At 41.2% G+C, this 283,560-nt stretch overlaps 34 protein-coding genes across 55 annotated transcripts in view; 20 read left to right on the forward strand and 14 right to left on the reverse strand.

Annotated features, from left to right (window-relative positions):
* Window positions 1–3,735: 3,735 nt before the first annotated feature.
* On the forward strand, window positions 3,736–13,621 carry RB195_002617 (uncharacterized protein; the record flags this gene model as incomplete). 3 transcript variants are annotated; one of them, XM_064199965.1, is made up of 11 exons in its annotated part: window positions 3,736–3,786; window positions 3,835–3,910; window positions 3,961–4,063; window positions 10,095–10,550; window positions 12,423–12,476; window positions 12,556–12,724; window positions 12,777–12,904; window positions 12,960–13,041; window positions 13,105–13,187; window positions 13,377–13,491; window positions 13,550–13,621. In XM_064199965.1, 11 exons carry the CDS (start codon window positions 3,736–3,738, stop codon window positions 13,619–13,621), a joined length of 1,389 nt encoding a protein of 462 aa, XP_064055844.1. The 3 variants fall into 3 exon arrangements, with proteins under 3 accessions (XP_064055844.1, XP_064055845.1, XP_064055847.1); XM_064199964.1 differs by lacking the exons at window positions 3,736–3,786; window positions 3,835–3,910; window positions 3,961–4,063 and having other exon boundaries at window positions 10,087–10,550; XM_064199963.1 differs by lacking the exons at window positions 10,095–10,550; window positions 12,423–12,476; window positions 12,556–12,724; ... (3 more) ...; window positions 13,377–13,491; window positions 13,550–13,621 and adding an exon at window positions 4,121–4,157.
* On the forward strand, window positions 5,694–6,062 carry RB195_002618 (uncharacterized protein; the record flags this gene model as incomplete). The annotated part of the gene is made up of 1 exon (XM_064199966.1): window positions 5,694–6,062. The coding sequence occupies one exon, from the start codon at window positions 5,694–5,696 to the stop codon at window positions 6,060–6,062; it is 369 nt and encodes a 122-aa protein (XP_064055846.1).
* Window positions 13,622–16,483: 2,862 nt separating the features above from the next.
* Window positions 16,484–26,914, reverse strand: RB195_002619 (uncharacterized protein; the record flags this gene model as incomplete). 2 transcript variants are annotated; one of them, XM_064199968.1, is made up of 14 exons in its annotated part: window positions 16,484–16,589; window positions 19,986–19,999; window positions 20,031–20,049; window positions 20,138–20,186; window positions 21,645–21,741; window positions 21,801–21,881; window positions 21,943–22,048; window positions 22,113–22,195; window positions 23,203–23,340; window positions 23,419–23,505; window positions 23,571–23,663; window positions 23,719–23,787; window positions 23,845–23,967; window positions 26,828–26,914. In XM_064199968.1, 14 exons carry the CDS (start codon window positions 26,912–26,914, stop codon window positions 16,484–16,486), a joined length of 1,152 nt encoding a protein of 383 aa, XP_064055848.1. The 2 variants fall into 2 exon arrangements, with proteins under 2 accessions (XP_064055848.1, XP_064055849.1); XM_064199967.1 differs by lacking the exon at window positions 16,484–16,589 and adding exons at window positions 17,107–17,209; window positions 20,734–20,834 and having other exon boundaries at window positions 19,986–20,049.
* Window positions 26,915–27,091: 177 nt separating this feature from the next.
* RB195_002620 (uncharacterized protein) lies at window positions 27,092–29,636 on the forward strand (the record flags this gene model as incomplete). 2 transcript variants are annotated; one of them, XM_064199969.1, is made up of 6 exons in its annotated part: window positions 27,092–27,121; window positions 27,592–27,668; window positions 28,145–28,200; window positions 29,017–29,091; window positions 29,151–29,230; window positions 29,537–29,566. In XM_064199969.1, the coding sequence occupies 6 exons, from the start codon at window positions 27,092–27,094 to the stop codon at window positions 29,564–29,566; spliced, it is 348 nt and encodes a 115-aa protein (XP_064055851.1). The 2 variants fall into 2 exon arrangements, with proteins under 2 accessions (XP_064055851.1, XP_064055850.1); XM_064199970.1 differs by lacking the exons at window positions 28,145–28,200; window positions 29,017–29,091; window positions 29,151–29,230 and having other exon boundaries at window positions 29,537–29,636.
* A 4,501-nt stretch (window positions 29,637–34,137) lies between these two features.
* Window positions 34,138–43,815, forward strand: RB195_002621 (uncharacterized protein; the record flags this gene model as incomplete). Of its 2 annotated transcripts, none has more annotated exons than XM_064199971.1 (8): window positions 34,138–34,287; window positions 34,865–34,978; window positions 35,757–35,849; window positions 35,907–36,045; window positions 38,687–38,767; window positions 38,817–38,918; window positions 39,002–39,141; window positions 43,684–43,815. In XM_064199971.1, the coding sequence occupies 8 exons, from the start codon at window positions 34,138–34,140 to the stop codon at window positions 43,813–43,815; spliced, it is 951 nt and encodes a 316-aa protein (XP_064055852.1). The 2 variants fall into 2 exon arrangements, with proteins under 2 accessions (XP_064055852.1, XP_064055853.1); XM_064199972.1 differs by having other exon boundaries at window positions 35,907–36,021.
* Window positions 43,816–44,321: 506 nt separating this feature from the next.
* Window positions 44,322–55,227, reverse strand: RB195_002622 (uncharacterized protein; the record flags this gene model as incomplete). The annotated part of the gene is made up of 24 exons (XM_013435344.2): window positions 44,322–44,468; window positions 46,917–47,034; window positions 47,109–47,187; window positions 47,272–47,371; window positions 47,460–47,603; window positions 47,680–48,015; window positions 48,415–48,504; window positions 48,559–48,717; window positions 48,772–48,945; window positions 49,034–49,217; window positions 49,283–49,431; window positions 49,932–50,026; window positions 50,298–50,394; window positions 50,487–50,579; window positions 50,645–50,751; window positions 50,810–50,927; window positions 50,985–51,065; window positions 52,221–52,379; window positions 52,460–52,591; window positions 52,646–52,778; window positions 53,529–53,649; window positions 53,734–53,834; window positions 53,921–54,018; window positions 55,036–55,227. 24 exons carry the CDS (start codon window positions 55,225–55,227, stop codon window positions 44,322–44,324), a joined length of 3,207 nt encoding a protein of 1,068 aa, XP_013290798.2.
* A 2,791-nt stretch (window positions 55,228–58,018) lies between these two features.
* RB195_002623 (uncharacterized protein) lies at window positions 58,019–63,321 on the forward strand (the record flags this gene model as incomplete). Its single annotated transcript, XM_064199973.1, has 11 exons — window positions 58,019–58,087; window positions 58,502–58,606; window positions 58,830–58,914; window positions 60,480–60,546; window positions 60,632–60,731; window positions 60,832–60,948; window positions 61,038–61,150; window positions 62,812–62,872; window positions 62,933–63,026; window positions 63,085–63,185; window positions 63,283–63,321. 11 exons carry the CDS (start codon window positions 58,019–58,021, stop codon window positions 63,319–63,321), a joined length of 951 nt encoding a protein of 316 aa, XP_064055854.1.
* A 16,995-nt stretch (window positions 63,322–80,316) lies between these two features.
* RB195_002624 (uncharacterized protein) lies at window positions 80,317–90,722 on the reverse strand (the record flags this gene model as incomplete). 2 transcript variants are annotated; one of them, XM_064199974.1, is made up of 15 exons in its annotated part: window positions 80,317–80,329; window positions 80,387–80,405; window positions 80,462–80,582; window positions 83,246–83,383; window positions 83,446–83,601; window positions 83,787–83,833; window positions 83,923–84,035; window positions 85,840–85,941; window positions 88,104–88,171; window positions 88,246–88,321; window positions 88,397–88,507; window positions 88,935–89,137; window positions 89,758–89,865; window positions 89,971–90,071; window positions 90,677–90,722. In XM_064199974.1, 15 exons carry the CDS (start codon window positions 90,720–90,722, stop codon window positions 80,317–80,319), a joined length of 1,422 nt encoding a protein of 473 aa, XP_064055855.1. The 2 variants fall into 2 exon arrangements, with proteins under 2 accessions (XP_064055855.1, XP_013290796.2); XM_013435342.2 differs by lacking the exons at window positions 80,317–80,329; window positions 80,387–80,405 and having other exon boundaries at window positions 80,430–80,582.
* An 8,018-nt stretch (window positions 90,723–98,740) lies between these two features.
* Window positions 98,741–109,682, reverse strand: RB195_002625 (uncharacterized protein; the record flags this gene model as incomplete). Its single annotated transcript, XM_064199975.1, has 24 exons — window positions 98,741–98,862; window positions 98,988–99,088; window positions 99,197–99,321; window positions 100,573–100,662; window positions 100,748–100,927; window positions 100,995–101,054; window positions 101,173–101,280; window positions 101,888–101,982; window positions 102,060–102,196; window positions 102,258–102,424; window positions 103,959–104,066; window positions 104,644–104,798; window positions 104,960–105,077; window positions 105,160–105,237; window positions 105,324–105,411; window positions 106,662–106,769; window positions 107,427–107,527; window positions 107,581–107,667; window positions 107,743–107,787; window positions 108,530–108,601; window positions 109,022–109,146; window positions 109,205–109,349; window positions 109,455–109,542; window positions 109,624–109,682. 24 exons carry the CDS (start codon window positions 109,680–109,682, stop codon window positions 98,741–98,743), a joined length of 2,562 nt encoding a protein of 853 aa, XP_064055856.1.
* Window positions 109,683–111,964: 2,282 nt separating this feature from the next.
* On the reverse strand, window positions 111,965–122,632 carry RB195_002626 (uncharacterized protein; the record flags this gene model as incomplete). Of its 3 annotated transcripts, XM_064199977.1 has the most annotated exons (20): window positions 111,965–112,021; window positions 112,106–112,222; window positions 114,048–114,142; window positions 114,253–114,354; window positions 115,492–115,624; window positions 115,776–115,898; window positions 117,424–117,597; window positions 117,661–117,753; window positions 117,825–117,977; window positions 118,164–118,284; window positions 118,365–118,465; window positions 118,526–118,630; window positions 118,845–118,970; window positions 119,578–119,705; window positions 120,037–120,166; window positions 120,235–120,354; window positions 121,027–121,148; window positions 121,224–121,368; window positions 122,142–122,255; window positions 122,555–122,632. In XM_064199977.1, 20 exons carry the CDS (start codon window positions 122,630–122,632, stop codon window positions 111,965–111,967), a joined length of 2,337 nt encoding a protein of 778 aa, XP_064055858.1. The 3 variants fall into 3 exon arrangements, with proteins under 3 accessions (XP_064055858.1, XP_064055857.1, XP_064055859.1); XM_064199978.1 differs by lacking the exon at window positions 115,776–115,898; XM_064199976.1 differs by lacking the exon at window positions 122,555–122,632 and having other exon boundaries at window positions 122,142–122,249.
* A 3,887-nt stretch (window positions 122,633–126,519) lies between these two features.
* RB195_002627 (uncharacterized protein) lies at window positions 126,520–127,076 on the forward strand (the record flags this gene model as incomplete). Its single annotated transcript, XM_064199979.1, has 2 exons — window positions 126,520–126,607; window positions 126,955–127,076. The coding sequence occupies 2 exons, from the start codon at window positions 126,520–126,522 to the stop codon at window positions 127,074–127,076; spliced, it is 210 nt and encodes a 69-aa protein (XP_064055860.1).
* Window positions 127,077–127,521: 445 nt separating this feature from the next.
* Window positions 127,522–128,988, forward strand: RB195_002628 (uncharacterized protein; the record flags this gene model as incomplete). The annotated part of the gene is made up of 1 exon (XM_064199980.1): window positions 127,522–128,988. The coding sequence occupies one exon, from the start codon at window positions 127,522–127,524 to the stop codon at window positions 128,986–128,988; it is 1,467 nt and encodes a 488-aa protein (XP_064055861.1).
* Window positions 128,989–129,459: 471 nt separating this feature from the next.
* RB195_002629 (uncharacterized protein) lies at window positions 129,460–129,966 on the forward strand (the record flags this gene model as incomplete). The annotated part of the gene is made up of 1 exon (XM_064199981.1): window positions 129,460–129,966. The coding sequence occupies one exon, from the start codon at window positions 129,460–129,462 to the stop codon at window positions 129,964–129,966; it is 507 nt and encodes a 168-aa protein (XP_064055862.1).
* Window positions 129,967–129,978: 12 nt separating this feature from the next.
* Window positions 129,979–139,860, forward strand: RB195_002630 (uncharacterized protein; the record flags this gene model as incomplete). Of its 2 annotated transcripts, none has more annotated exons than XM_064199983.1 (12): window positions 129,979–130,141; window positions 130,894–130,969; window positions 135,319–135,424; window positions 137,265–137,342; window positions 137,404–137,493; window positions 137,773–137,866; window positions 138,019–138,125; window positions 138,310–138,401; window positions 138,477–138,605; window positions 139,375–139,469; window positions 139,545–139,663; window positions 139,720–139,860. In XM_064199983.1, 12 exons carry the CDS (start codon window positions 129,979–129,981, stop codon window positions 139,858–139,860), a joined length of 1,290 nt encoding a protein of 429 aa, XP_064055863.1. The 2 variants fall into 2 exon arrangements, with proteins under 2 accessions (XP_064055863.1, XP_064055864.1); XM_064199982.1 differs by lacking the exon at window positions 129,979–130,141 and adding an exon at window positions 130,206–130,245.
* A 104-nt stretch (window positions 139,861–139,964) lies between these two features.
* Window positions 139,965–144,347, reverse strand: RB195_002631 (uncharacterized protein; the record flags this gene model as incomplete). Its single annotated transcript, XM_013441636.2, has 10 exons — window positions 139,965–140,040; window positions 140,925–141,052; window positions 141,109–141,243; window positions 141,299–141,429; window positions 141,487–141,613; window positions 141,722–141,844; window positions 142,517–142,615; window positions 142,689–142,754; window positions 143,968–144,093; window positions 144,159–144,347. The coding sequence occupies 10 exons, from the start codon at window positions 144,345–144,347 to the stop codon at window positions 139,965–139,967; spliced, it is 1,200 nt and encodes a 399-aa protein (XP_013297090.2).
* Window positions 144,348–147,606: 3,259 nt separating this feature from the next.
* Window positions 147,607–151,835, reverse strand: RB195_002632 (uncharacterized protein; the record flags this gene model as incomplete). The annotated part of the gene is made up of 14 exons (XM_013441637.2): window positions 147,607–147,741; window positions 148,100–148,168; window positions 148,549–148,710; window positions 148,891–149,010; window positions 149,414–149,521; window positions 149,581–149,682; window positions 149,741–149,881; window positions 149,961–150,098; window positions 150,150–150,260; window positions 150,336–150,519; window positions 150,587–150,735; window positions 150,814–150,908; window positions 150,990–151,155; window positions 151,644–151,835. The coding sequence occupies 14 exons, from the start codon at window positions 151,833–151,835 to the stop codon at window positions 147,607–147,609; spliced, it is 1,872 nt and encodes a 623-aa protein (XP_013297091.2).
* Window positions 151,836–152,063: 228 nt separating this feature from the next.
* RB195_002633 (uncharacterized protein) lies at window positions 152,064–163,276 on the forward strand (the record flags this gene model as incomplete). 3 transcript variants are annotated; one of them, XM_064199984.1, is made up of 13 exons in its annotated part: window positions 152,064–152,167; window positions 152,419–152,489; window positions 152,567–152,713; window positions 153,765–153,882; window positions 153,967–154,029; window positions 154,815–154,956; window positions 155,071–155,097; window positions 155,148–155,165; window positions 155,259–155,342; window positions 161,646–161,726; window positions 162,147–162,230; window positions 162,961–163,088; window positions 163,150–163,276. In XM_064199984.1, 13 exons carry the CDS (start codon window positions 152,064–152,066, stop codon window positions 163,274–163,276), a joined length of 1,194 nt encoding a protein of 397 aa, XP_064055865.1. The 3 variants fall into 3 exon arrangements, with proteins under 3 accessions (XP_064055865.1, XP_013297092.1, XP_013297093.1); XM_013441638.2 differs by lacking the exons at window positions 152,064–152,167; window positions 155,148–155,165; window positions 155,259–155,342; ... (2 more) ...; window positions 162,961–163,088; window positions 163,150–163,276 and having other exon boundaries at window positions 152,420–152,489; window positions 155,071–155,142; XM_013441639.2 differs by lacking the exons at window positions 152,064–152,167; window positions 152,419–152,489; window positions 152,567–152,713; ... (4 more) ...; window positions 155,148–155,165; window positions 155,259–155,342 and adding an exon at window positions 161,455–161,511.
* Window positions 163,277–166,891: 3,615 nt separating this feature from the next.
* On the forward strand, window positions 166,892–168,569 carry RB195_002634 (uncharacterized protein; the record flags this gene model as incomplete). 3 transcript variants are annotated; one of them, XM_064199987.1, is made up of 3 exons in its annotated part: window positions 166,892–167,647; window positions 167,724–168,229; window positions 168,353–168,569. In XM_064199987.1, 3 exons carry the CDS (start codon window positions 166,892–166,894, stop codon window positions 168,567–168,569), a joined length of 1,479 nt encoding a protein of 492 aa, XP_064055866.1. The 3 variants fall into 3 exon arrangements, with proteins under 3 accessions (XP_064055866.1, XP_064055867.1, XP_064055868.1); XM_064199985.1 differs by lacking the exons at window positions 167,724–168,229; window positions 168,353–168,569 and having other exon boundaries at window positions 166,892–167,689; XM_064199986.1 differs by lacking the exons at window positions 166,892–167,647; window positions 168,353–168,569 and having other exon boundaries at window positions 167,913–168,233.
* A 2,167-nt stretch (window positions 168,570–170,736) lies between these two features.
* On the reverse strand, window positions 170,737–178,233 carry RB195_002635 (uncharacterized protein; the record flags this gene model as incomplete). 3 transcript variants are annotated; one of them, XM_064199989.1, is made up of 16 exons in its annotated part: window positions 170,737–170,832; window positions 170,933–171,100; window positions 171,162–171,238; window positions 171,344–171,411; window positions 172,860–173,015; window positions 174,174–174,330; window positions 174,429–174,517; window positions 175,502–175,537; window positions 175,924–176,036; window positions 176,657–176,758; window positions 176,891–177,037; window positions 177,227–177,362; window positions 177,426–177,543; window positions 177,604–177,722; window positions 178,020–178,045; window positions 178,131–178,160. In XM_064199989.1, the coding sequence occupies 16 exons, from the start codon at window positions 178,158–178,160 to the stop codon at window positions 170,737–170,739; spliced, it is 1,638 nt and encodes a 545-aa protein (XP_064055869.1). The 3 variants fall into 3 exon arrangements, with proteins under 3 accessions (XP_064055869.1, XP_064055870.1, XP_013297095.2); XM_064199988.1 differs by lacking the exons at window positions 175,502–175,537; window positions 175,924–176,036; window positions 176,657–176,758; ... (4 more) ...; window positions 178,020–178,045; window positions 178,131–178,160 and having other exon boundaries at window positions 174,429–174,516; XM_013441641.2 differs by lacking the exons at window positions 170,737–170,832; window positions 170,933–171,100; window positions 171,162–171,238; ... (5 more) ...; window positions 178,020–178,045; window positions 178,131–178,160 and adding an exon at window positions 178,220–178,233 and having other exon boundaries at window positions 175,920–176,036.
* Window positions 178,234–178,454: 221 nt separating this feature from the next.
* RB195_002636 (uncharacterized protein) lies at window positions 178,455–188,364 on the reverse strand (the record flags this gene model as incomplete). 2 transcript variants are annotated; one of them, XM_064199990.1, is made up of 21 exons in its annotated part: window positions 178,455–178,535; window positions 178,637–178,722; window positions 178,785–178,860; window positions 178,921–179,000; window positions 180,171–180,295; window positions 180,631–180,722; window positions 180,821–180,990; window positions 181,062–181,138; window positions 181,220–181,301; window positions 181,514–181,590; window positions 181,751–181,895; window positions 182,013–182,099; window positions 182,159–182,231; window positions 183,683–183,812; window positions 183,922–184,055; window positions 185,165–185,328; window positions 187,149–187,240; window positions 187,295–187,414; window positions 187,559–187,644; window positions 188,063–188,244; window positions 188,310–188,364. In XM_064199990.1, the coding sequence occupies 21 exons, from the start codon at window positions 188,362–188,364 to the stop codon at window positions 178,455–178,457; spliced, it is 2,214 nt and encodes a 737-aa protein (XP_064055871.1). The 2 variants fall into 2 exon arrangements, with proteins under 2 accessions (XP_064055871.1, XP_064055872.1); XM_064199991.1 differs by lacking the exon at window positions 188,310–188,364 and having other exon boundaries at window positions 188,090–188,278.
* Window positions 188,365–189,043: 679 nt separating this feature from the next.
* Window positions 189,044–191,442, forward strand: RB195_002637 (uncharacterized protein; the record flags this gene model as incomplete). 2 transcript variants are annotated; one of them, XM_064199992.1, is made up of 4 exons in its annotated part: window positions 189,044–189,188; window positions 190,940–191,047; window positions 191,195–191,271; window positions 191,341–191,442. In XM_064199992.1, the coding sequence occupies 4 exons, from the start codon at window positions 189,044–189,046 to the stop codon at window positions 191,440–191,442; spliced, it is 432 nt and encodes a 143-aa protein (XP_064055873.1). The 2 variants fall into 2 exon arrangements, with proteins under 2 accessions (XP_064055873.1, XP_064055874.1); XM_064199993.1 differs by lacking the exon at window positions 189,044–189,188 and having other exon boundaries at window positions 190,942–191,047.
* Window positions 191,443–191,643: 201 nt separating this feature from the next.
* RB195_002638 (uncharacterized protein) lies at window positions 191,644–199,127 on the forward strand (the record flags this gene model as incomplete). The annotated part of the gene is made up of 13 exons (XM_013441643.2): window positions 191,644–191,784; window positions 192,997–193,075; window positions 195,517–195,618; window positions 195,713–195,782; window positions 195,921–196,089; window positions 196,155–196,352; window positions 196,428–196,559; window positions 197,761–197,856; window positions 198,036–198,134; window positions 198,196–198,343; window positions 198,408–198,552; window positions 198,747–198,877; window positions 199,015–199,127. The coding sequence occupies 13 exons, from the start codon at window positions 191,644–191,646 to the stop codon at window positions 199,125–199,127; spliced, it is 1,623 nt and encodes a 540-aa protein (XP_013297097.2).
* A 985-nt stretch (window positions 199,128–200,112) lies between these two features.
* Window positions 200,113–214,234, reverse strand: RB195_002639 (uncharacterized protein; the record flags this gene model as incomplete). The annotated part of the gene is made up of 29 exons (XM_064199994.1): window positions 200,113–200,199; window positions 200,298–200,375; window positions 200,465–200,586; window positions 200,866–201,025; window positions 201,090–201,182; window positions 201,270–201,441; window positions 201,495–201,682; window positions 201,748–201,869; window positions 201,941–202,049; window positions 202,489–202,602; window positions 202,666–202,814; window positions 202,862–202,994; window positions 203,115–203,188; window positions 203,255–203,432; window positions 203,490–203,648; window positions 203,704–203,841; window positions 203,897–204,298; window positions 204,372–204,500; window positions 204,560–204,786; window positions 205,628–205,746; window positions 205,806–205,963; window positions 206,032–206,145; window positions 206,199–206,327; window positions 206,404–206,533; window positions 207,070–207,141; window positions 207,198–207,375; window positions 211,603–211,731; window positions 211,794–211,932; window positions 214,121–214,234. The coding sequence occupies 29 exons, from the start codon at window positions 214,232–214,234 to the stop codon at window positions 200,113–200,115; spliced, it is 4,116 nt and encodes a 1,371-aa protein (XP_064055875.1).
* A 24,873-nt stretch (window positions 214,235–239,107) lies between these two features.
* Window positions 239,108–239,934, forward strand: RB195_002640 (uncharacterized protein; the record flags this gene model as incomplete). The annotated part of the gene is made up of 3 exons (XM_064199995.1): window positions 239,108–239,217; window positions 239,491–239,619; window positions 239,916–239,934. 3 exons carry the CDS (start codon window positions 239,108–239,110, stop codon window positions 239,932–239,934), a joined length of 258 nt encoding a protein of 85 aa, XP_064055876.1.
* A 1,473-nt stretch (window positions 239,935–241,407) lies between these two features.
* On the forward strand, window positions 241,408–241,781 carry RB195_002641 (uncharacterized protein; the record flags this gene model as incomplete). Its single annotated transcript, XM_064199996.1, has 2 exons — window positions 241,408–241,453; window positions 241,552–241,781. 2 exons carry the CDS (start codon window positions 241,408–241,410, stop codon window positions 241,779–241,781), a joined length of 276 nt encoding a protein of 91 aa, XP_064055877.1.
* A 263-nt stretch (window positions 241,782–242,044) lies between these two features.
* RB195_002642 (uncharacterized protein) lies at window positions 242,045–242,482 on the forward strand (the record flags this gene model as incomplete). Its single annotated transcript, XM_064199997.1, has 1 exon — window positions 242,045–242,482. The coding sequence occupies one exon, from the start codon at window positions 242,045–242,047 to the stop codon at window positions 242,480–242,482; it is 438 nt and encodes a 145-aa protein (XP_064055878.1).
* A 3,448-nt stretch (window positions 242,483–245,930) lies between these two features.
* Window positions 245,931–251,890, reverse strand: RB195_002643 (uncharacterized protein; the record flags this gene model as incomplete). Of its 2 annotated transcripts, XM_064199999.1 has the most annotated exons (13): window positions 245,931–245,957; window positions 246,011–246,109; window positions 246,172–246,252; window positions 246,347–246,436; window positions 246,494–246,649; window positions 246,969–247,080; window positions 247,138–247,235; window positions 247,286–247,489; window positions 247,709–247,775; window positions 250,437–250,556; window positions 250,648–250,677; window positions 251,674–251,745; window positions 251,802–251,890. In XM_064199999.1, the coding sequence occupies 13 exons, from the start codon at window positions 251,888–251,890 to the stop codon at window positions 245,931–245,933; spliced, it is 1,245 nt and encodes a 414-aa protein (XP_064055879.1). The 2 variants fall into 2 exon arrangements, with proteins under 2 accessions (XP_064055879.1, XP_064055880.1); XM_064199998.1 differs by lacking the exons at window positions 251,674–251,745; window positions 251,802–251,890 and having other exon boundaries at window positions 250,648–250,670.
* Window positions 251,608–251,871, forward strand: RB195_002644 (uncharacterized protein; the record flags this gene model as incomplete). Its single annotated transcript, XM_064200000.1, has 1 exon — window positions 251,608–251,871. One exon carries the CDS (start codon window positions 251,608–251,610, stop codon window positions 251,869–251,871), a length of 264 nt encoding a protein of 87 aa, XP_064055881.1.
* Window positions 251,891–255,114: 3,224 nt separating the features above from the next.
* RB195_002645 (uncharacterized protein) lies at window positions 255,115–268,594 on the reverse strand (the record flags this gene model as incomplete). Its single annotated transcript, XM_064200001.1, has 11 exons — window positions 255,115–255,169; window positions 255,658–255,737; window positions 258,507–258,638; window positions 259,481–259,574; window positions 259,963–260,081; window positions 260,209–260,300; window positions 260,397–260,533; window positions 260,662–260,780; window positions 260,863–261,031; window positions 261,098–261,242; window positions 268,453–268,594. 11 exons carry the CDS (start codon window positions 268,592–268,594, stop codon window positions 255,115–255,117), a joined length of 1,284 nt encoding a protein of 427 aa, XP_064055882.1.
* A 1,748-nt stretch (window positions 268,595–270,342) lies between these two features.
* Window positions 270,343–274,677, reverse strand: RB195_002646 (uncharacterized protein; the record flags this gene model as incomplete). Of its 2 annotated transcripts, none has more annotated exons than XM_064200002.1 (3): window positions 270,343–270,427; window positions 274,026–274,120; window positions 274,603–274,677. In XM_064200002.1, the coding sequence occupies 3 exons, from the start codon at window positions 274,675–274,677 to the stop codon at window positions 270,343–270,345; spliced, it is 255 nt and encodes an 84-aa protein (XP_064055883.1). The 2 variants fall into 2 exon arrangements, with proteins under 2 accessions (XP_064055883.1, XP_064055884.1); XM_064200003.1 differs by having other exon boundaries at window positions 274,603–274,653.
* A 353-nt stretch (window positions 274,678–275,030) lies between these two features.
* RB195_002647 (uncharacterized protein) lies at window positions 275,031–276,494 on the forward strand (the record flags this gene model as incomplete). 2 transcript variants are annotated; one of them, XM_064200005.1, is made up of 8 exons in its annotated part: window positions 275,031–275,070; window positions 275,226–275,410; window positions 275,504–275,555; window positions 275,659–275,731; window positions 275,784–275,838; window positions 275,890–276,116; window positions 276,172–276,330; window positions 276,401–276,494. In XM_064200005.1, 8 exons carry the CDS (start codon window positions 275,031–275,033, stop codon window positions 276,492–276,494), a joined length of 885 nt encoding a protein of 294 aa, XP_064055886.1. The 2 variants fall into 2 exon arrangements, with proteins under 2 accessions (XP_064055886.1, XP_064055885.1); XM_064200004.1 differs by having other exon boundaries at window positions 275,504–275,605; window positions 275,659–275,838.
* Window positions 276,495–276,567: 73 nt separating this feature from the next.
* On the forward strand, window positions 276,568–276,984 carry RB195_002648 (uncharacterized protein; the record flags this gene model as incomplete). The annotated part of the gene is made up of 3 exons (XM_064200006.1): window positions 276,568–276,576; window positions 276,636–276,854; window positions 276,973–276,984. The coding sequence occupies 3 exons, from the start codon at window positions 276,568–276,570 to the stop codon at window positions 276,982–276,984; spliced, it is 240 nt and encodes a 79-aa protein (XP_064055887.1).
* A 453-nt stretch (window positions 276,985–277,437) lies between these two features.
* Window positions 277,438–281,792, forward strand: RB195_002649 (uncharacterized protein; the record flags this gene model as incomplete). Its single annotated transcript, XM_013452016.1, has 4 exons — window positions 279,026–279,166; window positions 279,224–279,319; window positions 281,401–281,495; window positions 281,663–281,792. The coding sequence occupies 4 exons, from the start codon at window positions 279,026–279,028 to the stop codon at window positions 281,790–281,792; spliced, it is 462 nt and encodes a 153-aa protein (XP_013307470.1).
* Window positions 281,793–282,067: 275 nt separating this feature from the next.
* Window positions 282,068–283,560, reverse strand: part of RB195_002650 (uncharacterized protein) — a gene marked incomplete at both ends in the record, with an annotated part of 16,513 nt that continues 15,020 nt past the window's right edge. For both annotated transcript variants that reach the window (XM_064200007.1, XM_064200008.1), the window contains 6 exons: window positions 282,068–282,090; window positions 282,159–282,288; window positions 282,349–282,432; window positions 282,484–282,540; window positions 282,637–282,699; window positions 282,793–282,899. In XM_064200007.1, coding sequence (XP_064055888.1) covers window positions 282,068–282,090; window positions 282,159–282,288; window positions 282,349–282,432; window positions 282,484–282,540; window positions 282,637–282,699; window positions 282,793–282,899 — 464 coding nt within the window. The remainder of the gene's footprint in view (window positions 282,091–282,158; window positions 282,289–282,348; window positions 282,433–282,483; window positions 282,541–282,636; window positions 282,700–282,792; window positions 282,900–283,560) is intronic.

The raw sequence follows: 283,560 nt of genomic DNA on the forward strand, positions 1-283,560 counted from the left end.
GCCAAACAGGCCCTTCACCCCTCCGCGGTCGATTAATTGCTGCCAGACTCATCTGGGAGGATAAAACCATTTACTTCACCCATCAGCTAGCCATCGACTCCCTTTTCCCTCTCGGCAAGTCATTATTTAGACAAGTGTTCGTAAACCTCAAACTATTCTGAATTGATATGAATGCGTTGGGACATCTCAAGGGGACTGATTAACGCAGACATCTCATCCTTTCACCTTTTGGTTATCTATCGAACCAATGTCCTCATTCTCGCCCACAAGTCTGGGACAAGCGGCTGGAGGGACGAAGAACTTGGTTGGTCTTGGACGTTATCGAATCAACAAACACGAGAACTTAACGGTGGGATTTTATCTCTTTTTTTTGTTTTTTCGACTCAGCTTCAGCTGAACACAATCTATTTACAGTTAGGAAGCCTTTTGGAGGAAATTAGAAAGCGCATGGGGTGGGGCCTGTTACTAAGGTAAGAGTAGTTACTGCGCCATGTATTATGTGATATTATTGAGTTCAAAGAAAAAATGTGCATGCAAAACCAAAAGAAAAACCAACGCATCAATGTGCGAAATAGGAGTTGTAGACTGGATTAAAATCAATGTTTGAAGGGATTACGAATATCTTCACCATATTCACGCAGATATTTACGCATTTTCATTCTAACAGATAATCTGTCGTCCACTACTTAATCATTTATGATAACACGACCCACTGGTGGGTCGCTTGCATCTTGGTACGTGGGACAGTACGTAATTGCGTACGTAATCCTATTAGTGTGCAAGATGTGTCGTTGTAATGCGAACAAAATTGTATTTGAAGTTCCAGCTTCGAATTCAGGGCCAGCTGCTTGTTGGCACTAAATATTTCGTTGAATATTCTGCTAAATATTTTACTCTCATAACTCTGAAGACTCTCATAACTTCAGAGAGGCAGAGCTAGTCGAGATAAGCGTGGAGTTCGATAGAAGAGCCACTACCATAGAAGAACGTCCAGCAGGGTATCTTTCGCCAAAATTATCACAACAAATTCTTTCGGTAGATCAGCTGATATGACGCTACAAAGAGATACATAGACTTAGGGAAGTCCGACGAGGAAAATACAGGTTAGGCACAAATTGACAGAGACTCCAGAGATTTTTCAAAGAGCCCAAGGCGTGACTTTCGAAGATCCGGAGCCCCTCTTCTGAAACAGGTCTTTGTCTTGAAAGTGGCCATAGCTACGGTATTGGCCAAAACTCGATTGCCAAACGGCTTATATAGGTTTCCTCTCCTGAAAATTACTGAATCGTCTCGAAACTTGCACCAGACCTGTCGTTTGGGATTAGAAGCTCATCCGAAAAATAGGTTTACTTAGCTTTTGAGGATTAGTATTATTTTCTTAAGACTGAAAATGTTCCTTTTCAATTTTTTGAGAAGAATTTTAGTTCATTTTTTGTATTTTTGTGTTTTTCTGCAACATTTTTTATCTTGTGTTTTTTATTGTACGCCACATGTCAAATGAACCCCTAAAATTCATTCTGCGAGAGATCGATCACGGAATCAGAAAAGTCGACTCAGCAAAACTGCTTCACGTTTCTAGAGCTCCTCTTTTCTGAAGGAAATGTTAGCATATGGAGCAGTTGGACCAATGCCGATATACCCCTGTTGAACCATTAACGAATACAGCCAGATGTCTGCTTCGAGTCATTGTCTTCCTGGAAGATAAATCCTCTGCTAATAAATTGGAAAGCAAATAGCCGCATTGTTGTTTTTAAGATATCTTCATAGCTGAATCTATCCAATTGTTCATGAATTTGACAAAGAGATCCGATCTTGTGGCTACTGAACCAACCCCAATCATTTGTACTTGAAATTTTACCGTGTATAGCACCTATTAAGTCTAGTTTTCTGTCAGCCGCAGCAGGGCTATTGACTTGATTGATGCTTAGCCCAGATAGCAAGAACAAATGACAGAACAAATGCCAATTGTCAGGTCATTAAGATTCTGGTAAAGTCGGACTTCAGGCTTTTATTGGTGTTCGCTTCTTCACTGATCAATAAGAAATAACAGTAAAGACATTTTTGTAAAATTAGAATTGTTTTTTTTATCAACGCTCTCTTCAATTTTTTTACCCGAGAATTTAAGCATAGATGTAAGATTTTATGGTTTTTCCCTAAGCACGTCAGTTCTATATTTGGAGAATAATCAAACTTGATTTTACATCTATGTTTCTCTCAAATCTCCACAATTTGGAAACATCTTTCGAAGTATGAGATTCTCCTCCGTTCTCAACTATTAGCAAACAATGATGTGCTAACATGAAATGATGTGAATATCACCATCGTAGTGATAAAAATAACGTTTTCCGTCAGATCTTGTAACTGTTGGCTACTATGTATTGTGTTTGATCAGCCGTTCGCAAGTGTGTTCCTCTTTTTGAAGAAAGGATGTTAGCAGCATCAGGAGACATGCTGGGAAGTAGAAATGCGAAGGGACCATAGAAAGCAATTCTACCACGTTGGGGCTCCCGCGCACCATTCCAACACAGTGGAACCCGTCTCTCCCCATTCTATAGTTTTCTGGCACAGTCGCACCATTTCGACCCAGTGGATTCCCTCCCACCCCATTTTACAGCTATCTGGCTCCGCGGCACGAATTCGATGCCGCAGGAACCGTCTCACCCAATTTTACCGCGTTGAGGCTCCAGCGCACCAAACTGACGTTATGGTATCCGTCTCCCACTCTTTTTGGAATTTCTTGACTGAGACACACACATACAGAGACGCACACACGACAGAATAAGCTCGTTAACATATAACATGATAGTTTGCAAATTTTGAAGTATACATTCACATAGAAGTTTATTTACCCTCACTAAGTATGACTTGAACAAACTTGCCTTATCAAGGTCAACATACATGGCCACATGGCTTTAGACAATGGTGAAAAGGTAGAGTGCTCGCTTATCAGGTGCATGGCAATGATTCACCTCACCGGTGCAAATTTTTGCATCATTGTGGAGTATTCTCGTGACACACAGACAAACGCACATACACACGCAGACTAAACGCGTCATTAAGTAGCATGATATTCAGTGTCCTCTTAAAAATCCCACCGAATAAGTATACTTAGTCCGAGTTCCTATACCTAAATCTTAAGAAAAAGCTCTCCTAGATTTCGCTGCCGTTTTATGTCGTTTTTTTGAGGCAATTCAGATTGAGAACTTTTTAGGCCAACATACTGCCACTTTGGATGCTCCAGCATTTTAAATCTAGACGATAAGTTTCATTCACATATATATTGCAGAAGATGTAAATTCGTGCGGCAATTTTACACTTATCGCTGAAAACGAGCAGAATGGGCGCTACAACTTTAGCATAATGCTCAAGCTAATATATAACATCTGACTTAAACGCCCTTATGCATGAATACGTACTGCATGTACATTACAATCCACACATAGGACATTTCTTCTCAGCATAAGTGCAGCGTATTTAGTTTAGAATTAATTTGGTATAGGTTTCCACTCAAGTGTTGAGAATGTTGCTTCTCAAAATTCGTCCACCTAGATAAAATATCCTCTAGGGCTTGGACGAAAACGACCCCTCAAGATTATTTACGGAGGAAGGTTACTGCAACTTTGAAGTGCAATGGTAAGTGTAAACAATCTCAAACAACATGTGGCTGAGATATCATAGCGGTGTACCTCATTTGCTAATGAAACACCGTTGACAGTAGTTTGAAAGAATTGTTCAATGGAGTCGGAATGTCCAACGCCTTACAATTCAATATACGTTCCCGTAAAGGTTAGCTATCTCTTCTAACACCTTTCGGCGACAAAAAGTACATTTTAGAGAAGAGACATAGTCTGTTGTAAGCACGGAACACCATGCGAAATTGCACAAAATCAAAAGGAAGGGGAACTTAATGGCAAGTCAATAGAAGTGAGAATTTAGGCTCACTTTAGCAGTCAAATTTAGGTGAAGATAACGTGTCCGATCAGTACGTCAACTTGGTCGACACAAAAAAAGATGCTAAGAAATCCAGAGACGAAGTGATCCAGTCATTAGCTGCAAAACTGAGGTTTGTAAGATGATAATTGAACTAGATTTCAAGAGGTATGATAAAGAGTGTTCAAAGAGCTGTGTCGAAATGGTGCAACAGTGGTAGTTGTTGAACAACGTCTTCATATACCGCGTATTAACCGTTGACCAACGCTAAAGGTACATTATTGGTTTCTAAGTTGTCAAATGTACCTCGTGGTCGACAAAAGTTAGTGTGAAGTACAGATCGTATTCAATTCTCTGCTACGCTCGGTGTGGCAAATAACAATAGTCTGCAATGTTTTGTTCTGCCTTCAAATTCTTTCTGTTTGAAGATATCATAAATGTCGACAGAACTACATGAAGAAGACGTGAAGAGAGTCTCTGCCAGCCCACAGAGAATAACTCATAAAATATCACAACGGACGACCGATCTCGTCTATGATAAGATCCATAAATGATTTCAGGTTTCTCGGTTGTGTTAAGTTTTTTCACATGTAGGTATATTCAGGCATAAAATAGGAATTAAAGAGCTGGAAAAGTCCATGTATAACCCTCTTGTAATCATTTATTCAGAATGACATGAAGTGCGAACACCATGCCCAACCAAAGCTGTCAGAGGATATTATATTATACAGTGCACTAGTACATTAACGTCTCGAATACAGACTTTTCAGAGATCTTTCCTCCTCCCAAACGTTCCTTCTGCCTAATGTCACAAAATTTTTCTATTTTCAAGAAGTTTTTCAGCGGCCTCTGAAATGCGGATCAATATTATCTTGTGCGATTTCGAGATATGCTCAGGTAATGTGTCATGAAGGTCTAAGAAGAATGGTCTTAAGAAACCAAACAGTGTTTGAAGAGAGAGAAGAAATGGGCACGCGCCTTTGTTTTTTGCAAGGCCGAACGCTTGGTGGGCATTCACCTTGAAGGCCTTACCATCGTCCAGGGGATAATCGCCATTCTCAATTTTGGCAACCAACATCGTACACGTTCTGTAGAAGACACCTTACCTCTTTCACTAGAGAGATCTAAAGAGATACATGGCGCGTTCCCAGGTGGTGGATAGGAGGCTAATCGAGAACCAAAAGCGAATTTGTACCTGCCCTTAGACTCCGGCGGATTCATGGAATGGACTTCCTATTTCTGCTGGGCCAGGATCGGCCCACAATACTAATGTATCCCGCACGTCGGTTCGGCCAAGAGCTTGCAATCAAGTGACTGGGAGGTGCAGGAAAGGCGGTTTGGAGTCGTCTCCACCAAATAAGCTCCACTCGTTCACTCCCAACGTTCTCTGAAAAAAACTGGGTCCAGGGGCCTGCAACTTGCCCATGGGCTTTAAATTTATATGCATGACACAAAGAGAGTTTCCCGAGGAAAGCCCGGTAACACCAGGAAGGACGGAGTTGCAGGAGTCATGTGGGCTACCAAAACGGAAAAGGGCTACAACGACGATTTATACTTACAACGCACATACGCTTGCATCGGAAGCGGCGATACGATGCTACCCAGTTAGCGCCGTGTTTGACACTGGAGAAGAAAGAACTGTTCTTGGGAACATGCGACAGTAGAGGAGTTGGTGGAATTGGTGTCCTCGTCAACAGGAATATAGCAATGAACATCTCAACACTCTTTCGAATAACCTACAACCCCGATTCGAACGTTTACCGATGAGAAGATGTGGTCCAACGTCAGCTTTGACAATCTTCGTCGCTTACTCTCCATCATCAAATCACGAAGAGAAAGAAGTAGTAGCTTTCTATATAAACCTGGGGAAGTTCTACAGAGAAAATCATACCTTCTACAAGGTTATAATTGTTGATTTCGTCGCCAAAATTTGCCCCAGAACGACGCCCAAAGAACTTCACATCGGAACCTACGGTCTTCAATGGTATGAGCAGGGAGAGACACTTTCCAAGTTCATCATGACGACTAAGATCATCCATGAGTATTCGCAATTCCAGAAGCACTCCTCTCTACCTTCAACGTGGGAATCTCTCGATGGAGGGTATCATAATGAACCACATCATCATCAGTGAAAGGTTTTGCCTGATGAATGTTCCTTTTTTCTTCCTTTTTTTCTTTTTTTTCTTTTTTTCGTTCCTGAACAATAGAAACGGTGACGTTGTTGTTGTATTTGAAGGGAGACCCACAAGACGGCAGCTATCGCACAATCTGCCTACTTTCTGTCATCTGCAAACACTTCACGAAAGTGATCCTAAACAGGATAGAAAAAACAGATGGAGGACAGCCATGCGAGCAACTAGGATTTCGATTCAGCACGACTGACCACATACACACCACTTCAAAAGTCATAGAATTGTCGCGATAGTTCTAGATGCTTTGTCTCACTTTCATCCAACTGAAGAAATCCTTTGACTCAGTTGACAACCAAGGCGTCCTTACTCCATATATAAGAATACTTAAGAATACCTCGTGAGATATATAACTACACGAGCAAAAATTTACCCATTGTACAACGAAGTCACGAATGACCTAAAGAGAAGGATTTGTCAGGGTGAGACAATCTCACCCAGAATATTCAGTGCCATTCTCAAGAATGCGATGCGAGGATTAGAGCGGAATAACATTGGACATTACACCATCTTTGTTTCGTAGATGACACCGTTCTGATGAAATCAAGCATCAATCAGACCGGACGGATCCTGGTCGAATTTGATTAAACGTGTAGAAAAATCAGTCACCCACTGAACCTGGGCAAGGCGATGTTCATGAGGAAAGGATGGATTTCTGATGCCCCATGCACGCTCAACGGAACGAACATCCGAATCCTTCAGCCATGTATATCTAGGTCGGGAAATCAACATGATGAATGAATGACCTGACCTCCGAGCTGGGCAGGCAGAACTTGCGTCTCCATGCTCACCTATCCAATACCACCGCTCTTTCTTCAGAAAAAATGGCAGGAAGAAAATGTGATCAGCGTCATAGAATTGAAGGTGTGATGCTAGGAGTATCCCACTTTACGCATGGTGAATGATGGCATTTTAAATTCACTCCTACGTCACCGATCGATCAGAGACGCTGTCGCATATGTCAAAGAAAGCAAAATCAGGTGGGCCGGACGTGTGATGCATTTTAACGACAATCGTTGGACCAGAGCCATAAGCGACGGCATACCATGCGACATTAAGCGCACAGTAACACCGCCGACCCGGTGGTCCGACTCATTAACGAAATCCTTCAAAATAAAATCGATGAACAACAGGACCACAGGATACAATGGTGACACCCTTGCCGTTTATTTAGACTATGTTTTCGTGGGCCTTCAAGAATTGCGCTAGAGTATGGAGTTCAAAGGTGGGTTCGGCCTGCCATACTAGCATTTTTGGAGCAAACTGACGTATGACAGTGAGTGTGGTGAAAGTGTTTATAAAGGGTACACTTCTGTGCTCCAACTGAACCACAACCCGTGTGAACAACGCAGGAAATGTCAAGGAAATTGGAAGAAACATGACGATCTAAGCACAATTAACGCCTCAACTAAATGATGTAGCGGTTCCCTTACAAATTAGAATGAGACGAAGTGAACCAATACTACTTGTTGAACTTGACGAAGTGAACCAGTACTAGTTGGAGGAACAGTCACTTTTAATCCTTGGTTGTTAATCATGTCTTGTTGATGTATTGCGACAGAGAGGAGTTTTAAACTGCGCGTACTGAGGAGCATACTGGGAGGGGAGGGGGTATTTTTGGGAGAAATGAGAGGGCTCTAAGGTCGTCTGAATATTCTAACAACCTAATAGTAAGTCGAAAAGATAACGAACATAGGCGAGATGATAACACCAAAATATTTTGAGAGAATAAAGCAGTGGTGTTGTTACTGATATAACTTATAGTCACACTGCGTGCCGTTTGTGTGATGTAATAACGCTAACCCTGGGTGCGGCGCATAGTAGTTAGGCTGATATAAAAGCTGTTGCAACTGTGACAAAATCTTACAAGATTATCTTGAATTTTGAAAAACCGGTATCAGAGCTCTTTCATGAAATATAGAGAGATTGCGGAAAAATAAATAAAGTACTCTCTTCATCTTCTAAAGAAGTAACAGCATTTGTGCATGCATAGAAACTAGAAAAAGGGTCGAAGGCTTGAGAAGACCGGAAGATGAATAGCTCGACATGCTTTTCTCAGAACCGTATATAAGAGAACGATGCAGACAAGAGGTAGAATAAAATGCATAGAAAAAAGTTGTCGGTATAGCATTTGGTAATAGAGTAACAGCATCAGTGATCCTACAAACACGCACTACTTGATTGCAAACGTGAATCACACTGACCAGTACTTTTGAAGTCGACAAACCAATCTCACCCTGCTAGCAAATGTTCCTTGAGGTTTAAAAGTTGTCTCTACGGAGTTAGCTCCCAACACAAATCTCTTGGTACACGTATTCTCTTTTTGATAGACATGCAAAATCGTACACAGCAAAGACAGAAAAGAGTTGAGTTTCTCCACTGAAAATTTTCTATAGCGCTGAAGAAGTGGTAGTGAGTTAGTTCAAGATCCGCAATGTTTCCAGTTCTTTTTTCTGTATGGTTATTTTCCAAACAGAATAAACAGGACAGCTTTTTCCTTACTCATACATCTCTTAGTATCCCGGAAAAGAAACATTGACTTTTCTTATGAGAAAGGTAGCAGTCGACTGGTTCCACTTGTTAGAGAAGCCCTTTCTTCAAGACACGTACCCGTAGCAGGTATGCACGTAGCGTCACCTCTGGCAGGGAATTCATCAGGAATTAGAAGAGTTACTATTAAAATCCATTGAGAACAACGTTAGGGTATTGCTAATCGGAGGGTTGAATGTCTTGGTCCGATTTCAGGCTAGAGACGGTTGGTTGAGGATTTGATTTTTAAGTAAGGTGTACAAATGGGAAAATATTGACGAATAGCGAAAAATGAATGAAATTAAAGTATTAGCAGTGCGTCGCTCTCCAGCAAGGTTAGATTCTGCACACGAATTTAGAGTGTTTTACATACATCACTTAGCACATCAATAGACGAATGGTAGCAAAGGCATGAGTACTCGAATATCGCAATTTCGTTCATCTTTTTCCCTCCATTTCCGTCCCACGAAAATACGAAAAAGAATTTGAGTTAGTAGTTATGTACATTGAAGATAATACGTTCTTCAAGCTTTGGTAACTAAACCTATTACGAGGATTGAACGTTGTACTTATTTACTCCGCCGTTTTGCCGGTAGGAAAAGCGAAGAAGATGTGCAAAGTTGTCACAGTGCAATGACCGAGTTTCCTTTCCAGTATAGGGTTGAACTAGAGTTAGATGTTGATTGCTGTTTATTACAAATATGCGTAAAACGCCGACGGTGCTTTCCTGCCGCGATTTTATAGGTTTTTTTCTTTGGACTTTCGCCTCAAATATGCGACTTCTAGGAATAATAATATGAATAAATTCCAAAAAAAATTATCTATTGAGGGTATTTGAGGTGCGCTGATTGCAGAAATTGCAAGTATAGTTCGAGGGGGAAGTTCCGCTCATCTCTCCCTGAATCACTGCAAACAGCCGCCTCCAGAATGCTGTTTTGTACGATAGCGTCCCTTCCTATCGGTGCAGTCCGAATTGATTTTCGACGAATCGCAGGGCGGAGGCGGAGGAAGGGTGGCCCGCCGCAATAGGAGGCATCGTACAAAACAGCATTCTGGAGGCGGCTGTTTGCAGTGATTCAGGGAGAGATGAGCGAAACCACCCCGGTCTCGATAATCTATGACCCCGTATTTATACGGATACTCCACCTGAAATCCGTACCATCCCAGATTCGTGGTATGATATTTTAAATGGGCGAATAGTAGTGGGATATTTAAAGAATACCTGCGGTTTGAATATCAAATGTCTTCTGTGGGTACACTTCTTGCTCCCATTAACACCAATATTTCAAAAATAAAGTGTTTCCAGCGCGAGCGAAAACAAGCGAAACCGCTGGTTTGACTTCAAGTAAGGAGAAGTTCTTACTTCTCCACCGCACAGAAGAAAACGATTTTAGATATTGACTTAGGTAGATTGAGATTATTTCAGATCGCTATTTTAATGTTTAGAGAACTTGAAAATAAGGACCCTAGACGTAAAGAAAAGAGGAGGAGCAGACATCGAAGAGCAAGAGAAGAGCGCAGAAGAGAAGAAGAAAGAGTTAAGAAAAGGGAAGAAGAGATAGAAGAAGGCGAACAAAGCAGACATGAAGACGTGTTTGTGGTAAAAGATGATAAAAAATCCGGAAGAGGGAAGCAGGAGTCGTCGAAGAAACGGTTAGAAGGAGAAGAGCGGAGAGATGAAAGTAGCTCTAAGAGGAGTAAGGAAGATAGAGACGACAAAGGGAAAAGGAAGAGGGACTTGGATATTTCGAGGAGACGGGAGGAAGGTTCAAGAAGGAAGGACGATGAGAGACGAAGCGATAGCGAAAGTAGCTCGCGGAAGGTTAGAAAACAGCACAAGAGGGACGAACACGCACACGTACGCCTCGAGGAACGGTCTCCTCCTCGTTCACCAACTGCAAGGTACCAGCATTGAAAACGCTTTTGCATGTGTTCTTTTGTTGTTTGTAGGTCTTAGGTAGATTTTCTTTCCTCGGATGCTTGGATGCTGTCTTCCTTAATTTCTAAAGTAAACGGCCAATGTTCCACGCTAAAAAGTGGGACTTCAGTGGAATGTCCTAGAAAATGTTGACCATAAGAACAGTGATTTACGGGACTAGCCGATGTGTAGTCACTGTCTTTATCCTCCCAGACCAGTGTGGTACCAATTTATGGACCCCGGAGGAGTGAAAAGCTTGGTGAGCAGTAGGACATATTCGAACCTCCGATCGATCGAGGGTACAGCTGATCCTCTTCCGCTGACTGCGCCACACCTGCTGAGGTAGAGAAAAGAGAAGGCCTTCCATTTTGCAAATCAATACGAACAGTATTGAGAGAGAGAGTCAAAGCCTTGTAGTATGATAATCGTTTCTATGCAGAAAATTCTTCCATATTTGCCCAACACACCGTAATGAGAGACATGCAAAATAAAGAGGATCGACCAGCAGTGCATCCTCAAGAGAAAGAGGTTAATAAAAGGAGCAAGTCATGTCTTTTGTGTAGAAGGGAATTACACTGTATAAATACAAGCGAATTTCATGAGTTCTCCAGACTACAGAAAAAAGACCAGAAAAAGGAGAAGTATCTGCATCTTTGTCTAGAGGCGTTACGATCTGAGTTTCCAAAGAACAAAACAATACAAGCCGAAGTGTATTCAACATTGTTTATTGACACAGAAATTTTAGTTAAAACCCATTCAGAGCAATTTGTTGGGTGCGTACTTAACGCGGTACGAAATGCCGATTCCCAGTGTGAATATATTATCCATAATAAACTCAAATAATTCCAGTAATCACTTCAGACACAGCAGACCACGAAATTGCGAGGCTTATCACGAACGCCGGAGGGACAGCGTTAGTGGCCCATTAATTATCTGCTCGCTCATCGAAGCGGAAGTCAGAAGGTGCGTTCGCACACGCACTTTTTGACACGTTGTTAGGTGCCTCGTAGGGAGACTCAGTGTGAAAAAAAGTCGTTTCTCATCTCGTTCTTCTGAATGACTTACCTGACTTGACTTAATCGGCGGACTGATGTCATCGCCTGACGCGATTACCCGCATCTTCACCGAGATGCGTCGTCCTTGAACATTGCTCTGCCCAACATTCTCGATCTCCTGGGAGAGCTTGAACGGAATCGATCTATTCGTCGCTGTTCCATATCCTGCAAAACCTTACGTCTCGCCTGAACTGCCTATCCACGCTGAGTATCCTTGGGTTCTCTTTCATTACCTCAGTCCAGAACTTCCGCTTTCGGCCAGGTTGTCTCTTCGAGCTTGAATCCAACAGACTTTTCAAAATTCGCTGAACAAGGCGATCTGCTTTTCTCTTCATTACGTGAACAAAAAAGGGAAGACGATTCTCTGTATCCACTTTCGATGGCGGTGCAAGATGTTGATATCTTCCACATTTTATCCGACGGTACCCCACATCGACTTTCGAAGATGTCTACAAGATGTTCTTGAGCATAACGCGATCATGCGTCGATCCGTGCCTGGTGTCCTGAGCATAACAGCCGTGGTTCCTCGACAGCGGTAGCCTCTTTTCCGCTCGCCTAAGTACCTCATATTCAGTATTCACCTCGGAAAGATTACGTGATAATACTGTGACGTTGATCGTAAAAAGGCCTAATAAGACAGCGCTATTGTTCCCTCGACATTTGCCGTCTATTAGCTACTTGGGTTCGGAACTACCACTTCCATGAAGACGAATCCAACATCCGAGTAGATAGCAGCTTTGAAGCCAATCCTGCACACTTCTTTGAGAAGAATTTTGAACCGCAGCAAAATATCATTTTAAGGAAATCTCTGCCTGAAAAGTCACGAGCCCAGCAAGGAAAAACCAAGAAATTCGAGTATGTTCTGTACTAAGCACAGTACTAGTATTCTTTACGTACATTATCTGAGCTAGAACGTGCAAAAAATAATTTGCAGTAGCAAGTCTTCGTCCGACTTCAGCCCGTCTGTAAGCCGCGGATTGGTCTGTGATCTTGATGTGAGCCAGAGCACAAAAAATAGGAGAAAGCGCGAGCGAAGAGAGAAGCGGAGAAGAGAAAGACGTGAACATAGGGAAGCTCATGCCGATGATCGGCAGATGTTTGAGGTACTTTATATTAGTTGATAAAACAATGGCCAAACATATGGGTCGGCTTCAGTCCATTCGAAACATAATGCCTCGCGAAGATGAAGCCGCACATGTAAAGAGGTCGGACGAGGAGAAAGAGAAGCACGTTCAAGGATCTTCTGCATTTCAGCACCAACAACCTTTGAACGGTACTGCGAAGTGAGTTAGCCAAGAACATTGCGCTTCCGTTTCCATGACGAACGTCTGTGTTCAGAAGCGTTTATATCGGTGTGTGCAATTTTGCAAAAGCAGAGGAGCAGGTGGAAAAGAGATCGGACTTCCGCGTCTATCATCAGGTACATATTCTTGTGGCCTGAAACTAAGCTCTAGAACTTCCTCGTGAGGTGTCCTTTTTTCAGCTGGCTCATCGCCCTCTTCTTGATGATTTGGAACAAGAACTTCCGCTTATTGTTGTTTATAAAACCGCTAATGGTTCATTTAGGTACAAATAAATTAGTGCTAGTCAAAATCCTCAGGAAAAACAAGAGTCGTTTAATAAGATCCTCAGGAAAAACAAGAGTCGTTTAATGAGACCACGCAGAAGCACATTAACTCCCTTCTGCATTTTCATGATTTTTTATTAGTGAACGTGGTCTACTTACATGTGAGTACCTTTCACATACTGATTCAGACACTATCCTATCCGTCGTCGGAAAGTTGGATCATCTTCTTACTACTATGTAGACTACGGTGATCCAAAAGTTCAAGCACATGCTTCTCTTGATCATCTCGTACGGTATTATCAGGTAAGGTGAGCAACGAAGGGTTGTAGACATCTACATGCTGAGTAAAAGTGTGTTGCAGATTAATGCTCAGCGGCATCCAAACAATCGACAGTATGCAGATCAATTCCCATGGTGGGAAGTTCATCTATGAGCACCCGGACGTCCCGTAGTAGAAGATAAAAATTAACTGATCAAGAGTTCACCTGATATTGTCTGTCTCCGTTTTCGTGCCAACTCATTATTTTGTGCTTCGTATTAATGCCTCATGCATTATGGTGCATAAAGATTGTGGTTTTGTCATCGTTACAATGCAGCGACCGGATATCAAGATGCCGGGACGGATGTCACAAGATAATCCTTCCCAACAACAATCCTTCACAGTGTTGTTCCGCGTTTAGCACGTCACGCATCGGGATTACGTGCCCTTTAACCAGACCATAAATGTCTTGGCAATTAAACAAGATCTAAAAGAGAAGTGCAGAAAATACCGGTTCGAGATCAAGGATAAAGGATAAGGTACACGGTGTTTATGATATTCTTACAGGAATGCGCTTACGCGTCCGACTTCAATTTAGAAATCGTTTGTTTATGAATTTATTTTTTATGTTGGCCTGTGCAATGAATTGCGGGACTAGCAAATGAATCAAGTCAGTTTCCCCGATGATGGAATGTTGCCCGCAGCTGACATTGGCGCAATTCAATTCAATTCTGCGTGCCGTTGGGTTTCTAGATGGTACGCCAGTATAGTTCCGTTCTGACCGATCCATGAAAGTTCCGGATTTCCGACGTTCCATCTAAAGAGCAAATATTTACAAAGAAGATTTGCGTTCTACATATCGACAGACTGTGCGGAAACGGCCGCTGAAAAGGTTTTGCATTTTCCTCGATGAGGGGAGTCAGTGTTTTTGTCATTCCCGACAAGTCTGGTACCAATTTATCGACGCTGAAGAGATGAAAGGCTTGGCACTAAAGCGGATTCGAACCTACGATCGATCGTGCAACAACAACCGGACCTTTTAGCGACTGCGCTACACTCGCCTTTTAGCATATCAAGATCTGTTCAATGTTTTAAAAATGAAATTTTGAATACATTTCTCCAAGCGCTCAGAAGGAGACACGTTCTTATTTTCTGTCTATATTTCCAGCTTTAGTATATTGCTCTAAAAAAATTTCCGAAGTCCAACACTTACGATTCAAGAGCTGCTCGCTTTCTATGATACAACTGAGCTTTCATCATGTCACACCCCTCACACTCAGTGAAGCGTTAATAGTAGTAAAATTGGGAGAGGGGAAAGAAATTTGTGGTAGTCGCTATTTTTCAACAAAGTAGTGAGTGAATGACTCTTTGCTCAGTGGAAAAAAAAGATATTTTAAAGAGTCCAGGCTTCTTATCAAGTATCCACAACGTCCCGGAAGAAGACTTCAAAAAATACTTTCTGAATGGATGGCATGGCGATGCTCATCCGTTTACAGCAGCGCAATCGTTCTTTCTCGTAAAAATCACCAAAAGTAGTAAGTGAAGACATGTTTTAAATTAATTCCATTCAAAAGATTTCTTGAGTTCTTGAGTTTCTCCTTCGTGTCTAATGCAGAGTTCCACATTTTCGCTGTGATAGGCACATGCTACATATTTCTCGAACTCCACTTGTTACTGTAGAATATGGAGCATAGAAAATTTCCATAAACGCTGCTTTCAATCTTAATGAGTGTATATTAAAAAGAATTGGAGCTGAACAACTGGAAGGAGATCTCTGGTGTAAGGATTATGACGGTGATTAGAATTACTCATCAGCAAAAACGCTAAACTTCACCTACATTAATACATTACAGAAACTGTAAACAACTCTGAACAAGTGCTCGATTGTTATTCATAACATCACATTACTAGTAATTTAACCTCGTGTACAACAGAAAAGACATCTAAATTCCAGTGACTACGGTGGAATGCAAAAGTTACCCACACGTCATGAAATTGCTTCAGTTCGATGGAGAACCAAAATGTAAACGATATCAGTTTAGCTAACAATATTTCGGATACTTGAAGTGGCTGATTCACGAAAGCGAGGAGAGAGATAAAAATGTTCTGTGTACTAGGCTCAAGGATCCCTACGCTATAATTTCAGCTCGCTCATGAACCTGATCATTATCAATCATGCTATATAATAACGGGCTTGGTCTAATACCCGTATACGTATGCGTGTGTGTATGTGTGTATACAAACGAATTGGGAATGGAGAGAGATGGGTCCCACGGCGTCGGATAGGTGTGCTGTCGCCACAAGGCGGTAAAATGGAGCGGGACGGGTCCCACGGCATCGAGTGGGTGTCCCGCTCTGCCACGCAGAACCGCGCACTGACACAAGGTGAGTACGTCGAGAAATGAGGCGTTGTGAATCGTTTCATAGTCGCGAAACCACGTGCGTTGCGTTGCGCCTCTATGTACTCCTTTAGTCGCAAAATTAATTATCATATATCATCTACTCGCTCGCATGTCTGTTTCTCCGCGCATTCCTCCCTGTTGATCGAAACATTCCTTCAGCAATTGGAGACCGCTACAAATGGTATCTAACTGTTTACATGATTTAAAGTAAACACTATCTTTATCACTGCGGTAATAACGTTTACGTTATTCTCATTTTAACACATCTTGCTGCGAGAAGAGAGAATTAGAACTTATAATTGGGAACAAATTTTGAAGTTTTTACGGTATCGAAGGAATACGGAAAAACTTCTACTAGCGTTCACGAACATTTTGAGTGAGTCACACCAATGATGTGACGTTAAAAGGTTAAATGCACGTAGAATCTGAAACCATTCATGTAATATTCAACAAAAAAACCTTTTTATCATCAGGGAGGATCCGAGAAGAGGGATCCGCTGTCAATGTTCTTCCAACCACATGTCTTTGTAAAGGTAGTTACATTATTAAGAATTCTTGTAAATCTTCTTTATACATTCAACAAGTCTGGATTAGTTTACAAACACTACTGTGTGGTTTTACAGCATTGTTTTGATTAAAATTTAATACGAGTCATGAGTTTATTAGTATCCAAACGTTTATCATTCAAAAATATCTTCAAATCAATCATTTGCACTGCTCCTTCAAGGTCGCGACATTTCCTAGAAAACAATATCTCGTCAGGTATTCAATACCGCAATTTTCTTGTTTATTTTGAATTTTCGGGGAAATTTCACTACATTCAAATTTTTATCACAATTTCTTTAAAGGCATCACCCCACGAATCTGAGCTGGTACGGATTTCAGGTGGAGTACTCGAAAAAAAAACTCGTATACGGGATCGTAGATTATGGAGAGAAGGGTGATTCTGTCCATTTCTTCCTAATTGCCGTAAAAAACGGCCCGGACGATACGGCTTCGAGCGGTCCGGCGCGCTATTTTCTACAGTGAGTTCGATTGGAGCGCGCCAGCCACATGTCCGTCCATAATCTACGATCCCGAATACGAATACTCCACCTGAAATCCGTACCTCCTCAGATTCGTGGGGTGATGCCTTTAAAGTGTTCCCTGTACATTTATAATTTTAATATTTGAGAGCTGATAATCGAGTTTCTTCTAGTGAAACTGAAGGAAAGGTCATTTAAACGACTGGAAGAAGTTAAGCACTGTTTACTATCGCTAGAAAGGCACGACGACATCACTAAGAACAATCGGAGGAATAGAGGATGAAATATTTGTAGAACTCTTCATACATAGTTCCATCACCATAATTGCATACGCTCTGGAAGAAGTTGTTCAATTAGTGTAGGATGATTGACCAAGATTTGTAGAGAAGTACACTGTAGACACAGAAGGATAGCTCTTGTTTTGGTTTTGCGCTTACAGCGGAACAGCGCCAAGCGTAAAACCAGCAGCAAAACACGAAACAATACTTTCAATAACCAAATTCATCAGCAAGGTTATGCTATTCCTAGTGTAAACAGTTGTTTTGTTGCACAATTTGATCACTTATCTACATTGTTTGCTTTCACTTCATATCTCGGTCAGGTGTTAAGATCTGCTTGTTATGGACAAAATGGTGAGCCACTGACTCGTCCGACTTCTGGATTTTAAGGGTTTACTTCGCGTTCTCATTTGCAAACCTTACAAACTAAATATATTCACCAATCTTGTTGAAAATATAACATTGAACATCTTCACGATCGCCTCCCAATATAGTTCACAAAAAAATTAAGCACTAGTATTTTTGTTTTTAACTTTTCAACAGCTGCTGACAGAATAAGACTTTCCAATCAATAGCGGCCCTTCTTCTGATCATCTAAATAACTGTGATTGTAGATAACTTTTGGTGTCGAAATTTGATTTTAATAGTCCATAATAATACTATGATGGCAGTTAGAGGATGAACTGTCTGACGTTAATTAGTCCGCTTGGGATGCGCCACCACGTTCCCATCAATTCAGAATCGTTTGAGGTTCACGGACGCGTAACTATTTAGCTTTTACAATGACTTGCAGGTGCTAGTCGATGTGCCAGCTCAGAGTTTTTATCCTCCCAAACAAGTCCGGTACCAATTTATCGACGCCAGGGGGGTGAAATGCTTGGAATTTGGGAACTCAACTGAAGTCAGCATTTCACTGACTATGTTGGAAATTGACTATGTTGGATTAAGAAAAGTTACAGACCACGAGTATGCACGCGATTCCGCTCAATTCTCCTAATTGTCCTGAAAATGGCACTGGAACCTTTCTTGTAACCCGATTGAATCTCCCTACGAGTGACTTAATAACGTGCTATGTCTACGAGAGCAGGCACATGCATTTCGTCAGCGAGCAGACAGGCAATGAATGGGCTGCTGACGCAGCTTCTCTCGCTTGCTGATAGAAGTGGGACCCACAGCTGCTCTCGCACACGCAGAAGTGTCACGTTATTAAGTACGTCGTAAAAAAAAACTCGATCGAGAAGGCGCGTATACTCGTGTTCTACATCTCTAGCCCTGTTTTGTCCTGGAGACATCTCAGCATCGTCAACTTCGAGATGAGAGGCTCAATTATAGAAACTTCAGGATCTGTCAGAGAAGAATCTGGCACATTGTTCTGCGTGGTCAATAAGTTTCAAAAAAGATATCTTCATCTGAAAAAAAAATGACTGAAAAATGTGAGCGCTTCTTCCGCTGCAAAGACATGGGTTTGGAGAGTATTTTGAAAGGGCGCTTTGAGGCTAACGGTTCCCGTCGAAGGTTCTCTTGTTTCATTGAACGATGCGACCTTGATTTCTTGAGGTCCTACTTACAGTTTTTAGAGACCCTTTTCCTAGGTTAGGATTATCATCCATACGCTGGATTTCTCACATCGACAGCCAGATAACGCATAGTCAACTTGAGAACACCTCATCGACTGCCGCCCATTCTGCTGCGTGCGAGGTTCGAAGTGCGACAACGCGGCAAAACGAAGGAAATAACAAATCCAATAAAATAGAAGTATATAAAAAATTTCCCATTCTTCTCGGTCATGACAAATCCTGACTTATTTCAGAATCTAAATACAACATTGATTTTGAACGAAGTAAAATATCCAGCTGTCTAGCCTGATTGAATTTATATATAGCTTACTGTTATACTCGGATCAGGACAACCTGGACCTCCGAGTAGTTGCGCAAACGCGGGGTTGACCTTTGGTTTCCTGGCAACTCAGACTGCAGGAATTAGTGGGGTTAGCGGTGGTCCCAACCGATCGCAACCGCCAGCTAAATCGCTCCATTTCGATCGTAGCCACTCACACAAACCGCCCGAAGCTCTAGGTCGTTCCGACTACAACTAGATACAGCAACCAACCTGATGAAGAAACACTTTCTCAGAAGTTCGCTTGATTGTTTAAAGGCAGCATACCCCGAATCAAATGTGGTGAGGGAATCCACGGGTAAAGTTGAGGTCGTTGATTGCAGGATCCGAGGTGGCTTCGCTCACCTCTCTCTCGTCGTCGTAAAAACGGAGTGAGAACCGCTTTACTCCCTACGAGGAACGTTAGAACGCTCCTCTATGCATGCGCTCGGGTCCCCTCAGCAATCTATTCATGGTTTCACTTGAATAGGAAGTCAAGGAGAACTCGATGACTTTCGACCGATGCGCAGCTGGATGCGGTGCGTGTAAAAGGGTGGCGCGTTGCAACTGAAATCGTCGTCAAAAACGGAGTCTTTCACGCCGTTTTTTTACTACGATTAGGGAGAGATGAGCGGAACCACCCCTAATCCCGCAATCTACAACCCCATCTCTAGTTTCCCTTTCGACTGATTCCTTTAGATTCCTGCTATGTTGCCTTTAAGTGCTGTTTCAGTCCAACGGTGAAATCAGATCAGTGCCTTTCTTGCAATCAAATTAAATTTAAATCGCTGATTGCAGCACAACATACTAGTCAACTGACAGGTTGGTTTTTGTGATAGCAAAGCAGTTCACACTGTTGGTAATAAGAAAAACATGGTGTCCTAGACAATTTTAAGAATACAATTTAGAAATTAGTAAAAATTTTAACAATTTTATGTTTTGAAAAAAAATAGCTTACTTATCTAGGTAATCCTGCACCAGGCATTCCTGCACCTCCGGTGACCTGGTGTTGCCCTTTCCGTCTGAAAAGAACGGATTTTTAAATTCCAAGCGAGACCTACTTGTAATTTTATGCAAAAGGTGAATAAAATTTGCTGCAAATAAACATACACTCGGAACGATTTATCGTCTGGTCCAGCCACCTTTGTTGGTGCATCATCTGGAAACAATTTTAACTTGCTTATGCATAAAATTTCCCAAATTACGGTCAAAAGGTCGTAATTTGATTTCAGTGATAATTCACCAAAAAATATTGTCTACCTTTTCCCATTGATTTTTAACGCCCAAGAAATTTTTCCTTTGTTTGAAACTCTTGGTGAAGCCGCAAGAGCTCGCCTCAATGTTTAAAAGCTCATTGCGCCAACTACGCGCGATTTACCAACGACATCCTACCAACGAAGAGTTCGGAAATTTCCCTCAGAGATATTGTGAACACTCAAGGATGTGTTCAGACACAACACGCCAATCTTCGACTCTATACTTACGCGAACGCAATGACGAATCACTTCGAGCTACACTCCCAACCGAACCCGACGGTCCCGTGTACACACGAGTACATGCGCACCTTGCCGCAACACTCGACGGAAACCACTACCTCGTCCAGACTACCCCGTCCAAATGGGCCATATTCATGCGGATGAGTGCAATTTCCACATCCGCAACCACCGCCACCATGAAGAAAACTTCCGCGCAGTTCGGATACTCACAAACACTCGGCGCGGACGTTGACCTATTGTTTCACATCTCCATCGTTCTACTGCTTCTGCCGTTTCTGTGAAATTACGCGTATCGCTCATCGGAGTTCCATCTGCAACACAATGGCTCTTCTGGATTATTTGTGGACATCTTCAAGAGAAGACGTCGCAAAGTTGAAGAAGCAGGAACCAACAGTCCAGACACTCTAAAGCTTTCTTACTTTACCTTTCATCTGTGCACCTTTCTGGGCCAGATCAATCAAATGAAGATCATCCGCTGAAAATTTCTTGAGGCGCCATCTATCAACAGCGCTAGAGGTGTTGACACAAACGAAGGACCACGTGACACCAGAATGGAAGAACCGTTTCCCCACCATGGGGTCGTTCCTTGAATTCGACAACGCCGTCTACGCCGGAATATCGTAATACGAAGAGAAAAGTGGGCATCTGGGATCATCATCCGACGAACCGGAGGTCCAATGTATTTCGTGTTGTGGATTTCGGGACTCGACACAGTCAGCCACGGAATGAGACGATATAACAGTCACCAACCAACTGTTGAACGTATTCGATTTGACACTGTTCTTCAACCGTCGACAGCTTCGTCGTCACCACCGCTCGTTCTGTTACGACGCTCGACGAAGCCTACCTATATGGATCCACCATTCCAAGAAGCTTCTTCCATACTTAATATGTGAAAAGCGTTGACTAAAAGTTTCACTGGACAAGCATTCCGTTCAGTTAAAACTTTTTTCTCGCGAAAAAGACAGAAAGTGGCAAAGTTGAGGAACCATCACTAAATGAGGCGTCTTCATTTCCTTAGCTTAGCTTACTTCTTGGTTACTACGAACGCCAGCAATCTTTTAGAGATTGTTAGATGTGATATTTTCTCTCAATATTCAGTGTCTTCCTCCGTCGCTTACCTTGTTGTTGATCTCCAGGTGCTTGCTCAAGAGGCGATAAAACTTTGAACCCAATTTTACCTTGTTTGTCGACGTAAACGACGGCACCTTTATTGTTCTGAATAGAAAACATTTATAAATGAATTGTGATTACGCCATTTAGCACTAAGAAAGTACCGCCTCCGGCTGATATCGAGGAGCTGTGAAAATGGTGATTAGTTTTCTGTTACAAAAGAAGCCGTATCCTGACATCATCATCTAAGATGAAGAGAATACTTCAATCTGCTTTCCAACAGAAAAATGAGCTGTTGGTGCTTACTTGATGAGCCCTCACTATGAGATCCACCCGCAACTTTTCGCAACATTGTATAACAGCATCTTCTCCAAAAAATGTGGCAACGCCACGAACTGTATTTGGTGCGTAACTAAATTTAACACGACATGCTAGTCCCTAAGGTTAAAGGGAATCAAAATTATGGGGACAGATACCCTTGAATATTTAACATAGGGTCAGCCCAAAGGAGATCCATAGCAAGAGGATTCCCATTTGGCTCGTCCAGTGGTCGTGGAATCTGAAAAGACTTTAAGTATTTTTAAAAAAAAAACATATCTACAGATTGCTATTTGTTCCCAGCTATTTCTAGTAGCTGTTAAGCAAAACCACAGGAGGATAGAGTTTGTATTTCAAAGGCGATTGGGCGTAACTGGATTGCAACGCTTAAACTTCAAATACCAAAATTAGACGATCTTTTGCCGTTTTATCAAATTTACACATATCTGTTTGGCGTTAACCAAAGACTGTAAAATGCACCTTGTGTGCATTTCAAGTCTGAATCAATTAAATCCAGTGACTGGCGTGGGCCTACAGGTGGTACTGTGAGTATCGGGATCCTTCCAAACAGATACGGTAATAATTTGTCCAAAAAAAAAACGAGCAGAACCCTAGTTGGGCTTGGGAGGTATCTTAGCATCAACTGCGCAGTGGTGGTGACTTCCTATCACTACTCTCTACCCATCCATCCAATAAAGGATAAAGTGTCCGGCATTAATCAATTCGCTTCGAGTTCTCCAACGCGTTCACTTCAATTCGGCATCGATTCAGGTTTTCGAACGCGTAACCAGTCTGTAAAAAGAATTGCGGGGCTAGCCGTTTTATCAGGTCAATGTTTCTTTTCCTCCCAAACAAGGCTGGAAGGCTGGTACCAATTTATCGGTACCAGAGGGGTGAAATGCTTGGTTGCCACTAGGACGGATCCGAACTATTGATCGATCGTACAGTCACAGCGACACCTATCGATTCAGTTGCGCACATCCCCTACACTACCAGCATACGTCAAAAAGTAAAGTAACGAGATAATCGTGACAGATCTATATGGTGGTTACTTCAGAGATGAACTGATACAGACAGAAAAAAAGATGCCTTTAGTAGTCTTTCTTCAGTCACATGGATACAAATTGGGATTGATGGCTTTCTTAGACATTCGAATAAAACAGTCTTTTTTCCCTTTTTCTGCACATAAATCTCAATCTAGTTGTATTTTAGAACGAGGAATAAGAAAGTTAACTCGTAGGGGCCAACTTTACGTATATCTTCTAACGAGTTCAAGTAGGCGGATATCCCTCCGTGCATACACAAAATTTTCTTTCCAACAAGACCTGCCAGGGGCAGCCAAGCAAACACTTCATTGAATCCGAGCCACAGCCTTTCAGCTTCTTCCTTAAAAGGATAGAACAATAGAGGTGAAACTTAAAAAAATGGAAAAGAAGTCTTTGGAAATTCTACTAGAACAAGAACCTTTTCGAAGCGATCAAGGATTTCGTCATAAAATCCGTACACACGATTGATTCCTTTACACTCATGATTGCCTCGTAAGAGTTGATACTAAAGTAGAAGTCAAATAATTGGGGATCCTTTACAATACTGAAGTTGGCGTTACTTTGGTTTACCTTCCGAGGAAACAAAATCTTTAGGGTTAGTACAAGGCAAACGCACTCCATTGACCGACGACCACGATCCACATAATCGCCAAGAAAGATGTACTAAGAATTATGAGCTCACGCTCGACTTCATTGGAAACTTGGCTTAGAAACCTACTTTCACTCTCATGCTGCCGTGTTGATTACCTTCAGAAAATTTGCTAAACATGCGAAGCAAATCGAAGTACTAAAGTCGCAGTCAAAATTATTAAGCATTGTTTTTTCAAAATCTAGCTCGAACCACCTGGCCATGTATGTCCCCCACAATCACAATGGGTGGATTGATTTCTGCGAGCGTATTTTCTTGTTTTAACAGCTCTAAACTGCATTTGATGACGTCTTTCAACTCATCCGCGGTGTATTTGATCTGCAAACAAAGAGCATCTAACTAATTCTGTTTACAAGACAAGTCACTTTGTTAGCTCATATTATTATTACAAAAGGGCTCACAAGAGATTGAAATGTGGTTCATCGATACTTATGGTAGAGTCAAAACGACATGAAGTACGGTACAATTGCGTACGCGGCTTCTCTCGAGGCGGTGCGGTGGAGCGCTGCGGTTAAGAGCGCACTGGAACCCTTGCTGACACCACTCATCGGTGCAATTTGCGACAGTCTCACTTCGCTTCCAACCGCTGGCTCCACAGTGCCGATTCGAGCACTTACGCAAATGCACTGTGCATCATGTCGTTTTCACCCGACTATAACTCAGTTGGTCGCTTTCCCGTCTTATGATGTCTCCACCACACCGCTTCGAGCGCAGGCGCTCACGCAACCCCACCGGTGGTTCATTTCGTTTTGACCCTACTCTAGTGTGTGCATAGTGCACTCTCTCTGGACCACTTTTTATCTCACTGATAGTTTTCTCGTTTTCGTCTTTTTTGTGAAATTGTACATTACTCAAGTTACTTCACCGTCGTAGGAATAGCTATACTCATGATGTTGAAAAGGTTAGCACGGAGCCAGGTGTTCCTGATCGTTTTCACTACATCCTCGATGCTCTTATATGCTCCCCAACCCGCTCGTCTCCTCCTGCCCACCTAGCCATGGGTCAGGTCGTTCATCATGTTGATTTCCCGACCTAGATATACATAGCTGGAACATCCGGATATATTCGTTCCCTTGAACGATTGGGCATCAGAAACCCATTCATTACGCATGAACATCGTTTTTTGCAGATTCAGCTGAAGACCGATGCATCCACATGTTTCGTCGAACTCGGCCAGCATTCATTCCGCTTGGCTGATGCTAGTTGTTTTCAGTACGATATCATCAGCAAAGCGCAAATGGTGTAGCTGCCGACCATCAACCTTCACTTCCATTTCGTTCCATCCCAACTTTCGCATTGCGTTCTCGAGGGTGGCTGTGAATATTTTGGATGAGCTCTTCACGGAGTCCATCGGAGCTCCTCTTCACGTAAATGATGATATTCTTGTAGAATGGCAAAATTCTGGTCATGAAGGTGCTGTACAACTCTCGAAGTACCTTTATATACTGAGTAGGGATGCCTTGGTGTCGAAGGCTTCCATGACAGCTTCCGTCTCAGCTGAGTCGAAGCCCTTCTTCAAGTCGATGACGATGAGACATAGTGACACCTTGTACTCTCGTGATACCACAATGAGTTCCGAAACAGTGTGAATGTGGTCAATCGATCCAAGACTTTTCAATCCTATTAAGGATCACTCTCGTAATAAGCTTGTAGATGACGGACACTAAGCAGATTGGGCGATAGCTGCCAATGTTATGTGGATCTCCCTTTTAAAACAACAACATGGTATGCTTGCTGGTCTTCCCCTCCACTGTTTAGGAAGCTTGCATTCCGACAGATAACGTGTAAAGAGCCTCGCCAGTGTGTTGATGAGTTCGGAAGCTCTGTTTTAAGTTTTAGGTGTTGATGAGTTCGGAAGGAGTTGGCGGAAGGTTCCTTAGGTGTTCTGGTCTTATTCTGGTGGGACCGGATGCCGCACGATTTCTTACCGACTTGATGGCATGTCGTACTTCGCACGGAAGATTCTCTGGTATGACATGTTTGTTTCCCCTCGGATGGTGAAGAAGCAAGGAGACAAGGCTGCCGAAGAGATAAGAGTATGAGTCGTAGATGATTTTGCCCATTCACCTTCTCGATGCAATGGTTGTTCCTTTCGAGTTCCGGAGAGCAGTCATCCCCGCCTTGCGACTGGCGAAGTCTCAACGGGCATGGCGGATGCTTTTTCCCGCCTCTGCAGCTCTTCTGCTCTTCTCTCTCTAAGGTCTTCCTTTATCGCCTCTCTGCAAACTCTTGCGGACTAGGATGTGAATTCTTGGTTCTCTGCGGCTCGTGTTGCTGCACGCTAGCGTATCAGCTTAAGACTTTCAAGAGACAGGCGTCTCTTAGTGGTTTTAAAGCTCTCAGCCTTCTTTGTGCAGTCGTGAAGGTGTTCAACGAGCCGTTCACAATCCTCGTCGATGTTGTCCATTACGGAATCTTCCCAGAAGCCGTCTAGCGTAGCCAAGAGATCCCAGTTAATGATACTTCTGGTATTTGATTTTTTTTAAATATAGTTCTGGGACGGGAGAAATTTGATGATTTTTTTTTTCAAAATGATAGTTCTGGAACGCTCTCTGAACTTGGCGGCTTTCTCTTTTATCCTTGTGAAGGAAAATCTTTCCTCGGATGAGGCGATCGTCCGATCCCGCATAGAACTTCCGAACAACAGCGACGTCCGTCAGGCAGAACCTTTTGCTGACGATGATGTGGTCTATTTCATTACGGTACCCTCCACCGGGTGACTCCTACGTCCAACGTATAGAAATGATCTTCTGGAATTGCGAGTTCCCACTGGTGGTCTTAGTCGTCATGATGAAATCGGAGAGCCTCTCTACCTGTCCATTCCATTGAAGGCTGTGGGTCCCGATGTGAAGTTCCTCAGGCGTTCTTTTTGGGCCGATTTTGGCGTTGAAATCGCCAATTATGACCTTGTACAATGATCATCTCGGTAGAACTTCTCCAGGTCCATATAGAAAGCTTCGACTTCCTCTTCTTCGTAGCTCGATGTTGGAGCGTAAGTGAGTCATAGCTGGGGTTGGATCACATCTTCTCATCTGATTTCATCCGATTTCCAAATAGATCCACTAATTTTCTGTGTAGGCTAACTAACTCAGTGACTCGATCAAAATAGCATGTCAAAAGATTGAGAATTCAGAGCTTTTCGGATTTGGATGAGGCAAACTCAAGAATTCTAACTTACATGTCGATCATTAAGCACGTTACTCATTTTGAGGTGTCGCTTGAGGAATGCCGAGTAATCCACGCCACCTGGAGATAGGTGCGCCATGGTTGGCTGTGGTCCTTCACCAAGCCGCTGAAGTAGTGAGAGGTGAATGATACAACCTCACTTTGTGGGAGCTTTTATAGTGAACTCATCCGCCTATCAGGCAGATACCATGCCTTCCACCAGAAAATCTGAGGTGTGTTTCATTTCTTCGATTCACTACAATAGATAGCAGTCTAAATGGATTTCTACGGTATTGGTGAGCTGCAGGTAAGATTATTGGCTACTCCTCCGTCGGCGATAAAGACCAAGGCTGACGCATACAAATTGTTACCAGGAATGGTTGCTGCCTAGGCGACTGTACTATCACAATGACCCATGAAAAAGACCAAATTACCATAGATAATATTGGTCACGATTGCCATGGGCGGCGGGGTTTCTGAAGTATTGTCAAGCTAAAACGATCTGAAACTCGGTGAAGCTTCACAAACAGCAGCGTTTGAAGAGGCAATGACGGGGCTGGCGGTCGAGATCGAGCTGAGACGATCGCCAGTGTTACTCGGATTGCAGCGATGAGTGATGCTAGTGAGGGTCCCACTCGATCCTAACCGCTATGCTGCTCTGTGCCATGTTTTGATAGCTGCTTACTGGCCCTCGCCGGGACTCAAGTCGTTTTTAAATATAACCTGAGCATATTTTTAGTTGCACACTTCATCGCTTTGTCTCACATCATATTTCAGTTTTACATCAAGAAAACCGACGAAAATCTTCGAAAGGCTCTTCAACTCATCCTTGCTCTGGAACAAAAGATAGGAGGGTATGTAAGCAGTTCGTAATCCGAAGGCAGGTACGAGCATCTCTTATCCAGTAGCAGCAGTGAAGGTGCTAAACTGCGGTGCGCGTTACGCCTTTCTTTGACTGGGTCAGGGCAGAGGAAATAGTGTCAAACAACGAAATACCTTTGCGCAGAGGCGACGGGTACACCCGATCACCCGATTGAACACAATCCATCCAAAAATTCATGTTGGAAGTCCTTGGTTACTGCAACGACTGAAACACTTTTCAAAGTGACTTCAAAGTCAGCATCTTCAATAATTTTTGTCTTTAATTTTTACCAAACCGAGAGAAGCACAGTGTTGAAGACATGAAATGTCCTCAAGACATTGCCACATAAATACAACTGCTAAAGAAATTTTCAAAGTGTGAAGGTTTTTGCGGTATATGATAAAGGTTGATGGGTATCGGGTTATTAACAGCAACAATGAGAATGAAAAACTACCGCTACAAATCCAGGAATAAGCGAATCCCCAAAAGCTCTGAAGATCCAATAACAAGCAGCGAACTACAAAGTCAGATAACTTAGGGACTATGCAGCACTGCAGGTCCAGGATTCCGATTGTGTTGCAGGCTTTTTCATCTTTAGAGTTCATATTGATGAACGTTTTGAATTGGTACCCTTACCTGAGCCCAAAAGGAATTCAAAGATTTGTGGAAGAATTTGTTCTTTATTACCGTAATAACTGATCGAATGACTAACATTTTTGCGGTAAAAATAATTCCATTTCACTGGTGAGTGTTTTTCTATGTATAACATACTAATAATTAACAATAAATTTAATTTCTACTAAACGCGACTTTGAAGAAAAAAACCTGGAGGTTGCAAACTTTCGGAGAACATGTATTACAATCAAAATGAATATGTTATTAGCGCTTCAGCAAAATAATACATAGGGTTCCTTTCTCTAAAACAGAACTGCTGCATTCAGAAATGCAATTAGTTATACTATCTGTTAATAGGAATTGTATCACAACACACTTTTAAAAGTCCGATAAATTATCCAGAAATTATCAAAATCTACGAATGTCTTCAAAAGAAAAGAAGCTATTGTCAACTGGATGTTGCCTATGTCACCTCTGTCTTTATGAGTTATTTTAATCCCGTGATTCCATTCCTTAAGCTATTTAGTTGGCCCGAAATGTCTTGAACCAAGTTTTACAATCCTCTAACACAATTCCGATTTAATGACCATCATGATCCGCTACGTATGTCGCCCGCTTAACTAAAATATCAGTTCTAGGCGTCCACAACTCCACAGCTCCGAGTCGAAGAAGCGCGAAATCTTACTTACCAACTCTTTCTTATTATCGAATTTTTGCTCTTCTAGATGCACTTAGACTGCTCCTTGCAGCGACTTCTGCTTCGGCCACATGTAACACGTCTCTTCAGCGTAAACACCATGGTCAGTTCTCTTACGCTTCAGCCAAACTGCATCTGATCTTGCTTATTCTCCTGACTTAGCGCCGTCTGACCACCATTCGCTTCGGGCACTGAAGCTGCATCCAGGAGAGGAAAATTCGAGGATAGGAAAGAGCTGGAAGGTGAGATGTTACATTTTTTGCGATGAGAAGCCGTCATAGTTCTTTTGCACCTGTGGAATCGACAGTCTAGTTAGACGTTGAACAAACGTAGCGGATCATGATGGTCATTATTTGATTGAAAGATATCTATGAACAGTAAAGTCATAAATGTCTGGAAAAAAGTGTGAAATTTGTTGGTATTGCCGCAAAAATGCGCCGCTTCCTAAGAAAGAATGAGCACTGAAGTTCACAAAAAGTTCAAAACAGCAGAGTTAAAACCCAAATGTGGATATGAAATAAACAACCATCGAATAATGAGCCATTCAGATCTACAGGAGAATTGGCTGCTTACCGTAAGGCACTGAAGGACATTCGGTATGACATAGCTGTTATACACAAGAACATGCAGACAAAAGAAGTGAAATGACACCATGAAATCGTCGCAGAAGAAAATGTTTTGTAAAGTCACTGCTTATCCGCTGCCCACTTATTGAAGTAACGATAAGCCAATAAACAGTTTGCGTTCCTCCGCTTTTTTTCAGCACTGTAACTATCATTTATAGTTAACACACATGACAGATGTGTTCAATCCAATGAGCGCGATGTGTCTTCGATTGAAAAACGGCGGAAAGGAGAGGTAGCGTGTGCCGAGTGGAAAAAGGGCACGGGAGGTGGCAGGCGCGTTCACCCACTTGAACACATTTGTTTTTTTTTTTTTTTTTTAAAAAAAATTTTTTTTATTTTTTAAAACTACGGGGGGGGGTGTGGCGCAATCGGTAAGAGGTTCCGCTGTAACTCCACGATCGAGCGATGGTTCGAAACCGCTCTAGAGCCAACCAACCCTTTCTTACCTTCAGAGTCGATAAATCGGTGCTAGACTTGTCTGGAAGGATAAAAACGCTGATTTGACACACTGGCTCGCCCCTGCAGGTCACTGTAGGGTAGACAGGCGTTCGTGAACGCAAAAGATTCCCAGTTGAACGGAACGCGTTGGCACAACGCAAGCCGATTACGTTGCGCCATTATACGCCAGATACGTCATTCTTTCACTTCATTTAAGTAGCAGATTGGCATAAGATGTAAGACTCACTCACTCAGCAATAAAACTCTCCTTTTTCGCAACCTTCCAATAATCATTGATTTGAAGAGAAATAGTCCTTAGTGTAGTTTCCAATGGCTCTTCATTTCGCTTCATTTGCAAGGAGGTAATCAATCATGCAATCTTCATCATGAAATTGATTTTCTTCTTTTAGTAAAATCCTCTACGAGACCATCCACAGGTTTATTTGGGCTGCACTTTTGTAAGAGAAACTAATGGTACCTCGTGTCGTAAAAAATCAACGAATTGGTGCTGTTTTGATCACATTAACGTTTTTCGATCTCTGATCGTGCACGTTCTCACAGTACTACGTGCTCTGATCCTTCCTGCTATCTTCTTTCATTATTATCCTTCTTTCTATTTCTTTTATTCTTTTGCTCCTCAGTGTTGTTATTAGGCAGTCTTTACTGATTTGCTTCTGCCGTATTGTTATTAGTGCCCATGTATATGTTAAAAAATATTGCAATCAGCGACAATTTTTTGTGGAGGATTTTTATCACCTTCTGCTGACAATAATCCCAAAAACTAATAAGATAATTAGCAGTTGAATAAAATGAAGATCAGAGGTGGTTGCTTGATTGCTCACCTTAACGGAGAAACAGCCGAACAGATACGAGGGATTTGTTCAATTACGGAGCGTAGGCTAGGAAACTATGAGCATCACCAAACAAACGCAGTCGGTGGAGTGCATAAAATAATCTTTCCAAAGAAAGGCATAGTAGAGAAGAAATCCAGCATTCTTCCGGTTAACTCTTCGATTTATCTTGTGTAGAAAAAATGGACTACTGGTCGGGCAAGGAGCGATAAACGAGTTTTAGCATCTTTGGGTGAACCTAAACGAACCTCTTTCAACCTTGATCGGCACCTACTGAGCCGTATGTTGGCCATTTCAAAACATGCGACCAGAATAAGTTTTAGCGGAATAACTGAAAGAACACATATCTGGCTAACTATTCGCGAAATAAATTGCAATGTGCAAACAATACACATATTCCACTAATTGTGCTGCAATTGAAGGACGAGTTCGGGAGGATTTCGATATTGGCTTTGCGGCAGTAGCAGATGAGAATAGGGAAATAGTTTACAAGTGACGGCTAAACCATACAATATCCCCAGATATCGGAAGCCTCTGACTGCCAAACGAGGCGATTCTTTCCTGATGATGTGATTGATGATGTATTGAAGGTGCACGATTCCTTCTGAACCTCTTTTGTGGACCTGGAGTCCCTAGACATGCACTTGTGGAAAAATTCATAGCACGAGGAAAGACGAATGCAAAAGCATTGAACAAGTAGAAAACAGTTGATAAAACAAAAGAAAAACTAGACAAAAACTAGTTTTTCGCACTTATGCCAATGTAATAGAAAGCTCGAAGGAAAAGACAGAGCGGCAAGAATCAAAATGTTGCAAGGTTCCGTTCCAGAAAGACGATGACCACTGAAAAGAGTAAAATGCGACGAAAAGCAGAAAAAAAGACTAAAAAAAAGCTTCTGTTCCTGGCAATCGTACCAAATTATGGTCCTTCTACATAAGATTTGCTTATGTTCGCCTCCTCAACCCGTGTTACATTCGATCAGAACACTGTTGGAGGCGGAGGCAATCGTTCTTATTTCAAGTTTCACTAAGAATTTCTTATATTTCAATTAGCAGGATTCATGAAATAAATCCACTGATTACTAGTACTAATAAATTCCATTCATTTTACAAGTGGGAATACATCCCTCATTCCACCACTCGTTCACATACGTACACTACACTATACGTACGTACGTTATACTATACACTATACGTTTCATTTTGTCAGTCACTTAAGTGTAAAGTGTTGCCTCGTAGGGTGAACTATAGCGTCCGATTGATGGATCAATAGGTGTTATTTATTATCGCGTTTTTTCTGCCTTGTTCAAAAACAATGTCCCAAATACGGCTACCTACTAGTGGAAAGAAAGCCAACATATCCCGAACGCTGAATTAGAGAACCATTAGATTCTGTGTACTATTACTGCAGTCGTTTACAGAAACGGGATCAGATCAAAGGAAAAAACAAAAAATGCCTTCGAAAAACCTGAGGAACCCCATCTATAAAAATACTGCGAATATATGTATATATATATATATATATATATATATATATATATGCATTTGTATATATGTGTATTATTTATTTGTATATTGCAAAGTAATGGAACAAAAGCAATAAGGAGAAGCAAAACAAAGAACAGAACCGACGTTCTCTGCACCTTTTCTACTCTTGTTTCGATCCTCTTATTAAATGAATCTTAGTCGTGCACAATTCCAATTTTTAATTTCAATTTCGTTTTCAGTTTTCTCGCCATTTTCGCCAACATTGTTCAGCGCTTGCCAGAAGCAGATCAGCCCTAAGCAACGCGGGTACTTCTTTACTTTACAGAATATAATTATTCAGTTAAAAGGGAAGCTGTGTGGTGAATTTAGAAAAAGGATCTAAGATGTGTGCAGAAGTGAAAAAAAGAAATCTCTTTCTTTCTATTACTTCTTCAATCAATAATTAATTAACACTAATTAATAATTAATGTTAGGGTTACCTCGGAAAAGCAAAAAGCACCATCAACATCAACATAGTTATGTACGCAAGTGTAGCGTAGCCGGTAAGAGATTTCACTTCGACTGCACAATCGATCGGAGGTTCGAATCCGCCCTAGTGCTCATCAAGCCTTTCATCCCTCCGGGGTCGATAAATTGGTGTCTGGGAGGATAAAAACACTGACTTGACATATCGGCTAGCCACTGCAAGTCACTGTATAGGCCAGTTACACGTTCGTAAACCTCAAACGATTCTGAATTGAAGTGAACGTGATGAGCCATCCGAAACGGATTGATAACTTCAGACACTTCATCTCTTATCCTTTACGATAGCGACGAAGCTTGACTGTGTGGAGAGGAAAATGGTTTAAATGTGTGCTTTATTATTTCTTACTAAAGATATCCGTTCACAAATGATTTAGAGAGGATTTACAAGCGTATAATATCTAGAAGACTGTGATATCCAGCCGGCCCACCAAAATTGTCATTAGAAGCCATCTTCACAATTTGATGTCTGATGATTTCCTCATGTCCATGAGCTGGTAAGCGTCTAGTTGAAAACGAAAGAAACATCGGAAAACACTTGGCGTTATTTGCATTTGTTTGCATTGTTGGTGCATCTTTGGCCTTGTCTTAGATTTTCTTCTCTTGTCATCTAGCATAAGATTTCTGATCATGTTGATCTCGAGTAGGTTTCGAACACTGACTGCACTATCTTTAATAATAATTTTGTTTGTGAGCAGTTTTTTCTCCTTATTATTCATGTAATTTCTGTGCTTTCAAACATCTTCTCACCAAACAATCTACTCAACTTGGTCCTATTATTGCCTTCTACAAACTTTCAGCATTCGACTAGTCTACTGATTTTCCACTCATAATTAATCCACGCAATAAATATTAATATAACCTAGTTGAAAAGTACCTACATAGGTTCTGTCATTATTTATTGTTAATTATTATTTACTTTATTATTTATATTAATATTATTCATTATATTCATTTTTAATTGAGAGCAATTAATTACTGGTTGTCAATTATTGGCCTTTATTAATAATAGAAACAATAACAAACGATTCAAACTCCTTTAAAAGCTATGTTTAGTCGCTATGTTACGCTCAGTACAGTCCTACCTGGTTGAAAACTGTGCTCTGTGAGTACAAGAGTACCCTAATGGTCCCACTGCGTGCAGCACGTTCACTTCCGCTGTCCGTTCACGTTCGCACCTCCTTCTGGCCAAGAACTGAGGCGTGGCTTCAATCCACTCATTACAATGTCCCGTGTTTCGTTGCTTCTCGCCGCCCTTCTTCTAACTACCAACTCAGCCTATCTTTCCGATTCATGGATGCTCAGCTCGGAACGGCCTGTAGGGCCACGCTGCGTGCCCATACCACACAATCTTACCATTTGTTACGGCATGCAGGTGTGAGATTACGCAGTTCTCCGCAATTATCTGCATGTTTTCCTAATCCCTTCCGTGCTAAATATGCATTAACACCTTGTAGTTAATATTCGCATCATATCGAGTCTTCTGGAATTAGCAGACAAGCTCAACCTCGAGAAAACAGTGTCTAAAGATTTATTTTGGAGTCGTACTCGCGTCCATTTCGTTCCATTACCTCCTAGCCTGTGGCTGCTAATTCTAGCGTTTGTACTCGAATAGCAATTTTTGTACGTACGTTTGTACTCGAATACAAATTTTTCCAACTCCAAACAAAAGTGTTGGGCCATTTTGAATCAGAAACTAAATGTTAAGGGGTCTAGCAAAAGCGGAAAAATCATTTCCAGCTGAATGATCAGTTCGCACCCATGCATGCTTCCGGCACATTAGAAGAACAAGCCTGGGGCAGAAGTTAGGCATTCGCTTCTACTCAAATGCAATTAAAGGGAATACTGTAGTCACACTTATGTGCCTCACTTAGCCCTAAGGCAAATAAAAATCAAAGGCCTGTGTTTATTGACATTAATTCGGAACAAACAGTGATTCTGATATTTTCCAGTACACTCAAATGCGGCTTCCTAATCTTCTCGAGCACGAGACCATTAATGAAGCTATCCATCAATCCAGCGACTGGAAGTCGTTGTTGCAATTGAATTGTCACCCGGACACACAGGTACTGTGATCAACTCAGAAATTACTGCAAAAATCCACGACCATGGAAATACGATAAATATCCATGCTTGGTTATTTTTTGCGGCTTGCAGGTGCTGGAAAAAGTGTTTTTTTTTTTGCTTTTTCCGAAGCTTTTAAGCAAAGTGTTGTGTTTTTTTCATTCGCTGCGCTATTGTCTTTTTCTTTCATTTTTTTTTGCTCCTCATTAGAGGTGCGGGAAATCCCTTTTTGCTTTTTCAATATTTGTTTTCTTTCAATCAGTGTATAATTTGTTGGAATCGGATGTTTCCTTTCAACTTGCTTGCTATCAGAATTTTTTCTACTATCACATTGCCTTCAATTTTTCTCAGTTCTCCCTGCTCTGCAATCTGCAACTTTATTCAGAATTACTCGTTCCCGAAGAAGGACGTTTATGCTTATTTACTGTCAACGCTTAGACGGCAATTTAAATACATCTTTGCATGGAAAAATATCGAAGGCCACAGTTGATTTCATACACTGTTGCACATGAAATTATTTTACTTTGAAATTGAAGTAGTTGTGAGAGGAGAACTTTTTTTTTCAAATATATTCTCTTTCCAAATTACGACAGTCCAGTGATTTCGGAAAGTAGAAGCTGGTGTTTAGCGATTTTTCACAATTCTCCTCAGTCTTTCAGTTTTTCTCAAATTGTTGGATTATATCAATTATCGCAACTCGCATACTATTTTGTATCATCTACTTCTATTTTCAACTTATGTCCTTTTTAAGCTCTATTGAGGTCGAATTAATCCGTTCAGCTTTTCCTTTGCTCCCTGTTCGCTCCCATTTGTCTTCCAACAATGGATAAGGAAATTCTCCCATGTCGATCATTGTGTCAAGCTGTAAAGCAAGTAGGTTCACTTGCAAATCTTCGAAGTGTGATCTTGGAAGCTATTTCGAGTCTCTAGGGTTGCGAGGGTAGGATGTCCGTGTACGGTTTCCCATGGCCTGAAATGCTATCATGCGACAAATATCCGGAGGACAATGATATGTGTATCAAGGCGATGAATACGGAGAAACAAGGCAAGTTGGCACGCCCAATGCACGGTCAGTTAGTCTCTAATTGTCTTCCTCGCTAACCCTTCGAGCGTTCTCTATAGTTATGTCACCCTTTCACCACCACTATGTGCTATGGTCAAATTGTACACGCATGGCTCAGTTTTACTGGTAGAAATTAGATGAGAGTTCAAGAAACGTCGCGATTGCATGTTCTGGTGTCAGCTGGTTCCTCGATAATCCTTGCGAGAGCACTGCGTCTGGCCGATATGTTTATATAAGCACTTCAGTTTTTGAACTTATGAACAAACCACAGCCTCACATAGCCAATCCATCTTTAATGGATTGCCTGTTTGTGATTCACAGTATTGCAAGTAAGCGAGACGGTTTTTGCATCACTAGAGCCATCTCCAGAAAGGACAATAAAAGTGAAAAATCTCTAAACAACTAAATCAAGGTGCGCTGAAAGTTATCATGATCGGTTTTTGCCGACGACAGTTGATAGAAGCAAGAGTTCTCGAGGAGGTGAACTCTTATACGTTTCCAAAGATATGAAAACCACAGTAAGATAGAGCGAAGGATTAAATTCCGCTAGATATTACTGTCTTCACAAAAGCGAAACAAGAAAAAAACGCTGCGCTAGTATTCGCTCGGAATTCTTGTACACGGAATATCGAGAAAAAAATCTCGTTCATTCTTTTGAAATAAAAAAAAGAACCATTAGATCCCCGTCCAAAATCCCTAGTAAATAATAACGACAGTCTACTTTTGGATTAGTTTTGATCAGATTTTCAGGGGAAAAATCCAATGTTAGAGTTTCAACAGAGGAATTACACCATTTTGCCGGTGAGTTCAACGCTAATTAGGCCCATTCCATTTTGTTCTCTCTTCCGGTGATCAGGAGGAGCGTTAACAAGGCAGGGCAAAAAAGCAGAAAGAATGCAAAGAGTGCCGACAAAGATTTCCGCAAAGACAACAACAAACAACGCTTTATGAAAACGACAAATTTTTCATCGACAGCTGTTGAGACCGAAAAGCTCTGTAATCGGAACCCATCGGTTTTGTGACGGGACGCAAAAATTGCGTCGCGAACCTTGTGTCCCTTTGCGTTACGAACTCCACGCGTAGAGCACATGCGTAGAAAAAGGTGGTGATTGATAACTCGCCAAGTTCACTACGGATACCGCCTGGGGCAACAAAATAGCGAGAGCGTGAAGCGGCACGGCTTTGAAGTGGTAAGATGGCGGCTTCCTTTCATCTGCACTCCGCTCAATCCACACAATCACAGTCAGCCGTCGAGCTGAGCCGAGAGCTGTCTCCAGTTACAAATCGGCAGTCTTTTCGCTCAAAGCTACTGCTTTCGATTTGAGCAATGAGGTGTCGCTTCCTTAACACTTGCCCCGGTTTCTGACTGGAACAGCTAGAGGGGTTTTGTGAAAGGGATAGACGTTACCACTACTACTGCATAAATATTCTGCTTATAACAGCGGCAAGGGGAAGACGTACCGCCCCATCATTTTGTGATCACAAAATCACCTGACACCTGAGCAATTTGTTAAAAGACACCTAGAGCTTTAAGAAAAAATCGCGTACTGACGGGGGGTGGTTGTAGCGGCTCCTCTCCGACAAAAACAGGGACAGAACAGGACTTTCTAAATCGTCTGCAGACTGATTATTATTATTAGATTATTTCAAGAAGGTGCTCTGTTCTATCCAATGATCCAGCTCTGGTTGCCAAGAAATTTAAGTCAGCCGCATTCAATCCCCAAACAACAGACAACTGATGTCAAAAAAACCTCCAATTGAACAACTCGCCAAAATTTTCGCTGATATTCCGTCTGTCATCCTGTCACAGTCTCTAAAAACTGGAATCAAACATAAGCAGCAATTACCTTGAGAGCACTCGATTAAACTCGTTGAGATAACTCGATTAAAGGTTAATTTTTATTGATTGTATGTATATGTAGTACAGTATCTCTATTTCACATCTACCTCGGTCATACAAGACTACAAAAGTGTGATATGAATAAATCGATTAGTTTTGCGTTACATGCGCTACCGATTATTAGTGCCGAGCATAACTGAAATTTCTTAACCTCATCTTAGCAGCATATCAAAACACGAACAGCACTAATGGAATAGCAATGAAAAAACAATAGATTTCGTTAGCAAAATGCTATACGTTTTGCACATTGAAACCGTGTTGAAATGCATACATGGCATGGTATTCAAGGAAACTTACGAGTTTCTCTTGAATACCATGAATAATTTTTCTTTTTCGAAATTTTGCAGAATTTTTCTTTCTGCCACAGTGTTGTAATAGCACGTCATAACGTCATAACATAAAATCATATAGAACTACTGGCTATATTCATTAGCACTATTATTTGGTTTTATTTTAAAGTTGCAACCAGGCAGTTATTTTAGTTACATTCTCTTCCACGTAAATATGTTGGAAAACTTCCTCCTCTTTTTTTTCTTCCGTGGGGCGGAGCGAAAAGAATTTTGAAAGGTTCTGCCCATAGTTCTTTGTAAACAAGATGGAAAATACCCTTTTTTTAATCGTAAACATAATAAGTGCGTAGCCAAATGTTGCAGGGTCAACGCATATTTCCGGACTAACTGATATTCGCAAATAACCGTTTACATCTTCTGTTCATATCAATCAATCGGCGAATGTCTCCAATTTCAGCTCGGGACATCAGCTGCCCAGCGTGTAGTCAGGTCGGAACATATGAGAATCTCGTAGACCACTTCTGTCGCAGTCAACTAGGTGAGGAAATATCGTTCTTCACCAACAGGGATCCATCATCAATTTACAGTTGTAAAAGCTCGAGTAGACGCTGTTAGTGGAACTCATATCAGTCTACGAAACGCTAGGAGTCTGAAGAAAGGAGATCGGCGGAGATCTATAGATGACACAGGTAGGTAGTGACAAGTTCTCTCATCTCATGAAACTTTTTGTGAATGGTCTGAAAGATAGGAATGGTGACGAATCCTCACTCAGATGTACGACTGTCGTCGGATTCATCGGAATGTCCCTGTAATGTTACCGATGGGGTGGAACGTAGATTTTTGGTGATGGCATCGAAGAACAATGACGGACAACTCGTTGCGAATCTCATACTTCCATGGAAAAAAGAAAAGGTGATGGCCCTTTCACGTTAGGCTTATCTGCACATTGCTCCCGATTCCTGCTGTTATGACCGACTCACGATAATTCAAAAAGAATCCAACATAGAGATAAGGGATAAGTAAGGATGAGTGAGAGTACATTAAAGTTCCTGATTCCCCGCAAGAGATCGTAGCAAAGCCAAAATAAACCAATTAAGGAGATCTTTACAGTGTTATTCAGCCTCAGTGAACAGTACCCATTACCCTGGCATCAAAAGTGGTGCAAAATGTCATGGTGTAGAGCTGAGAAAAGCGAAGGAACCAACACAATATATGTAGTCCATAAAGCTGCAAGATCCACCTACGCTTCCTGCTTTTTTTCTCTTGCTGTGAAAACGACTAATTTTCCTTTTTAAAGGCAGCGTATCACGAATTTGGCGTGATACAAAAACTTCAGGGAAAACGTAGAGTTTGAGCAGAAGATTACGGGAACGAACGTGACCCGCTAAATCCCACTAAGTTATCCTAAAAACGTCGTGGAAACCGATTTAGTTCTTACGAGGTACGTTAAAACGCGCACCCTTCTGCACGCGACGTCCCCTTCAGCAGCCTATTCATTGGTTTTGCTTGAATACGCTACTAAGAAGACCTCATTAGTCTTCGACCGCTCGCTCGTGGACGCGGCGCGTGTGGCGCGTTGTGACTCATTTCGTACGGAAGAACGCCGCCTTCCACGTCGTTTTTTTCGACGACTGGGGGAAGTTGGGCGGAGATTTTCATGACCAATGAAGAAAAGAAAAACAAGAGCATGAAAGCTACCAGGAGATGTGTAGTCTACAAAAACTGCCAAGATAATACTTCTTAAAGCTGCACGAGCCTTTTCCTTTCGGAACTAAAGTACAACAATTGTTTTCTTTAGTAGAGCCGTACACGAGGTTGTTATAGTCCTTTATTCGTGGCTAACGTTTCGGCAATATCTCTTCTTCATAGCCTGAAAAGGGTGAAATCGAACGTGACTAATCCGATCAAACGCTTTATCCGCCCAACAAAGAAAGTCCTACGTTAACCGTTAGGCCTCATAGCTACCAGTGGAAGAAAACATCGTACCTTAGGATCAGCTGACTATCCTGCCACTGCTAGATACCTGATGTGAGGTGACTAGCGCAATCAAATATCAGCCTTAAATAAGGCGCGAGTTCCCGCGTAATGGTAATGGAGAGGCATTCCTCCTTGCGATTCATTTTTGGACTCTTGGAGTGGATCCAAAAAGCCTCCAGAGCCTTGCGCGCCGCAATGCTAGGTTCGCGCGCCAAAATCGTGATCTTAACTTCAAAATCTTCTCCGTTATGACGCCGCACCCTGTGACCACCCAATGCAGTGGAGTCACATGATTTCCTTTTGCCGTCCGGGTATTCTTTGATTCGAATACATAGTGGTCTAGCTGTTTCTCCTATGTATTCGTCACCACACTGTACACAGCAAATCGTATAAACAACACATGAACTCATGCAATCACCCTCGTTGTTATCCAGGCATATTTTACACTCCGCTGTCGTGCAAATACGATCATATAGGCGATTACGAGTGAGTATTTGCTTAAGGTTACTAAGGGGGAGCTCCACGATGGCGACAGATTCTTCAAGTTTAGCTTTCCTCAGACACCGCCGAATAGCAGCGCTAACCTCATCGGAAATAAATGGTACACAAAAGGGTACTTTCTTCATATCAGATTTATTTCGGGTTTGTGCTCTTTTTGTGATAGACCGCATAGATGTGTAGCCGTTACTGACCGCAATTTTCCTAGCAAGCTCGATAGATTCTCGTCTTTCTTCTCTTCCAGTGCAAACCGAGGTGGCCGTGCGAAACATGTTTCATACTACCGACCACTATGTATTCGAATCAAAGAACACCTGGACGGCAAAAGGAAATCATGTGACTCCACTGCATTGGGTGGTCACAGGGTGCGGCGTCATAACGGAGAAGATTTTGAAGTTAAGATCACGATTTTGGCGCGCGAACCTAGCATTGCGGCGCGCAAGGCTCTGGAGGCTTTTTGGATCCACTCCAAGAGTCCAAAAATGAATCGCAAGGAGGAATGCCTCTCCATTACGCGGGAACTCGCGCCTTATTTAAGGCTGATATTTGATTGCGCTAGTCACCTCACATCAGGTATCTAGCAGTGGCAGGATAGTCAGCTGATCCTAAGGTACGATGTTTTCTTCCACTGGTAGCTATGAGGCCTAACGGTTAACGTAGGACTTTCTTTGTTGGGCGGATAAAGCGTTTGATCGGATTAGTCACGTTCGATTTCACCCTTTTCAGGCTATGAAGAAGAGATATTGCCGAAACGTTAGCCACGAATAAAGGACTATAACAACCTCGTGTACGGCTCTACTAAAGAAAACAATTATTGAAGCACTAACATGCCGAGGTTTATCGAAAGTCGCACATAAAGTACAAAAATTATTGCGGCTAAAATGAGCATGGAAAGTTCATCCACGATTTCTACTTCGATCTCTTTGATCTAGCCAACCCCGGCTCGGTTCGTCACCAGTAAAATAAGAAAACGAAGAGGGAATTGTCGTCCCAGAGCTCCAATTTTCCAAAGTCTGAAAGGTGACCGCGTACACGAAGAATGACATTGACTAGATAGGAAAAAGTTCAAATCTCAAACATAACTGTCGCCAGTCCTTGTAAAAATCTTGTCAAGACTTTCCACACGTTACCTGGCGAAATGGAGGTTTCTTAACTAGCAGAAGCTTCTAATCGAATTGAAAGAACATCAAAAAGGACAACGGAAGCAAACAGGTTTCTGGATATCAGGATTCTCATTGACCAGAACTCTTGCACCGCATATCAAAGCGAAAGAAAGTAGCGTGGCGTAAACGAACAAGGCGAAAGCAGGAACTATACGGAGCAAAATATGATGGTCAAAATTACCTTGTGTAGTTAGAAATAAACGCATTCGAAAGAAAGGTCGGTCAAAAACAAACCCACAGGTGTACGTGTGCGCCTGAGGGGGCATGGAAGGGCAGGGAACAGAGCAAGAGATGTTGACTTCCGCGGAAGGATCGACGTTACCAGCGTTCAGCGCACATGGAATGAGGCACAACTTCAGTCTTGAGACGACTCGTGCTCTTGATCACGGTATCCTAACGTTAACTTCAGCAAGTTGTAGTTTTGCAGGCCTTTCAATTCTTCCTGCCAGAATTCCTCGACACGAGAACCCTTTGTCCGTATGGATTTTGTGTCTGCTGAATACGACCATCGCTAGGGTAATACTGCGAATACTCAACTGCTAATATAGATTGCTTCGTTCTTTTAAAAATGTAATTTCCCCTTCAATTTCATCGCATTCGTTCGACCCGAGCAATCGAATGTTTTCCACAGATGCCCTTGTGATGCACTGTTCCATGTGGTCAGCAACAAGGACTTGAAAAGCGTGAAATATTCCAAGGCAGGACCGGAATCTAACGCACAAGCACTATATTGAAAAAGCGCAACTGTGCTCACAGATGATCAGAGGAAAATGAGTGATCAGTACCCCTAAGAGTAATTAGTCCGTCAACATGCGAAAAGACATCCAACAAAAAATTCTAAAAAGTGGGTAAAATAAGTAAAATCGAAAAATAAGTTCATTTTTCCACAAACGTTGCCTTCGAGCAAATCACCAAGAGGGAGTCAAAATACAAAACGAATCTAGCGCACTTTTTGCTCCTCTAACAGTTCCGGCGTTCTAGAACTATATGCACTGTGAATAGATTTTGAATACGTGATCGCTCTTATGAGGTACTCGCCCTTCTCTCACGCCTATCAAGGATTAGCTATGATGCATGGATTTCAACATTTCGCACTATAAATATGATCCCATACGAGAAACCACTATTTCTCCCATATTTTACTTATCGTAAAGACAGTGTACGACGACGTAGTGCGGAAACCACAGCAAAAGTCTAGAGTTAGGGTTTCAGTTTATGGAAACCAGCATGCCTCCGCTCATTTTTTTCTAATCGTCGTAAAAGACGGCCTCGTTCTCTCCTACGATTTTGCAACGCGCTACCCTTGTACGCGCGCCGCACCCACCCACGTGCAAGCGGTCGAAGATCAATTATGCATCTTCACCGGCCTATTTGACTAAAAACAATGAACAGCCTGCTGAAGGAACTAGTGCCTGTAGAAGGGTGCGCGTTTTAACGCACCTCGTAGGAACTAAAGCGGTTCCTACGCCGTTGCTTAGGACAACGACTAGAGAAAGATGAGCGGAGCCACGATGTTTCTGTAATCTACAATAAGAACTCAGACTTTCGCTGTGGTTTCCGGTCCACGTCAAAATCGTGGTACACTGTCATTAAGTTGATTGAGAGATATCCCGCACTGACGCTCGGTCAAATTTGAGAAACAAGAAACTCATCGTACTTCTGACTCTGATCATGATGTTTCTTCTTTTTTTGCCTCTTTGAAGCTAGCTTGCACTTCTTAACTGGATTTTCTTACGAAAATCTCCTGAACTCCATGTACCCTACTCGATAGGTACTTGCCATTTGCCTAAATCCCTTGTGCAACAACTGTTTTCAGGGTTTCAAACGAGCAATTCACCAGTTTCAAAGGCTAAACTGCAAGTCTCTTGGACGGGAGATTCGTGAAAGCGCTTCACGACGGCCTCACTACTACTCCATGAGAAGACATAACCAGAGAAGGCTCCTGTAAATGAGACCACTTATGCCCCGCACGCACATCTCGACCTGGATTGTGCTCTCCATTCTCACATTCTCATTCGAACAATCTCGCACCTCAATCTCTGCCCGATACAGGGTTTTGTAGATCTTATTGTCGTTCTTAATAATTCAGACGTTAGTAGGAACAACGTCGAAACGCGCCGAGCTTGCATTTGTCGGGGTAATATTTTCTTTAACAAGTAAACGTTTTACTTAATCAAAAGTATTATTTTTTCAATCACATGTCACTGGAGAATCATGTCCAAATAACATACCGTGGTTCACAACCTGTTAGCTATTAAGAAAAAAAAAACGAAAACTCTCCAAATATAATGAATGATACACGAACATTTAACAGTTATCGAAGCAATAATGGTAGAAACATATCATACCCTCTACAAACTATGCTTAGGAACATAACATATGGAAGTAACAGTAACATGTGTAATAACACAAACAACAGATCAAACAAGGAACAAATATGCCGAATATGAGCGTTCAAACTCCATCCAAGCGATGACGCTTCGCCTGCGAGTAATAACCTACAGGATAACGAGCAGCTGCTGCACCGGGAGCACCAACCGACTGCGAAAGTACAGGCTTTTGATCTTGTAGCCACCGCACCTGAGTTGCTGGTCCATAACCCTGAAATTTAATTACTTATTGCACTATTAGAGAGCGCTGGTATGGACTCAATTGTAATCCAAAGTGCAGAAAACCAGTTTCAATAATTAGGGGCGGGGAAAATGTAGCTGGGAGGGGGTACTCAGTGGCGCTCTTATTTTTGGGCGCTCATTCTTACGTTTTTCTCTCACTAACTTTAGCTTACATGTCATAGATTCTCTAGGACAAATGTTTAGATCTTAGGGCCTCGATTTAGCTATTTACTTCCAGAAATACTCGTTACTACATTTTATTACACACATTATTACATTTAACATCACATTATGAACGACAGTTACATATAGTCGGAGAGGCGCGATGGAGATAACGATTGGAATCGAGGTGGGACCATCGTTGCTCTCACTCGGACTGCAGCGACGAATGGCGTCAGCAAGGGTCGTCCCCCTGCCCCTCCCCTCCCTTCCACCTGGCTTGATCCTAATCTCTACGCTCCATCGACCTCTTCCTTCTCCGATTGGAGCTGCTTACGGAACATGATGCATCCATAACGGCTGAATTAATACCAATTCCAACAAGATTGCTGACAAGTATCGACGAATTCTTTTGAAGGGAAGAGACTAGGTAAGCCGTCTAACATACATAAATGAGTAATATTGAAGAACTCAAATGAAATTGGTCTGATTTTTTGACAAATAGATCGAACTTTCTACGGGAACTTATGCGCTAAAGTGCCAAATCTCAAGAATTTACCTGCTACCTCAAAGCCTTTCGTTCTTTTTTTTTCTTGAACAAGTAACAATCATCAATGTTTTATCAGTCAGGGCAGTGCATTTAGCACTCTGCATTTTTCTAATATAAAAAAGGCATCTTTAACCTTTCTTCGAACTAATTTTGAAGTACAGCGAAGAGTGTGGGTAATTCGAATGTATTAATGAGCAAATGGTCCAAGTCCTTTCTAAATACCTTTGATTTTTTTCAACATCCTTTCACATGAAAAGTTAAACATGGTACACGACCATTAAAACGACATTCATTATAAAATAATATAAGTAAAACGTGTCAACACTTCGACTCAGTACGAAAGAGATCTAAGATATAGCTGCTCTCATGATAAGCGATCTCATTAATATAAGTGCTGCTTTTATTGTGGACCTTCCCAAACCCACTGTTTTGTACCTAAGCCCTCAATTTTCAGTTCTAAACTTCAACCTCAAAAGACTGCCCGCGATTATTCCATTTGGACATTTTTCCGTGAAATTCTCGCCAAGAAGTTTACCGCAAACAAAACATTCCGCTCTGGATTTTTTATATCAAATTTTATCAGAACATATAAAAATCGAAAAATTTTATACGGATTAATGCCATTAAGTTAAAACATGTGGAACAACATGCAAGAACAGGTCGTCTGAAAAACCAAGAAAAATGGAGTTAGCTAAACCAATTAACCAAGGAAGTTTGTCATTCTTCTTTCTTTGAATGTTTAGCATAGAGTGAAAGAAATTCCCCGCAGTGTGGGATGGGATGTTGCTGCACGCTGAGATATAGATGGCCATCTACGCGCGTCGATGTTGTTACAGAAAATTTCGATGTTTCTTCGAAATATTCAGCCTGTATAACGATTTCATCATTAGCGCAGACAAAAGATAAGGATCCTCAGGATATTTTGATGCAGTTATCGTGTTTCACGGTTAGTTTACCTACACGAAGAAAAATGAACATTTTCCCTGGCGCACACAACTATAGTATAGGATAGTAGTGTAGGATAAGCAGAGATACAGTATGAAAATCTAATTGATTAGAACACCACCTATCTCGAAATTAGATCCTTATTTGAGAAGTTAGTCTGAAAAGAGTGATTCAATCGTTCAACGTAACTAACATTCAAACTTGCTGCATCCTGTGACCATTTTTATTTCGGCAAACGTTTCATTCCACATGCTTCTAATAGTAATTGAACTTGATCGCCTCATTCAATTAATTATATCCGACTTCTTCTTGTTTGTAATACCACACTATGAAAATCCTATTATGTCAAAATGCCGAAAAATTATTCCGTCCACTAAACCGATTTGTTTTGTTGCCATTAATTTAAGTTATACTATAACGTCCTTATCTTAAGTTGAGGATAAAGTTTCTGGCATTAATCAATTCGCTTGGGATGTGCCCCCACGTGCACTTCAATTTAGAATCGTTTGAGGTTTACGAGCGTGTATCCGGCCTATACAGTGACTTGCGGTGGCTAGCCGATGTGTCAAGTCAGTGTTTTTATCCTCCCAGACAAGTTTGGTACCAATTCGTCGACGCCGGAGGGATAGCGTGGATAGAAGGCTTGGTGAGCATTAGGGCGGATTCGAACCTCCAAGCGATCGTGCAGGACGCGGAACCTCTAACCGCTAAACTACACCCGCCCTATCTTAACTTAGCATTCAAAATAATCTAAAGGCATTTCACAAACACAAAAACTGGTACCTTTTCATTTCTTGCAGCAATTCTGAAGATTATGGCTGGTTTCGTAGACTGATCTACGTATGCAGCAGCTAGGTTGGACTGATTAACGACACATTCTGGTTCGACACCAACATATACCCTAAAGGTAAGGGTCAATTAAAGCGCAGTGTAGGGGAAGCCAATACTGGAAAGACATGTTATGTAGGAACCCACCTCATAAAAGCCAGCTGGTTGTCGCTTGCTCCGGAAGTATTGCGAACAGCCAGGTAGACGCTGTATTCGGAAATACGTCCTGTAGAGTAAAAATTACACGAGTTCATTACATCAGCCGCGCACGTGCTTTCAATGTTGAAGATCAAAGGCTGTCTCTGCGTACCTGCAACATTCTGTGGAGGTTCCCAAGTAAGCTGAGCACCATCCTGTCCTTTAGTTATCTTAATTGAAGAAGGCGCCCCAGGGAAGCCAGGAAGGCAAGTCTGGAAATTTTTAGTTCAGAATTTGGCGAATTCTCTTTTAAAAAAACCAGGAATAACGCAATAACACATGCAGAATGAAGTTACCAACCTTAAACGCTGATACTTCACTCCAAGGCCCACGTCCTATCGAATTGATACCGGCTACTCGGAAACGATAAGCAGTCCCCGGTTCGAGCTCTGCTTTTCGAAGAAAATTCACTTGGCCAGCATGCATTCCAACATCGAAGTCAGTCTGAAGGTTTTTTTTAGGGTGCGTAGCATAAGATGCGAAAATGTAGTCAGAAATTCGCCGAAGAAAAACATCTCACTCCATATGTGCTTTCCAAAGACTGTTCACCATGCAAGAAATAGTGGGTGACCACACAAGATGTTCCTTTGATGATCCCAACGTCAAACCAGAGTTCTTCCTCTGGAGACGGTTTCACATTTTGCTGCACCGGTACAGGCTGACCCGTAGCCGGTTCAGTGGACTCTCGTTGTAGTCGAGGAGCAAAACCTTGATCTACAGGTACAGAGACTTGCTGCGGAGCCATCTGAGGGGGATGAGGATCCATTTGTTCTCGTTGAGAAGTGGTCTCCGACGATGGAACTTGTGCTGCTTGATTCACTTGATTCACCACAGGAGGATCGGCAGGAAATGATGACTGAAAATGAGATGTATGTCATATACGTTGAAATATTACGGAGGTCATTTGTGCTGTTGGGATAACAAATGACGAGCCAAAAATGAAACTGTGGAAAAGTCATAAGCTGAATAATGCCAAAGGGGCAGCTCTTCTCAATCGATACCCAGAGTCGCCTATTTTAGACTGATTGTGGAAAATTTCGACTCAATAGTATTCAGCACTTCACTAGATAAACACAAACCAGAAACAGCATAGACAAAAAATCCGGAAATTCCGGTATATTTTCACAGTTTTATCTGGTACCATCATGCCAAAAAATAGAATAACAAATTGAAGCGAGGAGGAAAAATAAGAATAGAAGTGAAACGACTTGTCTTTTCGAAACTCAAAGAAGTATTACCCGTCTATAGCTTTTACCTGTTTCACGTCCTGCTGTTGCGAACTACTTGGTTGGCTTTCTATCGATGGCTTTGTTTCGGGATCACTAACACCAGGATTTGTTTCTACCTAATGACAAAAAAAAAACTTAGAAAAATAAGGGAAACAACCAAATCTATATACCTGTGGGGGCAACTGCGGTTCTCGCGTGTCGCTCGTGTGTGGCTGCCGAGGTCCTTCACTATTGGTTGCAATGTTTTGTGTCGGATCAGAAGGTACCATAGCATGAGAATCTTCTGATGTTGTGGGTTGTAAAGAACATTGAGGATCTTGTGGAGCTTCCTGAAGGTGGAATTAGGTAGAATCAATGGAAGAAATTCACAACAAAAATCAAACCTGAGATTCAGGTCTCTCCAAATGTTCCGAAAACTGCGGTGGTTCTGAATGCGTTGAAGGAACCGAAACAGGAGTTGAAACATTCCCGTTTTCCACATCTCTCTGCTTAGGAGGAGAGGGAGGAGATTGCTCGTCTGCTGGCAGTTCGTCAAAAAGATTCTGCGGAAGAGTGGCCTAAAAAATTATACAATTCCATTAAAAGCAAGCGTCACCAGCAACATTTAGAGATCTGCACAAAAAAAAAAACCATAGGAAGAGAAACCTCATCATTTTGACGTGAATTGGAAGGAGCAGTGTATGTTGTCCCTTGTGTAGAAATACTAGGCTGCTGGTGAGGCCCCATTGAAAGCGAGCCTTGTTGGTCTGCTCCAGCACTAATAGCTCCACCTCTCGACAACACTACAGAAGATGGAACAACCGGAACACTACCTTGCACGTACATCACTCTTTAAATTAATTGATTATTAACAAGAAAGAATACTGCCTGAAAAGAAAAGAACAAAACACTAACTTCTGCTGTGCGCCACCCTTTGACAAGAAGATCGTTTTGGCACCAGGCCCTGGTTTTACAACAGATGACATAGTTGTGGTTCCGGCCACACTCGACAACGGCCTCACAACCCTCAGAATTTGTTGACCCGTTCCTGTGCCTCGAACCAGCTAAAGTTATATATTCAAAAATTCTCATTGTATGCGAAAGTAGTAATTGAGTAGGACAGTTCAAAATTAGATTTTTTTTTGTATTAGCTTCACATTACTTTTTTGGCATAGAACAGACAGAAAAACACCAGACCATCTTTACTGCAAAAATGGAACAACGCCCTGTTTAATTGAATCTGATAATGTTCTATTGTAGACGAAATACTCCAAAAAATTTACAGTTAAAAATTCCAAAACGAAATCTTGAGGACTGCACGCAAACTATAGAGAGGACTATAAATGCTCAAGACAAAAGCTAGAAACCGGCGAAAACTGAATTAAGAAGTAGGAGCAAAAAGATGGTTTTATTGCTTCTTTTCTTTCGCGGAAGAAAGAAAGACCGAGCAAGGCACATCCAACAGCTGGTAAGAGAACACTTACGATGTCCCATACTCAAGAAGCAACAGTAACAAGTTTAAATGTCAAGAATAAAAAACGCTAATGAACAACAACTAGTTTACCTTCATAACGTTTCCTGCTGTCGGTCCTCGTGGAACCAACATCTTTTGTCCAGTCATCGAAGGAGATTTACCGAGCGAATTCAAATGTCTCGAAGCTGTAAGACAGGTATGAATAGTCACTAAGCCATCAAATGCTACAGAAAAAAGTAATAAGGATGAGACCGAAATCATCGTCTTTTTTTTCACCGGCCACGTACATTTAAAGATAACGTGCAGACTTTTCGTTCAATAGGACTATCCTGAGCAAGCTCGTCATAGTTATGAACTAGAAGACCCGATATATAGATTTAACAAAACGGAAAATAAATGTTCTCAATGATATCACGCATAAATATTTAAACATAATAGAGTAATACTAGAATTTACCATCATCCTCAATGATTTTGTGAGCGGCAATACTGGCATCGTACTTATGCAATTGCAGCAAGTATGCTTCCGCAGTTGGAAGGGAACCCCAAGAAACCTAAAGACGTGTACATGCCTTACAGAATTGAGGACACTTCTCTGATTTCAGAGCTGCACATTTAGTCTCAAAGAAAAAAGAAAACAGTGAACCTCGAGTCCTGCAACACTTGCTCTTACTAACTGAACTCTGGAGGGTGTAGCTGGAACTGCCGTCTCCAAATACCACATATCCTTGCAGCAAACCTGTTGAAACGCAGTTCTACTAAGGAGTCATTAGGGATCTCGACTAGAGCTTGCATATAATGTACCTGATTATTCCAAGCCTTTCGGTAACCATCTCTTCCTGACCATATGTAAATCCGACTGTTGATGACAACCGAACAGTGTCCAGCCCTCGCACGAGGTAAGTTTTCTACTAAACTAACTAGCACATAAAATATTTTGTAAAGTCTACCAAAGCATGGGTATAATACCGTCAAATATATGAGACGTGCTCTCCCATATCAGAGTGTCTAGATTTAGACAAGATAAGTCATTCGTGCACTTCCACTCTTTTACTTCAACATCGTTGCCATCGTCAACCATTGGGACCTGCAGAAATACACAAACGATGTGGTCAGATAATTCAACTTAAAAGTGCACTCATACCCAGCCACCGTAGATGTACATCCTATGTCCGATCAGATTAGCAGTGTGTAAAGAACGTGGAAGAGGTGTAATTCCTCCAGTCTAAACAATACAGGAAAACTGGTTTTAAAAGAAGTTACTTCGCTAATCTGCTGCGACTTAAACCATTAGTTTTCTAATTTACGTTGGCTTCTTTGTTTACAAAGGAAGTGTCTACCGACAGGTCTCAGCTGATAAGATGAGGTACGTCACCTGAATTTCCCTCTATTCAAAGTTAGTGCGAGCAGAAGGCGGAGTGTCCTTCAAAAACTTTTGTGTATTTCCAGAAATATCCAGGGAAGGAAAAGGTTTTAGAGCCTTACATAAGATAATTCTACGGAAAGAACATACAAAGATCCGTTTTCCTTAAAAAAAAAATTTTTTACCAAGTTTATGAGTGAATCTTCCCCTCCACAATTCGACATTGAGTGTACGCTACAACGTAGTATAGACGAAAAATCTGAGCTTTTTTTCGCTTGAGAAAACTGCACATTTTCTGTTCAAATAAAATCTTTCGACGCTAATGCGAGTTTTGAGTACTGTTAGACCCCTACAAAACTGAAAACTTTACACGGATTTCGCACCTATCAAGCCTACTCTAGCCAAATATCCAAGTTTTCCCAAAAACGGAACGATTAACGAAAAAGAGGAGAATTAACTTCCACAATTTGATGTTTATTGATTGCATTATTGCTCGCACATATCTAAGCAAACAGCAGTTTACTGTCTCAACAAAACACCCGCGTCACGGGCTGCCCTGGGAGATTTGTGTCGATTCCAACAGTTTCAACGTTCACAATAAAAGCATGACTAAGCACGTCACGAGCGTGTGACTGTGTCGAAAATCAATTTCATTCTGCTCTAATTAACAGTTTCATAACTAAAATATGGTATTACATCAACCAACGCTCAATGTTAAATAGATGTTTAATCACAGGAAAACACATGATAGTCGTTAGTTTTCAGCAACATCTAACAAGCAACAAAATTTCGAGATACGCTGCTTGAAAAAAGCATACCGTCAGAGAGAATTAACAAACGCCTAGACCGGACAATCCTCAATCGTGTCTACGCTGATTTCTTATGAGAAACGCGACCTATCAAGTCTCCAACTAATTTAAATCCTACAGTAGTTTAAATGTATGTGAGAAGTCCGATTTTTTACATATTCTCTCTCCAAACATCCAAAACGTAGATGTGGAATTGCTAAAGACGAACCATAGGATTATCCCATGTCAGGGTATCCAGGTGAAGAATCCATAGATCATTGAGTCGACATCCGTTCATTCCGCCGTATATAATTAACTGACGTCCGTTGTTCGCTTCGAACACTATAGCCGAATGCGATTCACGTGGAGGTGGATGGGGTCCATATGTCTGAGGAGAGAAAATTTTTCATAAAACACCAAACAACAAACAATAGAATTGAAGGAAGAATCCACAAAAGCATAGCGTACCACTGGCTGTTCCCACTGCAATGACCCCACCGGACCACGGATGTCAATTGTGAACAAATCATCGAGATAGACTGGACTATTTTGTTTTGGATCGGAAGATTGGTTCGCAAGGCCACCGAATAAATAGCAGATCTAAACAGTACATATATGTGACCAGCAGCACGCCAATTCAAACACTGAGATGACCTGATTGCTAGCGAGTGAAAAAGAATGGCCAAGACGTGGACATGGGCCGGAACCACCACTTCTGGGTGGACGAGGTCGCAGCTTCCGCCACTCCCATCGAGACGCTTGCAACTCATAGAGATCATTTGTGTACCTATTAAATGACATTAGTTGACTCTATAGTATGAAATCAAGGCATCAATCTTTTTTCTCCTTTTTCGCTATCCGAAGGTTTAGAAAGTGTTCACATGCCGCAGCTCTGTTCGACTATCCTAACTTTCATGCGGAGAAAGACATATCCAAAACATGATCGGTCCAAATTTACGTTTAAGAGTTCTTAACACTAAAACACACATAAGGACGTGTTGAGCAATACATGCTATTCCCACATGAACTGGTATCATTATGTACTTCATGATCAGAAAGCGTTAAACCTTCGCAGCTGAGCAAAATCAAATACGTTTATACTCGTTTATACGTTTATATAATCAAATACACTTGATGATAGTTATTATAAACGCATCAAATTTCGTAGCACCAGATATGGATTGAAAAGGAGCAACATCTTATTGTTCATGTGATAGTCCAAAAAAGAGATTGATATCTATCTTTTGCTTGTAGACTCCTGATAAATCACGTTCCACACAGCTATACTGAGAAATTATTAAAATAAGAAGGTCAGATATCTCTAGACTTTGCTTTTGGGCAAAATCTCATAGGTTGACGGTATAGTATGACAGATTATCAAAATTGCAGAATGAAAATCCTAAGGAAGCAGAAAAGGCGAGACGATTTTAAAAAAAGAACGATCAAAATAAGTAAATAATAGTAGCAAAGAAATCAAAATAGGCAGACAGAACAAAACTGCACCTTAGAAAACTGATAGTAGTTATGTACTACCTACCTTCCATATTCCACCATTCCGCCGAACATGTAAATATGGGTTCCACTGCAAACAATGCCATAAGCAGCACAGCCACTTGGAACTTCGCCTCTTACGGAGGGAACAAACCACTGCTTTGTTGCTATAAACAGGAGAAATAATCGAAAGCGAATAATCATCGAACTACTTTACACACTACTGTGAATTACTTCTGAAAGGTACTCACTTGTATTATAAACATGAAGTTCATCTACAATGCCTTCATTTCCACCGCCAAAAACTATCATTAGATCTTTTATAGCAACAGCCCGATGTCCATGACGCGGGCTAAAATGTTCTTTGTTTTGTTTAACGGAATGAATGAACAAAAGCACAATTTTTATCTTTAAAATAAAAATGAGAAATTTGAGTACCGTGGAGATGGGCCTGAAGAATTCACCACTTTTTTCCATTTAACAGGAGGTCCAAGCACAACTTTTTTCGCTTCTTCTCGGACCTGTATATCTGGTACCTAAAGCCATACGTTATGCTATGGCTGCTACATTCAGAGGTTTATGAGTAATTACAATCTCAAACAGTGAAATAATCTCAGAAACGGCACGAAGGACAAGCACGTTACTGTTGAGCGCCTTCTGTGAAAATACGAGCATTATTGATGTATCTGCAGTCAGTGAGCGTGACATGGAAATGACAGGACCCTTGTTTACCTTTTAAGGACAGCAGACCACGAATCTGAGGTGGCGCGGATTTCAGGTGGAGTACCCATATACGGGGTCATAGATTATGAAGTGGTGATTCCGCTCATCTCTCACTGAATCGCTGCAAGCAGCCGGCCCTTGAATGTTGTTTTATACGACGCCTTCTATTGTAGCGCGCCACCTTTGCACGCATAGCGTTCTTTACTGCCTATCGAGGCAGTCCGAATTGATTTTCGACGAATCGCAGGGCGGAGGCGGCGCAAAGGGTAGAGCGCTGCAACTGAAGGCATCGTACAAAACAGCATTCAGTGACCGGCTGCTTGCAGTAATTCAGGGAGAAATGAGCGGAACCACCCCGGTCTCCATAATCTACGACCCCGTATACGGATACTCCACCTGAAATCCGCACCACCTCACATTCGTGGTATGCTGCCTTTAAGGACGAGCACAACGTTTTAAGAGTAGTAATTATGCGTAATCTTTTTTTGCTGTACTATTTGTCATGATAACTCAAACCAGACTTAACTCCCAACAACAGACGTGGTTGCAAACGGCGATGGCTAACGAGGGTTTGGCAGCTTCTACACGTATTGAACAGTAGGAAATATTTGAAAGGGGAACAAAACTACCAAATTCGTATTATTTAGAAAAAAGAAATAAAATAAAACAAATAGCTTAGAAAAACACCTATACACCAAAAAGCAGAGGAAGAAATAGATGCAAGAAATCTTGAGATGATGCAAGCAATCAAGTCAGTTTTCCCGCTAAAACTCAGTGGCGAGAAGCTGAAGTCACACGCTGACATTTCACTAATAACAGGAAATTCAAACCTCTTCATACTGTACTTCTTGTCCAGACTCATGTTCAATCATTTGAACAACGCGACCATCCTCCATTCTGATGAATTGGGGTTCCTGGGCAAACATTTGCACACCTCCGCTGTGATGATACACAACGTCTCCGTTCTCATCGACACCAACGCTGCTTGAATACTGCTCTCCAGGTGGTTCTTCCACACTCATCCCTATGAAAAAATTGCTGGGGAGAATCAAAAAAAAATGACTCGTAACTGATGTTCAGCATAGAACGACATAAGCCAGCAAACATTGCAGCACATTAGCAAGAATATCAATAGTATGAGCAAATTGAGGTAGACCTCAGGAAACTCCTAGCCCTCAAGTTGATGATCTTACTCTACCTTATACCAAATCAAAGCACATCAACACATCCAAGAGAACATGATGCACATGAATCACGATTTTACATCCAGCTCTCTTTTAAAAATGTGGAACTTATTCGTAGACCAAATATAATAACTGGACAAACAATTCCAGTGTAGCCATGGAAAGCAAATTATCCTGGAGGATTTTTAAAGAAGCGGAATGGGCGGCTGCACAGCTGAGCAGAAATGACTCTGTACGTACAGTGAAAGGTGACAATTCAGTTTAACGCTAATGGATCTGGTCTCAAATTTCATACCGCTAGTTACAGGTACACAATTGACATTTTACATGTCTGAAACGTACCTTGTTTGTCCGAAACACCCTGGGACTGAAATAACGCTTTTTCTCTCTATCTTCCTACATTGAAGAAAAGTGAATCCAAATGCCGTTTATTAGGAATAATAGGAATGCAAACAAAATTCTAAAAAAAAAAAAAAACTCATAGCTATAATTTCAAAATAGCTAATTGTTTCTACTGTCAATAAAACATCTTTAAATATATTGCCTGGGAGATTTCTACTGCAAAACATAATAGTTAAATTAGCTACGTGCAAAAAAAAAAAACTTCATGCCTGGTGGTCGGATCATTTGTTGAGCGATGCGATGGGAGGTGGTCATTAATTGATTTTAGTCAGTAACAAAGAATTACAACACTATCACATGTTACCCTGATTCCTCAATCTTAGATCTTCACTTGACTATAATTTATTGTAGAATTTGAATGACCGAAGCATAGAATTAGGAAAAAGGAAAAGAAAAGCATGGGAATTAATGTGATTTGACTGGCAGAAGCTCATTTCAACTAATGATTGGTGCGATGTTCTTAGCTGCCGGCATTATACCTTAGAAATTTGTGGATAAGATTTTTCATTTGTTGTAATGTGTATACATCATATTGAGGATTAATTTATACGTTCCAGTAACTAACTCAATTTTATTAAAATCATAGAAGTCCATCATAATCCTTTCAGTGAATCGAGTAGTTTTCATTTATCCTTGGGAACCTCTAACCAGTCACTTTCTTGAAAATTACCTAAAAGGTCACCGAAGGGATCAAGTCATCTGTTTGCTTCTAGGCCTGAAATGGACCAGTTTCGGTGGGGAAGTTTGCCTATATATCATAGGTGCGATAGGGAGAAGGCGCGGGACCCTCCCCAGGTGAAGGGGGTTCAGCTCATGTTGTGCAGCTCAAGTGAAGGAGGTCCTTTTCCCAACCGTTCAAAAGTGAAGGGGATAATTTCTCCAACCGTTTAAAAGTGAAGGAAGTCCCTTTCTCAACTGTTCGATGGTGAAGAGGGTCAGAACACCAGCCCCGACTATCGCATCTATGCTATATATGCATGGTGTAGTGTTTATTATATGCAAATGCGAGAATTAGTGCTTACAAAGGATAGATTTGATTTGGCGTGTAGGTAAAAGCTTGAATAATTGTTATTTTATTGTACGACAATTTCGCTACTCATAATTACACGAAGGTCACAAAGCCCGAGTGCAGCTTACGTTTATGTATTGATCAGTACCTCTACCTGCATTATTGCAGATGCATTAATTACATGTTTGAATCTCTGCATGTGAAGAAATAAGAAGTCATGAGATAACAGGTCGGGAACTCGTTGCGAATTCATAAAAACCAGAAGGGAGGAAAAAACTCAACATAAACTGATGATTTTTGGCTGAGGGGGTTTTCATCAAGAAAAAAAGAAGCTCGCAGAGTCAAGCGCATACATTGTCAATTCCGAATAACAACATCACTGATGGATCATAATTTCATTCATAAATCATTTCTATGTCACCATGTTACCCAAGGAAATGTGAGAAAAATTCTCACATTTCCTTGGGTTCTTATAGTAACGATATTTACCAAATATGCAGTAGCATGAAAAAGCATGACGAGAAATGAAAGAAGTGAAAAGGTCCCGCTGGATTTTTCCCAGTAGTTACTGTAAAAAAAAGAAAGAGAAAAAAAGAACAACAAACAAATATCGATGAGCGGACATATCGGTTGAGATCCCCCTACTCTGCTAGCTTAGTTTGACGTTCACAATTTCTAGAAATTCTAAAAGAATGTCTAGATATTGATACCATGGACATATATTTTCAGAACAATTCCTCATCAAGACACTGAAGAACCGACCAAAACTCCACACAAGTGATAATTTTGAGGTTTTCGATGAAGATAGCGCATTTCCGTTTGGGGGAAGAAAAAAGAACACCGCTAATTATGATGAACGTTCCCGAGCACTATATGAGTACAGGTTCAAAAACGAAAAAGCATAATTCAAAAGAACTGCATAGTCGGAAGAACACTTGCTGCAACATCCAACTAACATAACTGAGCAGCTAAAAACCCTTGAAACAAAACGTTTCAGCTGAAGTGGTAACTCTATATTTCAAAAAACTTTGAAAAAAGCAATCATCCAAGGCAATAAGGCCCACATTTCAAATCGACGCTGTCGACTTTTCTGGACCGCGTGCACATCTAAACATTGCTCCGCCCTCGCTGCCCGCGGTTCAAACTGTTGTGTTGGTCGGGGATTTATCGACATCGTTACTGTTGCCGCTGGGCAGTTTCCGTTGAAATTGGTTCGAGATGAAGCTGACACCTAGCAGTGTCCAACATTTTGTATGTGCGAAGAAATTCAGCGAGAATTCCATGAGGGTATGCATCTTTGTTATTTTCTTCTTTTTTTTCCAAGATGTTATTCATGATGATCGTACAGCATTCTCCATCCAGTCGAGGTTTTTGGGCACCTTAAGTACTTAGTTAAGCAGAGCAAAGCTTAGTGTAACACAAATAACGATATTGACGATATTGGGTAGTGTAACACAGATAACGATGTTACGTTAAAGTATTGGTTTGAATGAGGTGGAACCGACTTAAGATATCTCGGTCCGCCGAGATAAATTTGGAAGTGAGTTATATTTTACGATATGAATACATCATTGCGGGGATTCACTGTAGGAAATGTAATAAATAAGAATGAAATAAATCAACAATGTAGTAAATGAATTATCCTCTTATAAAACTAGAACTCTTATACAAGTTTCAGCATTACAGCAGAAATGATTTCAGATAAACAGTATCGACTACTCTGCTGATGGATTAACTATGATCACTTCAAGCGATGACGACTCAATCTTCATCTACAGCATGCAAACTGGAACACGCACTCGCAATGTACGTCACGGAACTTCTTATAATTCATTACCTCCCTCTAGTGATGCTTAAAATTAATTTAGTTAGTTAGAATTTCGTTTCAGATATATGTGCATTATATGTTTCTTTAAACAAAGTTCTAAAGTGAAAGTACACCAGTTTTTCCTTCTTCACACTCTTTTCTTGAATACTCACAGTGATACCTTTGGTTTCTGTGCGGTAAAAAAGGGAGATTTTGTTTCAGGTAAATAGTAAGAAGTACGGAGTTGATCTCATTCGCTTCTCCCACAATACAAGCAATGCTATTCACTGTTCTACAAAAGTTGACGGTAAGCCGAACTCTTTTCTCTGCCTTCTTCCTTTTTGTAACTGCTTTGTACTATTTTACTTCTCTTTTGTATTGTGTATTTGAAACATTTTTATTCTAAGCTTCGCTACGCGTGCACACTTGCAATTAAGTGTCCTAAAACCACCGCTTTCGTTTAAAATTGTTGTTTTTCCTTTTTTTCCTTTTTCCTGCTTCCAGAAAGTGTTCGCTGATATCAATTTCGTTTTCTAAGTACTGCTTTTTTTTCTCGTAAGATGTAAAAACTGTTACATCAAAATTAGGATATAGCTCCGCCGAAAATAACTAATTCTTATATTAAATACATATCATATTTACCCTTCCTAGATTGTCTCAGACAAATCGGAAAGACGAAAGCTTCCACTCGAAAGTTTTTCTAAACCATTTTTAAAAGTAAGCCCACAGATCTCTTGAATTTGATTTTTTTCACCATTTTTATGTAAAGCAGAACTCCAGTATATGATCCATCGTTAAAATGTGCAGCAAAGTCTTATAACCCATTTATATAATGCAATTCAATTTGGACGCCTTTGTAGGGAATGGTTCTCTCTACCAGAATACTAAGTTTCGCAGCTCTGGAAAATTCCATTCTGTCAAGTGCAAGACAGAAAGCAGGAAAATTCTGCTAAAATCGGTATCTCCTTTCTGACTTTCAAAATAAAAAAGAGGAAATTTTGAAGTTTTCTTGGAGCAAAAACTTCTTCTGAAACATATTTTAAATTGTTTTTCTTTTTTTTAAATAAAAAAATCATGTTGTTAGCTCAGTTGTTCTCATCTCTTCTTCTATTCCCAACAAAATTCAAGACAGCTGTGCTTTCTTTTTCACTCTCGTCATTTTCAAGTGTTGAAATCACATGTAAATACTACCAACAATGGTGCTGAGTTATCGACGTGTTTGGTGCAATTCTCACTTCTTTCGTTTCGCAAAAATTTCGGCAGTAACGGAGATCGTGTCCTTGTATTGCCATTGTTGAGCATCAGAGTTATGAGGAATTACTGAAGAAAGGATATTGTTCCGGACAACAGGACAACAACATGTCTCTGTTTTTCGGCATCAATATTAATGGAAATCTTCCATTACAAATGAAATTGGACATGCAACATAAATATATGAATTACGTTCACATAAGGATTTGTGTGTGCCTCTGAGTAGATCATACTTTGTGGGGAGGAAGTTGTTTCAACTCCATACTTGACCTAGATCGAGGATCCAACTATTAAGAAACTGGTTACGGTAAAGGTACTTAAGACAAACAACAAGGTCTCCATCGTGAAGTTTGCGCTTGGCATGCCTGTGCCTGCATTATTTCTGGACGAGAACAATTTTGGAGCGTACCAAGTGGTTAATGATGTCCCTTGTTTCACATAAACGTATTTCATTCGTTTTTTTGATACTCATGATGAAAACCCAAAACATTTCCAGGAACTTACTGTTGCGTTTGAAAATAGTGCGTGACTAGAAATTTCCTTTTTAAGATTTACTGTCTTTGTGTTGTTGTAGTAATCTTTCTTGTACTATAGCATCTTATACCCCCGGTTCTTTTTCAGACACTATTCGTTACTTATCTCTTCATGACAACAAGTATATTAGATACTTTCCTGGTCACACAAAGAAGTTGGTTTGTTTCTCCGTAACAGTATTCTTAGTGGAGTATGAGTATGGATATACGAACTATCACTGATATTCGTAATACTTCCAGAGTTATGTGCTTGAGTATGAACCCTAGTGATGACACTTTCCTCTCTGGATCTTTAGATAAAACTATTCGGCTTTGGGACTTGCGCTCACAAAACTGTCAGGTGGGTTTACACTTCATTTTGCTCACACATTCATATTGTTTCATTTGAGTGATTTCCTTCTTTCATTCATTCTTACATCCTTTGCGGCAACGTTTTTCAGGGATTGATGCAAGTTAATGGTAAGGCAATCGCCGCTTTCGATCCTGAAGGCTTGATTTTCGCAGCTGGTATCAACAACGAACAAGTGAAACTCTACGACCTCAGGTCTTTCGATAAGGTTTGTCATTCTTTGACGACATACTACTGTTCCTGCGTTTCTACTCATTTTGACCTCAAATTTTGCTTGCATTTTCCTTTGCATTATAGGGTCCATTCACTACTTTCAAACTAGAGGCGGAGCGGTCTTGTGAATGGACAGGCATGACATTTTCACCTTGTGGCAAATATATTATGATCAACACTAATGGAGTAGTCATTAGGTGAGCAATATATTCTCAATTTTCCATATAGTCTTTAATGAACATCTTCCCTTTCATTTCGACAAAGACGCACATAAAACTGCATGAACAAACATAGAACATACTCGTGTAAAACATGTACTTATTCGGCGCTATGAGGAAAATTTTGAAGTTACATAATCACTGCAGCTATTTTCGCATAGGATCTCGATTCATTTTGTTTCTTCAAATACACTTACTGTGCATAACAGAAACGATTGTTTCACTCCACTAAAACTCAATAGCACAAAATTTTGCTTTCTGAACGATTCATGTATCAGCAAATTCAGCTCTCAGAAATCATAGAATTGCGACATTTCTCTGACATCGGTTTCGATGTCATGGCACAGAAGTGCCTTTTTTCCGGAAGAGATAATTTTACTTACAATTTCACATTTTAGTCTATGAAATATTTTCTTGTTTCCCTGGTTCTATGTTCCTTCATGTTTTTCACCTTTTCTCCCCTTTATAAGGAAGATGGGATGAAACAAAAGTGTTACTGTCTATAAAAAGACCATAATCACAGTTTTCAAAGCAGTTGGATCGAAAATATTAACGACAGTGGGAAAAAAGCTGGGTCAAAATCTAAATGTGGCCAACAGTCTTGTGCACACAATGAGTGAATATAGATTCAAGAAGAATTTTCGACCATTCAAATCTCCTTTCATCGAATTCTATCGAGCAAGGAATAGTTTTCATTTTTTACTTATTAAAGTTCGGGGAATTTAGTAGAGCTCATCAAATCATCATGATGACAGTATCAGACTCCCTTTTATACAAATCATCCTTGCGATCGCTCACGGAATTTGGGATTAAGACGACTCATCGTTTTCGTTAGAAAGTTTGAGCGGTTCGGAAATTTTTCTCAATCTATATAAATTCATGTCATGCACAAATTTGTTGAACAAGTTTGGATTTTGACTCAACTTTCTCCCAACCTCGTTGTTACTCTATCTAATTCTTTTAGAAGCGTTGATTTGGCATTTCTCATAATCACTAACAATTCGGTTTTACTCTATTTTTTAAGAACAATAAAAATTACGCAATGGTTAATCAACGAGCATAGTGCTAAGAAAACAAAAGGAATTGTCTTTGTCTGACTGAAATATGAAATTTGAAGCGGAGCTACCTTTTTTAAGTTTCTTAAGTTTTTTTAAGTGTAAAAGATCACTTTGTAACAGCTATAACATCGAAGTCATTGTCAGAATGAAGTTGTAGTCCTTGCCTTTTTTTTGAGGCGCTGAATTTCACGATACGAATTAGCGAGCTTTGTAAGATCATTTCGGTTAATTACGAGTAAGCATGCTACGTTAAATGAAGTACATCAAATATCACTTAGCAGTCTCTACTTTAACACTTGAATTCATCTTGAAATTCGCTATTAAATCTTCAAGATTTTTATCAACATCGTGTTCATACGAATGAACAAAATGGAAAAAATGGCTTCTAGTTAATTCTTTACGTAAATCCTATTGAAAACGTCACTGAAATCATACAGTTAAGAGTTACCAAAAGTCAGTTTTGAAAGTTTCAAATATTATTTAGAGTTAGGACTCTTCTTCGGGAAATTTGCCTTGTAAGCGCTCATTAAAGTTAATACATCTGATACTTCTGCATCTAATATTTCTTGCTTATCTCTGCAGGTTGATTGATGCGTTCACTGGAGCTTTAAAAACCACATTCGAGGGACATCGGAATGACCAGGTGTGAATTCATCTTTGTTTAACAATGTGGTCGTTTTTATTCTTCCAAAGTTTATTTCAGCAAGAAGCTCTGGAAGCCTCCTTTTCACCAGATTCTCAATTCGTGTTCTGTGGTTCTTCTGATCGTTGCATCCATGCATGGTGCACAGAAACTGGTAATTAAAGCACTATATTATGTTTGATGCCTGAGATCTTCGAAAAATCCTATTTGAGGAAAAAGAGTAGCCACATTTGAAACCGAACACGACAATCACCTTCGAATAGTCTCATGGAATCCGAAACACTTCATGGTGGCTTCAGCATGTACAAAATTGGTACGTTGATTTTATTTCACTTGCTGGATATGTAAAAATAGCCTGATTTTTGGTACACGACTATCGTAAGGCATTCTTTCATATTCATCATATTTAGTGCTTTTGGATTCCTGGCGACGATGTGGTAGAGAACTAGTTTGTGCAAACTATGCGGCAAGGTGTACAATGATGACGCCCTTTTTGAGTGTGCTGGAATACCTACTGAAGAGCCTTTTAATCGCTGTGTCACCATGAAGATATTCACAGGATTTATTGAAACAAAGTTTCTTTGAATTATCGATAAACCTACATATTTATTATGTAGCTAAGCTTGAGAGTCTTACAATATTCCGCAGACATTCTGGAAAATTAGGAGTGATCAGTCTTGAATGTGGGAAGCTATTATCAAGCTGAATTCATGTAAGATAAACGAATATTTCTGCGAAAACTAAAAATAGAACGGGAAGTTGACATATTGCTTCATTGTTATACACATATTCTAGTCCAAAGAAATACTAGTCGTCATTATGAAGGAATATCTCTGTAGGAATATATATCTTATATCTTCCTATACAGATATTCCTTCAGAATGATGCCTTGTTTCGTTATCTAAAACGAGAAGGTATTTAAGGGCATCACCCCACGAATCTGAGGTGGTTCGGATTTTAGGTGGAGTATTCGTATACGGGATCGTAGATCATGGAGAGAAGGGTGATTCCGTCCATTTCTTCCTAATTGCCGTAAAAAACGGCCCTGAAGATACGGCTTCGAGCGTCGCGGTGCGCTATTTTCTACAACGAGCTCGATTGGAGCGCGCCAGCCTTGTGCTTCTTCCGGGCCGTTTTTTACGGCAATTAGGAAGAAATGGACGGAATCACCAACCTCTCTATAATTTAATATAGCCGTATACGAATACTCCATCTGAAATCCATACTACCTCAGATTCGTTGGGTGATGCCTTTAATTTCGGGAGCATAGAACAGTGTGATTCTTAGGATATAGTCGGGTCGAAATGACTGGAAGGTCGATGCAATTGCGTAAGCGACTAGCGAGCGTAGGAAACGACGCAGTTATGCTGGAGCTTCTTACATGCTCCCCTACAATCCGAGCGAATTGGACTGTAAGGAACCATGGAGGAAACGAGCGTCTCTAATCGATTACGACCGCTTGCTTTACCGCGCCGCTTCGAGCGAACACGTTTATGCAACTGCACTGAGCTTCTGGTCGTTTTAACCATATTGCATATCCTCTTCACTAATGAGTTATTGTTCGTGACTATTAGCGTATCATTATGCCGCTGAAATTATTCCCATGGTGAATATAACCCCTCAGAAGTGAAAATTTCCTTTGTTGATGAAAGATAGCACTTGTCTTATGTTGCGATGTTACATCACTTTTTAGTGAATGAGGAAGGAAAGACTGCGATGATTTTTTTTTTAAATGGAAGCTAGTGCCATAGATGGTTAATTAGTTGGTTGCTGTTTTAATTCAATTTTCATGAAATTAAATATGTTGTTGAGGGTGTTTGTTATTTGTCGTGGAAAAGTACTTATGCCTTCGAACGGAATCAAAGTTTTTGTGTTGAATCGAAAATAAGAACTACATCAGTGTGTAACTTCGCAGAAAAAAGAACTGTTCATAACGTGTTATGGGTGGAAGCCTTTGCCCAGGAAGCGAGGGGTAACACCAACCGCACACTGTATTATTCGGTGTTGTTGTCCTAAACGTTCAAGAGCGTAGTTTCGACGCTACAAGGGGCAAATATGCAAAGTATGTGATTCAAATATCCTTAGGTAATGTTGTTCGGCTAATAATAACTGCAAATGAAGTGAAAAGGTTGTGTTGCACCAAATTCATGTAACCTTTGTCTGTTTTTTTTTTCGAAACTACTTGCGACATATTGGAATCTGAGAGGCCAAAATGGTCGGAAAAACGCAAGGTCCGTGCCGCATCTTGCTGTCGTCGAAAAATCTAGCGAAAACATTTGAAGTTGGTAACTACTTGGCCCAGTTCGTCTACAAACTCTTGGTCCGTTGTAAGTGAACCTGCCTGCAGCTGCTCTTTGTCTTCACTACGTTCTGGTTGTCATCTTCTTCATCGCTGAGATTCGCTTCTCCAGCTTCGAACATACCGAATAGCCGGTACCGCACGATGCTACTTTGTCGTACCCTCCAAAAATGGCGACAATACTTTAGTTTGTTGAAGTATGGTTGGGGAGTTCGGGCTTACTCCTTTTGTAAGAACGCAAGCTACTTTCCGTAAGTTTCAGGAATAAGCGGAAATGTACAGAAGTCATTCCTCGCAGTGATATATGAGCTTTGAATAAGTGATCTCTCATCATGGAAATGGTCGCAAAAAACGCAAACACAAGTAGGATGTAAGATAGATAGCTTTATTCCGTATAAGTAAATACTTTGTAAGGGTGATTCCGAAAACTGTTGGATAGTTTGCACAAAAATAACACACACTGTTCCTTTCAAAAATCTGTACGTTATTCCGACTTTAGACAGCCAGCTGTTGCAGCTGTTTTGGGATCTCTGGACGCACACGAAGTGGATAGCTTGAGGTCGGAGAGTGACGGATGAAGTACATTGTCCAACTTTGCTCCTCCTCGTCCCTGTTTCTTTCTAGGTATAAAATATCACTTGCACGATTCCACTTTCACGGACGACCATTTTTCGCCGCGAAAAAAGATATTCCTGGAATTAGAAAGTGCCACTAAGATTTAGGAAAAAAAAAAGAAAAGAAGAAATCAATGTTGAGGGAACGCTGAGCATCACAGCCGAGAGAACCGCATGCTTTGCCGGTTTTGGATCGATTACTCAGCAGTAAGAAGAGGGAGATAGTCAGGTTTGTAGAGTAAAAAAAAAAACAAATCAGTGCATTGTGCAGACGACTTCATGCAGAAGAAGAAGCCTCTTGGCGACTACGCGGTTTGGCACCGTTGATCGCCGCGTCCTTTGCGCGGTCGTTCTCGAGTGCCAAGCCGATAGGAAGCCTGTGGCGGGCGGATTCCGCTGCCAGCGGTGTGCTCTATCAACCATAAACGATGACTGCATTCACTCATTTTTGCTCATGCGGCATTTCTCGCTAGTAAATGCTCTTTTTTTCCTTCGCAGAACGAGACACAGTATTCCCCCGTGGTTTCCAAATATTCGTCGAACAACGCCTTTGTGGGAATGCGTACCGCAATATTTCACGCCAAATCCATTTCTCATAGGTGTACCGGCAGGCGATCACGGCTCCCCACCGAGATTCGCGTTCTGGAAACTAGTTCTCGCCTCAGCAAGAGCATTACTTCCGTGAGTAGCATGAGAGATGTGGGAAAGTGAGCGACAACTATTGCAAAAAAAAGTTCTGAATAACACGGTGATCTCCATCACAACAGAACAGTGCAGACAGTGAGGAAGGGAAGTCAAAAATCCTTGCGCTCGTAGTTCACAGCTGTTTTTTTTTCTCACACAAACACTTACCGTTCTTGAAATTGAATTCGTTCTCCTACTCGTGTGTATGCTACAATTCCAATACAGTAGTCGTGATGCAAACTTCTAGCAACATACGAGCGGGCAGATATGGTAAATTTCTTCTTCTTTCATACTTCAGACGATTATGTTGCGGTAAAGTTCAAGTGTAAACTACTCACAGCCATGGTCGAATCCTTATTTTCGCGCATTTTTCAGTACATATTTTCTTCTATGAGTTTTATTGAGTTCATACATATCGTAATTCTGAAATTTGAGGAAAAGCTGAAGTGGTTTATACACAGTTTCTATGCTTCAAAGCTTATGTTAGAACTTATAATGTTGCTAATCCTCGCGCGAGAGTCCTTTTTCTGACCAATCAGAAAGTTTTATTTTTCTAACCACATTTAGTCATACAGAAATTATTTAAGGGCATCAACGTCCGCAAAAAAATTCGCAAATGTTAGATTTTGCAAGCGATTTCATCAGGTTCCTGTCGCAACATCTTTAAATGGGAAGTCGGTCTGTTGGTCTGAGCAGGAGTAGTACCTTTGAAACGTTACAAAGATGAGGAGAGAAAAAAAACATTAGTAGGAAATAATATAACATGTTTGCTTGTCATCATTGAAGGCCTTCTAAAACAGTATTTTCAAGAAAATGACACCACAAGGTATACAAGAAATCCTGCACAGATGTCGGAGATTCCATTTTTACATGCTTTCTAGGATCTTTTCGCCATTGAGCGAGTTGAACCAATCTGGTGCGCTGTGCCAGCGCTGACGGCGATCAGCGGTGCGCTGCCTCTCCTACGAAACTGCGATCAATGGCGCAATTCTACTGTTTTGGTGGCCTCCTTCGTTAGTGCTCACATCCTCTGCGCACGCGACTGTTCGGCTGAACAATTTCGGTGTCAGCTACATCTAAATCTGCTTACTCGAATTTCACCTGCTAGCCCAAATCGACGTATGAAAAAGTTTGAGATGCGCCGAGTTGTTCGATTTCATTCCGGAATCCGTTCATTTCTGGACGCGTATGCAGCCACAGTGACTTGCACAATGAGTCAATGTATGTAGTCAGTGTATGTTGTTAAGTCACTATTTTTATCCTCCTCCGAAACGAGTACGGTACTAATTGACCGTCCTTACAGTGGTAAACTGGTGGTTGGCTTAGTACGGTGTCGAACCATCGACCGTGCTTTCTCGGAGGAATCACTTCCCGACTGCGCCACACTCGCTCACTGCAAATTATTAAACCAGTACTTCGGATATTTGTCTTTTGAGGAGGGTGTGTACCCCAATCAAGGGAGGGAGAGTGCGTTGAGGCAGACGCGTCATAATCAGCCTGTCGAAAGGATTAGGGGCTAGCTGCATGTACAAATGTTCAGAGTTATATTTTCCAGTCTATTAGCAGACTAGTATGAGGCATCTGCACGGCTAGTAGCTTAAAGGCATCACCCCACGAATCTGAGGTGGTGCAGATTTCAGGTGGAGTATTCGTATACGGGATGGGAGACTATGGAGAGGGGGGTGATTTCGTCCATTTCTTCCTAATTGCCGTAAAAAACGGCCCGGAAGATGCGGAGCCACACAAAGCTGGCGCGCTCCAGTCGAATTCCCTGCAGAAAATAGTGCGCCAGAACGCCTGAAGCCGTATTTTCCGGGCCGTTTTTTACCGCAATTAGGAAGAAATGGACGGAATCACCCCCCTCTCCATAGTCTCCCATCCCGTATACGAATACTCCACCTGAAATCCGTACCACCTCAGATTCGTGGAGTGATGCCTTTAAAAATCACCCAACCGTAGCCAAAACCTTCTTACATCCGTGGTCGACCGATTGTTCGCGCGGGATGATAAGAACGCTGACTCGACAAAACGATATTCCCTGGTAGTAATAACGTGGGCTGCATGCACATTCCCCTACGACTCCTTATTGATGCATTAACGCATTTCGAGGGGATTAGTCAAAGCCGAGCACTTTATTTATTATCCTTTGATTGCATATTGAAAAGTGGCATGAATACTGGAATAAGGCGCTGTGGTTTCAATCCGAACTGTTAGTAACATTCCTAGTAACAGCTACTAATGATGAGTGGGTGAATGGATGGATGCTGATGGTGATATTATTGAATAGCAACTACATCATACTTTACATATATGCAGCTTATCTCAACTCGAACTTCCTTGAAAACATGGGTGAACGCCGGTGAAAACGTTAAAATAAAATTGCCCAAAATTGTAGATTGTAATGTATACCGTGCTCAAAACTGTCCCACGTACAAAACATTATTGAATGATTGCATAAGTTTGTGTCCAATTTTCAAAATGGGATTAAAGATGGGATTAAAGATTAAAGATGGAATTAAAATATACTGCGTAGATAAACTCCGACATTTTTGTTTACTTCTTCGTATAGACTGAAACGGTTAAAGTGTCTTGTATAAATTTTTCCCAATTATCTTTCAAATAGGTGGATTTCTGCACCACGGGTATTTTTCGAAGTGGAGAACGAAAAAGTGCATTTCTGGCAATGCTGTTCGAATTTCGGAAAGATGTGAGTGTTGGGACTGGACAAAAAAAAATTGGGATGTTTACTTGGATTGTGTTCATGCTCTCCGGACACTGTTAAACAGTGGCTTGGTAGATTTCGAAACGGACATTTCACCTTGGAAAGTCAACCTCGATTTGACACTGATGACGATATTAGTATTAAATTCCTATGTGGAACAAAACCCAAAGATTACAACTGAGGAAACTGGCGAGAGGTTGGCTACTGTAATGAACAATGGAAACTACATCCTTGATGAATGAAAGTTTTTTTTTATTTCACCTGTTGAAGTTTGTCTTTGGATCGGACACGAACTTATGCAATCTAATAGTACCGTCATTCTCTAAACAGACTTACTAAACATGGGAAACTTGTTATTGGGAAGAAGAAAGAGTTCTCTCGACGACAATTAAGTTTTGGAAGTGAACATTTCACAGCTCGATTGATATGATCCCTTACTTTTGCATTTATGAGATTGACAGGCTTCATCGCTGTTAGATTTATAAGTTTTAAAGGCAGCATATCACGAAACTGATGATCGTCCTGAAAAACCATGTCTTCCGCGCCGTTTTTCTACGACGATTTCAGTTGCAACGCGCTACCTTTGTACAACTGAAGGGACCAGAAGGTATACATAGAGGAACGTTTTAACGTTGTTCGCAAGAACTAAAGCAGTTCCCATGCCGTTTTCTAAGACGATTACGAAGAGATGAGCGGCCCTCCCCTCTCCCACCTCTGCCCGCCAGATTCCGCAATCTGCGACTCCTTCTTGGTATGCTGCCTTTAAGTAGCGGTGGAGGAACCCTGTTGTTCGTATTCATACAAACCACTGTACTTCCTTCTATACAACTGTTCCACAGTATAAATGAGGCCCGTTTCCAATACTTCGCTTCGTGTTCTGGCTTTGAAATCCCTCAACGTTATCGACTGATTGGACCGCTCGTGAGGCGAAGCAGAGGTGGAGGGCCATTTATTCATTTATTTATAATATATTCCCTCTACGACTCCAGCCATCATCAAAGCTCGCCATAAGTCTGCACTAATAGCTTTGTGCTGCTTCTGGCTCTCAACAAGTCTGGCGTTTGACCACAGCTAGCACCTACTGGAGTCGTCCCATTTTCCACAGGAGATATTCTTGAGCGGATACAAATCGTTCGTTCCATAGAAGTGTAGTGAGCTTCCATCCATAGTTTACTCGAGATCGATCACTGAGCTACTAGGACAAATGCCCTCCGGACTGATAACGGGGAATCCTGATGTAGAAAACAGACGTTTAAATCTCATTGGACCGGAGAAGCTTCTGTGCGATTTTATTCTAGTAGATTTCAGCACTGATCTTCAAGTTGCTCAACACTTTCGCAATCGAGTTTGTTCTTTGGGAATTTGTTGGTTTCTACCAGTAATAGCGGAGACAAAAGGCTCCGAATTATGAACAACTCATACCAAAAGCGATACTGTTTTTGAAGACTAAAATGTGTTCGACTTTTATTTTTTTTTCGTTTCTAAGGCTAAATTGTGTTCGACTCGAGCACCGTGGTCAGGATCGACCACGGTGCTCGAGTCGAACACAGTTTAGCCTTAAAAACCAAGCTGTGACCTGCTCGAGATACCGCTTCAAAGCTTCATTCAGGGACGAAATTTCAAGGGTATCTTGCACGCAAGGAATGCTACGAATCACAGACAACACAAGGGAGAAAAAAACCTTCAAGTATTCGGGGGTTGGATGGTGGATAGATCTAAGGTTGAGTGCAGTTTTAGAGCAGAACTTGATCTCGTCACTCTCTTGATACCATCCTATGTCATACCGTCAGTGGTAGAGCGAGTACTAACTACACTCTGTGAAGCTACCTCGTTCAATGCGAGGAGTAGAATGTAGAAACAAATCTTTTCAGCTACTCGTAAGAAAAAAAAACTACATGGACCAAGCCAGTATCATGGACTGGAGAGCAAAGTTCTAGAGCAGTGATGTATTGTCAGCGGCTTATAGAAATTCGATTTCTGTGGTTTCTGATTTTTTATGAAAATCTCACAAACGTTCTCGAGGAGAGGTTTTATCAAACTCTGTATGGTCTCAGCTGCCCTCAACTACACTAATATAACTATTATCATTTTTTCATACATATGCACAGCAAAGATATAATGTCGAAACGCTCCTAATCCGAAAATTCTTCTTAATGCTCCACTTCTCATTGATGAGATTTTTTCAAATATAGCTATTAATATCTTGCTAAATGCTCAACTCAGCTTCCAGTTTCGAAGGGAAATTTTTAGTTCAACAATTTCGTCGTAAATTTCGTATCGATATTTTTCTCTTGTTCAAAATTTTCTTGATTTTGGAAAAATTTTGCCGAAATTTCTAACGTTTTCGGTAGTCGTAGAGAAGTGGCTGTTAGACGTATACAGTCTAGGTTTCAATCAAATATTCGATTGGAACCTAGACTGTATATCGGAACTTTTACTGTATACGTCCTACAGCCAAGAAGTGCGGAGATATTGCCCTTAGCAGTGACTATAGCACGACTGCGGAGGTCGAGAACACATTCCCCAACCGAAGGTGGTGTTGATCTGACATCTTGGTAGTACCATTTTTTTGTAGTGGTTCTTATCACCATCTCCTCGAAAATAGGACTCAAGCGCAGGATGGAAAAGAGCGTTATCAGAAAAAGAAGGGAAGAAGTCATATGATACGGTTGGATATTCGAGGACCACTTATTTCAAAGCGATTGGCACATCGAGGAGGACCTATACCGAATTACGACCTGTTCCTCAGAAGATTATAAGGAAGAACGCGCCTCGAAGCCGCCTGACATGACAAACTTGGATCGAAAAAACCATCAAGGAATTGTTGGAAAGGAGAAGGACTTTGGGGCTTGACCCGATTGCATGGTACATTTGACGGTTAGCATCAAACACCAGCTTACAAAAACCTTGCAGAAAGATCTTTCAAAGTACGAGCAGAAGAAAATTCTGGAAGGAGCAGAAAGAAGGGCAAAATCTGAAGAAGTGCTGCAGCGACCTCTCCAGATATAATATTGGCAGCGTTGGTAAAGTGAAGAAGGAGTTCGTACCTCTTGTTATTGTGAGACAGAAATGACCATGGTGAGTTCTTCTCGAACCTTCTCCATTCGTCAACTCCTGTATCATCCCAATCATCCCCGCTGGTGAGGCACCACCACAGAGTGTGAGTTACGATCGAGAGCATGAAACCTGCAGAGCTCCCGACATAGTTTTATACCCGCATACTTTCTTCGGGCTAGTCCAGCCCATATCGCGAATTGCACGGGTTTACCAGAAACACGCATGCCCCTTGTTCTGATCTTTATCGACTATGAGAAGTCTTTCGACCGCATAAAGACGAATTTTAGTTTTTTTTTAGTAGTTAGAGTTTTATCCATTGGAAAAGAGCAGATACGTGGACACACCGCTGCCACGTCTAGAAAGCTGCCTACTATCCACAGAGCCTTTGAGAGAAGTTTTCTGAATTTTAACAGGCACACATGACATTTTAGTAGGTTTTTGCTGCTCTGACTGAAGGCAAATGTCCAGTCTGCACGACGCAGAGGAATATGTATCGAAAGCAAATCACAGATGGACTGAAGCATGGACGGAAAGAATCGACAATAGATACACTAAAGGAACGTTAGAGTCGATCCCAAGAGATGCTTAACGTCTTGAAGGAAGGCCGCCAACGAAGCCGTGACGTGTTCGCCGCGCAGACCAACAGAGAGCATCCCACAAAAAATCTAATCTCTCTACTTTCACGTGGACACATCTATTGCAAAACTTCGTGATCTTCGTATAAATTCACGTACACTAAAGCCATCCCACAAAAAATCTAATCTCTCTACTTAACATCGAATTAAATTTTTTAATAAACTCTCCAGGGGATGGTGTAGTTTAGCGGTTAAAGGTTCCGGTTCCTGCACGAACGATTGGAGGTTCGAATCTGCCCTAGTGCTCACCAAGGCTTTCATCTCGCCGGGCTCGATAAATTGGTATCAGGCTTGTCTGAGAGGATAGGCCAGTTACACGTTCGTAAACCTAAAACGATTCTGAATTGAAATGAACGTGGGGGCGCATCCCAAGCGGATTGATTAACGTCAGAAACTTTATCCTTTACCCTTTTTATTAATAAACTCTCCAACGGTTACTGCAGTCTACACCCTACAAGCACATGGGTATTTAGAGCTGTATTTTGGCATTTTGATTCAGGTATTTTTCATTTAAAATCCTGGCTAAAATATTATTTCCGCATTTGAAAACCCATCCTTGCTAAACAGAAAATTCTTTGTTTTTTAATAAATTTCTACGGAAACCAAAACTAGTTCCCATTTCCGAGATTCAGGTTTCGTAGGAATTTGGATCCCTACAAATTAATGTATTGTTTACTACCACTCAAAACTTCGCTTAGCTGTACTTGAATGTTATTGCCTGGTTCATGCCCAACATTTGGTCCAGCTCTTTAGTTCTTTTGTGATTAAATGCTGCGTTTGGGAAAATCAAAAATGGTTCTCTTTAGTGATAAACAGGGAACGGTACGTAGTTTGCAGGTATAATCGCGTAGCACTGAAAACGCTAACCATCTTTCCTTCCCAGAAATCCAAGAAAGAGGTGGATCTAATGCAAAACGCCGACAAATTTACTTGAGGAAACGTCACCCATGGGTGTTTAAAGAGTTGTTTTGTCGCGCAATTTCATCAGTGATACACTTTACGAGCTTTCATTTCAGCATTCATTAAAGAGTTGTTTCGTCGGACGAACTGATCGCATTTTCTTTATTCATTCAACTTTTGGGCTTGTAGAGGGAGTCATGGTTTAAGTTGGCACTCTAATGCTTTCAAAGTACGTCCTGAACTTCATCTACTTTTTGATTCAAACCAACATCGAAAATGTTCTCGAACTCTGCCGTTTAAATAATAACATATTACTAATTGTGCAAATTTCCTTGCTTCTTCTTTTCTTAATGTCTGGAATTTACCGAAAAAGTTACCATAAACATACTTTTTTTTTCTGGTGCACTGAAACAGTTGGCGATTAGATCGTTGTGTCTTATTAGAGCGACGTACCAATATTTGGTGAATAAATATTAAGTGACTTCCCGAATTAGGTTAAGAGGCAGCAAAGAAAGCTTCAAATCTGGCGATAATTAGCAGTTTAGTCGACCCATCGTCCCAGAACTCTCGCAAATACGCGGCTACTAACCACAATGCACCATATGGAGAAGAGAATGACAGCGATGCAATCGTGACTATTCATATCTGGGTGTAATTTGATGTAAGTGGTGTACAAACGTTCTCTGGATCGCATCCAGCGTAACAAAAGGAACATATGGGCTCACCTTAACCTGTATGCATCTCAGTTCCCGGTAACTAACAGAGGAAATTAGTGTGATATTCGAATAGTTTTCGTTTCGGAGAATGCCCACTCTAAATTGTTTTGGGAAAAAAAATTTGGAATTCGACAAACATATTTCCGTTTCACTGAACTAATTCGAACACCCAACTTCTCTTCCTGAGTTTGGGTGGGCTTGAGTACTAAACTACAGAGGTCGGAATCGTACACAGGACTGATCTCTCTCTTTTTCTGTCCTCCCACTATGTATTCACTGTATTTGTTTTGTATTTCTCCATACCAGTACCTTTTTGGCACGAAACTGAACATAATAAATAGATAAATAAATACGAATATGAAAAAATTCGTTAAAATCGCTATTTTCTTAAATTACATCCTGAATTCCACCCTTCGTATACGCCTTTGCTATTCGGAAGTTTTTCTCCTGACAGGTTCTCTTCAGATGCCTTTCTGGCATGACAGTCCTACGTAATTCATAGAATATGTCGTGTTGATGTGTCAGTCTGCTATATTAAGTTTATGTACGATGCAACACAGTCCGTGGCTTCTGATGTTATCCAGAAATTAGAATTTGTTTTTGTTTTCACAGTCCATCCTGACTCAGTTCACCTAAGTTATTCGACGGACTGGAGATTAGTCAATTAGTAACTTCAGCAGATCAAAATAATTTCTCTTAGAAACAACTAATGGCTATTGCGCTATGCTACCAGATTCTTCGCCCCTTGCTAACTTTTAGTTTTGAAATGAAGCTCTAGGACATTTTTTTTGTCACAAAATTCCCCATCTCTAGCATTTTCTCTCACGTCTTTCCACGGCTGGTAGGTGGTGATGGTATCTAGAGGGAAAGATCCAAGAGATACAGCCAGAAAACACTAAGAGAACCCTTTCCTGAAGCATCTGAGATGAGGAATTGCCAGCACATTTATTTATTTACAAGTAAGAGAGATATCTGCGAAAGCATATAACTTTCTTTCAAACTTTTTTCATTTCCTTTTCTAAAACACAACCGAAAGGAGTAGTGGGAAAATTGCGCGTAGTTGGCGACACCACTCCTTTCACTTCTGAGGCTGTACAGGTGCTCGAATTCACAGAATTAGACAGTATTGCTCGAAGCGCAGTCCCTGTGGCCGTAGCGGCCTCGTTAGCGCGGCAGCGAGAACTGGATGGGCCCTCTCTCCTCCGCCTCACCCGTCCGTCGCAACCTCTCTTTGTATGATCCTGTGTGGTTTTCTGTCTACGATCGCGCATAATTACGCCGCGTTTCAAGGTCGCTCGTACCAACAATGCCCAGCCGTGCACTCTTCACCTTCGCTATTCAATAATCGACTCTCCACCCTATCAACCGCCGCTACCGTATCCGCGGCCGTCAATAAGGGTCCCCGTTCCTCATTCACATACACTCACTCCACAACCGACATCACACAAAACAGTTTTGAATACCCTGCTCCTTCGAGTATGTATGTATGCGTATTTGTATATGGATATATGTGCACGTGTGTTTGTGCCTGCATGTCTCAGGAAGAGGGCAACCTGTTTATTATTACGAAATGAACGTTAAAATAATTGTCGGGACCGATGAAGTGATAAAGTCGCTGCACCCCACATTCTACTTTCCTTGCCTTCCTAGAATTATCATCGTTGGTAGAACGAGTTGTGCGGAAGACGGAAATGAATGCCAATCCTCATTTTCAGGTTGGCATGGGGGATTTACCTAATCTAAGAGCAGTTTTGGAGTGGACAGTTTCTCACTGACACCCTGAGCAGGGAACCGTTCAGCTTACTGCGCTTCTCTGACACTTACGAAATACCTAGTCACTGTTGAACGACTATTCTGGCTCAGGTCAGCAAGCCAAATCCTCTGAGATTCCTGCTTTCATCTGCGGAAGAACAGTTCAGGTCAGCAAAAAATAACCAGTTCCGATTTTACAAAAATGGTTGGATCGATACAATCGAAAAAAAAACTCTTCGAAGCGTTGTGCAAATCGGATCAGAACGAAGGGCTGACAAACGATATAAACGCGACGTATATCTATACATGATATTTATTTCCTTATGCTCAGAACTAGCGACACTCGCTTTGTTTCTCCCCCTAACACTCCTCACGACAAAGACAGTGGAGGAAGTAGATTTCTCTTTCCATAACTCCATACCTCGCATCCTTCTCGATCCGCTGAACATCTTCTGAAAGACAGCTGGAGTAAGGTCAGGCTGTGACTGACTGAAGTGCACACGCAACGCTCCCTCAGCCCAAAGGTGTCCTTTGCCTGGCGATCCCGATCGACACAACATGTACACGTTCTTAGTGTAGTTTTCATGCATTACACTCGATCGAGTGGAAAAGATAAAATCAGAAAAAGCGACGTTGTCTACAGTACAGCGTGAAAGACTGCCGGACGAACGTAGTTGAACGGTCAGGATCAAAATAATAGGAATTCCTTAAAGATTCCGTTCCGGAGTGAAGTCATCCCTGGAGATTCCCTGATGTTTCCATGACACCAAATGTATGGTTGTATTTGGTTTCGGCACACCGTGTTGACTTTCTGCTTCGAATCAGATCGATTCTCATTGTTGGTTTGACATTGGCCATAAGAGTGACGGCGGCGAGAGTGCGACAATTCCGGGAAGATTTCTTACACGTGATTGCTCCGTTTTTCTTTCTTTTCCTCGGAGATAAAGGTGCATACAGATGTTCTGGATCCCACGAGGAAGTTCTTCTGCAGTTTCTAGTTCATTCCATTTCTTGCACTTTGCATATCAATAGGGTCGCTGAAATCTTCCACTTGAAAGTCACCGCCAGAATCCTATTCGGTCTAAACGTGTGTTTTGGTTAGTCAACATCACAAAGAGGATTTCCATAAGTAGTGCGCATTTTTTGTCAATTTACATAAAAACATTCAAACTTGTGACCCATGCAACGAATCAATTAACTCAATTGAATTGTGCCATTTAGTGCATTTTTGTAATTTCCAATTCAGAGACACATTAAAATACGTTTGCACCACATTCTGAGTTCTTTTTTCCTATAACACAAGACTTTTTTGGAGAAGAAAGCGTACCTCGAAACTAAGACGTTCAGTAAAAACTTTGAATCCTTGGGAGTGCGGACAAAACCGGTAAATAAACTGTAAAAACAACTGTATTTGGCAAGATAAAAGAAGTTATGAGATGAGAAGAAAGAAGATACTGCGGACAAAACCTTACAAAGCGAAAAAGAAGGATCAAAATAGCGTAGAGGTTTGAGAGTTAAGGGAAATGTCTTGCAAACGAATAAATTAAAAGCAGAAATAATTTGGCGACAGATGTTGAACAGACGAAAATCGCAAAGAGAACAAGTGCATTAGTGCCCCGTACAAGATCGGCGACGAACCCGGTATGGAACCGATGGATGCACGGCTTGGATCTCAACCGTGAATTCATGCAGTGCCATTGCGGGGCCTCCGCGCCTCCTCCCACTCTGTCCAACCTAGTGAATTCGTGTGAAACTGAAGCGAACAAATCGAATCGAACTTCACCGATCGCCACAGGTGTGACTCACGTTCCGACAGGGAAATGCGAACATAAAACTACCTACCGGATTGTTAATAAATCGAATTTCCTAGATATCAGCTCCCTTGGATATAGAAGGGATGCCGGCCCAACTACTCAATTTCCGAATCCGAGACGGTCACAGAGTGGTCATAATGGAATTCGATGTCAGCTGTAGAGCGCGGAACACAGAAACGGTTCGAATGGACAGGTGGGAGGAGGCGGGGAGCATACTCTCTGTGGGAAGAGACCTTGGAACCGCCCACACTTCACATACGCACAGAGGGAGCAGAGGTAAATGGAACAGTGCACGTTGGACGTATGAGGAGCGGAATCGAGAAACAAACCTGCATGCGATAGGTGCAGAAAGGCCGAAGCAACGATCGACGAGCTTCACTGAGGACGTCGTAGCTGTCAGAAGTTCGGCTTAGCACGTTATTCGTCCAATGTAGAACTCCTAGATTTTCTGAACATGCTGTTCAGCGCAACAGAACGCCAGTAACTGCTGAACAAATAGCGAAGTAAAATTTTTGCACGCATGTAGTCGTAAAAAGAACATTTAAATTAGCGAAGGCAAACTGCACAGGAACTCACCCTTCACCGGAACACTGCCAGTTAACCCATTTTGAAGAGAAAAAAGTCTTTCTTTTCCGGACAAATTCCCTTAGTGTGCAATGAAATGAACTAATCTACGATAGCAGATCGTCGAGGTCTCTGTAGGCTTCGGATTTTCTTCAGTACTGGTATGATATATGCGTCGTTATAGTCAGAATCACCATTAAAGGCAGTTTTCAGGTGAATCAGCGACAAACGTAGTTCTTAATTGCATCATTATTTCGCAGTGCTGAATCCGAAACTTGCAGGTTGAAATTTGCTCGGACGAAACTCGAGAACATAGGCGAATTTCTGGATTTACTGGACTATAACCACACATCGTCTCTGTGTGCTACTAGTGAAAGAAATTGGATACTCCACTATGGTCCTCAAACATACAAAAAGGCTAGACATAAATCAAGTTCTCAGGGTAGAGCATTAGCCCGTCGTATGAAATGGCAAGGATAGTTGTACTGGTGCGAGCACATTAACTCTGCGATGGTTTCGCTTAATCGGACTGTAAAGAAAGAACGTAAGGTAACCAACTGTTTCTGTGCTCGGACAGCCTCATCGGATGCATGCAGTGTGGAGATAGCCTAATGAAGTGATAAGAAAGCCCCAAAGTGGGAGGAGTGACAATAATGTTGAGTGCCCTAGAGACGAGACGCCTTCGAGATCATCCTCTCCGGGTGAGAGGATAACATGGAATCGATACGATAAGATTAGAGGTCCTGGCTTCCTTCCGGAGATGCGCTGTGATGCCGTTTTGCACCTTACCACTGCTAACCGACTCATGCCTACGAATAAATACACTCCAGTCGGCTATTAGCTGACAGAGTTGAGACTGCAATAGTGGACGAAGCACTATTCGGATTTGTTCTGGATGCGTTTATTCACGGCTATTATACAACAGTAGATCAACACAAAGTCCTAGAAGACCAATGTAAGAACATAATAAATCTCTGAAGATATCACGTGTATATAAATGAGTTCGACCGAAAAGGCACCAGGGTCTATTATTTCACATATGTAGGCGCATTGATACAATTCAATAATGTACAAATGAACAACACTGGAACATCGTAAGGAACCTAATGAATATACATATTCCCACTATATATATATATATATATATATATATATATATATATAGTGGGAATAAACGCATAATATCTGACATTTTAGCTGCTATGTAAAAAGTGGTATTCATAAAAACATCGCGTCGCCTCTCATTGGCTTATTCGCGATCTAGCTGCAAAAAGAGAAGTAACAAGGTAGATGGTTTCTCATGTCACTAGAACGCTACAGCCCAATATTTCAAGGCGACTGACAGAAAGAAAAAGATTTTTGTGCTCTCTTCTCTAAGAATGGTGCACAATTTCTGGAGAAAATGCGCAATATAATCTCCATATTTTTTCGACTATTCATGGTCATACGTGATCAGAAAAAAGTGTCCAACAAACCCCAGCAAAACTTTCAATTGTGAGCGCTGTTTCTGATGGTTTATGTGTACAAATCAGGCACAATGCAGAAAATCAATTGCCCGTATTAAATCGTGTAAACTTGAGAAAGAAAGCAAATGGTAAAATGAACAGAAGGAAGATCTGCTTATTCTGGAGCAACCGGGATAATAAACGTCCTTGCTAGGAGAAATCACGGCAGGATCACTCGAGAGTCACTTTAGAGGCCTAAAAGAAAATTCTTAGGGTGAAGGTCTCGAATAGAGTCAGATGTACACTACCAACCTTGACTTGTCCGTATCTACTCCACTTCAGTAGTTAGAACGGATCAGAAGAAGAAATCATGCAAAAGACTGGTACGTTTGTGTTCAGCACGATGCATGTGGGCTTCTAAAGCGCCCCTGGCAGTAGAATCAGCTCTTTCAACAGCCCAAGCTAGTTCTTCAACCTCTTTCTCCAACTGAGCTTGCTGGTATTCGAACTGTAAAAGATTCAACTAACATTTTCTTTTGTAGATCACTCAACTCTCTATAAATCACCAGTAGATGAATGGTATTATAACAATTTATTTCAAATGAATTCCCAGATCCTTTTGCATAATTGCGCGGATCAACCACACTTTTTTGCTGGATAATTGTATGCAGCGGTGAGGTCATGTGGCGCACTGCCGAAGAGAGGACAATTGGGGCTATGAAAAGTGTCACCAGCGAATTATATCCACAACGACGCGCACAGAAAGTCTTCAGGTGCCTACGCGCTGTTTCCCTGGCGCCATCATGTTGCTGTTTTAAAAAATATTATACATTGGAAAAGGTGGGAACCAGGAGCGGTTGTGTGCACACACCGCATTTTAATGTTAATTTTAATATGCACATATGTTATTATATTATATTATACGTATTCATATATGTATATGTACGTTCCTTAATTTTTCCAGAAGTTTAACAAATACACTTCGTTTTCATTTCTGATGGCAAACAAGTTCCAGTCAACAAAAAAGTGAAATTCGCTAACTTGACATTGGTACCATGCCAGACAGCAAACAATCGTTTGAAAGCAGCAAGCACACAACATTTATAGAGTGCTCCAGAAATTTAATTTCCAAACATCCTGTTTCCTCAATGAATATCTAACGATGCAACCTGAAGTCCACCTTAAAAGTAAAAACTAACTCACCCACGCAACAATTAATCATTTTTTAATACTGCCGAAAGAAATGTGAGGAGAAGAAATTATCGCATATAAGATCCTAAGTATTGCAGACGTTGGAAGTAGTAGCCCATCGCGCTACCGTATCCATTCTCAAAGCCGTGATGGCGAAAGAGAACTAATCATGTAATGGGGTGATAGCGGCGGTGGATTAGCGACGATTATGGTCCGCTCGTCTGGATTATCCCATGATGGTGGGGCCCAACAGGTAGGCGCGTCGTCATGCTATACTCATAAACTGAGAGAAATGAGGGACAGGGTCAAGCTCTTATAGGGAAATCGCCTTTTCGGGGGCCACAAAATCCCGCAATTAAAATGGCAAATTACTGTTATTAGCGATTTTACTTGGATATAAACCTTATTACATCGAACGTAATCGAACACTGAAGGAATTCGCAGTCGCGTGCAGCATTAACCAACACATCACGAGATCTTATCCCTCTGTCAACATTGCCGCAACCATCAATAGTGTGCGAACATAGTCACAGTATTCTCGCAAGTGATTTATATAACGACAATAGACATGGAGATAACATATGTGCTCGTATACTACTTGTTGCTTACACTACCTGCCTACCTTCCCTCATCGATCACAGTGCAGAAGAAAATCATGTTTTTCAGCCTAAGCTGAGTCATCATGAGACCAAAGGACAAATGTGAGGTCGATAATGAATCCCATGTAACTGAATGATGCCAACAGATTAGTGGCACTAATCGTGCCCCTCATATGACGACTTTTATTTGATTATAAAAAAAAACTTTGTGGTAAGCAGCAAAAAATATACGCACTGAATTACTAAAGAAAAGCTAGCGAATTTTTATTCAACTAACACTGCAAACAAATTATTGGGAGTTTGCCCACTCGAAAATAGCAAAGTCACCGGTGGAATGAACTATTTCGCAAAAGCAGTAACTAATAGTGAAGTCCGTAACCAACATGTTCTCTAGCTAGAAAGCAATGAACCATGTTTCGTTAACTTGCTAGCTTTTGGACAAACCAAATATTGAAGTTTGAATTCGAGAGACAACAAGAAGGGAATGTCTTTTATGCTTTCCGATAGAGATAAAACTGACATATCCAGTGCCGCGGGAATTTCATTCGGTCTTCTTCAACCCGAATTTGTTTACAAATATGGAAACTATAGATTTGATGAGTCATTATCAACTACCATCAACTTTCCTCCAAAGGAAGCATACCGCAAATCTGGCGTGGTGAAAGAATCCGCAGGAAAAGCTAGATGGGGTTGTAGATAGCAAGATCCGAAGCGGTTCTGCTCATCTTTCCCTAAATGTCGCGAAAAACAGCGTGGAAGACGTTTTCCGCGGCGATTTTGGTTGCAATGCGCCACCCTTGCGCACGCGGTTGAAGATTAAGGAGGTCTTCACATCAACTTATTCAAGCAAAGCTAAAGAATAGGCTGCTGAGGTGATCGGAACGTGTACACAGGAGAGCGTTCTAACGCACATCATGGGAAGTACAGTTTCCACGTTGTTTTTTCACAGTGATTAGGAAGAGATGAGCGGAACCACACCGGATCCCTCAATACACAACATCTCCACCTTTTTCCACGGATACCCTCACCACGTCAGATTCGTGGAATGCTGTTTTAAGTGCAACTAGATCTTACGTTTCTAGTCCCATTCGTATTTTCTTCTTAAATCAGAAATATCTGCTTCTATGTTATTAACACTAATTGTTACGCTCAGTAGAATCACCTCACTTGAAAATGGAACGTTACCTGCCTTAAAAATCATGGCAAAACAGAATAAAGACAACGAAATGTCATAAATCACCTACAATCCAGATAGTTCTACAGAAACTATTATATTCAGAATTTTCTTTTTGTTTTCAAAAAATTCGACAATTCTACAAGATTGCAACTATGCGATAGTTCTTTTTCTTGACGGCAAAACGAAACATTTTAAAGTTCCTACCAGCTGCTTCCTAGCTCCATTTTCCATGAAATACGCGAAAGGATAGGTGTATTGTAGCGTATACCGACATTTTGTAAGCAAAGTTGCCGCATTGTGCAGGTATTGCCAGTCAATCCATGTACCATCGTGATCGTTGACCTAAAATACCAAGTGACTCGGTGTTCTTGGAAGTTACGGATATCTCAACAATTAAAACTAACCTTCGCTTCAATTTTCCTCTGGATTTTATCACGGAACTGCTGTTCCAATTTCAGTGATTTGCTGTGATTTTCAAAACGTTCGTAGTAGTGCAGATACTTCTCAAGCGCACGTCTAGCCTTCACATGATTCGCTTCTGCAGCCACGGAAGGATTTTCCTACAAAAAAAAAAACAGCTCCTGGCATCACATCTTATCAGAACTACGTATGAAGCATATTTTGTGAAACAGCTGACGAGGATAAACATCCATTCTTTATACGTTGCCTTTTCCATGAAACTAATTAAGATAGTCCATTTAATATTCAGTTTTGGCGGTTGCATAATACGGAAACCATGACTAACCTTATATCTGCTGCATTCATAGTACTCACTACCATGTGTCTTCCAATCTAAAACAAGTGGGACGAGTGTTGCCGTCAGCTCGAATCTCTTAAGTTGAAAACAAAACGATCCTTAGGAAATCATTCGCATAACTTACCGCCAAAGCACATCCAACAGAAATGATGCTTGCACTTCGCGCACTGCATATGATTACATCCGCCATTTTTTTCAATGCAAGAGTGACATTGAGGGCAATCTTTGGTGTGGGCACTAAATGGAAAAGGGTGATTAGTTGGAGCAAAAAATAAAATAAATAGAAATGCAGAAAACAATAAACGTTATAAATTCTCTGGAACAGAATCATTTTAGAAAGGCCGCAAAACCGTCGTTTTTGAAGACCGTGCGCGACTGGATGTTTCTATGGTTGTTTGAAAAGTCAACGTTGTTCCACTTCAACGTAAGCTTGCTACACCGCGTTTAAAGGCATCACCCCACAAACCAGAGGTGGTACGGATTTCGGGTGGAGTATTCGTATACGGGATCGTATATTATGGAGAGAAGGGTGATTCCGTCCATTTCTTCCTAATTGCCGTAAAAAACGGCCCGGAAGATACGGCTTTGCGCTGCTTTCTACAACGAGTTCGATTGGAGCGCGCCAGCCTTGTGCACGCGCCGCATCTTCCAAGCCGCTTTTTACGGCAACTAGGAAGAAATGGACGGAATCACCCTCCTCTCCGTAGTCTCCCATCCCGTATACGAATACTCCACCTGAAATCCGTACCACCTCAGATTCGTGGGGTGATGCCTTTAAATACTTCCAGCAATTTTTTTTTTAGAATTTCATCGTAGTTCAGTTTTTTTTTATCTTTTCTCACAGAGAACTCACTTTTGGAATAAGAACAACGAAGAAAGAGATATCTCTTTGAAATATTAACAGATAGAAAACTAACAAAGAAACTATCATGATTTTTTAGTTGTAAAAATAACGACTGATCGGTACGATTTTTTCGATTACTGGCCTTTCACTGTGCCTCACAACGCACAACCACATATGTAGAATGATACGTATGATAGATATGTACAACAAGAGGATGAGAAGCAGAAGAAGAAAGAGAAAAGGAAAAGAAAGAGGAAGAAAGGAAAGGAAAGAGAAAGAGGAGGGAGAGAGAGCATAATTTTTATATGCCATATATGATCCAAAAATTGGGAACAGGAGGATTTTTAAGTTTCCAGAACATTAGTAAGCGGTCACTCACAAACATGAACCGCACAAATATTAAGACATGACATTTAAATCGACTCAGTTGCTAATGGAATTACAAAGCCTTTTCATTGCACCTAAGCGAAATTATGAGACTGCATAAACGTGGTGCTGATACTACAATGTGATACCGCCTAGTGCTTGTGAAATACAATCCATTAAAAAATACGATATAGATATCTAGATATTTTATTACTAGATCCATCTCTACCCAATTTGGGTATTAACAAACCCAAACCCCGGTTCTAAATTAGAGTAAAATTATTTGAACGAGATCTTCGTTTTCACCGTAACGTCTGCCAGACCAAATGAATTTTGCTCGCAAGAAAATTACCCCAAAGGCATCAAACCATCACTAATCGAAAAATATCACAAATGTCACCAGGATAAAAGTTGCCATAACTTGCTGACATTGTGATCAGGTATATTCTATTTTTATCGCTAGAAAACGATGTAAGGCCTTACTTCACCATCTCTGCAGAAGACGTGCACAATAAACAGCAAATGTAAGACCACCTAAGTTAAAAGATTAAAGAGATTAATTCCTACATCTTTGAAAAAGTGAATTTCAAAATGCTTAGGACAGTATTCCAGCTGAAGATATTTCGGCAATGATAGAAATCCTGAATTCAAAGCTGATTCTGAATTTGCCTCTTATAAGTTTCGATGAAGTTTTAAGTTACAGGTGCGGTATAAATTTACATTGCTGCGTGCATTATTGTTATCGAAGACATATTTATTTGCTCCAAACAGCCCTGTAAGTGAGCTAAGAGTAATTTATACAGATAATTTTAATTTCCTTAAAAGACATACCTGATGTAGTTAGCGGTTTCGCTATCGTCCGCACATTTTAGCAACCATTGCTTTATAGTTTCGCAGGAAGTGGGAGCATGATAGTCTACGCCACACGCAACGCTGCAAGTAAAGTAATAGATGGTATGCTAGTACTGAAAAAAACTATAGTCCAGATAACATTGACGAATTGAACAACTAACTTCGGTGAGAACTTCCTAGCTCTCCGGACATCAAACTTACCGACGCTATCATACCTTTTCATTCTTAGATAATACGAAGTTGGAAATCAAAGTCAAAGTATCCCTTGTAAGAAAACGACCACTTCAGTCATAAATCAGTACGAAAAACACTTTTGTGTTAAAACAGGAGACATGCTCAAGTTGTTCAAGCCGAATCTTCCAAAGAACGTGTCACTCAGTCTCCCCTATGGGCAAGTCACTTAAGTTGCGAAGAAAAACTGCGTATATAGTACATTTTAATTCTGACTGAAACTGTGAAACACATGTTACTGCAACTTCTTCAGTAAAAAAATGATAGAATTCCTAAAACTATACTGAAGCGCCTGAAACCGTCGCGAAACTTAATTTTGTTCGCCCATAATTATAAAAGAGAAATATTTTGAGCATCGAATATTCTATGTCAACTTTCCAAAAGAATGCACTATCACTAGCGAGATTATCATTTCGCATCTTTGATCGGCCTTTTACTCTGTTTTACGCTCACTATCAGCACTCAGTACAAAATATTGAAGAAAATCAAAAAATCACTATGTATCTTTCTTTAACCGCTGCTGCAAAATAATCGGAACAAGTAAATTAAAATAAAGTTAGGGAAGTAAAAACTCGTAAACTGCGCGCAATGGAAATTGCCGATGACTAACGTTTACCTAATCATCTCCACTTTGTATTTCCTGATTTCATTCTTCAAAGTTCCAACATCTTTTTCATTAGAACCTATAGGTTAACAGAACACTTCTTCCTTTTAGCCTTGTTAATTTAAACAAGTTATGCCAATTCAAACACGGGTTTCCCAAATAGTTCTTGTACTTCTCTCGTTCAAAAGCAGCGAATAACGAAAATGACTATGTTGAGGTCTCTGAAGGCAAATATAAAGTTTGAGTAGTAGATTATGAGTACGAAAATGTCTCTTCGATTCTCTTTAACAGAGGTACATTAGAACGCTCGACTTCACACGAAATATACCACTTCGGTACACTCAGCAACCTGTTCACTGGTTTTAATTGAATAAGCTGCTGAGAACAGCTCACTTATTTTTCACCGCTCGCTCGTAGACGCGACGCATTCTGACGCACCCCGTAGGAACAAAGTGGTTTTTCGCCAGTTTCGTGATATGCTGGTGCCTTTAATATTGTATATAAAAATCTCCGAGTACTCCTACATTGCGCCTAAAAGTCATACAGAAAATGTAATGTCATTTTCGTCTCTTGAAATAAAACGGAATTGATGTCTTGGAAACTCCAGCTTCATCCAAACAACTTTGTATGGCAGCTGTTCATGGACGCTCAATCTCAAAAGCTTACAACATGTCAATCTCTCAATTCGAAGCACCCTATTCGTATTTATCTAGGTCATTCTAGTTTATTTATTGTAGTTTATTCCACTGCACAACAAGACCCTCCGAGGCATCTACTTACATTTCCTCTCTTAGAAAAAAAAAGCTGCTCATCTAGTATGAAAAGCGCAGCAGTCAAAGAGCAGACCATATTTATCCCGTTATGCGGATGTGGTCTTCGCTCAAGAACACAGAATAATAAGCACGTGTCGCCCATAACAAATAACTCAAGAGGCCTGGTAAACAACTCCATAGTGGAAACAAATCATTTAGTTCTCGAAGGCTCTCAAAGCGCTCGAAAGTTCCTTTTCAAGTGGAGAATTTACGAAGCAAGATATGATAACAGATATCGCTAGTTTTCACATGCGGAGTATGTGATTTCAAGAGATATTCAAGAAACCAAAGAACACATAATGTCAGTGGAAGTGAGAAGCAAATTAGGAAATTAGAAGCTGATGAAACGTAGGATGTGGAAAGTGATATCAACTTCGCAATTTATGGAAATGAGATATGTATTATATAACCTACTGGTACTAAAATAAAACCTAACATTTATCCCGTGAGGATGTCATGATTAGAAACAATGCATTTCAGTTTCTACACAGGTCTCCTTTTCTGGAACAGGTAGTCGTGCAACTAAGTTTCCCCTCCCAAAAGAAGGAATGACTTGCACCACTATGTATGCATAAAGTCGTTTGCAAGAAACTAACCAGAACGATGTGTTGCATGAAGAACATGTGACCCGCTTGGGTTTTTTCTCCTTAGATCGTATAACGGTCTGAAAGGTGAAGTGGAATGCTTAAAAATATGATCAGAACAAATAACAGAAATAACAGGAACAACACAACATACTTGACAGTCCTTCCCTACACAAAATTTGAGCTCTGGATGTGAAGAGACATAATCACGGAAAACAAATCGCTCATATCTGAAAGCCATTTGACAACCTTCTGAGTAAAGGAAATAGCTTCTATCCAAAAACAAGAACTAAGAACAAACATACCGCGCTCGAAACTGCGGTTTGTCCAGTATTCGAAGGACAAATTCACTTGGACACAACAAGTTGCAGCTTGAATCCATGCACTCTAGTCGGGACGCAACACCCTCAGAAATCCTAAAAAATTTCGTGCTAAAAGCGTGTTGCTCAAAGGCATCACCCCACGAATCTGAGGTGGTGCGGGTTTCAGGTCGGTTATGCCTATACAGGGTCGCAGATTATGGGGAGGAGGGTGATATGGTCCATTTCTTCCTAACTGCCGTAAAAAAGACGGCGCGGAAGATGCGGCTTCGAGCGTCCCGGGGCGCTATTTTCCACAGCGGGTTCTATTGGAGCACGTCAGCCTTGTGCACGCACCGCATCTTCCGGACCCTTTTTACGGCAATCGGAAGAAATGGACGGAATGAAACTTTTCCCCATAATCTACGAGCCCATACAGGCATAACCCATCTGAAACCCGCACCACCCCTGATTCGTGGGGTGATGCCTTTAACTGAAGATGAATGTCGAACATACAGTAGGTAAGTAAAAACTTAAAACTTACTTAGCTTCAATATGTAGACGCCAACACACAGCACAAAATGCATGGCCACAGGACAAGGCACGCATTTCTAGAATACCTTCTTCTGCACAAACCGCACAGTAGGAAAGACCAGAGTTTGCTCGCAAAACAGTAGCGGACCCGGGAGGTAGGATGCCACTCTTGCGGAGAGTACCCGCTTCATCACTTGCCAGAAGAGAAACGATCTGAAGAAAGAAAAATAATAAAGATGAAGAATTTCTGATTATAAAATTGCAAATTTGACAATTAGTGGTGAACTACAAAAACAATCAAGATCACTTCTAACACGATAGCTATAAAAGACATCGCTAAAAATGTTTTCTATTCTGTAGATTCGAGCAGTATTTCATATTTCCAGTCACTCTATGTTACGCGTATTCTACTCCTTCTTCTGAGATTCCTTTAATCTCAACTTGACAAGTGCTTCCTTATTTACTTCCAAGTATTTCAGTGGAAAAGCTACATAGGTTACTGCTACCACGTAAGTGGAACACGCCACAAAAAATGTGGCCCTCCTTCCTGTTTCCTGCATTTCATCTTCTCATCTTCATAACCTTGACGAGTACTCCACAAGAAAATATGAAAGAAGAGAATCAGTTTCAATATTCATAAGTTGTTTCATTCGCCATCATTTCACTTGACTACCATGCGCCGCATCCTGCATCCTGGTGTACAGATGACCCCAGACATATGAGAAATAGCGAGAAACCATTCTTTCACAAGACAATGAAGGAAAGCAAGAAACTACTCCTTCACAAAAATAGAAAATCAGTGATAGACATTCTTTAAGTACCTGGTACCGTACCTTATTTACGTCCCAATCGTTCGCATGTAATAGCATGCGAGCCAGAGTGGGCGAGACTACCGCTTTTTCCGCCAATGAGGCAACACTTTCGTTTAACACACGTTCAACCTGCAATAAATCACTGGTAATATCGAGAAGAAAGTTTCTCGTAAAATCATTAACGATAAGGCGAACTACTAGTGTGAATGAATAGATCTCAAAAATGGGAAATACCTGAAAGACATTAAGGCACTCAAATTCTGCATCCTCAGATTCAACTTTTTTCATCTCCTCAACATCTGGATTCATGTCATCATCATAATCATTGTAATAGTCTGGAAAGGTCGGATTCATTAGAAGGATGGAATTATAACGATTTCTCTTCAGTTATATACATAGATGCGATGGTCGGAGCCGGTGCTCTGACCCGTTCACTTTTTTGAATGGTTGGGGAAGGGACCTCCTTCACTTTTAAACGGTCGGCGAAATTACCCTCTTCACTTTCGGACGGTTACCGAAAGGACCTCCTTCAACTGAGCTGCACCACATAAGCTAAACCCCATTCTCCCGAGGAGGGTCCGGCTTCGCCCTATCGCACATATGGTTGTATATGGAATAAATCTGCTATTTACAAATATCAGTACGTTTTTGAACTAATTTCCAAGATTGAAAAAAATACTTGAAGGGCACAAACAAGAAAGTAGACAAGAAAAGAAAGCATATGCAAAGCGTCGCATTGTTAATTTTAAAATAAGAATTATATCACATCAATAGCATAACAGTGTGATATGGTTCCAGTGTCTAAGAAGCAGAACAAGAGCAATAATATCCGAAAAATGTTTAGCTCGAGCGAAAAGCTCTTTTCTAAAAGCATTTAAGCGTAAAATCCGTCATGTTTGCGTACAAACAAGAACAAACGAGTGAAAGATTCGCAACTAACCGTCTATATCATCGTCGGCCGAATCATACATATCATCACCGTCCATGGCGGATTCTGAATCGACGATACGAAGCAGGAAGTAGCGTGGAGCCGCACAGAACGCAATGCGCGCACTGCGCTCACTGAACAGATGAAAAATCAATAACGCGGTGACGACAGCGCGCGCATGTGCCCTGACGACGGCTGGCAACGTGACGCGGTGGTGAAAAACAGCGGAACGGCGACGGAGCGACGGAACGACGTCGACAGCGACAACGAGACTGTCCAGAGCGCCTGGGAGGACGTTGGACCCGTCGTGTCGTAGTGAGTGTGTTAGTGCCAGTGCGCGCCATGCACTTATCACTCGTTCACAGGCGTCAAACATTGATTGAGAGTGGTGAACTTGAATTCGAATAGACACAACGTGTTGACGCTAACATTTTGATGTGTGCTTTTTTTTCGCGATCATTGGTTCGAAGAGGAACGTTTCTCCCATTATTGATTGCCGGAGGTCATGCCGGAGATATGTGAGCGCTGAGATGAGTTCGCAATTAGAACTCGATAATAATTTCACTTGCTTTACCTCCTGCATAGCCCTCCTTTCAGCTCCATATCAAATTCTGATGAAATTGACTTCCGGCATTCTCAAACAGATGAAATTGACAACACCGGAGCGATTCGGGTGGTTTTCACGATAACAAGTAAACTTCAATTATATCAGCTTCCCCTACAAATCAAAAACTGGAATGAATATGAGTAAGGGATCTAAAAGTGATAAATGTTTAGAATTTGTTTCCTTCTTATCTTGCAAAATTGCACTGAACGATAATATTCCTTACTATAGAGTTTATTCAGAGGAATTGGCGGAAGTAAGTCGTTTTGCTTTTACAGGTGCAATTTTCATTTTTTTTCTTCGATTAAAAACCTACTTCATTCTACCAAGCGGGATAAAAAAAACTATTCAACAGACAGCAGAGTGTTGATAATACGGGTGATGGCAGTGACGTTACATTAGATTACGACTAAGAAGAAAAAAACAACCAGGAAATCGCGAATCAATCAATGACTAACAAATCAGGTGGATTGGTCGAGTCACTCGTAAGTAGTTCTCACTCAAAAATAAAAAAAAAACTATAAATAAATAAATGAACAAAAATAACCAGAACCGCTTCGTCAACCTCACGGGCAAATTCAAGGATATTTTTAATGTTGTTGAGATAACCTCTACGAAGTTATTAAAGGCATCACTCCACGAATCTGCGGTGGTGCGGATTTCAGGTGGAGTATTCGTATACGGGATGGGAGACTATGGAGAGGGAATGATTCCGTCCATTTCTTCCTAATTGCCGTAAAAAACGGCCCGGAAGATGCAGCGCCGCACAAGTCTGGCGCGCTCCAGTCGAACTTCCTGCAGAAAATAGTGCGCAAAACCCCTGAAGCCGTATCTTCCAGGCCGTTTTTTTACGGCAATTAGGAAGAAATGAACGGAATCACCTCCCTCTCCATAGTCTCCCATCCCGTATACGAATACACCACCTGAAATCCGTAACACCTCAGATTCGTGGAGTGATGCCTTTAAGGACAAGGTGGTCGATTTTATTTTGGGCTTATTATTGGCTCGCTTTACGTTTGTACAGTGGAGCAGTGATGGAATATAATACGTAGTCGGCGCTTTATTTGTCCAACCAGGTGAGTGCGGTGCGTTTTTGATCGGAACAGTTCGCAGAGAAGAGGAGGTGAGCAGTATGTGGGCGAAACTGAGAAAGAGCGACTGTTGCGGCGGACGCGTTGCGTCCACTCGGCGGAACGAATTTAATCAAGTCAATTTCAGTCAGTCAAATCAATTTTTCATCAAGGCTGTACAAATGCACTGCGTCACTGTTGGCAACTAATTCGTGGCAGTCGAATAAAATAGGGTCAGAAATAATCACCATTGCATTGACTGAACTGGAGAATAAGGCGATATTTCGAAGAAGGTCCCAAGTATAAAATGATTCCTAGTATGAGCATTGCGAAATATTGGATATCATGCAATAGAAGCAGCAAAGTCAAGTCGCTTTACCAGTTTTAATCTCAATAAGCATTACTCTTTGATTACAGTTCAATTTGAAATTAGCGGTCCCACATGCAAACAGAAAGATGTTGCTTCACTTCTTTCATTGTTTGCTATTTAGGAACTGTTGGTGAGCGTTGAGTTAATCTTGCAATTAAAGGCATCACCCCACAAATCTGAGGTGGTAAGGATTTCAGGTGGAGTATACGGGATCGTATATTATGGAGAGAGGGATGGTCCTGTCCATTTCTTCCTAATTGCCGTAAAAAAACGGCCCGGAAGATACGGCTTCGAGCGTCCCGGCCTTCCGCGCTATTTTCTACAACGAGGTCGATTGGAGCGCGCCAGCCTTGTGCACACTCCGCATTTTCCGGGCCGTTTTTTTACGGCAATTAGGAAGAATTGGACGGAATCACCCCCTCTCCATAACCTACTATCCCGTATGCGAATACTCCACCTGAAATCCGTGCCACCTCAGATTCGCGGGGTGATGCCTTTAAATTGATACTGGACAAAGCATGAGCAGCAGGATTTAAAAAGACACTGACCAATTTCGTTTGGAGAATACACGTGAAAAATCTGAGTTTAGGATAAAATGGTAGTAGATCTTCTGTAGTGATGTCTAGGCATAAAAATATTTAAATACTGAGTTCGCGATCGACGAGCAGTTAGTGGAACTTCCAGGAAAAAACAACAGATGTTGCTCAGAACGATTTCTAAATGAGGCGGAGGAGGAGTCTCGACACCTCACTTCGGGGAATAGCTGAATTCATAGAATCTACTCGAGAAGGCGGAGCTTTCATTGATGTTGTGACGTTCGCATCTGGTTGAGTCAATAAAGAATGTAGCTGTCGACGTCTTATTGACATCTACGGAAGTTTTCATGGGAAAAGGATGACGATAGGGCACTGCGTAGCTTGTGACATTAGATTATTTCAAAAATCATGCATGTTTTTTGATTCGACAAGCTAAAGTAATTTTCACACGGACAATTGAATTTCGGAGGAAGGGCGTTGAAAGTCTGTCAGGAAAGTGGATGGGGATTGTGGAAAATAAAAAAGCATGTTTCACCCTCAAAAAGGTTTTGTTTATCTTAATTTTGAAAAATAAAGCAAGTATGGAATTACCTACTAGTTATTGTAAGATGAAGATGACTCCGTATTTCATCACAACAGGGGTAGGCAACAGAGAATAGCTATGGGATTAGGAATACCTTCGAGCAGCGAGATCTCATCGAGGACAAGGAAACTACACAACTCGGACACGCAACGAAATTACAGGCGTGGCGAAGCCTGAGGGATCAAAGCTGAATGCGCATAATTCAGTCCTCATGCCATAACAGTAGACCACACAATAACAAGTCAATCGCCTTGTCTTCCGAGGGTGAGAAGAGTGAACAACGAGCTTCAACGCACCACTGAGCACATATCCGGATCATCGACCACCTACGCTGTGTTAAGTAACAAGTACTTCCGACAAGTGATATAAAAATAGCAATACGAAAGGAACATCATCGTTAGAGCTCCCGCGTTCATATCTGAGGTAATTTCGAGGTAAATAGGCTATAGTTGAGATCTGAGATCTTTGTAAACAATACTCCGGATGTATGATAAAAGTGGATAAAGTACGTCTGGAGTTGACCAATCCGCTTGGGATGCGCCACTGCGTTCAATTCAATTTAGGATTCCGGGAATAACTGAAGAATACGGGAATGGCCCAAAACTAATAAAATTTGATATTAATCGCCATAGTTTTCGTCTTCTTTTGGCAAATAGCATAAAATCAGAGTAGAATTAAAAAATTGAGAAAAAAAAAAACTTCTGAAGGAAGTAACAATGCAGTAACAATAATAATAATGAAAGTAACAGTAACAATGGAACAAGCTTGTGTCAATGGTAACCTAATTATTTGTGTAATTACTATGTTTGTCGCGTTTTTAAACTCAAATCTCGTTAATCGCCGCCCATGTCGATACGTGGAAGCAGACCATAGTTCTTGTTAACCACCAGTGTTGGACACAATGTGCATCCACTATTAGAGGATAACGTTAACAACTAAAGCACAAACATCAACTGATATAGCGGAGCCGATAGAGCCTACTTCTAGTTCAGCTGGTTGCACTTGCAGTGAAACCATAGGCTGGATCCATTTGGACAGCTTCGATGAATGAGATCCTGCCGCCTTTCGTTTACGCACAAAAAATCAAATCAAATCCACCAAAAATGAGGTCAAAGGTCAAAAGATCAAATCGAAAAATCTTAATTTCGCAAAAATCACGCTAATTAGCACATTTTTTCGTCTAAGTTCAGCATTTTAGTGTATTGATACGTGTCCACAAGAAATTTAATTCAGTTGTGATTAGAGGCGTACATTTCTACTTTGCAAATCTTGCAGTGAGGAAAATTTAACAAAAATTCGAGTTAGCAGCGTAATTTGAGACCTGCTTGGTTGACATCGGTATAGGAATGGATGAGGCTAAAGGTAGTTCATACGACGTTCATACGAGAACGTTCTCCTCAAACGACCGTCATACTAATGGGAGAAGGTTGATCTGTACGAAATCCTAGATAGAAACTTTTGGTGGAACTTAAAAAACCAAAACGCTATAACAAATAGTGAGGTCAGATAGCAACGTTATAACATATTCTGCCAACATTTTCCGGGAATTTCCGCTTTGAAGAGTTTTCTAATGCTATTCTGTGTATGAAACATCTCTTGACAACGGACAGTTTCTCATTCCTCCTTTTCACTCGGCATCGGAGAGAGCGTTTTACGAATTTGTCAGCTCACTTCGTAACAGAGCTTCCTTGAGATTTTTTTTTGATTTTCAGAACTCCATCTCGGCATTTTCTTGTACGTGTCCAAGTGGTGGAGGGTTCTTTACGGCAGTACAACAGCAATATATGTAGCTTCTAGGTTTGGATTAGAAAAAAGTTTAACATACCTTATTGCTACTTGTACTCCTGTCCTTTTTTTTTTATAAAATATATGTCAAGTTGTGCTTGATTATGGTCAGCTATCGATAACATTAGCTCATCTCTTCATGCTCTGCACCACAAATCTTCAGTTGTTATGGATGTAAAAATCAAATATGTACAAAATGTATCTATGCGAATATATAAACAAGAACTAAAAGCTGATCGATAGCAACTTGTAGGCAAGTGTTGGCTCTTTTCTGTTTTTCCCGTAACCCAGTAATCTCCGCTAAGTAGAATTAGTGAGTGATCGGACTGAAGATTACTAGAAGATTCTGCGTATACAAGTATCATCACATCTGGAGCTCCAGCGACCCAATTAGAGTAAGATATCTTTGGGGAAATAGTAGTTTGTTAGCGATCTATGCTCCTACATATGTATTTAGGAACAGATCAGGACAGCTCCTAGACTTTTTCACCAAAGAGGAAAGAGGACATCTTTGCAAAATAATTTTTTTCAAATCAGTTTTTGTAGATAAGGAAACAATAATATGTGGTAATAACAATAGTTTGAAATTTTTTAGGACTGAAAATATTACATTATTAGTTGTAGATAGAATGCACATTTAACAAAAAAATTTCATCCCTAACCAAAAACAGCCAGTCCATAATAAATATGGATAGAGGAATACTACCTTGGAGATTGTCAACAATTTTAAGCAAAAAAGTAGGAAGAGTAAAGTAAATGGTGAAAGAAAAGTCTTCAAAACATTGATAACTGGCCAAATGATCTCGAGCAAGTTTATTTGTTAACCGGGGAAGGCATTCGGATATTGTAGGATTAGTTTCACTTGAGGATTCCAGATATTTTGCATGCAGCTCTTGCGAACTCAAATATTCCTCTCAAAATCTAGCAGAAGAACTCATTTCAAGTTTAAGTTCTTAATCTTTTTCCAGGATGTGTCATCGATGTACCTCTGATCATTTTTTCAAACTCTCACTCTGACCTCTGATTTTTTTTTCAAAGTGAAGTCCTTTCTCTCCTTTCCCATCTTTTGCCGAGCGTTCTCCTTTCCGGGTTCGTAAATTTCCTTCTAAAATAGCAAACGTCTACCGGAACCTGAACGCTAATTGATTCAGCTAATTCCGTGTCCTGAAAACTAAGCTTGAGCTTCACCAAGCAATGGATGTCAGCACTCAGACAATATTAAGATTTACAGTCTTTAACAGATGAAACGCTTCAAACCGGTGCTGATCCATTTAGCGTGGGAGCAGACGATTCTGAGAGCTGTCATGTAGAAGTGCCAAGATGACCATTTTGGAGCTCGCAATCTTTCGCGCTAGGTTGAAGTCACAAGGCTTCACAAGCGTAAACCGTGCTGCCAGACTCTCAAGTATGGAGAAGTTATGTGGACTATACGGAAATCTTAACCTGAACGTCGTTTTTTGGTTTGTTTAGAGCGATGGCGATTCATATAATAAAAATCTAGAGACAGCATTAGAGACGGCATCGTTCTATGTTCAGTTCACCGATAAGTAGCGATAAATTCGCCTCTCGAGTCCCTATGGGTTAAAGACACGCAAGATACATGATTCCAGAACCTGTTCCTGTCTATGAAACCCTGGTCCTTTAACGAATTCTTTATGATTAGTTCTATATTCTCCAAGTTTGCAAAGTCAGAATTCATCTATGCAGTGTGCATAGCAAACAATTATTTTTCTCCATGAATACCTTGTTTTTTTCTATTAAAAAATACTTGAAGTGACGATAATTTGCAAGAAGATTCAGAACTCAAAACAACTCATTTCTAACTAAACTGGCGCATTCTCTCTAAGGAAGAATTAAGGAAGAATACATTCGGAAGTTTTAAGAAAGAATTATTCAAAAACACAAGAAATCCGTGTTCCGTCATTATTCAAGCTCTCAGAAAGATTCAGAAATTGTTGTTTAAACAACTCTGTCATTTTTTGTACTTAAGCGAAAGAAAAATAAAGGCAGAGATATAGCCGTATGTTTTATTTCAGCTTCAAATTGTAGTATCAATTTGAAGGTATCACCCACGAATCTGAGGTGGTGCAGATTTCAGGTAGAGTATTCGTATACGGGATTGGAGACTACGGAGAGGGAGATTCCGTCCATTTCTTGCTAATTGCCGTAAAAAACGGCCCGGAAGATGCGGCGCCGCACAAGACTGGCGCGCTCCAATCGAACCTCTTGTACAAAATGGTCCGCCAAAACGAATGAAGCCGTATCTTCCGGGCCGCTTTTTACGGCAGTTAGAAGAAATGGACGGAATTACCCCCTCTCCGTAATCTCCCATCCTGTATACGAATACTCCACCTGAAATCTGCACCACCTCAGATTCGTGGGGTGATGCCTTTAAAGAGTGACGTAGGGTGTCTTAAAGCTGGTAGTCGTTCTGAGCTCGAGCTTACTCTTTATGCGATAGAAGCTTGTTTGTGACAAATATGACTGCCTGGCCACGGATCAAGGAAATTAATCGTGGATGAATTGTGGACGAGATGTGGCGTCACGGCAGCAACGCCATATGGGAGTAGCCAACGAACTCCATAGAAGAAACTCTGGATAGCTACATTTTCTATTGGATCACTCTGTTAGAGGACAGAGTAGGATTAACCGAATTCTTTCTTTCATGGCCAGCCGCGCAAGAATGACATAGGGAAATGTCCTGTAAACGAGCGATCACGATGCTCCGACTCACACATATGAAATATTTATTTGAAGAGAAATAAGAAAACAACACAATAGGAGCACTTTTTAGCACACCCACACTAAGGCTTCCAAACAATACTGAGTATCAGTTGTGAGATGCGCAATGGAGAAAGTCATTAATAACAGATGTATACAGCGACAGAGTTCATCAACACATAGAAATCTGCAACAGAAATAGAAAAAATCTGGTTTTATAACATAGCTGCAGCGCTTATTTCTTCAGGAATATCTAATTAAAAACAAAAGGAAATTTTGAAAAAGGTTGTAGGAGGAATAGTGGAAGGGACTAAATCACGACACAAAGCAAACTCAAAGTGTACTACTGCAGAAAAAAAAGAGGTAGAGAACTTCTAAAAGTTGGACGAGAATCTTCGTCTGATATGTTATAGTAAAGCAACATCGTCAAATTCTTTCCTTGTTACAACAACAAATTGGGCAAGAAAAAGTGAATCAGGAGGAGCATTCATTTTTAGGCGCAATCTCATTGTGTTAGTCGAAATATGACCTAAAATAACGTAGTTTTAGGATCTTGACTCAGTGTAATCAAATTATTCACGGAATAAAGGCGGGTGCAGAAATAAAACACTGAGAAATAGCTCTAAGTTTCAAAAGCAAAACTAAACGGCTTACTCAACGTCTCAGCGTCCATTACAAAATACCACTCCCAACACGATGACGACGACTCATCGGGAGTCAATGCGAAGTGAAAATCTCCCAAGAGATCATGTAAGCTATAAAACATTGAGCTATACAATTATATGGCTAAATGCTGAAAATTGACTAAAAAGAGGAAGAGAACAAAATTTTTGTTAACTCATGAAGGAACATTATTGTCTCACCTCGCGTCACGCACTGAACAGTCTGATATAACTCTTCGAAGTAGACGAAGAGGAAGCGCACATCCACCAGGAGAAGATTGTGTAATTGGTTGATAACTGACAGACACTGTGTAGACACAAAGAACCTTAAATATTTGTGGTTCAGCTTTCAGTTTTCGAACACTAAAAGTGGTGGCCGATGGACACAGGTACTTATAGAGATGACATGATACAATGCATACAGGATATACAGGATACAAAGGTTAGAAACAGGAAAATCACCAAAAATGGCATTTTAACATCTGATGGAATATGAAATACAAAGTGAAAATGGGCCAGTGAAGAGTTAGAGTTAATACTTCTCCTATATAGGATTTAATAGATATGTTGCATCACCCTTTGTAAGTCCTCACCGTTTGAGGTAGCATTTAAAATGCGTGTTATGTGTTTATAAAAATTAACAGGAGCAAAAACCTATTCCTGTTGATATTTCAAGATCTGCTTCAAATATTTCAGATTTGTTTCAAAAAAAACGTTCTCTGTATTTTCATCGAATCATTTCTAAATAAACTTGAAGATTTTCTTGCTGTGTGCACACCTGATTACTAGAGGCACAGTGCAACCAATTAGTGTAGAAATCTTCATAAACTCATTAGTTTACTCCTGCTAGTTCTTGGGTTTTTTTTTCCGCTGTACTGTAGTTATTCTCTTTATATTTGATGATTTTCAGTAATAACGTTTTAGCTCTCCTTTCGGTTATATTTCTAATACAGCAACATGCGACTCGAGAAGTAAAAACTCCTGCACTCAACACATTGTGATTTTTTTTATTCGTTTACCTTCATTCACCATTTGCTTTGATACTTTCACACGACGAGTCAAGACCAACCAAGTTCTGTCACTGAGTTCAGTTCGTCAGATTTGTTTAAACTAAAATGTGTCTGGAATAATGTAGGACTTTCTAGTATGATCCAGCAGAGCATGAACATCAGCCGATCACTTTGGCTCATTAATTCGTTGCAGATGAAAGAAGAAAAACCTAGGACGCAACCGGCAGTTTCATCTGAAATATCTTAATTTGTAACCTAGTCCCACATTTACGGCAAACAACGCTAATACAAACACAACTACGTTAAAATTTCAATATGATGGATGTATACTCTGAGCTACAGCTAAGAGGTACACGACGTAACCAAGAAGCTGCGAATTCTAGAATCATTTTCTGTGACAGGTTCTGGCTTCATGAATAAACGCTGGATATTGTGGTTTTGATGACATAATTTATTATATAACCATGAGATTCAAGAGTCTGATGGGAAACGTATCATCTTACACTCAAGTCATCCTAGAATTTTTCAATAAACCATAACAGAGGAAAAATTCGTAGGGGAACTCACCACCGCTGACTTCCCGCTGTGAACCATATTGACAATTCTGCTAAGTATGGGTGTGGGAATATCTCCAAAAAGAGTTGTTCTCACAGAAATCTATAAATGCTCTCTTACACCTCCACTGCGCAGAGTAGGTGGAACTGTTAACTGTTTATTTAACGAGCAGGGAAGGGAAAAATACCTCATCTGGTTGACATGAAGAAACGCGAAGTATGTGCACTGGTGAAACAGCGCGACCAAAATTCACCTCGCAGCGCTGATCGCATCTCAGTTTCTGCTCAACAACGTCTCGAACAAATGATTTCAAAACATTGTCCCAATCGGATATTATACCGATTACATTGATGAGGTGTTTATGAGCCTACAAATGAGACATAAGCATAATACGTAAATAATAAAGGAAGAATTTCGCAGCAACGGTCACCTACCTCATCGGTCAACTGAGGAGCGAGTTCATTGCTTAGAGCGTTCGATTTGTTAGAGTTGACCTAAAATTTTCTTCAATTAGCTTCGTCGCTTATGAAAGAATTACATAATATACATACAGTTTCAAAGAAATCAAAGGAAATACGGTAAAGAATGTGTAGTGAGTAAAGCGAATCTCACCAACTTCTCCAAAAAAGCAGAAACCGTCAAATCAAAACATGCACTTCTCGAGGATGGCTTTGTCGTCAAAGAATTCACATCAAACCCGTTTTGAATAAATTCGAACAACTAAAACAGAGAAAAAGTATGCGGTGAATGCTTTGAAAAATGATGTCAAGAGAAACATCTGAAGCTTCCAGCCTTTTCCACATTTTCGTGCACCGCTGGGTAATATGTTGAAGGATACTGAGAGGATATCGGTAGTAGGGAGCGGGAAAACAAGAACCCTCCATGCAAACGTCGCCAAAATGATCCCTGCACACATGCAGTGCTCACCGTCCCATTTTTCGAGAATGTGCTGCATAATACAGACGAGTCAAAACGACTTTAAGTTCGGTGCACTTGCGTAAGCGACCGCGTTCGAGGGAGGCGTAGCGTTTGGAACAGAGACGAATCCCCGGCAGCATCAATCATCGCTGCAGTCTCTGCAGTGAAGATAGGAATGGTCTAACTCTGATCCCAGCCGCTAGCTCCATTGCGCCGCTTCGAACGCTGCCGCTTACACAACTTCAGTGAGTTCTAGGTTTTTTTGACCTGACTGTAACCATCATTTGCTGCGAATGAAGTCGACCCATTGTGAGTGATTGCTTGCGAAGATTTTAACGTTACACCAGGTGAGTGCAGTGAAATTACAAATAGTTCCCCGACCTTATATGTAAATCATACTGCTGCTTACATATCGAGGATTTTTCTGCATTGCGGCGATATGACAGTGGTCCACACTAACTCCGAAATAATCGAATGGAATATTTTCTTGCCCAAAAGGAACACCTACAACAAAACAAAACAGTGGATTCCAAAAGTAAAGCATTCGAGTTCAGGGCTCATAGATTGAAGGAACAAATTACCGCATTTGATAAACGCCAGCTTTTGACAATGCGCACCATATCGCATGCAGTATAGAAACTGTTTGAGATTGAAGGGCGAAGATGGCGCGAAGAAAACCTCCGGAACAGGACATAAAGCGATAAATTGGTAGAGCAGCCTGAAGTAATCGTTGCTTGAATTCGTTCGTAATGTTCGCAGTGCTTAATGCGCAGACAGACCTGCACTTCCAGTGAGCAGCAGAGCAATGGGATATTGGTTCGAACCAGTCACCAGTAGCAAGATCGGACTCAACAAGCTGCGAAGCGAGTGACGAGGATAGCTCCTCCAATTTTTGTGGTCTTGACAAGTTCACATTTCCGATTATATGGACGTTTTCTACAAGATCCTGAAAAAAAGCGAGGAAGGTGAAAACAATCAAATATCTACTTGGATAAAATATGGAGATTTGCCTGTCCTTCAGCTCACCTAGTAAGAGAGGGTGGAGATGGGTAAGGGCACACAAGATGACAAAAACGAGAACGTTATTTCAACGAGCAAGAAAGCGTAAGAAAAGTGAGAAAGAGTAGGAAGGAGAACAATGGAAATTTTTCAACAACTCCGAATTTGATCTACTGACAGCAGTGCCAGGCATGAGTCGACTTAACTCTAGTGACAGAAATAGGTGCTATAAGGAGGAGGCGGACCCTCGTCAATTGAAGGGGGCCTTGTTCACGGGATGCTGATCAGGTCATTAAGATCCCTTCCTAACTACCCAAAAGTGAAATGGGGTCGACGCACCTGCTCTGAGTATCGCATGTATGGTGACAACGCTCGTAACCATTTTGGGCTCCGTTGTTGCCATACTCACGTACGGAATAATGCGTAAATCTGCTACTAAATGCAAAAAAAAATTCCAAAGAATAAGGAAAAAGAGCAGCGGAAATTAAACGGCGCACAGGCGTCAGTCTAGAAGACAAAGAAATGATTACAATTCTGAATGTTTTTTCTCAGGCGTACACCTTCTTCCTTGGAGAAAAGCCGCACAACCGGCCGGTTTGAAATACTTCGAGGAAAATTTCTTTGTACTGGTTAGGCATAATGCACTCGAAAGGTGTCTGGCTCTTCTACCGATACTCTTATGTCTAACCACAATGCAACTTATTCAGTCAATTTTAAAGAGTTGAGAAATGTTGCAGAGAAGAGAAAAGCTATTAAATGTCTAGACGAATGCCTAATTGTTTCATTTGGGGTTGATTCCGCCCTGGTGATATTGTTGTAGACGTCTGCTAAGTTAGTCAATATGAGGCCACCACTTGTCATCAAATTCTCCAGTTCCTACGCGGTATTGGGAAGATCTGCAGTGGACGAAACAGACGCATGCACCACACGCATGAGAATATGATCGGCTTTGACCCAGACTTTAGAACCATGTGTACTTCGCAAGCAAGAGGAAAATGTACTCAGCATTGCCAGAAGTTTAATCCAAAAGATGTTGCTATGAGCTTCTTATATCATACAAGAAAGGAAGAAGGGCCTCTATCTTATGATCGATCGAAGATCAGGGAGACTCGCATTTACTAAACAAAGTGATTCAGATGGGAAGAGCATGCGTGACAGGTCTCACAGACAATCGTTAAGCAAGAACAGTGAAAAATTGGATGCCACCATTTAGAAAACGCACAGTTGAAAAACTCCGACCTCAGTGGTCAAATTTCTTCACGAAGTTCTTGAGAACACATTTTTATGATCTTTGTGTTTATGATCGCGAGAGGAGCAACTTTCACTGTGCAGCCGTTACAAGAGATTGGAAGAAATGTGAGAATTAGAGGCGCTTTCTCGAGCAAATCGAATAGGAAGACGGGTGACAGATGATGTGGCTCGATTGTTTAATTGGCTGTTGTTGGAAGGTATAAAAGAAACAATCAGTAAATAGTCCCTACCTTGATTATATCAAGTCTCTTCTTTTTTTCTGCAACAGACCTCAGCACGCGGATGGTCACTTTATAAGAAAGTTCGGCATAACTTAGTGCAGTAACTAGCAGCTCGTCCTCGAACAGAAGGAAAATGATACAGTAGCAATGATACTCAGGAAAGCAACATAATTCTCCAGATTATCAAAAAAGATAGTGTCTGGCGTTGATCAATCCGCTTGGGAGCTTGAGCCCCACGTTCACTTCAATTCAGAATCATTTGGAGTTTACGAAAAACTGGTTTACGTGAAACTGGCTTATACAATGATTTGCGGGGGCTAGCGGATGTGTCAAGTCAGTGTTTTTCCCGTCTCAGATTAGTCTAACACCAATTTATCGATTCCGGATGAATGAAAGCCTTGGTTGGCAGCAGGGCGGATTCAAATCTCCGATCGATCGTGCAGGGAGCGGAGCTTGTAACCGACTGTGCTATACCCACCCTCCAAATTGTTATTAGAAAAAATGATTGGCTGTATCATATCAATAGAACTTGCGCTGCCACAGTAAAATGATATGTAAAGGCAAGTTTTGACCCTTTTTTTTTTGAAGAATAAAAGTATGGAGATCACAATTATTTTAAAACTGGAACTGGTGGATCTTAAAACATAAACTAGTAAATGTCTAGGTAAAAAAAGGAACAAAAAGAAGAACGCACATCCGTTAAAAACACATCTTTCTCGCGAATAATTTTTAGGAAATTGAGGGAATCAGAGAGACTCGATTCATGCGCATGTGCGCGTAGTTCATCCACTGAGCACTCTTGGCCACTGAATCCGGTTCTGTATAGGGGAAATCCGTTCGAATGTACACCTGGAAAGAGGATTTCAACATCTTTTAAACATGGAACTGGAATGAAGGCCTAATTTCAAGCCAGGTTACCAAGGGAATAGTATGGAAAATATTCCAAAAATCGAACTTTATGTATAGCGAACAACAGCAACTGATGTTATAGAAAACTCTGCAGAATTTACCGGTGTCGTTTTTTTCCTTTGCTCCCAAACAACTTGAGGTTTTTTCTGATGGCGCAACAACTGGACTTGGTGGGCTAGCTACTTTTTCTGGAGTAGTGATCGGCTGACGGAAGGGTAGCTGCAAATGATGCTACAGAATCCCCCAGAGGGCAAATCTAGAGAAACCAGAACATATTTAGATAGTTTCTTGTTCGTATCACCTTGTTTGCAATGCCACTTTCTTTCAACAACTTCTTGAGCAGACTAGAACCGACCACACGATATTGCCGCTGCTCATTCTACAAAGTAGAAGTCTATTATGAAACAGAATCATTAATTGTACTTAATATATGCGGCGAAAATTAAAAATCAAAGAAATGATTACGTCTGCGCTAGTTTGCTCCTTTTCACGCATACATACTATCATCTTACGTCGGTCACAGAACTCTTCTGTGGAGTTGACGAAATGAGCTCTGCAACATCGTAGTGATACAACGACTTCTTCGAATAACTATTTCACACTATACTGGAAACTATGTACACATATGAGAGACCTTTCTAAACGCCAGACTAAGAGTTAGAAAAAGAAGATAACTGTCACGCCACGGTTTTAAATGTTATAAGTCAATGGCGCGTTCAAAAGCAGCGTATCATGATTTTGACGTGGTGTGGAACACACCACGAAAGCGTCGAGTTCATTAGATAGTAGACTGAGGGACCCAGCGTGGCTTCGCTCATCTTTTCTTATCGTCGCAACAAAAAAAGGAAACCGCTCTAATTCCTACCAGGTACATTGGGACGCGCTTTTAGTTACACGTTCCGACCGCGTGCACAAGGGTGGCGCATTGCAACTAAAATCGTCGTAAAAAAACAGCGTCTTTACGTTGTCGTTTTTACGGCGATTAAGGGAAGATGAGCGGAGCAACGCTGGGTTTCGCAATTTACTCGAACTCTATGCTTCCGCTGTGGATTACGGACCACGTCAAAATCGTGATGCGCTGCCTTTGATGTAGTACCGTAGCACTGTGGGGTATATTATTACGTTCATCTCTAAGACGTTAGGTGACAACAATTTAAGACGTACAGGGAAATTCTTATACTTAAATAGCAGAAAAGAAGCGATCTTTAGCACACGCATCAATGCTCACATAGATTAAACACATGCTCAGAGCAGTAGCAGTGACCAAAAAAGAGTAAAGTTTTCCCATCTACGTCCATTTTCCATTTTCTTTTTCTTTCATTTTTTTAGCATTGCTCGAAAGGGTGTACTGATTAAAAATAAGTTTACGGTTAATTTTTGACTATCCGGCTGCGCTGGCTTTTCTTGGGCACTCCTCTTGTCACAAATCATATACTCTCTTCAAAATAATTACCAAATTCATACAAGAGCATACGAGAACATCAGTAGGCGAGACTTGATCAAACCTAGGTATTAACAATTAGGAACCGACTAAATCGATATTTTCTATCAGAGTTTCTATCGTACTCGTAATCAGCGTACGCGGAAAACTAGACTAGAAATGATTTGCTTTGCCTGGAAAAAAGGTAGATATTTGCGCTGCAGTTATCATATTAGTAATCACATTCAAAGTATGAAAAGGCATTAGTTAACACAGTTAACAGGTTTAGGGAGAAGTCGCATAAAAATACAATAGATAAATCCTTCTTCTTTCTTCTTCTTAAATCTTAAACTTGCGGAAGAACATTGGGAAAAAAGGCTTACGTGAACATTTTGGCAAGTTTCTCTCGAGTCATCTTCACACAATCTTCAATTGCGCTCTCCTCGACAGCTTTCAGCCACCTCTCTGGAAGCCTTTCAGCTGATGAGTACCTGCAACACTAAAATCAGCAAATTTCTACTCAGACTTGTTTGCTCATTCCTACGCAATTTCTTTATGATTTTACAGGATATCATAACGTGCATATCTTGGAAGCCGTCCTAGATACTGATTTGTGAGTGGATTTTCATTCGTATAATGCAAGCCTGCCATTTTTGCACAACGACGTCAAAGTCATCATACCACGAATCTGACGTGGTGAAGGAAACCCCCGGTAAAATCTAGAGTTAGGATTGTAGAGTGATCGAATGATCGAAGATCAGTGATGTCTTTTCACCTCGTTCTTCAAGTGAAATCAATGAATAGGCTGCTAGGGGACTGGAACGTTTGCGTAGATGAGCGTTCTAACGTGCCACGTAATAACCAAAATGGTTCCCAAGCCGTTTCTTATGACGGTCAGGAAGAGATGAGCGGAACCATCTTTGATCCCGCAATCTACGACCCCACCTCTAGCTTTTTCCACGGATTCCCTCATCAGGAGAAATTCGTGGTATGTTGGGTTCAAGCAGACAAGCAACTACCGATCGAGCACATTTTTCTGCTCTATCGGTAGTTGCTCGTCTGACTGAGGCAATGACAGAAGCTTCATTATACGTCATGTTCAGGACGACGTGTCGTTGGTCAGATTTGTTGCTTAAATACTTTCTTGCCTGCGAGTGCTAAGAAGCTTCTTGACCGGTGACCTACTGCGATGCGAAGCTCCCTCAAGAATATACCGCACGAGTTCAACGCCACTTCCGGCATCGCTACCCTAGAAATTGAAAATATCACATTTGAGAAATATTCAAATGCAAATTAGCAAACCTTTTCTTTTCTCTCCTCTGTAATATCGATCGCGCGTGGTTTTCGACCCAGTCTCTTTGAGGTAGCGCTTTCAGTTCCTGTGCGTTTCTGCGCGACAAGTAGAACATTGGTTATCGCTAGTAATAAGCAAAAGCATCAAGCAAGAAGTTAAAAAGCATATACCTTGGGACCTCTCTTCTTTGGTGTGTCTGTTTTTCCTGCAGACGACTGGAATTATCTGATATATGATTGCAGGAAAATGTTTGCCCCTGTACAGTGTCAGCAACAGATACCTCAGTAAGACAATGGTGAATTAAAGCTAGCATAGCAAGAATCTAACGTTGTGAGGGAATCCACAGCAAAGGCTAAAGATGGAGTCGTAGATTGCGAGATGAGGGGTGGTTCACCTCTCATTAGTCGTCATGAAAAACGGCGTAGAAACCGCTTTAGTCCCTACGAGGAACGTTAGAACGCTCCTATATGTGTACTACGTGTATTATAGCCCCTTCAGCAACCTATTCATACTCAAATCGTCGTGAAAAACGAAGGCTTTCGCGCCGTTTTTCTAATAAAGTCAGGGAGAGATGAGCGAAACCATCCGTGGTCCCGCAATCTACGACTCCGTATAGGTGTGTCCATCGGAGATGCATACCACGTCAGATTCGTGGGATGATGCCTTTGCCGGCAGAACGTTGAGCTGGCGACGAACACAGAAAATGATGGAAGGTGGAGGGCATAGGTTGACGACAAAATAATATCCCAACAAGCAGAAATGCGCCAGAAAGTAAAAAAAGGTCGAAAGAATGTTGGAGAAACTCCCTTCCAAGTAACATTTCCAATTATGTTAATGGGGAGGGGCCAGTACATACATCACTAAAGCAGTTGAGTTCGCACAGATTTTCGCAAACACATATAGAACAGAACTAAACCCCCCCGATTTGTATCTTACTCATAAAACTTCGGTCGTTACCTTGCTCTTTCTTCGAGGAGTGTAATCATCCTCGTCGGTATACTGCTCATCATCCGGATCATCCAGATCACTCTAAAGAAAAGTGTGTGACTAGGGTAAAAGAAAAAAGTGTTAGCAAAGAACAGACAACTTCTCGTTCTCCGTTACGCTTGGCATACTTCGCTCACTTGACCACCTAACTTACTTTGCTACTAATCATGAGTATTAGTGAATTACGTGGGAAAGGATTACAATGCCTCAGGCATCAGAGGTTTTTTTTTCAATGAAAACAATTAGTGTGTAGGCTCCAGCGGCTGTTTCAACTATGACACTTCTGATTGCAATAAACATCCTTGTCTTTTTTCACTCCGTAAGCTTGTAGACAGATTCTTGGAGCGCTGCAGATACGACGAAATTAAGACACCGAACAATAGGAATTTCGCTTCAGATACTTGGTGGGTGGGCTCCACTTAAAAGAAAAAAAGCAAATATAAGTTCGTCTGTTATGCCTACCTTTGTTCTTCGTTTTCTCTTTGTGGGAGGATCTCTCACTAGCTGAGAAGCCGAAGTAATTGGATCGCGATTCTTGAAAGCTCTTCGATTTACTTCTGCCAACGTCATTGACGTAGTAGGCTCCTCTTTGAAATATACAAGATAGTGCAATCCAAAATTGCATTATCAAGACGCAAGACCCACTCCAATTGAAACGACGATTGAACGTTTCATGGTACAGTGGAAGTCCGTGTTTCTGTTTGTAAATTGTCAACAACTCCGTGCAGTCGACAAGATTCTCCTCAGGCTCCCATGTATTTTCCGACTCCTCATATCCAACCCATTTGACCTAATACTAATTGTCTTATACAACACAAATTATGGACTTCAATCCTAAGTATGAGTACGAATCTGATACGCGGCAACAAATTTTCCGAATCATCGTATAACCTACCAAATAAACAAATTTTGAGTGTGTTGATCCGTTACCGGTAGAAGGATTAAAAACAATATAACCACGGAGCTCGAATGCCTCAACGTATCTGAAAAAAATAAAGACTAGGTCTAGTCAACTCGGTGCACTTTGAATGTTACTTCTAATCAAGATATGGAGAAAAACCAACTCAAGATGGGTGACAATACTCTCCACCTGATACTCCTGTTCGCCGCTTTCTTCAACCATGGGTGCCAGATGCGAGCAAAACCATGAAGAGTCTGCTGACGTCAGTACAAATGGATGTGAAAACTAACGGACTAAGACGAAGTTAGGAAAATGTTGTTTTAATAGTAAACGCTGACTTCATATAGATTATGTAAACTTACGGTACACAAAGGTAGGAGAGAAGTAATTTAGAGAACTAAAAGATATCGCACATGAAGCTGTCACAGCTTTAGACAGCTAAATTGGAAGAACAGCAGGACTGTTACATTCATTCACTTTCATTTTATAGCTCGAAAAGTTATTTTGTAAGGTAAACATCGTAGTCTGACATTCCCTATTCACTTGCCTTCTAGATGTACAGGAGTGATTTCGCTGTAACTTTCGCAGACAATGTGCCGAACACTACATACTGCTGGAGGCATCACGAAAAAAAAAACTACAATAAGCTTCTTCAGCTTGGTAAGGACGGACACTGGTTTGTGAAGTGACCACATTTGTATAGCAGAGTCAAAACGACACGAAGCACGGTGCACTTGCGTAAGCGGCTACGCTCGAAGCGGCGCGGTGGAGCGTAGCGGTTGGGATCGTGTAAGGATCCCCGCTACCGCCCCCTATGCAGTTAGCCACGGTCCCTTTTCGATTCCGACCACTGTCTCCACCGCACCGCTTCGAGCGCAGCCGATTACGCAAATGCACCGTACTTCATGTTGTTTTGACCTGTCTTTATAGCAAGGTCAAAACGACATGAAGCACGTACGCGGCTTCTCGCCGGGCGATGTTCATGCACTGTACAGAATTTGTTGGGTGTTATGGACGAGCGACAAAATCCAACTACTAATTAAGGTTCACTTTCGTTACCACTCTGTACTTATTTTTTCTAGAATTTCCGATCTATGGTAGGGTCAAAACGACATGAACTACGTACGCAATTGCGTATGCGGCTTCTCTCGAGGCGCTTCGGTGGAGCGTAGCGGCTAGCATCCTTGCTGTCACCACCTATCGCTGCACTTTGCGACGGTCCCAGCTCGGTTCCAACTGCTGCTTCCACCGCGCCGTTTCGAAACGAAAATGCACTGCAACTACACTCTTGATTCATGTCGTTTTGATCTGACTATACATACTTATTTACATTAAAGAAGTACGTCAAATTTTTGACAGTTCACAGCTTTCTCACTTGGTTTCAAATTGAGACAGTGATAGCGTAAACAGAACAAAAATCTCGGGAAAGGTTTTGTTGCCTTCTTTTCCAATTTTTTTCAAACGTTTATAAGGGATTGTATTGTGTTTTCGCAACGCGAATGGCTGGCTGCGACTCAGTTGCGGAAATTTCAGACAGAAAATGAGTAATTACATTAGCATTGGCGATACCTCAGCACTTAGCGCTTGGCTCGCACGATGTTATGGGCCCGCTCCAAACGCACGATTCTTTCAAATCTCGGAGAAACCAAAAAAAAAAAAACGAATGGAAGACTGAACGAGTTTTTTTTCCCAAATCAGGAAGCAAATTAATGTACCAGTCATTTCGATTTCAACACGTTAGCAATAAATAAATTATGAGGAGTTTCAAAACAATTAATTGTAGAGGTCAATTGTGCACACTTCGAGTCAGGTAAAATCAGATTTTCCACATTACACTGAACAAGGAGTGAAAACTTGTGGAAATTTTTATAGAGGTATAGCGAAATCCAAAATGAAACGCACTAAGCAAAGACATAACACAATGCAAAATATTAAGTACCTAGTCTTACCCTTGAACCTCTAAATTATTAGAAGCAGACAGCTGCCCGGAACAATAGCGCGGGACCACTGGGTCCTCGTACACAAGCAAATTACTCGTATCAGTAAAAATGTAAACTCTACTGCACCTCAGACAGATGAAGAAGGTACTCACTTCTGACTAGTATTAGTTGAAAATGATATAGCTGACAGATGTAAAAAAAAAGAGAAAATACCAAACAAAGGAATAGTACGAGAAAGGAACTAAGCTAACTAAGATTTGAGCAGTTCCAGTCAATGAGGTGCATTTCAAACAGGACACCGTAAATGAACAAGCATCTGAGAAAATCTTAATCATAGCGTAGTATAACATACAATTTCACGTACTAGTCAAAATAGCACACAATACACAATACCGTTAACTGGTCATTAATATATTTTCTTTCCCTACAGCCTAGTACACACATACAGTCTAGTAGTCGTAGTCTCCACAAACAGAAAAACAAAAGAAAAAAGAATAAATCTAAACTACGCGTAAGAAAGGTTTGTACCGAACAAATTATAAGGTGGGCGATGTAGTTCGATTCCTACCATAGTTGGGTTTCTCGCACTTCGCTAATTATCAAACTTGCTTGGTTGAGGGCCTAAATTAAAAAACAGAGCGATTTGGAGATTCCAAGAGATTGATAGGTGTAACGTCCTGGATCATTTGTTGCTTTTGAACAAACCTTCATCGTTTCTAGGGTTTCTTTCCTACGCTGAGCCATGTCTGCTGTTTCAGCAAGCAAATCTTCCAATAAATCTGGCTTGTACAATTGTCGCACTAATTCGGACTGAAGGTTATCCTAAAGAGATAAGCGTCAGTAGTCATAAATATGAAGAAACGGAAGTTGAGCGACCTAATATGCTAACAAATATTTCGCTGAACAGAATAATTAGTGGTGAAATTCTAATCTAGTACCAACCAGTATTATTTACTAGAAGTACAACATAACAAAGATCATTTGTTAGAAGTAAAGGATAAGGTGTATGGCGTCAATCAATTTACTTGGGGTGCACCATTGCGTTCACTTCGACTCAGAATCGTTAGAGGTTTACGAACGTGCAGCTAGCCCATACAGTAACCTGCGGGAGCTAGCGGATGTGTCAAGTCAGTTTTAGCATCCCAGACAAATCTCATATCAATCATCGACTTCGGAAGAATTAAAGGATTGCTGTTTACTAGGGCGGCTTCGAGCCATTAAGTGTGCAGTAGTAGCGAAACTTGTTGTTGACGGCGCTACACGCGCCTCAACACTGATAGCGTACAGCAAATTTCTTTCTTCATAAGAAAGGTAAGAAAATGAGAAATCGAGAAAAGAAATCCTTTCGATGTTTTACAGTTCTCGAGGAAAATTGACAGAATAACAACGAAAAGGTGCATAGTAGCAAGCAATAGCAGCGATTAGAGAAACGATGAAAAAGTCCGGTGGCAGTATAAACTGTCGCCGAAAACAGACAAGAACCCCTATAGGGTGTAGTTGGGTCAAAACGACATAAATCACGGACATGTGGTTGCGGAGCATTTGCGTTTCGAAGTGGCGCGGTGGAGGCAGCAGTTGGAACCGAGCTGGGACCGTCGCAAACAGCAGCGATAGGTGGTGCCAGCAAGGGTTCCACCAGCCGCTACACTCCACCGAAGCGCCCGACGAGAAGCCGCGTACGCAATTGCGTACGTGCTTCATGTCGTTTCGACCCTATCATACATAATCTTTCCTATCTCTACCTTTTCAGCACACATTTCTGAAAACGGAGAATACTTTTGGCGTCAACCAGTAAACTTATTGTTATTAAATCGTAGCGAAACCAAGAGTAACAGTAAACACAACTGCAACTACTTGACGCTATAAAGACTTTCTACTTGCTTTGATTGCTGCTGCGCCGAGGAAGCACTTTTCGACTCTAGAAATAATACAATAATTAGATACACTAAAAACATTCTCTTGCACAAGCTGAATTTTGACATAGTGAATTAACTCTGGAAATTAATTTTGAAAAATCGATCGAGCCCTGAAATTTTATATCAAAAGAAAAAAACCACTTTATAAAACATGATGTGGCAGCTCATCGAAAAAAAACCCTTAGCTAGTAATAATGCATTAACGGTTATGTCACCTACCACTGGTATTATACTATCCAAAAGATTTGTGCAGTCGCCGTTTAACTCAACAACTATGCTCTACTTACAGTACTACTGTTCGGTTATAGAGGCAGTGTCGGTGCACTTTAGCGATAATCAAGCATTTTCATTCTCAGATGTATTTATGCGTTACTAGTTTTTTCTCTTGTGGAAATGCATTCTACACCATTCAAGGTTTTCTAAAAGATCGTGTCATTTTTGAATTTTGTTCCCCTTTCTGGAGAAAAGTCACTTGGTGCTCCATCAATGACTCTCCAAATATGAGCTTCGACACAGGTAAGGATTCTTCTCTAGTGAATACAGGCAAAAAAAAAACTCTAGTTAGTAGTACATCTTGAGATTCTAACAAATGTAGGCTCCGAACCGCACATATCCGGAAGTGCGACCGCTGTTCGAAAAAAAGAACTGTTTACAAAGGTGGGCACTCTATCAAACTTATAAGGAGGACTGTAATAAGAACAGGGTATTAAAGTCAACTATTTCAAACTAACCCTGACGTAGTTCACCAAAAAGTGCATTATTGCTTTCGGTACGCTATCTTGCACATTTTTCCGCACGATCATGAAATACTTCCGAATCAACCGCTCTGAAAAACACGTCTTTACATCTTTATGATGAAAAGGAAAGAAGGATGTATGTTTGCTTGAACGAGTATCTATTTGTTATTAAGCCAATAGACTATATTTTGGCACTGACCAATGATAAGGCAGTCCTTCTGTTCATTACGCGTTAGTTGACGAGCAAGTGGCTTCTCTGGGACTTCCGGCAAAATGACAGCAGGATTCTTTGGAACTTCAGCTGAAAAGCGGAAGTAAGCTCAAGATTAAAAATCTGCTGTATACTCAACAAGTCGACTATGCCGGTTCTGCCCTGCTGTAATCTGGGCAAATATACCAACAACATACGAAGTGATGGGCGAGAATCTCCTTATGTTCTACTCTTCTAAATTGTATTAACGCAGAATGAAATCATTACTACTATAGTGATAACGATATGGGCCAAGCAGCGACATTCAGCGATTTCAAGATTGTATTATAAACATCGAGGTTATCGCCCATTCGCGTCTTTGAAGTCCCATAATTCCTTCCCCTTTTACATCAGTCCGAACACTTTTAAAGGTGTAGGAGCTTATCTACTCTGCTCGGTACACAGTATACATATATTCAGTAGAACCTTGATAGAAAAAGACTTCCAAAATATCCGGTTTTTTTTAATCCAGTGGATTTCTTCACACGAATAAATGTTTGTCCTCGTTCTACTATTCCATTTGATATTGGTAACGAGTATGAGGCGGTATAAAACAGTAGGTGCCCACCAGAATGCAACAGTACACTTTTAAGCAGCAAAGAAGAAGACTGTTCTCGAGCAGTAGATGAAAACATTTCACCACCAACCACCAGACTTAGAGGTCATGTTAAGCGTTAAGGAGCTTGACTCCTAATAAAAAATCGATCCGTATTTGCGTCTTAAGCGACGTAAAGGATGAAACTACAAGAGTTGTCATGAGACTCAAAATGACCGAGCTTAGGAGCTACCAGATATAACCACGTCCGAGAAGAAGGCAGAGAGACAATGGATACTACGACGTGAATGAGTGGAAGGCGATTATACAAATTCAGTCATGTTCCACGTACTCCTAATAACTCAACCCAAAACAGAGACCTGACAGAATCTCTGGGGAAAAAGGTTCAAGAAAAACGGAGATAATGTTATGCTGATAACTGTACGACGTTACTAAGATCGTCTTCATTGAATTACAATCTTCTACCTTCATTGAGTCCAGGTAGAAGATTGTAATTAGCAAAAAATAGAAACAAATATTTAAAAAAAGAACGGAAACCGAGACAAACGTTGGAGAATTAAAGTATTATAGTTTTAGCAATGGCGAGTCCCACGGAACTAAATCTTCACAAATAATAAAATGAAGAGACATACGTGATTCCTGGGCATTCGATTTTCCAAACCACCACGACGAAGACTTCTTGGTCTCCCCATTCATTATTTGAGGCTTTGGTATGCCATTGGACGGAGAATCGCCGCTAAGTTGTAGTGGCACTGCATTCACCATCTAGAATGACCGGTTCTTTCAGGAGGTAATAACGAAACGGTCAAATCAAGGAGTATTCAAACTAATAAGAAAATTACAAAGGAACGATCTATTAGCGTCACTTAGCAGTGGAATAACGTACACAGTCTGGAAACTTAGTAACGAAAATCACCTCCTTGAGTAAGCTGTAATTCGGGAAGTGAACTGATTTAATCGCTCGGCGGTCGATGCTCGTTGTAGAAGCGCTCGGAAACACAGCTTCATGCCCATCGCGCATACGAACCACATATGGTCCCTGGCATGACAACATTCACCACGAAGATAGGGTTTGCAATGACGATAGACTATGATCCCGAGCACTGTCCGTGGACTGCAGGGTAGGGTTACAACTTCAAGGAGGGCAGAATGATTAGCGTCAACGCCAACACAAACTAAGCTTCATGCTTCAAATTTATCCACTTCAAGACGGTCGAGCTTTCAAAAGAATGGAGCCATTCAGTCTGGCACTATTACCATTACTATCAACTACAGCTAAACCGAGTTCTTCCGCAGCTACCGAGTCAAAATACACTACGCAATCCAGTGTAAAGTTCAAGTTGAACTAAGACAGCACGACCACTGTCTAATCTCTTACCTGCCGCATGCAACTTTTTACGGATCAGAAAACGATGTGCAATCCGCAAGACACCTACGATTGCGCAAGCTGCAGCAGATTCTGCTTTTTTCAGTCATATTAATTGGATTGCAAACGAAATGACGATGGAGTTGTCGGCATTCTACCGCGTAATAAGTCGTTGAGATCACATATGGGCGTTTCACGCGCGCTTGTCCAGATTACTGAAACGCATCTAAGAATGTTTAATCAACGACCTAGCAGATATTGCGCCGAATTTGTCTTGAGAAAATAAACCAAATAATATTGAAGTTAGAAAAAGTTAGTTGGTTTCATTTTCATCATCTTCACCTCGAGGAGAGTACTAGAAAAGTTCTTGGAATTCTGTGTCACTCCTACTTTATAGACATAGTTAATAAATAATGCAAATAAAATGTTATAACTGTTCAGAATGTATTGAAGAAAAATCCGCCAAAAAATCAGCTCATAGTAACAAAGTTGATACGGTAAAAATTATTAAAATGAACTACTCGAACAAAAAAATTACTAAGTGATTGAGTGGTTGAGTTGTTCTTTTTGTGAGATACTTCCGGAAAAAGAGATGCCCTACGAATACAAGCAATTAACGACAAGCTGCACAGTAGAAAGTGAGTTACTGCAGTACTTGCATACACTTGAGAAAACAAAAATATTAGAATTTATAGTGCAGTAGGTATAAAAATTAGGCAAGATGCATTACAATGGAAACATCATTCCCTCATTCGCTGTAGTGATTATCTAGCTCACCATTCCTACCACATAAAAGCCAGTAAGTTTCAGTGCCAACCGATCACAAAACGAATACATAATTCAGTTCTTGCTGCACGGTATAACTTATGCGTGTGACATTTCAGAAGGTTCATCTTCTTAGACAACACAATTGCAAAGATTGGTACGTTGAAATACTTCCCAGAGTCGCATCTCTATTCCTTTTTTTTTCAAGCTGTATATGTTATCCCAGCACTGAGTAATCCCATTCAATTAATTGGAAGCTCGACAATGACAGTTGAAATGGAAAAATTCCTTTAAAACAAAAAAAAAACACACACATTAAAACGAACACATGCACTGCTAAGAAGTAGAGGATAGCATCGAGAGGTAAATCATAGAGATCACACGGACAGAATGAAATAATGAGAGAACGGTTACGTCATGACAATAGACAAACCTGCTCGGAATTGGCGCTTGATGCTCTCTCCCCTACCGAACCAGCTCTTTGCCTAGTTCTACCTCTGTCTGATATCATTTCCTCTGCATTTACCAGAGTTTTGTTAGCTTCCCCAACAAACTCCGGATGTCTTGTGTTAATGTAGGCAAGCTCAATGGCCACCTGGTTCGCCACCTAAAAGAGCAGTGGCAGTGCAGCGGTCCCAAATCCTGAGGAAGAAAATGGAAGAAATCTGACCATTTCATTAGTGGGTCGGAGACGACTTTTCAGTACTCCACTCACAACCTCATTTATCTTGTCATAGAGCCGAGGGAATCTCTGCATTTCTTGCTACAAAAGATATATCGAGAACCTACGTGGTTGGAAATTTCATTAGTTAATCACAGAAGAAAAACTCTAACCTGTGTTGTCAGACCACAATGTTTGACCATCCGTTGCATTTCTTCGTGAACCAGCTCCACACATCGCAGGCTGGGTTCCTCGAGGCGCTGGATTTGGCGCTTCACCAACAACTCAAATGCGACTTCAGGAACGAATAAAGCAGGTCGTGGGCCCTCAAATTATGGGAATAAAATGGACTAGCGAAAGTAATCTGCGCTCTGATTTTAGATTGAAAAAAAAGTTAAAATAAAATAGTTGCAGACCCAAATGAATGTAGATATGTTCCTCCTCTAAAAATGCATTCCGAAAAGTAACGGGAATAATTAAAAATGAAGAAGTGAAGAACCATGACAACTCACTGTAGCATTCCTTATTGCCGTGAGAATATCCATTTCGGTAAGATTTTCAAGCGGATTCACACATTCTAGAGACTTCCCGAATGTTTCATGAAAGATGAAGCAAATTCGGGCTCCACCACAACTAAAACCCAGAATGATTTTGAGATCATTAATTTCTTTATAACATGTTCAAATTCGAAATACTATAACAACAACGCTCACAGCTCCGTAGTTTCGATGTTTCTGGCGGTTCCCTCAATTGTTGAAGTATATGCTGTAGCGAATCGCGTAATTATTTGAAGAAGGGTTCTGCTTTTGTCATCCTAGAATGATTAGTAGGTTGCAGGTGCTTCTTAAGATATTTGTGCTAAAGTGACACTTACGACTGGTTCTCCAAACGCTTGAAGGTCAGCCTGACATTGAGCGTGCATTATAGAAACTCGTGCTTTGAGTGCTGGTAGACAATTGCGAATATGATGCATGAGTAGCTGAAGGGAGTGACATTGCATAAAAGCAGCACTCGTAAAAAAGACCAATCAGTACTAGGATTGTGAATCCGATGACCAACTAAAATGTCAGTCTTATTTCGGTGGTACTACTTTCTTCTCTTTCTCTTGCCGAATTTTTCGGAACATTTAAGAAAATATTAAATAAAACACTTGTTACAGTTTCTTGCACTGCATTTGACCATTAAAGCCTCACCAAATTCAACTTCTTAGCGAGGTAAGGTGTTCCATTTCTACTTGCAAGTGTGGGGTACTTGCGGTGAAGAAATGATTGCTCATCTTTCACAGCGTCAGAGATAGGTTTGTTGTCAATGATTGCTTGCTGAAATAGCATATAAAACAAGAAAATACCCCTCTGAAACTCATATTAACGTTAATGCAGGATTTAATTCCTTCAGCTTCGGAACATTACAAATAAAAAATGGGACCATTATACGGAAACTATCATTAACAAGTAAAATTCATTACTCAGTAATAATATTAATATTAATATTAATAATAATACGCATACATACATGCTTCATGATCATATTCAAGAAGAAACAAAGAAATGAAAACCTAAAGAAATAAAAATGAGAGAAAATAGCCGCGCCACAGGTAAAATAGGAGTAAGATGCAAGCTCCTCAAGTGGAACTTGTTGCAGGTGTGTCTGTTTTCAGAAAGACCGTTGACAGTTGAGCGGGAATAGAGATGTAAATACAGAGGAATAGAGGAGGAAGAGGAGGTCAAAAAATGAGGATTTCCGAAAAGAACTAGGAAGAAAATAAAGGAGAGGCAAGTACTGGCTCAAAACTATTACAATTGAAGCATGACACAACGAAACTATTTCAGCATACATAACTGAACTCTAATGAAAGTTCAGCTGAATGCAGGGATGAAATGATTAGGACCTATTCATGATAAAAGGAAAAAAATAGAAAGGACTGACCTGAGAGCGGTTAACAACACCAATTATGCCCAACTTAACAGGAACAACTTTGCCCATCAAAACATCCATTGCATCAGTTCCTTGATCCATCAAATCCAATTTTGTTAAGACAGCCAACGTACGCTGACCTAAACTTTATTCGTTCTTCGCTAGAAGTCATAGATGCGATAGTCGAAGCCGGTGCTCTGACTCCCTTCACTTTTGAACGGTTGGGGAAGGAATCTCCTTTACTTTTAAACGGTTGGCGAAGTTATCTCCTTCATTTGAGCTGCACCAGATGAACTAAACCCCTTTCACCTGGGAACGGTCAGGCTCCTCCCTATCACACCTATGCTAGAAGTGGTTGAGATAAAAGTTTTGAATGTTTTCCGCAGATTGCAATTCACTCTGTACTTCATGGGAATAAGGACGCTAAGAATGTGAATAAGTAAATAGAAAAAAAATGTGAAAAGAACACACCCTCAGGATCTACTTCGCGTGCCATTTTTATAGGTTCAGATGTAGCGAAATCTTGATTAGCTGGAGTCACTGCTAGAATGATCGACGAAGGGTTAGAAATGTACGAAAGTAACATTTCGCGAATTTGCTCCTGAAATGTCCGAACATTGTTGTCCAGCAATTGCTTCTCTTTGGAATTTAGGCAAAGTATGACGCCACCTCGATGTTAGCAGGTTGGTCTCCAACAGGAATTTTCGTAATTCCAGGCAGATCAACCAGTGATAAGTTCACTACATTTTTCGAGTATATCCTGAGTATTATCGGAACAGGAGAAATACCCTAGAATATATCAATTAGCATTAATATATTTGTTGTTATATATTATTTATTATGATATATTTGTTATTATATGTGTTCGTACCCACCATTTCGGCTTCTTGGAAATGTTCGCATCCCTAGGTACTTCATTGCGATTTATCAAGATCTGACCTATCCCCACTTTCAGCGAGGGCAGCGCGGGTTTCTGCTTAATTTGTGTTACGGCTCAAAGTATTCAGAAGAATGGATCAGTGGGCCAGTTTCAAGAGTCTAAGTGAATGAATGTATGAAGATGAACAAAGCTAAGAAGGCCAAGAAGGCAATGCCATTCAACCATAGTCACATCATTTTAAACGGAAGAGCAAATAAATCCCATCATGTGCTCGTCAAAGTCGGAACGCTAACACCCACAGTTGCTTTTGTTTAACGTGACTAGAAATTAGCACCTGTGTCAACACCAAACGCTTATGCACGAAATTAGTCTACCAATTCATTCTCCTTTTACGACACTCTGAATCGGACCTAGCACAACTACAAAGGGTTCTCTGTAAGTGAAGAACAGTGAGACCTTAACGGATCTCGCAATGAAACACTGACAGCTAGGGACCTTATCGCGGGAACGAAATAGTTAGGTATGGACAAATATTAGATTATGAATAGTTTGAAAATTGAAAAATAAACTTAAAACAGTACCTTATTGGAACCAGTAAGCCTATCAGTTTCAGCCTCGATTTCCTTCCGGACTTCATCAAAATCGGTGAAAATCTTCCGACTTGTGTGTTCGAACATGGCCCAGTCGTCGTTGAGCATCGTTCCTTAACGATGCTTGCTCGTGACAACTTATAACAATAGAGTGAAATTACATAATTTACAAACAAACAACAACTCACCATCGGGTTTTCTCCGTCTCAGTTCATCATCAACTGGCACGTGAGCTAGATGAAGTATGAGCGGTCTTCTGGTGACAATTCCTGTTCCTCGGGGCAAAAAATCGCGACCCACGAGGTTCTCTAGCACAGAGCTTTTTCCCGCACTCTGAATATGTTAGAGATGATGGTCATCCGCGAGGAATGTCTAAGGAACAAGAAATAATTGCTGCATAAACAGTATACTAGGTCAAGTCATAAATAACCTCCGTTTCTTATACATACATTGTGACGATGATTTGTTGTGATTGTGAAGTATTGAGCTTCTCTGCCTACTTTGTCGTTGTTTGACGCGGATTTCGTTCCAATATTGACTTTAAAATATCGTCATAAAAGATCTGAAGGGCGACTCCCCTTGGTTCGTTTTTCAAGATAACATCTCCAGAGCAGAATTTGACAAACCAATTTCTAACCGCCCGATCGGCTACCACTCCTTTACCATACATACTGCATATTTTTTGAGCCGTAGCCGCAGCACTACTACCTAGTTTAAGTTCCCAATTGATCACATGGAGATTTGTGTATTTGTATAAGTTTTTTTTTGTATTTGTATGGTATTCGTAAGTGTATTTTTTATCCTCCATTTTCAAAAGAATTAAAGTAAATAAAAGTATTAAAATGCACAACACTAGGCTGATCTCCAAAAGTTCTACCTGCACAGCGATAACAAGAATCCCTATTTTTTGCGTAATCCACTGCGCAAACAATTACAATAGATATCATGTCCCTAGGATGAAGTTATTTATGATTCAACCTAATAAGATGAACTGCAGTCTTAAGATAATCTATAGATTGGCCACTTTAATTAAATACCGTATTTGGGAGCTTCGTATTAGCTCGGAATCTTGGCAAAAAGAGTAGAAAAAAGTTTGTAAAACTTACTTGTGATCCTATGACGACGATCTGTGGCAACTGAATTTGATCCTCTCGACGTCCAAGCGTGGCAAATACATCTTGTAATTTATTCACAACCGGTATAAGGGATTCCATCCCGCCCTATCAAAAGACGGACATTTCAGCAGATTCAACGATAGGGGATCAACTCGAAGAATATGAGAAGAGACAAGAAAAATCCTGCAGCAAAATTAGAGAAGAAAAAAGTAGAAAAGGATCAACTTGTTTCTTCTATAATTTTGGAGCAGGAGAAGGACACGACTATAGTATAAGGTTTAAAGGAAGAGTGTGAAAGCGAATCTCATGAATAGACAAAAGGAACCAGAAATGATGTAAGAGCATCTCTTCAGTGAGCGCTTGACGTTGGAGGGCAAGAACAAACCGAATGCAAGTGAAAATACCATGTCAATCGATAAGTAAGTGAAACGACCGAAACTGATGACGATGTGGACGAATGGGATTCCATCAATCACAATCATAAAAACTTACATCATTCTGACGCTCTTATCACTTGTTTCATCATGAATTTATGGAACAACAGATTAGACAAACAAGATGACGCAAGTTGAGAAGTTTAGAAAGAATCCTGACAGTGGCACTCAGAAAAAAAGTCAGAAAACTAAATGATTAAACCTCTTCTTCAATTACGTAGTCCGAATAAAATATTTCTTAAAGTAACGGCATCGTAAGTTAAAACGAAAGAAATATTTCTTGAAGTAACATCGTCGTAAGTTAAAACCTTCACATACTATGCTATCGAAAAGGTGCAACGTTGACGTGTGAGAGGGCATGGAACGCACTTCATAACAAATCCACGTGAAGCATGAGAGTGGTCATAAAAACTGGTTCTCTGACATTTTGAACCGAATATTGCTGATTGCGGTTATTTGTAGGTAGATAACTACAAATCCCTGGCAAATAACCAATTTACTCAACGAATAAAATTGTAGAGATTAAAGTTGTTCGATGAAAAAAAGAGCTAACTGACAATTAAACAGTTTATTTCGACGGCATTAGGATCATGGAGAAGCCGTACTGAACAGACTATGCGATGCCATCATTTCGCTATATTCGGCTATGTAAATACAAATATTCCTATAACGGACTCAACAGAAGGTAGCTGAAACAATATGGCTTAGATAAAAGCTGTAAGCTGATAGTTCCAATTCCATGATGACGAAGAGCTCAATCAATATTGCTGCGTCACCTAGCGCGCTCCGTTTGCAATTTTCATGTACACACGTACCCGGAAGAAAAAAATCCTGAAAAACAAAAATATAACTTGCTGTTTTTCTCTCGGATGGCACTTGACATCATAGCCGGTGAACTGCCGTAGCTTCTCGAGAGAAAAGAGTCACATCCTAGGCACATAACCAATATAACCAACTCATAACCAGCAATATAGATTTACTTGGCCTGTCTGCGCATTATTTCAGAAGCAAATGCCAAAAGTAGGATTCTAGTACTAGAGAGCGAACTCTCACCATCAAGTTCCAATTGGTTGAAAGGTACAGAGACGAAATTCCTGGAGTAATCCGCTGTAAATGATGGTTTTCTGCTGCACAGCCCCATCGCGTTCCTTATTTTCCAGGAAAGCACGCAAACACGATAATTGTATGGTTGCCAGTAGTCCGATGATCTCAAGTGCTAGCGACGAAACAGGAAGAACAGGATTTTGCAAACTAGACCAAGTTTGGACATTTTGTTGGAGATGCTACAACATCACACTATTGATTCCGAATCAAAATGAGCCTGTACAGATGAATTCAGAGGAGTACGCACTACACCAACGTCTCGGCGCTTTTACGGAGCTTGGCAGCGGATCGATAAGCGCTTCGACCTCCGAAGACTCAGCGCGTCCGTCCGGCTAAATGTACACGACGTTTCGACGGATATTTCAGTGTCTGTGCAGCTTTTTGAACTCATCCAAAACCCTAATGCAAACATCAAGTGCTTTCGCACTTTCACGATCATCAACTGATTCCGAATGTTGCAGCTGTTTTCGCGTTATTAGCAAAGTAAAGTGTCTTTTCAATCATCAAGACGTATTAAGTATTTTACTAGTAGAATGTGAGGCTATTGCTGGCGTTCTGAGACGAATCTGGCGGTTATCGGACACCTAGCAGAAACGCCAGAAAGTCCGGCCGATATCGTTTCGCGATACACCAGAAAGGGCTACAGATTCTGCTGGATCCGCCTTATGGTTGGTGAGATGACAGAAGCTTATCATCTCGAAACCTCGGAAAAAATCTTGATCTTCAACTTCTCCTCACTGATTCTCTAACTTTTCGACGGATTTTTGACTGAACAGATGGACAGTACAAATGTTCTTGATCTTATAAGCAGTTCTTTTCCAAATGAACTCTTCATATCATTCCACTGTAACAGAAATGTCATAGTTAATTGGGTAATTCACGGAAGAACCATAGTTAAATTACTCCAACAGTTCTGTACTCTCCACGGTACTTCGCAAAAAGTGCTAAAATAAGAAATTTGTGTTTCATACCTCTATTTCATGCGCCTTGTCGCTTTTATTTCTAGAGAATTTCCTCTTCCCTCAGTTTTTTTTCGCTAGAGAAATGTAGGATTTACAGCCTGGCCAATAAGATCGGACATTATTAAATTGCGTGGGCAGTGGGATCTTTGCTAGCCCCAGTAAGGCAGCAGAGTTGAGAGGGGGTCCGGTCACGCTACTTCGATTGCAACCGCCTACGCGATTGCACCACAAGTCAAGTTGTTTTGAGTCGAGTGCACTTTTATGTACTACAAAGAAAATGCGTAGTACACCCGCACTTCTGAAAGAGCAAAAATTTCGGTGGGTATAATAAATGATTAATTTGTGCATAATGTTGAGTCTGAGAGACGTACAGGCTTGAACATCTTCCAGTTGAGGTAGTTGTCCTAGTTGTGTTAGTGGTAAGCATAAGTCCGACCTCTCTTATCAGTTAACATCTTCACCACGCAAAAAGTACTCAAATAAGAAATTTGTGCTTTCTTACTCAAATTAACAATTAACAAATGAAGAAAACCATAAGAGCAGTTTTGATCGAAATCAAATATTCGCGTCTACTTTCTTCGCTTATGTATGAGTTTTTTTTTTGTTCAAAGAGAGAACTTGATTTTGTAGCGAACGTTGAGGCATGGGATAAGACATGCTGGTGGATACAAATATATTCGGGTTGGAACAAACTCATGCTTGACACAGTTGCGTAAGCGGCTGCGACCGATGTGGGACCACTCTTCATCTGTGCAGTCCGACTGTAGCGAGTGAGAGTCTCCTTGATCGCAGCCGCTAACTTCGTTTTGTACGCAACTGCCTACACAACTGCACTAGGTTTCAGCTAATTTTGACTCAACTATACACTTCTGTAGTACTCATACACATGAAAAGACACTTCTGTAGTTGTGATACACATGAAAAGTGTGAATGGCCAGCAAAAACTGCTATCAAAAGGGGGAGAACTCACTGAGTGTCCGGTGACAAAACTGTTGCTGTTCGCATTGAGCGTGTTCTAGCCCAAAGACTGGAAGTTGACTGAGAGGTCGTGAACAACGTGCTCTATATGGGCGTGACCTTGCAACGACGCATGACGTAATAAGGTACATCCTGAACGGAGGCGGACACTGTTGTCCTCCTCTGTTAATCGATGAGACGGTAATCGATAGGACGATGACGAGATAATCTCTTTCTATAAGCTCTTTTTTCGTGAAAATGTAGATGGTTACGACCATTTTTGAAGTCGTAGTCGCCAAATCCTTCTTTGCTATCGCATCGCACTATAGCGGCTGTCGAGGGGCTACTGCCGACACAATACATTCGGCGATAGCTGTGAGAGTTTTGCAAGTCGAAAATCACTATTTGTTTCTCGCGTAAGGATTCCATTTATGATTTTTTTCCAAGGTTTTTTTTTCGAAAATTGTACGTGAGCACTAAATGACATTCAAATGAGCGATGTTGAGAGCGGCATTACCTTTCGTTCCATGTTTATAGTCGGGTCAACACGACATGAGTGTCGGTGCAGTTGAGTAAGCGCTGCATTCGAAAGTGGAAAGAACGGTTGTGATCGAAGCAGGACCTTTGTTATCAAACTCATCGCTGCAGTTCGCAGTGAATCCCAACCGCAACCACTATCTTACGTAAATGCACCGAGCTTTACGTCGTTTTTACAGGACTATAAATATGGACAAATTACCAAATTACATTGTTTCATATCTATGCCCATTGCTATGGTGTTACGCGAAGAGTTGGCACACTTCTTATCATAACTGAGAGTCGCTTGGGGTTTTTATAGTACACGCTGAGGTAGTCTTTACTTCCAGCAATCAATTTATTAATAATTCTTTTTTTGGTGCTCCAAAGAACACGATGGAAGAAGATCGAATGGGTATGCGAATCCAGTCCGAAACCATCGAAATCGAAAAAGATGAGAAGGGTCTCGTCGGCATATCGATAGGTATGTTTGTGTCCATATTTGTCCATACTCATTTCTACTACTTTTCTTACTAGTTATTTTTCGTCTTTTCACAAAAGTGGACCTACAATGCTAATAACTACAACTTCAACTGAATACACGTTAACATAAGTCCGAGCTTTTTGAGCGTTTCTTTCTCGCACAATTGTGAGATCGGGTGCAGCGAGTAGAGCTAGTGAGGTCCCCTCTCGATCATAACAGCTCGCTCCGCCGCGCCGCTTCGAGTGCAGGCGGTTACGCAATTCCACTTGGCTTCAGGTCATCCTGAAATTCGTCTTTACATTCTGGTTCTCCTCCACAACGGTTTACCGCCTCATAGTGGCGTGTAGGTGACACTGGGAGTCGAACTGCGATGCACAGCGGAGGTTCGTCCTCCGGCACGGTCTCCCAAGCTGAGAAGAAGTTCGACACATCCGACATTCCGACTTCTCGGAATCGGAAGCCTAGCTAAGAGTGAACCACTGCTAAGATTCACCACCGTCTTGGTAAAATGTCGCAAGGTGGCTCCCTGATCCATATAGGTTGGGCGACGACCTGTGGTGAAAGCTAAGCTCGCCGTGGCATGGCTGCTTAGTTTGGGGAAAAGTCTCTTTGCCACTCCAGCATATTCACTGCCTCAGTATCCTGCACACTGGGCCCTGCCGTCTCAGACGTCGGACGGTATGGCGACCGGTGAGAGGCGATCAAATCTCAGGTTGCTCAGGACATCATTGATTCTGGAGCAAGGCGACACACGCACGACTCGCTATGGAGACTGTCTCAGACTGTGTACTTACAACGCGAGAACAGTTTCCACAGACGCTGACCTGCATGCCCTTCTCGGAGCTGCAGAGCGTATCAAATTTCACGTGATTGCTCTGCAGGAGACCAAGTGCAGAAGGGGCGACGTATGACAGATGAATGATGGTACACTCGTCATTCGTGGAGAGAAGGTTCTGTCGCGAAATGTAGGCGGTGTTGGTTTTGTTGTGCACCCATCTGTCGTCCATCTCGTCGATTCTCACGAGATCCTGTCACCTCGCCTGGCCATTCTTCGCCTCCGCCCTCTGCGCCAAAAATCCATCAGTATCATCAACTGCTATTCACCAACATCAGCAGCTGATGATTCCGAATTGGACGCGTTTTACGAGGAGCTGGAGGAAGTAGTCCGCAACGAGAAGTCCTTTTACAAATTCGTTGTCGGAGACTTCAACGCAAAACTAGGAAAGGCCACAGAAGAGGAATACAGGATTGGAAGATTTGGACTAGGGGACCGGAATGAAAATGACAATCGTCTCGCCGGGCTGTTGTCCGCTCGCCTCTTTCATGGGATCTCTCTTTTCATGAAAAAAGATCATCGTCGGTGGACATGGGAATCGCCCAATGGCGCGACTCGTGCGGAGATCGACCACATACTCACCAACCGGAGGTGGTGTCTACTTGACGTCTCAGTAGTACCATTCTTTTGTAGTGGTTCTGATCACCGTCTCCTTCGTGCGAAAATACGACTTAGCCACACGATGGAAAAGAACATCTGCTATCGGCAACGAAGGGGAAAAGAAGTCATCTACGACGATTGCGTACTCGAGGTCACCTTGTCCCAAGGTGACTGGCACATTGAGGAGGACCCAAACGTGGACTACGAGATGCTGCTCAGAGGATTACGAGCCTGCGCTGAACGTGCCTCGAAGCCGCGCACGACAAACTTGGATCGAATTTCGAAGACCACCAAGGAATTGTTGGAAAGAAGAAGGGCTTTAAGGCTTGATCCGAATGCACCACACATTGAGCGGTTAGTAGCAAACACTAGCTGCAGAAAAGCGTTGCAGGAGGATCTTTTGAAGTACAGGCAGAAGAAGATCCTAGAAGCAGCACAAAGAAGAACGAGTCTAAAGAAGTGCCGCAGGGATCTCCGCGAATATAATATTCTGCTAGCAACCTTGCTGAGCGAAGACGGGACTCGCACGTCTTCTCGTCGTGAGATGGAAATCATTACGGAGATGTTCTACTCGAACCTTTTCCGTTCATCAACTCCTGTGTCAAGCCCAATCATCCCCACTGGCGAAGCTCCACCACGGATTCTCCCTTCGGAAGTACGAGTCGCTATCAAGAGCATGAAACCTGGCACAGCCCCCGGACCTGATTTTATATCAGCAGACTTTCCTCGGGCTGGTGGCCATCCGCTTCATGTAATCTTAGCAGCGCACATGACATCCTATCTTCAGAAAGAAAGGATCCCAGACCAGTGGAAGACCTCGCGAACCGTTCTTATCCATAAGAAAAGTGACCGAGAGGACCTTCGGAACTACCGTCCGATATTGTTGGTGTTGTGTTATACAAAGTATTCACCAAGATCATCCTCACGCGCATATCTAAGACGATAGATGAAGCCCAGCCTCAAGAACAAGCTGGATTCCGTCAGGGGTTCAGCTGCTTGGACCACATCCAGACGGTGTCGAGGGTCATAGAGGTTTGCCGGGAATACCGCCTGCCCCTTGTTCTAACCTTCGTCGACTATGAGAAAGCCTTTGACAGCGTAGAAACGAATGCAATACTGTCAGCGCTGGTCGATCAAGGTGTGGACGCGTCGTATGTGAGGACATTAGCCAATTGTTACGAACGATACACGACTAGGATACAGCTTTTCCACCGCCCTCTCACCATACCCATTGGAAAGGGGGTACGACAAGGCGATACTATATCGCCGAAACTGTTCACGGCTGCATTGCAATGGATAGTGAAATCACTATCCTGGGAAGAAAGGGGCATACGTGTTGATGGAAGATTTCTTTCGAACCTTCGTTTTGCGGACGACATCGTTCTCTTTTCGAGCAGTACCAATGAAGCAGAAACAGATGCTCAACGAATTGAACGAAGCAGGGAAGAGAATAGGACTACGAACAAACAGAAAGAAGACACAGTTCATGAAGAACGCCCACTGCGAGGACGGAGGAGTACAACTTGAAGGCTCCCAAATCGTGGAAACTCCGTCATACGTATATCTCGGACGTTCTATGAACATGGAAAACGACTTGAAGGAAGAACTAAATAGAAGAATGAGAGCAGCATGGGCAGCATTCGCAGCCGTTAGGGAAGCTACGGACCAACTGACGGACCAAGATCTTCGTGCCCATCTGTTCGACTCGACAGTCCTTCCAGCGCTCTGTTACGCAGCGGAGACGTGGGCAGACACCGCGGCCACGTCTAGGAAGCTACTTACTACCCACAGAACCCTTGAGAGATGTCTCCTGAAGTTTAACCGGCGCACACAACACCTTGCCGGTCTTCGTAGCTCCGACTTAAGAGGAATGTCCCGCCTTCGCGACCCAGCGGAATATGTATCGAAAGCAAAACATAGATGATCCGGTCACATCATGAGAAGAATCGACGATAGATGGACTAAAAGAACGCTAGTGTGGATCCCAAGGGACGCTAAACGCCCCCGAGGGAGACCGCCAACGAGATGGGGTGACGTGTTCGCTGCACGCATGGACCAGCTGAGAGCTCAGCTGGATACGGCTCAAGGACCTCGTCAACGTCAGTCACGAAGCTTGAGAACATCTTGGATGACAATGGCGAGGGAACGAAACGAGTTGAAGAGATGCTGGGGCCCACACGTCCAGTGAAGACGGGCCATCTAAGTAAGTAAGTAAGTATTCTGGTTCTCTCAAAAAGATCAGGTTCTCAAGGTTTTTTCTCGCTCGTAGTTTATAGTGGGCCTCAAATGCGTCCAGCCGGGTCACCGTGATGTGCCTTTGATCGGGGGAAGTAAGAGAGGCGTCTGGCTCAGAAAGGGCGCAGACGATAGACCCGTCAAGTCAGCCTAATGAAAATGTTCGGCGGTGATTTTAACATGAGATATTCTTTCTCTGCTGAGCTTGAACATAATCGATGGTTACTTCTCCCCTTCTGATCGGGAATGAACAAAAGACGTGACCTCTGGATTTTTCTCTCGGGATTTCACTACGAACGCTGAATTGGTAGCAGGTATAAGCATACTCTTCATGGTTAATGATTGTTGGTCTGTTGCAGCCGTACAATTGAGTTAAAATGATGCAACGTGTGGTGCAGCAGAGCGAGCGGTTGTGCTCGAGCTAGGGCGACCGCACGCCAACCTCGCAACCCGAGCGGGACCAGCAAAGGTCCCACCGCGAGCGCATCCGCTTCAGCAACTCCTTTTTAGGCTAGATACTTTTAACGCGGGTGTAAAGGTATCCATCCATATCTCCCAATCCACTTTTACTCATATATTTTCCTTTAAAGTGTCTGACACTGAGCGGCAAGTTTAGGTGGAGGACATCCATTTTGTCCTTGCGTCTATGTGGTACAAATATTCGACAAATCTCCAGCGGAAACTGATGCCAGGTGTGTTCAATTTTATGCTGGACGTTTTTTTTATTTGGCGCTTCAACTTATTTACGTCATTTATTTGTTTATGTCCAACTTATTTATTTATTAACTATGAAATATTTTAGCATGAAATCTGTAAACAGGTGTGGCGACCAGACATCTATCGTTCTATAAGTACTTCCTGTATATAACAGATTCGTAGTTGTTCTGAATTGGATTTGCTGTAATTTTTCCCAGTTTGAAGGAAACCTTCAGCGATTGTTCCCAACCAAGAGTAACATGGATGAAATTTAGTAGTCGTAGAAAGCTGATTCCTATAAATCATGTCAGAATAAGTTCCAAGTTCGACCTTCTTTGAATCTTGGCATCGTAGAGTTTGATTGTGTACTACTTTCTTAAGCAGAACCAAGATTGTTATTTGTCTTTATTCTGGCTAACGTTTCGGCGTCGTCGCCTTCTTCAGAGCCTGGAAAAATCAAAGACACGTGTAATCTACTCTCTCAAACGCCTCGTCATCCCACAAGATATGATTTAGCAAACAGGTTATTTAAAAGCAATGTCAGAAAAGCAGACCAGCGCTCACCTTGATAGCCACGAAATCGTGATGTTAGCGGACCACCAGTTGTGAGAGTTGCGCCGCTAGTATTAACTGGTAACGATGCCCTCGCCTCTGACCCCGTAGGTCAAAACCCGCAAAGGTCCTGATATGGCGCCAGCTCGTTGGTCACAGCGATGCATTCTTCTTTACGATTCATGATAGGACTTTTGGCCGTGATATAAAACGCTTCCAATGTTTTTCGCGCTAGAACGTCTGATTCGCGTGCTAAGATAGTGACAGCTATCTTGAAAGGGGTGTTGTCATGACACTGTCTGCGATGAGCACCTAAAGGGGATGATGTTTTTGATTTTACGAGCCCGTCTAGGTGCTCCTTGACGCGGATACATAGTGATCTTCCTGTTTCGCCAATGTACTCAGCCTCACATAACTAACAGGTGATTAGATAGATAACCTCCGATACCACGCAATCACCCTGCCTCCCGTTCGGACAAACGATGCAATTCGGTGTCTCACAAAGTCTGTCATATGCGCGACTGAGGACTAGCTGCTGCTTCAGGTTTACAGGTGGCATGTCCACTACTCTGACTGTGTCTTGCAGACCCGCCTGTCGTAAGCTTGCTCGCACTGCATTGCTCATGTCATCCGAAATAAAAGGAAGGCAGAAAGGAATCTTTGTTGCTTGTTCTACCCTGTGGCACCGCCGCTCAGTTGCATGGCTCCGATTTGAATGAGAGGCTTTGCTGGGTACCCATTGGACTCAGCAATGCGGTTTGCCATGTTTATGGAGGCAATGCGCCCTTGAGCCTCAGAAGAAACCATTGCCGCTGTCTTAAACATATTTTCAATGACTGACTTTTTAGTTCTCCAGGGGTGCGCCGATTGGTAGTGAATCAGAATGTTTTTACAACTTGGTTTTCGATACCATTTTGTTTTCCAATTTCCCCTACACAAATGAACCTGGACATTGAGAAATGGCAGCCAGTTGTCTTTAGGTTTTTCCCTCGTGAACTTTATGTACTGGGATTGTTTATTTAAGAGATCGAAGCAAGAGTCCATTTCAGCTTGTGTTGGACATACAATGCAACAATCATCTATGTGTCGGCAGTACAATAGAGGTTTGCGACACACTTTAGACATGAAAGCAACGGCTAATGTAGGCGCAAGTCTTTGTCCTGTGGCCGAGCCTCTAATCTGCCTATAGTATTGCCCAGACCAGCGAAATACGGAATATCTCAAACATTTGCACAGCAGCATCATTATTTGCTGTATCGCAAAACCATACATGTTAAGAGTCGCCTGGTGTTCGAGAAGCAGCTCTGATGTTGCTTGTAGTGCAGTATCGATGGAGACGTTGGTGTAGAGCGAAGTGACATCGAAAGTTTCATCTGAGGCTCAAAGGTGCATTGCCTCCATAAACATGACAAACCGCATTGCTGAGTCCAATGGGTACCCAGCAAAGGTCTCTCATTCAAATCGAAGCCATGCAACTGAGCGGCGGTGCCACAGGGTAGAACAAGCAACAAAGATTCCTTTCTGCCTTCCTTTTATTTCGGATGACATGAGCAATGCAGTGCGAGCAAGCTTACGACAGGCGGGTCTGCAAGACTCAGTCAGAGTAGTGGACATGCCACCTGTAAACCTGAAGCAGCAGCTAGTCCTCAGTCGCGCATATGACAGACTTTGTGAGACACCGAATTGCATCGTTTGTCCGAACGGGAGGCAGGGTGATTGCGTGGTATCGGAGGTTATCTATCTAATCACCTGTTAGTTATGTGAGGCTGAGTACATTGGCGAAACAGGAAGATCACTATGTATCCGCGTCAAGGAGCACCTAGACGGGCTCGTAAAATCAAAAACATCATCCCCTTTAGGTGCTCATCGCAGACAGTGTCATGACAACACCCCTTTCAAGATAGCTGTCACTATCTTAGCACGCGAATCAGACGTTCTAGCGCGAAAAACATTGGAAGCGTTTTATATCACGGCCAAAAGTCCTATCATGAATCGTAAAGAAGAATGCATCGCTGTGACCAACGAGCTGGCGCCATATCAGGACCTTTGCGGGTTTTGACCTACGGGGTCAGAGGCGGGGGCATCGTTACCAGTTAATACTAGCGGCGCAACTCTCACAACTGGTGGTCCGCTAACATCACGATTTCGTGGCTATCAAGGTGAGCGCTGGTCTGCTTTTCTGACATTGCTTTTAAATAACCTGTTTGCTAAATCATATCTTGTGGGATGACGAGGCGTTTGAGAGAGTAGATTACACGTGTCTTTGATTTTTCCAGGCTCTGAAGAAGGCGACGACGCCGAAACGTTAGCCAGAATAAAGATAAATAACAATCTTGGTTCTGCTTAAGAAAGTAGTACACATGTCAGAATACTTCTGATTAATAACAGCATTGACATGACAGCTGGAACTTCATTGATGTGAACAGGACAGCGCTCCTGTTCACATCAATGAAGTTGTATACTGTCCATTCAGAGTTTCTGAGTTGCTGAAAACGTTCCTGGTTTCACTTCTGAGCTTGAGAATTCTTGTGAAGGATAAACAAGTGATAAATCACTCCTATAAATCCGTCAATTTTAGGGGCTTAGCGTGGCTAATGGCTCATTTATACTTCTTGCCACTTCGCTTAACCTAATTGTGGGCGAAGTACAGCTACAAGAGAATGATTTCATCAAGACCATGAGTAAAGTTAGTGGTGGCAAAGCTAAGTAAAATGGTATCACAAATTCGCCATTTACATTGCCCAGAATGAGTACGATGCACGATTGCAACTGCACACCAGTTGCAGTTTTCCAAACAAGTTTTGAACTCTTGCTTTCCAATGAATTTTTGATATTTTGGTTGGACCTGCATTAATTTCCTATAGCCGTTGTCATATATGACGTCATTGTCCCTTTTTTTGGGGTTCTTAATTGCTCGTGAAACGAAAATGCTTCTTTTTGTGTTTCTTGACAAAATGTTAACAAAAGAACTACTTACTTGTTGGAGCAAAACTGGATAAATTTTTACAAAATATTTGTTCGGTGTGTGCACCCATTGCATAACGTCAAATACATGCAGTCGTCAAACGTATTCAGCCAATCTGAGGCGACGAGTTCTGGATCGCAGCGAGCACAATGCTCTGCCTTTCCAACGCAGTCGCCCACCTATGGCGCAGTTTTGTTGTTTGGAAAGGTCTTCGGGTCAGTGATGCCGTATACGCATCGTATTAGCTGACTGAACATAGTCAGCTCCGAATGTGTCTTGAATAACATTTATTTCCTCTTGCTTACTAATAAGAGCCGCAAAAGATAGAGAACTTGCACTCAGAGAAGGAACAATACAGATGGTTATTTAAATTTGAAAAGTAAGCCAGTCTGGAGTAGTGTCACATATAGTAGGGTCAAAACGTAATGAAACACGTACGCAATTGCGTACGCGGCTTCCCTCGAGGCGGTGCGGTGAAGCGCAGCGCTTACGAGTGTGGTGAAGCACTTGCTGGCACCACCCATCGCTGCAGTTTGCGACGACTCTAAGTCGGTTCCTACTGCTGCCTCCACCGCATCATTCCGAGCAAGAAGGCAAATGCACCGCGACTACACTCGTGATTCATGTCGTCTCGACCCGACTATATGTTACATAAGTACTCTAAGAAAAAAATCACATGTTGAAATGCTTAACAGCTTACTCTGGTGAAGACCTCATTACGGAGATCTCAAAGAGGAACAGTTTCTTTTTTCATCAACACATGTATTATATACATTTTTTCTGATAGAGCAACCTACATTTCGATGAACTCTGTTTTTCTTTTTGCAGAATCCGAGCAGGCGATGAAATTGTTGCAGTGAATGGAATCTGTGTTAAAGGAGAGAGAAAATCGGCAGTTGCACAGCTAATTCAGTGCAGCACGAATCCTGTTAAGGTTTGAATATTTCGAGTAGACGACAGTGCATTCCTTCTAGTCCGCCTGTATAGTCGGGTCAAGACGACATGTATCATGAGTATAGTTGCGGTGCATTTGCATACTGGCTCGAAACGGTGCGTTAGAGGCAGCAGCTGGAACCGAGCTGAGACCGTCGCAAAGTGCAGCGATGGATGGTGCTAGCAAGTGTTTCACCACGCTAATAGTCGCTACGCTCAACCTGAGCGTCTCGAGAGAAGCCGCGTACGCAATTGCGTACGTGATTCATGACGTCTTAACTCTGCTATATAGTCGGGTCAATACGACATGAAACACGAGTGTAGTTGCGGTGCATTTGCGTACGCGCTCCAAACGGCGCCACTGAGGCAGCAATTGGAACCGAGTTGGGACCGTCGCAAATTGCAGCGATGGGTGATGCCAGCAAAGATTTCACCACGCTCCCAGCCACTACGCTCCACCGAAGCGCCTCGAAAGAAGCCGCATACGCAATTGCGTACGTGTTTCATGTCGTTTTGACCCTACTATACATATATTCGAGTCGAAAATGTGAAATGTTTAGTGCATTTGCACAGTCAGGTTAACGTATGGAGTTATTGAAAACGCCCGTATCTGCGGCGGATGATGTGTCCGCCAAACGTCATAATTCTTTGACTTAAAGGCAGCATACCACGAATGTGACGTAGTAAGGGAATGTGTGGGAAGAGCTAGGATTGGGTTTCTAGATTGCAGATCCAGGATGGTTAGCCCATCACTCCTTAATCGTCGTGAAAAAAACAGGATGAAAGACGCCGTTTTTTACGACAATTTCAGTGGCAACGAGCCACCATTGTGCAGATGCCGCGCCCACGTGCAAAAGGGGGCGGTCGTTAGGTACCCGCGACAGCCAATCATTAGGGAAAACGACTGGCAACGGCGATCGTTAATTGCGCTGCGCAGCGTCAGCAGAGCACTGCGCTGCGTTTGCCTCATGCCCCGCCCATCACATCCTTCATCAGCGACTCTCATCGTCTAATGAAGTGCGAAGCATGCCTCGCAGGGGCAGGCTATCTCTGCTATTGCCTCCTTATGGAGGATCGATCGTTTACGTATAAAGATATATCGAACGACTGCACACGAGATACCAGAAATAGGAAATAATTGTACGTTTTATTTGCGTAAAGCAAAAAAAAAATCGAAATTTCACAAACTACTGCAGTGTCTTACATGGATTTAATAGTCGGTACAAATACAAATATACATCCATATCTTCCATACACTTTTTTCAATCACACATCTACATCTTTCAAAAACCAAGTTCTTGGTTCTACACTTTTTAAATTTTACTACATTGCTACGTTGTTGCCTTTTTGTTCCTTGAACCTTCGTAGAAGGCAACTCTATCACGTAATTGCAATACAGAGATTGCTCATGACCTCAGTGATGTGGTGATGGATGGGCGTGGCTTAGTGATCACAGGTAGCCCAAGACATGCCTGCTCTGGCCTACCGACAGCCTCTTCTGCACGCACTTATCTGGTTGCAGATAATCGGCTGCGGGTACCTAACGATACGCACCCACGTGCAAATAGTCAAAGAGTAATGGTGTCTCCTTACCAGCCTATTCAAGTAAAACCAATGAACAGGCTGCTGAGGGGACCGTTACGTGTACATAGAGAAGCCCTCTAACGTATCTCTTTGGAAGTGGTACAGTTCCCACGTCGTTTTTTTTAACGACGATTAGAGAGAGATGAGCGAAACCACGTCGGATCCCGCAGTGTACATCTCAAACTTCTCTCGCGGATTCTCTCGCCGCGTCAGATTCGATTCAGATTTTCCTGCCATTAATTATCCGATTACTTTAGATAACAATAAACAAGTTGGAGACGGATTCATCAAAAGGCAAAACACTAGACATCATTATGAAGAAGATTAAGCACAAGGTCTCCATATATATTTCCACCATATTTACTTCCACTGCTGCATTTTTCACATCCTTTTCAGATGGTTGAATTCATGGATGCTGATTCGGCAGATGCACTGGGCCTTTCTAGGGCGATCCTATGCAATGATCCGCTGTTGAAAAAAATGAAGGTATAGTAGGATCAAAACGACATGAAGCACGATTCAGTTGCGTAAGCGACTACGCTCGAAGAGGTGCGCTAGAGCGAAGCGGTTAGAATTGAACGAGGTCCCCTACTTGCACCATCCATCCTTGCAGTTCGCGAAGATCCCACGTCGACTCTAACCGCCATCTCCACCGCGCCTTTTCGAGCGCAGCCGCTTACGCAGCTGTACCGTATTTCATGACGTTTTGAGCTGACCATAAAAACATATCCTTCAACTGTTCTCTTGGATTGAATCATTTTACAGGTACTCGAAGATAACACCCTACTCTATAGGAACTTGATAGGATATTTCAGTGATCTCTTTTACTTTCAAGAGAAAATCAGTTATTATCAGAAAGGTGAGTTCATTTGAATTCGACATGTAAGGATCCCCTGGAAATGTTTTTCGAAGGATTTTTTCTTGTTTCTTTGACGTCAGGACATATGACTTCTCATAGTGGAATCAGACTGATAAATTATCACAGTTTTCAGAATTCCTTTTCATCTTCAGAATTCGGCGACGTATTCTGTGAATTAGCCGCCCATGAAGCTCACGCAAATGCAAACGAGACTTTCACTGTGTTTGGAGAAGCTCACCGACAACTGAGCAAGAAACAAGTAAAAGAATAACTCTAAAGTTTGTAAATTTTAAAATAATGGTTATGTAGATAATAGCTGTAATTTGAATACTAAGTAGACCGATGAGAGTTTCAATCGAACAATTCGGTTCGTGATGAGCCCAGAGAAAAATAACGTCCCGATGTTTAGACCATCACCCTTTATGGAACTGCTCTTTTTTCAGAGCGATTCGCTGAAGAATCTGCGGCCGCTTATAGCTGATCTCGTGACCTACGTGGACAAAGTAATTCCAGACACACAACTAACTTTGAAGAAGTACGGGTCATTTCTGCTGTTGAGGCCTCCTTGTCTTTCTATTCAAAGTGTGCGTAAACTTTTGCTATATTTTAGGTACCTAGATGTAAAGTACGAGTATTTATCTTATTGTCTGAAGTTAAAAGAAATGGATGACGAAGAGTTAGAGTACCATTCCCTCAATGAAGGTTTGTATCGTGTGGAAACTGGAAACTACGAGTACAGGTGAGTCGACTATGGCGCATTAACCATATACGCTCTGAAAAAAGCGACAAGAATATGTGGACGGATTTATGGGTCATCTTTCTTCGGAATTGAGTCCTTTTGGCAATGAAGTACTCCTGATGCAAAAGGAAAAGAGAGCGGACCTGAGCGTTATATATCACCTACATATAAACCTTCTTCTTGCTTTTTGAGATAATTTTTCAAGCAGTTTCTTGAAAATTGAATGACGTTCCGCTGATCAGCTGTATATTGTACCAAGCCGATAACAGATCACCTAAACTCAAATGTTAGCTACAAGTATGACTATTGCCCCACAGAGAGGCACATCGTAGGGTGAAAACAACATGAAGCACGGTGCAGTTGCGTACAGGGCTGAGCCCAGGCGGTTCGGTGGAGCGTAGCGCTTAGACTCGACAGAACCCTTGCTAGCACCATTCTTGGTTGCAGTTCACGATGGTCCCACCACGACCCCAACCGCTTTCTCCATCGCGTGACTTCGAGCGTATCGACTTCTGCAACAGCACCGTGCTCAATGTCGTTTTGACCCTACTATGTGATTGCCACCATTGCTTGCCCGTCGATTACTGTAATTGATCCAAGAGTTGTTTTTTAATAGCTAGCAACCAGCAAACACATTATGCACAAGTATCCCCTTGTCAGGAGGAAAACGACAATAAAATCAGGTCCCATCCTTACCTCAGCTGTTCGACCAGTTTTATTGGTTTAAATTAATCTTTATTGGTTTTTTTGCGGGGAATGTTTGCTGCAGATTGATGCTTCGCTGTCGCCAAGAAACAAGACAGAAATTCGTCCAAATGCGAAACGACGTCATGGTCAAAATTGAACTGCTCGACCAGAAGCATGGTAAGTGAAATTGGAAGTAAATGACGTAAACGAATGAATGAGTAAATGAATGAGGAATGGCCAACATAATTGCAGTGAGGGACATTGCACTTCATTTGACGAATCTCGCCACTGTAATGAAAGAATGCCTGGCTGACTGTTCGTCTGTACTTCAGAATACTCAAAATTATCCTATAGAGATCGATATTACACAGGTGTGCAAAATTCGCATTTTTATTCTAAATTGGATACAATTTGGAATGTTCTTCAGAGTGGAAAAGAGTCGTCGTTGTATGTTGAGCATTCTACTGAGGACAATGGTAATGACAAGCACAGTTGCGAAGAGCAGCTCATAAACACCTCTCTGCCCGAGGACTTGGCAGATGATATCAATTTAATTGATATAAATTAAATTATTAAAATGCGTTATCGTTGTGACCAGTATGTTTGGGACGTGTCACTCACTTAGTGAGTTGAGCCATTACGAACACTTGAGGGGCTCGTCGGCAGATTGTGTCAAAGCTGATGGCGAGCGATTCTCGTCGTGATGTTCTCAACGCTATCGATAATGCCGATGATTAGTGGTCGCAGCCTGAAAGTGGTTTTAAGACTGCTGCTGGTAAAGGGTAACAAAGTGTCAGAGCCAGCGTATCACGAAACTGATGGTGTTGAGGTCTCTGTGAGCAAATATAAAATTCGGGACGTAGCTTAGGATTATGAGCATAGCCTATCTCAATTCCCCCTAATCATTCAAAAAAAAAATGGCGTTGAAACCGTCTTAGTTACCTTCAAGGTACGTTAGAACGCGCCACTCTTGTACGTGTTCTGGCTCCCTTTTTATTGGTTTTACCCGTGGAGACCTCATTGACTCCCGACCGCTCTCTCGTGGATGCGGCGTGTGCAGAAAGCTAGCGTGTTCACATGTACCTCGAAGGAAAAAAACACCTTTTCCCAGGCCATTTTTCAGGACGACTTATTTTAGCCTCGGCGTCATCAGATTCGTTTTTCTGGAGGCGATCTAGTTGTGCTGATCTACCAAGCATGCGGAAATCTATAGCAGATCAATGTGCTCATGTTTTTAGGGGTGGGTTTTCATTCAGAAAGGCGCAGTTGGTTTTTTTCGGTATCAATACATGCACACGTTTCGAAGTGGTGTTTCTAAACTTCATTTGTTCCTTAGAGGTAAAATGTTGAGGGTGACGGGGGCACTCAGTGGCGCCCTTATTTCTGGATGAAATTACTAAATCAATCGGAACTCTAAGGCCTAAGCATTAGCCTTAGAGGATCTATTACTTCTAAACTGAAATGTTAACAGGAATAAGTAAGATAGAGCGTTGAGAAACAAGGGAGCGACTGAGTGTCTCCCGTTCCTCTCCCCAACTACACTTTCCCTTTCTCTGGCACCTTAGCTGTCGCGTTTTGTCTCTGCTTCCTCCTCACGTAACAAGATTTAAAATAAAAGAAGCAGCAACTTACACATCGCCGTTGTTGGATCTCCTCGCCACTTCTAAAGCTTCCATAGCTAATTGCTTCGTCATATCGTTCATTTGACGTATATATCTCATCGATGCAACCATCTCCTTTTGGCCTCCGTCTTCAGCTGTCTAAACTGTTGCATTAACTCGCATATTGTGCAGGAAGCAATGGATGTACGCCTTACTGTATACGTTGGAGGAGGCGCTGCTACCTCGACCTCGATGGGCTCGCTTGAAATTTGGCCAGTTTTCCGGTACCTGTCAATTACAGTAAGCATACGTTTCTTCGGTCCATATGCAATACCCATCTCCTCGAAGTCCTGTGAAAGTATGCGGTTTTGACGCAAACCTCCGCAACGTAGAATAAATCCACACCTTTTCGGTCAGATCAAAGAACAGATCTAAATCGATGTTCTCCGCTTTGAACTTATCAACAAGGCGAAGGAGATTCATCTCCTCTAATAGTGCTTCCAACGTCCGAGGTCGCCTGGAGGTTCGCGGAGCTTCTGCATCGGAAAATGAGTGATTGGACCGCTAAATACGAGCGTAAGAAAGGTGTTCACCTGGGGTGAATCCTGGATTTCCTCGACGCTGCATGTGTTCATCAATAAGCTGTTGGATTTTTGGCGTTTCCCCAGCCAAAGCATGGCCATCTTCACCGCGTACATTCTTGATAAATGGATCTCCACCCTAAAACGCCGGTTTTATTATGCTTCTTGCGCTTTCTGAACTATTGTAATGAATGGTACATCACTATTCACTTAGCGAATACACAATGATGATATAAAGTAAACACACGTATTCAAGAAGGCTACATGTGGTTAGTTCATGTCCGCTAACGCATGCCTCCAGAAGAGGAGTCATTCCCTCAGAATCAGCAGCATTTGGATCTGCTCCCGCTTGCAGCAGCGCGTCCGCAACCTAAAAGTACCCGAGGAAAAGCCATTCGAGCATTTATGCTTGGGAAATGTTTAGAACGCAATGCTAAGAAAAATGTTCGATGTTTTGCTCTTCATACTGCCATAGTCTGATCAAAACGACATAAAGCAGTTGTGTAAGCGGAGTGCAACGAAGCGAAGCAGCGCAGTGGAGACTACGGTTGGAGTGGAGCTGCAACCATCGCGAATTGCAGTGAAGAGGTGGTGCTAGCAAGGGTCCCACCACGATCCTAGCTGTCACGCTCCACCGCGCCACTTCGGGCGCAGCCGCAACTGCACAGTGTTTCGTCGCCTTACGTGTTTACGTTTTATACGTGAGGTTCGCGTCGTGGTTTGCAAGTATCGCAGCGGAAACCCTAAATGCAGAGGTGTGGGGAGTTTTTTGTCGGGTAATCTCACAAATAATCCGCTTTATGCCGTTTGGTCATAGCAGTTATGTGGGTCTGAAGTGTGACTTCGTAGGGTAAATTGGTGTTTCGAGCGCTCTTGATTACTCTGACTCCTGAACCTGTCGGCACTGTTTCCTGCTTGCAAGCTGCACTCCAAACCCTACCTACAGAAACCCATCATGGAAAGTTGCACTGAACGTTGCCTTGTAAGTATCATTATGGTCAAGAAGTAATTATTGCGTTTATTGTTGAAATGAGTTACAAACCACGTTTTGGCTACAACTGCATGCATAATGTAGAGCTTGACGATCCTTGGTGTCGGCTCGATTAACGCTGGCGCCTTGCTCAAGTAGAAGACGAACTACCTGGAAATTGAAGTAGACCATATAAGTCACGACCTGATGCAAGATTTTCATGTGGAACAACTTTCGCACTCACTTGCAAATTGCCACAAGACGCTGCCATCATCAGTGGTGTTTGTCCTCTCCGATTACAGTCATCTATCTGAAAGTTCCAGACTAATTTCCCGATGCACCCTTTATACCATTGAAGTCTGTTCACTATTTCCTACAAGTTTTCTTTAAAATTTTCTTAAAAACTTCTTCCCAGACTTTCTTGGAAACTTCCCAAACTTTTTCAGGAAATTTTACTCTTAACTCTCATTTGGGAGCCTGATAAACTCACTATCAGCACCGATATACTCAATACAAATTGATCACATATCTCTCTGGATGACACAACGGCGAAAAATCTCCGATCTTCCGGCTCGCAAGTAGCTTTCATGCATGTGTGAAATTGTAATTCAATTCCTTTTGATTCTCTTTTTTCATGGCTCATTTGTGTGCAACTGAATAAACGAATAAACTAATGAACCTTTATTTTGGTAAAGTATTGTGTCAAAAAAGGTGCGCTCAGAAAATTGCAGAAACTTTGCACCTTTTATATGTTTTTTTTTGTACATTATTTATTATCCATGTTTACTTTTGCTAACTAGATGCGTCATCAATTGAAAACCTCGTAGCCAAACTAAGTGCATAGCTTAATTTTCAAATGTCTAAGAAGAGGAAAGATGACAAAAAATAGTAATTAAGAACACGATATTTTTCTTTTTTTCAGGACGTTCTCATCAACTTACCAAAAACTTTCCTACTGGGAAGTGACCAATTCTAGCCCAATATACTTGTTGCCTTCTTGAAGGCATCACTCCACGAATCTGGAGTGGTAGGGGTTTTAAGTGTGTTACGCCTATACAGAGTCGCAGATTGTGGGAAAGAGGGTGATTCCATCCACGTCTCCCTAATTGCCGTAAAAAACGGCCCGAAAGAGGCGGCGCGTGCACGAGGCTGGCGCGCTCCAATAGATCTCACTGTAGAAAGTAGCCCCTCGGAACGCTTGAACCCGCATCCTCCGGGCCGTTTTTTTACGGCGATTAAGAAGAAATGAGTGGGATCCCACCCGTTCCTGCAATCTACGATTCCGTTTAGTCTTTGGCCACCGGAAATGCATATCACATCAGATTCGTGAGGTGATCCCTCTAAACCTAAACTACCAGAAAAAAAAAACTCACTCGATCAGGTTTAAACCATGTTAAAAGCAGCCTCTGAAGAAATGGAGGCATTATCACTTCACATACATCATAGATGAAGTCTTCGCTTAAGTTGATGAGAACATCACCTGCTGAATGTTTCAGATTTTCTTATGAGGCAAGCCGACACACCTTTGCTCCCGCTTCGACGAGTATTTTACATACATTGTGGTGACCAAGATAGGCGGCGTAGAGCAGTGGAGCCCAGTCGGAAAGATTCTTCTCATTTGGATCGAATTTTTTGCTCGCAATTAACGTCTGCAAGTGAAAATTGAAAATTCACAAATTTCCAAAACAAGAACGCAGACAGATGTCGTTGTTACTTGTATGACGTTCGCATCCCCGATGCTGGCAGCTGTGTGCGCGTCCATACGGAAGTTGTCCTCTTTGTGCAGAGGAGGCATAGGTTTCCTCAGTATCTCTGCTGCTAAACCACCACCCTCACTGGACCTCTCTCCGGAAACGTAAGCGACACCAGGACGAGCCGCAGAGAAACGTACCCGTACTGACATCCTAAAAACACAAAATAGAAGCTTTTTGCAAGGAAATAAGACGATTCCCAGCACTCTTCGATGACGAAAGTATTTCTAAAGACGCCGATTTCAAAGGATTTTTTTAGATTTGAGAAGAGTTTTAGAGAAGGTGTGTTCGAGCATAAATTCACACGAAACAAAAATAGGCAGACACTTCCATCTTTCCTTTTTTGCCACAGTGAATAACAGACTCTGCTGGATTTTCTCTGTGGATGTAGAAGGAACGACTATGTTTTAATTATTAAACAACAAGAAATCATTCGACTAGGGCAGCTAGTGTTCGAAAAAAGAGAACTTCTAAAAGGGCCAAAATATGAACTTTGTAGGCAATTTTGTTCAGTCTACATAGTCTTTGCAGCTTAATCACTTTCACTGCCTCACACAAACCGTCCTCCTCCCTAGGACTTGCTTCAGCTAAACCTTCATCTTTCGAAAACATGAGTATCATTCACATGAATACATGATCCGAGCAAAACGCATCGATTTGTGGTGTAAAAGTACGGTAGAGGTGGCGTAAAACGCCTGTCTGCTTTCAACCGTTCGCAGGCCAGTGCGCTTTCTTCCAGGCCAGTGAAGTCAAGTGATAGTCCTGGCGTTTCATCGTCTGCCGTGGGCCATGGGAAGCACAGTGGAATGGGATCACGAAGTTTTTTAATCGAAAATGTAGTATGTTGAGCGTTGAAGTTGTTAGCGATTATTCAACGTGGAGAACGCACAGCAAAATAAGATGTCCAAAACGTTAAATACCTATTGAAAGAGAATTTCTCAACCCACAAGGTTTTATTACCTAATTTTTTAAAAAGTTTTAGCAGCTCTTTTTTCAGACCAATAAGGCAGCATGTCACGATAATAACGATAGCGGGTTCTCTGTAGGAGAACACAGAGCTCGGGTTGTAGATCACAAGTATGAAGATTATCCCGCTCAATTCCCCTTCCTGAAAAACGGCATGAGAAACGGCGTTTTGCGTCCACGAGCGACCGGTCGAGGATCAATGAGGTTTCTCACCAACCCATTCAAGCAAAACCAATGAATGGGGGGTTACTGAGAGAACCGGAACGTATACATATAGATGAGCGTCCTCACGTTCCTTGTTGGAACTAAAATTGTTCCCACGCCGCTTTTTGCGACGACTAGAGAGACATGATCGAAACCACCCCGGATCTCGCAATCCACTACCGCATCTTTAGGTTTTCCTGCGGGCTCCCCCAAGCGTGTGATTCGTGGCATGCTGCTTTCAATCGAGACGATAAGGTCGCTGAAGCTGAATTGCTGTTGTGAATGGAGAAAGATTATGCTCCAAGATCCAACACTCTTTGTCTCCGCGCTTCAAAGTTGGGAATTTTGACCTCTAAAGTTATCACTCACTGGTCGGTCACAGTCTCCACTGTTGTTTTTCCCATCGCTTCCAAAAATTTTCTCCCATTCTTCAATGGTTTTCCTATGCAGCCTACTGTTTTTTTTTTCAATGCTTTCCTTCGTTTGTTCTCATGTTTTTCATTCCCTTCCCAATTCTTTCTCTTTGTCAAAATTTTCATTCGACGCCCTTCATGCAAAACACAAACCTTGGATGCAGCTTCAGGGGTCTAATCACCTCGATTGTAAGGACCTTAAGTTTTCGAAAATGCTCCAATTTGTCTGTTTGCACATTTTAATGATTTGGAAGAACGAGAATCAACAAGTTCAAAAAGTCTGATTACGGCCTTCTTATAGAGTTAAAATTTCTCTGTTGATCGACATGTGATATTTTTGAACTACTTTATGATTCTATATGGATTTTTTACTTTGAAAAGAGAACACTCACGAATTATTCCTCAACCCAAAAACTCAACGATCTCTCAAGAATTTATGGCTATGTAGCAAACGAGAAGCTCGCAGTGTTTTGAAGTACTTTTCTCGCTTGCCGGTCTTCAATCACTTTTCTCCCATAGCGAAAAATAAATGAGAACCTGTTTTCAGCAAGATTCTTGTAAAGCATGAAAATGTTTTGCGAGAATTCATTGATCACCACCTAACAATTCTGAGTTCGAGACATTCGCAGTGGAAAGGTTTCCAAACACTCAAGGGCATATACTCTCCATGGCTGGGGATCGGAAACCAAATCAATTTTTTTGAGGTTTTGTAACAAGTTTCTCTGAGGCTCAGAGTACAGAAGTTTCTAGCGTATATCAAGACATAGCGTATATATAATGGAGAAATTTAGAAGAATAAACTCAAACAAAGTCAGTCAGACGTCTCTGTCTTTGATAAGTGCAGTTTGAAGCTGAGCTAGTTCTGCCTTAGACAGTCAGACTTCAAACAGACCTGATTAGCAAGTAGAACCCTCAGTTAAGGTTTGGTCCTGTTAGAAAAGCATCAGCGAACAATACAATCACGATTAAGTGATCGGCTTTGGCGTTCCTCATAAATACGAACTGTATCCACCGCTCAAGAGCGTAATTTTACCCATCACGTTATCGAACACAAATCGCCGTTATCATTAATGAACAAGGACAAAATCCAAGATAACGCTGTGAGCCCACTAGATTGGACGGTGCACTATCGGATTGCGAAAATCCAGATCTATCCGACACTGAACGTAAAACTAACTCTAGCTTCTACTCTCGTCTAGATTAATTCTCGTCCACGAATTACTAAATTCTAACGAGAGAACAAAAAAAAATAGCAGGAGACCTTGGAAAACAACACATCTCAAAAATTGTCGCATTCATAGTTCATCAGTTAGGCTCCCGCTGATTGGGAATGGTATTCTATTCGTCGCGTAACTAAACACGCAACGCCATCTTAAAACCTTAGCGGTTCAGATATCTCCAACTGCACACTGTATGATGCTATTTATTTTGTTGCGCATTACAAGTATGATCACTACGAGTGAAACAAACAAATAATTAATTATGTAGCGAATCTTATCCAGTACCTATCAAAAGATGCGCGTTTCGAGGTGCAAACACATCACGGTGGGCACAGCACATTGAGCTCGCAATCTCAAACCACAGCCGCATGGTTTTCGTTTCAAGAATCGATAATGAGAAGGGAACTTTCATATCTTAAGTCAAATGTGAAACACCAAGCGGTTAACTTGCTGCTACTCAAAGTCCTCAAAGAAAGTCCCAGAAAAGGAATCCTGCCCGGAAAACAAGATGAGGCAAAAGAAGTGAGACGTCATAAGAACAAATTGTAAGATTCAGCTGACAAATTAATGTATAAGTGTGTGAGAAATAGGCAATAAGAGACAGCGAATCAATAGACGACATCGGCACAACCTGTTTCTTCAGCGCCGATATCGTAGGAACGATAGCGACGAACGTGATCACGATAACTGTCCTTCTTTACAACGCCATTAACTGAAAGCATCATACACTCACTAGTCAACAACTGAAATAGCAATGACTTCATGATACAAATGCAAAACTCAGGAACAACTTTTTTATCTGAGCAGTAACACTGAGGTAACAATTACCCAAACGATAGAATCTTGTCACCACAACAACAACAGGCTACTGCGAATCGCAGCTCAAGTAACATATACTCGTTGCTTCTAGCAATAAAATGTGAAACGAGCGCACGCAGAAAAGCAGTATAGTTATGAAAATCTCCGCCCAAGAGCACAGATGACCAGCATCAACACCGAACATTTCAATTAATTTTAAAAAAAAAGCAGCCACGTATAGCTGCGCTGACGATACGATCCAACCAAAGTTCAACATGATCCTTCTTCCTTTTTGTTCTTTACCATTTGCACAAGATATTTAAAACGACGTATACACGCTTTTTTCGTTTTTGTCCCAACTGCCGTCGAAATCTGAAAAACGAGTAACAATACAAAAAAGTTTGAAGAGAGAAGTTCTAGAAGCCTCAGGATAATGGGTCTTCCGAAGCAATTCTGAAGTGATTATGGCTCAGAGACCAGTTTGTGGCACAGTAAAGAAAAAAAGTCTTACAAATTCAAAACTCGGGTACACCAGGCTGATCAGATTTTAAACCCATACGGTTCAGTTCCCGTTGCGTACTTCTATTTGATTATTTTATAGATGCAAAGAGTTGTCCTGCCGGATAAATTGATCAGTTCGGTGTTTTTGTTTTAACCACACAACTTCTGATCAGTAAGAACCAAAAAAATCATAAGCCAATACCAGCAAAAAGACAAAGTTGACTCGCTGGTTATAGACCGAAAACCCATACCTTATCCCATCGCTCCGGATCAGAAGCCGGATACGTTTTGATTGCTTTTTCAAGCAATTTCTGTTCAGTGAGAGTCCAAGTATCCTCATCTGGCAGTGAAGTCCCCAACATGTTTTGAGTGGTCACTGGTAGTTTAACATTCATAGATTGCACCGCTTTGCACTGGAAAGACATAGCCATTCTCAGAATGGTAAGGAAAATCACTTAGGCAAAACATTCATAAGAAGAAATATCCTAAGACATCTAAAGACCTGCCTTGTTGGAAAAGACAAGTTGTTGGATAAGTTGACAAATGTGACAGTAAATATAGGAACGTTTTCTTTGTTCAATAAATGTACCTACCTGTTTTATAATTTGTTTTTCATTTTTCGGGGGAGTAGATTTGTCTTTGCGATGCTCGTTTATGTAATCAGCTATAACATTCCACCTATCGACTGTACCCGCAGGATAGGTGTTAGATGCCTAAAAGTAGTCATTGCCACAAAAATACTGATCTGATACCAGAACTAACTACGAGCTATGGAAAATAACTGGAACCACTAGGTGTGCAGAATAACGAATGCACAATAAAGAATAAATGTATAATCGGGTCAAAGCGACATGAATCACGAGTGTAGTTGCGGTTCCCGTACTCGGTCGAAACGGCGCAGTGGGGGCAGCAGTTGGACCCGAGTAGGGACCGTCGCAAACTGCAGCGATGAGTGGTGCCAACAAAGATTTCACAGCGCTAATAGCCGCTACGCTCCACCGAAGCGCTTCGAGAGAAGCCGCGTACGCAATTGCGTACGTGGTTCATGTCGTTTTTACCCTACTATAGATCGGAAACTCTAGGAAAAATAAGTGCAGAGTGCCAACGAAAGTGAACCTTAATTAGTAGTTGGATTTCGTCGCTCGTCCATAACACTTTGTCTGCTTCTTTCGGCCTATCTTCCGTTTTTGTCTCAGTCTTCGTAGCAGCATTTGTTTTAGTACTCTACAAGGCAACAAATTCTGTGCAGTGCATGAATATCACCAGAAATGAACCACCATCACCTCTGCTTTCGAGATGGCAGAGAGGATTTCTTCTCGGACCGTTAGTTTCTCAATAGAGTCACATAAAGCTGTCATTGCATCGACAGACAGTGACAAACAAAGCTGCAAAAAAAAAAAATTGTCCCATTAAAAGTAAAAATAAAGGAACAAACAACTGTACCCTCTCAACACGTTCCATCTCCACAAGTTTCTCTCTGGCATCTTCTGTCCAATGACCAGCAGCTTCAGCTAACTTCTTGAAACGCCTTCGCTGGGCAGCCGCAGCTTTCTTGGCAGTTTCTTTCTCCTTTCGCTCCTTTTCCTTCAACATGAACGTAAGAACATAACTCGTACGATATAAGGTAAAAGTTGTGGATAGTAGAAATCCAGTCGTTACTTACTCTCTCTTCTTTTGCAATCCGTTCTTGTTCTTCTTTAGCTTTCATCTCTGCCTCCTCTTTCGCCCTTCGTTCTTGTTCTATAGCCTCAGCCTTCTCCCGCAGTTTCCTTTGCCTTTCCTCCTTGGCTTTGTTTTTCATCTGAAGAAGATAGTCGTGTATGGCTTCCATCTCAAAACGAGTTGTGAATACCTCTTGGTCCTCTTTCTTGAACTTAGCTATTCGGGGATCCTTTGAGTAAGCCAATTCGACCAATCGCCGTATTCGCTTTGCTTCTTCTTTTCTTCGGCGTTCTCTTTCAGCCTTAAAATTGAACAGACTTGGAGCTTCAAATTCCATCTGACAACAAAAATTCTAGGAGAAACAAAGAAGCAATACTTTATTTATTTTTTCCAACTCTCTTCTTTCATAACGATCTTCACCCTTCTCCTTGTCTTCCTCATCCAAATAGGAAAATTCTCTCCAAGAAGAAAAATCGAACCAAAAGTTGTAGAAGTTCTCTACAGCCTTCCTTTCCGAATCAACATTTCCCAAGCGAGGAACAGGTTGTAAAATTGACCATCTAAATAGGATTTTGAGCCGTTACAGCATTGGAAATGGTAAAAAAATTTGTGAAGAGCAATAAATACCGTGCATTCCGTTCAAATACAGGGGCTAACTCGGAGAAAAAGTTTTCTTTGTTGATGGACTTCTCACTAGGTATGGCGTCATCAAATTTATGGTCAACAGAGTCGTAGGCTTGTCGTTTAGCTTCTGAAACGCCAAGCTGTTCGTAGGCCTAAAATGTCTGTGGTAAGAAAATATAGGAAGAAGTAGGGAAGTAGTAGCGAAAAACGTGTAAAAAATAAGTATTTACTTTTGTAATACACGTGAAATAGTCTTCACCGGCCGGAAGTGGTTCTCCTCTGTGCTTCTTTTTATCGGGGTGATATTTTAGGACCTTAGCACGATCTAAACTAAGAGGAAATAAGAGAACAGAATAAAGAAAATATCGCGAAGAAAACGAGGCTACAAAAGACAAGGGAAACATACAACAACTCCTAATTTCTGCCATAGTTGCTTTGAAGCGAAGCTTTGATAGACCCAAAACTTTGTAGTGATCCTGATTTTTCGTATCATTCGGGTCCAGTTTCATCAAGTATCGCTCATACTTTTCATCATCTACATCAAACCAAGAAGCCCTTTCATTTTCATCGATCTGAAAGAATCAAAGATAGCTGGGCTGCAGTTGAGGACTCCTAACCCCCATACTTCCGCAGTTTCTGTTTCTACAGCTTTTTTTTCTCGGGGTGTAGTGATGAGTGTCATCGTTACGACCGCGTGGGAATCGTGCCCTAGTATTGTCATAGAGCATGCATAGGTCGAAAATTCAAGATGTGTGGTGCACTTGGACAATTTAGCTAAGTTGTACGATTCATTGCGGTAGGATGTCTTGCTATCACTTGAAAGTGACTGCAGGGAACCTCAGTTCGAACTGGATAAGGTTACCGAAGGGTCCTTCCTGACCACTTCGTAACCGCAACCGCTTACTTAGTTGTAGCATGAGTGAGGGCGTTTAGCACAAATAAACTCAAGAGGAAAGGAGAAAATCGCATTTTTCCTTGTGATATTCATGCAGCAAGAGCTAATGCATATGGAATGTCACCAAATTCCTTAAAAAAAAAAAAGAAAAATACCCGTACTCACATCTTCGAGAGGGCTGTCGCAAACTTCATCCTGACTGCTCCTCCTGAGTATCGGCAAGGTACACCTACCAAGAGTGATTTGGTCACGAATCAAAGAACACTCATAAGAATGTCCTGCTGCTTCTATACGTTTCGTTCGAGGAAGAAATCCATAAACTGCCACAGCAAGCGACAACGAGTCGCCTACAGACATCTCCCTGGAAACGCCAAATATCTCGACCGTCACGAGGCATACGTACAAAAACACAAGAATTCTGAAGAGTCCAAAAAAAAAAACATCTGCAAACAACTACAAAGAAGAGCAGCACAGGAGGAAAATGAGACCTGGACAAGTATTCGAACTGATTTTTGCCATGGACGACGGCCAATTAAAGGCCACGATTGATATCGGCGCGAAGTTCTGCATTTGAAGTCTCCGTGGATGAAAAAGAAAGCATTTGTGTGCATTTCTTCTGCGTTATTGTGGGAAAGTAGTTGGGAGGGATCCTTTCATCATGCGCAATGTTTTTCTACAATCTCGAGCAGGTGCGGAAGTTGGACTTCGCAGAGAATCAGATTCAGTTTTTCATTTTCTTTTTTTGTTTTCCCATGGGAACCTCTGGTACTATTTTTGTGAGCTTGACCTTGTTCCGAGGTCAGCTCTGCTTTACCTGCTTCCAAATATCTTGGGATTTGTTACTGCTTTTCTCTCCTGCTCCCACTGCTGGTTTTATGTCCACTATCCCTCAAAATATACTTGTCTTTTCCACCCGATTTATAACAAAGTTATGCTTCAGGATGACAGACACAAAGACAAAAGGTAGCATAAGCTTGAAGGGCTCGGCTCAACTAGTACAGGAATTTTTCCGTGAGATACACATTCATTCATTTGTTGAAGTAGTTGGGTCCTCGGCCAGCATTGTTTTAATCTTTTTGCATTTTCAGACTATGGCATTAACAGCATTCTATATCAAAGAGGATTATATCCTGGCGATACTTTCAAAAGAGAGAAGAAGTACGGTCTAACACTGTTAGTCACAAATGACGCTAAACTGCAACAATTTCTTGAGCCATTACTGAAGCAAGTTGAATGTTAGTTTGAGGCTTCTTCTATTCATGTTTTGCCGGTTTTTTTCAATCTCCTCTTTATCTTCGTCAAGTAGTTTTCCCGTAGCTATCCTTAATGTTCTGGACGCATTCAAAACTTTGCAATCTTATTCACTATAATGTCAGGACCTAAAGCTAAGTGAATAAGTTGGCTGATAGTTAGAATGGTTTTGTCCTTATATTTTGAAAGACTCGGACTTAAGTAAGAAATTCAACCTTCTAGGGAGAACCACAAACAACTTCTTGGAACTGCAATTAGATATCTGGTCCTTACCTTTATTATAGCAGTATCTTCAAGGTCTCAGTTCACCCTCTAAAAAGTAACAGCGTTTAAGAACAAGGAAGTAAAGTAATAAACTAGCGTGGATGATTCAGCGAAGGTTTGTAGGTCAAGCAGACCAACTTAAAGAGAGACCTTGAAAACTTTCAAGAGATCAAGTTCTACTTTTCGCATTTCTGAAGCTTTGGAAACGGGAAACAGATGCAAATTTTGATTGATTGATTTTTGACTTGAGATCAGTCCTTGTCTGGGATGTATAAGCGTTCATTAAAGCCAACAAATTACGAAGAAGACGAGCTTGAGGTCCTTATCAGAAAATATAGAGCTCAAAGTGTATATTACGAGTTTTAGGGTTGTATAAGGCCTTTCTCAATTTCCGTTTCCCTTAACGTTTGTCGCTACGAGTTGCCTTAGAATGCGCCATTTTTGGAAACGCTCTGAATCCGGCAGCAGCTCATTCATTAGTTTCATTTCAATAAGCTGCTGAAATGACCTCATTAGCTTTCGACCGTTCGCTTGTGGATGCGGCTCGTGCGAAGTGGTGGTGCATCTTCACGTGGCTCGTAGAAACAAACGTGGTTCTTCAATACGAACAGGAGAATTGAGGGAGATGTTCATATTCGTAATCTACTATACGAACTCTCTATTTTCCCACACTTCGCAACTTGATACGCTGCCTCTAAACCCCACGATTCCGAAATTGATGATGAACGCACCGGCTTCCAACAAATTCTGTTTTGAATTCGTGATTTTCAGTTTGGTTGAGCAAACGAAAACTGAAGCGTTTGGTGCTGGTTATCTCAGAAATCAAAACAAAAGAAGTTATGGAACGGTGGCAGTTCGATATTCAAACTGAAGAGATGAATGAGGAAGGGTTCGTATCATCCAAATCGATAGTTTTTGTCTTAGATTCTTTGAAATTAAAAGTTGTTCTTGCTTTCAAGTAATTTCTCTTCAGTGAAAATTCAACTAGGCAGAAGGATGAGAAGAAGATAAAGCAAGAGATGTCTGATGTAATTAGGTGAGTTCCGAATTGTTGCGAAATCTACTAACATATCTTGAACAGAAAGAGGATCATACACATCACAATTTCCTCGCTTTTATTTTCTTTGCTTTTATTTGTCCAACTTTATAATTGTCATAATTTCAGTTCTAGTTTTTAACCTTGATCAATAACAACTCTAAAACATTTTTTACGATCTTTAACTCTGTCTTTTCTTAATCAGCGCCTTCCTATAGACAAAATACTGAAATTGAATAACAAAAAACGTAAGTTGGGTTCTATTGCAATAATTTCTCTACTAAATAAAAATAAGTAATTAGATGAACCAAAGAGAATACTCACTTGTGTTCACTATTCTAGTGGGGCGCTCTCAGATGTTATTTTCTCCCTTAATATATTATACGAGGCCAAGAACATCTTTGCAGGGTGTTTTAAACTCAATATCGAACCTACTAACTGTTCTTTATCGTATACTCTTATTGTTGAATACGCCTCTCAAAATATCTATATGTTTGGCAAAGGCGAGATGAACTTTGCTTTGCATATCTGATTCCCTACCATGGGCGGTGATTGTCACCCATGCACGAAATAACGTTTTCTCAGCGGTGGTTTTTCATCACGCCTCGGAGTTTTTGCTTACACGTTGCAGTCAGGAAAGAAATATATTAAATTTTATCAAAATCGTTAAAATTACACTTTGGTTGCATTACCAGTTTTTTTTTTCTCCTCAACAAAAATTTTGCCTCATAACCAGGTGTAAAAGTTTATTACTTCTGTATCTCACAGAGACAAGATTATTGCAGACAAATTACCGCATCAGTGACATTTCTCCCCCTCCTCGAAGAGCCGTGCTCCTTTGATGTGCTAATCTATACTGGAAAAGAAACAGAAGCGCCCGTTGATTGGGTCGAAAGCAGCGCATGTCTCATAAAGAATAGCGAACAGGTAATCAGTACCGTGATATTTTCATTAACTCTCTTGTGCATAACGATTCTACGATAGTCTGGAGGAGCACTAATGATATCCGTGCCAAGTACTCCTTTCATTTTTTGTGTTCAGGTTCAACTTCGGTCATTCTCGACAGCAGTCCATTCTGTGAATACTAATGTCCAGTACAAGGCTGATCTTTAGGTTAGGATAGAGATGTGAGAGATGTACGTTTAATCCTTACTGTGTTACTATTTTCACATGCATTATGCCTGAGCTTTTTCTTAAGTGTCATTATCTGTAGGCCTTTGTTCTTCTAGACTCAAAAAGGACTATGTATGTGTCAAATATCTTCAGTAATCCTGTTCTGTGTACAACCGTCCACAAAACGAGTTTCTCATCACGTTTCGACCTTTTTTTTGTATTCTACGTATATTGTTTATGACCTGCTTATGTTGTACTTCCTACATAAGATAATTCCTAACTTTTTCTGAAGGAAGGCAATGACGACTTCTTGACTGTCGCAAAATCTGAGACCGGCGATATCGATTTCTAATTAATGTCGCGTTCTCTTTGATCTTTTCGGACGGCCTCACTTGTGCTGTTCATTACGTAATGTACTGAGAATTATCCCTGTGGCAGACAGCATCTAAACAATAGCGGCCCTCTCGTTTTGAACACGTGTACTTATGTTTTGTACATCTTCGTACGTTTATGCTTAATTTTCCTTCATATAAATATTCGTTCCACTCCAACGTTCTACAATGCAGTTTTAGGGATGTCATTATCCATATTTTAAATTGCAAACACATTGACGTATCTACGGATTTTTGGGGGCAATGATTAGTCTCTATAGTAGTTTTCACTTCCGGTAAGTTTTGAAGAAGAAATTTTATTGTGGAGCTTAGAATGCAACCGAGAGGATTCTGCTTATTTAGTGATTTAGTAAACGGTGATGAATAAATACTGTGGGTTTGTATCGTCAAGTCTGCTCAACCATTGCAGGGTTAATCACGGCTGTTACAATATCAGCATTGTTCTGTCTCGTTTGTAGTAGTTGACGCTCAGCTGCTCAGCTTTTTTCATAGTTCCATTCGGAAACGTTTCACACAGTATGCCCAAGGGAAGATTTCTCTCTCCTTTTCTTGCACCCTGTTCAATAAGTAAATGGCGATGGGTTAAGCGAATTATTTGTTCATATTTTTATATCACAACTATCATACTGCAGATGGTTCTAGCATATGAGTACATCAACATTTAGAATCTTAATGTTTTTACACTTTGTCTACTGCTACCCCAATTAGAGCTTGACCCTATGGTCTTCAAAAGATTGATGACGATTTCCCGATGATCGGGATTTGCTGCTGGGTTGAGATTAGTCTTCACTTGTGCGTCCTGTCAACAGATGTGTCTGTTGGATCTGACGGGTCATTCAGCTGCACGCATCAACTGATGCCTTTTTTATTTTTTGGGTATCACTGTCAATGGGAACTCCTTTTGAGGGAGTGCAGAATCTTCAAAATGTGAACAAAGAAATGATGGCATGAATCACTACGTAGGATTTGTTCCCAACATTATCGCTATTTATTCATTTTAATGGCGGTTGTAGTCCCAATTACTGCTCCAGTAGAGTTGAGAACTGAAAGCGTGGGGTGCATTTGCACAATAACTGTAACGTGCGCTTCTTTACGAAAATTCACGAACTTTTCTGGAAGAATCATTAACTGATTCTTCCATTCGTGATTTTTCTATTCATTTAGACAGAATATACACAATTATTCTTGCCGTTATTCATTCGAGAGGTCAAAACAGCGAGTAGCGATGTTTAGCTTGCAATGGGCTTCATTTACTAATATGAGCCCACTGCTATTTTGATAAAATAAATGAACTCATAAACATAACAAGTAAATAAGCATGAATATTGTAATGGACCGGTAATGAGTTCGAAACTTTAGTTCGTGGGATTCCTGTTTTCGTAATGTATTCGTCTCTCATCTGATATTTTCTGTCGTGACTGTGCAAAACAACAACAGTTTGAAAATTGGAAGTTGGTTCACTGCTCATTCCGACTTTGTGGATAACTAGAACCAAAAGGTAACAGAAAAACGAAAACATCAATAGGTGCAGTTCTCGACAGAACACTTTTCAACAATGTTGGATTGCGCTCTGCACTTAGTACTTGACGATTTTGTAAGATTGTGGATGAACGAACTTTGCTGGTTGTGCACCTCAGTCCACCATCCCATGAAACCAGGTTCTCAAGCATACGATAACCGACAGTAATCGAATGAGTTTCAAGTGGCGTACAATCAAGTTACGGTCATCTTTTTGTGTGCTACGTGGAGATGTACAGATGGCCAAATAGCGCTAATTGCGGGTGTCATTTCTGAATGCCTTACTAATACGTCAGCTACCTCAATTACACAGCGTCGAGTTCTCAAAGGAACTAATCAAATTAAGAAGAACACTGCTGAACTGCTCAAGCATTTTCTTCGTCCTATTCCCTTACTATGCAGAGTTTGTCGTAGTTGACTACGTGCTATGAGGATCTAATTGCCGTTAGCGAACGGTGACCGCTCAACATGTCCTTTGTTCCTGCAAAGTGTAGCATTGAGTATAAAGTTGGTGTCATATGAGTTGCATTTGTCGGCACCACATCGCTCAGCAGGATATTTCTCTGCCTAATGTACTCGAAAAATACTTGTCGTACTTATTTCATGCACCTTTTCGCCCTCCTTGATTTCAGCGAATGAATCAGAAAGAAGCAGAAACTAGCATTTGCGAGATTTTGCGCTTTAAATTTAAGATCACTATACTTTTTTATACTTTGACTACTAATCACTTAGGAATTACTAGATCTACTAGTGTTCTTTTTGGCACTCGTAGTAAACGAACTAAGTTAATGAATAGTTGCGGGAGTGACTTTCACTTGCTCTCTTCCCTCGTATCTCTCCCTCAGAAAGAAATCGTTAAATCAGTTCTACATTCGAGTAAAAACAACTTAAAACTTGCCGCAATTGCGCAAGCGATTGCGTGTGTGTTCGACGTGGCGCGCTGAAGTCAGCGGCTGCGAAGTGGGACCCTTACTCATCTGGGCAGCCTGACTTCTTTCTCCGCATTCGCATCCGCTAACTTCGCTCCGAGCGCAGTCATTTAGGGAATCGCTCGGCGCTTCAGATCTTGTTGTACCCAGTTTTTTTCTGAACATCTTCTCGCTGGAACACATGTCTCCATAAGCAATGAATTTTTGTGCTTATATAACGCGAAAACGTAAGTTTGTCTTGGAAAGACTTAACGATAAAAGAAAACAGATAATAGTAGCAATAATAAAACGATAGAAGGATAACTCCTCTGGCGTATCAAACTATTTAGGATGCGCCAACGCCTTTTACTGCAATTCGAAACCGTTGAGGTTTTGGAAAGAGTGTTGGCCTACCTATACAATGACTTGTGTATAATAATATAGAGAATAGAATGGGAAGAGTGAGAAGTTAAAATGCATCCTTTTTAGAAATTTTAGGGGAATCAGGGTAGTAGCGTCTTTTTTACGCATGTCAATATTTACTTAAAACTAATCAGCTGATTTCGTATAAAAAAATTTTGCTTGACATTTCTAACACGCAAAGGTAACTCTTTCCGTTTTATTTTACAGAACATTTTAATTTTTTATAACTTCCTTGTTTGAAATGTGAGACCCAGAACCAGATCTGTTCCATATTTGACAATGTATGTTAGCCGTGGAAAAGAAGTGAAGTAACAAAAACTACAAAAAGACGGCTGCAGTTTTTATGCAGTGGAATCAGATATCTGTAAATGTCAAAGGTGGTTTGTCAGGTAGAGTAACGATTCCTATTTATTTTAACCTGATGAAATAACAACGCTATTTAAGGGGACTTTTAATGTTTACTATTCTGTATCAGCAAAAAAGTGCTGTGGAAACGTCTGATTGTAGAAGAACCTGGAAGAACAGGACTACGCATTCTCCATCGCAACTGATTTGTGACCCAGAGTACTTTACGTAGATTACACAACATGAGCCAATTAGTGACGAATCATTAGGAATCGTCTAAAATTGCCTCCAGTCAGCACCAAATCGTTGACCATCGTTACCCAACGAACACAAGCATTACATAACAGACGATTGACCGTAGCGCGTCGAGTTACAGCAGCCATGTTGGGCAGGTGGATGCGAAGAAGATTAGCAGGAAGATTAATTGGCTACTCCGTCACTGGATAGATCCCATGGCTTTTCTCCTCCACAGATTCGTTCTATTTCCTCGAATTTTCTTCCTCGAAGAAACGGTGTCCACGTTCTTCATTCACGATCCACAGCTCGGTTCGAACGAATGTGATGCTCAATGGGGCGCGAGAATGGGTCATGTAAATCAAAGTGCGTAGTGAGGCCGTTTATGGAGGTCTCGAATGGGATGCCAGATGTATCGAGATCAACGGATAGAGGACAATAGCGGAAGCTTGCTGATAGATAGAACTTCCCCCTCTTTCCTTTCCTCTATTGATCTCTGTCAAATCATTACAACAAAATCAACTGAAGTTAAAAATTGAGGTGAAATTTTTTCTTACTCTTCGTACTTTTTTCTGATCTGATCTCTGTTGGCGGTAATCGTACGCGTAAAAATTTCAAGAACGGAAGTGTAGGAAAGAAGTATAACATAAGTTAAAATGTATCTGCCTAAGTGCTTTGATACTGAACAGAAATATGGAGAGAATTTTCCAGAAAAGAGCGAGTATACATGAATTATTGGAGTACTGTACTGTACTGTACTATATATACCACCTATGTAGGTTCTTCCTGAGACAACTGATAACAATAACGGACACGCTCTCACAGTGCACGGTTGCGCACCGATTGGATATATCCAGAGGGTGCACTGAGTGAATGTGCAATTCATTGATTTTAGGTTTCCTAGAGTACAGGAAGGATATAAATACACACGTAATGTTGGTTGCAATTGTAATGTCTTAAGGTATCTTGACATATTTTCTTTCTAAAAGGTACTGGATTTACGCATTTATGTGTCTAACCCTTAACCTGACAGGAAGAAATGGAGAGATGACCTTTACTCAATTAGAACAAGTAAGATATCCAAGGAACAAGGGAATAAGATTATGCAATGATACCAAGAATTTAAAAACAACCTGAGAAAAGGAATTTAGGGAAAATAACAAGTACTTGCCTGTAGAAAGCAGAGTGCATAGATGGAAGTCGCTTAGCACTATTAGCAACTTTATATTAAGATTTGAAAGAAAGATTTTATGGGCTCCGAGAGCAGGAAAAAAACTTCCTCCCTAGGATGAGCCATATACATTTCTCTGTATTTCTATATCAGTAACACGATTTCACCGGAAAGCTGGAGAAAATATTAACTGAGTGTTGGTGGCCTTATTTAGCTCTTTTGTGTAGTATAATATGATTACACCTATACAAAATCTAGTGAACCTCCTTCCGTATATAAACTGTTCTTTTAATTTCTTCTAAAGCGTAAAAGAAGAAACGGGACCGAATGAAATCGCATGTTCCGTCACTATATATAAAACAGAGGACAAGAAATCATTTCGATTAGATAACGTCTAGATGCCTGAAGCATTTGGAATTTCATTTTACTTATGCTTACGCTTATTTTAAATCAAAACAAAGGGAACATCCATAGACCTATGATTTAGTTGAAAATTCAGTAGAATTCGTTATTGAAATTCGTTATTGAACAGTATATTTGCTTCATTTAGGTTCATTCAACTTCAACATTAGGTCGTAGAGGTTACCAAAAAGTAATCTAAAGAGAGTTACATGTTCCTTATAGGAGAAATTTACAAAAGTTTTGAAAAATCTCATTTGTTGTTATTTTTTCGATTTTCTTCACCAGCCAAGCTTCATTATAGGAAAAATAGCGTTGCTTAGAGTGGGCCTTTCTAACCAAAAATGAAGTCGCATCACACTATGAGGTCTTCCGTGAGGATAGCAAATTTATGGCCTCTGAACAGTGAAAAGGAACAACTACCCATCATTTATGTCTTGGCCGTCATCTATGTCAGGATTACGGCATCGCTTCATAACTAGAACTGTTAGTAACTGTGAGTTAAATGTCAGAAAGCTTGAGTATTTAGGTATTATTCAGTACATATTTATCTAAACTTATTTGATCTTAATTGACTTCAGTGCAGATCTAATTGTTTTCAAAAGTTGTGCTATTAAATAATGTTTGCAATCCTCAGGCTTCAATATTTCCTAAATATCTTTAAAGCTATTTAGGACACATCTTACACTAATCGTCTAAGAAATAACGAATGTCCAAGCATTTCACATGTTCTACCGTTTGACCTCGCAAACCGATGACGCAATGAACTCTACGGTAACATTTGTTGGCCCTCATCTATGTCTTGATTACGGTAATCCGCCTAATCCAATCAAGCGCCGCCCCGCTGATGCATCGCTCCGCCCCGTCTCACGCAGGGGTCCTCACGATGTGAAGTGGTGACAGTCTCATCACCTATTCCATCATGCAGTTGTACTATCCAACCTCCTCTCATTATTCTTATCCAGAACCAGATGCGCAGGTAAACCAATGTTCAAAATAACACGTGGTATCGTAAGAAGAAAAAAAAACTAATGGAAAATTCGCTCAAATGTTCGTTAGCTATGTAAACAAAGAGAATTCCCAGTTAATAGTTGTAGTAAATGATGATTTTAGGCCAGTAGTATGCACGCACTCATGGAATCGCCATCTTTTCCGCCTGCATACCCATGTCATCAGCAAAATAATGAGCAAACGGTTAGTCAACTATAATATGTAGATGTATAACGTGTTGCATCTACTGAACCATGCAATAAAACAACCATATGTTAGGAATCATAGATGTAGGAAAGGTTTTCAAAGATATAAAGACGATTCTGACGAAACGAAGATCTTAAGTGTTTGGAAATTTTTGGTTCGTCGAACAGAAAAGAACAGGATAAAAACACATTGGTAAACGCCGGATTTGCTTTGATGCAGACGATGGGTGATGCAAAAGTACTAGTGTCTCTTCGTTTTCGTTGATTTTTGAGGAAGTTAAGACGAACGTTACGACAAATTTTTCATGAAATGTTCGATGTTCTCCTGAAAATTTTTTCACATAGAAACTTCGAAATTACGAACGACTTTTCCTTCTTTTAATTGCTTTCAAAGCTATGAAAAGAAAGCCTAATTTAGGTAAAACGTGAGAAACGAAAGTACCGTTGCCGCAAAAGAAGTCCAGCTACTATTGAACGAGCACGTGTAGTACGGAGAGATAAGGTAAGGTGATCGAGCTACAAAATGATCGTCTCTCTTTTAGGAAGAAATATAATAGATAGATTTACAGGAGTATCGCTGAGTAATTTTTTTTGCTAATTAAAGGCATCACCTCACGAATCTGAGGTGGTACGGATTTCAGGTGGACTATTCGTATACGGCATATTAGATTATGGAAAGGGGAGTGATTCCGTCTATTTCTTCCTAATTGCCGTAAACAAACGGCCCGGAAGATGCGGCTTCGGCGTTCCGGCGCGCTATTTTCTACAGCGAGGTCGATTGGAGCGCGTTAGCCTTGTGCATACGCTGCATCTTCCGGACCGTTTTTTTACAGCAATTAGGAAGAAATGAACGTAATCACCCCCCTCTCCATAATCTACGATCCCGTATACGAATACTCCACCCGAAATCTGTACCATTTCAGACTCGTGGGGTGATGCTTTTAAGTGGATTATCTGTTGGTAAAACAAAGTGATCAGAAACTCGTTAGGTTTTTGTGAGAAGTTCTACAGAATCCAAAGAAATAATAGCGAATGTACGCGAATGTACGTTCCTCTCCATGCGTTTCATTTCTTACATTTCTATTGCATTTGCGTTCTTTTTTACCTTCCTTATTTTTTAATCTTATTTTTACTCTATTTTTCTTTATCTTTGTCTTTATTTTTTTCTTGAACTTCTCCCAAAACGGTCCTAAGTACTGTTTTTATTCTAATTGTTCTTTTTAATTTTTAAGGCGAATGCTCGAGAGCGTCGTCGGATGAATAACTTGAACGATGCCCTGGAACATTTGAGGACAATACTGCCAGCAGTCCCTGACGAGCCTAAAATGACAAAAATCGAGACGCTTCGAGTAGCGCAAGGGTAAATCATGCGCCTATTTCTTCTTTTTTTTCTAACCTAAAATATTGTTGTGTCAGTTCAGGTACATCAATTTTTTGTCGTCGATCCTGAAGGATATCGATAGCGGCCCATCCACTGCCGAAAATACTCCTTACACAAGTCCTGCGTATCCTGCACCGGTCTGGCAGCACACTAATGCCGGCCAATGAAACGTAATTGTTGTGTAAACTTTGCTGAATGCGTCGTATTACACATGTACAGCTAATCTATCCACCTTTGCATTTATTCTGGTCTTACACTTACTTATTCTATGTATATCGGATAAAGTATCTTTTTTTAATGTTCGAAAGAAGAAAAATTCCTCAAGATCCCACCACCTGTCTAATTTCAAAAATTGCAACGAGAAAGCTTTGTTGAATAGGAGAACTGTTAAATTTCAATTACCCTACATGAACAAATCCAATTACCCCATTATTTTACCCAGAACGGTGGTCACAGGAAATACCTGAAGAGGTCAAATTAAGAAGAAATAGCGCTTAAAGCAGTGGAGCGACAAAATCCTGCTGTGCAATGTACATGGATAAGTGATGTGACGCGAAAGCATGACCTAGGAGGGATCAAGAACGTGTTCATCGGCATTGCGCAACGGGACGAGATGACACGTTCAGTGGCACTGGAAAAGGATCCCCTTCGATAACAATGCGCTTTGAAAACCTTGGAACATTTCTAAGCAAGATTTAAGTGAGAAAATATGCATTAGTTGCGAATTCGCACCGTAGCTGACAGTAAATCTGCGATATCAGTAACCCCTCGAATATGAGAATTCCTCTCCCTAAAAGAGTTTATCAACTGTCGCATGCCGCTCTCTGAACAGAAAAGCGAAGATATTTACTGAAAAATAATGGAGCTATGTACTAGCACTTTTCCGCTTAGCTTATGTGGTTCATAAGCTCCGAATTGTGATTCCTCTCTAAATCTAAAATTCTCTAAAACTAGATCAGAAAATGTCGATAATCACACCCATGTCCACTAGAAAAAAAAAATCTTTGAGGAAAAGTTCAAATCCGGTGAAATAAGTTCAATGATAGATGAAGATGAGGCAAACCATGACATTCTAAACATGACACTTCTTTGGCAGCAGTCGCAAAGGATTGGAGTCTAACCCGAGTCACATCGGATAGTCAAATAAGTTGCAAATATGGGATAGATCCTGTTTTCTCATTCGCTCTATCTCTTACAGAGGTCCCAGCTGACTAATACTCAAACGAGTCTTTGAAAAACTGACAAATGGGCAGAACCTACGACGAATCGGATAAATGGGTGATTGAAGCTAAAACGTGCGCAACACCCAAATATTTTTGCCTTTTTACCAAGGGGATAGCAAAACTGTGCAGTTTTTCTTACCAGGCACCGAACTGTCGAGGTCCAAATACTTTAAGAAGAAAAATCAGTCTAAGTAATTAATGAAAAATCCATGAAGGATTGGAAATGGATTTGTTCAAGTTATCAAAGGGACGAATACTCTGAAAATTTTCCTTCTTTTCTCGCATTCCGAATGAAAAGAAGCTGTTTTTGTTCGTATACGTTGAGAGTGAGTGAGGCTCCCTGGAGACCTCCTCAGGGAATTTTAGAAAATTCAGAAATCTTGAAGAAAATAGGGAATTATCACTTTGGAGAGGGGCTTTGCATGCGACAATTGTTCCATTACTTTTTCTATTACTGCGTTTACAAAGAAAAAAATCACTAGCACAGAATTTCTCCACCTGCGCTTGTAGGAGGATGGCTAAAGAACCAAAAAAAAATGTCTGTAGAAGGAGGCTGCAGCATTACAGCACAAGGAAATAATACGAATATGAATCGAGAATTAAAAAAAAATTGTTGGTTGATATGGAACAGAACAGAGATCTTGAGCAATTTTGAACTTCTTCTTGACAAAGAAAAAATTCTGGGCCCCTTGCTTTGAAACAATACGTTGATTACGAGCTTCAGAGAAAACGAACTACGAGCAGTTCGCCAAGCCATTTCTTATGCAGCGATCGCCCCAACGTCGCTGTGTAATAATTGTTCTTTTGTGTCATCGAACATAGTTTACACGCTAAAAACTTCACTGTTCATGCATTTATCGGATTCTGACTACAAAATGAATTGAATGAATGAATGACTCGTCTTGATTTTGCCTAAAGTTTTCATCAGAGGAATAAACACACTAGGATGAAACATTATGGTTTCGTCCATGCTATGCTGAAAGGTCGCAAACTTTGAGGAGCGGGAGCTACTGCCTGCATCCGTCGCGGACGCGGTGCAACAGCCGGGTTGAACGTGTTCGGTGTCGACCTTAGGCGGTCCAACAAGAATAGGTATTGAATGAGACGTTCCGAGTTCCTTTCTCGAGAGTGGATCGAACCCATACATGTGTTTTAGAATATCCGGTGCACATAGTAGCTTAATATCTCAAGAATACTTCTGAAGATTCTGTTCCACAATTCTTTAATTGTCGGTTTTAAGCAGTTTTTACGCGAAGATTTTTTTCTATTATTTCAAGATCTCCATTGATTTTGTATATTTATCAGTTCGATTTGTCTACTTTTGCGCGTTTTTGCGATATTCCAGAACACAAATATTAAGTGGTATTCAGCTGCCTCTTTCTTAGGTCAAAAAGAGAAAAGAAACGGAAGAATATTCATTGCGGACAATTCATAACCACCTGCATATGCTGCACCAGCATTGCAGATTTTTGCCAGCAACACTGCAGGAATTCTTGAGACGTCTGTGCACGGCGTTGAAGAAAATCAGCGGCGCAAATGATCAGGACCTCTAAATTGAATTAAATTTGAGAGAAGGATGATTTAAAGGATAAAAGGACAAAGTTTCTGGCGTTAATCAATCCGCTTGGGATGCGCCCCAACGTTCACTTCAATTCAGAATCGTTTGAGGTTTACGAACGTGTATCTGGCCGATACAATGACTTGCGGTGGCTAGCCGATGTGTCAAGTCAGTGCTTTTATCCTCCCAGACAAGTCTGGTACCAATTTATCGACCCCGGAGGGATGAAAGGCTTGGTCAGCACTAGGCCGTACTCGAACCTCCGATCGATCGTGCAGGAAGCGGAACCTCTAACCGCTACACCACACCCGCCCCGATGATTACTTGATCAATTTTGAAGGGAAAAAACAAATCCTAGACAACAATTTCATTACAAGCACTACAAAATTAAAAGTAAATATCAAACGAACCTGAATCTAAGGATCTGAGCCAAGGTAGCCAATGAGAGGACCGCAAACATCATAGTGAGAGTTATGAGTGAAGTGTGGGAGAACATTCTGAAATATTTTCCATTTATTTTATTAATTCTAATTTGTCCACGGATCCCCTCACTAGAGGGATCACAGCCGGTTAGTCGCGAGGCTACGTGGCGCGTCCCCGGGTGGCGGATAGGGGGCTAATCGCGGACCAAAAGCGACCTTGTGCTTGCCCAGAGACGCAGATGGATTCAGGGGATGGACTCCCTGTTTCTGCTGAGCCAGGACTGACTCATGACATCCTTGTATCCCGCACGTCGGTCCGGCCAAAAGCCTGCAATCAAGTGACTGGGAGGTGCAAGGGAGGCGGTTTGGAGTCGCCTCCAACAAATAAGCTCCACATGTCCACTCCCAGAAACTCATGGGACTAGGGGCTTGCAACCTGCCCATGGGTTTTAAAATTTTTACGCAAAACACAATAATAGAAAAGGGTCTCCTGATTCCGGAGGAAAGCCTGGTACGGTAGCGCCAGGTAGGACGGGGTTGCAGGAGTCATGTAGGCTACCAAAACGGAAAAGGACTAAGATGGCGATCTGTACTTACAACGCACGTACGCTTGCATCGGAAGCGGCCATCGAAGATCTGATGATGCAAGCCAAGAAGATTAAGTACGACGTCATCGGACTGACCGAGACGAGACGACGTCATCCTCTCAACGCCGTATATGAAACTGGAGAAGAACTATTCTTAGGAACATGCGACAGTAGAGGTGTTGGTGGAGTTGGCGTCCTCGTCAACACGAGAACGGCAAAGAACATCGACTCTTTCGAACAACTTACGACGCGAATCGGACGTCTGCGGATGAGAAGATGTGGCCCAACACCAGCTTTGACTATCTTCGTCGCTTACGCTCCAACATCAAGCTACGAAGAAGAAGAAGAAGTCGAAGCTTTCTATATGGACCTGGAGAAGTTCTACCGAGAAGACCATGCCTTCTACAAGGTCATAATTGGCGATTTCAACGCCAAGGTTGGCCCAAGAAGAACGCCGGAAGAACTTCACATCGGGACCCACGGCCTACAATGGAATGACCAGGGGGAGAGGCTCTCCGAGTTCATCATGACGACTAAGACCATCCATGGGAACTCCCAATTCCAGAAGCCCTCCTCTCTACGCTGGACGTGGGAGTCACCCGGTGGAGGGTATCGTAATGAAATAGACCACATCATCGTCAATAAAAGGTTCTGCCTGACGGACGTCGGTGTTGTACTCTTCGCTACGCTAGCCGGCTTTTGGGAAGATTCCGCAATGGACAACATCGACGAGGAATATGACCTGCTTGTTGAACACCTTCACGACTGCGCGAACAAGGCAGAGTTTTAAAACCAAGAGGCGCCTGTCTCTTGAAACTCTTGAGCTGATACGCCAGCGTGGAGCAGCACGAGCCGCAGGGAACCAAGAACTCACGTCCGAGCTCGCAAGGCTTTGCCGAGAGGCGATAAAGGAAGACCTTAAAGAGAGAAGAGCAGAAGTGCTGGCTGAAGCTGCAGAGGCGGGGAAAAGCATCCGCTATGCCCGTCGAGACTTCGCCAGTCGCAAGACGAGGATGACTGCTCTCCGGAACCCAAAGGGAACAACCATTGCATCGAGAAGGGGGATGGAGAAAATCATCTACGACTTCTACTCTGATCTCTTCGACAGCCATGTCCACTTGCCTCCTCACCATCTGAGGGAAGATGGACAGTTCATTCCAGAAGTTCTCCCGTCCGACGAACAACATGCTATCATGTCCGTAAGAAGACGTACGGCACCCGATCCTGACAGAATAAGACCAAAACATCTAAAGAATCTTCCGCCAGTACTCATCAACACCCTGGCCAGGCTCTTTACTCGTTACCTGCGGGAATGCAAGGTTCCTAAACAGTGAAAGACCAGCTAGACCGTGTTGTTGTATAAAAAGGGCGATCCACATGACACCGGAAACTATCGCCCAATCTGCTTACTGTCCATCATCCACGAACTCTTTACAAAAGTGATCCTTACTAGGATTGAAAAAGTCTTGGATGAAGGACAGCCATGCGAGCAAGCAGGGTTTCGAAAAGGATTCAGCACGATTGACCACATTCACACTGTTTCGAAACTCATCGAGGTATCACGAGAGTACAAGATGCCGCTCTGTCTCACCTTCATCGACTTGAAAAAGGCCTTCGACTCAGTTGAGACGGAAGCGGTCGTGGAAGCATGGTATAGAAAATGCATTTGAGCTCTTTCTCTCTTTTCTAATGTTTCATTAAAGGTTCTAATTCGACGCAGAAAAACATTAACACGGTTTGCAGCGTGATGCTTCTAAGAAAAAAAACTTTGTTTTCTTCTGTTTAAAAACTTAAAATAATTCCAGAAATTATGAGGCTGCGAGAAAACAAAAAAGAAGAATTACACACGAATTTAGCTGAACACCAGAAGAATTTGTGCACCAGATAAAATAGGGTTTGAATGAAATGACGTCATGCAAGTCTCGTGGATGACATGCACTCCAGACGTGAAGGCAAAAACTGAGTAAAGGTTCTTACGTACAGAATACAGTAAAGGCGAATACGGCTGAATTATAAAAAAAAGGTTTTTTTGTTTGGACATGGACTTCTACTGCGCTATCTTACAAAACTCTAACGTAAACGTTAGGTACACTTTGTACAGAACCGTCCTCGTTTCGGTTTTGCGTTACAAGTGCAAGCTTTATCTACAGAATTTGCATGGAGTCATTTTCTGCAGAACCTGATTTCATTCCGAACGAAGTTCTTCCCCGTTTTTCGTTCTCTGATCCTCTACATCGCAATAAATTCAAGTTGTGTGAAATTCTGCGGCAAGAAACGATATCCCTAAAAACTTCGCATTAATGATTTTTGCAAGCTACGCAAATTAATCTTCCTAAAAGCGATCATAAAAAATGAGTAGTCTATTTACTGCATTTTCTAAACGTCCTGTATCCATTAAAGAGATTTCCTTCTTATTATTTACAAAGATCCATACAAAACTCAAAGTTTGGCGGAGCTGAAATCTCGCATTCTTTGATTGCTGTGATTGGATTTTTCATTTTTGTGCCAGAAACTAGCGATGCAAAGTTCGCATTAGCGATGGTTCGATGCAATTCAAATGTATTCTGTATGAAGATAAAATCCATTGGAAGAATTGAAAATTAATTTAACGCATCTTCTAAACGTCCGTTAGAAATTAAATTCCATTAAAAGCATCAATAGGAATGATTTTCTGCTCCATAATTGAAAGAAGATGGTGCAAAAGGGGAGGATCCATATGGAACTCAAAGTTTGGCGGAGCTGCGGCAAAATTTCGGCGTGAAGTTCCCGAGTCTCTCGTCGAACTCGCCGATTCGATCTGTGCAAAATCGCAAATTCAATTTCAATTTCTTTCATTCTTTCTTTCATTTTTCTTTCAATTTTAACGCTGTTTAATATTTGCCTTTTTCCAACGCCAGTTCAAAATTGTTCAACTAATAGTTTGTTTTTTAAATAGAATTCAACTGATACTTCATGGCTTGTGTTGGTGGTTTTCTTCAACGTCCTGGGCGGTATACAACCCATGATTTCCATTAATATGTGAGTGCATACTGTCAAAGTCTGCAATAGAGATGCAGTAAAGATGGATCTGAGTTGTTTGCAATGAACATCCTGGGTTTTTCTCATTAACCTTCACAAACGAACTAAATACTGTGTGCTCTCTGCTCCAGAATGCTGCAAATGCGCGTAAAAGTGGACCAGTTGTGCATTTTATGCATTATGCTATATGCTTAAGGGTGCGTTTAACGAAATTGGCGTGGTTCGGAAATCCCAGGGGAAAATGTAAAGCTAGAGTTGTAAATTGCGAGTATGAGTGTGAACCCGGTTCAAATCCTCCTAAACGTACTGAAAAACGGCATTAGCACAGAGGTAAATCAGAACACACCGCGTCCACGAGCAAGCGGAGGGAGTCAATGGGGTCTCCTTAGTAGCTTTTTGAAGTAAAACCTATAAATAAGCTGCTGATGGAACCGGAGAATGTACAAAGATGGCACGTTCTAACGTACCTCGTAGGAAATAACGCTGTTCCCACGCCGTTTCTCAGGACCATTAAGGGATATTGAATGGAGACACACTCATACTCGTAATCTACACCACAAATGCTATATTTGCCCATAGAGACAACAACACTGCCGTGATACACTGCCTTTAATTCGAACTCCAAGCACTTCTTTTCTATGAATGACTTGCTTCATTCTTTTAACTTTTATAAACAACGTACTCAGCAGAACAAGAAATCCAAACTTCATTCATCTCATCATCTCAGAGCAAGTGTGGTTGAGTTGTTCCTCGTGTCACAAATGAACTGCTGTACAGTAATTTCACGGTTTACTATTCTACGCGGTATTATCACATCTATCACGAGTCATCAGTGCCATCCAGTAACTTCTTTCTCTTTCGTTTTTCCGCATCTTCAATGTATTTCGCTTCACGTTCTCCTGGAGGAGCCAGGACCTGGAATATACTCGACTATTCTTCAGGTAGTGTTTTTTTAACCCATTCTTTCTTCTTGCGGATTTGGCATCTGAAACTATCAAATTCTTCCGAAATTTACCCGATCTCGAACAGCTTTGAAGTCTCCAGTGCCACTCCATAATCGTTTTACGAGATCCTCAGTATGATTAATGGAATCGTTAATACCAACTAGCAGCGGATTCTCATCAAGAGTGTCCCAACCTTTCAACAAATTCATCACACGTCCATATTCAGCATCTGTTACCACCTGAAATCATACAATAAAATAAAAATCAACAACAGATTCTAAAAATACGAAGCAAAATTACCATGTCATCAGGAGGGTAAAGTCCAGCTGCTACATACCGTCCCTCCGCATTTAAGAAATTAAAGGTGGCAATAGCGTCTTCCTTGAAAATCGCTATATATTTCATGTAATTGAAATAATTGAGAGCAAAAGGAAAAGAAAAAGAAAGAAAGAGAAATGCAACAAAAGAAAACCGCTTAAAACTTGCCGTGTCGGAGATCTCAAGACCAATGTGATGTTCCCTCAGGAAACCAATAATTTGAGACCGCACTCTGAATAGAGAAACATGATGTGGGGACATGGGTCGTAGCTGAAGTTCACCGGAGGTTTCTAAGTTTTTAGTCCTATTTCATAGCGTTTATGGTTCATACTAACTAACTGGTTCATACTAACTTCATACTAGCATACTACTAGTATGCTTAAAACTTGAACGGACAAGGTTAAAGAGGCGTTTATAAAGAAGGTAGTATTCCGAGTGAAAAAAAGAAGCAAAGACAACAGACTCTCGCAATACAAATTTAGGTGTTTTTCTTTTCAGAAGGAGATATTCTGGATCTCCTTCAATTTCTGAAAAAAAAAATCTTTATAATTTAAAAACACAAAAGATAGTTCTGCATAAATATGCGAAAGATTGAAGGTAAAACCCGTTATAGTACTTAAAGTAAAAAGATGATCGACTACATACAAAGGACAGACAATCAGAATTTCCAGAATTTTTTTCTTCATTCACTAGATATCTCCCTAATTTCTCAATCTCACTACACATCAGTTTGCGAATAATAACCCAAAGGATGCAGATGATGTTCCTCTGTTTGAAAAAAGGTTTCTTTTTTTTTGCGATCTTCAAATAATTCTGGAGGAACGATTTTGCAAAGTTCTCAAAGGGTGCATACTCTTCAGCCAAACTAATGTAAAATAGGGTGTAAAATAGGGTCTAAGTAAGTTTCGTGAGTAGCCAAAAATCTGTTTCTTTAAACGATTCTTATATTTGTTTCAGAGAATTGAATAAGGCACCACTAATAAGGGAACACAACAATATCCTACAGATATTACGCACAATCCCCGTCTCCGCTGTTTAAAGAGTGAGCGCCAATTTCAGTGTACCAGTTAGAACAAAATCAAACTTGTAACGCAGATGACAAACGAGTTAAAAACAACCAGCCTTTTGAAATAAACGAAATAAATTACAAACCAAAGTGATTTTCTCCAGTCCACAAACTCATTCGGATTCTTAAAGAATCCTTCAATAGGTTGATTTTTAATAGTTGATGAGTTAGTGATGGGCGTGACTCTATATACTCCGTAGTGAAATTAACTCAAAATCTTTTGCGCCAAAAAAAAAACAGACAGTTTTGATTTTGCAGTAATTATCTACACACTGGCTAAAGTGAGTTCGCAACACAAATTAATGTGTCTGTACTTGGACGTACAATCGGTCCCGTACCAAAAAGTGCGCATACTTGGTCATACGAAAGGAGGAATGCACATGCAGAAGTTCAATCATTACCAAAACTTCGTTTCATTTTTATGTCGCATTTTTAGGCGATGTTAAATCTGCCTCGCAGCAAGCAGCTATAAGACCGCCAGAAACATCTATCTGAAGACACGTCTTTTCCTAGAGAAAGTCACCATCTTTACGGCTATGGGTAATGATTCTCTTCCGAAGAGGAACACAGTGATTTTGAGCTTTGCCTTGTTGAGATACTGACAACAGACTGACTTGTCGATATTTTTCTTGTCGCCAGCTCCAATAACGAGTATGTCGATTTTCGGCTCCAACATTGCGAAGAGACTAAGAGAACGTGGAGTGATATCATCGGGTGTGTGCACACGCCATGATAAAGCTGTTTTTGGGAATAACGCCACTGGCCCATACCTGAAAATAAGACGATCAAAAGGAATGAGAGCCCCATTAGTGGAATTCTTCATATAAACATACACCTCCTATGTAGTTTTCTTAATTGTTTTTTTTTACTTCCACGATTTTCAGAAGTGGTTTGTGCTTCATTGATTATTATAGGAGAACCGGGAACGAAAAAAGCAAAAATAGGGCTTCTAGCTAGAATGGAAACGGAGGCATTCGTATGAAAAGAGCATGAAGCAGTATGAATAAGCGGAAGCAACTGCAACAGATTACTCGATTATCACCTTGCATATCCATCAAGAAACTACATTTTATATGATGACGAACGTATATTGAGCAGCTGAATTATTCTTTGTAGAGATTTCGAAGCACTTTTGCTGATTTTCTGAGCATATTCAGTTTAGATTAAACGCTAGCTTATGGGCACTAAACACTATGACACTACGAATATTGCACGAATAAAAAACAAAGTGTATAGTCAGTTCAAAACGACATGAATCACGAGTGTAGTTGTGCGTTTGCGTACGCGCTCGAAACGGCGCGGTGCAGGCAGCAGCTGAAATCGAGGTAGGACCGTCGCAAACTGCAGCGATGGGTGGTGCCAGCAAGGAATTCACCACGCTCCTAGCCGCTAAGCTCCACCGAAGCGCCCGAGAGAGCATTTTGTTTTCGTCGTTCATCTCGTTTTGACCTTACTATATGTATTGCAGTTTTGACCAATAATAAATAATAGGCAGTACAGTTAATGAACTGTTTCTTTAAAAGTTCGCTAGCCTTAATGCCTAGGTCTGCCGTCAGCCAATGGAGTTGATGAGCTCATGGGAGTCCGGAACAAACCTTCGCCGCACAAGCCTCGTGTCAACATAAGGCTGCCCGCAGAGTTCAGAACCACGCGTGCGCGCGATTTGGCGGCTCTGCGGTTTTGGTGGTTACTGAGTGCACTGTTGTGAATAGTCAATAACCACCAAAACCGCAGATTCGCCAAACCGCGCACCCGTGCAGGTCTGAACTGTGCGGGCAGCGTAAATGGGCGCATACGGCGCTCACAGCAAACGTTGTCGGTTGAAAGAAACAAGGCTTTGGGTTTGGGTGTAAAATCGAATGCCAAAAAGTTTCCAAGCAATTATCCAAAAAGAGTATATAAGAAAGCAAAAAAAAAGAGGAACATACAGGAAAGATCCGTCGATCAGTCTGAATCCGTAACAGGACAGGCCTCGTACTCCAATTTGTTTCGCCTCCGTCATTTCAGTAGAAAGGAAGCTCACTCTGCTGCGTTGCGGTACATCTGAGTCTCCGAGTGGAGTAATGTGGAAGCCATCGAGAACGCCTTAAATTCGCATTTCACGTCGACAAGCACAAAACAACATTTTGTTAATACGTGGAAAACATAAATACTACGATTCATGTATACGATGCACCGCTAACCAGTGTCTCCACGCCTTGAATCCGAATCTGAAGCCAATCTTCGACATTGTAGCACCCGTTGCAAGGGACGAATTTGAGAAATACGCATTCTGCAAAATTACCAACGAAATATTTGAAACAGAAATAAACTTCAAATAATACCGGCGACAAAAATGTATTTTATTCGTATCGTCCCAATCTCGAATTGAAATATGTCCGAATAAGACTTTGAACAGTTTTCATGTTAAGGTGGGGCATTAGTAACAGTCAAGGTTAACTTCTAATTCGTAGAAGGAGGTGTACACAGCAAAGTTGCGCAAGCAGTGCCGCGCTCCAAATCAAGTTGTGGCCTCCTTTTTCGTTGATCTAGTCTTCGGCAAAGGATGGAAAATGTGTGTATCTGTCCGAAAGAAATTGAAAATTGTCCGAACGTGTATTTGTGTTTCTGACGAGTTCACTTCTTCAGCTACATAGCAATATTTCAATCCCCCTGATCACGGATGGTACATTAGCACAACAGGCTCTAGAACACCGGTTAGCTGCATCAATATAAACTGACAGTCAAGCCAGTCCACATGGTTCCACAGAATTACACAGCTCCAGGGTATAATACCATTACGGTTTTGAAGATAAGGTCTTGTCGCGCAAGAAAGTCTTACCGCGGAATGTGTTGTTTGTGTTTAGCATCATGCTAGGCTTGGCTAGTACCTGCAATAGCAGCGTTTCCGAAACAATACCTTACAAGCATTCTTAAGCATGTAAGAAATGTTATGAGATAGTTCATCTTTAAGTTCATCTGCAAATATTTTTAATCATTGAACTAACAGAGCAACCTTTAAAAAAAACTGTGCTTAGAATACATCCATGTGGTAATACTGCAGGATTTTGCCCTAGTCAAGCAACATTGGCCAAACACCGGGAGACTTCCATTGCTTAGAAAGGTATCTACCTATTCGGCAGCTATGTAACGTATGCCCTCACATGACACTATTCAACAAAATGTTCTATATTCAATTATTATATTCTTCAGAGATTTTAGCGAAGTCGAAAGGTACAGTGTCAACTCAAAGCTTATTTTCAAAAATGTTCTTTACCCATTTTCATACTCCAGCGTTTGTGTCTCTGTTGACCTGCCGTTTAGGAAGCAGGCTAGTCTTTCGGAATGCTAGAGAAGATGTTGAGTGGTCGACTAGTCTTTTCTTCATATTACAAAAGTAAATGCAAGCATATAACGAACATGGAGCTAACAGTCGTTCTGCAAAATGTTTCCAGTGGCTACCGTACATCTTTAGTATTTATTTGGTCTCAACCATCACACATGGCTAGAAAGGGAAACGAATATTATTTATTTCTCTGCTACTTTGTACAGAATGGCAATAACGAACACCAGCTTTCGGCACAAACAGGAAAATAGAATTTTAGAATCTGAAGTGAATGAGCTTGTGAACAACCAACAGAATGAGAACTGATACACGAAACATAGAACAGCCTACTGTGGATTCAAACAATAAACTACGCATATTCGTTGGCAGAGAACGCATCGTCTCCGTACTCTTCACAAGTCTCTTTGTAATTCGCAGGTGGTGTTGAACGGCAAGAGTTCGCTGTTGGTGCCGAGGGAGCTTCAGCCTGAATAATAAGAAATAGAGTGATTTAACGCATTATATGTCACAATTACTCAAATTTCCGCTCTGAAACTGATTTCTTGAACAAAATAGAAATCGGTACACCTTGAACGAATCGAGCACCGCTGTGTAACATGTGAGGAGCAGCAATGAACATTACATTCGCCAAATAAAGAATGTATTGCCAACGGTTTGAGCAGAAGGCCAAAATGCGCATTCGTCTCAGAGTGTAAGAAGCAGATGAAGAACAAATCCGTATAAGCAATGAAAATGAAGGAGTTGCTGAGGACCCGTCGAAAGGAGCAGCTATTCAAAGGAGTGCACTGCAGTGCAGATCCTCACAGCAAATTTGTCTTGGATGGAAACGAAAGCGATTACGGAATGTTATACTTTTCTATATATATCACAAATCCAACGTAGCACCAACATGTGATCGTTACAAAACGGAAGTACAACTTGATAATTCACTTCTAAGCCATATAATGTGGCGCTTTCTTAATCTACATTTACATGTCGGCAACAACTATTCATGGTTATCGCAAAAACTATCCTGTCTCAAGAAGAGCGCCTCATTCGAAAGATAAAGATTTCAATAGATTCTTTGGAAAGTGGAAAATCGAGCACCTGCTGCCAGCTCGGTAGTTTCGCCGATGTCGCAGTGGGAGCAAGAATAGGTGCAAAGTTGTTGTGACTCAACAATAAGCTCTTAATCGTAGATATACCAGCCTTAAAGGGTTTTCTACAAAAAATTATAGCCAAATAAAGAATAAATACGGAACTTCACAAACATACGATTTTATGCTGAAAGGAACTCTCTGTTTTTGGGTTCAAAACTAATACTAGTGTAAAAAAAACAACCTCGACTCTGCTTATGTCAGTGTCCCGCTGGCTGACGGAGAGCAAAGCCCTATTGATTTCCTGTTGTTGGCTTCCCAACATTGATGTGGTTTGTGATATACTGTCGAGAACAAACTTGATCGAGTTTTGCAGCTCGTTTACTTGGACCTGAAAATCAACATAGACCAAAAATAAATACGCTGTACGGCACCAGGAGCGTCCATGTGACTAGGAAGACTTCGAAAACCCCTTCAAAAAAAAAAAAAGACACGCTTGTGTGCAGATGCAGCGACTTTTCCCGAACTTTTGAGTAGTTCAGGCAACAAATAGTGCAATGTAGAGGGAACAACTACGAACCTGAAGCTGTCGGACCTCTTCAGTGGCTGGATCGGGAATGTCGAAGAAACGAGGTAAAACAAAGGAACGCAAGAACCGGTACCCGGCATACGAAACACAACCAATTATAGCGACCGACTGAGCAAACGTTACAAATCTGAAACGAAACTTTTCCGGATGCGGTCAACGTAACAGACAATGTATCACTAGGTCTGCTAACTTATTCGGTTGCGGTTGCATGTGAAGCTGACCCTCATAGTGGGTTCCACTTTCTGCTCGGACTGAAATGTCTTGCGGAAGTGATGCTCTCGCTTCACTTATTTCATTCTCTGTTACGCCTAGAAATCAGGAAGAATGATTGAAGCAACGCAAGATTAATAAGATAAAATTGCAAAGACCTTTGCCCAGGAGAAATTGTTTCTGTTCATCGAAAGGAGTGTATCTGACCTTTGGCATTGACATGAACTTCCTTGCAGCCTCCACCATGTCAGGACGATTAGGAGTTTGGTCTCCCATCCTGTAACATGAAGAACTCAACCAGCAAGATCAACCATTTAGCGTTATATGTATATTGATCCTACAGAGACACTGCTGCTGTATGAATGAGTGTTATATTGGTGATAACGCCTCAAGTATTTTCACTAAAAGATTCTTCTACTGGAAACTTCATCCTTGAGATTTTGAGCTACAACAGACAGCAAGTGTCCAATATTTTTCGTTGACCAGAAAAAACGCGATTGTCGACGCTTTCTACCTAATAGCTGCATTGATAAAAAAACAGCATAACCTTAAAACCGTAGAATCTTATACATACCTTTTTCTAAACGCGTCACTGCGACGCTATCGTTTATGACAAATCTGAAAAGAATCCGGATAAGAAAACGTCCTATTGGACGGCAGCACCTCTCATGAGATGAAATGACACCACAGCGTTTGGAACGACCAAAAAGTCCATACAGTGAGAAGAGTGTTAAAAGAAGATTTATGTGACGTTATTAACATCAATAACTTAACCCGACGAAACACATAGAAATGGCAACTATTAGCAATGTATTCCACAATTTCAAACGTTAGTTAAACGTGCATTTAGCATTATTATTATTTTAACATATATGGTGTTTCACAGAGGGTATCACATAAATGAATACGAGATGAAGGGATTATTATCTGCTAGATTCAGCATCAAGCTGAGAAATTCCATTACCTATAAAACCTTACGAAGAGAACTCAAATTAATTTCATAAGTATATCAAGTCTTTTTCATTATGGTCTTCAAAATATCCAGATTTCTCTCTAAAGCCTTGCTGAATTCCTTCGCGTCACGATTCTTCTAGAATATTAGATTATAAGAAATGAAAGCGAATGAAAACAGGCAAAAACTACAGGATAGGAAATATGCGGTAATATAGTATATAAGTAGTACAGCAATACCTTATGACTAGTAATAACAGCACCAAGTCGAGATGACGACACGTTATACCCTATGCCGAAACCATCTTGCACTACGGGACCGAATCCTAAAATGATAAGCGTTCCGCAAAACTCGACTCGGAGCGATAACGGAGCAAGGTTACATTACCGCCAAACGCTATGGTGTTCGTAGATAAAGTGCTTGTAGAGAGTACAAAATGACCCATACGAAGAAATCCGGAGTCCTGCAACACACAAATAGCATGGTATGTGAGTGATCCGTAAGGAACTAATTAATTATCAACCTCAAAAAGAGATGGAACCTTCTTCCCAAGACGTTCAGCAGTGATCTTCAGACCGAGTAGGTGTCTATCGAACCCTTGGCCTACAAATATTAATGCTAGCTTGTCAGATAACAAATTCACTCTAAATAGCTACACGAATCAAGAAATAATCTGGAAAAGAAGATATTTTTGCTATCAGTACCGAAAAGGTATTACTCCGATGAGAAAAACATGTTCAAACCGGGGAAAAGCCTCGGAAAATTGACTTGGCAAATCGAGAGGACAAATAGACAGGCTTAGGCTGACCGCGGAAGTTATTGAACATATATATATATATATATATATATATATATATATATATATATATATATATATATATTCAAAACCCTCAATAAACCTAAAATCAAAAGCGTTTGCCCACCCCAAAAGGATTGTCCTGAACCACTTTTTACTGCTTCACTTGACAGTTTTCTTATAATGTTTTTAACGGGCTGTATGAAGCGGCAATGGTAACGAGACGTAACCACTTTACTGGTTAGAAGAGAAATGGGGAGAGCTGTAGAACGTCATCGCATGAAAAGTGGAACTTATGGAGAAAAAATCTTGTTTGAGTTTACTTAATCAAAAGTTATAGTAAAGACAAAACAACATGAAGCACGTGCAGCTGCCTAAGCGGTCCTGCCCTCGATTCGGGCGGTGGAGATAGGAGTTGGAATCGAGGTGAGACTAGCAGAACTACAGCGAGGAATGTTGTTAGGAAGGGTTTGCTCCAGATTCTAACTACTGCGCTTCACCGTACAGCTTCGAGCGCAGCCGCTTACGCAACTCCCCGTGCTTCTTGTCGTTTTGACCCTACTATACACGAGTTGAGTATAAAGCAGGCTGTGGTAGTATATACCGTACTGTACTGGTGTACTATGGATTGCGCTGACAAAAAAGTGTTCGTGCTTGAAGGCATCACCCCACGAATCAGAGGTTTCAGGCGGGTAATGCCTATACAAGGTCGTAGATTGTGGGGAAGAGGGTGATTCCGTTCATTTTCATCTCTCTCCGTATCAGTGTAAACGGACGACCGCGGAACGCTGTTTCTTATGACGCCTTTTGTCGCTATGCGCAACCCTTGCTCCCCCCAACACCCTCCCCCTCCTTGCTTGCGATTTCTCCGAATGGATTCTCGACCTCAAGCAGACTAAGAATCCTTCTTTACTGAGAATCTTCACGCATAGCTAGGCCCTGCAAAAATAAACAGAAAGTAGATTCGTGTAACCCACCCATTGATGCTTCCTTCACCAATTGGCTATGTGTGTTGGAGCACTGCGACAGCAATTCTCCAGCTTTCTCTGTTTTTCCGGCGGAAAATGCTAGAGCAGCTTCTTTTGTAGCGGCAGTAGCAGAGCTGAATTGTAAAAGAATGATAAACAAAAAGCACACTCCAACAATTCGTCGATTAATGAGAACTGAATGTAAAATCTCCGTTGAGTTGGTACAGAGAAGATATAACAGTATGAAAGGGTTTTTACCAAACAAATTCCGTTGGACTTCTCGGGGGTACCAACTGATATTCAGGAGAAAACAACACATAGAAAGGTAACTAACACGTGAAATAACCCAGAAATTCAAAATAGTATAAGTGGAAGAACTATAAACTTCACTGGAGTGAACAAATTTCTTTTCTTTGAGAAAGTAATAGAAAGATAAGTATTGAACAAAGAAAGAAATTGAATATCTCACCGCATGCACTCTGTCCTGCCTTTAAGGAAAGCTGCCGTGGAGCAAGACTCGTATGTGGGAACGAATTCCTTGTACAAAGAATAGAATGCCATCTTAAACAAACAAAATAAAAGGGAAATTAATTATGCGATGTAATCGATCAGAAAAGCAAGTTTCCCTCTAAAAAAACGTTATTTTTTAAATATTTTACTTGAATGGCTAGCTGCATAACGGAGTCTGGAGACATTTTTGACTTCTTAATTGTATCCTTGTTCAAGCCATCATACTCCATTGTAGAAAAGTCGAGTACGTTGTTTCTTTGTATATGCGCTTTTTGGGCCTTATCGATATGTGATCGCAACGAAGGAGTAAGGTTGAATTCTAAAGAACTTCACGTAATGCAAGAAGAAAGAAGGTATATGACTACAAAGCAAAAACAAAAGAGAACTGACCGATTTCTTTCACCATTCCTGGAGATGCTGCTTGGGGTACGGTGTCAGGAGTTACAAAATGGTGCGTATTCGTATCCCTTTACAAGAATTCGAGGAAATAAATATGTCAGTAAATTCGTTACAAATAAATAAGTGACTTCAGAATTAATCTTACTGACTTGTACGACTCCTCCATGAGACGGAGCACAGCAACTCCATCACCCCAAGAATGTTCGAAGTTAATCGTAGCTTGACCACACCCTGAAATTTTGAATGAAACGACAGTTTCTAAACTGCTGCTCCATCTGACGAAGCGTTTTTATTAATATAAAAATAAAAATTTATTTTAAAAAGTAAAAGAAGTAGACTTTTGCAGTCAATAGTCGCAATCCATTTAGAATGATAATGACATGTAAGAATAACGGCACAACCGAGAAATTTGCGAAATCAATGTATGGTACTTTCGATCCCACCGTCAACGATAAGCTGGAAACTCTTGTCGAACCAACGGTTACTAGCGTCATCTCCAATTAGAAGGGACTGAATAAGCCTGAATCAGCAAAACGCTAACAATATGCAAAATATCTACGCAAAACTGTGACATGTGAAGGCACAGCATAAGCGTAGACCCCTAAATTTTGCTACGGCATTGACCAAAAAAAGGAAGTGCGTTGACTTTCCAGAAAATGAAAATAAGTAAGGGCATATACCTAGATGGGTCTTGAGACTTCAGATCGTCCAAACACAACGTGAAAAGAGCACCATCAATCAAACAAAATTTATCAGCATTACCAGCTTCTAACAATTCCTCACGGATATTAGCCCATGAGTCGCGTTCCAGACTGGTTAATGCACCTGGAACAGCGGAACTATTATCCATTAAGATCTAGTACCAATTGCGTTGAAAATCAGATTTCCTCAGCGTATAATCACCAAGATGAGAAAGTGTAATGTGAAAGAAAGCGGACATACCGATGCACTTGTCCTTTTCCTGTTGCGTGCCTGTTTTTAGAATATGCGCCAAAGAGTTGTGGATGTGTTCGGCAGGAAGTATATTGCCTACAAGTTGAACTTCTGAAAAATTTCCAAAACAAATATGATGCCATTGCAGGTCTCACCTTTGTCGTCAAAAATGTGAACAGTGTAAATTCTGCCACGGTAAAGAACCATAAAATGTTTTTGCGTTGTATCCTGAAAGTAGAAGTGTGAAAATTATTTGTGAGAGAAAGAGAAATGGAAAAAAAAATAATGAAGCACCACGCTTTTGTGTAATTTTGAACACATGACTTTTATAATTATCGCTCTTCGCGGACAGTTTCGAGTCGACTTTGCACGTCTTCAGGGGAACACCGACCAAGACCGACCTAATTCCAAATCTAAGATAAGTCTGGGTCAAAACGACATAAAACACGGTGCATTTGCGTACGTGCTCGAAACGGCACGGTGGATGCAGCAGTTGGAACCGAGGTGGGACCATCGCAAACTGCAGCGATAGGTGGTGCCAGCAAGCCCTCATTACACTCGTAACCGCACGCTCCACCGCACCGCCTCGAAAGAAGCCGCGTACGCAATCGCACCGTGCTTCATATCGTTTTGACCTTACAATACAAACAAGGGACCTTGCTTCTTTGTTCTCCGCCAGAATTGTAGGAATATTTGCAATTGCGTGCGCGGTTGCGTTCGATGCGGCGTGGAGAAAGCGATTAGAATGAAGGTGGAGCATCGGGAAGTGCAGCAAAGAGTGTGCTATCAACGCTCCCTCCTTGATTTCAACTGCTGGGCTCCACCTTACCGCTTCAAGCGCACCCCTTTGCGCAATTGGACCGTGCTTCATGCCATTTTGTCATTGTCACTATACGCATGGGTGTCGGCTTGCATTTACAGAGGTTCAGAATTGTATCCTGCTGTCCTATCTTGAAATCAAGTAACAAGGAAATGGAAAGAATTGGGTTCAAGTCGCAGGACAAAAAGTCCACAATATTCGCAATATCCGCATACGATCACTAATGTGAAAGAGAATCAGAAACGATGCTAAATGTGCTAAAAGAATTGGGACTAAGTGATCTAGACTGCAGTAGGATTAGAAGACCTAGAATGCATTTTAACGGCAACAACTAGATGACTGGATTCCACGAGAAGGAAATGTACAATAGAAGGATCGCTGATTGCTGCTCTACTTTTTTTCAAGCTGTTCTTAGAAGGAAGGTATGTTTTTTTTTAGCGTTCCCGATCTACGAGAACCAATGGAAAACTCTTGCAATAAACACTAATAGAAATATTATTAGGTTAAACAAACTGAAGAGCACATGATACAGATGGCATGCTATTCAGGACTGAACAAGACAACTTCTTTCAAAACAATAAGTTTTTGTAGAAATGTCGAGTCAAATGAAATGAAGGGTTTGGTTAGTCTTGGTATCGAATCATTCAATATGTAGATGAAGTAGTGACCTCTCACCACTGCGCTACACCCGCATTTTCCGAAGGGTATACAGCGAAATTGCTAATCAATGGATCCTTTAACACTGTGCGAGGACCTTCTGTAACCCCACCTTCTTTCCATCCTCGCGTTTGAAGTATTCACAAAACAAACGGTGTAATTGTAATAACTATTCAGAAGTACAAGGAGGTGAAGGAATCACCTGATACAACACATCTTTATCCTTCTTAGGGATGCGAGTTGCATTAAATGTTGACTTGTATTGACTCATGTCTAGTGGGAAGGCTTTGAATGCTACCGCTCCAAACCAGGAAAGGCTAGGAGGAAGTGCCCTGGAAAGTTTCTAAAGAAGGATATCAAGTCGAAACAGCGATAGAAACTCGGACGACATAAGATTTCAACCACTAAATTTGAAAAACTAGAAAAAAAAACTGAACTCACTTGCAAACACTTCGGAACAGTTTGGTGTCACTTTTTTTGGGATTCAAATGAAATACTTCGGGAGCCAGTATATTATTATCCAGTGCACGTCTGAAGCGGGCGAACGAAATAGCAAAGTTGGTAGCTCGAGAAAGCTGAAAATAAGGATAACTCTCATTAAGTGGTTCAATGACCCATGTCATAAAGAATCATATCACACTATCCATTTTCCGACACATGAAACTTTATAAAAGGAACATTTTGTTGATGCTAGGACATTTAAACCAATGTTCATAAATTTTCAGAATTTATGAATATTGGTTTAAATGTTCATAAATTAATTTACAGATTTTCAGCGCTGCTCAGTTAGTTTTTAACAAAGAATTGAGCCATAAGTGGAAATGAAGTTTTCACATGTTTTCAAGAAGCGAATCTGACTTCTACCTGCTCACGGTAATACTGATGCCACTAGATGCAATCAGGCATATGAGTGAATGCTGTGGGCTCGTATGAGTTATAAACTTACACAGTTTATGAGGTAGAAGTTACCCAACTATTCCAAAAAAGGTGATGTTGTCCAGAACTCTGCCAAAGCCCAATCTAAATAGATCAAATAACTATGGAAGCGTGGAATCTGGCAACAACTTTCCGTTTTGTTAGGCTGAACTGCGAGATATTCTCGATCTAAGGTACTCGGTTAATTTTTGTCGATTGCGCGGGGCGCTAAGCCTCGCCGACCATGGAATAGAGATAAATGAATGAGTCCTCTTAACCGCGTTAGCCGATAATACCAGCTCGCCGATCAAAAATATTCTCAAGTCTACACTGAAATCATACTTGAAGCCTACCTCAACGCATATTTTGCTGCTAGTTTCTATGTTACTTCAGAAGGGAGAAAAAAACTACCAACTGAGGTTAACAGCATAGAGGTTTTTCCACGTGTATTTCAGAAAAAAAGCTAAATATTCAGATACTTTTCTCGCCCGTTTCTTTGTTTTCAACTCAGCTTATTGAGTTTTTAGGAGCCAAAATGGAAAAAAAGCGGATAATTTCTCCTCCGAAGTTGCATGCCAAATCGGAGAAACGACTTCGAGGCGAACGCGCTCAACTGAATAAGGAATCATGCATTTTGCCAAAGGGATGACATTGCGACCTCCGCTACTTGGAGGCAACTGATAGCAAACGAATGTAGATAGTAGCGCATGAAGCTAACATGTGTGAACAAAAAGAACTGAATACATGAAAAATATTGTGTGAGCAGTACCTGATGATTGAAATGAGGATCTGGATCGGAAGCGTACATCATGAATGGATTGTAGTTAACTGGGCACGGTAGTCGGGATTTCAAGTACATATCGAACCAGGTCTCGCAGATATAGCTGGTATCTTTATGATTGCGGTCATAATCCAGAAGTGCTTTTTGTAGTTCTAAACACAGCGATTCAAGGAAATAGATTTCGAAATCTACAAATTATGAACACCATTAATCGAAACAGGACTTCAAACGAGACAAAATAAATTTTGACGATGGCATGCTATGAATTTTTGCGAATTCACATTGTACTAACACTTAGTTGAATTATACTAATATTAATGCTAATGTTAAAGGATAAAGGATAAAGCGTCTGGCGTTAATCAATCTGCTTGGGATGCGCCCCCACGTTCACTTCGATTCAGAATCGTTTGAGGTTTAAGAACGTGTAACTGGCCTATACGATGACTTGCGGTGGCTAGCCGATGTGTCAAGTCAGTGTTTTTATCCTCCCAGACAAGTCTCGTACCAATTTTTTCGACCCCGGAGGGATGAAAGGCCTGGTGAGCACTAGAGCAGATTCGAACCTCCGATCGATCGTGCAGGAAGCGGAACCTCTAACCGCTACACTTTAATTATATATTGAAAATGGCATCACAAATTTGCGGAGTAAGATCGTCTTGCTGTTTTGCTCATTGTAATCATACCTTTCGGAACAGATGGTTGAGTTTGTGTTTAAGAGAGATCTCCAGAGGAACTAGCTACAAACATTTCAAAACGACCTGAGTTCTGCTGCAATTACACAGGGCGTTATGCAGCACGGTGGGACCCTGTCCTGTATCGGTCCAAGAGGGGGAGGTGAGCGAGGATCCTACTGCGCGACTTTGAGAGTATTTGAGAGTATGTAGCACAATTACCACAACAGTACCACAATTCAGCTCGATTCGATCCGACTATGCAAAGCTAATCCACAGTGCCGAAAATACGCATACATGTCGGAGGGATGAGAATAGACTGCTGTTATGTTTCCAATGGTAACATAAAATCCTACAATGTATTACTGTATTATATTATGTATTTTCTAATAGGTAGCATTGCTTGGAAGCATTCACTTAGTATGGTGATAAAAAAGCAGGGTTCGTTTGACTAAAGTTAGCGAGTACGGATTTAAATAGGATTGGTGCGGAAACCACACAGAGTTGAACTCCGGCTTAAAAGTTGCGGAGTCAAGTAGTGATATCACCAACACAGATTTTCCATGTAAGTAACAGCATTAAGTAGGATGGATCGCAGAAATGTTGCTCAAATTGATTCAGTAGAAGATGAATTGTGCTGTGGATGTGGTGTTCCTGCTCATATACATTACTGTCATGCTATTATATATGCGGTCAGGACGATGAATACCAGAGAAAAGAATTCAATTTCGAGCGACCTTCCTCAAAATAGTTGCAACACCTTGGAAAAAGCCCCAATACAAGTTAGCTTCATTAAAGTCATCACCACACCAATCTGAAGTGGTACGGATTTCAGGTGGAGTATTCGTATACGGCATAGTAGATTATGGAGAGAAAGGTGATTCCGTCCATTTCTTCCTAATTGCCGCAAAAATGGCCCGAAAGATGCGGCGTGTGCAAAAGGCTGGTGCCCTCCAATCGAATTCGTTGTAGAAAGCACCGCGCCGGAACGCTCGAAGCTGTATCTTCCGTGCCGTTTTTTACGGCAATTAGGAAGAAATGGACGAAATCACCCACCTCTCCATAATCTACGACCCCGTATACGAATACTCCACCTGAAATCCATATCACCTCAGATTCGTGGGGTGATGCCTTTAAAGAGAAAGTCAAGACATATTAAAATCACTCGAATCCCTTTATAGAAAACCTCGGATAACGTTGCGCATTCTCCTCTTGAGAATTTGCCGTTCAAATCCAATCGAGGGGAAAAGACCAAGAACATAATAAAAACTTTAAGAATTAAAGAAGAACAATTGTCCCACCTGGTCCTTCATGCTTCTCGAAATTTCGCACTAACGTTTCCGTTTGCTTGTAGTCAGTATCGGAAAGAACGACCTTGGCCGAGGCTAGAAATCTAAAAATTCGTGTCCAGGATCTTCGCACAGGTAACAAGTAGTTAATGTATTACCGATTGCAAGTATCTGTTAGTTTTGGAATGGGCAAACGTCGGAGACTTTTCTGGAAATGGTACGAAGGAATTACGCTGTGCTGCAGGAACTGATAATCGTCTCCGGCCAGGTGATGTTTGCTGTAGATAAATTTACAAAGGAGACAATGAGGGCAACTCTAGGTGATGCGTAGCCAGCAGACAGAAAGTGCTCTCCATGATGGTAGAGCACGGATAGAAAAGGAAAAAGAAGAAGAGCAAAGAGAATAGAGAAATATTTCTTACCTACGACTCTTTGGGACATTTCTGCAAGCTCTTGCAACACGTAATTCAAATCGAAGCATCCCAGTCCGAAGTTGATACTGCTCACTCTGTAACAGTAGACGAGGAGTTTATTCCCCAGAAAGTCGAGCTCAAGTGAGAGCAACGTTATCAACTCAAGAACACAAGCGGGAATGTAGGGAACAGCGCGTACTTTGCACAATGCGACACGCACCGACTCCTTTTAATCGTTCGTTCTTTGCCCTAACTGTGATCGTTCTTCGAGAAACAAGTGGATGCCTCTCGAATGTGCTGGTTTTCTACTGATTGTATTGAGAAAGGATTCAATTATTATTCTATCGTGTGTATGGTACAAACAAATTTCCTGCGTGTAAATCTTCCAAATAATGGTGCGAGATTTCCTCCAACTGTTTCGGCTGCCGAGAAACTGCCAGCAGTCCGAGAAGAATGTATACGACGTAGAACAAATAGTACTGCAGTATTGGCTTCTCACTGATAGAAAATAACGTCTCCATTGATTGTTTCATGGCGGACAACAACAGCACAAAATTCAACTGCACAACTAGGCGAAAGGGAGCTGTTATCGGCAGCGGAACCAGATCGCAAACTTTTGCTGCGGCAGTAATTTGGTGGAGGTCGCGATGCGACCATCATGCGAACCGCAGGTTTGACTCCAGCCTGGTGCTGACCTGAGCGAAATGTGACCATTTCCGATGGTAACATCGCGACCTCCATTTAATTTCATTTAATTCACCTTGATTAAGAACCAAAATGTGTTGGCGTTCTGTTATAGTGCTGGTTAAAGGCATATTTGAAAAATTCTCAGGATTACGATCTTCACCACTACGTAGGGACCTTAGAGCAGCACAGAAGTATCACGGTGATGACAATCTCGAAATCTAGTAATCTGAGAATTCACGTTAAGCGCTGTTGAAGGCATCACACCACGAATCTGAGGTGGTGCTGATTTCAGAAGAAGTATTCGTATACGGGATGGGAGACTACGGAGAGGGGGGGGGGGGTGATTTCGTCTATTTCTTCCTAATTGCCGTAAAAACCGGCCCGGAAGATACGGCTTCAGGCGTTTTGGCGCACTATTTTCTACAGGGAGTTTCGCGCCAGTCTTGTGAGGCGCCGCATCTTCCGGGCCCTTTTTTTACGGCAATTAGGAAGAAATGGACGGAATCACTCCCCCTATCCGTAGTCTCCCATCCCGTATACGAATACTCCACCTGAAATCTGCACCACCTCAGATTCGTGGGGTAATGCCTTTAAGCTGATCGAAGTGATTTCCCTATATTCCTAATTTATGCACTAACACTCATGGATATAAGCTTTATCTCGAACTTCAAGAGATATGTGGCCAAAAGGCAAACGTGCTCGGAAAGATTTTCGTTCCTATGTCCATGCGTTCTTCTTGGGGAACGGTAAAGAAGGTCCCGGTGGATTCTTCGCGAATGCCTCCGAGACATTATGTGTGCTGTGCATATGCCGGAGGATACGGGAACATATATACTTCGAAAAGGTCATGCTCCAGTCGTTCATGGAGACGCATACAACGGTCTTAAATGCTTTTCTGACCTTAGAGACGCAAAGAACTATACAGTTATAAGGAAATATGTGAAGAAGAAAGGTGTGAGTTGTCGGAATTACCGAATAAATTATAGAACAATGTAGTTAGAAATACATATCATTTTGTGTAGTGTTCTAATAAGAGAGCAGGAGCGAGGTTCGTCTAAATATTACTTTCAGAAAATCCCTTCAGAAAAAGAAAATATCAAACAAACTCTTTTTCTTATAACAGGTCAGACATAAAAAGGTCCTTCAGTCTGGAAATAAATTAGCTCAAAAAAAGTTTTTGGTCTACAGGACCAAGATAATCTTCTTAATCTGTTACTTTTGAAGGCTAGTGTTCTCAGTTTTCAACGAAAATCTTCATATGCGTGGTTTGAAGCTATTAGATACATGGCGCAGAAGAACGGTTCCTCTTATTGTTAATACGAGAGGTGTGTGATTAGATAACCGATCATTCTAGTTTTGTCACAGTGGGGTCATAATTGGAATTAAATCTGCTTGATATCAGCCTTAATGCCTGGTGCAGGTAGGGTTCCAGATGCGCAAATGCTTAGTCAGTACTGACCTTAGAATAGTGAAAGCGCAGAGCTGCACTGTCATAATGAGGAAATCTAGTCTGATATTTACAAACACTAGGTGTCCGTTCTCTCCAAGAGTTCCGTCTTAATTTTATTCTTCGTATTTGGAAGAGAAAAACTATTCCAATTGGTGAAATAACTATGAAGCCACAGTTTTGTTCGCGTGACGGTTCCATCCAGAAAAGTAAAGATCTAAACGAAAGATGACACATATCCTATACGCTCGTAGCTGTTGATGGTATGCCCAGTCATCTGGAGGTATAATAGCTGATTTTACATATACAGTGAAAAGTATCACTAAAGCGCGACAGCGAGAGGGACGAGGACTGCTGCTAAGAACCAAAAGGCAATAGACATTTTTTGACTTCTTAGTTCGTCATCCCTTTTGTGAGACGAGAAGGATCCCGGTTTCGATTACTTTGGCTATTCAGCGTATGATCCATTCCTACTTGTAAATGATACTCATATTCATATTCGCAAATAAAGGAATGCGCTCTGATTGAATCTCCGCCTGCAACCTGATCTTGTAACAAACAAGTGGATATGTTACCAACGAAGAATATGTGATGTTTCTGAATCTGAGCTCAAGTCGATCTGTAAGCAAATCCCTATTCTCAGGCACATTCCGAATTGCGAGGAGATAAGCGCAGAGCTTGCAACAAACACCTTCCCTAATTGAAAGGATCTTCTCCGCTCCGAAAATCGAAAATAAGAATCGTTACCGCAGGAAGCATCCCAGACGCTCCAGGAATGCGCTAGCGATGCGAAGACAACGCCAATCACGATCGCTGGCGTGTCGAGAGTGTCGTCACCATGGAGCTTCTACGGTGTCGGGTAATAACGCTTCTTGTTAATGTGGTCAGGTTTCCATGTTCTACCCCAAAAGCTATAAAATAAGAAGTCCTCTGATTCGTTGTTTGATGGAAATCGGGCTCAAGAGTGCTTAGATTCCTCTGGATGTCGTGATAAGTCTTCTTGAGTGGCATCTCGAGTTTACGTCTTCCTTTTCTATATCTGTATGGACTTTTTACCATGTTTGTATGTGGAAGAATTCTCTCCGACTTGTTGCATAGTTTCCTTAATTAGGCTTCATTTGGTCGCTTTATGTCGTATTGTTTTCTTTTTTATTATCCGCTGTTTTAACAATATCTCGTCTCTCCCGCCAATTATTACTTAAGCTGTGGTGTTGTTCTCATATCCATTTTCTACCGCATTTTAACATGCATTTTAGGCATGCGCCGTTTGGATCTGATCTATCGTTTATCACGTGGTATCGCTTCTGCAGCTCCCAAAACTAGTACAGGAATTGAACACGCTGATGCATTGGCGAAAGCTGGAGGTAACCAGATAATTAGTAAAAATTCGAAAGGAGAATCCTATCTACGTCACCCTTCACCATTATTATTTTGCAGTTTTTGGCAAAGCGCTTTCTTGGCCTGGAAGCGATTTTTTCTTACTTCATGACCTACGATTTTTAGTAATTTAGGTCGAAAAGCCAACTGGAAACTGTACAAAGTGGGCGACTACCTAAACATGAACAATTATTCTTTCTACCAAGCAGAAGTGATTGTTTTAGTTCTTTCCGTATTCATTTCCCCTTGCGATGATTCCGTCCTCACATTCTGTTTTCAGATCACAATGGCTAAACATCGCCTACAACAACCAACAAACAAAAAGCCTGATGTGCTGCCGAAAGTGAAACCTGATCTGGCGCCGAAGCCAAAGCCGCAGTAGAAATAGAATCTAGTCTGTAAAATTGTCTTGTAGGATAAAAACTGAAAGTTTTGTTGCATTCTTCATGTTATAATGGTTCATCCACGCGCCTCTATCTTCGAACTAATCGGTTTTTGCAATTTTAGCCTCATTCAGATGACATCTTAGATTGCACTTGCACCGCTGCACTGAAGTTGAGGAGTTTCTTTGTGGTTTGGGAGGATGGATTCTGTTGTGAGTGCAGCCGTTGTCCAGTCACTCTCATCACTACCCGCAGAAGATGCCTGTCGAAGGTTAGAAGCGCTCAACGCAAGTCTAACAACTCGGTCAAAATTTGAAGATGTCGACCGCAGCGCTCGCGAGGTGCGGATTTTGTTTATTGTTTATGTTTGCTTTCATTTTCTTCCAAGTTTTGTCATCTTATCGCAGCATTAGACACTTGAAATTCTGTGAGTGCTTACACAATGTAGGAGTTTGTTCTGCACATATTGTGGCTAAATTTATGATTCGCCGCCAAAGCGACGATGTTGATCATAGCAACAGTTTGAGAAATGAAAGAATACAACCGTGACACTACAATTTCCCGAGGTTCCCTCACGTCCAAACAAGTTGAACCGTCACACTTGACGATTAGCCTTATCGTATTCCTTACATTCATTAGGTAAAGTGTACAAGCACAAATAAAAGGAATAAAAGAGAATATATCGAGATTTTTGAAAATTGAGCACCTGAATTCAATTTGTAAGACAATCATGCAGAATTATGATGAGGACCTCTAGAGTGGAGTCTATATCGAAAACATCATAATTCGTCCAAGTAAATAACTCAATAGTTACCTAACATTGAAACTTCTGGAATTCTCAAACGCTTTATGGTTTGATTCTCGGTTCTAAAATTTTACGGTGTCTGAAATCTTCGGATAATCGGAGAAGTCAAATTTCTTTCGATCCCGTCAAAAATGTGTTGAGCTCTCCTCTATGAACGGTTTCTATTGCCCCTATCGAACGTAAAAGAAGTTCATGTTTGTTCATTGATTGCTCAGATTGAAAAGTACTAAACCTCCATTCGCTAAGAGAGTTCCGATGTCCGAAAGTATAAACCGAACTACTTATTGCGGAATTGTTTTTTGATCGTAGAGGAAAAAGTCCTGTGATCCAAATAAGTGAGAGTAAATCCACTCCTTTTTGCACTCTACTGCATGTTTTCCTGTAACGATAGAGTGGGATCACCACCTAGTGAGCAATCGAAGCTCACGATTCTGCAGGAATTTTAGGAAACTAAACTACTTCTGTTTTATCTACTTTTGAGTCAGTTGCTCGTGAAGGCGGAGCCCTTAGAATGAAGTCAGAGATAATCTACCTGAAGTAGGTTTCTATGTTGCAGTCGTAGGACAGTTTTCATATTCGGTTTTGGTCTCACTGCTTGTTATGTACTATCGGTTTCTGTTGTTAAAAATTTCGCATTCATATCTTTGGAAGATGTAAGAATACTGTATCAACAGCTGCAAGAAATAGAATTGTTCTTTGTAGTTCATTGTACCCTGTCTTGGCGTAAACGGCTAACTACATTTTGCAGGAAATTGTCAAACTAGTTGAAAATCTCTGTGATCGCTCATCTCTGGTCGCACCAATCCTTGAACTTATTCGGATACTCGGTAAGTTTGTTCTGCAGTCGTTCTAAATTGCTTTCTGGCGTTCTAGTAGCTAACATCACACTGAGATAATATTGCACATGTTTCAATTGCACGCAACTACGTATAAAATTTTAATGCAAGAACTTATCTGGAGCTAATTCTCCATTCTCCATTGCGTATATATATATATATATATATATATATATATATATATAATACATGTTCCAAAAAAGAAAACATGTATTCTCATGTTTTCTTTTTGTTTTTTATTCTTTTTTAGTATGAAATAGTGTATGATTAAGACTGTTTAGTCTTAACAAAGTTCTTCTCCATTGATTTTGTCGTTTTATTTTGCATTTAAAGCGACCCTAAGATTTCGCTTTTTGCTGGTTCGATTTACGCCTCATTTTCCCAAGTAATTTGCACAGTTAGTTGCCTTTATGGTAGCTGTAATGAGAAAATCCTTTTTTCCGCTAGTTTTTGTGTTCTTTTGGTGTCTGTGTGTTTCTGAAGTACTCCATTTTGTAAGAATTCTCTGCACTTCTCCGTTCATGCGTACAGTTAGCGTTTTTCTAAAACGGGTTTTGAGATTGTACTACGACTACGATTACAGAAACGCTAGTCGCGGATAGCTATAGAAGATATGGAAGAGAAATTCGATCTTAAATTGAAGTTCTACAAGGGGTTTAACAGCAAAACGATAAAATTGATGCAAAAGTGTTTTGTTAAGTCTGTCTGATCCTATTCATGAACTATTTCCCTTTAAAAACAAAAAAAAAAAGCTGTGCAACACCAGGAGAAAAAAACTCCAAGAAACTTCTCGCGCTTTATAGAGAGGGACCAGCGCGTGCGTTCACTGCGGTACCCCTTTACATGTTTTGTGTCGGCCATGGTCAAATGTCTGGGACAAAATCCTTTCGAGATAAGGTCGTAGTCGATTAAGGACAGCATACCACGAATCTGAGGTGGTGCGGATTTCAGGTGGTGTCCATATACGGGGTCGTAGATTATGGAGACGGGAGTAGTTTCGCTCATCTCTCCCTGCATCACTGCAAACATCCGCCTCCAGAATGCAGTTTTGTACTACGCCATATATTGCAATGCCCCACCCCTTGCTGCACGTTTTCGCAATTCGTCAAAAACCAATTTGGACTTCCCTTGATAGGCAGTAAGGGAGCTACGCATGGCGTACGCAAGGGTGGCGCACTGCAATATAAGGAATCGTACAAAACAACATTCAGGAGTCGACTGCTTGCACTGATTCAGGGAGAGATGAGCGGAAGCGCCTTCTTCTCCATAATCTACGACCCCATATGCGGATACTCCATCTGACATCCTTATCACCCCAGATTCGTGGTATGCTACCTTTAAACCATTTGGTAATTTTGCCTGGTAGTTTTCACCTCCACGAAATTGAGGTTGGCATTTCGTACCAACTAAGTCGCAAGATTAGGCATTGGCAGATGATGGTAAATGTCTAGAGGCTGACCAGATGTGATCTGTCCTCGTTATTCCTACTTTGACATGCATGTTAATTCAATAATTACATGTCTTATCTGTCTGTCGCAGCAGATTGACCTAAATGTTAGGGTATGCTATATGCATACATCTGTCACTCTAAAGTAGAAATAGATCATGGCGACGATTTCTGCATAAGAACGACAGTATCGAGTACTTACGCTAAGAAGGCGATGATGCAGACTAAGAAGTACAGTAAAACTGTCATAGAATTCTCCAGGTCGAGCCTTTTTGATAACATTTGAACTTAGAGCTTGAATTTAAAGTTTGCGGGCGCTATGAAACATTTTGCTGAGGCGAGTGTAGCACAAAAGAATGGTGAGAATTTGTAAGAAGTCTGTAGTCTTTGTCGATTGTTCGGGACCGCCAAAGGCTAACGAAGCATTTCATTATCAATGAATTGGCACAAGATTTGTCTGCAATGACAAAGACACCAACTTGGTAAATCGGTTGGCACCCTTCACGAATCACAATGGATCAATGTTGCTAGATTATGAATAGAAATGTGCAGTGGTAAAAAGAAAAGCGTTTGGTTGTCAGTGCGTTAAAGAAGACTGTATTGTTGACAAACGAAAGGTTTTTGATTTGCTCTAGATATGTGTGTAAATAAACATGAACAAAATGAACGGTCTGGCTTCCGAATTGGCATAGTGTTGTAAGGTTACTAAGCTAAATGAACGAAACCTAGAAATACTTGATTCTGAGTCCCCTGAAGGTAGTGTCCTCCTCCATCCTCTAAGCTATGCTTCAGAAGTATGAAAGATTCCTTAGCAGGAAAATGTCAGCATTGTCAATAACGCTAGGAAGTGATGTTTGAATTTCCCGTGTTGCACTAAAGTGGAACTTTAAGTTCTACCCGGTACAACATTTTAATACCATTTCTAGGCCAAACCATGTATGATTGAATGTGCTTTTTTTCCCTGCAGCCAATTTTTACATTTCAGCTCGTGACAAAACTTTACTCGATGTACTATTAGTGGAGTCGGTTCGTCTTTTTATTTTGCGATCAAGCGGGCTTACCGATATATCCTCTTCAGTCATTAGAGGTTGGTCGTGTTTTAATTATCGTTCCCTTTTTAACCCTTTATCCTATTCTATCCTTTTACTATCCTTTTACTTCTTAATGATTAGATTTATCAGATGTCCTTGAAGCTGATAAGTGCCTGGTTAACACCCTGTTCAATTCACCTCAGATGCGGCAAACATTCGAGTGAGTTTGTTCTCCTATGTTCCATCTAAGACTCATTCACTGTGAACCGAGACGTTTGCTCGAAATGGAATAATAGACAATGCAAGATCATGCATTTCTTTGATTCAGTTTGTCTGTGGTTCAGTTGTTTTTTCTTAGGACTCAGGCTCCAGCACTGTTATTAGATCGAATTTCTGCTTTCGCAATGGCGGACTATTCTGGTAAATACGAATGGTTGAATGAAATACCTGAAGATTCTCGGAATACTGTTTGGTTGCTTGATTTGCGCATTGCTTTTTTGGTTTCGGCACATTCATCTGAAATCCAAGTGAGTTATAATGTTGTTGCTACTTTTTTTTGATCAGCAGTTCGAAGTTGAAAATTTCCATTTAGTCGAAGTGGGGTACGGCCCCTCTAGCGCTCACTACGTTTCTTGATATCATTCGCCAGTATACTTCCGCTGCTGCTGAAGTGGAGTGTTTTGAGCCTGAAGAAGCTTCAAGGCGTTTGGGAGAATATATTGATCGTGCTGCAGAGGCAGCTAAAACTCTTTTCAATATTACTTACAAACGGTCCGATGATATTGATGAGGTTTGAGTTTTTATTAAAGGAGGATTTAGGTTTCTATTTGGCTCTTGTAAACTTCCTGGTTACCTTTTGCTTCAGGAATATGTGGATAAAATCACCGAAGCAGTCGCTGCTCTCATCAAAGCTAAACCACCATCGCCTGTGATGGAGCAACATGCTGTGAATCTTTTGGCAACATTAAAGCTTAATACAAGTCTGCTGTGCCCCAAGGTCGGTCTTTCCAAATCTTCCTTATTTTGTGCATTGTTTAGTTTGTGTATCTTTGTGAAAGGCATCCCACGAATCTGGGGTGGTGCAGGTTTCACGTGGGTTATGCCTACATGGGTCGTAGATTATGGGAAGGAAGATGATTCCGTCCATTTCTTCCTAATTGCCTTAAAAAACGGTCCGAAAGATGCGGCTTCGTTCTGGGACGCTATTTTCTACGACGGGTTTGACTGGAGCGCGCCAGCCTTGTCCAGTTGCCGTATCTTTCGGGCCGCTTTTCACGGCAATTAGGAAGAAATGGATGGAGTCAACCTCCTCTCTATAATATACTATGCCGTATATGAATACTCCACCTGAAACCCGTACCATCCCAGAATCTGAGGTGATGCCTTTTAGAAACGTTAGTTTTTCTTCTTCTCTCTTTCTTTTTTTCTGTTTTTCTTCACTTATTGCTGTTTCTCACATAAAGAGGTTAGAGGTTCCGGTCTTGAGATTCTGAGCAGTTTAAAATACGCAAACGAGTGTACAGTAGGGAAAATCTTGCCGTATTTAGTTCTTATAGGTAATTAATTATTACTATTGCTTCATAGTTCTAGAACAGTGGCTCACCTTCTTAATCATGTTTTGATGTTAGTTCTTGTGAACATGAAAATCTTTTTTTAGATGTGCTATTCAGGATTCATTTCTTGTTTATGCACCTGCCTTACTTCTTTATTACCCGTCTTTGCATTTGCTTGTTTTTTTTCTGTTTCTCTTTCTCTTGCACCAGAACTTGCAATCAACTTTTGTATCTTAATTTTGTTTAATTTCTACTACTTGTATCGCTCACTTGCTTTCTTAGTTCCTGTTTTCATTGCTGATGCTAATCATTTGTTTTGTCGCTATTTATTTTGGATTATTCGTTTTGTCTAAGCTTATGACTTAGTGCATACAAGCACTTAGCAAAAGGCACGACAGTAACACATAAACTAGGGGTGGGGACTAACTTTAAAAGAAGACAAAACATGCTGTAAGGCATCAACAACATCAGTAGAATTTGTAGACGAAACACGAAACTGTAAAACAAGGGAAAAATTCTGTGAGTAGAAAAACAGACCAAAGGAAAACCAGGCGCAAACGCATAACATTAAAACCTCGTTGGATCTTCTAATTTAGATAGAAGTCAAGGACCAGCACATAGTATTTTGAAAACTGTTAATTTCAGATGAAAACTACAGACAGTCACACAGAGCAGTACGACCTTTACGACATGTCCTTTGCTCAAGCTCTTCTTGATGCAATGGAGAGAAAGCTTGATGACGTAAGAATTCGATGCTAATTGAATTTGCGCATGCCCACGTAAAGAGCATTCATTTCTTATCTTTTTTTTGTAACGCCCACTTTATCCTATCACCAACATTCTGGAGATTGCTTTCTTTAGCTCGTTCTTCTCAGTTTCAAACCTTTATTCCATATCCTTACGTGAAACCAATATTCTAGAACAACAACTCCGACTCAGATTTATTGAGCACATATTTTGGCTCGGCGCTGAAATTGTGCACTGCCTGTAAGGAGGCTCGTCGATATTGCAGGCTGAAGGTGGGAAAATTTAAGGAGTCCTTTAGAAATAATGCTTAATGTGTATCTCTGTAATTCACAGATATTGCCTCCGCTAGTTGCGGCAGATGTTGTTCGGCGTCCCGATGAAGGCGAAACACTCAGAAACAAGGTTATTCGGGTAATGATGAGTCCTGCCTTCTCGAAGGATCTTGCTTCGGAATTCATGTTTGTTCTGTGCAAGCGATCAGGTCTGTCTTACAATTGGATTTTTCTCTAATAGCATTGACTCTTGCATTGAATGCTCTCTTTAAGTAAATCGCCTGATAAAATACACTGGCCTTGGACATTCCGCGGGTTTACTAGCTAATTCTGGTTTACTCGGCCAAATCAATGCTCCAAAAAGTGCTTCTGATAGTGAAGACTCTGAGACTGAGGACTACAGAGCAGTGGAGAATAGGTTAGCTCAATTCTGTATATGGCATTGTGAGGTGACCGCGCATCCACTTTTGCTGTAAGACATATTTTCTAATTTGCTCCTAAATTCTTAGTACCGTAGTGCGCATATTTTGTTTCTGTGTGGTATGCTTACTTGCTCTTTTGAAGATGAAGTACTGGTATGTGTATATTGTTGCATGATAAGATTTTCTTGAGGATAAATCCGGTGACCGGCTGCTTGCGGCCTGAAACATCAGGACCCTCTCCTTTGGATGGAATGAGCGAAGAGCAAAAGGAGTATGAAGCGATGAAGCTAGTTAATGCTATGAATAAACTTATGAAGACAGGTCGGATAAACGAATTATTGCTTTATTTTATATTATTCTAATAAATCTCGAAGAAAATAACTTTCCAGAAATTAAAGGAAGGGTTTTGTCGCGTCCGCCTTTCAAACTGGCTTTCTAACTTTGCAAATTTTTTGCAGGTGTAGTAAAGCCCGGAACTATCGGTGAAGACGGCCGTCCAAGAGAGGTTGGCCATGTGCTCGAACTTCTTAAAGATGTCTCCGATGGAGAACATCACTCCGATAGCGAATAAAATCTAGTCCTCAATTATGGAACTGATAATCACTAGAAGACGAATATTGAACGGAAGAAACATAAGCGAGCGTTGAGTAGTTGTTTATCTGAAGGACCGTCGCCTAAGGGACGATCATATCGTTGAACTTGAGAGTCCTTCTTACTCTGCTTTTTTGACGGTCCTCTAACATAAATTATTATTTTCTCTGTTCTCCCGTTCGAGCCTCAGTAATATCTGTGTCAAATTTGAGCTGTAACAAATCTTGCGCTGGCTGAAGCGCTCTTTCTTGATGGAATAGAAATGTTTGTACGAGCTTTTCATAATTGCTTTATAAAGTTACTTATGTTATATTTATCATACTCGCTACAATTTGGCCGCTGCTGTTTTTTTTTTTGATAGTTTTGATGTTTGATAACAATCTTTATGTTTTTATAAGATCGTCAAGTGTAGTTGTTCAATTTCGATGACATTTCTGCTCTCTATCATTTGTCGTGATCTCTTCTTTACATATTGTAAATAGCATTGCTCTAATTTTATTTCCATGAATATTTTATAATAATAAAAACTTACTATTTCGTTTAGTCAGATGCAAAAGGGAAGGATGAATGCGAAGGCCAACAGACAAGAATAATTGAAGCGATCCAGTACAACACTTTTTTTATCGGCAGCTTTAAGATGCAGAAATGAAAAATGGCTGAGAAAAATCACTTTTATGGAATGGGCACCAACGAATAATTGTTCTTTGACAGTGATCCCATGAACGGTGACGTGGGCTAGAATAAAAACATGGGATCGACTGACGATGGAACGGTGAGCGAAGAGGTTACTTATAGAAATGCAGAGCTAATACACAATGGAACGTTTCCAGCTGAAACTCCCGTTTAACAACCGCGGACGACGTGCACACAGGACGCAGGCAAGAGGTACGCGTTTGTTGCGCAAATGCAGCGATGAACTACATTCACAGTTGATATGTACATGTAAGCAGCACTTTAGGCTATAACTAATGTAAGATCGTCGGTCTTTTTAAGCCGGGTGGGGTTGATTTCGATGGAGTGTGAATGACCGCCACATCGGGGTAAGGGCGAATCTGAATATATGAGTTGAGTAAGAGGAAAAAGAAACAGAAAAAGAGAGTATTGATTTAAAAAGTCCTCCAAGGGAATAAATTGATTCATAGATACTCACGTGCTGAGCAAGTTCGTGCTCACTATGTGACCGGCGCACTTTATTCTTCTTCCTCATGACCGTGTGGAAGATAGGAGACTTAAAAGTGCAAAAAATACCAAACAAATATCAGGAGACGATGAAAGGAAATAAATGAGCTGAAGGAAGACGATGAAAAAGAGGAGTACCTGTTCGTCTTGGTAGGCAGTGTTTCCAGTCTGTGCTCTTTTACCGCACGCTGATGACGAAGTTCGAGTCGATCCACTACTGCTTGCAGGAGACACAGCGCGAACGGATGGTATGTCATCGTCTGAGAACGCAGAAAGCATAAATAAGTAATATATAGTCGGATCAAAACGACATGAAGCACGGTGCATTTGCGTACGCGCTCGAAACGGAGCAGTGGAAGCAGCAGTTGGAACTGAGGTGAAATGCAGCGATGGGTGGTGCCAGCAAGGGTTTCAGTAAGCTCCTAACCGCTACGCTCCACAGCACCGCCTCGAGAGAAGCCGCGTACGCAATTGCACCGTGCTTCATGTCGTTTTGGCCCTACTAAAAGTAGGGTCAATAACAGGTGCATGAAATTCACCTCTTTCGAAGAGTGTCATGTTATTGCACTGTTGAGTACCCTCCTGTTTAAACTCGACGACCACAGGCTCATAAGAGAGCAGAATATAGATTTTTGGACCGAACAGTAGACCAAGAAGCACCGAAGAACAACCCAATAACTCTAGTACCACAACCGTTTCCTAAATGAGAACATTTCTCACATGATTGTGGGGTTTTAGATCAGAATAGTTTTTTTCTTCTTACTTTGAATTCGCTAGGAACAATAAAGTAAACTAAGATCCAACAGAGCCAAATGAATGTGCAGAGCAGTGACGATACGAACAACCACTTAGTTTCCTAAATAGTCTTTTTATGTGCACAAAAATTCTAGAAAGTAAGTTTGCTGTCGGACAAATACAGTTAGTGTAAGTAGTATAAACTCACTTTATAGTTTCTCTTGATATTTCTATTCCTGCTGTTGATAAACAACGCAAGAAACAATAAAATAACCACGTAAATATTGGCAAGCACGAACTCCTCTCTGCTCAAGGTGCACACCATCTCCGAGTGTGTGTCTGATACGGCCAGTGTCGACATGAACGGTTCGGCGACCCACCTTAATTGTGAATTGGACGTTTGAACAGATGTAAAGTACAGCTGAAATGATACCTCGTGTTCAGTGCGATTTGTACTCCAATAATGAAGAAAAGCAGCAGCCAATAGTTCCAGAAAGAGATATGTACTGCAGTGCCGAAGCCAAGCGTTTCGGCGTTCCTCAGCTGAGTGGCCTTCGCAATCATCACTCCAAAACACAGTGCATACCCGAAGCCGTGCAACACAACGCGAAGCCGGCACACCTAAACCAGTAAATCCGGAAAAGCGGAACCAGAAAGAGGGAAACACTGGAGACACGTCTACTTACTGCGTCGGTAGCATCGAAGACGAAGAAATAAGCGGTAATGTACAATGAAATTATTCCAATAAGTAGAGAGATTCCAAGCGATTGATTTCCTTTTACAACGCGGAGATACAGTTTCACCAACACTAAACATATCGTAACATAACATCGCTCGAGGCGAAACCCTCTAGAAAAACACTGACTCATTTAAACTCACCAAGAACAAGAACTGCGATAGCCACAATGGTTAAAATGGTAATTAGTGCGAGCAACACGAAATTGTGCGTGTGTTGGCGCCAACGACCCAATGACAAATGCTCGAATATCTTGAAGGAACTCGATCAATAAACGCATAACAATCCCCAAAAAATATAAACAGTCTTTGGACTCGGGACAGTGTTGAGGAAAATTCTCTGTGTTGAGGTGTTCTCGGCAGTTGGTACGTTTGAGAAGCCGTTTGAACGTATCGCAGAAAAAGAGAGTGAAAACCACTTCCTGCAGAGCCAGAAAGCAGTTAAACTGAGAGTTTTCCTTTCTGAGCGTACGGGTGCAAAGAATTGCGCTGTTGGGTAAAGTGATCAGTCTGCTGGTCATAGTCCAATCCATTTCTGTATTTGCAAGAGTCATTTGCTGCGATACGTGCAAATTACACAAGCCGTATTTACCTATTACTGAAAAAGACCCAACATGAAAAATTTCCCTAAACTATGCGTTTAGACTGAACAACACATCGCAGGTCTTTTTGGGATTGATAGGGAAACGAACCGATTGGTATCCAACTTTGTCGGATCCAAAAGCCGGTTGTCTCTTCACATATGATCCAGTGCTCATATCCGCCTCGACGTGATCAGAAGGCAGAACAAATGAGTCAAGTGGACGCTGAAAACCAGAATGAACCTTTCAATTTGTTCGTAATTAAGTGGAAGAGGAGATGGTACTTACTTGGAAGAAATCACCATCAAGGAAACATTTACACATGGGTGGCTGACATTTCGACTCTACAGGACCATTGAAGAAACTGCGGTAGAGTGAGTGCAAGCGTAAACCACCAGACAGGGACCAGTTCCCAATTGTTCGATAAGCGTATTCGTCTAAATGTTCGTCTTGTGGATTATTCGCAAAATTTTCTCCGACCTACCATTTCCGACGTGCAGGAACTCGTAGATGTCAATATCGTCCTCGACATTAGTCTTTTTTAACTGGGCTAAGATCATCTGTCGACCATTCTCATAAAATTCCAAGCACAGACCACTTTGAGTCGGGCACAGTTTCTGGAGTGGACAATTCTTATTGATAATAGATTTAAAATTTTTTAAAATGTCATAAATACTGTCTTGCTGATAATACAGCAAAAATGGTGTCAATAGATGTATCCTTTAGTAGGAACGTACTCTATAGACCGAGTCCATGGCGAAAAGGAACCTCTCTAGGCCTCGCGAGATGTAGCCTGCCTTGGTCATCCTTCCTAAATTTCAGTCATGAACTCTGTCATAGTTGAACTTCTCTCCAGTTCTTTTGAAGCTGAGTTCACCTAGGCTGTCAAGGTTAAGCGTCTCGTCACCAGTACACATTTTCCCATAGGTGAGCTTGCTCTTCTGCGTAAGGGCACATTGCCATCGATCTTCTATGAAAGACCAGAACCAATTCTCAGGAAGCGTTAGCGGCGTTGTCGTCTCCATCCATTCACGGAAGTCGGGGTGGAGGATATCCTGATACATAAAATAGGTGAGTCCTTCGCCTTAACATGTGAAATCACTCTCTCCTACTTTAGGTTGTACAGATACAATCCCTTGGAAGTGTTTTCTGTTCTCCAGGTCATGCAGGTACCAATCATGTGAATCTCCCATCATGACGTGAACAACTCGACGAGTGGAGCGGAGAGTCAGTGAGAGGTAGGCAGCTGCATCCCGAGCTGTTGCGAACACCTAGAAGCTATGTGTTAGTGCTGACTATAAGATAGTTCTCTTCTAGAGCACTTACTATGGTAACATTGGTTGTTGTGCCGATAGGTAGATTATCCACTCGAACTCCTCCAATGTTCACTACTTCGGCTAGACATACTCCACGATCCAATGCTAAACGCTCGAAATTGCGGAAGGCAGCCAGAGATTCTGGGTCCTGCAAGAAGAACATCGATTCAATCCCAAATCGGGTCGTTAGTTAGAAACCATACCTGTTCGCTCAGCGCTACCGTTACAAATTGCCAGTGCATGCGATTAAGGAATCGAAGCAGAGCCAGCGCTTGACTTCTGGCCCCAGGCAGAGCAGTGAAAGCATGACGAGGAGTTGAGTCGGAGTCAGCAGCAACCAGGGCGGCTGCTGCATCACCCGAAGAAAAGTAGCCTTTCAGAGCCTCTTGTGAATCTCCATGCAGAGCGGACACATATCCAAACACCGAGCCCGGAACGATGGTGATGTTTCTGCCGGCCTGATTGAATCGGAAACACTGGGTCTCCGCTCTGACAACTGTTTCAATAGCTTGTTTTCCGGATGAGCACGAGTCCACAAGAAGTGCGCCGAAGTCGAGGTTCTTTAGAAGAACCAAGTCCGGGAATCTTTGTTTGAACGTCCACACCTGGAACACATTGAATCACATTTTAACCGTACATCCGTTGTTCAGGGTAAATTCTAGAAACATCCAGCAGTACCGTATGAACAAACGCCATTGGCAGACTGATGTCCGTCGCCTTCATCGACTGGCACTTTGAGCCACCGTGTAAATCAAACAAACCGATTAAATACATTGGGTAGTGGCGAGGAATCGAGAGGAAGTGTCTCTGAAAGGATGAGTTCTCTGAGTTGCAGACATCGCAATGATGATGTTCGGCGAAATTACCTCTCCATTGACAGTTTGCACATTAGGACATTGACCACAGAACGGACGATAAGGACTGCATATGGATCGCTTTCGTTGATCCACTGGTCTGATTGCTGACATTGTTACGGTAGGCTGAATTCCGGTCGTGAACGACATCAGATGGTAGATGTTAGTCTTTCCTTCGGTGTTGTATAATTCGATTGCTTTCACGGTCATGCCGGACGCGATCAGCACTTTTTCACTACCTGAAAGATTCCTTTTTTTAAAGTTCTCCCTCCCAATGTGTAAGCAAAAATGAGGATTCTAGTCATTCCCTTAGCGAGCTCTTATTGTCCAAGTACAGAAACAAAAAATACAGAAATTACAGGAAGTGTAAATTAGTCTGCACGGAGGGGTACTCTATAGCAATTTAAGATGAGTAAAATAAGGGAGTGAATTCAATGATTTTTAGAGAAATGTTTCTTAGAAATATATCTTCAATCTAAGGGTGTGGAGCAACGGTAAGTGGTTAGGTTGTCCTGCATGGCCTGCGGCTTAAAACGTCTTAGGTCAGCCAATCCGTTCGTTCCACCGATATTCATGAACTGGTACTAGTAATTTGATGAAAAATTTGAAAATTCGCTCTCTAGATGAGTACGGAAAAGACAATGTTCAGAAATGAAATGAAATGAAGAGAAATGGATGACTCGTCTGGGAGGACGAAAACACCGATTTGATACATCAGTTAGTCATTGTAAAGGCCGCATCCACACGTCCATAAACCGTGAACGATTCTAAATTGAATTCAAACATGTTGGAGCGTCCCAAAGGGATTAATCAAATCATGTAGGTAATCTTGATATTGACAGCTGAAGAAGAAAACAAATTGAAGATCATATTTGTTGCGGAGGTAAGTCTGAGCCGAAACGTTAATTTTTCTACGAGAAGGAAGGAATTCGAGGCTAATTATGCAAAAAAAAACATGGAATCCTCAACAAGTTTAAAGGTCATTCCAACTTCACAATTCCTTTTCTGTTCAGCATTTATGTGCAACTGGTTGAAAATCTGAACAATGACTCTGATGTCGCTGAAGATCTATTACCATACCTCTATAGAACCGGAGGCGTTCTCCGGCCATTTCTGACGGATCGTTTATTCCAAATTCGTAGTCGAGATCGAGTAATTCTTGTACGATCAGTGATGTACACTCAGGTGTCGGATGAACACTACAAGGAGTAGATGAGCGTTCTAACTTGGCTATTCTATGAATTCCCGATCGACCCACCAGATCTTCTCCTTTTCTGCGTCACTTCCGATCTTTTGGCCGACAGCTGCAAAAGCATATGTCATTCGAATCACCGCCTCTGTGGTCGTTGACTGTAAATATCGTTCGGCCATTTGATTCTTGTCGACTTCACAGGACTCATCGCTACAGTTGTACACCTGGAGCGTGAAAATAAACCAGTGGACATCAAATTACCGGCCCAAGAGGCAGTAAACCAGTCAATTACCTGCTGCACATAAGATGTAAGAAGCTGGTAACTTTTGTAGTTGTTCTTCAGCACTCGAAGGAAGTAGTCACGGAATTGCGGCAGGTCGATGAATTGCGGTTGGAGCGAGATGATCTGGAATAAGGGGGTTTTGAGTCATAGTATAGTGAAAAGACAGGTAGTTTGACCTCAATCTGAGCTTCACGGTGAAGTATCTTTTCTTGCTCATCATCGTCAAGTGCTTCTCCATCAACTGGTACGGAGATCCAAAGTTTATCCATTTTGTATAGTGATGGGTCGCTGAGAGCAGATTTCAGCTAAAAACAAACCAATATTCGCCGCATAGAAGATATGGAAAAGATAGAAAAGTGAAGAATTGTGTTATTTCAAAACCTCGGCCTTAGGTAGTAAGGAAACAACGATGTCACTATCGCTGTCCTCGAGAGCTTGTGCTAGCTGAGGATGTTCGACGTGCAGTACATCAGATACGAAAATGTCTGCAGTTTCCAGTTGACTCACTACCCTGCAAAGCAGCGTTTGACATAATCATAGTTATTTCAATATTTAGCTATATTGCGACATCGTTATATATTTTACTTCATATTATTATTCTATTTTTTGTTCTATTCATTACTTTCTGGCCAAAAGAAATCGTTTTATGGTGAAATATTGCATATTGTTTGTGTCGGGAGTACGACGTAGTTTTGGGCTCGTCTTAGCCACCCAGTAGCAGTACAACAGAGTTACAGTTTGATCAAAACAAGCTGACTCGTGGTGCAATTGCGTAAGCAATCCTTCGCTAGTTTCGAAGGGACGGCGGAGGTGTTTAAAGTCCTCATCGCGCTACTTAGAGCGCTATCACTTACGCAATTGCGCCAGAATTCAGACTCTTTAAACCGGTTATTAATTATTATTTAAAGCTTTAACCCAAAGGAGGTTGGCCAATGGTCTCAGCGCTCAGGTGTAATTCGTCAGCAGCACAATGAAATTCAACACGAGAATTGCGAATTTTTTAAAATCGTACTGTAGTTGGGAGGGAAGGAATGGCTAGGAACTCACCGCTTCACAGTCTCCACGTTTGATCCATCTTCAACTATCGTGACGAGATTTGATCGAAGTGATGACATCAACCTGGAAACTGTTTGTTGTAGAAAACTGTTACTGTTAAGAGGTGAATATGTTATTACTTTGTGAGTGCTTCAACGTATACTTCCATGGTGGGTGTGGTGGCAATGATGTTTTGCACTTCCATTTCAATCAACGCGTTAGCAGCTTGGCTGGAATAGGCTGCAACTGGCAGTTCGGCTACTGTGAGCATCGTTGCTACCGATGTGGAAGAGCTGTAGTCCTTCGGCGATATCAGACCTTCAATGATTCTTCTTCACATTCCAGATAGGACTTCCTTTGGGATAAAACAATGTATAGTTGGTGTCGAATGTGTTCAAACAAATGAATGCGACGCGCTCTTGATTGGGGAAAGACAGATAGAGCGCGTATTACAGCCAGCGTATCGCGAAACTGAGTAGATGAAGTTGGGAAATTCGTGGAAAAGTATAGAATTCGGGATAAAAATTACGAGTATAACTGTGGCACCGCTTAATTCTCCCTGATCGTTTTGAAAAACGGCGTGAGAAGCAACATTTGTCACTACAAGGTGAGTTGCAACGCTCCGCCTTTGTGACATGACGCGTCTACGAGCGAGCGGTCGAACATCAATGAGGTCTCCACACCAACCTGTTCGAGTAACACCAGTGAATAGATTGCTGAGGCAATTGGAACGTATAGAAGTGGGGGCGTTCTAACGTACCTCGTAGGAATAAACGCTGTTCCCACTCAGTTTTTTTAAAGGGTTGTTAGAGGAAATTGAACGGGTCCAACTATTCAAACAACTATGCAAAAACTAACCCGAGGACTACTGTACTGAGATTATTTGAAGCTATTAAGCTCAAATAAAGGTCTTATAGATGTTAAACGCTGATGCTGTCTCGGTAATTTACACCTCGAACTCTACGCTTTCCCACAGGTTTCCCAACAACGTCAGTTTCGTGATACGCTGCCTTTAAAGGCGTCACTCCACGAAGCTGGGCTGGTACGCGTTTCAGGTGGGTTATGCCTATACGAGGTAGTATATTGTGGAGAAGAGAGTGATTCCGTCCATTTCTTCTTAATTGCCGTGAAAAAGGCCCGAATATGCGGCGTGTGCACAAAGCTGGCTCGCTCCAAGGGAACTAGTTGTAGGAAATAGCGCCCCGGAACGCTCGAAGCCGCATCTTCCGTGTCATTTTTTACTTAATTTAATTAAATTATTAATTAAATTTAATTATTTAATTAGGGAGAAATATAAGGAATCACCCTTCTCTACGTAATCTACGACTTCGTATAGGCATAACCCATCTGAAACCCACACCAATCCAGATTCATGGGTGATGCCTTTAAGCAGAGTAGTGTACGCTGAGGGATCACTATGCTACATCCACAGGAAACCAGCAAATGTTTGCCAGATACTCCTTGACTCGGTGCCTATTTGAATTAAGCTTTCCGTTCTCTTTTTTGCTTTTCTTTTTCTTTTATTGACCTAAATTACTGCTGATACAGGCTTGATTGAACAAAATTAATTTTCTTGTTTTGAATGAGTTTTGTACTTTTACTACACTACCAATTTCTTTCATTGGTGTTCAGAAAGGTAGAGAAGTACAATTGATCGATTGTTTTGAAAACAGTCGCAAACCAATTGACTTTTGTTCTTTATTTTTATCTAATTTCTTGTGTACTACAAATTACTAGGACCCATTTTTAGCTGTGCTCATTGGTTTTCTAATGCAGCCGCCCTTTTGGCTACAAGATCTATTTTAGAGAAAGATTTCTGTGACAGTCTAATTTTGGAAGTAGAGCAACGACCGAAAAAAGTGATCAAAGCGCTTCCTGATAACGAGTCATTCGACCGCAAGACTCTCATTTGTCCACTGACATTAATGTTGAGACTACTCATTTCCAACTAACGTTTTTCATAATGTCTTCTTTTTTCGTATTAAAATGAGGGCACATAAATAATCATTCCCATGAATAGTCATTTCTCAGCATTTCTTTCCGACCCTTCCTTTCCCTGTATGGAATGGAATGAATTACAGTCCGCTCGAGAAGTTTTGATTTATGCTGTAATATGGCGTAAGCAATTACGTACAAGGTGGGACGGTCTTAATCGCTTTTCTTCTTGACCATACACGACCTTTTTTTTCGTAAACGCACGCATTTGGAATATCTGCTCGTGATCTCAATGCTGCACACCGCTACATCTGAGATTTTTTAAACAATAAAAGTAAAGTGAGGAATTAGAAGTAAAAATGAGGTAAAATAAGAGTGAAACAAGTGGAATTTCTGAGCAGGTTGTCCGGGCTCAAAGGATCCTGCTTGCCGCTTACGTTTACGTAATTGCACCGTAAGTCAAGTGGTTTAGAACTCGGTCCGGAAACGCAGGGTTCATCCTGGATTCTAGCCGCTACGCTCCACCGCTTCGAGCGCAGCCGCTTTCTTGACTGCAATGAGCTTCTGGTCCTTTTGACCCGACTATACTGTTTTAACCTTAACCCATTCATATAATATTTCTCAACATCTTCTTCATGGAAGTGCAGGCGGTTCAAAACCGTATGACTTGTGGTGCAACTGCGCAAGCGGTTGTCCATGCATTGAGATCTTCGCTAACTTCAATCGAGACTCTTTTTTTTTGAGGAGCACACTTTGTTGTGTATTCAGAGGAATAAATTTCGTAGAACCCTCGAGACAAACGACTTTTACTTATGAAGCTGAAGGCGTCTGAACTGGAATTCACCAATGCTTGCGCTCGGATGTACCACTAGAAACTCTTCAACTTCCCCTTTGTCGTTGTTGAAGAATTAAGTTTTGAGAACTGTTGGAACACAGATGCGCAGGAAAACTTCTCATTTGTATTGAAGCTTTGTATTGTGCAAACATAAAGTACCGGGAAAAACAGCGTGCTTCATACCCAGTCCGACCGGTAGCAGCGTGACTTGTTTTTTTTTATACTTAAGACCAACATAACAGTTGCGGAGTTTGCATTGAGAATATTATGTTTTGGTGAGACTTTTTTTCCGGAACTGCTGGGTCGGAACTAACTTTTCTAAAGCGCAGATTCTCTGGACTCTAGAGAATCTGCTACAGAAGCGCTTGATTCGTGAATTTTCAGCGGCTTACGTATTGCACCAAAAATTAGAAATAGAAAAAAAGAAATAGAAATTGTTTTGAGAGGATCGGAGTTTGATACGAGGACTCTGGGTAGCATCCCATTTTCACAAGTCTCCTGACCCTAGAGTCTCTCTAATTCAGTCAACGTAATCATTCATGTGTTTCATTTCCTTTCCTTCATTTTCTTTCTACTGTTCCTGAGAGTTTTTACATGTGATCGACAATTGGGACGTTGCAAGACTGAGATGCGATCTTCTGAAAATTGCAACCGTATTGCACACTCTCCGCCCGCCATGCACTCTGAATGCATTCCATTCTAATTCGGATAATGAAATTAGATGGTGGTCAGGACAGAAATGGATACTCACTTAATTTTTTCGAGCTAATGCAGTATGAGCAGGCCGGGATCTCGCAGTAGTACTGGATTCAGCGTGTAACGAAACTGACGTAATGTGGAAAGCTCATGGAAAACACAGAGATCTGAGCACAGATTACGAATACGGGCGTACTCCACTCAGTTTACACTAGTCGCATTGCATTGAAGAATGGCGTGGAAAGCGGCGTTTGTTCCTCCGAAAAGACGTTCCATCCTTGTGCATGCGCCGAGTTCACGTGTGAGCGGTCGAGGATGTTTCCTCATCAGCCCATTAAAGTAAAGCCAATGAGTAGGCTGCTGAGGGGACCGGAACCTGTATAGGCAGTGGCACGTTCTAAGAAACAAACGCCGTATTCCACGCCATTTATCAGGACGATCAAGAGGAGTTAAATAGGACTACGGTGGTTTACGTAATCTACGCCCTGAACTCTATGTTTTCGATCAGGTCTTCACACTACGTCAATTCCGTGATACGCTGCCTTTAAATGCAGTTGGATCGTAATGAACATGGACATTTTGTTGTTTGGATTTTCAACGGACGTTAGTGGATTGAAAATAGCTGTGTTTCACGCAGGTAAATAAATAAATAAATAATAGTGAAGTTAGATAATAGTAGTAGATAGTAGTAGTGGAAGTTCGCTCGTGCATCTCCTGTTCAGCTCTGAGTCAGTCGAGTTATCAGGAGAGAAGTACTTAAATCCTCGAAATAATAGCTGTTAGCTAGCTACTACTTCACTTATGGGTTGTGTTGGCGCAGAAAAATACTTGCGGCGTTGAAAAAGAGTGGATCTTCTCTTGGTGCTGTAGCAGGGGAAGGGTACTGGGTCATCGTTCAAGCGGTATCTCCAGCTTATGGACCCGGGAGAAACTTCCTTTCCGAAGAATTATGTACTGGTTTACTAAGAGGGATTTACTAATACTAAATGAATTCTCTAAATATTTCAAAATGTGCAACATCTTCCTTCTCAGCGTATTCGCCACCTCCTTTTCGAATTCACCGCTGACTAATCACTGACCGAGCAGTTTTGGTCCAGCGCTTTCTGTTCGACATTCTTTCGGTTCGTGATAGCCTACAGAATCCAAAAATCTTAACGATTGTGACAATGCTTCCTGCGCCCGAGAACAAGTGTCTCCTGCGTAAAGGCCTGAAAAGTGCTCTTTTTTCTTCTCGAAATCTAATGGCGAATTAATTTTGGTGGTTACTTACCTAGCTTTGCGTTGTAATTTGCAGGATTCTGGTTCCAGTGTGTTAGTGCCCACTGGATGGCGACTATGTCCTGAACGGTCTCGGGCAGCAACTTTTTACAGTCCTGGTCATGCAATGGAAACGCTCCTCCGATTTGGAACTGGAAGTGGTGTTGGGTGAAAAGTTAATTTCAAAAGAGCTTATTAGCGTGAGAATGTAAAAGAGTGTGGAGGAAAAACCTTACTCTTACTTTAAACCATATCATCAATTTTTAATGTACTCTTTAATTTGTAGTTGTTTCACGTAAGTTTAATGTCAAAGTACAGAAAGAAGAGGAGAACTGCATCTGATTTTAATCTGATTAATTGCATTCAGTCAGAAATTTAAAAGTTATCAGCAATCCAAATCGAAGACAAACTAACGCTATTCCAAAAAGTTACTAAAGTTAGTGTTGATGTAAGAAATTTAGAGACTAAGTCCAGTTCCTTTTCATATCTCTCATTTCTGTGGTAGAACCCAATGTTCAAGCAGTGGCCGACCTTGGCCTTGTCCATGTCTCCTTGGATGATTATTATCCAATCATCAGAAACGAGTTCTCATTAATCAAACGGTTTTATTCGTTTTGTACGAGAATCTCGAACAATGATGCAGATAATGCATCTCCATAAGATGATCCCCTTAGCTTCTTTGGTATTAATGAAACCGAATTGTTTACTCGACTAAAAATGTCCGCGCTTAAGATCGGCGCTATCGTTTTTTTTCTCGTACAAATGATGAGATCCTTATAGAGCACCGAAAGCAAACGAGCGCAAATTCTTCAGCACTTGAAAGGAAAACCGTCAAACAATGAGAAGCGAAATGACGTGCGAGATTTTCGTAAGAACAGAATCAAATCATTCCCTCAGTGAAACAAACGTACACTCTCTTTTCTCACAAAAAGAAGAAGGAACGAAGATTTTTGAAAATTATCGCATTAATCGTGTCTGTTTTCGCTGATATACGTTGACAAATCACAAATAAACAGAAAAAGGGAGTCTCTGGAAAAACGTACGTAAGGAAACGATGTACCAGAAGGAACGTCCCTAAAATATGTATGATGAATAGGATCAATTCAGAGTTATCTCTTTTTTCACTTGGAACTTCGAGGTTGGATTCCGCATTGGCAGAAAAAATCACATGATAATTACACGATTCCGTGGCTTTTGTTGAGTGAATTCTATAGAATCCTCAACAATTCGCAAAAAAGCCACTTCCTGCTGATTTTATGTTGTTGTGTTTTTTCTCTTTTTCTGGTTATTTAGCGTCTCGTTGCTGGATTTGTCATTCGTGTGCCCAATCCAGAAATGATTGAACCACTCGAGTATTGAGAGCTCTCGTCTTCTTAATGAACCCCCCTTGCTGGCTCCCCCCGTATTATTATCATGATTTTAAAGTGCAGGAAACGTGTGCTTGCAAAGAATATTCAAGGACATCTAATGGGACTTTTCTTCTTCGAGTTTACGGTTCCACCCACAGCGTTACATTACAGTTTGTTTCTTTTAATTCCAAAGCAAGCTGGGAGAGAGACGGAGTTTACGAGCAAGTTCGACTAACCAAGGAGGGAAACATTGATTGTTTGGTTTATGGCAACAACAAAATTCTTGATGTTAGAGAAATGCGACATGCGTGTAGCAAAATAAACCATAACGTTCAGTTCCAGAACGTTCCCGAAAGCTCCAAAAAGCTAACAAGAGGCCACGAACTAGTGGTTTGGAACTCTGAGGATTTCTAATCAAGAAAATTTATCAGATTCATTGTAAGAAAGAGAGAAAATTTTTCAAAAAATCAAATTAAAATGAAAAATTTTTCCAATGACTATTCTAGGCTTCTCTACGTTCCTATGCTTAACTGAAGCAAAATTGTTGCCGTATGATTTAGGATTCTTTTCATCTTTCGATCATTTTATTTCTATTCCCTGACCTAACATCTCCTTTCAGCATTGAAAGATATTTAGCAAGTCTGATTCGCTGATTCTTGAAGTAATTTTCAACTTTAAACAAAAGTAGCAGTTTTTAGTTTGCTATCGCTGATAGAAATGATTACGGCAGCTATTCCTAGATTTTTAAGCAATCAAGCATCTAGAAGTGCGACTATAACGACAAAACAACCTCAAGACCGTGCAAATGTGATTTATTACTCCAAATCATTTTCAACCCTGAATGGAGACTCTTTCCGAGAGTTAGGAGGGTTTTCCTTCGAAAGACTTCACTAAATTATCAATAAAAAGGCTATTTTCACTCTGAGACGCTCCGGAAGTGGGTGACGCCTAGATCTTGCCAAGGTTTTGCTAAGTGATCTCTAAAAATCACCTTATTGTTGTCCGGAAGTACTTTGAACGGATCATACACGGAACAGAGCGTATCGGCTGCCTGGGAGCCGATGAACACGGCGCCCACAAGGGCGACGAGTAGAATTCGCCGCATTTATCGCATTTGGAGGTCTGAAACGTCTACACATACAGCGACGAGACGTCGACAACAAACCGGTGCCAAATCAGGAGAGCAACGAAGCAAATGAAAAGGGGACACGCTACGACGGATGCAGTGTCGCATTACGCGATCGGAGAAGTTGGAAAAAAAGGCGAAACCAACTGCAGACGTGTCGTAAAATCAGCTGAAAAAGACACCGACAGAACATTAATTTGGAGGATTATCGGACGATTCAGCTATGTCAAAGAGCAGCGTTCGGAAACGCTTTGGGATTCGGAAGGATAAACGTGAAGGAATGTTTAAATGTGAAAAGGTTTAGCGCTGGGAAGAAGTTTCTCGTAAACAGGCGAAAGAAAAAGTTCGTTGCAATGGTAGTTACAGCGATGATGAACGAGGTGCCAACGAGCTGAAATGGTGATATACAGTCCGTTCCACTGCTGTTTCTGAAGCAAGGTGAAGGACGCCAACATAATCTAAGTGGCTAGCATCTTATCTATTTATTTATTTATTTTTGCTTTTACTCAATAGCGGACAGCAACAACACATGAAAATCTGGGAAATCATGGAAGACAAAATGTAAAAATAAAGAATAGCGGTAACAAACAACTTTCATATGGAAATTTCATGTTCTTTCATAGAAAGGTGGAGCTGCAATAATTTTATCTCATGGGTCACACTTGTGGAACAGTGGTACCGCCGTGAGGAAAAAATAAGGAAAAAGCCAAAATAAAGGGAAAAATCAGCTGATTAACGGTCGTAAATTGAGAGGAAAAAATGAATGAAAAGGAAGAATTGCTGGTTACATAGTACTGGAACATAAATCACCAACAAATATCTCATGCTTTGCTTCTATCAGAACATTTTTTAAAAGTTTAAAATTAGTGGATACCAAACTTGTATTTCATTAGAAGAGTCTAATAGGTAAAAATTCCGATCTGGCTTAATTTACGTGCAATTATGCAACGAGTTGAAGTTTTTCTACTACATTGTGGTCGTAGACAAGAAATTAAACGTTGAGTTATGACTTTACTGCCGTATGCAGACAAATGTCTTCCGAGGTACACTTACTCCTAAGGTTTATCAGATTTCAACTCAAACCTAAACCTATTTCCCTATCAAGATACAATTCCAAGCAGGGCGAAGTGCTAGAAATGCTTTGAAATGACTAAACTCCCAGTAACTCAGACTCATACTGATAGAAGAACTTTTTCCAAGTATCCCAGAAAGTTTCCCTCGAAAATCCTTTTAAAATACTAGGCATGCGAACAAAGAGAACATGTATAGACGACTGATCTAGAAGAGGTTCTTATAATGCGGGGAGAAACCGAATTGGAGAAATTTGGAAATCAAATTATTTCTGAATTTCATTAGGATAATGCGATATGTAGTACGGAAATGAAGTATGATCGATTGATCATTTCTCTGGACGAAGTATTTCGATAGTTCTTGCAGGGAATGAAAGAAATGTGGATATAGACCGAAATAGTCGTGTGACATGAGTCCTAAATTAATTTGTGATGATGCATAGAAGATCCTAAAAAGTGCAAATATGACAGTGAACGAGAATCCAAGACCTTGGCAATTAAGTAGCAGTCCTTAGTTTACAACAAAGACTAGACTACCTGGCGTTTTATAGGTCGACGTTGTCAAAAATGAGGCAAAAGGTCGTCGTGATATGGAATTAAGGCTAAACGGAAGTGTTTCGGATTCAACGCTAGACCAAAGAATGATATCGATGTAGAGACAGACATATTTTGTGGGATGCCAACAGTTGCGGTCTCTCGCGTAATTTTAGAGAAGATCTAAAAATTTTGTATTTGATGGGATTTGTGTTGACTCGGAAGACCGCGACGCTGAGCAACTGCTGCAGCGCGACATCTTTTTCCGCATATAGTTGGATGCAGTTGCGTAAGCGGCGCGCTGAGTGTGGCGGTTAGGATCGATATGAGATCATCGCGAACTGCAGCGAGGAGTGGTGCTAGAGGCAACCTCCACTGAGATAGAAGCATTGATAAAATGTACTCAGTGACAAAAGAATACAAAGCATTACCGGAAAGGGAACACTGCACATTTTTCCGGATATTTCCACTGAAGGAATGCAAAGAAAATCCATAAAAAAAGAGTAGTTGACTCTAGAGCTATCTGAAATGCATACCTACTGCATGCGAGAATAATTTCCCGTTTTCTTGCTAAGGAATGGGTATCAGCGAACGAACAACTGGTGAAATGGACAGAAAAGTGAGCGAGCAGCAGATTCCGCTTTGTTTCTGTACTTCAGAGGCAAATCATTGAGGATGAGGACAGTGGGTGTTGTGCAGTGGTGAGAGGCCTGCTCAGACTCAGAGTCAGCGCGTACGTATGTTTCAAGGTCTTTCTTGGAGAAAATTCACTTTCTAATAGATAATATAACAATACAATACGACGAATAAACACAATACACCTTTCTAATAAGTAATACAATAATAGGAGCTCGTGTTTATAACATTGAGAAGCATGAAAAGTTGCACCAGTTTGGAATTTTTCTTTTGAAAAGAGCTCATCCTAGGCGGAATCGAATCGCTGGCATTCTACGTGTCGGACAGTTGCGATAACCACTAGACCACAAAATCTCTGAATATGAGTTTGAGACACTACTTGAGGAAAATTGTCCTTCTACGTTAACATGTATTCATAGTTATTGTATTGCACTCGGTGCGGCAGCATGGTCGGCGGCTCGAAACCATCGAAGGCCCCAGAGGGCTTTTATCCGTCAGGGGCCGATAAGCTTGTGGAAGTCGGGGACTGGCGAATAATAATAGTGGCGGTTGTGTTAGTTCTAGCAGATCCTCGCCTGAGAATCAGTGCCGCAACCTGCCCGAGCCAGATGGTTGCCGTCGCATATGTGTCGCGGTAGGGCTCCAACTAGAGATTACCGCTTTTCTTCCACAGTCGTGTAATTCTTTTCCAGTGTCCGTTTCCTGGTGAAAATCACAGCGACAACGACAAGACCCATTATCCTTCGAAGTAAATGCGACGAAAACGATACGAGCTGCTGCGTTAAGCGAGGTACTCATGAGTGGATGATATGATGTGAACGACTCCATGGATACCAGCAAAAAGTAGTCCACGGATTTCATAAAAAGCGCTAATGAGATTGCGAGGAGGATCCTGTAACGACGAAAGCTGTAAAGAAAGTTGCTGATGTAGTCACCGCGTCGCTGTTGACATTTTCTCAACAGTACATCGTGATAACGAGCGATATTTGCATAGTGTGTACAAGACAACATTCGAAGGTTGTCTAACATGGAACCGGCAAAATTTGGATTTAGTACTGTGTAGGCTAAATTTCTAGGAATGATTCATTTATGTGATTTTGCGCACCCTATTATAATCTGTGGATCTCAAATGTAAAGCGTTCCTCAAGGTAAAGTCTAATTAAATCCCTTCAGCTAGACATTTGACTTTTAGCAGAATCGATAATTTCTCCCTAATCAATCCTTATAGTCTTGAATCCGCACTAAAATACCGTTTTCTTAACATTTTCATGAGTAAATCTCCAATTCTGTTTTCTGAAGATTCATTAAGTCTCATTCAGTCTAGAAAACTGATGAGGTCCGTCTATATCACAAACTTGACTTATGTTCATGTTGCATTCAGTTAGGTCCTATCGGGAAGTATACATAATAAGTCTCGATAGGACTGATGGAAAAAATCTCACAGAACAAACAAATCACTCCGTCACATGTCATTGGAAAAAAAAGTTGTAGTAGAGTCAAATCCAACTGACATCCGCTGCAATTACGTAAGCGGTTACGTTCGCGGTGGGACCCTTATTGGCGACAATTGTGCTGCCGAGTTGAGCGAGTGTTCGTACTTTCGTTTTCACAATTCAATTAGTTTTGACCGATATTTATAGTGGTACATTTCCAGATTCTTACTATGGGGCCGCGCCGAAAAGTTACCTGTTAGTAAAGATGGGTAAGAGTCTTATTTTACAAATTTATTGAGCTAACTAAGAGCCGGATATCCAATATACCGAGACCAAAAGACCATTAGAGATATTAGGCTGGTTTGGACTTTTAGCACAATGCTTTTCTCATATTACCACACTGCATTATTGCTCACATTACTGGATTGCTGGCTGAGTACCTTTAGTGGATTTCGCCGAAACAAAAACTTCACCGCAATAATCATTTCGAAAAAAAAAAACGGTTCGAGAAAGGATTATTAACGTAGAGGATCTCAAATACGCAGAAATCCTGTTCTTAACGCATTAAAACGAAATATGGAGAAGAAAGGATCTTTTTCTATTCGCGAGTTTATTCGTTCGGCTAAGGCGAAGTCGAGCGGAGATAAATGAGGGTTTCAGGGATGTCGAAGGTAATCGAACTGCACGGATAAGAAATGTTTGTTAACGAAAGGGGGAGAAAAAAACGCTGCGTGAGTCGTGCGGTTTTCATCCACTCTACTACTTGAGAACTGATCGAAGACGACTGCGACAAGGTCGTTCGATTGAGATCACGTATAGGTTGAAATTTTGGGAACGTGGACGATGAATGTGTGGGATATGAGCGATGTAAGGAAGATCACGGGGGGAGAATATCTCGTTTGCGGTCCGTGTTCAATGGTTTCGTCAACGCTGAATCGGTGGACGGTGATGGATCACTGCGTTACGCCACCGTATGATCATTTTTCCCCCTATAAGTCAACACTTCTCGTCAGTTGATTGCTATAAGCTTTTTTCTGGTAAAACAAGGATATTTTGATGGAATATGGAGAGAACAAGTTGTCCTGTATGTCTGAGCATAAAAAAGGACTTGTAAAGGTTTTCAAGATAAAAATCAACGATCCCCACATTATGCGGTACCCACATCTCAGTTATTTGGGAATTCAATCACGTTCATGTCGTTCACAACACCCTACATATCACTTTCGCTACCACTTCCACCCATGAATACGGTAAAATTCTTGGATACTGTAAATCACTTTACGCGGCAAGGATATGTCAACCGATTACAGATGAGTGATTCATTTTTTTGGATGATTGGTGATTTTTTTAAAGTTTGAGTGATTTTTTTTGATGATTTGCAGGTGTATCGGAAGGGATGGTTTGTGGAATCAGCATTCTTCCAAGAAGAACGCCAATCCACACTTCGTAAAGTGCAATAGAAGTAACCATTTATTTACATAAAGTTGCCATGAAACCAGTCCACCTTGCCTTCACGAGTACTCTGATAAATTACAAAGAAAACTGGTTCCTGCAACGAGAGCAGATGAATCCCTTTCTGTTCACTGTTCCCCGTAGAAAATCACTTTCACGGTAACATGATTTCTACCGCCAGTATAATTTTTCATAGTTTAAAGTGCATTTTACAGTACCTATTGAGACGTGACCACTGCTCAAAATACAACGAATGCAATACGTTTTTTTTTCGCTTTGGCGGATTTCAAAAATGTCACTCATTCTGGAAGTTCTTCGAATTTCCTGTGCACAAACAAAGTATGCGATAATTTGGCTGAGTTTATTGAAGCGCCGCCAATTAGGGCAAACTGCGTGGCGATGGGTTTTTACGTGCGACGCAGTTTCGAAGCGAGAACTTGCGGACACAGCGGTTGCTTTCCTAAGCGCTCCGCGGAAAAACAAATCAATTCGAGAACAGTCGTATTCGCATCTCGTAGATGAGTTCAGCAGCGGAGGAGAACCGCAATCATGCGATGCAGCTCACCCTTTCGGGTATTGCTTATTTTTCAGCTGTTTGCTGAAGTGAAAGATGAGAGTTGGTGGCCACAAGTACTGCAGCGAGAGATAAAATGTCTGCTGTTAATCAATTTTCTTAGGATGCCCCAAAGCGTCCGGTTTCAATCGAGAATCGCAGGGATTTTTTTTGAATAAGCCTACGCGCGACCTATGCAATGACCCACAGGAACAACCGATCTAACAAATCACTATTCTATTTTAACTCTCTCAGGCGAGTTTGGTACCCTAAAAACTCATTGACCCTAAAAAAGGTGAGGGGTTTGTTTGGCCTTGGGCGATGTCGAACCACCGACTGCGCTGGGCAGAGTGGTAATTACGACCAGTTATTGAAGCGCAGTAGAATATAGATTAGGTTACCTATTAAAGTTGGAAGCTTTTTTCCTGGAATGTTTGCGATTTTCAAAAGAGAGAAACCGGAATAAGGGGGCTGGTGCAGATGTACCCGCACCTAGAAGTTTATCAAGCCAAAAAAGTGCGAGAAAAAATAGAAAACAATAAATGAAGGTGAGAATCGACTATTGTAAAAAAAGAAAGCGTTCATAAAACGCTCCAAACAGGAAGGAAGCCGTGCACATAATTGTGTACGCTGGAAACGATTAAGCACGAGATTAGAAACGGCTACACTACGGTAATGGGGAAACAAAATAACAGTAGTTGTAAAACGGGATGGAAAATTAGTATGAGTTTAAAAATGCGCACATTATACCTGCATACGTGGCTGCTACACGCAACTCTTCGCTTTTTGAGTGGTTTATTCCGTAAGTAATTTTACCATTGGCTGCCGTGAAGGTCGGCAGTGGAAAAACATTGCGCAAATACTGTAGTAATTAATAGTATCGATAGAAACGGAGTAATCAACAGCCTCGAAATGACCGAAAACAAGTGAGTGATGAAGTGACAATAGTTCCAATTTATTTATTTGTTGAAAATTCGAGAGTTAAGATAAGAAGATTTATATTAACAATTGATTGCTAAGGAGAACGAGAGTCGGGAATTGTTTCTGTATCCTGATTTTGATGAGTTAGAGTGTAAGAAAAAGAGGGAGGATGTGGGAAAGATGAGTATTTCCGCATCACTAGGATTATGCTTTAGGTTAAAAGAATTCACTATTGATAGCAGTCGTTCAGTACCTAAATTCAGAAGTGGTAGTAGCTTGACGTCATTTTCGTCTCGGCCTCTATCGGGAGTCGCCTTATTAGTCGGAATTTTGAATCTGAGGGTCAACTTAAAAGATCAATAGTTTTTTTATAGAGGTATGTTATGGCTTTCCTCATGGAAGGAGGAAAGCACGGCATATTTACGTAAACTGCTGTTTTCTGAGAAATCATACGTTCCTCCTTTGTTTCTGCGAACTGTTTCTGAAGGTCGTTGGAAAGATTTTGCAGGAAATCTGTCAGTAACAAAATATACTGATGTTTTTTTGTTGATAACGAGATCAGCCTTTCTGTTGTATGAGGACTATAAGCACTGAAAAAAAAAACTTTTTGAAGAAATTGTATTACATCGGTTTGGGGTTTCTACTCGGAAAAAAAATTTAGCAGCTTGATGCAACAAAAATAAAAATTTGTAGCTCAGCTGAGGACGTGCCCCAAGCGTGCCTCCAATGCTCCATGACGAAAAAACTCTCCGAACATTGAAACGATTCTTGTTGCACACTAATGAAGTTTTTCCGGATCGACAAAGGAAAACAGCCGAAGCGGACAAGAATTTGAAGCATTTAACGACGGCACTGCCAGAAATAATCGTGTAAGCGTGTAAGGGCAAAACTGGTAAAAGAATACAATGTCCTTAATGCTAAAGTTTGGATGGCGATAAAAGATCGGGGGAGGTACGGGAGCGTCTTTCATCTAAACTGCTGGACATCGTATCGTGGGGAGATCTCGACTAGATCGCTGCACCGACAGAGCGCAGAGCTTCTCTAAAATAGTACATGTAGCGAAAAATCAAGGAAAAGTGTTGCACCTCCCCCCTGGAACGGGTCCGTCGAGGTGAAAGTGAGTTTGGAAAGTTGAGGCATGCGGACGCTGGAGAAGATCCACGCTGTGTCGGTGGGAATTAGAGCGGATAGCCGTGTGCGTGTCGCGAGAAATTTCACAGCGGTCAACGAGAGGAAAAGCAGCGCCGATTGTCGACCAGATTGGATTTACTAGCCATGCGATAAATGCACCCAGATTTCAGATTTGAAACGACCCCTTTCGACAATACCTCGGAATTGCTGCGGATATCTAACCCGTAATCGAGCCGTTAGTATAGTACGTTCGCAGATCGAACCTCTAATGATTTCCATACATAGAGGGGATAAAAGTGGAGCTCAGACAGTACGAGTAACGTAGAACCATGGAATAGTCTTAGTAGGTAAGGATCTAATCATCATAGCTTCACTGTGGACTCGAACTATGGTCGCGTATTTGATATCAGCGCTCACTACCACTGTACTACTCAGACAAAGGTTCGTAAACCCAGATGTCTTCAAAAGGACAGCTCCATGAAGTAGAATAGATACTTTGATCATGTTGTTGTGACTGGGGCCGAACGGAACTTACATCACATTTTATTTTCACATCAGAAAAGAAAAAAAATTATTGGTAGAAAATCAGTCTAGAAGATTTTCTTCCAAAAATTACCCCTAAAAAAGGACCATTAAGGAGAATCTTAAGATTTTAAGAAAGAAAGGAAAACCTAACTCATGCACAACAGAACACTTCAACACTCGTTTTATGCCAATAAATAATGAAGAATAAAAAAAAAACTAATCAGAAGAGAGAGAGAAAAAAAGAAGCGCTATACAATACGTGAAATTAGCTTGAAGAGTGAGTTTTTTTCGTGACGAACACGATTCTCTACGGCATAAGAACTTTTCTCACCTTCTTTCTGTACATTCTCAAATGATGAGAGTGTATTGTGAAGTGTGCAGGACACATTTATGAGTTGAAAAAAGGAAAAGGAGAAGTCATACATCATTTATATATTAACCCATAGTGCAAGCATCGATGATGAATCGTCGTCGTAGCCTACAGATGTCGAAAGAAGTCGAAATTTCTGCGCGAAGCTGGGAGCCGTGAACGCCGTCGTATGATGGAAAGAAGTGCGCAAATGTCGGTTCTTCTACGAACTGCTGTCTTTTACGACTGCACACATCAAAAGTGATAGACCGTTGACAGCATTTTATAGTTTCAAGATGTTCAACGCGCGTTGAACCCGACTGGGATCCGCTTAAAGGACAGCCGCTCAGACAATTCAGTCACCTTGATCACTTTTGCAGCAATACTTTCCCTAGCAATGTACTTGAATTTGTGGTAACTGTTGATACCCTGAAGATGTGAAACAACTGAACGAAAACCACCGAAGTCTCCTCTTTTTCAGATCGATATTCTGTGTTATCCTTGAGAATGTTCAAACAAAGTTCGGCAAAAAACTTTGGCAGTCATTTTTACAACGTGTTAAACTTAAAAGGCATCGTTATTAATTGAAAAATTGAAATGTTGGTTTAAAAAAAGTCTGTGTACGAGTAGGATGGTGATGCATACCTAATCTAATCTAAAAGAAATAATTATTTGAATTACCAGAGCTGATTTAAAGTAATAAAAACAAAATTCAATGTTTACGCTTTCCATTATTTTAATTTCTAAGCGATTCTACGTTGTATTACAATTTATTTTAAAAAAATAGATTTGAAAATTAAAATTTGAAATTTAGATTGGGCAGATTCCACTGCATGAGGCGATTGGGCTTCCGTGAACCAAATCGGACGATTTCTGACACCTGTAGCACATAAAGCAAGTGAATTTGAAGTGGAAATCATTTGTTTAGTCTATCTTGTAAGAATGCATGGTTTTCTTTTCAGGAAAAACTTAGAAAAAAAAATAAAAAGAAATAAATGTGCTTTTTGCATTTACTTCCGTTGTCTACCTGTTCTGAGCCATTTACGACGACTATCGCCAACGTTAGTAAACTCATGCGAATCCTCAAACCGGTTGGATTTTACAGAATGATTTCTCACTGGTAGGAAACGCGCATTTTATAAGAGAAGTTCAGCTGAGGATTCAGAAATTGTCCGACTTGATGCGAATTATTTTTGAGATTTGAAAGTCTTAGCGCACCTCTTCGGGAACACCTTTTTGACAAAAGGGAAGGAGTTAGGTCGCAGCGAGAAAAAAAAGCGAAACCCCACGACGATCCGCCGCCAACGCTTTGTTAGCGATGGAATCTCACAGCGTGAATCTAGGGCAAGCGCGGATAAGACGAAATCTCTACGAAAAGAAAAACCTTCAAGTTGGTCGCAGGTCAATGGGTGGTGCACGGATGGACGTTAAGCATTTGAAGTGGTATTCAACAGGAAGTAAAGTTGGTCATCAAGGCGCTTCATGCTATTACAAGCTTCAACATCCGTGGAAACTGGATGGAATTAGCTTCTCAGTCGTTTGCACAACTGCAGAATTCGTAGGTGACGTTTGTTGTGTACAACGGCTTAGGAAGCAGTGCAAACAGTTCACGTTCTGGATCCGGAAAGACTTCGTTATGAAACTTGAGCTCATCTTTCAACGCGAACTGTTATAGTGCACGGTGAATGGAGTAATTGTTTTCTAGCTAACAGCTGCATTTTTCCACTTTCCAGAGGTATCACAAAAAACGAGCCGGAAATTTTTCAAAATGAGGAGATCCGCACTGTTCAGCTGCAACAGTTTTCTTCCGCTCCACGGTTCGACGAACAGCTTTGTATGCGGTTCACTGCACCCGTTCAATCACAAATAGGACAACATCCGCAATGTTTTCGGCATATTGTGAAGTCGCACAGAAAAAAAACTACGTAATCATGGGTCAGATATGTCTGGCCACCATCGTGAAACTTCTTCGAAATTGACGCCGCATATTTGACACGAACCAGCAACCAGAGGCTCAATCGGACATATCACCAATTTGCTTGAACGGGATTTCGATTTTTACCTTTTCGTGGAAGTAACAAACAAATTCTTCGTAGACACACAAATCCACGAGCTCCGTCTGATTTCCGGGTCTGCAGTACTTTCGTCAACAACATTGGTTGATCCGATTTGGTTATAATCAGATGATTAAGAACAGAGAAGTTGTTAGGATTTCGGAGAGCATCAAAAGACAAAAGTACAGGTTCCCATTATGAAAAATGAAAGATGAAGTGTTTGACGTTGATCTCTTTGAGATACGGCAACGCGTTCGACTTCAACGTAGATGTTTCCATCAATGCGTATGCGACGCAACCCTTGGGCTCTTAACCTTTCAGACACATCTGGTACTAGTCCATTTACCGACCCCGGATTATTCGAATTCGATTCGAAGAAAACGAAAAGACTTTCATACCCTAGAACGGAGTATGGAAGTGTTTTTGTTCCGAGATATGAAAGTGATTTCGTTTTTCTTCAAATTACAAAACTAAAACCTGAGCGAAATGATCTTCAAGCTTCCTTAGTGGGGGCCTTGGATGCCCTAAGGTGAAGTCGAACCGTCGAAGCAAAACAATGGTACAAATACGAAGCTGAAGTGCTGAAGTGTACTGCGAAATGAAAGACTATGATTCGTATAGAGTGAGAGAAAGATAAAAGATAAGAACAGTAGGAAAATGATCACGCCATTAGTTTCTCTGGGAATTTACGCAGAGTTCAAGGACAGAACTCTACATATCCAAAGCGACCAAGAACAGTGGCTGTTTTGACAACGAAGAAAACGTTGATTTATGAAATTGCAGTGCGAAGGTAGGGGGACTAAGAAGATGAAAAATGCAGTTAAGTGATCCTATTTTTGAAACGAACACATAGTGAAAGAGTGGGAGTATAAATCTGAACTGATGTGAAACTGCTCATATCGCTGAGGCTGTGACTAACAGGACTTCCTTCACTTAAAAGGCTCTGGACGGCGGGTGCAGGGCAGTGGGTAAGATGTTCGGCTGTGACTGCACGGTCGGTTGTTCGAAACGCGACCTACCCTCGTGTCCATGGAGCCCTTCAAATCCCGATAAATTGGTACCAGACTTGTCTGGGAGGACTAATGCTGGGTTAAGGCATCAGCCTCTCGCAAGTCGCTTTATAGGTCAACACGCGTTAATTAACGATTCTGAAGTCGAACGCAGAGATGGCGCAACACAAGCGGATTGACACCCTGGAGACTTTTTAGACTTTTTAGACTTAAGACCCAGAACATTCTCGGAATATACAGAAAATCATAGGTGGACTTTAATACACCAGAGGATCAAAAAACCTATGATTCACTCATTTCTGGAGACAAATGAAAACGCAGCAAAAAGTAGACTGTCCAATGACATCAGCTGTGTCATTACAGTAGTCCCAGCGACAGATAATGGGAGTAGTTTTTTTTCATAAATCTCGAGGAATTGCAATGTTTGGAGTACTGCTAGCGCAGTTTGGAAAACTTCCCAAACCTTTTAATCATGCTCAAATGCTGAGAACGACTGAAAAGGGTCTGGAAATTTGCATTATTCTATTTGTACTGGTACTCACTATTAATTTTACGCAAAATCTTCTCCAGGACATCACAAAACAAAATAACAGCCACATTAACCAAAATTTTTTCAATAAATTCACAATTTCAGAAGATTCCAAAAAATAATACAGTGAAGACATGTGATTCCGAAACTATCAACACGTCTATGTCTTTCATATGATAGGCTTTGAATCGTTGGTCATTGCCGGATAGGAAGGGAAAAGTATTGATAGATCGGCAGCTGATCATTCGAATGCGCTTGATCAGAAGCTCAATTCAGTTCGGTAGCAAAAGTAGTTTTCAGAAACAGTTGTAAGAATTTGTAAAGAAATGCAATAATAGAACATTTCTTAACGATTTTATTTTGTAGATGGATCTCTTTATAAAAAAAAACTAATTGAAAAATTGTGTAGCGCATGCGATTATCGAGAAACTCAAAGTACATAAGGTCTCCTTGAGGAAAAATTAGAAGATTTAGTCTTTCGGGTGCAGCGACATTATGAAGAATAATTCTTTTCCATAGTGAATTTAAATGAGGTACGTAAGCGGAAAGAGGAGGGCAAGATGAGATTTTCTTCTGAAACAACCAATTACGTGTGTTTTTTTTTTGCTTTTTCTTCTTTTGTCTTGTTTCTTAGCGACCAGTGCTATTCCTAAGGTGGAAAATACCGCCGCAGTCAAAATGAATGACGACTGAAAAGATGCGCGAATGGTTCAGGAATTTCAAGTGACTTGCTCTCCGAATGGTTCGATCGTCGTTCGTACAGCCACTTATGTCCCGGCTCTGTGTAAGATCTGGTTTTGTAGAGCCTTCTATACCAGTTCTATGATTCTTATCTTGATCTTTTTCCCCAAACAGCAAGTGGTGCACAATAGAACGGCAATCGACCATGGTTCTAGCATTATTTCGAGGCGAAAAGCTCGTATTTCGGAGTCTGATGCTCCAATATGTTCGATACAAAGGAAAATGAGCATTAGTTACGACATTCCACTAGATATTTTATTAGACAGCACTGCCTCTTCTTCAGGAATAAAAAGATGGAGGAGAGCTGAGGCGATGAATTGACCGCTGCTGTGCACGTTATACGTACGTGAATGTATTGAGGCCAAACAGAAAAAAAAATAGGTCTCATCAGTGAATTCTTTCTACTATTGTTGTTTTACACAAAGGTTCAGACAACGTTGTTTCGTCGCGATCGACTGGTTCGATTCGAAATTTTCCTACAAGAATAAAATCATACTTCAGAACAGTGCTTCCTTCTCGAGGCGCCAACAACAGAACACGAAGAAATTCAAGCAAATCAATTTGTTGAGTTTTCCAATGAAAGCGATGAAATTGGAGGGACAAAAATGTCTTGAAAATGAGAAGCGACAAGTTACGATGCGTAGGGAATGAAAGCGGTTGATTCTGTCTGATTCACCATCGACGAACGTCGTTGCCAGTAAAGGACAGAAATACTTCAGTTATGAGCAGGCAGCTATCCGCAGCGAACGCAGCGGAACTTCCATCGGAATGTGATCGTACAAAGAAGGAGAATAATGTTGTATGTGAATTGTACGAATAAAATGAATCCTTAATGATGTTGTCCTAATTCCATCCCCCAAAAAAGGAATGATCTCCTAAGGTTTTTTTTTTGTTTTCGCTCAATCTGGTGTCATATGAAGGTTCTGGAACGATGTGAAAAACCAAGGAATTGGATTAAAATGAAAAATGTGCTCGACTAAGAGGTGGGTTTATTATGTATGGTGATAGATGAGATGAAAATCGCTGGGTGAAACCAGTTAAGGCAGTGAACCGGCAACCATAGAACCAGAAACACTAAAGTGGATAGAAATTCGATAAAAATGGGAAATCGAGAAAAATTGAAAGTTATCGTGAGTGTCAAAAACATTTCGCGTTGTTATTGAAAATATTGAATCGCTGTCTCGAGGACGTCCGGACTGCTTCGAGAAAAAAAGGCACAGAAAAATATTAAGTGTACCAGCCTAGTGACAAGAACTACTTTAAAGAAAAAGAAAATGTTATAGTAAACACAGAGACCCACGAATTTATTAGAAGGCAGGAAAATATTTATAATTTAATACTTATCCAGTAAATCAACATTTTAATCGGCGACCAACACATCTGTTATCGTCAGGGACTGCCCTTGATTTCGTACGGAGCCAAATTTCCTCTCCTGTTGACGACTGCATGATTTCGTGATCATCGAACGAATTTACCGCTAAACGCCCTTGACTTACAGTAATACGTGTTGTTGGCGTTCTAATTTAGGGCGGATAGCGGCCATTGGTTTTGTAAAAGTTTTCTATCGGAAACTTTCCACAACCCTTCGTCGTAGCGAACGGAGGGGTCTTTGTGCACCTGGAAACATTCTTCAGCATCCGATCAAAGCTGGGGACCCTGCATTTTCTTCGAAATACCCTTCAGAAAAGGATGAAATATCAGGACCTTTTATTTTTCTGTATATGACATGTCCAGCCTTTCAGAAAATTTTCAGAGGCATTGCAGAAAATATCGGTAGAAAGACATTTGAAACCTCGTGGGTTCGTGGATGCTGGCACTCCATGTGTACCTCAGTACAAAATAGAATTGATAACCCATGCACAAAATATTTATTATTTTAGAGTTATTCGTGATAGGTTACGGGTCGGTATTCCAAAAATGTTGTGCGACATGAATAGTTTCTCTTAAAAGCTCTCAACTCTTCGAACTCATCCGAAACACGCGTAAGCCTCGATTGAAACCCGTCAATGGCGTGGAATTCACCGATGAAATCTGATTGCGAGATTTAACAGAACTATGCGGATTGTACCACAAGTGCTTAAAGCAGACGAATGCCCACCGCCAACGCGTCTCTCCGAACCTAGAATCCTTAATGAAACCGAACAAAGTGAATACGAAAAGAACCATATTCCAAGGTCAGATCCGATGCAGGGGAACATTTTCGAAAACATCATTTTTACGCACGGATTCCCCCTCGCTATGACAAATCTCTCTTGAAACGTTTTCATTAAAAACCCTCGTATGAAACGAGTGACGGGTTCCGATCCGAAATTAGGACGCCTGCAGCAACAACAACGGCGCATTCTGGAAGTCAATGGCGTTTCACACGATCAATCTGTATCAACCATGTCCTTCAATATCCCTCTCTACCTCTGTAGAGATCAACGGTAAAGGCCAGAAACATAGCAGAGAAACACTGCTCCTTAGACTTGTGGACATTCAAACTATGGGAACAAACAAAAGTGGGGGTGCTCCTTCTTCTTCTTCTTTTCAGTTTCTTCGTTTCAGTTCAGTAGCTAAGTCATGTTTTGCTCAAAAACGCTTTCAACGCGGCTAAGCGCAGTCAGCTCGCCCTTTCCTCTGCCGATTTTTAAGTGCCTATGTGTGCGTTGAACCTCAAGTGGACAGACTACGGTGGGATCTGCGTTCGGAAAAAGCACCGATCGCTACGACGAGCATGTAGACAAGGGTCGCATGATCGTTGTAGCGATCGTAGCAATCGCATTGTTTGAAAGGGAAAACTTATTCGAACGGTTATGAACCCTTCATAACAAAGATTTATTTATTTATTTATTGAAGACACCTGCAGGTGTGCCATAAAACAAAAAAAAAACAAGATGGAACAGAGTTCACTAGAATTTCGCCTGAATTTTACACAACAAGGCTGGCGCTTTAAAGCATGAGTGGTGGGTTGGCAGGTCATTCTCCTGCTACAGAAGGTGAGAAATCCTCACGCGAGATCCTTTTTCCAGACCCAGAACGCTACGACAGATAAACGGACGCCAGGGTTTGGGTGACCAACTTAACCTCGAACGGAGGAATCCGTCAGGGACCCTGGGCGAACGGGTGGGGGACCTCAAGCGCAAGGGCTGGGAAAGATGTTGATTTGGAAGCTTTTCACAGATGAAATTCATCAAAAGAAAGTTCAACGTACTTCCTAGTGGTCTTAACTTACTCATTTGACTTAAAACAGCTACACTTCTTCCTTCGAAGTTAAAACGACACCTCTGACATACTACTATTCGTGCTACCGTCTCCAATGTCAAACTGTTCATCTCGTATGGATCTCATACTCTAAATTTAATTTGATTTATTGAATTTGATCTTTATCTTTTTTTGACTAATTAGGCGTAATTTCTGACTGAAAGTGTACTTTTTTCTTGAAAATCTCCAATCATTAATAAGTTCTTGAGATGGGGGAACTATCAAGAATCCAGAAAAGCTTTTTTTTCAAAAAAAAAAAATGAAGAAGATCAGAATGGAGAAAAGTCTAACAGTCATTTGATGAAGGTTCCAAATGAGGAATAATACAAAAATAGGTGTTAGATGTGGAGAAATAAGCCAAAATAATTTTTCATACAACTACGGCCATGATTGGTGAATTCGGACGTGGAGAATTTTTATGTGATGTACACAAAATGGTAGACTAGACGACACAACTTTGAACGAGTCATCATTGAGGAACAGAAGAAAGTAAAAAAGAAAAGCACAACATCTTAGACTTTCTTTTTGGTCTGATTTGATTTTTTTGCCGAAAAATAGCAGAAAAAATTGAAATATTTGAAAAGTAAACAGAATTGTCTTGAGAAAGGAGAGAATGCAGCAGCATGTGTTCTCAAACGATGCAGACCAGCTAGTTCCTCGAATGTCTTCATGTCGAGAAAACAACGGCGGCGCTCAGTAAACAGTCCACCTCTCATCCAGACAACCCCTTTGTGAATCGTATGCTGGTCAACAACGAAGATGAACTGGCAGCAATAAGAGATGATCACTTCGAGAACACAAGTAGAGTCAGTTGCTTAGCGCATTAATTGTTTTTTTGAAGTTAAGGATTTGTCGTTGGTCGAGGATTTATAAGGATTTTATAAGAGTGTTCAAAGGATGAAGGATAAAAAACAGAGGATAAAGTGTCTGGCGTTGATTAATCCGCTCGGGATGCGCCGCCCTCTTTACCTCAATTGAAATGACCATTTGACTATGCTAATTTCATGCGCTTAACAAGTCGATTTTTCCATGGATGCTTAATTTGCGTTAATTTTTCCTTCAATTTCTTTATTCTTTTTTTAATGGTCTAAGATGTGAATGCATGAGTTCAGCGGTGCTTTGCATTCCTGGGTTTTTTCGTTAAACGTGGATCTTGAAGAATACCACCGTTTGCGCTTTTTCCCATGCGTAAATGTTCAGAAAAAAGATTTAAGAGCATTGTGCTTTTAGCGCGCACAATCTCTTGGCCAGTTTCCCAGAATTTTTCGAATGTTTGCGGGTTGCGCGACTATTGAAGGATCCTTCACACCTTTTGCTTAACATTGGAGTAGTTACGATCATGCCTATACGATTGTCAGAATCGATCTAGAACGACTCACAACCGAGCAAAATCCTGGAAAAATATTTCTTTCTCTTCAAATCAGGGTATTTTTATTTCGATGTAATTTTTTTGTTTCTCACAACCAATTAATCAATTAATGCCCAATTAACAATGTGGAGAAAACTCTTAGATTAATAAAATAAAAATAATGTGGTAAGGGTTGATACAGTAGGATAATAACGTAATAAAGGGTGATAAATTACAGATCATTTGAGAGATCTCCTTGTCTTAGTCTCCTCATTTTCACTAAGAGTAGAGCTTGAACGGGGAGGAATGAGGAACGAAATCCACAAATGCTCTGAGAAAGGAAGCCAGAACTACGGAGTAATGTGTAAGTGGAGGAAGCAAGCGGCGTCGCTGTCGTCGCCAATTAGGCCGTATCAGTCAGTGAAACAGGTTCGAAGAACAGCTGAACGTGGTCAGTCAGTGAGGCCCCGCCGCCTTCGCGACGGCGTAACGGAAAGCAAACGGTGTGAATGGCTTCTCGTCATTACCAAACTGTTATGTTATATATTTGTTTGTTTATTTAAAAACACCCATACGTGTGCCATTTACAGAAACAACAAGACACAGAGATCACTAGAATTTCTTAGAAAGTTCTATAAGCAAGGCTGACCCACTACAGGACATTGTGTGTTGGGTTCGCAGGTTATTCTACTGCTAGAGAAAGTGAGAAATCCTCACTCGATATCCTTTTGCAAACCCAAACAGTCACAGTAGAACAGCGGTTACCAGGGTTCGGGCGACCATCTTAAGTCAGAGTCCGTCAAAGACCACATGTCTTCCCAGTTTTCGTCCAAGTAACACCAAAGTTGTTCTAATTTTAACACGTTCAAAAAAACTGAGATGGAACTTCACAGGAGATCAGGAGGTCAGGATATGGGTTTGAGATATATTTTGCGCAGATCTGACCTATACCAATCGCCATTAGCAGCTACTAGACTATCGCAAAAAGTGAGCCGTTAGGAAATATTTAATTGATAGAGTTGTTATTGCAGGCACAATTTTGCAATCATCCGACTTTTCTTAAAAAATATCACTTAATCAAAGTCATCTTTGCAACCTCTGGAAAAAAAACCATTTCACCGAAAGTTACCGTAATCTTTCCGGCAACAATATGCCACGTAGGAGCATCAATTTTGTGCTAGCATACAAATTTAATTTTTTAGGTGCTTAAGAAAAGGTGGACAAGTAGTGTGTTAAGTTCTTCTTTGAATTTACGAAGATAAGCAGGTGTAGGTAGGTCGAGGTTGTACGAATGCTAGTTGCTGGCAATTACCATTCCGTGAGGATCGTAAAGAAGGTGAAAACTCAACACTGTTGACAGTAAAAGATTCAAAAAAGGAGTTTCGTCGAGCACAAACTGGTCCCACCAGCCCTCACGATGACCTCCAGAGCAATGTGTGGTAGCTAGTTGTTTTCATTAGGTTTTGTGAAGTTTTCTAAAGCAATTATTAATTTATTTCTTCCTCATATCAAGGCTAAATAGATATTTTTGCCAGAAGGCGATCAGGATTTGATGATTGGCTATCTTACATATTTATAGTATATTCATCTTTTAAATAATTTGTTGGACTCGAGGAAAAACTCTGGGAGATTCTTGATCTCCTGATTATTGCTACTGTAATTCCACCTTAACTTTTTCCTATAACTGACCAGCGAATGAGTTCCAAAAACGCGTTCTAGGTGCTTCAAGTTCTAAGAACTCTAATGGATTCAAATTAACATAATAAATAAAAATAGAATACAAATGGACATAAAAATAGGATTGAACAAATAACAATAATAAATAATTTATTATCTATTAACTGCTCAGTTGGTTAATTTCGCTGTTTCAAATTTTCTTAGATGTTTATGATAACAGCCGTCCCGTCGTCCTTTTGGTGATTCAATTCAATCTTTGATCGCATCGTAAACAGTCATTTATTTATTCTCTCCTCCTCGAACAGGATCCAACGCCGACGTGTGGAGGCCACGAATTGGATTAGACGCGTTCGTTGTTGATTTCGGACACCTTCTCTTTGAGCTGATATGGTCAGCGGCGGCGGATCGCTTGGAGCCACACGATGCGCGTTCAATCGCTAGTGCTAACATGTCGCGCACGTTGTTTGTCCTCGCCCCGATGGTCCGAGAGCACAGCTACCTAACTCTGATACTCCGGTTTTTCGTTAGTTCTTGCTGGGGCCAGTCGTCTCGTTCAGATGGAGTTAGGACAGCTGTGAAGTACTGTACTTCGTCTGCTTCGCTCGGGACCTTCTTACGAACTTACTGTCTATAATACAGGGGCGTGGACGACTTTAGCCCGGTTATGTGTGTTTCTTCCTAGCCCATATATATTACAAGCAGACATGGTAACGTTCCTTGCGTTGCCCCTGTAATATGAATACTGCCTTTATCTAAATTATTTATATAAAAATAAAAAAGTTCTAAGTAGCTCGTTTCTGTACACAATTCCGTAATAAGCCCTGGCTGTCAGCCAAGGAAGAAAAATAAGGAAAGCCAGATGTGAACACGGAACACTACCCGTGTTAGACTACCCGTGAAACCTAGAGAGAACAGAACGAAGTCCAAAGGATCGCTGTATGTAGTTGCGAATTAAGAAGAACAAAGATTAACCAGAAATAATGCAAAGTGCAAATCGTATTTTATTTCAAAATCTTAATGTTTACGGATGAGTGTACGATGTTCTTAATCTAGCGGAAGTCTTTCTGATCGAAGAACTATCCTTAAGCGTTTTGAAGCAACCGCAGGAAAAAACCTTTTCCTGTTCCCAAGGAATGCGACTTTAATGCATTTCGTAATAGGCATTGGCTAATTTCATTATCGTATCGGAAATATTGTCATTCATACATCGTCAGATATGATTCATTCTCATTTTGTTTTTGTTTCGCAGAAAAAAAAGAGTTGAAGACAAGATAACACTTGACGATGTTCTCAGACAGATACAGTATGCACCGTGCACGGCTTCTGGCAGCATTAGCTTCTAGTAATTCAAGTTAAAAATGTGCAAAACTCATTGAGAAAGGAAATTATGTCTAAATTAGATTTTTTAATTCTCAAAATTTAGTTGCGATACAATGATTACCACAAACACACAATCGTAGTCGGGGAAATACTTCGTCATTCCACCATCTTTCCACAATCAGCGTCATCTTTCCACCTTTTTTTACATATAAATAGAATTAACATTTGGGATCAATTGAACGAATATCCTTCAGAAGCATCACTTTCTGAAAGTTTCTCCATAATACTGAATACTCGACTAAATTCGTCAATAAATGAGGTATTTAAAAAACTTCACTAGTAAAAACAAACAAGTCTTGCACCAAAATTGCTCGCAAAATTTTGTATTTGCTCGGTTTTTCAGCGGAAGAATCTCGAAAATGGTGAATCCACTGCTGTTTTCAGCACCTTTTCTACAGAATCAAATCCAGAATTACCTCCAAACTTTTTAACCATGCTTTACTCCACACATAAAAATCAGGCAGAGACGAGAAGAAAAAGTGGAGCGTTGGAGAAGAAGAATTCAATAGTATAAAAGCAGTTCGTAAAGGTGAACTAATTCCAAGAAGCGAATGGACGCAGCGTAAACTTTGGAGGAAGTGATATTTGTTGTCACAAAAGTGATCGGTGGGCGGACGGACGTCATAAATTCGTAAATGGAGCGGAAGTCTCCCTTACACACCATTTACCTCTAAAAACATCACAAACACAAAGTCTACAAGCGAAAGGAAACTGACGAGAAAACGGAGGAAAAACGACGACGAAAATATGACACGTAGACTGTGAGAAGTTCCGGTGGGAAAATGCCACCGTTTCCAATTGAATCCAGTGAGAGGAATGTGATGCATACAGCGCGTTAAATAAGCAATAGACTACTGCATATAAGTTATGGAAATTAATGTGTTTTAGAACTATTGGGTCATGAAGAAGAAAAAAACTGAAGAGCGTGTACTAAAAATAACGTTGGGGTAAGAAAAAGTTGAAGAGGTGAGCTGAACGGTGCACAGCAAACCTAGACCTCTTCAAAAATGTGAGCGCTGCCTAAAATATTGAATATGAGACCGCGAGACAAAAAAAAACACTTTTTTACCCTTGCTGATGCGAGCAAAGGGAAGAAAATGTCTCGAATAATATAGTATTTTCAGTGGTTCTGGGATGACAATAAGAATTATCATGCGGTGTCGATTTCCCGAGTGCATGAATAATATCTACAGTGACAGCTGCATTCCCCAAAAACTATGTACTTGCAAAGCAGATAACGCGACTCGTTGAACAATGCAGGAAAAGAAATTCATTCGAGACATCATCTTTTCAATCACTGTTCGGTGCTTCCACAGAAATTTCGTTTATTTCAGATACTTTTCTAACCTGTAAACCTCTCTAATCTATGTATTTTTGAGACTTTTGCAGCATTCGGAGTAGCATGTCTGCAAAAATTTTGAGAAACTGAAATTTGAAGATAGTCAGAGTGCTGCCTATAAACAACTAGACAACCTCTTTACACTTTCTTTACAAAAACTTCTTCACGAAGGTGTCGGAATTTTTTTTGAGGTTTGCAACACAGTAAAAGTTATTAACAGATTTCGCTGCACCTTTCGATGGTCCGAAGCCGCCATAGGTAAACGGGGCCTCTCGTCCACCTCTCTATGACCGACAAGTCGGTACTGGATTCCTCCGGGAAGATAAAAACAGTGATTTCAGATGTCGATTAGCTCACGCAAGCTCGAAGTGTATCCAGAAGGGATTGATTAACGCCAAACGTTTTACCTTTTGTGAGGAATTTTTTATTTTAGTAGGCTGAATGGCATTGGATGTGACTGGAAGAAATTGTGAGATGATAGGATTAGATGAAACCAGAGCACTCTGGTTTGTTCCACGATGATGGAGCCATTCCATAGCAGATAACCTAATTATTTGCAGAGAACACCACAAAAACGAATGCGGAGAAGTGGAGCAGGCTCAGCTTCAGGAAAATACAGGAGAACGAATTGAAGGTGGACAACCAACGAAGGAGACAATTAAAGCATTTCTTTTAACTCCTCTCCTTCTGTCTTACATATCAGTAGCAACTGAGTAGAAATAGGAACGACTGGAACATGGAGGTTCAGTTCATGGTGGGAGGATTTGAGGCAGGTTTTGCCGTGTAGAATCTGCGGGGAAATTCACACAAATTTGAAAGATGCCAAGGCCAAATTTGAGAAGAAAAATTCGAAATTGTCATGAAATAAGATAAAATAGTTGTCGTTGGATTTATTTTCGAAATCCACATGAATGCAGATCTCCAGTTTTTATCAACTTATCCTAAATTCAAAGAGATGATCCAGCTGATTATTAAAACTTAATTACAATCGATACTAATTCTAAGGTTTTAGGTTAATAACCTTCTCTGACGAAACGAGAAGATTTATCAAATTATATGATTACTCGTTCGAGTTCCCTCAGAAGATGGGCAGTAGAAGGAAAAAAGAAATGGGAAACCAAAAGATGATGGAAATAATGAAAACAGGAGTGGGAGTAGAGATAGAAAATAAAGTTCAAAGCATCTATCAAGACTAATTTCCCTCAGCAAGCATGGAGAGCGGAGAGAAACTAGAACTTAAAGACTAGAACTCTCGTAAAAGCGGTTCTCAGAGAGCACTCGATCTGAGCTGCATCGTGAAAAGAAGTGCATGACGAAAAGCACTGTGAGGGCTACGACAAGTACTTCGCAAACAATGAACGCAAAACATTTGACCCCATTAGGGGATGCACGCGCAGGGTCATTAAGTGATTTGGCAGAACTTTCGAGAGTTACGTTGATAGTCCAATCGTTTATATCTTCACCTCAACGAAAACGCTGAAACGACTAGGAAAGTAATCGAGACGACACTATGTCTGTGGGTGCGTAGGCAGAAAACTGGTAACGCGAAGTTGGATAAAAAGAGGTAAGTCGGAGTGGGAAAGAATCCATAGAACACATTGAAATCCACTATAGCTCCACTCTTGGATAAGAGATTGGATAAAAACATTATTATTATTGTAAAGGAACACTATTTTTTATCATTACATTTCCTTCTTATTTCGAAGGAATGCTACAGGAATGCCGATATCGTGTGACCGTAAACAACTTATTTCCTGTCAGACGGTATCAGCTTTATTTTTCGAGAGTTCTAGGGTTCACATCCACCAAACAAATTTAACAATGCATCTTTGTATCTACAGAAGTGTGCGGAATAAACTTCTTAGATTACAAATTTATGCAAGGAGTGAAAGTTGGTGCCAGCCCTTCCACTCCCTGCTGTTACCTGTGAAAGTAGAACCCGAAATAAGAACACAGAAGAAAATAATAGCAGGCAATTAAATAAACTGTGTCACAGAGGAAGGGGATAGCAAACAGTTGATAGGATTCCCAGGTACTCCATTGTCTTCAAAACGGTATGGAGAGCGTTTTGAAACGTACTAGGAATTGTAGACCACATTCGAAATGCACCGTCATTGGAGACCGAAAGGAGAAAGAACTCGGGAGTGCACGCAATTTGACGTGCGCGATGGACAGCGTTGTCTGTGTGACAAGAGCCGAATTCTGTTGACAGACGCAAAAGCTGACCGATCGCACGGTCAGATGCGACACAACAGCGGAAGTTCAGCACAACAACAAGTCGAACGAAGATCTTCGTTGAAGTGTACACTTTGATGGGCGGGCTGGGTCTGGCTTCGCACCTAGACAATAGCGAAAGCATGCGAACAAGGTCGCAAGGCAGTTTCATTCCTCAGTTAAAGGAGATTGTTATGTGGTCGGCGAGGCGTTTACGGAAAAGAGGTGCAATTTCGGATGCCGTTTATGGTACGCCGAAGTTGCTTTCAGCGCAAGTACCTTCGACAAAAATGAGTCGATACACAAAAACTTGTACAACCTCACTTGTTCCAAATAGGTTTCGGTTTCTTCTGTTCGAAATGAAGCGAGCTGTCGTTGACTTCACGAAAACGTTTGCTTCATCTACATATTTTTCTTTAGGAGATGCACTTTGTGCTCGTAACTATTGAATAGCGAATGTTCTGCACTTCCCTTACCCGTTTTTATTCCTCGTTATTATTACCTTGATTTTGAGCAGAACCTCATGCTAGACGTCGTATCGATTTTTAATGAGTCTTCTTCAAAGCTTGAAAAGTGCTATCAATTCACAATTTAAACGACCCAATCTCTCTACAACTAAACGGATAAACTCTATGCCTACTTTTTCAACCACCAACTTAGCGACTACATTGAATGCTCACCTTGGACATTTGTACAACCTTGGTGCTGTACAGATGGTAACGTACGAGCTATTCCGAAGTAGCCGGCGAATTAAATTGTTCAGTGCTTTTTCCAAACCAAATGGCAGTGTTCATTTCATCGGAGATGTAAGGAAAGCGAGAAGGTACCTTATCTGTGGTGGAAGCTTCCACTTTTCAATTTTTTATGGTAGACAGTTTTATGGATTGCTCCATTACAGCAACAAAACTTGCTTGCGAAGACATCCGCCGTCCTTCAACGCTGGATTCTTTCAAATAGTTTTTTCTCGCTTGCTTCTGCTGTAACCAGTTTGATGGATCGCTAATTTGATTTTGTTTGATTATTGCAATGAAAAGTATGTAGCGCTATCCTGCGAAAACAACAACAGAAAAAGAAAAGCTGAGCCATTTGTCTAAAGAAGTAAAAGTAAAGGTGCGAAGGAGTTTTGCAACGATACAAAGGCCTCTAGTGAATTGGCAGATCATCCGCCGACGAAACTGACGCGGAAACCTAATGAAAGACGTAGAGTTTGGATTTTAGATTACAGGTAGGAGCTGAATTCTCCCTTTATAGTCCAGAAAAACGGCGTAGAAAACTTAATCAGTCCCCACGAAGCACATTGGAACACTCGTCCTTGCACACGCGCAAGTACGCAGCTTTCAATATTGTTTCCTTCAGCTGCCTACTCAAGCAAAACCAGCGAATTGGCTGCTGAGGGAGCCGTAACGTGCGCAAAGGTGGCGCATTCTTACGAGTCTCGCAGGAACTAAATCATTTTCCACGCTATTTTTCTTTCAGGTTCTGTTTCTATTCATTATTTTATTTTCAGGTGCTATTTTTCAGGACCGCTAGGGGGAATTGAGAGTAGCCATGCTCACACTCGTAATCTACAATCCGAATTCTATACTGTCTCGCAGAGACCGCCTTTGTTTGTCTACTCCTGATTGATTTCAAGATAGCTTCTGAAGGTAAGTAAGACGTACTTTCTCAAATTTTGAATTCTTTCTCAGTTTATATAGGTATACCTTAGGTACCTTTTTTACGATTTGACCACATTTCACCGTAGATTTGTTTTCCTTATCCCTCTTCATTTTGATGTAGGTCTATGAGGCAGATTAAAATAAGTTTGCCCTAAGATTTTACACGACTGGTTGATGACCGTCTCGGCAGGAAATAATGGATCGAATTCTGACGAGGACCACGCAGCACTGAGGGGGTACGTAAGGAAAGGAGAATCATATAAGGATCCGTCTGATTTTATACTGTCACTGCTGTCTTTATCATCTTAACATATTGACGACTTCGCAACCCATGGAAAGGTTGTACGCATTTAAAAGACTGTACATAATTGCCTTCCTAATAATATTCATGCACGTTCACACGGAAAAAGGACCAAAAATGATTAAAATAGGAAGAAAAGAGCTAGGAAAAAGTACCGCCAGTGAAGGTAATACGACCCTACGGGTGGACGTATGCGAGTGATCAAAAAGCAAAGTTCGAGTCTCTTGTTCTGCGGGGAAAATTAGGAAGCGCTTAGTCGTTAATGTGTTAACGCGATCCCCGCTCAACGAGACCTCGTTGAAAATGTTTGTAGGAGTTGCCGATGTCTATTGCCAAATGGGATAGACGATTTTACCCCGGACACAAATCCAGTGTGTCGATAAAAATTCCGAACAGCATTAACATCATAAGCATCCTGTTCGTTTCTGGCTATCGATCTTCACTGTCACCTGTTCATATAACTAATGAGCGTTAATTGCTCATTAGTTATATGAACAGGTGACAGTTTCGTCTTGGACCTTCATAAGATTCGTTAATTTTGTAGTTTGTTAGTATATAGTGGTGATGGTGCCTTCACTGAGCTGTGCTGAGGTGAGCTTCATTCACTAGAAGGCGAGGGTCGCGAGAAATTTTCGACTTTAAATTCCTCCAACTGATATGTAGGATTTGCTGTTCGTAGTTTTTGAAAAGATCGGCAAAAATATAATTGGCAAGAGGTCAGCTGTCGCCACATGGTCGGTGGATCGAAACCGCACTGATCCCAACCAAGCCCGTCATCCCTCCGAGCTCGATAAACTGGTACTACCCTTGTTCGGAAGGATAAAAACACCTCCTTGATACATAGGCTTGCCTCCGGAAGTAATCGTATAGGGTTCAAAAACTTAATCGATTCCTAATCGCAGTTTATTTATCTATTCATTTACTCACAATGTGCACCAAAAAATAAAAAAGGAAAGATATTTGTCTATGTTAAAAGACTCAAGGAAGAATCAGCAAAGTCGTTGTCAGTGGGGCCTAGCGCAGTCTTCTTCTTGGCGGATACGCGCCAGTCATTATGGCCTTATCGCTTCAAACAGACGTCGGACAACGGAAATCATCAGGTGGGTTTTTTGCGAACAGACGAATCTCATCCCTACTTCCTCATCCGTGAAAAATCATTGACGCCGTCAGCTTAAGTGGCAGAGGTCAACGTTTTTAGCGCCTGAAGAGCAGCGCCTACAAAAGATGACAACTCTTAAAATTCAGTTCGACTACGTTTTGTCAGGGAACATCCATCCTCCTATCGGATATGATTGGAGAAAGAAGTTCCGCCAACGTGTGTCGATGTATATCCACACTATAGACGGAACAATGACAGTATTAATGACGCCATCTCCTCCACCATTTGTATTCAATATGTTGGAAAGATGCACAATGATCGAAATCTGACAGCGGTATTCGAAGTCAATGCAATTAGCGTTTCTGGACTTTGAAGCCGCTTTCGACTCTCCTCATCGAGGCCATCTTCTCAGCACGCTCCGCGCCGATCGAGTACCAAAAAAGTTGGTTTTCTAGCTTGATGACATGAATCAACGAAGAACTGCTGCAGTTCAAACACTAGCCGGATGTACAACACCGTTTGATGCGGTAACTGGAGTAAGACAGGGGCAGTGGCAGGAACCTTCCTGTTCAATTTTGCCATCGACGACATTATGCGAAGAACAGCAGATCAGTGTCCTGTCGATATCATTCTAGCACCATCAGGACGCCCCTTGACCGATCTCGAATACGCTGACGATGTTGTTATATTCGCGGAAAGCAGTACGAAACTTCAACATGTTACCAACCTTGTATCGAAGCTGGCTGCAGCCTATGGACTACGTCTACCCCCTGATAAATGCAAGCAGATGTGGATCTCCTCGAGACCTCGAACGGGAATTGGGATGGACGGACAACCGATAGAACTCGTCGATGAGTTCTGTTACTTGGGCTGTATGCTGAAGAATAGTGGCAGCTACGAGAGAGATGCTCAGCAAAGATGCGCCAAGGCCACTTCTGCATTTAACTCTTCAACGAAATGCCTGTGGCCGACCCTAATCACCAACGAAGTCAAGCTGCGAGTCTACCTAATCGCAATTCACCCATCATGAGGTAAGGATCGGATACTTGGGCAGCACCATCTACGGTGATGGAGAGGCTTGATTGCGCGGAGAGGAAGCTGCTTAGACGGCTGTTCGAATACTTTTGGCCTAACGTATGCAACAATGAAGATCTTTACGCAGAAATTGTTATGGTATACCGGACACGTGGAAGATATGCACGCCATCGAAAGTGGCTCTCTTCTTTGGTCATATATTAAGGAGACCGGCAGATCGCCTTGTCCAACGAGGTCTAAGAAGTTTGTCGGGTTCGAGCTGGAAGAAGCCACGAGGCCGAAGACGGAAGTTTTGGATTGAGGTGGTGAAAGAGGACACTCGGCGTGGATATTCAGTTCAGGCGAGACATAAGGTTTCACAGAATATGGAATAGCGACGAATGGATTGATTCTGTGCAAGCTTTCGCAGAAGATCGAGAAGGTTGGGCAGAGCTATGTTCAAGGACGGCACACCTCGGTGAAGATGCGGGTAATCTCGTCAGGAGATGACATCAGCCCACCGATAAAGTCAAGTCATGCTGCAAAGAAAACGCTCCCGTTGTGATACCGAGGAGGAACCTTGCCTTTGCACGTGCAAAGACAAGACTCACATAGAATTCCGCATGTGTCTCCCGGACTGCTAGCGATGTAAGCCAGAAGAAGCGTCTAAGGAGAAAGTTGCGTCGTCGGCCTAAACGTGGTCGTGAGAACGAAGGGACGTCAAGAGCGAGGGAGTCTGAAAAGGCCTTCGATTTCGATTATCCTCATCAACATCTTCTTGCAGTTTTCTCAACCCGATGGACTTATAAGAAAGTTTTTACAATTAATTCATGAATGAAGAACAACTGCTGCTGTTCGAACACTAGCCGAATTTTATTCACCGTTCAAGGTGGAAAGAAAATAAGACAAGGGGTTATCGCGAGACCTTTCTTGTTCAACTTTGCCGTCGACGATCATGCGAAGCACATTGAGCAGTCCCGCCGACCTCATTTTAGCACCACTTGCACGTCCCTTGGTAGATATCGGGTATCCTGACGATGTGACTATATTCGCTTCAAGCAGCGCGTAGTTGCAGTATGTTGCCGACTTTGTATCGAAATTAGCTGCAGCCTTCAGTTTACGCCACAATAAATGTAAGTGAATGTGGGTCTTCGCGAGATTCTCAGCAGGAATGAGGGCAACCAGCCAACCAACTGAACTTGCAGACAAATTCTGCTATTTGGGATGTATGCTGGAAAACGACGGCAGTTACGTCGGATATATTCAGTAGATATGCGTCAAGGCTTGTTGTGCATTCAGTTCCTTGACGAAGTGCCTATGGCCGACTCCCGTCACTAATATTGTCGAGCTGCGAGTGCACCCATCCGCAACTCACCCTATTATGATGTATGAGTGGGAGACATGGGCAGAGTTAACGACGTTGATGGAGAAGTTAGACTGTATGGAAGAGAAGCTGTTTGAAAGGACGCTTAAGTATTTTTGGCCAACAGTGTGTCATAACGAACTTTACTCACAAGTAGATATGGTGTACCGACGAATGACGTGAAGAAAATAACATTTTTCCGCGTCCTCAAAGTAGTCGCAGGAAACCGTCTTCACTTTCTTATATCGTCACATTATAAGGGGACCATCAGATCACCATGTACAAGCTGCTTTGAGGTTGATCCCAGATTTGAACTGAAAAAGGCCACCTGGACGTTGAAGAAAGTTCAGGACGGAGATGTGAAGGAAGATCTAAAGAAACATGGCATTGCCAGACAGTTCAGGCTAGACGTAACATTTCGCAGACAAGGGAGATCAAGAGGTGGACAGATTCTATGCGAGCTGTATACAAAAGATCAAAAAGAGTGGTCTTAAACATGTTGAGGGATATGCATAAGGGTGACTCACCTCGGCGAATGTAGAAAAGCGGCGTTAGGCAATAACATCCCCACGCCGTCTGAATTAAGTAAGTCTTCATAAATGCTAATCCAAAGTATACGGGTTAGTTACAGCACGGGGTAGAAAGATGAGAAATTTGCTGCATACGCGAGCGAATTCTGAGCGGAGAAATTTACTGTTCCCAATAGCATCTCTAAGATCAAGTTTCCTTTCAAATAACTAGTTCTTTGAGAACCTAACAATCTAGTAAACGGTACATGACCATTAAATTTCCTTTCGTCTATACGGAGAAAACTTGAATGGGCTGTGAAAATGCCGGTTTTGTGCCGGAAACAATAGCTGCTTTTGGCACCTGGAGACACACGTATTTCTTAAATAACTTGCTTAAACGAAAACTTATCATTATGGCAAACGGTATTGCTTTTACTACAGCTGACATTTCGTCGGCTTTTGAAGAGCTAGGATGATCAAAGATATTTGTAATCTACCTCCTTCCTTCCTCAAACGGCTCATCTTTTCATGAAATCTATTTTAGCAAAGACATAACTCAGAATCAACTCAGAGAAGCAGGTCACTAATGCTACTTTGGATACCAACAAAGTCGTAAGGTTAGACGACTACCACTTGCCACAGATGCTGGGTAGTGAGAAAGTAGTAAGTAATGAGGAGTCCTTCTTCTGCATCTGACTGCGTTGATCGAAACAAGCAGAAGTTTTGTTACGACTTTCACCCCTAACGATCCACACCTTGCTACGATTCATGCTACGATTTCTGGCTGTCATCCAAGACGTCCCCAATGTTTTCCTCTTTAGAATGGCGCTTTCCACGACATTATTGTAATTGCTTTCTGGAAGAGAGTACCATCACTGTATTTCCACCGATTAGCACCTAAAAGTGGAACTGTTTGGAGTTTAGGAAACCATTGACAACTTCCTTCTTTAGTATGAAGGATAGATAGGATAAAGTTTTTGGCGTTAATCAATCCGCTTGATGCGCCTCCACGTTCACTTCAATTCAGAATCATTTGAGGTTTACGAACGTGTAATTGGCCTATACAATGACTTGTGGGGGCTAGCCGATGTGTCAAGTCAGTGTTTTTATCCTCCCAGACAAGTCCGGTACCAGTATCGACCCCGGAGGGGTGAAAGGCTTGGTGAGTCTTCTTTAGTATACGGAGAAATTATGGAACCTTAGAGCTTGGAACTTGGAACCAAATGCGAAAGTGACAACAAGTTAGTGAATGATTTGATGTGTATGCCTTCTAAGCTACCTGCCGAACAAATCAAAGTTTCTCCAGATGTTCACCATGTATTCAGCATTTTGTGATAACCTTCTTGTTATATCTATGAGCATAGAAAGCATTTCAGCTGTAAACTTCTTTGTCTTCTTATCGGAGATATACTGTGATGTTTCTATTTGAAGTTGTCTACTGTTTTTTTCTATTTTCCTTACTTATTTTCTATTCCTTTTTATAGGTCGGAAATGTGTAGTGCAAATTTATTCTTAACAAAATTGCATTCAAAAAAAGTGACGTTTTATTTATGGCTACATTTGCGGAAGGATGTTGGAGAAATCGACAGTCTTCATTCGTAATCCTCAATTTCTTCAGCCTGAACAAAAAGTTTTACATTATTTGGAGAATATTTCAACAGCAAGTTCTTACTTCTTCTTCCTCGGCCAATTCGTAGTCATATTTCTTGATGACTTTTTCAAAGAGGGTGGGTGGGGGAGGCATTCCTGGGAAACAGGGGAAGGCGTTTTTCTGAAAGATCTCATTTTACGGGTGAGCAAATCGAGACGGTATCGGCTTTCGTCGACACTTACGTTTTCGTACATGGATCGCCTCTCCTTGAAGTTTCGTCGATCAATTTGTCGGTCATATTTGGACAAAATTTGTACCTTGGGCTAAAACAATGGACTCATAGTTTACGAACCGATCACGAAGTCTACTTCGGAGAGAGAATGCCGTAAAGGTGCATATTTTTTGGAAGAACCTGACCGGATGGCGGGAGTTAGTATCGCCAGAGTCGGTCACTTTGCCGCTAGCGTTTCGTGCCACTTGTCTTGAACGTTCATTCAATTCTTTTAACTAAAACTATTTCTATATGCGAGCACAAAGCCATATAAAAATGTAATTATTTCTCACGTCGTATTCCTGTCTCTCGTGTCGTTTCTCCAGGTCATACTTGTCCGCTTCGAGCTTACAAATGCGATGATGCAATTCCTTGATTTTCGCTTTAAGCTCGTCCGCTGAGATGCTCGACGCTTCGGGGATATTGTGGCGGATTCCATTCAAAAATACCTGTGAAAAGTCGGATGGATACTTGGAAATGTGTATCCTATTAATTAATATCTTATTAGCGATTCGGTAACTGTCCTTCTTTTTTGTAGTGAGAGACAATTCTTATTTAGAACTGACACGAGTCCTGGTGAACACTCGCACTAAGGCTGTTCCTACTGCGCCCTGTTACTCCGATATCACCCATTTCGCGAACCGGAGTCACCTTTGGTAATGAACTCTTTGAAGATTTCAGAAGGAGGTCCCCTTCTAATGCCTTATGACGTCACTAAGCAGAATTTGAATTGTAATTAGCTCATATTTCCATTAAATCTATCTTAACCTTCTTCGCTTCTTCTTGCTGATCCTTCGTCATACCCATTTCTTGTTTCGCCTGCACGATATTTCCAAACTTGTCATTCTTCTCCGATGTCTTCTCAGGAATAACGAAGTTTCTGAAAGTATGAGATTGTCACCTAATGATTTGCGGAATCACAGCAAATCCTACCAACCTTCCACCCTGTCCACCTCCGAAGTTCATCTGCTGTCGCTTGTTTTTCTCCTCTTCTTTCCTCTTCTTCTCCTCATCCTGACGAGCGCGTCTGTCCTCCTTGAAAAGGATTTGCTATGTAAGTTGGAAAGGAATGGGCAATCACCTACCTCCTCCTTTCTTCTACGTTCTTCATCGAGCCGTTTTCTCTCGGCCATCTCTTTTTCTTCTTGTTCTCTCTCTAGTTTTCTGCGTTCTTGTTTTTCCTTCAACATTCGAAGTTCCTCTTCTTCAGCTTCGCGTTCCTTCTTTCTTCGTTCTTCATAGTTCTCCAACTTAGCCTTGTCTTCTTCTTCATGACGTCTCTTTGCTGCCTGAAATCGGTGATGGTTCAATAGTTATTAGAAATATGAGTTTATTACGGCCACAGAATAGAATTAGAGATATAACGCCACTGTCAATCTTCTCGTTGAAGCTGTTTTTCTTCTTCTTCCTACTCTAGAACCCAACTCATCAGTGTCTTTGCAAGCACCAACGTGCACAGGCGAAAGAGGAGTGGAAAGGACAGAAACAGTCAGCAATCCTTGACTCACCAACATAGCCTTTTCAGCTTCCGTGAGCCCTTCTTCATCCTCATGGTCGACGATCTCACTGTGCCGTCTGAAGAAGACATCTGTGAGTTATTTGTGGAAATGAACAATTGCTTATAATAAAAACAACTTCCGCAGCAAATCCGATAATCTACATGATTTGTAGTTCAATTTTGTCTTAGATAAAAATTTCCTATATGGTCAGAGAAATTTCTGTCTTAGTCACTTGTTGTAACAACAACCTCGTAGTTTATTGGAAGGTGTTACAGGTATTTGCACATCACACTTTTTCGATGAGAGAGAGGTCCTGGGAAGAGATGGTAACTATTTGCAAAAGTTCAAAAAACACATATAAATGGATCTTTTGTACCAACTAAATAAAAATGGACTTTACACGCTTTGATCAATCGATTTGGAATAAAGTAGCACCTTCGACTTCCATTCAAATTAGTTGAGGATGTCATGTCAGTGTCCTAATATTTGCATAAAAGACCATCGTTAATTTACCAATCCTAGAAGTATAAACTTTTGTTTTGCCTCACGCGATATCGATCCATCGACCATGCAGATGTGGAAATTATTAAAACAGTAACCATAGGCTTTGCAACCCAAATCTGTTTACTACAACTGAGGTTTGCATTTAGGACAACTATAGCGTTTATCCTATGTGCTTGGTTGAGTTTATGCTATCGTAGGGAGTCATTGGAGTAAACGATGTTTTCTACAAGCGCCACCGCCTTCCGCCCCGTCAAAAAAAAAACACAGAAAAGCTTGACTATCTATTACCAATACTTGTAGTTGAGGTGTATTACGACTTAAAAATAGAATGCATCAGGATCCATAATTTCTTTTATTTTCATTATTTTCATTATTATTTATTTTCCATTATTTATATTAAGCACCACCATTTTTTCACTCTAATATCAGCAAGAAAGAATAGCAAGAACAAAGACGTACTTATTTATGGAAATATTCGAAAACTATGGAAAGGAAAATAGAGCATAGTCGAAGCGAGGGCGAAGGAGAAATTCTTGGCATAAATCCATCATTTCCAGCCAGCAAGTAACGCCTAACCTCATAAAAAATAGGTATAAATTGAAAAGTAAGTTTGACCCATTCTCATTCAAAATGTGTCGTTAGTTAGGAGAAAGAAGAAAACATATATCAATACCATTTATGAAAGAGTATAAAATTGTGATGGAAAGGAACTACTCAGCGATCAAATTGAGTCCCCTTGCGAAAAAAGACGGATATGACCCGTAGTGGATGGAAGAAGTAAAAAACCGATCGTACTATCTTCACCACATAGATGTTCTTTGTCTTTTTCTGCTATCCTGCCGAAGCCAATGAAGTGAGCAGACTCGAGTCGCAAACCACTCACGCGCACTTCGGTTGTAATGCGAACAAACACTGCGCAACAGCATCAAACAAAAGTTGGAACTTGGCCAGGATTGTTGAGAGAGTGATTACATGCCGTTAATTTCTTGCAAGCTTCAACGTAAAATCATGTTGCGAAAGCATCTGGCTTGAGATTTCTCAGAAAAGCTCAGGAAACATCTTTTCGTTGCCCCTATAATAACATATTTCTAGTTTTCAAAAGCAATTCCATTCGAGTTACGCGTTAGTGCGAAATTATGGTCTCTGTTGATCGAGATGAGAGAGCGAATCTGATGAAGTCAACTACATAGAAGGACCACGCGAAGAAGTACAAAAACACGTGATGGTCCGCATAACCAGAGTTATACACGGGCTCGACAACAAAAAATCTAACCTTTCTTCTATTCTCCAGGACACACCCTAATTTTTTGACAGTTGAAAGTATCCGTATTCAAACAATGTGATCATCAATTGATCACCACGGCAGATTATAGAAATCTATTGTTATATTATAGATGTGTGGCGAGAGGGTAAGGTGTAGCAGTGGAAACGAGGTTCAATGATTGACGATTCCTTGGCCAACCACGTCTTTCATACAGCAGAAACCGAGAAGTTGCTACCGGACTTGTTTGTGAGGATAAAAACTGGACCGAGTACACCAGGACCCTGTGAGTCAACGTCCAAGCCGCATACGCGTTCATACTTCAAACCTCGATTCCGAGTTGAGCTCGAACACATTGAGGCATCCTTAATGAGTTGCGTGACAAAAATACTCATCGTCTATAGGTAGTAGGAGGGACGAAAACAGAATCCATGAGGGATTCCGCGGATGTTGATCACTGATCAGTTACTTCTTGACTACTCTCAGCATTACTGTACAGACAACGCTCCTTTTCCCCCCGCTCTTGTCAAAAGTTTGTTTCGGCAATTTCTTTTATCTGGGAAACACTTTTTTGTGAATAATTCGTGACGAATGTTGCGCGTTTTGAAATTTTTGCACTTTTCACGGATCAGTTTAGGAAACCGACTTGAAATGAGAGATGAGACACATATGGATGGCTTATTTCTTTGGCTCGCATTCGGATTACATAGTTCTACGGAGAGGACCTCCACTCGCTACGCCGGTGTAGGTGAAGTGTTGCTCAAAGTCGTGTAGAAAATATCATGGGATAAAATGTTGACACTGTTTTTGTGTGAATTTTTGGAATTATCGAAATCCCTTCCAAACAACCCAATATTTTCATTGTAAACTGCGGCTTTCAAAGGAACCTCTGCATTTCCTGAGTGTTTCAGATGAAAAATGGCCCCAAGGAATAAAACAACCGGCTACTTGATGTATCTGGCGTGTACCTACCTTTCATGTTTCTCTACGACAGGTTCTTCATGTTCTTCCACCTCCTCTTCAACTTCTTCTTCATCCTGTTCCTCCTCTTCCTCTTCTTCCTCCACCTCCTCTACCTCCTCTTCTTCAGAGCTAAAAGTTATACATCTCATATTCCATCACAGAGGAAGCAAAATGAGAAAAAAAAAACAATTGTTGGAGAAAGGAAATGTGCGAGACTCACTAGACTTCCTCTTCGTCGGACATAATGTACCTGAACGAAAAAAATTTAAAGAGGTTCACCTCATAAACATAGAGAGACATAGCAAAAAAAAATAGTTGGAAATACTTTGTGACCACAAGAAATCCTAAAAAACAGCGAAGGAAAAAAACTGCAGCAAGGATAACATGACCCCGTACCACGAGCTCGGTTCGCATGCGCATCGCACATGTAAGAACTGAAGGAGGAATTTCTTAGAAAGAAAACAGTATTTTACAATTCACGAATACATCCATTCAGAAGGTGGATAATTGTTTTTTGAGATGATCAGCATGCTGTGTGTGTGTGACGTGCGGCACATCGCTGAGCATCGCGTAGGATGCGACGGCCGCTAAGCTTCAAGATATATCAAGTGTTTGCACAATGAGGACCGGAATCCGCGCTCAACGTAGGATGTCAGACTTCGCGGTGATCTCTTTCACGCTGTTTTCACTACCCCTGGATGTTACTGTACCACTTCAGGAACTCATAAACATTATCAGAAACATTTGAAGCGGTTTTGGAGGAGGTCATATCGAAAGTCCTTTCACACGTTTCCGCCGGAGATTTAGAATTGAATATCCAAGTAGAAACGTATAAAAAGAGAAAGATCATAGAATTTTGACCAGAGAGCCCAAACAGAAACAAAAACCGTTTTTCGGCGATGATATATTTCGGAAATCTCTTTTACGGGAATTCCCAATTAGTGGAGAAAGATCCTCGTTCGTCACGCAGATCTCTGTGCCACATACTCGTCAACTGACGTTGATATTTACTCGAATCTCAGCGGTGCCATCATCCTGCACTGGGTTCGATCAAAGACCCCAGCAAAGAGTGAACTATAATTTAGAAAAAACGTGGCTCTCCTTCAATTTCAATTCCACCTGCTTTCATGCTAAAACTGATGTTTAATGGGATGCAAAAAGGCGTTTTTCGTCATAAACAATGGAGAAAAAAGAAGAAAAACTGGATGAAGGAATCATTGAGTGGCCCCTCTTCCAGTATGACTACCTCAGTGAAGAGGGTGTGAAAGCTGTTGGCGACGTTCCTGTCAAAGGATCTTCAACGAAGTTGGCGACGTACCTGTCAAAGGATCTTCAGTCTGTGTTGAATGTGAGTAGAAGCCCTGAACGACAAACTTGGATCGATTGGAAATCATCAGAAAGGCTGAACCCTGATCCGATTGCAGATTGTCGCACAGTGTGCTGAACACCAGGAACGGGAACATTTTCACAAAAGGTTCCTTAAAGGCATCACCCCACGAATCTGAGGTGGTGCAGATTTCAGGTGGAGTATTCGTATACAAGATGGGAGACCACGGAGTGGGGGGTGATTCCGTCCATTTCTTCCTAATTGCCGTAAAAAACGGCCCGGAAGATACGGCTTCATTCGTTTTGGCGCACCATTTTGTACAAGAGGTTCGATTGGAGCGCGTTAGTCTTGTGCGGCGCCGCGTCTTCCGGGCCTTTTTTTACGGCAATTAGGAAGAAATGGACGGAGTCACCTCCCTCTCCGTAGAAATCAGCACCACCTCAAATTCGTGGGGTGATGCCTTTAAAAGTGGAAATAGTCTCCGAAGAAGCGCCAGAAAGTCTTGGGTTAATTAATAAGTTCTAAGCGCTCTATTTCTTCAAAAAGCAAAATGCAAAAAAGAGTATAATGTCCAGGAGCAACTTTGCTTTAATTCAAGGAGAAAGTTCCAAAAATTGTGACCATGATAAACTTATTTGTGTAAACTATGTGCACACGTTACTTTTGTGCGGCTTAAGCGTTTCTTTTATAATTTCCCCACGATTCTGCTCCGATTTCTACATAAATTGGAAAATTATCCTCCGTTTTGTGTAATGGACACTCTAGCGTAATGATCTGAAGAAAAAAGAGAAAATAAAACTAAGAAGTCAAAATAGAACTTTATCGAAGAGTGAGGAATCCTCCTTCCTACTGCAAGTTGAAAATTTCCGCAGTAGCACTTCTCCCAGACTTTCTGAAATTTTTCCAATAACTCCCAGCTGGTACTCAAACTGGCTATAAATTTCGTACTTTTCCAGTAGTGCATCGACGAACTTTTCACCATATGTTATGACAGGATGAGCGAATGATCGGATGTTGGATGAACGAGAGAAAGACAGAGAGGAACAAACCAGTGATGAATCTTCAGAACTACGTACATGTGCAGTGCTTGGTTTTGACTGCTACCGAGATGATGTTGAAAAGCAGTAGTGTAACCCTGATTCTCGTATAAGTTTGTGATTTTAAAAATTTGAAACCGAATAATACTTGGATAACAACAAATGAAATCTACTGTTTCTGCTCTGGTGTCAGAAAAAATAGATAATTTTTCTACCGGGATCAGGTCACAGCAGAATTCCGTTTTCTTTTATACTGAGTCCTCTCTTGTTCCTTGTTCCATTGTAGCTATTGTTCTGCCTATGTCATGGGCCTGACGATTTAATTATGAAAGGAAGGAATCTTGGTTTTGCTTTGCTCGTTAATAATTTCATGCCAACTTTTTTCTTCAAGCAACAAGCAGTTCAACACGGCGGATACGGTCGAAAAACTTGAAATCAGGCTGGAGCGGTTAACGTGAATATCACTCTGCAAGCGATCAAGAGCGTCGCCGAGAGAGCTGTCAGAGGTCCACTTGTAAAGTATTTCCATAGTTGTATCAAGCCATAGCCTCGGACTCGCGACTTCTTGTTTGGAGAGCCGTTCACGTTGTTCACGTTGGAGAACCTAGGAGACTCATACGGGGAGAAGCTGCTTTAGCCTAGTTCGTCGGACACCTACTGCAACTCTTCAAGTATCATTGAGCTACATAACAACGGGGTTGTATTGTCAGGTGTGCGTCAGTCACGAAATTCCAGAAAGCAGTGAGACGGGTCCAACGACGTTGGATTAGTGAGTAGGCACCAGAAAACGATAACGTGGGGTGGTGGGAGCCCCAGCGTCGAATTGATGTGCCGGTGTAAGAAACCCACAAAATGGAGCTGGACGGGTCCCACGGCGTCGAATTGGAGCGCCGGCGCTGGAATGCGACAGAGTGGTATGAGGTGGATCCCACAGCGTCGAATTTGTGTGCGGTGGTGCACCAGTGCAGCGCAGTAACTTCAAATGAATTTGTCAAGAAGCAAACGAGACGTTGCGGACAGCTTCATACCCGTGACATCTGCTTCTGTTTCGTTTCACCCTATGTATTCCTCAGCGAATCTTTTCTCCTGCACGTTCTCCTCATCAGGTTGAACGGACCCCTCCTTCAGAAATTGGAAACACACATGCAAGTGGCTGCTTAAATAGTAATTAACTTTTGAGCGATCTGACGTAGAACCTTATCTTCATCGGTACGATAACGACGTTAACATCATTTCATTTCAGCGCATCATTCTGTCTAAATTGTTGAGGAAAAGGTGGAAAACTCATATTTCGTATGATGTTTTCAAGCTTTGGCATTGGTAGAATAGTATCTAAAAAATATAGGTGCAAAATCAAATTGAATACTCTCCAAATGCAGGACTCACTAATTAGAAAAAAAAAACTATGGAGTCTTCCATCAAAGGCTAGATCTCCTAAAGAAAAGAACGAAGAAAACCTCGTTGGAAAAAACCGGATTTAATTTTACAGAAAATGCCACTACTTCAATTTTGATTGGTCACTGAAGGCGAGAGAAGCGAGCACCATAAGAAGTCTGAAGTCCGCCTCACCGCCGACCGTTCATCAAAAAGAAGTGGTAGACGGATTTTTGAAGTGATAAAGCCATAATCAGAACTGGTGTTCTGACTAGTAAAGAAAATTATGCGTGGGAACCTAACCACCGATCGGTCATCAAAAAGAAGTGGTTGGACGTTTAGACAGCATTCTTGAAGTGTAGCAGAATTAGAAGGAATCTTGATAAGTAGTGAAGAAGTGTGTCGAAGGAAGGAATCGAAAAGAGGCGTGAAAATACAGAAAACACCAGCACTTGCAGGCAAGGCACACACAAAATACTATTTGAAGTTTTTTTTTCCAAATTAAAATTTTCTGGTATTCGAAGTCACATTTGCTGCTGACTCGTTAGCCAAATCCAGCAGAATTGATTCTGGTAGTGCTTGCACGCACTCTTTTGATGAAACTCTCTTTATCGAATTGAAATCTGTCACTTCTCCAGCGTGCCTTTGGTGATTGACGATAGTATACATATGAAATCTTCATTAAAGATCTGGACACTACATCTGATTCGTCTAGTCGATGATGAAACTGTTGTTTTTCATCCCGTAGTTGGTTAATGTAATCCAAATAGTTTAAGTTCCATGCACACAAAACACAAATAGAAATCTGCTGAGCAAATACAATGCAAATGTTGGGCAAATGGAATGGGAAACGTCCTGAGGCGCGCCACATTAAGTGCTCATCAATTGTATAACAAACTCGAATAAATTATGGAATACGTTAAGTGTTTCTATACTCTCGACGTCACGATTAGTGCTGATTAGCTGCTGGTGTCTTCTCAGGTAGGACGGCGACAGAGCAATAGCTGGAAAACAAAGGATTTATTTCGATCACATGAAAAAAAAAACACGAAAAAGTTCCCATAAAATTCAGAAAAGAAAGCCCCTTGACCCGAAAAAGTCATAGAGTCATGAAGTCATAAAGCTCAATTTTCACACGTTTCTAAGTGATATCACAGGACAAATGACTAGACTATTCGAATCTTTGTGAGAATTATGCATTAATACTGACAAGAGAAAGAAGATCAAGATGAGATCCTGCAAGAAATAGGCAGGACTTACTCGCAAGGACCGCTGGAACCTTCGAAGAAACTACATGTAGCGAAGAAATGAAATGTTGATGAGAAGTAAAACCAGGAGACATAGGTGTTAAAATTAGTCGTTCATCGATTTGGAGGTTATGCCAGGCACAAAGGAAACCGACACGAACGATTCACGAAAGGATTTGCCCAGCCGCACGCCACGACACATTCATTCTTTGCGCACCTTTGATATGCCACTTTCGGACACCAACCTGAACAGCACGTGCTGTGCCATGGCGGCCATCAGCAGGAACAACACGCAGAACTGGAAGATCGCAGTCATCGAGTAATTCTGAAAGAATCGCCGGTTAATGCAGGAATCGAAGTGGACACAGCAAATCAACACTGGTAGACCATTTATTTATTTTTCTGTTTATTCATTACATGGTTATTCACACACCAGAAAGAAACGAGTATTACTTGCATACTTTACTCAGTTCAGGAAAGGAAACCGCTAATTAGTTGTTTGCTCGAGGAATCCGCTATTAGCGTTCTTGAAGATTAATGGATAAAGCTAAGGTTATTCGATCCGTCTTGGTTGCGCCAAAGCGTTCGACTTCAATCCATGAAAATCCATGACTTCAATCCATGACTTCTTATGAACACCCGCAATGACTTCTAGGAATCAGCCGATGAATCATATCACGTATACATATTTAATCCTCCCACGGACACGTCAGGCACCAATTTATTGACTCGGGGGCTGAAAGACTTGGTTGACCTAAAGAGTTTCCGAACCATCGACCGCGCACTCGCTGCGGAACCTCTTACCAGCACCCAACCGACGCCGCGACCCACAGATAAGCTACAAAAAAAACGAAACAATTGTAGTAGATTAAATCACTGGAGATTATCACGTTGCGGAGGTTGGGAAAGGTCTGAAAAATTGACTAAAATACATTAAAGATAATGTCTTATACTATATGTGCACGAAGGTCTTGGCGTATTTCAAACCTTAAAGGCATCACCCCACGAATCTGAGGTGGTACGGATTTCAGGTGGAGTATTCGAATACAGGATCGTAGATTATGGAGAGAGTGGTGATTCCGTCCATTTCTTCCTAATTGCCGCAAAAAACGGCCCGGAAGATACGGCTTAGAGCGTTCGGGCGCGCTATTTTCTACAGGGAGTTCGATTGGAGCGCACCAGTCGTGTGCACACACCGTGTCTTCCGGGCCGTTTTTTTGTGGCAATTAGGAAGAAATAGAATCACTCCTCCCTCCATAATCTACGTATAGGAACTCTCCACCTGAAATTCGCACCACCCCAGATTCGTGGACTGATGTCTTTAACGTTACATTGAAACACATCTGCGAAGTATCGCAGAAAAACCAGTAAGACATTTTGCGAGGAGAAAAAAAGATGTGCTCGCTGGCACAAAGGAGAATAAGCGTTAGAGAGTGCTGAGCACAAGATGAAGAAGATTTCTGGAAGTATGGCGTGGCATGATGATATGGCTAAAATAATGGAATCTGTGTACTTGTTGGTCCTTCTTGAAAAAAAATTTTTACGGAAAAAAGCTAGACTAGGCTCATGAGGTGCGTTGGATCTCCCTACACTTTAAGGCTACAATGAGGTTTGCAATGTAACTCCACTAGTTTACTTCTCGTTTTCGAAAACGAATGTGGAGCAGCCGGAATTTTCACAACAACAAATGAATTGAGAATCTTGAATCTTCCTAGGCAGAATTTTCAACATTTTCACTGAGTAAGGAAATGACGTGGTGAGCGTTTTTTTTTTCAATGTGAAAATCACACATGGAAGTAAACCGAATCGCTTACCCTACAGGAAAGTTCTATTCCAATTTCTTAATTCCATTAACTCTTATTTTTTCGTGTCGTTAAAGAGTAGTTTCAAAATAGAGCATTTTCGAGACCGTTGGTTCTTTGAATTTACCGAGATGATAAGGCCGCTGAAACAGATATTGCTGCTATAGATAGAGATGAAGCGCACCGCTCGAAAATGGCGCTTCTCGTTTTTCTCCGCGCCTCAAAATTGAAAATTTTGGCCTCAAAAACGGAACACATTTAGCTGGGCCCAATTGTACTATTTTTGAATCAAATTTTCTGAATGAATTGGACTTTCCAAACCTTACTCGGTTCCTTCTATCCTCCATGCACACCACAAATCTCACAAGCTGTTTAAGTGGCCTTGCTGCCTTCATTGCAAAAAAAAAAAGACCTGAAGGTGTCGAAAACGCTCGATTTTGTCAACTCGACACTCTACTTTAATGAGGTAAAAAAGCGGGAGTCGATGAAAAAAACTGAAGAAAGGAACACGACCTTCGCTCAGAAAAATTCTCTAATGATATAAAACATTTTGCCAATAGTTTTTGTTTCTATGTGCATTTTTCACTTCGAAATAAAAACACGAATTCACGAGTTATTCTTCAACTCAATAGTTCAGTTACCGTTTACACACATGAAGTTATAATTTCTACGAAATTATGAAGAATGACAGCTGGACGTCAAAACCGCGGGAAACAGGACGCTACAATAACGCGAAATAGAACTGAAAGCAACGAAATCGAATTGAAATGACAGTTCAATTGAACCATCCTGTGCTCATTTTACGTTTTATAACAAAAAGTAGTGAAGGAGAAGTATATAGGTTCCAGAAGCAAATCGGGAGGTTGGAAGGAATACTCCCCCACTTTTTTCGAAGACAAGAAACCAGGAAAAGACCAGGAAATAAAACTAATGGAAATATTTCATAAATGAACCACTATAAGCGCTTTCTATGAAACTGGTCTGAGGTTTTTCTTCATTGTTTAACATTTCTTTCCAAGAAGTTTCCGAAGAACTGGCAGATAGAGACATTTCCACCAATATTTCAACTATTTCTGGCAGTTGCACCGTGTAGAATTCGACGATACTTTTCTCAGACTTGTGCTCATTTTCATAAACAATGCATGTGTAAACAGGATAGACGTTCACAAAAGAAACAAACGACAGGGAAGTGGTAGCGCATTGGAGCGTAAGCGTGAATCGATGTGACAATTCTTTTTTTGCGAAACCAAACGGTGCTCAAACGAAAAAAGAACACCGCAACGGACCCGTACCTGCCATAAAATGAAGATCACAATCAGGTTTAATGGGACCCGGAAGAGATTTATAGTGGTTGAGCGAGTTTCTTCCGGTATATGTGTACCTCGAAGGAAACCCATCGCTGGCCAGAAGATGCCGACACAGACCTGCATTCAAAAAAAAATGTCTCTTAGGAGTGAACATCACCTCATGGTATTATCTGCCATGTAGATCAATAAAGCCAGTATATATTTCTATGCCATCAGGACTGTTACTTGAACTGTAACCACCACAAGTCATTCATTTCCACTTTTCAATTTCTGCTCCCCACCACATCTAACGATTCTTAGTTCATTTTCATCTTTATTTGCGTATTGATTTCTTATGAGTTGAACACGAGGTTATTAATTGATTTCATCGGCCAACGTTTCGTTAGATCACCTTCCTTGGAGTCTTAAATGGCCGATTTACAATCTATTAATCAATTTACAACCTAAGAGATCAAATCTCATCACAACTATACAGCCAAACTTCAAGGCTACTTTAACGACCACTAACGCTATGTTACTGGTCGAAAACACTCGACTCGATTCGACCCGACTGGCTGGTCGACCACACTAAAGTGCTCACCTTGAATTGACGACGAGTCCAGTTGCAACCGCTGATTAGTTGATTACGACGGCAAATGATTCGAATGTCTCATTCGATTCGGAAGATCCAGTCAGATCAGAAGTTATGCCGCGAGTTCCAACGTAATCGAGAAACCTTCTTCTTCGCGATTCATTTTAGGGTTTGAAAAGGAAGGCTTACGGTTTGTCTGTATAGTCGTGGAGATATTTGGTTGTTTAGACTGTAAATGAAATCGCCCATTTCAAGCTCCGAATAAATCGATTTGCCGAAACATTAGCCAATAAAATCAGTTAACAACCTCGTGTGCAACTCATAAAAAATCATAATAAAATTTCGACTGCTTTGCAATTTAATTTTCATTTATATGTCTGGTTCTTACCTCAAAAACAAGGAACGCAGCAAATATAGCTTCGGCATTGGTCGGGATCACGACTGGGATAGCGAGACATATTGCTGAGACCAGTAGAACGTATCTGAAGAAACGATTTTGTCATTTCAAGGTGTCGTGCGAAGATCATTTCGAAAGTACGAGTTTTGTGGAGTTCAGGGGTTTTATCAATATTTGAAATTATTCGTAATCAGCTTTGCTTTTTTTGGTACTTTTGAATTTTTGATACGATTTGGATGTCGACGATCTCTCCATAAACTGAGACCTTTCATCTCGAAACGTTTACCCTTCTGATCAGGTTCATCAACGATGAATCCATGAAAGTTCATGCTTGATCTGGGGTAAAAGTACTCCTTGCGACTACAAGATGCAATTGACACAACGCAGGATAGAGATCAGAAGTATAAAATCGTTAAATCATAATGAAAGCGCCAAAAAATTAGCAGCAAAAGACACATAAGCGAAATACGAACCGCATAAAGTCTTCTGGACGTTTTCTCCTCTCTAAAAGCTTGAAAAGTGAGGAGCCGATCATAGTTGCCACCATGAATCCGGCAAAAATGTAACCATGTGGAATGGTTTCAGGGGAGGCCTAAAATAGGAGCCGCAGTTGTTTTTTTGTTCAAAATTATCTTTTTTTCTTGGTCTAAACCTAATCACAAAGAGTACAGTTTACTCCTCACTTCTTTTATACAGAAAAATTAAAAATGTTAGTTCACCTGTGAAAGAGCGGGGGTCCATTCGAGCACAAATGTGTACATGGAACCTTCAAACAATGATTGCACTAGTCCCAGACAAAGTACATCCACGTCTAAAGATGAAAATTCTGAACCCCGACCACAATATTTGTGCTTTAGTCTCAACGTGGGCGTGCATTGTCGCATCATGAATGGCGAAAATGTCTTACTCGTTCTTATGGTGTGAATGGCTTTTTTAAATGTTTCCTGAACTGCTGCTTTTTCATCTCCGTAATTTTCTGGCCATGTGTAGAAAACCAATACACACATTACTGCCAGAACGATGAATGACAGGTCAAAAGGAGCACTGCAAAAGAGCAGGTGTGAAAATCTCAGGAAAAAGGAATCGTAACAAAAAAAGGATCAAAAAGAATCCCAATGATCAAAAAGTCCTACGAAACAACAAAGATCCGACAAAAGAAGTGTAGGACCTACACGTATCCAAATGCGTCTGCAACCAGTTGCGCGGCAACTCCGGAAAGGATGGCGACCAGCGAGTTCCCAAGAGCAGCATGAGAGAATACGGTGCCAAGGAGATTTTCCGAGAATCCTCGCTGAAGAACTTTCAGTCATCTGCAGCTTTTCTTCCCTTTCCGTACGCTAAAACAACGAAAACCAAGCAGCAATAAATCTCACCTTGTTGTGTTCGTAAACCACCCAACTTTCGAAAGCCGAGTAGAGAATGCTCGTAGCTATCCCTCCAAGGAACCGTCCAATCATCAGGATTGCCATGTTGGGGAAATGTTTCGTGACGCATGCTAATCCGTAAAGAATCCCATAGATGAGACAGTTGTTACGACGCCCACTGAAAATATGGAGAAGAAATTCTGGAAACTATTGATATTTACAAATGGCTGAGGTGAATACTCACAACTTATCTGCGAATGATCCAATAAAAGTTCCAAATAATAGACTGGAACCGAAGCCAGCGATGAAAAGCACCTCGATCTGGTGTTTGGACATTCCATAAGACTGATACAAAGCGTACACATGAGGTCCTTGTAGCCAGTCGCCCGCTGAACTTGAACTCAATTAAAACAGCTTGATTTAGACTTCTTCCTCAGAAGAAAAAGCTGTTGATCTCTTAATCCGTACATTTCTACAAGAGCTGAGCACCATAATCACTCTGTCCACCTGAGTTAGCGGAATTACTCTTATTTTCACGCTTGAATCATGCTTGCTTATACATACAAGCAGATCACAGAGAGAAATCTGTTTATAAAGGAAATGTCGCAATAGCCTACTTGCGAATCATTGATAGGAATCATAGACCTTGAAAAGCAATAATTTACTGGAAGTTCTTATCCAGAAAGGTTGAGATCTTATTTCTTTTGGTAGTTCCGCAAATAAAAGAACTCTCACGCGGTTCTTCGTTAAAGGCATCACCCCACGAATCTGAGGTGGTACGGATTTCAGGTGGAGTATTCGTATACGCGATCGTAGATTATGGAGAGGTGGATGATTCCGTCCATTTCCTGCTAATTGCCGCAAAAAACGGCCCAGAAGATACGGCTTCGAGCGTTCCGGCGCGCTGTCTTCTACAAGGAGTTCGACTGGAGCGCACCAGTCGTGTGCACACGCCGTATCTTGCGGGCCGTTTTTTTACGGCAATTAAGAAGAAATGGACGGAATCACCCACCTCTCCATAATCTACGATCCCGTATACGAATACTCCACCTGAAATCCGTACCACCTCAGATTCGTGGGGTGATGCCTTTAACCTACAGAGATGGCCGGCGTAGTCTGATTGGTACCTGCCCACGATGATGGCTCTGCGTGGACCTAATGCAACCAGACAGCTGAGTATATGCTCCGGGTATGTACGGGGTATTTAACTCGCAACGTTAATGGCCGAATTTACCCAAAGTTATCCTGAGCAGAATCTAGTAACAACTTTCCGTTTCGTTAGGTTGAAGAGCCGGATTCTGTCGACTTGAGGTGCTTGTGTCACTCGGTGTCGATAAACAGTTCACGCTAGGAACCAGGTATCGCAGGGCATGGAGCAGTGACGAATGGTTGGATGATCGGAATCTCGCAGTAGAGCGAGAAGGGGGGCCGAGCTCAAGGATGACATTCCTTGGCAAAATGCGGGTAACCTCGTCAGCAGATAATATCAAGCCCGCCAAATATATGCATATATAGTGCAAAATTGGGAGTATTTTATAATTATATGTCATAGACAGGGCGGGTGTGATGTAGCGGTTAGAGGTTCCGCTTCCTGCACGATCGATCGGAGGTTCGAATCCGCCCTAGTGCTCACCAAGCCTTTCATCCCTCCGGGGTCTGGTACCAGGCTTGTCTGGGAGGATAAAAGCACTGACTTGACACATCGGCTAGCCACCGCAAGTCATTGTGTAGGCCAGATACACGTTAGTGAACCTCAAACGATTCTGAATTGAAGTGAACGTGGAGGCGCATCCCAAGCGGATTGATCAACGCCAGAAACTTTATCCTTTTATGTCATAGACTATATAATATAATTACATTGAAGGAAATACTCGAAAGAAATGATGATGTAAAACTAATAGGTTCCAAAAAAGGAAAATAAGCAGAAAAATCGAATATAAAAAATCATCATTGGCAGAGACTCACTCCGGCCACTTTTTGTCTCGACTTTTTAAGTAAATTACAGGGAAAACAAGTGGTCGCCCCATCATGGGAGAACGTTAAGATGTGGATCCGAAGTAGAACAGCTACATGCTGATGAAAAACTACTTCTAATCGAGATCAGTCAGTTTTTTCTTCGTTTTCTCACACTGCTTACTCATTAATCCATAAACAGTTCGCTCACTCTGGTGGTTCTTTGGTGCAATACCGTTTCCACAAGATGACATGTACAGATAACACCACAAAAAGTTCTTTATAAGGCACGTTAATGCGCACGACAAGGAATCATGACGTCCAGTTGCGAATACAAAGTTAATTAATATTTATTTGTCATTTTAATTATCGTTAGTACCAACTATTTCTCCTTTTACCATGATTAATTTTCATTTAATATACATGTGCGTGCAAACACAAGCTCAGTAAGACACATTCAGTTAAATTCAGTTAAAGCACGCAGCGGTCCTCTTTTTGTTAAAACTACATATGAATTTCAAATTATTTTTTTACGAATAGAGATGAAACAGACTTTGTGGGTGCATTTATTCACGCATTCATGCATTTCAGAACAGTTTCTATCCTTCATATTTTCCCCCAAACAGTAACCGATGTAAAAAGCAAAAAAAGGAGACTGTTGTTCCTTGAAAGGAATAAAATGGCTTTGCTTTTGGAAAAATGTCGAATTGTTTAGAAGCCTCAGTCGTCAAGTGAGGAAGGACTTTTCCAAAAGCTCTATTCTTCGATCCTCACACCCCTCCACACACTAACGATTCTGATCCATAAGGGCGAGCAGAACAATAGGAATAAAAGTATTTTTCCGGACCTGGGCATTGTGATCAATATAATTTCATCCTGTGTCCACAGATGAAAAAAAACTCCCTCAGCTCAAATGTCGAAAAAGGAAAACATCTGTATCAACAATTTTGCGGGTTTTGATCTACGGGGTCATATGCGGGTCGTATCCTAATTAGCATTAGCGGAGCGATTTCATCACGCGGAGGTCCGCTAATATCACGGCAACGCGACTACCTAGGTAAGCACAACGTTTTGGACTCTTTTGGTTTCTATTTTGGATGTAGCATTTTATGGAATGACTATGACTTGTTCTGGATGAGGCATTTGAGAGGATATATCACAAATGATCTGACTTTCCAGGCTCTGTCGAAGGCGACGACGCCGAAACGTTAGCCGTAATAGAAGTTTGTCAAGAATCTTGGCTGTTGCAAAATTGGGCTATCGGCAAGGTAAACATCGTTATCATTCCGCCAATTCTTGTTTATGTCTTCTGCAATCAAATTACGAAGAAGAACCGTATTTGAGCAGAGTCCACTTGATGGTATTTCTCAAACAAAAGTCACTTCGACGAGTCATTCAAGTCGTTTACCATCTGGATACTGTACGAGAACCGGTAGCTGGAAAATGTAATTGCAGTTTGACAAGTAAAAGAAGAACCGACATCACGTCCCATTAACCGCAAACAACGTCAGAATGAGATTAGACGAGAACAATTCGAAAGGTGAATCTAGGCGGAGCAAGGGCGGCCGAACACCTGGTACATGATTTATGTAGAGATGATTTCATCCTCTCCTGCTCAAAAATATGGAATTTTATGTTCCAATAGTATACAATGAGAATTTTCCTCGAACCCTCCACACAAAATCAAATGCGACTGAAGCTCATCAAATGACAAAATATCCCTCATACAGACATTGAAAGGATAAAGGATAAAGTCTCCATCGTCAATCCCTTTGGGGTGAGTCAATGGGATCACTTCAATGCAGAATTATTTGGCCTCTTAGCCTTCACAACCGACTTATCAATCCACTGTTTTCTATCCTCCCAGACAAGTCTGCTACCAATCTGTCGCCGAGGGGATGAAGAGCTTGGTTGGGTTTGGGACGGTGCCGAACCATAGGTCGATCATGCGGCCACATCGGACCTCTTACCGACTGCGCTACACCTGCTCGAATGCTACAAATGCGAATAACTATTTATATTGAATACTCGAACGTATTATATTTGTATGATTACGAAATAATCGCGGATGACACAACCTAAAAATTTCATGATAGTTCCGTTTTTGAACGGATGGTGAACATGAATACTTAGTCACCTCCCGTAAGCGTATGTATTAAATGGGATCCTAGTGAGACGGCAACACATTTTCTTCCTGATAATCATTAAAACGCCGGAAAATCGCATAAAAACAACTGAAAAACAGCCACCATTTTTCAATCCCTAGCAATCAAAGAAAACCTCTCTTGGTAGGTCAATCCTGCTTTCTGCACGGTGACTTTGAAGCCAGTCAATTGCTGTTCCTATCTGTAGCGAGAATGACCGTGCATTCTACAACCCTTAGTCATACCATTTGAAAAGAGGTCTTGATTTGATTCATCCATTTTCCATTCATTTCATTCATTCATTTTTCCATTTCATTCCTTCATTTTTCCATCTTGATTTAATGCTGCCTTAACGAAAACTACAAAACTATGTTCGCACAACCACTGTTTCCGCATCTTGCCTTCTGCTATAAAAAAACTTCAAAAGAAACATCTAAATCTTTGGCAAATGTTCGAGAAGAATATTAAAAAAAGAAAGAAATTCGACGATTGCAGAGAACGAACGAAAGTTACTGCAACACACGACTTTAAATACATTATCATGCTGCTAAGAATACAACGATGAAGTCTTACCAAACTCTTTTCAAAGTTGAAATTAATTGTAACCTAAAATCCCATAGATAAGTCCGCTTGACAAAGAAAGCCCTATCAGTATCAACATCACTATCAATAAATTTTTTAACTTAGTTGTTTCAGATATAATGTTTTGTTGATTAAAATAAAAAAAAACTCGTTAGAAAACCGCTGTCAAACAAAAAGGCGGGGATAACAAAAAAGGATATCTCTTTCCGCAAAAATAAAAGCGGACTTATCCACGAGATTTTAAGGTAATTGAATATCTTGACCCCTTTCCTCACTATTCAGTTTCAGGAAACGCGAAAATGTGATTCGAAAGAAATCAAGAAAGAAAGTGGTTATAGTTTTGCATTTCAACTTTCTCTAATATTGATTGTTCCCCTATTAAAACGTTCTGGGGCAAGACGGATCCTGGAAACAGCGAAGCGATTGTGATCTCATTCCATATCGAGAAATCTACGTTGTCTCCAAAGAACCGTAAAGCAAGGATAAGGATTGTATTCAACATTCAAATGAAAATTGGAGAAACTGCTTGCAAAAACTACAATTAGATTCCCCAATGAAATCAAGAAAATAGCGAGTGGAATGATCAAACAATGTGCTAAACTGATCCTCTCACTATTCAGCGAATCAATCAAGGAAAATCAAATAGCGAACAAAATAAAGTCGAAGAATTAAACTCAAGCTATAACCTACTCATAATGCGCTATTTAATTTAGAGCAAAATGTAAGTTCTTATTGTGAGCTCCGTTTAAAAATGAACGAAGACGTTATTTCTCGAAGATCACCCCAAAAAGGATTGACCCACGCTAGGACTTTGTCCATCTGCTTGATGTCTTCAAAACTCAAGGTAGAGTTGCATCTACGGAACATATACAGCAAGAATCCATTACAGGCAATGCTGATAAGGATCCTACTTATTTGTAAACGAAGACTGTAAATAATCAGTCAATCAATCAAATTTCATTAACACGTCCTTATCGAAATCATCAAATGTTGGCCCAACGAATTGTCTGCTATAAGCAAACATTTGCTTATCTTGCTGCTATGAATCTCTGCAGTTGCCCCAAAATGAATTATTCAAATAGTGCCATTTTTTCCTTTTTCTGCTCACAAATTCTCTGATTTTTCATCTCTTCTCATCACCAGAATTAGTAATGGTAAGTCATGTACACTTTAATCTACCGAAAACTGTATATGCGAAGCAAGGATACGATCTTCAAATGACTTCATGACTCGGCCGATATTCAACACGAAAATCGATTTTATCTTCACCGGTGAAGGATCGTTGCTGAACCTTCTCCTTTTCTTCAACTAGCCTCCGACCAAAGACTACTTCAATGAAGTCTTTTATCTTGCGGATTCCCTTGATGAGTACAGAACGAGAGGACGACCTAGGAGAGGTGAGCGGACCCGGATTCGGATCCCACCATCTACAACCCCATCCCTAGCTTTTCCTGCGGATTCCCTCACCGCGTCAAATTCCTGGTATGCTGCACTACTTTAACAACTAATTATGCAAGCTACATACACGTCGTATGCTGCCTTTAAGCGTGGAATCCAACTGGAATTCAATGCAATGCAGTTGCTGGAAAACAATTCAAGAAATTTGAGTGTATATTGTTCTTAAATTCATTTCATTTTCATTCAGGTCGCAGAAATTACAAAAATTAAAAATTACATTGTCGTGAGATTCAGACGCAGATAAATGAATAGTATCCATTAAATGGAAAACAGGTGCACCCTTGACGCCTTTCAGCCTAATTGCCTCCTTAAGTGACGGCAATTGAAAAAGGCAAAAAGAAACAATTTCATATGAAGCCCTAAAAGTTAGCGTTTGCAGAAGAGCGAAAAATTTTACTCATCATCGCAATGGTGCAGATTTCAGGTGGACAGTTCCAATGCGGAGTCGTGGATTATGGAGAGGATGGTGATTTCGTCCATTTCTTCCTAACTGGCGTAAAAAACGGCCCGAAAGATGCAGCGCCGCACCAGGCTGGCGCGCTCCTGTCCAACTCGTTATGGAAAACAGCGCGCCGAATCGGTCGAAACCGTATCTTACGGATCGTTTTTTACAGCAGTTAGGAGTAAATGGACGGAATCACCCTTCTCTCCATAATCTACGACTCCGTATAGGCATAACCCACCTGAAACCCGCAATACCCCAGATTCGTGGGTGATGCCTTTAAAGGAGCTGGTAATCAAAAAATATTTTGAATGAAAATTGACCTGAGATGAGGATATGACGAATTGTGCCCCGCAGAATGAGCAAAAACAGTGGAGATGGTTGTTAGTTTTTCTGGGATCCATTTTTTAAACTTTCAAAACTTCCACCTTGACACGAATCATCGAAAATGACGATCGTTTTGTGGTAGTTTTGTATGGGCAAGAAATCGTAAAATTTACTTGCATTGCCCTTATACTAGGGCTACGCGAATTCAGAGAACTCGTAACGCTCTAATTCTATTTGATCTGTTGAAGGGAGAAGGAAAAACATTCAAGACGCTTGTTGTAGACTTCATCACAGTCTGCAGTTGCGGAATAGTTTTTCTGACATTAATTCACACCTTCTCTATGTGAACGGTAACTTCATCGAAGTACCAGGCGAAGAAGAAGGAGAGCAACTTCAGGTCGTAAATTGCTACACATATAAAAAAACAAGCAAGTTTCTAGTTTTCCCACTTCGAACTCTTAAAAATTCCCACATGGTTAGTTTTTACTATGCGAAGCTGTAGCGGCATGCACTTGTTGATGGTTTAACTAACGATGAGCGTGACCCGCTCTCCCTATTCCAGAAACGATCAGGCGAAACGAACACATGCTGTTCACATGTGCACGAGCTTTGCCACCGCCACAGTGACCAACAAAAATTGTAAACAATTGTAGTTTTGCGTTATCAGAGAGAACAAACATGGGGCGAACTCACCCGCAGCCAACAGGTAGACAGTGAGGTAAGTGACCTGAAACGACCTAAAGTTCGGATCCTCATTCGACTCGACCGCCGTTCGAGTGTAGTAGTAGAGGATAGCGCAAACGACGCATAGTGCGTAGAAGCCTATGACGAACATGTTGCGCAGCTGTCGCAGACGAGGACGAGCGTGCAGTCCGTTATGGACGCCACGCAGACAGTCACTCTCCGATCACGCTCCGCCCAGCACGATGCCACGTACAACGAGCATAGGCGCGCACGGCACAAATGCTGATTAAAGTTGCTGTGGCTGGGGCCACACGTGGCAGTAGAAACGCTTCAGATGATGTGGTCTTCAACGTGGATGCGGAAGAATCGCAAACAGCACACAAAGTTCCCTTCTTGCGGGAATTCCACGGAATTCTTGCAATTTCGATAACACTAGGAGTAACAAGTCGATGAAACGAACACATGACGTCATTCCTACTACGATAGCCTTATTGATTATTCATCGCTAATATCGTGAATCGACACGGAAAGCATTTTCACTTTCATCTTCTTCACAGCATTTTCAATGCACCACGCTTTATCCTAGGTAACGGCTCAAATTCTACACGCACGTGAATAATTCTGAGAGCAGCCGCCACGGCACTAAAACCGGTATGCTTTGCTGTTGATATAAATAAAAGTACGCGAACAGCAAAAAACACTATGGATTGAAAACAAGAATGTAACCGTTATGCAAGATGAGATGTTACTGTTCCTTTCAGTTCTCGCGTACATTAATCTTAAAAGTATCACCCCACGAATCTGACGTAATACGGATTATCGATAGTCAAGGATCGTAGATTGCAGGAAAAGGTGGGATCCCGCCCACTTCCTCCCAATCGCCGTAAACAAACGGCCCGGAAGACGGAGCTTCGAGCGTTCAGGTGCGCTGTTTTCTACGAGTTCGATTGGAGCGCGCCAGCCTTGTGCACGCATGTTCCCGGACGTTATTTACGGCAACTAGGAATCACCCTCTTCTCCACAATTTACGATCCCGTGTAGGCATAACCCATCTGAAATCTGTACCACCCCACATTAGTGAGGTGATGATTTTCAGGCAGCATTTCGGCTTCACATCAGGACCAACATTTTCACCTCAATCGTGGTTGTATATTACAGCAGGAATAGTCTGGTAAGTGACGCTATTGTCAAGAATATGCTAACATGTACTGACGAATAAAACAAAGAAACTTGTCATCTCAGCTTCATTTCAGAGCTTTTGAGAAGGCCACTACCGCAGTCTTCTATGCATAAAATCACTAAGAGTGCAGCAAATGTGTCCTTTTAATGGGATTATTCTCTTGATGGATGTGTTTTTTGTATTCTTGTTTATTTGTATTCAGCATTTCCAAACTCAGCAGAGGAATTCGTTTTAAGACTGAGAAATTCCATTTAGGGTGGAAGAAAAACAGTATCTTCACATCTCTTCCATTTTCATAATTTCAGTTATTCATGTTTAGACGAACGTAAATCGAAATGAGACGGTAACGTAGTGAATGAATAAATTACTAGTATAACTGAATGAAGTACCAATTCGAAGACTTTCACAAATCCAACGCTGAATTTTCAGTGCATGAAAGTGCAGACAAAAGTTCGACGCCAGTATGCATAACAATAATGATTGATCACGCCGAAGTTCCACAGCCCTATTTTTCATGCAGAACTGTAGTGAACTAATCTTGTCTGCATGCGTATAGTGCGGAAAGCAAAGAAAAGTTGCATTCTAACAGTAGGACATAACAACAAATATTCAACAATTCCTAACCTATAAGTTTGCAAACAGTGAACTTATAATCATCGTTCATTTGAATAGCAATATCAGGATTGTCGGCTCCTTAGAAAAGCCTTGATTTGGAAAGCTCAGACAGAGTTGGCCCACTCCTCACTGACAGTCCGAGCAATCACCACACCAACTGCGAATCCAACTAGACCTTTGAACACCGACCTGAAAGAGCATTTGAGAACGAAAATCACACCGCAGTGTATTTGAAAAAAATTTGCTTTGAGGTTTTTTAGTGTTTGCAATAAATGCAAACACACTGTTCAGCACGCTTACCAATGATCTTCTTATTTTACCACTAAACTGAGTCCTTGCTGAGATGTTACTCCACAGAGTAGGCTAAGTAACAATAACCACAGGTAGTAATAGAAACATACACATGCTTCGCAGTAGGGGAGGGAGGACCTTGTTGACAACAAAGAAAAACAACTATAGATTGACACGTTGACGACGATGTCCGACGATGCCGTAAGACACTTTTTTTCCCGCATTACACAATGTCTGCTGGTATTGGGGACAGCATTATAAGAAGCATTTATGAGCAACTGCTTGGCTTACTTAGCTTGTTTATTTTGCCATTCGCACCTGTCTTCAGCTTTGGTCGAGCTGAACCCAATGATGACATTTTACAGAATAAGATCAAATAAGTGAAAGTTCCAAAAGTTGCAAGTTTCTAGTTTGTTGTTTTGTTTTTGTTCTTTCCGTTTCATAATACACCTCTACTGCGATAAAATTACGGATAACATTACAATTTTTAAACAGGTCGTGCCTGAGCACAAGCGTTAAGTTCTGTTATCAGTTCTCACATGTATAAATATAAAACCTCGAAGGAGTAAAACAACAGGAAGACGGTAGCTGTACTAGGAACATAACATTGATTAATCAAGGTATACTTTTGATACTCTTTAACTGACTGGATGCGAAAAAAAACTATTAAGTAAGGAAGACGGCAATTTAGCCAAACATAAGTTAACATTTCCTCCTGTCCTACGTAATAATTGTTGCCACCAAACGTTTTGTGAATCTCAGAGTTAATCCTCGTCATATCATTAGAAAATCACTCCCGGTAACACTTTCGTAGATTCTCTTCGCATTGTAACCCTTAACTGAAACTGTTCCTGGACTAAAAGCACTCGCAGAGTTTTCGTGGAGTTAGATCTGTTGATGGTGCGCTACCTCGGGCACCAATTTTTGATCTGCGTTCGAACTACTTCGTACATTACATCGGTCGTCGCCTACATATTAACATAAAATTCTTTTAAAAGAAACCCAGTAAAATGGTTGCTTTCGACAATAGCTAGTAAATTTGCTGCTTCGGGTACAAGCTTGTAAAATTGTTATGGGAGAAACGTTGGTCAACGAACTGGTTTTGAAGGATCAATCAGGTGAAAATAGTTCCGTCCTTTTTTTCTAGAGAAAACTAAATTTTTTCAGGATCTACTTGAAACTGGATTCCTCAGAACATTCTACTACCAAGAGGTGTAGATTTACAAAAAACTGATCATAAGGAACGGAAACTTCGATATTTTAATAAATAAATAAATGTATAAATGGCGCAGTCGGCTAGAGATCCGCTGCAGCCACATTGTCGATTGTTCAAAACCGTCCTAGTGCCGATCAAGCCTTTCTGGGCCGATCCCTCCTGGGTCGATAAATTGGTATCAGGCTTTCTGAGAGTATTGGCCCCCGGAAGTCACTGTATAAGCCAGCAAGCAATCCAAACCCTCAACGATTACGGATTGCAGTGAAACGCATTGGCGCATCCCAAGTGGATTAATACGCCAGTGACTTTTATCATTTGATAAATGCAAAACTGCTTACAACTGATACTCCTCTCATTAGTTCTGCACTTATAGAGTTATTCAGTTGTAAATGTCAAAATGTAAATGTTAGGTTTTCTCTATGAGATGATAGATTCTTGCGATATAAACATTCGCATTTTTGTTTTGCAATGAACTCAAACACGTTCTTGCAACATCCTCACGATACGGTGCAGACTCAAGCTAGCGATGAGATCTTCCTACGCTGAAAGTTTGCATGGAAATTGAGCGATACGACGACCTGAGATGTTTTGTTTTTCTGTGTAGAATACGAAGAACAACAAAAGTACATCTACTCACAGTCTTTCTTTCAGTTCCTTTAACATCGAAGACGATTCGACCCTGACAGGAGATAAACAGACGCAGCTCGCCGATAAAGCGAACTTTCTTCTACCACAACTTCTGCAGTCAAACTGACTTGCTTGTGGGATTTTTTTTTGCACCTAATTGGATGCTGGAATCTTCGTATTCTCATTTCTATTGTCCGAAAAGAGGAAGAAAGATATAGGAGAATGAAAAAGAATGCCAGAGTGATAATCTGCTAAAAGCAAAAGATGAAACATCATGTTTGTACTAATACGCTACGTCACTCACGTATTCACAACTGAATAGAAATAACAAATCACTGGATTCCGAAGAATAAACTTTGACACGAAAAAGAAAGACTTCGATGAAGCACTTACGCAAATACATAGACTGAGTGTACATATACACTCAGTCGAGTCAAAAGAGCATGAATTGTGGTGCAACCAAGTTGCGAAAATCCTCAGTAACCTATTTGAAAATCAATATTTCAAAATGCTTTTTAAAAAATATTTGTCTGCGCCTATTCTCTGCAGTTCATGGGGCTGGCTTTCAAGAAGCCTTTCCACGGATGAAATTCAACAAATAATCGAAGGAAAAGGAAAGAAATCGATGAAGCCACTCAGAGGAAACGAAGTGGACAGCCAAGAGTTAACATAAACAATAGAAAAATACGCTTAGAATCACAGGTACGATAGGGAGGAGCCGGAGCCTCCTCAGGTGAAGAGAGTGCAGCTCATGGGGTGCAACTTAAATGATGAGAATCCTTTCGCCAATCGACCAAAAATGAAGGGGTCCTCTGGCGACCGTACAAAAGTGAAGGGGTCCCTTCGCCAACCGTACAAAAGTGAAAGGGGTCGGAGCACCAGGTCCGACTATCGCATGTACGCTTAAAATCATCGAAAGCACCATCGAGGCGTTGATTTCAGCAGTACTCAGCTTTAAAAAAGAGGTAAAATCTCCAACAAAATGATTACACGATCGCTATCGTCATTATTATTAAAACCCAAAAGTTTCAGTAAGGCTGATATCATAATGATACGAATGTTATAGTTGAGTCAAACCGATCTGGCCTTGCGCCGAATCGCGTGACGGAGCAGCGGTTGGGTTCAAGGCGTGATCGTCGGTAGCCAATTGGATCCAATTGGACAACAGAAATGAGCGGAGCTAGTGAAGATCCCACCTCGGTCGGAACTGCTGCCATTTCCGCGACGCTTCAAGTCCAGTCGCTTACGCATCGACACCAGCTTCAGTTCGTTTTGGGACAACTATTCAAGTAGAATAATATAATCCATATAAGTATAACCACGTGGTCAATGTTACATTAAGCTGGTTTTATAGTCAAGTACTGTTGTGTGACCTACTCAGTGGCGCCCTTATTTATTTCTAGAGGCTCTTACTTACTCTTTTCTCCTAGTAACTTTAGCTTACATGTCAAAGATCCTCTAAGACTAATGCTTAGGTATTAGGGCCCCGACTGATTTAATCCTTTACCTCGAGAAATAAGGGCGCCACTGAGTGGCTGTGCTCAACTACATTTACCTAAAAAGTGCAGCATTCCTATCTTCACCTACTACCCTTGCGTGCATTTGCTTTCGGGAGAGTATGAAAATATGGAGGACATGGAAGATAACACTAACCAGTGGAAGGGATTATTGTAGATAGTGTTGATAATGGCGAAACGCGTGTTGATTGGAGGAGGAGTCGGAGGACCTTGCTGCACCCGGAACATTGTCTGCAACGTAATTGTATGGTTAATTTATTTACAGTTTTTATGTTGTCAACACCTACATCCCAAGTGCATATTTTAGATCACTGATCCAGGCAAACATTTCACGAGCCAAATACGAAATCAAATCACTGCGTAAGCTAATTTCACGACAAGACGAAAATTGGAGTCGGTAGTAAAAAGCATCGTCGAGTCATGAACAAAGAAAGTATAAATTGGGAGGTACCACACTGGGGAAAATGTAGTTTGGGTGGGTCCGCTCAGTTGCGCTCATATTTCTAGAGGCTCTAACTTACTTTTTCCCTTAATAGCTTTAGCTTACATGCCATAGATGCTCTAAGACTAATGTTTGTGTCTTAAGGTTCCGACTGATTTAGTTACTAACTTCCAGAAATAAGAGCGCGACTGTGTTCTCCCCAACTACATTTTATCCCCGCACTATTGTTCCCATTTCATATAAGACCATACAAATATAAATAAATACATACAAGGAACGCCCAGGAGTACGTCACACATAGAATAGAAATGAGCCTCTCCATCCCCACCGCATTACCATAGTCCATTTATAGGCGTCGACCAAAGTGTGCACGGTGTGGTTGTCAGGACATTATAAAAACTCTCTCTCAACTCTACTCTCAGTCTGTTGTGTCCTGAGATGATCTGGCAATCAGCGAATTTTATAAGGCATCTTTGAGAGAGGTCTAGGATTCACATTATTGCGTACCTGGGCAAAAAACAACTACGATGTACTTATTATATCGAATGCTCTAGAGAACAAAAAGATGGAATGTGAAGGGAGAGAGTAAAGGGTCCCATACACAGCAACCACACATATAGGCGTCGAGTAAAATGTGAAGCGTGTGAATTTGGGAAAGACATCCAACTCTACGAAGCTGAGCTATCCTGAGGCTCTTTAATGAGCAACAGCCGCCTGTCGAAGCGTAGGGTCGCTGCAGGTTATTTCTTACTATTTTGTGTAGGCTGGTGGAGTGATTTTTCACAGCACTTTTGAACCCCATTGATGATCAGCGGATTTGAATAGATTTTTTCCCGTTATTCGTACATATTAAGCTACATGCGCAGTTGGACAACCTCATCATGATTCTTATAGCAAGAGTAATGCAAGGGAAATGCCCAATCTGCGGGAAAAACAGAGGAGAGAAAGTGTACGAGCATCTGTTCTTTGTCCATTCTTACTCCAAAGACGCAATTAGACGCATCCAACAGGAAAACCGTCAGGGGAAAGCGAACACTGCGAATCTAATGCAGTGCCCACAGTGCGAATTTAAACTGAAGGTGAAGTTGCATAGTTAGTTAGTTAGTTTAATTACTTAATGTTATTTCTTCTATAAATAAATTGTCTATATTCTATAATCTATAAATTCACAGGACCACAGAGAGCTTGTCGAACATTTTGATGATCACCACGCGGATCGACCGGGTACGTACACTGTCGAATCTAAGAGTTTTACCGACTATGCCTCGTTTAAGGTATTTAATGTCATGTTTGTTTTTCTTGTGATTTTTGTTTGGTTTGGTTTAAGATATGGAAGGAGAAGCTAGAAGAGGAGTCCGTCACAAGATTTACCACTTTTTCGAAAAGCACTGGCCAAGCGTGTACGATCACATACTTCCGGTGCAGTAGGTCACTGGCAACCTCAGCGTATAGAGCTTCCGTCAAATCCACAAAAAAAGTTGTGAGATACTGTACAGCATTCATGACGGTGAGCGAAACCATCAATGTTCACTAACGGATCACTGAGGAATATATACAGGCTGCGGAGCGACAAGGTGAGGTTCGTGTGGAGTTTTGTCGACAACACTGGGGACACCAACAGGAACCTGCCCTCCTTACAATGAACGCCACGTCCGAGGCCTACATCGTATCGCTTTTGAAGGAAGGCTTCAAAAACGACCAGATCTTGAAGAAAGTGAGGGAGACCTGTAAAGGCAGCGCAGGTACACAGACGCGGCTTTACTACACTACGAGAAGGGATATCTGGTAAATAATTATGCAGTGGATTTTTGTCACATGAGTAGTATGGGTAGTGTTATAGGAACATCGCCACTAGGAACAAGGTGGACCCAGCTCGTAGGGTTAGAAAATTACAGCTGAACAACCACTGTCAAAAAGGTGGCTGTAACGTATGTCCGTATGGACTCCCCTGCGAATGCGACTGCAAGTTAGGGGTATCGTCCGCTCATGCAGATCTCTTGTACGTAGCGCAAAGTGTGTCTAGCAAGTATGACCTTTTTTGCTCAATTATCATTGCGCTAATTGGACAGAAAACGTACCTGGTACGATGGAAACCTTAGCTCCCATTACGGATCACGTCTCGATGACGGACGACTCACCATCCACATCTACAGCCACTGCTGATTTGAATACTGTCGAAGTCAGGATAGAGTCAGATGCCAACATACTTGATGACAATAGAGATTTGTTCCAACAGATGGAAGCAGTAAGTGAAAGAATTTATTTCCGCACTCATTACTAGTTTATACAAATGTTGTGTTTCAGTCGTACGCAGCGCTGCGTGAAGACTTCTTGTATCTTACGAAAGAACCTAGAGGTTGCATACGAGATCGGTTGACGGAAATGGTAGCAGCCATAGCGAAAGTGAGAGAAAAATGTGCAGTGGTAAGGTCGACCGAATGTGGGCCCACTGTTAAGAAACACCGAGCGGAATTATCAGTGGTAGATCGCGTGCCGATTTCCTCATCTATAAGTCTAGCTAAAGTAAGCGTACACTCAGTTTCAGTGTTTCTAACTTGAAATAATGTTTCGGAGAACGGTGATTCACGCAAAGCTGCAGAGGCACTGCAAGCACTTGCGGACTACTCTGTAGACTATTTAGAATCCCGTGTGAAGTGCGTTCAAAGAGCACCGGATGACTGCGAATAAGATGAATGGCTTTGGTATAGAAATTGTAGGGTGTGCGCTCACGAAAAGTCCACCGGAGGAGAGGGATCTCATTGCCCATATGAAATAGGAGAATTCCGATGCAGTCTGATTCCCTAATAGTTTAAGCGTAGTAATTTTTCTTCAAATTGCTTGATATTGGTAGTTGTTGTTATTCATTTGTTACTACTGCCGCCGACACGTCCTGCAAAACCAACATTTCCTACGGTTCCCATTTCATGTTCGTATATGTATTTTTAGGTGTTCCTTTTTGTGTAGTTGTTGTTCAACTAATATTCTTGCTGAGGAGTTCTTTGCGTGTAGTTTGTCTTCAGAAATTGTAACTTATGTAGATACGATTCGTTGATTGTTGATTTTACACTAGTGGTCCAAAGAAAGTCCAACGAGCTTTTGACAATAAATGTCCTGTACGATCGTATATGAAACTAATAAATGTTCATACTAGTGAGGTATACACATACGATGATTTGAACAAAAACAAATAGAGTATGTGTGAAGAAGTCGCCAACGAAAGTTACTCTGAATATGAACCGTTGGATAATAAAACAGAAGAACATGTCATAAAATAATAAAACTTGAAATGCAAAATTCTAGACAAATTATATTTGCAGCACTATTTACCTATAAACGTAGGCAAATCAGAAAAGCAGATAGTGATTCAGAACCCATATCGGTGGTCCCAAAAACCCCAAACTCTCATTTCGCGCTTCGCCGTGAAATCCCATGCCTGAGCAGTCGACACATTGTACATTTCAAATGAGTGATATATAGATTTGACATATGCGTTCGCTGTAAATAATGCCGCAACGCGTCCTCGGTTAAAGAAAGCATACCACGAATCTGATATGGTGCGGATTTTAAGTAGAGAATCCGTATACGGGATCCTGGATCATGCAGACGGGGTAGTTCCGCTCACCTCTTCCTGCATCACTGCAAACAGCCGCCTCTAGAATGCTGTTTTGTACGACGCTATCTATTGCACCTTGCGCCGCCTCCGCCCTGCGATTCGACGGAAATCAATCCGGACTGCCCCTATAGGCAGTAAAGGACGCTACGGGTGGCACGCAGAAATAGAAGGCATCGTGCAGCATTCAGGGGCCGGCTGCTTGCAGTGATTCAGGGAGAGATGAGCGGAACCACCGCGGTCTCCATAATCTAAGACGCCGTATACCGATCCTCCACCTGAAATCCGTACCACCCCAGATTCGTGGTATGCTGCCTTTAATGCGTACGCTAAACTCTCTCTACAACAAACCTCAGAGCCTCTTTCTCTGTCATTTATCTACCTCTTCATTATTTCTTCATACATTAATGCATAAATAGGATTGATCTGGTCTATCGTTTGTTTTGCTCTCTCTGAGGGTAAAAATTATCGCAGTTCTTGCCAAGCTCGACCCTACGTTAGCAAATGTCTCCACGTTATGCCCTAACAGCAATGTATCCTGAACAAGCTCACCTCCGATGGTGTCAGTCATGTGGAGGACAGTAGATCAATATCTACAGTTACATCAGAAAAAAGAAACTGCTCAATCAAGCCATGCTAGATAACAGCGAACAGCGACCATGACCCTTCTAGCTAGTCAAGTTCAGCATTCTTACAGCAACAAAAGTTAATCACAACAACATGCCGTTTGGCGAAATCCTCCGATCTCGACAAAGGTCCGCAGCCGCAGCAGAGCTGGCAGCGATTTGAGATTTGGACGAAGTCCAAGTCGTATTGTTTGCGTACCGTGTGTAAACTGCACACAAAACAACATAGCGCCTAATCTTAGGAACTCCCGCAGTCGTGTGATTTCGGCACTTATCCGTTGTGGTGGAGGTTGTTATAATTGTGAGGTGCTGTTCGGAAATTGTCTTTCCTTTCTTTTGCTGTTATGTTGGTTGGACTCGATGTGTTTATGTCCGCTCCGTAGTGATCTTGTTCGGTTCCTCTTGTTATCACTTTACAAACCTCTACTTTTGAAATGACGTTTACAACATTTTCAGGAATGGCCAGTGGACTTGGCAAGAAGAGCAGTAGCAGATCAGTTGCCACAAAAACGCTTATTATTCAGGAGTACAAAAGGCGCCTTCGAGATAATATCCGTTCCCTCAATGATAATTTCATCAATATTTTGAATGCCACGAAGGTGTGAAAAAGCATAACCAAGTTTCTGTTTTCCTGACATGGTTTCCATGTATTCTAGATCAACACCGATGATGCAGCCCACAAGAACAGCTCGGGAAAAATGACGGAGTACTACACAATAAAGAATGAAATGGCAGCACGAGCAGCTCTTATCGTATGTATATGTTCTCTTTTTAGTTCCCTTAAAGGCATCACTCCACGAATGTGAGGTGGCACGGATTTCAGGTGGATTATTCGCATACGGGATAGTAGACTATGGAGAGGGGGTGATTCCGTCCATTTTTCCCAATTGCCTTAAAAAACGGCCTGGAAGATACGGCTTCGGGCGTTCTGGCGCACTATTTTCTACAAGGAGTTCGACTGGAGCGCGCCAGCCTTCTGCTCGCGCCGATTCTTCCGGGCCGTTTCTTACGGCAATCAACAAGAAATGGACGGAATCACCCTTCTCTCCATAATCTACTATGCCGTATACGAATACTCCACCTGAAATACGTACCACCTCAGATTCGTAGGGTGATGCCTTTAAGGTCTACCTCAGTTTTCCTTTTTCTGGGTATCTTTCTCATTCTTTCTTCAACTTAAAGGATGAGGAGAAAAAACAAAGCATTTCTGTTAGCTTGTTCCGATCGAGAAAAAAATTAAATTCTTGCAGTGATACCTGCTGCAACACAAAAATCAGGAAGTTCTTTCAGTGAACCTCGACAAGTAACATTTATTCAGTGCAATGTTGAAAGATGTGTGAAAGAAGTCTGTTTCGCACTAAATCGTCACTTTTCTCTTGTCGTAATGTCAGTATTATTTAGCTTCTTAAGTGGAGTATACAGTGCAGTGCAGTCCATGAAGTGTATATACGTCATGGGCGCTAAAGGAGTTAATTAAATTTAATTAACTGTCATTAATTTCAGTTATTTTAATTAGCCAAAGTTCTAGAGATAGTACATTGATTAAATAAAATAATTGATTGGTTGATCGTTTGATTTGAGACTGATTGAGATCAATTACTTGGAATGCTGATCACAAGTTGAAGTGCATCATTCTTGTGGGATTAACACGCATATGCTACATTGTACTTGCATACTCATAGCAAAATATCATATTCCTGATCGTTTTCTCTAGGGTGCCCTCCTGTGCAAAGTGCACTTTTTCCTTGAGATGTTAGGGCACAACACAAAATAATGCCAAAAGTTTTCCCTAATTGACAGTTGTAAATACAAACCAAAGTAATCTTTGTAAAGTTGGGTTTGAAATAGAGGAGTGGAAATAAGTTGTAATAAAATTCTTGATCGCGTTGTTGAACCTGCAGCATTACGCTCGTATCGTTAATAGCTTTGGGTTTAATAAATAGTGAAAAACAAACGTTTCGTAACCGCAATGACATTTAAAGGCATCACCCCAGAAATCTGAGGTGGTACGGATTTCAGGTGGAGTATTCGTATACGGGATGGGAGACTACGGAGAGGGCGGTGATTCCGTCCATTTCTTCCTAATTGCCGTAAAAAACGGTCCGCAAGATACGGCTTCAGTCGTTCTGGCGCAATATTTTCTACAACGAGTTCGACTGGAGCGCGCCAGCCTTGTGCGGCATCGCATCTTTCGGGTCGTTTTTTACGGCAATTAGGAAGAAATGGACGATCACCCTCCTCCCTAGTCTCCCATCCCGTATACGAATACTCCACCTGAAATCCGTACCACCTCAGATTCGTGAGGTGATGCCTTTAAGTGTCAGTGCGGTTACGAAACGTTTGTTTTTCACTGTTTATTGAACCCAAAGCTATTAACGATACGAACGTAATTCTGCAGGTTCAACAACGCGATCAAAATCAAGTACTAGTTTTGGGAAGAGTTTATCTATAATACTGACGTGTTTTCTTCCATTTTTATTTGTTTTATGTTAGTGTAAAGTCTTTTTTCCCCTGGTTTTAATCCATTCCCTTCGTTTTATGGTTTTTTAAATGTTAAATGATGTTAAAGTGTTTAATATTAAATTAATGTTTTTTAGTATGGTACTCTCATGTTTTCGTATCAGCTCTATTTTTAACTTGGAAATTATTGGTATTATTATTTTCTCTAGATTCTCTTCAGTTTCCCCTTCATAAGTGTGCACTACTCTCGTAAAGCACTATTCAAGTTGAGTTTGGCCTGTGCAAGTGCATAGCCTTGAACTCCTACAATGCTTATTTGTTATTTCTTTTCTTTTAAATTAAAGTTCGTTCAAATCTAGCTTGCTTTTTATAGGTCAGAGCTTGTGACGAACTCTTGAAGTTAACCAACGACCTCAAAGAGTTTTTAATCCTGCATGACTTCAACTTTCTTACGCATGCTATAAAGTCGTGAGTTTTTTTTTTTAACTTCTGCTCGGTGAAGGTAAATTCTTACTTCCTTGTTTATAGTTGAATTACTATTATGTGATCTAAAGTATAGTAGTAATCCCATATTTATTAAAGAGTTCTTGACTCATCTATTGCTGTATACACTTGTACTGTGTTCTCTGTTTCAGAGCAGAGGAAGAGTGCGATAAGAAAATGAAGGCTCAAATACAGAAGCACAACGCAATGCGTCTGGATGTGACGAATTTACTCACAGATATGGATAAGGAAATAATGGAACATTTTACGTTCCGGCATTAGTTGCTGATTTTCTGGTTATGAGATTCCTCTCTTCGGGTGTCCGCAGCCGGTAAGGTTCTGATAATAATCTTGGTTATATTTATTGTTTTGAAATATATGTATGCCTCATATGCACTGCAAAATTTTCGTGCTTTTATTTGTTCTCTTGTGCTTACATATTATTCTGCTTTGAATTTTCGACAGTATGGAAATGCATCTGTACAGTTTATTAAGTAATTTTCCGATCTCCAGAACTACACTGATTTACAAGATTTCTAATGTGAGAGTCGTGTCTGCTATGACGGAATAACGGCTGCTTCTGAAAACCAGTAATTGAGTTTTGTAGAAGTACATTATAAAAGTTTGTTAACACAAGGCTCCGCTTACTTTCACATTTCGCGGTTTCCTTTAAACATTTTCGAATATCGATATGTTCTTTACACCGCGAGTACCTGACACGCTCTTCTTTACCGTTACACAAGGACCAGGCGGTCCAGACATCGTCTGTTGTTGGACTCTAAAACCATTGAAGTGCAAAATGAATTTTTTTAAACTGTAATTAATTAATTAGACGAACTTTTTCCCCTGAAGTGTCGTCGTGCATCCTCTTATAAAGCGGTGCATCTGGATGTTCGAAGTAAATCATTTGATGACCGGTGTCCTGAATGTGTATAAACACCTTCTAGTCTTTCAGGCAAACGTAAAGCCTCACTTCCGCTATGAACAGCTTTGGCTGGGTTCTCCTAGATTCACTATTCAGGAGACAGTTCTGAAATATACTTGTAGCTCAACATTAAAACAGAGACCCTTTCGCTATTTCCTGAAAGTCCGCCCAATGTTCTTTTTCATCACTGTTAGTGTGTACCTGGTGCTTATCCATTGGGTACCACATCGCAGACATGCAATGGAATCCGTATTGTTTCAAGGCCTAAGAAAAAGTTTCTAGAGGTTCCAGTGCTGCCGTTCACGAATCGGCGCAAAAACAATAACTAGAGGAAGAAAAAAGGAAAACTCTTCTCACCATATAACATGCTGCTATGCACTGTTCAACGCCATAAGCATCCTCAACCTGTTCCACAAAACCAGCCAGAATATGGTTCGCAACACCCACAATATTTGTTGCTCTTCCTTAAACGCATATTTTTCGCAGTGGGGAGCTTTTATGTTTCGTAATTCTGACAGCGGTCTTTTCTGTAACGCTGTGCAAGTTTTTAAGTAAATAATTCGAAGTTATAGTTGGGTCAAAACGACATGAAGCAAGGACAGTTGCGCAATCGGCTGCGCTTGAAGCGGGCGGTGGAGTAGCGGTTGGGATCGTGTAAGGATCCTGCAATAGCCACCCATCTCTGCAATCACCTCGATTCCAACCGCTGTTCCCACGGCACCGCTTCGAGCGGAGCCGCTTGCTCAACTGTCCATGCTTCATGTCATTTTGACCCAACTATAATCAATTTCGAGACAGCTGATTCATGAAAAATTGAAATATGGGGCAGAGAAAGCGAACAGGTCGGTCACTTCGGACCAAAGCAAGGTAATAGTGCGCTATCTTGGTAGCGTGATAAGTGCAAAAAGTAAGCAAGTCAAAGTATTGTGGATTTTCTTAGTTTCTGTAAAACTTTACAGAACATGATGGCGAATACTGATATAGTTGTAGTTCTGCAATTTGAGTGGCGCTACTAATGGTTCCACTTAAGTCGCAACGGTTCCACTTGGAACGCTTCAAGTCGTTTCGACCTTATAGTAAGTGGATTTAGAGTTGAAACTAAACGGAGGCATCTTGTCCAATATC

Source organism: Necator americanus, chromosome IV (genome assembly GCF_031761385.1).
Source record: "Necator americanus strain Aroian chromosome IV, whole genome shotgun sequence".
Classification (NCBI taxonomy): domain Eukaryota; kingdom Metazoa; phylum Nematoda; class Chromadorea; order Rhabditida; family Ancylostomatidae; genus Necator; species Necator americanus.